The sequence below is a fragment of the Canis lupus genome, chromosome 14 (genome assembly GCF_003254725.2).
Source record: "Canis lupus dingo isolate Sandy chromosome 14, ASM325472v2, whole genome shotgun sequence".
In the NCBI taxonomy this organism is placed as follows: Eukaryota; Metazoa; Chordata; class Mammalia; order Carnivora; family Canidae; genus Canis; species Canis lupus.
This window is the reverse complement of record NC_064256.1, coordinates 11578033-11866390: the sequence shown is the minus strand read 5'-3', so window position 1 is coordinate 11866390 and position 288358 is coordinate 11578033. Positions and strand designations below refer to the sequence as shown.

At 37.9% G+C, this 288358-nt stretch overlaps 4 protein-coding genes and 2 long non-coding RNA genes across 31 annotated transcripts; 4 read left to right on the top strand and 2 right to left on the bottom strand.

The window, feature by feature from the left end:
• The first annotated feature begins 48095 nt into the window (after positions 1-48095).
• LOC112675013 (uncharacterized) lies at positions 48096-94471 on the top strand. The gene is made up of 4 exons (XR_003145716.3): positions 48096-48177; positions 90584-90667; positions 92240-92330; positions 94304-94471. It is a non-coding gene; the product is annotated as an uncharacterized LOC112675013 (long non-coding RNA).
• A 146-nt stretch (positions 94472-94617) lies between these two features.
• NDUFA5 (NADH:ubiquinone oxidoreductase subunit A5) lies at positions 94618-106931 on the bottom strand. 2 transcript variants are annotated; one of them, XM_025471519.3, is made up of 5 exons: positions 106769-106910; positions 106404-106448; positions 103673-103789; positions 98090-98155; positions 94618-94800 (listed from the first exon to the last, which is right to left on the bottom strand). In XM_025471519.3, the coding sequence occupies exons 1-5, from the start codon at positions 106787-106789 to the stop codon at positions 94699-94701; spliced, it is 351 nt and encodes a 116-aa protein (XP_025327304.1). In that variant the 5' UTR covers positions 106790-106910; the 3' UTR covers positions 94618-94698. The 2 variants fall into 2 exon arrangements, 1 of the variants encoding a protein (XP_025327304.1); XR_007401978.1 differs by lacking the exon at positions 94618-94800 and adding an exon at positions 102028-102247 and having other exon boundaries at positions 98089-98155; positions 106769-106931.
• Positions 106932-107387: 456 nt separating this feature from the next.
• On the top strand, positions 107388-170997 carry ASB15 (ankyrin repeat and SOCS box containing 15). 23 transcript variants are annotated; one of them, XM_049093487.1, is made up of 16 exons: positions 107470-107528; positions 112848-112940; positions 132995-133086; positions 138093-138160; positions 143323-143443; positions 144140-144248; positions 145869-145921; positions 146007-146138; positions 146878-147048; positions 147587-147745; positions 152305-152550; positions 154449-154620; positions 156199-156769; positions 157288-157441; positions 162554-162722; positions 170801-170992. In XM_049093487.1, the coding sequence occupies exons 5-16, from the start codon at positions 143380-143382 to the stop codon at positions 170940-170942; spliced, it is 2142 nt and encodes a 713-aa protein (XP_048949444.1). In that variant the 5' UTR covers positions 107470-107528; positions 112848-112940; positions 132995-133086; positions 138093-138160; positions 143323-143379; the 3' UTR covers positions 170943-170992. The 23 variants fall into 23 exon arrangements, with proteins under 23 accessions (XP_048949455.1, XP_048949443.1, XP_048949438.1 ...); XM_049093482.1 differs by having other exon boundaries at positions 138088-138160; XM_049093489.1 differs by having other exon boundaries at positions 138088-138160; positions 144112-144248.
• Positions 170998-177921: 6924 nt separating this feature from the next.
• Positions 177922-186013, top strand: LMOD2 (leiomodin 2). The gene is made up of 3 exons (XM_025471518.3): positions 177922-178367; positions 183502-184935; positions 185644-186013. Exons 1-3 carry the CDS (start codon positions 178095-178097, stop codon positions 185668-185670), a joined length of 1734 nt encoding a protein of 577 aa, XP_025327303.1. The 5' UTR covers positions 177922-178094; the 3' UTR covers positions 185671-186013.
• Positions 186014-201669: 15656 nt separating this feature from the next.
• Positions 201670-274598, bottom strand: WASL (WASP like actin nucleation promoting factor). 3 transcript variants are annotated; one of them, XM_025471520.3, is made up of 11 exons: positions 274052-274598; positions 232532-232666; positions 230426-230512; positions 229065-229161; positions 225692-225715; positions 218976-219144; positions 217881-217923; positions 216307-216460; positions 210582-211102; positions 206795-206903; positions 201670-204286 (listed from the first exon to the last, which is right to left on the bottom strand). In XM_025471520.3, exons 1-11 carry the CDS (start codon positions 274166-274168, stop codon positions 204225-204227), a joined length of 1518 nt encoding a protein of 505 aa, XP_025327305.1. In that variant the 5' UTR covers positions 274169-274598; the 3' UTR covers positions 201670-204224. The 3 variants fall into 3 exon arrangements, with proteins under 3 accessions (XP_025327305.1, XP_035554225.1, XP_048949434.1); XM_035698332.2 differs by lacking the exon at positions 274052-274598 and adding an exon at positions 233624-233726; XM_049093477.1 differs by lacking the exon at positions 225692-225715 and having other exon boundaries at positions 274052-274594.
• LOC118350552 (uncharacterized) lies at positions 210122-216313 on the top strand. Its single transcript, XR_004804519.2, has 3 exons — positions 210122-210192; positions 215292-215429; positions 215979-216313. It is a non-coding gene; the product is annotated as an uncharacterized LOC118350552 (long non-coding RNA).
• Positions 274599-288358: the final 13760 nt, after the last annotated feature.

Genomic DNA, 288358 nt, shown 5'->3' with positions numbered 1-288358 from the left:
GATATGTCATTTGCAAATATCTTCTTCCATTCCATAGGCTGCCTTTTAGTTTTGTTAATTCTTTTTGCTGTGCAAAAGCTTTTTATCTTGATGAAGTCCTGATACTTCATTTTTTTGCCTTTGCTTCCCTTGTCTTTGGAGACGTGTCTAGCACAAAGTGCTGTGACTGAGGTCGGAGAGGTTACTGCCTGTGTTCTTCTCTAAGATTGTGATGGATTCCAGTTTTACATTTAGGTCTTTCATCCATTTTTAATTTATCTTTGTATATGGCATAAGAGAATGGTTCAGTTTCATTCTTCATATGGATGTCTGATTATCCCAGTATAATTTATTGAAGAGCCTATCCTTTTTCCAGTGGATATTCTTTCTTGCTTTGTCAAAGATTATTTGATCATAGAACTGAGGGTCCATTTCTGGGTTCCCTATTCTGTTCCATTGATCTGTCTGTTTTTGTAATAGTACCATACTGTCTTGATGATTACAGCTTTGTAATACAACTTGAAGTCCAGCATTGTGATGTCACCAGACACATGAAAAAAAAATTCTCCACATCACTCATATCAGGGAAATACAAATCAGAACCACAATGAGATACTGCCTCACAGCAGTCAGAATGGCTAAAATTAATACAACAGGAAACAACAAATGTTGGTGTGGATGAGAAGAAAAATGAATCCTCTTACACTGGTAGTGGGAATGCAAGCTGGTACAGTCACTCTGGAAAACAGTATGGGGTTTACTCAAAAAATTAAAGTAGGGCTACCCTACAACCCAGTAATTGCAGTACCAGGTTTTTACCCTACAGATACAAATGTAATGATCCAAAGAGGCACACATACCCCAATGTTTATAGCAGTAATGTCTACAATAGCCAAACTTGGAAAGAGCCTTGATGTCTATTGACTGATAAATAGATAAAGAAGTTGTGAGATATATATATATATATATATATATATATATATATATAAATGGAATGTTACTTAACCATCAGAAAGGATGATATTTTATCATTTACATCAACATGGATGGAATTGGAGGGTATTATGCTGGGTGAAATAATCTAATCAGTGAAAGACAATTATCATATGGTTTCACTCATATGAGGAATATATAAAAAAAAACAGTGCAGAAGATCATAAGGGAAGGGAAGGAAAACAAAATGGAAAGAAATAAGACAGGGAGAAAAACCATGATACACCCTTAACTATGGGAAACAAAGTGCTGGAGGGGAGGATGGGTGGATCCAGATGGAGTAATTGGGTGATGGTCATTAAGGAGGGCACATGATGTGATGAGCATTGGATTTTATATGCAACTGATGAATTATTGAACTCTACATCTGAAACTAATGATGTACTACATGTTGGCTAATTGAATTTAAATTTTTAAAAAAAGGCAAAACCTCAGAAAAATATATTAATGAAATGGATATAAGCAGTGTATTTGAATAAGAGTTCAAATAAGAGCATCCTTATAATGCTCACTGAACTTATGAGAATGGGTGAACACAGTGAAATCTTCAATAAAGAGATAGAAAATTTCATAAAGTACCAAACAGAACTTACATAGCTGAAGAATACAATAACCAAACTGGAAAAAAAAAAAAAAAAAAAAACACTGCAGAGTTTCAACCGACAAGTGGATGAAGCTGAAAAATAGATTTGCAAGCTGGAAGACAGAGCAATAGAAATCACCCAGACAGAGAAGAATAGAAAATAATTTAAAAAGTGAAGATTCCCTAAGGGAACATCAATCATCAATCATCAATCAGAATAACATTCACATTATGGGGGTTTCAGGAGGAAAAAAGAGAGAAAGGGCTAGAAAAACTCATTTGAAGCAATAATGGATGAAAATTTCCTTAATTTGGGAAAGGAAACAGACATCCGGGTCCAGGAAGCCCAGAGTCCAAATAAAATGAACCTAAAGAGGCCCCACCAAGAAACATTTTAATTAATGGGATGAAAGTTAAAGATAAAGAAGAATCTTAAAACCAGTAAGAAAAAAATAAGTTCTTATATACAAAGGAAATCCTAGAAGTCTATCAGCAAATTTCTCAGCAGAAACTACAGGCCAGGAGCACTTGGGTGGCTCAGTCAGTTGAGGATCTGCCTTTAGCTTAGGTCATGATTCCAGGGTCTGGGGATTGAGTATCTCATCTGGCACCTTGTTCAGTGGGGATTCTGCTCCTCCCTCTCACTTTGTTTCTTCCCCTGCTCATGCTCTCTCTTGCTCTCCTAAATAGATAAATGAATGAATGAATGAATGAATGAATGAATGAATAAATAAATAAATAAATAAATAAATTCTTTAAAAAAAAACAGCAAATAACTACAGGCCAATGAGAGTGGCATAACATATTTGAAAATCTGAAAGGAAAATACTTCTAACCAAGAATTCTCTATCTTACATGTGACAGAGAGATAGAAGCTTTCTAGATAAGCAAAAGCTTAATGAGTTCATCACCACTAAAGTGGTCTTATGGAAAATGTTAAAGGGACTTCTTAAAGCTGAAAAGAATGGCAGTAATTAATAACCAAAAAAAGAAAAAAGAAAAAAGAAAAATATCACTGGAAAAGGTAACTATAGAGTAAAGGTAGCATACCAAGTCATCTAAAATCAGATATAGGGACGCCTGGGTGGCTCAGTGGTTTAGTGCCTGCCTTTGGCCCAGGGCATGATCCTGGGGTCCCAGGATCAAGTCCCACATCAGGCTCCCTGCGTGAAGCCTGCTCCTCCCTCTGCCTATGTCTCTGCCTCTCTCTCTCTCTGTGTGTCTCTCATGAATAAATAAAATCTTTAAAAAAAAAATCAGATATAAAAAGGCAGAATTAGTAAAGTTAATTAAAACTATAGTAATTAGTTAAGGGATATATAAAATAAAAAATGTAAAAATATGACATCAAAAATATAAAACATAAGGAGGAGGAGTAAGAAAGTAAAATTTTGGTATGTATTTAAGTTGTCATTAGCTTCAAACAGATTGCTATATATACATAGGATACTATATATGAATCTCATGGTAACTACAGAACAAAAACTCAGTAAATACACAAAAGAAAACAAGAAAGAAATCTAAACACAACTCTAAAGAAAGTCATCAAACCACAAGAGAAAAATAATGAGAAGAAAGGAACAGAAAGAAACCACAAAAGAACCAGAAAACAATTAACAAAATGCCAATAAGTACATACTTATCAATACTTACTTTAAATGTAAACTTTCCAATCAAAAGACAGAATGGCTGAGTAGATAAAAATAAGACTGGTCTATATGCTGCCTATAAGAGACACTTCTGAAGTAAGGATGCACATAGACTGCAAATAAAGAGATGAAGAAAGATATTACAAACAAATGGAAATAAAAATATAATTTGTGTAGCTATACTCATATCAGACAAAACAGACTTCATTTTTTAAATATTTTATTTATTTATTTTAATAAATAAAGTGTGTGAGCAGGGAGAGGGGCAGATGCAGAGGGAAAGGGAGGACTCCATACTCAGTATAGAGCCCAACAGAGGGCTTGATCTCACAATGCCAAGATCATGACCTGAGCAGAAACAAGAGTTGGACACTTAACGGACTGCACCAAAAAAAAAAAAATAGACTTTAAAATAAATATGGTAATAAAAGGCAAAGGAGGATATTAGATAATGATAAAGGGCTTAATTCAGCAAGAAGATAGAACATTTAGAAATATATATACACATGAGAGACTCCTAACTCTGGGAAATGAACAAGGGGTAGTGGAAGGGGAGGTGGGCGAGCAGCTGGGGTGACTGGGTGACAGGCACTGAGTGGGGCACTTGACAGGATGAGCACTGTTATACTATATGTTGGCAAATCTAACTCCAATAAAAAAATACCAAAAAAAGAGAAATATATATACAAACTACATAGGAGTGCCAAAATATATAAAGCAAACATAACAGATTTAAAGGGGGAAATTGACAACAATGCAATAATAGTAGAGAATTAAAACAGCCCTCTTATGGGGCACCTGGGTGGCTCAGTTAGTTAAGCATCTGCCTTTGGCTCAGGTCATGATCCCAGAGTTCTGGGATTATATTAGACCAGATGGAATTAACCTATGTATTTAGAGCTTTCCATCCCAAAGCAGCAGAATACACATTCTTATCAAGGAAATATGGAGTGTTCTTCAGGAAAAAAAAATCATATGTTAGGCTACAAAACAACTCTCAATTAATTCAAGAATACTGAAGTCATATTAAACATCTTCTCTGATAACTATTATGAAACTAAGAATCAATTATAAAAAGAAAACTAGAAAAAACACCAAAAATGTGGAGATTAAACAACATACTCCTGAATAACCAATGGATCATTGAAGAAATTGAAGGAATAAAAAAACAGAGAGACAAATGGAAACAGAAATACAACATACTAAAATCTATGGGATAAACAAAAACAGTTCTAAGAGGGAAGTTCATAGCAATACAGGCCTACCCCAGGAAATAAAAAATATCTCAAATAAACAATCTAAGTTTACACTTAAGTGAACTAGAAAAAGGAAAACAAACAAAGCTCAAAGATAGTATAGAAATGAAATAATAAAAGTCAGAGTAGAATAAATAAAATAGAAATGGACAATACAAAATATCAATGAAACTAAGAGCTGTTTCTTTGAAAAAATAAATAAACTTGACAAATCTTTAGCTAGGTTCCTGAAGGAAAAGAGTATGCTCAAATAAACAAAATCAGAAAGACATTACAACTGATACCACAGAAATACAAAGGATCATATAAGACTACTACCTCCCAACAAACAAAAGAACCAGATGGCTTCACTAGTGACTTCTATCAAGCATTCAAAGAAGAATTAATATATATCCTTCACAAACTGTTCCAAAAAACTGAAGAGGGGAAAATGCTTCTAAATTCATTTTATGAGGCTAGCACTACCCCAATACCTAAACCAGACAAGAATGACACAAGAAAATAAAATTGTAGGCTAATAATCTGATGAACATAATCCTCAACAAAATATTAGCAAGTAAAATCCAACAATACATTAAAAGGATCATACACTATAATCAAATGATACTTATTTCAGGGATGCAAGGATGGCTCAATATCTACAAGTCAATGTGATGCACCACTTTAAAAATGAATAATAAAAATCATATGATCATCTTAATAGATGCAGGAAAAGCTTCTGAAAAAAATCAACATCCATTTATGATAAAAAAAAACTCTCAAGAAAGTGGGTATAAAGTTAATATAATATAATAAAAGTTATATATGACAGACCCACAGCTAGCATTATAATGGTGAAAAGTTAAAATATTTTCCTTTAAAATAGATAACAAGACAAGGATGGTCAGTATTACCACTTTTATTCAATATAATATTGGAAACTGGGGATCCCTGGGTGGCTCAGCAGTTTAGCACCTGCCTTCCACTCAGGGAGTGATCCTGGAGACCTGGGATCGAGTCCCATATCAGGGTCCCTGCAGGGAGCCTGCTTCTCCCTCTGCCTGTGTCTCTGCCTCTCTCTCTCTCTCTCTCTCTCTCTCTGTCTCTCATGAATAAATAAATAAAATCTTTTTTAAAAAAAGGAAATTGTAGTCATAGCAATTAGTCAAAAAAAAAAATGAATAAAAGACACCCAAATCAGAAAGGAAGAAGTAAAGCAGTCATTATTTGCAGATGACATAATATTATAAAAAACCCTAAAGACCACCAAAAAACAGTCATAACTAATACATAAATTCAGTAAAGTTTCAGGATACAAAATCAATCTATAGAAATGAGTGGCATTTCTATATACTGATAAACTATCAAAAAGAGAAATTGGGAAAGCAATACCATTTACAATAGAATCAAAACAGTAAAATATCTAGGAATTAATTTAGCAAGATAGTGAATGACCTATACACTGAAAACTATAAGATCTATACACTGATGAAGGAAATTGAAAATACCAATAAATGGAAAGTTATTTAGTGCTCATGGATTGGAAGAATCAATTTTATTAGAATGTCCATGCTAGCCAAAGCAATATACAGATTCAATTCAATCCCTATCAAATATCAATTACATTTTTCCAATTCAAACAAATAATTCTACAATTGATATGGAACCTGTAAAGACCCCAAATAGCCAAAGCAATCTTAGAAAGGAGAGAGCTTCAGATAACATGCTCTCTAACTTCAAACTATATTACAAGGTTATATTAATCAAAACAGTATGGTACTGGCATAAAAAGAGACATACAGACTGATGGAGTAGAATTGAAATACCAGAAATAAACCCACACATATATGGTTAATTAATTTGTGACAAAGGAGGCAAGAACATCCAATGGAGAAAGGATAATCTCTTCAATGATTATCCAATGGTTAATCCAATGATTAACCATCTTCCCAATGGTGGTGGGAAGACTGGACAGTCACATGTAGAATGAACCTAGACTATTAATTACACCATGCACAAACATAAACTCAAAATAGATAGAAGCCTTGAATATAATGCCTGAAAGCATAAAATTCCTAGAAGAAAACATAAGTACTAAAGTGCTAACCTCCTTAACATTGTTCTTGGTGATCTTTTTGTGAATTTTATTCTAAATCAAAGGAAATAAAAATAAATGGTACTACATCAGACTAAAAGCTTTTGCTCAGTGAATAAACCATCACCAAACTGAAAAGTCAATCTACTGAAAGGGAGAAGATATTTGCAAATCACATATCCAACAAGGGATTAATTTCCAAAATATACAAAGAATTCATACAATTTAGGAACAATAAGCAAGCAACTCAACTGAAAGATGAGCAGAGGACCTGCCTAGTCATTTTCCAAAGAAGACACACAGACAGTTTACGGGCACATGTAAAGGTATTAAGCATCATTAATTATTAGGGAAATGCAAATCTAAACCATGAGATATGACCTCACTCCACTTAGACTGGCTGCCATAAAAAATACAAGAAATAAAAGTGTTGTGCCATCAGGGAAATACAAATCAAAACCACAATGAGACACCACCTCACACCAGTGAGAATGGGGAAAATTAACAAGGCAGGAAACAACAAATGTTGGAGAGGATGTGGAGAAAGGGGAACCCTCCTACACTGTTGGTGGGAATGTGAACTGGTGCAGCCACTCTGGAAAACTGTGTGGACTTCCTCAAAGAGTTAAAAATAGATCTGCCCTAGGACCCAGCAATTGCACTGCTGGGGATTTACCCCAAAGATACAGATGCAATGAAACACCGGGACACCTGCACCCCGCTGTTTCTAGCAGCAATGTCCACAATAGCCAAACTGTGGAAGGAGCCTCGGTGTCCATCGAAAGATGAATGGATAAAGAAGATGTGGTTTATGTATACAATGGAATATTATTCAGCCATTAGAAATGACAAATACCCATCATTTGCTTCAACGTGGATGGAACTGGAGGGTATTATGCTGAGTGAAATAAGTCAATCGGAGAAAGACAAACATTATATGGTCTCATTCATTTGGGGAATATAAAAAATAGTGAAAGGGAATAAAGGGGAAAGGAGAAAAAATGAGTGGGAAATATCAGAAAGGGAGACAGAACATGAAGACTCCTAACTCTGGGAAACGAACTAGGGGTGGTGGAAGGGGAGGTGGGCGGGGGGTGGGGGTGAATGGGTGATGGGCACTGAGGAGGGCACTTGACGGGATGAGCACTGGGTGTTATTCTATATGTTGGCTAATTGAACACCAATACAAAATAAATTTATAAAAAAAGAAAAGAAATAAAAGTGTTGGAGAAAATGTAAAGAAAAGGGAATCCTTTGCATACTGTTGGTGGGAGTGCAGTAAATTGGTGCAGTCATTATGGAAGACAGTATGGAGACTCCTCAAAAAGTTAAGAATAGAACTACCATTAAATTCAGCTATTCCACTTCTGGGTATTTATCTAAAGAATATGAGAACACTATTTGAAAAGATATATGTGCCTTGATGTTCATTGCAGCATTATTTACAATAGCCAGTATATGAAAACAATATAAATATCCTTTGTTGGATATATAGATAGAGAAGATGTGGTACATATATACAGTGGAATACTATTCAGACATAAAAAAGAGTGAAATCTTGCCATTTGTGACAACATAGATGGACCACGACAGTAAAATTTTAGTGAAATTAAATAGGAGAAAGGTAAGGTATGATTTTTCTCATACATGGTATCTGAAAAACAAAACTAACTAAACTAAACTAAACACATAAAAACGAATTGGTGGTTGCCAGAAGGGAAGGAGATTGGGGGTTGGGTAAAAAAGGCAAAGGAGGTCAAATGTGTGGTGATGGATGGTAACTCAACTTTCAGAGGTGATCACTTTGTAAAGAATTTTGTATAGGCATCACTTTGTATAGGCATATATCAAATTATAATGTTGTACATTTGAAACTTATATGTTGTATATCAATTCTACCTCAATAAAAAAAAAGTTCAATTATGCAATTATGATGCAGCTGTGCATTGATTTCTTTGAGTTTTCACTGTTTGGGGCTCTCTAAGTTTCCTGAATCTGTAGATTTATGTGCTTTTCTTTCTTTCTTTCTTTCTTTCTTTCTTTCTTTCTTTCTTTCTTTCTTTCTTTCACTTGGGAAGTTTCTATCCATCATTTCTTTAAATATTTTTTCTGCAATGCACACTATAACTTCTCTTAGGATTTAGTTAACAAAACTGCTAGACCTTTTATTTTTGTCCCATAGGTTTCTTGACTCCATGAATTTTTAAAATCAGCAAATTTTTTCTGTTGTTCAAATTGGATTGTGTTGATTTACCTTGAAGTTCACATATTCTTTCCTGTCACCTCCATTATGCTTTTGAACATATCTAATGAATTTTAAAATTTCACTCACTGTGTATCTTAATTCCAAAATTCCTACTTTGGAGATCTTATATAGAGTATTTTATACGTATATATTTATATATAATTTATATATATATATATATGTATATATATAATTTTTGGCTGAGGCTTTATATCTGTTGATTCATTTTAAGAGTCTTTGGCTTTACTGGTGGGATCATTATCAAAGTCTTTGTCAAATAAATCCAATGTTTATGTTGGAACATTTTTGTATTTTGTGAGTTCCAACATCTCACTGTAGGCACCTGTTTGTTGTCTTTTCCCATGTGATTTGAGATTGTTCTGGTTCTTCATATGCAATGCAATTTTGGATTATGTTTGGACATTTTGAATGTTGTGTTATACCATATTAGGTCTTGCCTATAACTATGGAGAATATTGATGTTTTTGTTTTAGCAGACAATCAACCTGATTTGGCTTAGGCTGTGTATTCTGAGTTGTCTTCTATGGCATGTGGTCTTAATATTAGTTCCATTTTGTTTGTTTGTTTGTTTGTTTGTTTATAGATTTTATTTATTTATTCATGAGACACACAGAGAGTGGCAGAGACATAGGCAGAAGGAGAAGCAGGTTCCATGCAGGAAGCCTGATGTGGGACTCAATCCCAGGACTCCAGGATCATGCCCTGAGTCAAAAGCAGATGCTCAAACACTGAACCACCCATGTGTCCCTGTATTAGTTCCATTTAAAAAGATTTCACAGTCCTATTTGGATTTGTCCCACATGTGCATCACCCAGTGGCAATCTGGGATATAGGCAATGGTATCTCTGTTAGTTCATTGTTAATATCTTTGGTAGGCTGTGTAAAATCAGAGCATGTAAAGCTTGGGAGTGAGTTTAAACTTAATAATGTTGTTTTCCAAGCTCCTCCCACTGAAATCTTCCTGGTACTTTCTTGTTTCCCCTGCTCTACTTCTCAAGCTAGAAATCTGGAATTCTATTTACCTAGTTTTCACACTCACTTTCTGAAACTACTCCATGAGCAGGGCCAACCAGTAGGGGAGAGGGAAAGAAATAAAGGGAAGAGGACTTTGCCCTACCTTCTTGGAACTATACCTCTTCTGAGTGGATAGGAAGGCTCTTCTTTCAGAGTTTCAATTATATGTGAATCATGGCTGCCACCGCTTTAATTGCTAGGAGATTCCTTTCCTTTTCTTTGATCCTGAACTGGAGGGCTTCTCTTGGTGCTCTTTATGACCATGAAAATTTCCATCTCCAGATTTAGGGTTGCCTTGAGATCAGAACAGGAGATACAAGTGAATAAAATGTTGAATGAAAGCAGGAATGGTTGACATTGTTGTGTTCAATGTGATTTTAGCAAGAATGCCTTAAGAGTGTTACCATTAAGCATAATATTTGTGGTAGCTTTTAAAGTAAATACCTTTAATCAAGCTTTTTATTCCTAGTTTGCTCATTGTTAAGGGATGTGTTGTCATGTATATAAGATGAATTGTACTGAATGCTTTTTCTTCACCTATTGAGATAACCGTATAATTTTCTGATTTGTTAATGTAGTAAGTTATTGTTAATGGATTTTCTGATTTAAAGCCCCTTGTATTCCTAAAATAAATATTCTCTTGAATTTGACATAAATGAGATGATAAACTTTGTTCAAGATTTTATTTTATTTTTTTAAAGATTTTATTTATTTATTTATTCATAGAGACACACACACAGAGAGAGGCAGAGACACAGGCAGAGGGAGAAGCAGGCTCCACACAGGGAGCCCGACATGGGACTCGATCCCGGGTCTGCAGGATCACACCGTGGGCTGCAGGCTGCGCCAAACCGCTGTGCCACCGGGGCTGCCCTGTTCAAGATTTTAAATAAAAAAGAATTAATCAAATGTGATGGATAATTTTACATGTCAACTTGACTGGCTCATGAAATTCCTGGATATTTGGCTGAATATTATCTCTGAGTGTGCATGTTTGTATCCAGATGAAATTAACATTTGAATTGAACTCAGTAAAGCAGTTTATACTTCCCAATGTAGGTGAGCATCATCTAACTTATTGAGGGCGTAAATAGAAAAAAAAGGTGGAGAAAGGATGAATTTAGGCCTTCCTGCCTGATGGTTTGAGCTGAAACATTGATCTTTCTCCACCTCTCAGCACTCCTGGTTCTCAGACATTTGTTTGTTTTTGTTTGTTTGTTTTTAAATTCAATTAGCCAACATATAGTACCTCATTAGTTTCAGATGTAAAGTTCAATAATTGATCAGTTGTGTATAACACCCAGTGCTCACCATATTACATGCCCTCCTCAATGCCTGTCACCCAATTACCCATTCCCCCATTCACCATCCCTCTATCTTATCAGACCTTTAGACCTAAACTGGAATCTACATCATTGGTTCCCCTGTTTCTTGGGGCTTTGAACTCAGATTGAATTATACCATCAGCTTTCTGGGGTCTCTAGGAAATATAATGGGACTTTTCAGCCTCTATAATTGTGTGAGCCACTTTCTTACAATAAACCATAATATATGTAATATATTAACATAATATATAGTATAATTAATAGAAATTTTTAAAAATCTCTTTTTGGTTCTATTTCTCTAGAGGATATTGACTAATAAGCTCAGTATCACATTCATGGTAATAAATATTTTAGTTCAGAAGGTTTTACTATTTTTTTAAGTTTTTATTAATTGTATTTTTATTGGAGCTTTGAATAGTCAAAATGTTGCTTTTAACATGAAATTCAAATCAAACTTTATCCTTTCCCTAAGGTTGGTTGGAGGTTATAAAGCTGGGCTCCGCTTCATGTTGCTGGATGTCTAATTAGCATAGCCAGCTGCCAATAAATGTCAAGACTTAAGGCACACAAAGGACCTCCATTTCTGACCATGACAGAATAACTGGTACTAGTCTTGCTCTCCTGTTAAAATTATTATAAAACTGGACAAAATATAAGGAGCAACTGTTTTAAGACTCTGAACAATATACAGAACTGTGGTAGTTGAAAGGGAAACTCACAAGATGAGTCCAAAGAGTACCCCAGCATTCTATCTAAAGGCCCTTTTCTACTGCAATACAGCTAGGTAGGACTCAAATAAAAGCAGTGATCTCACTCAGCTGAGGATGCAGAAATTGGAGTTATGGACTGTTAGAGTGGCTAGAATTTGTGAGGGAGGGAATCAACCCAAAGAAAGGAGAACAAAATAATAAAGAGCAGAAACTAAAGGAATCAAAAACAGATAAACAATAGAGAAAATCAATGAAACTGATTCTTTAAAAAAAAAATCAATAAAATTGACCAATCTTTACCAAGAATGATAAAGATAAAAAGAGAAAAGGCACAAATCACCAATATCAGAAATGAAATAGGAATTATCTTTACAGATCCTTTAGTCATTAAAGGGGATAATGAATTATACTAATATCTTAACTTCACAAAGTTACACTCAATTTCAACTAACGTTAACTTCAACTTCGGAGAAACAGACCAATTCCTTGAAAACCACAGGCTACAAAAACTCATCTTTTTCTAATTGGTTATTATACTGAAATATATATATATATAAAGTATATATGTTATATAAATATAAATTTTTTCATTTTCTTGTGTTTTTCAGAATAATGTTAGATGGTCAAGACAGTAGTCCTCTTGTGTCCAGCTTAATAGGGATATTTCTATTCTTGCTTTGACTGACTTCCACTTGAAGGATGATATTTAATGTGGGCTTTGGAAGCTACCTTTTATCAAGTTAAGGAAATTTATCTTTTTAATATTTTATTTATTTATTCATGAGACACAGAGAGAAAGAGAAAGAAAGAGAGAGAGAGAGAGAGGCAGAGGGAGAAGCAGGCTCCATGCAGGGAGCCCGACGCAGGACTGGATCCTGGGTCTCCAGGATCAGGCCCTGGGCTGAAGGCGATGCTAAACTGCTGAGCGACCTGGGCTACCCAAATTAAGGAAATTTAAATATTTTCCTAGATAATAAAATATTTAACATAAGAAATTAGAATGCTTTTCTTGAGGTATCATGTCTTCATCTTTTTAATGTAGTATATTACATCAGTAAGTTTCCTAATGTTGCCATATCCTTGCATTCCTACTATAAAACATACTTTGTTATGAATTATTACTCTTTAAAATAATTTTATGATTTCTGCTGCATTAATTTATGCTTTATTTTTATTAATTTACTAGTTTGTCTTTCTTTATATATACTTACCCCTTGAGTTGAATCCTTACTCTATTTTTTGTTTTTCTTGTATTTTAATAAGTGCAATTACAATTAATGCTGTCATTGAATATGGCTTTGGCCATATCTTAAGATTTGTATCTTCTGCACTCTCACTTTCATTTATTTATAATTAGTTTGTGACATCAACTTTTGACCAAGATTCATTTAGAAAGGTTTTAGTTTCCAAATGAGGTATGATATCTAGTTTTACTGAATCATTTCAGGGAATGTGACCAGTATGATCCTTGCTCTTTGAAAATTGACATTTTATTTCCTTTGGCCTAATATAAAGTCAGTTAAAATAAATATTCCACAGGTATGTGAAAACAATGTGCAATCTCTTTACTGGGGGCAATTCAATTAGCAATACAGCTATATAGTTAATTGAATTAGTCACAGATAATTAATATCAAAAGTATAAGATAGGTATTTAAGTAATTGTCTTATTTAAATACTGCATGATTTAATCTTATCTTTTTGTCTGTTTAGTATCTTAATTTCTTAAAGAGTTTTTTAAAATCTCTCATGAGGATTGTGGTGGTGATGTAATGAGCACTGAATGTTATATATAACATGAATAACTGAACTCTACATTTGAAACTAAAGATAAACTATATGTTAACTAATTGAATTTAAATAAGTTAAAAAAAGATTGTGGTTTGTCAATTTCTCTCATATTTCCAAGAGTTTTAGCTTTATAAATATCATTGTTTATGCTGGTCTGGTCATAAAGGTTTGCAACTATTATATTTTCTTTGGGAATTGTAATTTTTTACTATAAAATATCTGTCTCACCTATGTGATGCTTTTCACCTTAAAATGTCTTTTGACTGTTATTACCATTGACATGCCTACTCTCTTTTTGTAAGATTTCACTTAACAAAATATAACACATATTCCTTTAATTTTCAACTTCTCTCCATTTCTTTCTCTTTCTCCCTTTAAAATATAAGCATACTAAATTAATCAACGGGATACCTAACATCAGTAAGAGAAAGAATAAAGCCCTATGATCATGTCAATAGATGAAGAAAAAGAGCACTTGAGAGAGATACAAGAGAGAGTATGACAAGTTCATGATAAAAACCCTCAACAAAATAGGTTTAGGGGGAACAAAACTCAACATAATAAAGGCCTTCTATGAAAAACCCATAGCCAACATCGTACTCAATGGTGAAAAACAAAGCTTTTCTCCTAAAGTCAGGAATAAGACAAGGATGTCCACTATCCACACTTTTATTCAATGTAGTACTGGCTACAGAAATAAGTCCTAGCCACAGCAATCAGGAAGAAAAGGAATTCAAGTTGGTAAGGAAGAAGTAAAACTTCCACTATTTACAAATGACACGATATTATATATAGTAAGTCCCAAAGATTCCACCAAAAGACTACTAGAACTGATAAATGAATTCTGTGAAATTGCAGGATACAAAAAATCAATGTACAGAAGTCCACTGCATTTATATATACTAATAATGAAGCAGTAGAAAGAAAAATTAAGAAAAACAATTCCATTTACAATTGCATCAAAAATAATAAAATATCTAGGAATAAACTTAACCTAAAAGGTGAAAGACCTATACTCTGAAAACTATAAAACACTAATAAAAAAAACTTGAAGGTGATGCAAGCAAATGGAAAAATATTCTATGCTCATGGACTGAAAAAATAAATACTCATAATTTCCATACTACCCAAAGCCATCTACAGATTTCATGCACTCCTTATCAAAATACCAATTCTTGCTCACACACTAGAATAAACAACCCTAAAATTTGTATGGAACCACAAAAGACTCCAAATAGCTAAAACAATCTGGAAAAAGAAAACAAAAGTGGAATTTATCACAATTCCAGATTTCAAGCTATATTACAAAGCTATAATAATCAAAACAGTATGGTAGTGTCACAACAGCAGATACATAGATCAATGGAACAAAATAGAAAGCCCAGAAATAAAACCATGATTATATGATCAACCTACTGAATGAGAAAAGATATTTGCAAATGACATATCCAATTAAAGATTAGTATCCAAAATAAATAAATAACACCAAAACCACAAATAATCTAATTAAGAAATGGGCACAAACAGACATTTCTCCAAATTAGACATATGGATGACCAACAGACACATGAAAAGATGCTCAGCATCACCAATCATCAGGCAAATGCAAATCAGAACCACAATGAGATATCACTTCACACTTGTCAGAACGGCTAACATAAAAAACCCAAGAAACAACAAGCATTAGTGAGGATGTGGAGAAAAATGAACACTTGTGCATTGTTGGTGGTAATGCTGGCAGTTACTTAGACTTGACTATGATGTTATTAATTTCCTTGTTCACTGCTGTGACAGATTTTATTTTCCAAAGTTGGCCACAACAGAACCTCCTATCTGCCAAGCTCTTCTTACAATGACACCCCATCTCCCTGAATCTGGGCGTGCCTTTGTGAATGTCTTGGTCAGTAGAGTACAGTGGAAGTGATGCTATGTGACTTTTGAGCCCAGAGCATCAAAAGGCCATTCCTTTCTGCAATACCTTCTTGGTGGGTTCATTCTTGGAACTACAGTAGCTCATGTGGAGAGACGACATAGGGAGTCCATAAGTAGATGTCTTGGCTGACCACCTTACTGAGGTCCCAGTCTACCAGTATCAATTACGTCTGTCCCCCGATGATTCCAGCTTTCACCTGTTGAGTCCAGCCTTTGAGTCTTTTGCTGAGACTGCAGATATTGAATATCAGAGACAAGCAATCTTTGCTGTGTCCTATCCAAATTTCTGACCCACAAAATCCTTGAACACAATAAAATTGTTCCTTTACTCCTCTAAATTGGGGTGCTTTGTTTTGAAGCGATAGTAATTAGCCATAATACCACTGCTTATCATATACCAAGTGTTCACATTTCTTGATTAATTTTATTATAGCTCATCCTCAAATTATGTATTTTTTCAGAGATGATGCATTGGTGATGAATTTTATGACCTTTAATATTTTACTTTTAACATTATACTTGAGGGATTCCTGGGTGGCACAGCGGTTTGGCACCTGCCTTTGGCCCAGGGCGCGATCCTGGAGACCGGGGATCTAATCCCACGTCGGGCTCCCGGTGCATGGAGCCTGCTTCTCCCTCTGCCTGTGTCTCTGCCTCTCTCTCTCTCTGTGGCTATCATAAATAAATAAAAATTAGAAAAAAGAAAATATTAACATTATACTTGATATTGGATATAGAATTCTAGGCTTAGGGATCCCTGGGTGGCTCAGCGGTTTAGCGCCTGCCTTTCGCCCAGGGCCTGATCCTGGAGACCCGGGATCGAATCCCACGTCGGGTTCCCGGTGCATGGAGCCTGCTTCTCCCTCTGCCTGTGTCTCTGCCTCTCTCCCTCTCTCTGTGTGACTATCATAAATAAAAAAAAAAAATCTAGGCTTAGAATAATTTCCCTTAAAAACTTTGAGGCATAGTATTTTAATTTCCAGCACCTCATGTTGCTAATGAGAAGTCTACTGGTGGTCAGATTTTTATTCCTTTTAAGGTTACCTGTATTTTTACTTTTATAAATGTTTGAGGATTTTTTATCTTAATCTTTGGAGATGAGAATCACCAGAATATGTACTTTTTTAAAGTTTCTCCCTTGGGTCACAGCTTCTCTAGAATTCGGGTTGGTTATCATTTCTGAGGATACTCACAAAAGGAGTCAGACCAACTATAGTCCCCTTTGGGTTTGCTGAGGCCATGACTGGTACTCATAATCTACCTTTTCCACCATGTTTTCAAAATTCTCCTGTCTCTAGGCTTGGCCGGCATTTCTGATGGCTTCAGTGGCTTACCTGGCAGTGTTTTTTTGTTTTGTTTTTGTTTTTGTTTTTCCTGGGCAAGAAGATGCCTCTTTATTGGTGCTGGAGCGTTCCTGAGGAGGTTCGGCCTTGAGACACTCATGAGGATCCTTGCCCCCCACCCCCCGACTACTTCCTCCTGCGAGGGATACTCTGTCCCAAGGGCACCTCTTCCATCAGCTTCTGTAACAAGCGGGCATGGTAGGCAGGGGCATCCTCCCCTGCCACTGGCTGAGGGCGCACGTGCAGGTAGCGCTCAGCAGCCGTCTCCAGCTCTTCCACCTCATATAGGGTGGCTGGGTCCAGTGAGTGCGCGTTGATGAGGCTCACAAGAGCCAGAATCTCGTTTCTTAAGGGTCTGAGATGTAGTTTCTGTGCCTTTAGCAGACTATAGGTGCTATATTTTCACACTTACAGTTAAAACTGGGTATGAGAGTTACAAGAGATGCCCCAGTATATTATCTAGATGCCAATCATATTCTTCTCTGCCAGAATTATGTAGCAGGAGTCCTTCTGCTTCACAATGAGCCAGGTCAAACACCCTTATCACCATAGTAACTACTGTGATAGATGGTTTTCTGGCAATAGGATACAAAACTAATCAAGTGGTAGCAATAGATTTAAGTTTAGTGGGACTCCAATTACAGGCCCTCAATGAAAGCATTTTCTAAGAAACAGAACCTCTAAACCCACAGAGCCTAAAGTTGCATAGACAAAGACACAAACAACCAAGTGATATTAAATAGTACCACTCTTAATTCCATTTTCCTGACCCATGTATCCCACCTCTTGAGGACATAGCAGCATGAAATGCCCATTGATTTAAAGTGTATACCACATTTTAAAGGATGATGCTCTCTTTGAGATTGTCACCTATAGGCTGCTTCTTTAGCTATGTTTTCAAGAAACCATTCCATTGCTCTATCACCCAGCAGCTTTTAGGTGGTGTGGAAAGTGACAGAATCATGGATGCCATGGTCATGTGCCCACCACTGTACTGTCTTTGCTATACAGTGTATCCTTTGGTCTGAGGTAATGTTATGTGTAATCATGTCATTAGTCAGTTGCTCTAGGAGCCCTTGGATTGCTGTACCAGCTGAGGCCCTCTGGACAGGAAAGGCAAACCAACATCCATGATATATGTCATTTCTAGTCAGAATGAATTGTTGTTCTTTTCCAGTAGAACAGTTCCAGTTAATCAACTTCCCTCTAAAGTGACTGGTTAGTGTTAATTTCCATAGCTGGCAGGGAGACATTCATCAGTGGTTATAGCTAGATCAGCCTTGGAAAGACGGATTCCATGCTGGTGGGTCAGGCGTAGCCTCCATTTGCCAAACAATGGCTACATTTCATATATTATGCAACATGTAATGCTACTACAGGTTACTACATCCAGCATAGCATAACTAGGGCTATTATTTGGTTAATTTGAGGTAGTTTGCGGTCATTTGCTATGACCCATCTTGTTTTCACAGGAACCAGACTTGTGAATTAAATGGAGAACACTACCCTTACATCCTTTAAGTCTATGAATGACACTAATGATCCTCATCTTCAGGGTGTGATGTGTTGTTTTTTATTTATTCTGTTGGTTAGGAGTTGAGGTGGATTATGGGCAATTTAGGGGTATTCTACTGGGTCTTTCCTGTTAGGATAGCTTTTATTCCATAAGTCAAGGAACTTGAGGATTTCAAAGCCACTGGTCTTGCTGTCATTCCAATAATAAATTCAGGAACAGGGGTAATGACCATCATGTAGACTCAGTGTGAAACAGACTTGGTCTAGGACTCCATTTAATAGCTCACTCCATATATTTCTGGTTTGTATCTCATGGAGGTCATGATGGCATATTGGGTCCTCAAATTCTGTACAGTTTGATGCCTACTTAGATGCTGCCTAACCTGTGCAAGCAAGGCTAAGAAGATCACCAGGAAGTCATTCTGGGATTGCTCCTATACATGATTTAGGCTGTTGAGTTTCTACACCATTAAGCATAGCTAAGACGATATCCTGGAAAAATTCCAGAACAGCCATTATTATTCCCTTACCATAGCCATAATCTTTTAATTAATGCATAGTTTAGTACTCATTCTTTCTATATATCTACCTTTGGCTTTCCTTCTCTAATTATCTTTTTGTGATATTATTGTAGGGAAGCAAAGTTTGCCACTCCAAAATGTGTTGTTTTGGTATGTAGATTATTTTAGGCTGATTATTTTGAAGAAACAGAAGGCTGAAGAAGACCTTTGGCCTTCTCCCAACTACCTAAAAGGATTTAGATAGAGGACCTGCCAGAAGGTCCTCTATCTAAATAGAGGGAGCTGTCACCATAGATAGCTATAGTACAATATGAACTAGGTGTGGTAGACAGAATGGAACTTAGCAAAGTTTATTAAAATTCCACTCTATGTCCCACAATTTCTGAGTGGCTTAGCAAACATTTATTTAGCAAACATTTACTCCTTTCGTCTTTCAGTGAATTGTCTTCCTTACCTTTGAAGTTCCAGACACCTCCACTCTTCTCCTTAGCTCTAGCTGGCATAGAAGCCTCAATTGTCTGACTACCGGTGCCTTATGTTTTTATAGAACCCCTTGATATATGTAAATAAATTTTCTTTTCTCCTGTTAATCTGTCTCATATCAATTTAAATCTTAGACTATCAAAAAGAACCTTGAAAGGTTTTTTCTCCCCAACAATGTTAACCATAACAATCTTTTGAAGAACTCTCAGGGTATAATTCTTCCCTTTATCTCTGTCTCTTGCTCTTGCATTTGCTTTCTTTCTGTTCATTTGATAACTATAATGTATCTTTTTGGTTGAAATATAATTAACATACAGTGTTTTATTAGTTTCAGGTGTACAACATGTTTATTCAACAATTCTATACATTAATTAATCATCATCATATTAAGTGTAGCCACCATCTGTCACCATACAATGTTACTACAATTTTATTGACTATATTCTCTATGCTTTACTTTTCATCTCCATGACTTATTTATTTTATAACTAGAGTTTATACCTCTTAATCTCCTTTTATCTATTTTGTTCACCCCCTACCCACCTACCCTTTGGCAACTACCAGTTTGTACTCTATATTTAGAGTCTGTTTTTTGTTTGTTCTTTTTTGTTCATTTGTTTTGTTTTTTAGATTACACATTATAAATAAACTTATATGGTATTCGTCTTTGTCAGTCTGACTTATTTCACTTTTTTTTAGAATGATAAAACGGAATGTGTACATATTTATTATTCAATTTAATATAAAGTATTCAGTCCAACAAAAGATACTCAGATTTCAAATATCTAGACAGATATATTCAGAAAAAATTTCAGATAATTTTGCTACACAACAAAATACAAAGCTTAAAGAAATATTGATCATAAATGTGATCTTTTCACTAAGGTGGTTTTGAATAAAATCAAAATATTTAAGCACTGTTTCACTATACATTTTCATGTGCCATTTACTAATATGAATCAGATTATTCAATGCAAACATTCTTTTTTTAAAATTTATTTTTATTGGTGTTCAATTTACCAACATACAGAATAACCCCCAAGGCCGTCAACCATTCACTCCCACCCCCCGCCCTCCTACCCTTCTACCACCCCTAGTTCGTTTCCCAGAGTTAGCAGTCTTTACGTTCTGTCTCCCTTTCTGATATTTCCCACACATTACTTCTCCCTTCCCTTCTATTCCCTTTCACTATTATTTATATTCCCCAAATGAATGAGAACATATATGTTTGTCCTACTCCGACTGACTTACTTCACTCAGCATAATACCCTCCAGTTCCATCCATGTCGAAGCAAATGGTGGGTATTTGTCATTTCTAATAGCTGAGTAATATTCCATTGTATACATAAACCACATCTTCTTTATCCACTCATCTTTCGATGGACAGCGGGGCTCCTTCCACAGTTTGGCTATTGTGGACATTGCTGCTATACACATCGGGGTGCAGGTGTCCCGGCGTTTCATTGCATCTGTATCTTTGGGGTAAATCCCCAACAGTGCAATTGCTGGGTCCTAGGGCAGGTCTATTTTTAACTCTTTGAGGAACGTCCACACAGTTTTCCTGAGTGGCTGCACCAGTTCACATTCCCACCAACAGTGTAAGAGGGTTCCCTTTTCTCCACATCCTCTCCAACATTTGTTGTTTCCTCCCTTGCTAATTTTCCCCATTCTCACTGGTGTGAGGTGGTATCTCATTGTGGTATTGAATTGTATTTCCCTGATGGCAAGTGATGCGGAGCATTTTCTCATGTGCATGTTGGCCATGTCTATGTCTTCCTCTGTGAGATTTCTGTTCATGTCTTTTGCCCATTTCATGACTGGATTGTTTGTTTCTTTGCTGTTGAGTTTAATAAGTTCTTTATAGATTTTGGAAACTAGCCCTTTATCTGATACATCATTTGCAAATATCTTCTCCCATTCTGTAGGTTGTCTTTTAGTTTTGTTGACTGGGTCCTTTGCTGTGCAAAAGCTTCTTATCTTGATGAAGTCCCAATAGTTCATTTTTGTTTTTGTTTCTTTTGCCTTCGTGGATGTATCTTGCAAAAAGTTACTGTGGCCAAGTTCAAAAAGGGTGTTGCCTGTGTTCTCCTCTAGGATTTTGATGGAATTTTGTCTCACATTTAGATCTTTCATCCAGTTTGAGTTGATCTTTGTGTATGGTGAAAGAGAGTGGTCTAGTTTCATTCTTCTGCAAATGGATGTCCAATTTTCCAGCACCATTTATTGAAGAAATTGTCTTTCTTCCAGTGGATAGTCTTTCCTCCTTTATCGAATATTAGTTGACCATAAAGTTCAGGGTCCACTTCTGGGTTCTCTATTCTGTTCCATTGATCTATGTGTCTGTTTTTGTGCCAGTACCACACTGTCTTGATGACCACAGCTTTGTAGTACAACCTGAAATCTGGCATTGTGATGCCCCCAGATATAGTTTTCTTTTTTAAAATTCCCCTGGCTATTTGGGTTCTTTTCTGATTCCACACAAATCTTAAAATAATTTGTTCTAACTCTCTGAAGAAAGTCCATGGTATTTTGATAGGGATTGCATTAAACATGTAAATTGCCCTGAGTAACACTGACATTTTCACAATATTAATTCTGCCAATCCATGAGCATGGAATATTTTTCCATCTCTTTGTGTCTTCCTCAATTTCTTTCAGAAGTGTTCAACAGCTTTTAGGGTATAGAAGCTTTACCTCTTTGGATAGGTTTATTCCTAGGTATCTTATGCTTTTGGGTGCAATTGTAAATGGGATTGACTCCTTAATTTCTCTTTCTTCAGTCTCATTGTTAGTGTATAGAAATGCCACTGATTTCTGGGCTTTGATTTTGTATCCTGCCACGCTACCAAATTGCTGTATGAGTTCTAGCAATCTTGGGGTGGAGACTTTGGGGTTTTCTATCTAGAGTATCATGTCAACTGCAAAGAGTGAGAGTTTGACTTCTTCTTTGCCAATTTGAATGCCTTTAATGTCGTTTTGTTGTCTGATTGCTGAGGCTAGGACTTCCAGTACTATGTTGAATAACAGTGGTGAGAGTGGACATCCTTGTCTTGTTCCTGATCTTAGGGGAAAGGCTCCCAGTGCTTCCCCATTGAGAATGATATTTGCTGTGGGCTTTTCATAGATGGCTTTTAAGATGGTGAGGAATGTTCCCTCTATCCCTACACTCTGAAGAGTTTTGATCGGGAATGGATGCTGTATTTTGTCAAATGCTTTCTCTGCATCTAATGAGAGGATCAAATGGTTCTTGGTTTTTCTCTGGCTGATATGATGAATCACATTGATTGTTTTAAGAGTGTTGAACCAGCCTTGTGTCCCGGGGATAAATCCTACTTGGTCATGGTGAATAATTTTCTTAATGTGCTGTTGGATCCTATTGGCTAGTATCTTGTTGAGAATTTTTGCATCCATGTTCATCAGAGATATTGGTCTGTAATTCTCCTTTTTGGTGGGGTCTTTGTCTGGATTTGGAATTAAGGTGATGCTGGCCTCATAGAACGAATTTGGAAGTACTCCATCTCTTTCTGTATTTCCAAACAGCTTTAGGAGAATAGGTATGGTTTCTTCTTTAAACGTTTGATAGAATTCCCCTGGGAAGCCATCTGGCCCTGGACTCTTGTGTCTTGGGAGGTTTTTGATGACTGCTTCAATTTCCTCCCTGGTTATTGGCCTGTTCAGGTTTTCTATTTCTTCCTGTTCCAGTTTTGGTAGTTTGTGGCTTTCCAGGAATGCGTCCATTTCTTCTAGATTGCCTAATTTATTGGCGTATAGCTGTTCATAATATGTTTTTAAAATAGTTTGTATTTCCTTGGTGTCGGTAGTGATCTCTCCTTTCTCATTCATGATTTTATTAATTTGAGTCTTCTCTCTCTTCTTTTTAATAAGGCTGGCTAATGGTTTATCTATCTTATTAATTCTTTCAAAGAACTAACTCCCGGTTCTGTTGATCTTTTCCACAGTTCTTCTGGTCTCGATTTTGTTGAGTTCTGCTCAAATCTTTATTAACTCTCTTCTTCTGCTGGGTGTAGGATATATTTGCTGTTTTTTCTCTAACTCCTTTATGTGTAAGTTTAGCTTTCATATTTGAGTTCTTTCCACTTTTGAATTGCGATGTATTTTCCCCTTAGGACTGCTTTTGCTGCATCCCAAATATTTTGAACGGTTGTATCTTCATTCTCATTAGTTTCCATGAATCTTTTTAATTCTTCCTTAATTTCCTGGTTGACCCTTTCATCTTTTAGCAGGATGGTCCTTAACCTCCACGTGTTTGAGGTCCTCCCAAACTTCTTGTTGTGATTTAGTTCTAATTTCAAGGCATTATGGTCTGAGAATATGCAGGGGATGATCCCAATCTTTTGGTATCGGTTCAGACCTGATTTGTGACCCAGTATGTGGTCTATTCTGGAGAAAGTTCCATGTGCACTTGAGAAGAATGTGTATTCAGTTGAGTTTGGATGTAAAGTTCTGTAGATATCTGTGAAATCCATCTGGTCCAGTGTATCATTTAAAGCTCCGTTTCTTTGGAGATGTTGTGCTCAGAAGACCTATCGAGTATAGAAAGAGCTAGATTGAAGTCACCAAGTAGAAGTGTATTATTATCTAAGTATTTCTTCACTTTCGTTATTAATTGGTTTATATATTTGGCAGCTCCCACATTCGGGGCATATATATTGAGGATTGTTAAGTCCTCTTGTTGGATAGATCCTTTAAGTATGATATAGTGTCCCTCTTCATCTCTCACTACAGTCTTCGGGGTAAATTTTATTTTATCTGATATAAGGATGGCTACCCCTGCTTTCTTTTGAGGACCTTTGAATGGTAAATGGTTCTCCAACCTTTTATTTTCAGGCTGTAGGTGTCCTTCTGTCTAAAATGAGTCTCTTGTAGACAGCAAATAGATGGGTCCTGCTTTTTTATCCAGTCTGAAACCCTGCGCCTTTTGATGGGGTCATTAAGCCCGTTCACGTTCAGAGTTACTATTGAGAGATATGAGTTTAGTGTCATCATGATATCTATTCAGTCCTTGTTTTTGTGGATTGTTGCACTGAACTTTTTCTTAAAGGGGAATTTTAAGATTCCCCCTTAAAATTTCTTGTAGAGCTGGTTTGGAGGTCACATATTCTTTTAGTTGCTGCCTGTCTTGGAAGCTCTTTATCTCTCCTTCCATTTTGAATGAGAGCCTTGCTGGATAAAGTATTCTTGGTTGCATGTTCTTCTCATTTAGGACCCTGAATATATCCTGCCTGCCCTTTCTGGCCTGGCAGGTCTCTGTGGAGAGGTCTGCTGTTACCCTAATACTCTTCCCCATAAAAGTCAGGGATTTATTGTCTCTTGCTGCTTTAAGGATCTTCTCTTTATCTTTCGAATTTGCAAGCTTAACTATTCAATGTCGAGGTGTTGAACGGTTTTTATTGATTTGGGGGGGGGGGTCTCTCTATTTCCTGGATCTGAATGCCTGTTTCCCTTCCCAGATTAGGAAAGTTTTCAGCTATGATTTGTTCAAATACATATTCTGGCCCTCTGACCCTTTCGGCGCCCTCAGGAACCCCAATTAAACATAGGTTTTTCTTCCTCAGGCTGTTGTTTATTTCCCTTAATCTATCTTCACGGTCTTTTAATTGTTTGTCTCTTTTTTCCTCAGTTTCCCTCTTTGCCATCAACTTGTCTTCTATGTCACTCACCAGTTCTTCCACCTCGTTAACCCTCGTCGTTAGGACTTCTAGTTTGGATTGCATCTCATTCAAGTGATTTTTAATTTCTGCCTGATTGGATCTAAATTCTGCAGTCATGAAGTCTCTTGAGTCCTTTATGCTTTTTTCTAGAGCCACCAGTAGCTTTATAATTGTGCTTCTGAATTGACTTTCTGACATTGAATTGTAATCCAGATTTTGTAACTCTGTGGGAGAGAGGACTGTTTCTGATTCTTTCTTTTGAGGTGAGGTTTTCCTTCTAGTCATTTTGCTCAGTGCAGAGTGGCTAAAAGCGAGTTGTATTGGGAAAAGGAGAAAAAGAGAGGAGAGAAAGAAGGAAAGAAAAGAGAAAGAGAAAAAAGAAAAAAGGAAGAAAAAAGAAAAAAGAAGAAAAGGAGAAAGGAAAAGAAATAGTGGGGGAAGGAAACAAATCAAAAAGCAAAACAAAACAAAACAAAACAAAACAACAACAACAACAACAACAAAGAACCACAGGGGAGTATCTTCTGATTCTGTGTACTTTAAGTCCCTTGGCTTCCCCTGGAAGTTGTCCGTCTCGCTGGTGTTCTGGGGGAGGGGCCTGTTGTGCTGATTTTCAGGTGTTAGCAGTTGGGGGAGCTGCTGTGCCCCTGCCTGGTGCAGGGCTCAGTGGGGGTTGTTTACCCCGTGAGGCCGCAGGAGGAACAGCCCCAGTGGCGGGGCAGCTCTGGAAACCTGGATTCAGCTCCGGCAGGAACTCCGTCTGCAGGGCCTGGAGGCTCCGGGGCGGGGCCGCTGATGTGCTCAGCTGGGGCAGGAGCGTCCTTGCTGTCCTGGGCCCTCCCGGCCTCTGCCTGTCCCGGGGGAGGCCGGATCCTGGGCTGTGTCCCGGCGCCCTGTGCTCCGGAGCCTGCGCTATTGGATTCGCGCTCCCGCCCCGCAGCCCCCTCCGCGGAGCCGCCGCCCGAGCCCCTCCGAGCTGCTCCTGGAACCGCGCAGCCCCCTCCGCATGGAGCCTCTTCCTCTGCCCGAGCCCCTCCGAGCTGCTCCCGCCCCGCAGCCCCCTCCGCAGAGCCGCCCCCGAGACCCCCCGAGCTGCTCCGGGTCCCGCCGCCCACGCTGCAGCCCTTAGGGAGCTCGGCGCACTCTCCCGGGGCGCAGGTGTCTGTCAGTGTCCCCGGGAGCCCGAGGGCATCCCCGCCCTCCTGGGTCCTGCTCCACCTCCCCGCGAGCCCCTTTCCGCCCGGGAAGGTCGGTGCAGCTCCTGCTCCTCCGGGACGGGGCTCTCCTGTCCTGGGGACACTCGCCCCGGCCTCAGCCCGGCTCCTCGCGGGGCCCCTCCCCCTTGGAGGCCTTTTGTGTCTTTGTTTCTTTTCCCCCGTCTTCCTACCTGATAGAAGCGTGAAGTCTTCTCACTGTAGCATTCCAGGTGTTCTCTCTTTAATTCTCAGGCCGAATTCGTAGATTTTCAGGATGATTTGAAGGTTTTCTAGGTAATTTGGTGGGGACAGGTGATTTGGGGACCCTACTCTCCCGGCATCTTGCCCCTCCCCCCTGAGTTATTTCACTTAACACAATACCCTCTAGGTCCACCCATGCTGTCACAAATGCAAGATCTTATTTTTTTTATGGCTGAGTAATATTCGGTGTGTGTGTGTGTTTATATATGTGTGTGTATCACATCTTTACTCATTCATCTATCAGTGGACACTTGGGTTCCTTCCATATCATGGCTATTGTAAATAATGCTGCGATAAACAAGGGGTGCGTATATCTTTTCAAATTAGTGTTTCCTTTGGTAAATCATAGTAGAGTTGTTGGATTTTATAGTGTTTCTATTTTTAATTTTTTGAAGAACCTCCATATTGGTTTCACCATATGAAACCATAGTGGTTTCACCAATTTACTCTCCCATTAACCGTGTACTAGAGTTCAAAGGTGTTCTATTTTGTTCATCTTCAAGTTCCTGGCAATTAGTCAAGTGAAGAGCACACAAAGACCATCTAGTAAAATTTGCTTGCTAGTGAATGGGTATTTATTGAACATCTATTATTTACCAGACACACATAATCCAGGAAAGGAAGTTCAAGATAGCCTGGAAAAGGGAATTTTCTATGGCTGCAGCTGTAGATTCTAATTTAGAATGAAACTCAAGGGAGATACGGTTGCTTCTAGCCCCACCATCACTACCGCCCAGTCTCTGAGCCAGTACCCACCAGATCAGTGAGATGAACCACTGAGGCAATTGGACTTCCTTTCAGCTTTTACAATAGGTCTCCGTTTCTCACTATAAGCCACTGTGGAGTGCCTATAAGCTAAATCACCTTCTCTGGCAGCAGGTCAACTAGCACACAATGGCAGCTCTCTTTCTCTTCCAGAAGCTCCAATGACAAAGCAGCCAACCAGCTCAACTGTTGCTCACAGCAATGCTCCTTAAAAGGCATTAAACTACTTCTGTGACTGTTTTTAACAGTTTGAAACAGTGCACCACATTTTTAAACAATTTACTTAACAGTTCCTTTTCTGCATGGTCTTGAAAGAATGAATTTACTAACCTTCTTTCCAAAAAAAATTTGAGTGCTTGGCTTGCTACTGAGATTATACAGCATGGTATTTGCTGATAAGCCTTATAAAGTAGGAGGTGAGACACTAGGGCATATTCATTGTTAATGCACAAAGCTGGGAGAGGAATATGTTCCTTCTTATTCTCTTCCCTCTTCCTTTAAAGGCAAATATCAAGAAGACAGAAAGGAAGGTGGACTCTTGCTTCTGTGTTAAAAAAAAAAAAATTCCTCAAATGGATTCCCATTATAACTGGAATGAAATCTAAATTCCTTCCAAGATCTCCTTCCAAGTTTTGCCTCCTGCCTACCTTTATCTCCTGAAATTCTCTTTTTCATCTCCTCTACTTTTCTGGCTTTACTTCTTTTTCTAGAATAGCCTAATGATATGCTGGAGCCAGTCTAGATGGCTCATTGCATGTATTGTTTTTCAATTCTGTGTTCAATGACCTTGTGTCAAAATGATGGGAATTGGCAAACACTACAAATCAGGAGTTCCTCCCTTTCCCTCCTCCCCAACTTCCCTGACTATATCCAGCCAACTGTGCACATTTACCAGTACACCATCCAATAGTCAACTCTTATCCTTCTTTAGGTTCTTGGCTCAACTGTTTCCTCCATCTGGAATCACACTCCCTTTTCTTTTTAGCATACCAAACTCCTTCCTGATTTTTAAGTCACGTACCTACCTCCTCTGAGAGGATTTCCTTGACCATCCATTCACACATGATCATATCTACCATTTTAATTTTTCTGAACATGATTGTCAAAGTGTAATTCTAAAAAGGTTAAAAATATAATTCTCGTGTAGTTAGATATTATGCATATGGCATCATTTTATTTAACTCGTTAATGACAAGGCTAGTTAAAAAGAGGAATATGAGGAAGTGGGATTTTATAGTCAGTTCTACAATGAAAAAAGAAATGCTAAGATAAGATTGCTGAATTACATCAGAATTGGTTAATGTCCTGCAGGGCACTAAAATACTAACCTTCAGTGTTATTGTCTTTATTAGACAGGAAGTGATTTATTGTATTTAACAGTTTTATGAAATTGTGAAATGTCTGAGCCCAGTCAATTGCAGAAATAGTCAATGGCTCTTATAAAGTTCTGAATAATTTTTCTTAAGCAAAGAAAATATGTTAGTCATAATTCCCTATGTACTTTTATACCTATCTACCATGCCTGCCTCTCAATAGAACATAAGCTTCTGGGCATCTGAAATAGTGCCTGGCATGTGGTGGGCCCTCAATATGTGTATGTTGAATGAAGGTTGAGGTTCAGTGTCATGGAAGGAAGATCCAGGAGGGAAAGTCTGCTGTGTTAAGTGGCTAGGGAGAAGCTGTGGATAACAGGGCTGATCTGAAAGTTAATAGGGCCTCAGCACCCCTGGCCAGTGGCTTTGGCCCTTAAGTCATTTTGGAAACCCCCTTTTACAGCCTGGAATTGAGGAGGGGGTGAAAAAATAGCCCTATTATATTTAGCCTCTCTGTACTTTGTTTTCTTCAGCTATGAAATAGGGGCAATCATAGTAAGTTGAAATAGAACTGATATACAGGTAATTTACATTAAAAGCTTAGTGAAAGTCCTGGTGCATAGTAAGTGCTAATTAAAAGTTTGATATATATTTTTTTCCTAGTATATATAGAAAGTAATTGTGAAAATTCAGTGAATAGAGCAATGCTATTCAGTGTGTTACATAGGGTAAGGGAATTCCTGGTTCAGGGAAGGATCTGAGCAATGACACAGGTTGAAAGTGCAGTAAGGATAGTGGAAGTATGATATTTGCTTCACTAGACAGGTATAGGTGTATTGCTTTGGAGCTGGATTGCCTGGGTTTGAACATCAGCTTTACAAATTGCTGATTGTGTGATGTTGGCTGAATGAACTAATCTTTCTGAGTCTTAATTTATCCAACCATAAAATGGGGTGACAAAAACAAAAGTAAGCCATGGGCTGTTCTAAGGAATTAAATAAGATGATATATGTAAGGTGCTACAGAAATGATAACCATTGATAACTGAGAAATACTATTACCTTGTTTTCTTGCCCAGCCATAAGAAAAACTTGACTTGATTCAGAAAATGTGTAAAAGTTTAGTGAGTTTCTCTCACTTTTTTATTGATAATATTTTTCCCCTATTTTTATGTTTTTTATTGTTGTTGTTGTTGAGAAATACAAGTCAGGTTATTCTCAGTTCCTGCACCTTTATCTGCTTGAAATTCATTTGCTGAAAATTGAATTAGGATGGGAGAAACACTGTCAGGAAATGAAATGCTTGCTATGCCTCCACAGGAGGTGTTTTGATTTGATTTTGATCAGAGACAAGATCCCCTGTGTAGTTCTCAGATGTAGCCCTCAAATCCCATATTTTGAGGAAATGAACCAACAACTGCACCAGTGAATTGCTCCAGTTACCTGGCTGGGTTAGAGTGCAAAATAATACTAAGAAGCTGTAGAGAAATCACGAATATTTTAGTAGTCTTTACCCTAGTAGAATGCTATTTGGGCCTGTGAATCAGAAGTTCAGTATCTAAAGAGGACAAACCTGTGACATTTTCATTAACCAAAATTCTCAAGTACCTGCCTGGATGCAGGGCCCCCTTCCACAGCAGAAGCTAAAATGAAGGCTTTTGTGTGTAAGTTGTTTATTGTGTGAAGTGACCCCAAGAAACAGGAGTGTGGGGATTAAGAAGAGCAAGACAGGGAAGAAGGAAAGCCTTCTTAAATTGAGAGATTCTCAAATTGATCACTACTACGGGAAATTGGGGCTTAATTCTTGAAGGACCCTCTGAGAAACTGTGCATGTGGAATGCACCCCCTGAAAGTCTGTCCAGGCCATAAGAAAGGAGTGGCAACCATCAGCTCCTAGAGTCCCCCATTGTTGAGAGTTGCCCTTGGCCATTAAGGCTCTCCTGTGTTCAGGCTAAGGTGATCAACTTGTCCCATGTTGCCTGGGGCTATCCCAATTTTCAAACTGAAAATCCTGCATCCTAGGAACCTCTTAAATCCTAGAAAAAATAGAATCATTAGTCACCCTGGTTCAGAATGGCCTGCATGGGTTTCCCCAGGACACAAAATGGGGTATCAGAAAGAGAATTACTTCTAGCAAAAAGTGGGAAGGACACATATGGCTAAGATAAGGAGCTGTCAGGCTATAACTTCCCAAAGCCAGTTACCAGAGCAATAGTTGGAGTAAAAGGTGGGCCGCAAGGTTTTGAGGTGAGTACAAGAGGAACCCAGGACAGACCCCCACAGAGAATGGGGGGAATCTAGCTGGAGGAGAAAGTGAAGTTGTCTACTCTCTGGCATGAGGATGAAGGCGTAACTCCAGAGGGCAGAATTTGGACCCAGGGGTAGAAACTCTAGAGAAAAAGATTTTTAGCTCAACATAAGGAAGAATATTTTAAGAGGTCCTAAATTATCAAAATGTCTGGATTAGGAAGATTATTTCCAATTCCCTCATGTGAAACATGGAGAGGAACTGATGTGACCAAGATCACCCAAGGAGTAAGAGCAGAGCCTGCACTAGAATGCTAGATACCTGACTAGCTTGAAGTCAGGAAGTATGAGAAAAAAAAAACCGACTACTTCAGGAGGGAGTCAATTTCCTGCTCCTGAAGATATCAAGAGAGTCAAGAGAGTCTGGGATTTTTGATATATAAAAGACCCACAGCCAATATCATCTTCCATGGGAGAAAAAACTGAGACTTTTCCTTTATGGTCAGGAACAAGATAGGAATGTCCACTCTGATCACTACTATTTAGCATAGTACTGAAAGTCTTAGCCCAGGAACAAGACAACAAAAAGAAATAAAAGGCATCCAAATCAGCAAGGAAGAAGTCAAACTTGCACTATTTGCAGACATGATAATTTGTAGAAAACCAAAAAGACTACACCAAAAAATTACTAGAACTGATACACGAATTCAACAAAGTTGAAGGATATAAAATCAATGTACAGAAATCTGTTGCATTTCTATACACCAATAATGAAGCATCAGATAGGGAAATTAAGGAATCAATCCCATTTACAATTACACCAAAAAAACATAAGATACCTAGGAATAAGCCTAGCCAAAGAGGTAAAATATCTGTACTCTGAGAATTATAGAACACTTATGAAAGAATATAAAGAAATGCAAAAACATTCCATATTCATAGATTGGAAGAACAAACTTTGTTAAAATGTGTATACTACCCGAGGCAATTTACACATTTATTGTAGTCTCCTATCAAAATACTACCAGTGTTTTTCACAGAGCTAGAACAAACAATCCTAAAATTTGTATGGAACAACAAAAGACCCTGAATAATCAAAGCAATCTTGAAAGAGCAAAGTCAAGCTGGAGACACCATGATTCCAGACTTCTAGCTATATTACAAAGCTGTAGTCAACAACCATCTGGTCAACTAATCTTTGACAAATCAGGAAAGAATATCCAATGGAAAAAAGATAGTTTCTTCAACAAATGGTATTGGGAAAACTGGGCAGCCACATGCAGATGAATGAAACTGAACCACTTTCTTACATCATACACAAAAATAACTTCAAAATGGATGGAAGACCTAAATGTGAGACAGGAATCCATTAAAATCCTAGAGGAGAACACAGGTAGCAACCCCTTTGACCTCAGCCACAGCAGTTTCTTACTGTACACATATTGGAGGCAAGGGAAATAAAAGCAAAAATGAACTATTCAGGCTTTATCAAGAAAAAAAGCTTTAACACAGCAAAGGAAAGAATCAACAAAACTAAAAGGCAGCCTGCAGAATGGATAAGATATTTGCAAATGACATATCTGATAAAGGGTTAGTATCCAAAGTATATAAGGAATTTATCAAACTCAACACTCCCAAAACCAAATAATCCAGTTAAGAGATGGGCAAAAATATATGAATGGACATTTTTTTCCAAAGAAGACACCCAGATTTAAAAAAAAAGAAGACATCCAGATGGCTGAAAGACACATGAAAAGATGCTCAACAGCACTTATGATCAGGGAAATACAAATCAAAACCACTATGAGTACCATCCCATGTCTGCCAGGATGGCTAAAATTAACAATGAGGAGGTGAGGATATGGAGAAAGGGGAACCCTCTTGCACTCTTAGTGAAATGCAAACTAGTGTATCCACTCTGAAAAACATACAGAGGTTCCTCAAAAAGTTAAAAATAGAACTACCCTATGATGCAACAATTGTATTTATATACTAGGTATTTACCCAAATGATACAAAAAAAAAAAAAACAGATTGAATACACATGAACTTTGATGTTTATAGCAGCATTATCAACAATAGCCAAATTATGGAAATGCCCCAAATGTCCATTGACTGATTAATGGATAAAGAACAAATGTGTACACACACACACACACACAGTGGAATATTACTCAGGCATCAAAAAGAATGAAATCTTGCCATTTGCAATGATATGGAGGGAGCTAGAGCATATTATGCTAAGTGAAATAAGTCAGGCAGAGAAAGACAAATATCATATGATTTCACTCATGTGGAATTTAAGAAACAAAACAGATGAGCATATGGGAAGGGAGAAAAGAGAGAAACAAGTCATAACAGACTCAATGATAGAGAAAAACTTAGGGTTGATGGAGGGATATGGGTGGGGGAGGGGCTAAATGGTGATGAGTATTAAGGAGGATATGTGTTATGATGAGCACTGAGTGTTGTATGTAAATGATGAAACACTGAATTCTACTCCTGAAACCAATATTGCATTGTATGTTAACTAACTAGAATTTAAATAAAAATTTTAAAAAAGAGAGAGTCTAGGCTTTTCAGCCTGGCTACTATGGGACACAATTCATGCTTCGGGTGACTTTAACTGCCCCCTATCTCAGAATTTTGTAATAGAATGATGTACTAGAGTAGAGTCTCTAAAAGTACAACATCAGGTGAATAATAATGGGAAGGTAGATGAGAGTTAGAATTAAATAGTGAAGATTTGACCCCAGTAGGGGGCACAGACTAATGCTCATTCTTTCCACTCTGTTTGCATTGACCAGATCAGTCTATGCATGAAAAGTCTGAAGTGTGAGTGCATGTGTTTGTATTTGTGTGCATGTATGTATGTGTACATGTGCAGATATGTGAATGCATATGAATAAACTTTGTGTGTATATTTTACATGCACGTGCACACATAAGCACTTGTGTGTGCATGTTTGCATGTGCATGCATGTGTGTGTTTGAGTGTAGAATAAAGAATGGAAGAGCTGAACTGGGTTCAGATAGCTGAAATGATTCAAGTGCCATCAAAGAAAAGTTGAATCATTTTACTTTGTAAACCTTAAACTCTAAAAGAATTTTCCATATAAATGTAGGCCAAATGTGTGTTCATTGGCTTTTTCAAAGATGCAAATGAAACAAGCATTTCAATCCTGAATTTTCACAAAGTGGATTTCAGACTCAGGCCCTCAAAGACTTTATTCCTGTTGGGAAACAAGGATTTTCTCAGCAGTGCTCAGCAGTTCACAGAGAAGGTTGCTCTGTCATCTGGGTCATTGTACAGTGAGAAACTGGAGTTGTAGGATGAGGGAAAGGCAGAGGGAAGAGATCCAGAGAGACCAGGTATATAGAGCCAGTGCAGGGAGGATTCACTTTCGCTTTATACTTGTTTCTCCTTTCTTGTAGTGTCAAGTTCAGAATTATTACTTATGCTGACCAGCCTTCACCCTCTCTGAGCTTGTGTTCTATTTGTAATTCAGGAATGAGAACAGCAGACTCCTTTCTTGCTTCTTGTGGGGGGTTAAATGTGATCCTGGAAAATGGAAGTCATTTATAGACTGTAAAGTGCTCTAGTCATAAATGCCAAGCTCATCCCAGGGGATATGCCAGACATCAGCATTATTCTCCACCCACTCCCCCACTTCTTGCCTGGACTTCACACCACACAACACAATGTAATGTGAGATTTTGTGTTGTTCCTTGTGGTAGTCTATCTCCACAAATATGGAAGAGTTTTGAGGCTGAGTACAGCCTCCTTTACTTAAAAAAAAAATCTCTCTCTTCACTACTCAACTTGTTGGTTAACTCTCCATATCTAAATATTGACATTTATGGTTTCAGCACTTACATCATCCATTCATCTGCATTGTTTGCTAAGGGACATTCTGTAAAACCAGCCATGGAAAGCAAATAGTTGTTTTCCAGAACCATCTAAATGCTTCGGACCTACAGGGAAATCACACACCTTGCAGAGATTCCAGATGCTGGATCTCTCCAAAATGACAACAAGCCTTACCACCTTGGGAAAAGCTTTCTTGAGGTGATCTGAAGCTTTTAGTGAGAAGGAGAGGGTCAAGCATTTCTGGAGAAGGCACTCACAACTGTTTAATGCGAGAAGTCTTAGTGATTACTTTCTTTAGCAAGCCTTCTTATTTATTATACTGATTTTGAGCTAACTTTTTTCAGCTCTCACTTTCACAGCCCTGCTTTGCCTAATTCACCATTATCACTAAATCACCATTACCATGTTAAGATCCAAGAAAAGCAGGTTAGAGAGGTTCCCTTAATGGTTTAGAATTCTCAGATAACTTAGAGGTAGTGTAAAAAAATAATAACAAGCCCTAGAGAGTCCACTTTGTTGCACATCCAGGGAAAACAATACTTCATGTGATAAATGTCAGACTATCTTTGTGCTACATGAAGTGAGGGGCAGTAAAGAGAGAGAAAGAACCCAAACTTCACAGAATAGATCATTGAGAATGCTGGGCAATCTGACAAGTTTTTTCAGCAGGGTTCTTATGACTCAGAATTATCTAGTGATGGTTCCCAAGCCAAAGCATTTTTTAAGATATTTATTTATATATTTTGGGGGGGCAGAATGAGAGAACCCGACATGGGGCTCCATGTCATCACCCATGAGAGCATCACCTGAGCCCAACCAAAGAATTGGAAGCTTAACTGACTGAGCCACTCCGGTGCCCCAACCAAAGCATTTTATTAAGAAATAGTGAATAACATGTGCTGTGGCCACCTTCTCCTTCCTTCTCCCCTCCTCAAATCCCTCATCTCTTCCCACTCTTGCCTCATCCTGTCTTTCATTTTATCCCATCCCCTATCTCTTCTATTCTCACCTCATCTGTTTTATCCCTTACTTCCCCACACTGCATCTCTCAGCCCTGGGGGAGGCTCACCTGAGGCTCAAGGATAGAGCTTCAAGGTTGTCTATGATGATTCTGTATCTACTTGTTAATTTAAAAAGATCAGGGTTGTTAAATTTTAATATACTTATATTAAAATAGACCATCATTTACACTTGTATTAAAGCAATAACATTTATTTTATTATTTGGTATTAGTTGATATTCTTTAAACCTGTACTTCTATCCCTTTTTCATGTTGTTTCTTCTGCCAGGAATGCTCTCTTGTCATCTCACTCGCGTGCTAATTCTGTCCACACTCAAGACTCAGTTTTACAGTCATTTCTGGATGCTTTCCCTGATTTCACTGTCTGAATCAGTACCCTCATAGTTCCTGGGTACATTTTTTTTATTGAAGTGTAGTTGACATACGATATTATATTAGTTTCAGGTCTACAACATAGGGATTCAACATTTATGCATATTACAAAGTGATCTCCACTAAATCTAGCTACCAACTGTCACAATACCAAGTTGTGACAATATTAACTATATCCCCCATGCCATAATTATATCCTTGTGTATTATTTATTTTATAACTGAAGATTGTATCTTTTGATTCACTTCCTCTATTTTGCCCATCCCCCATTTCCCTTCCCCTGGCAACCACCAGATTGTTCTCTATGTCTATGAGTCCATTTCTGTTTTGTGTGTTTTGTTTTTTAGATTCCACGCATACATGAAATCATGCAGTATTTGTCTTTCCCTATCTGCATCCCTAATGCAGATATCTCTAGGTCCATCCATGTTGTTGTGAATGGCAAGATTTTTTCCTCTTTGGGTGCATTATTTTATCACCCTAGTGCACTTCATTCCCTGCTATATTATCTATTTCTGTGTCTGTCTTCCACAGGCTACTTACTACAAGGTCAGAGACTATGTCCTATTTATCCTTGCATCTCCAGTCTCATCACAGGGCTTGCCATATAATGGAAAGTCAATGAATGTTCATTAGGTTGATACTGATATAGGAATCTCAAGTACAAAATGAATAAGCAAGGAAATAAGAATGCTATTTATCTTCTCACAATAAGAAAATTATGAATACTGAGTTTATTAAGGTGGCCTCTGCTAAAGACATGGGTGTTCCTGTCACCATCAAAAGTACAAGTTTCCTTTATTCTCACACATGGGGTTCATGGGAGCTCTATGATTCCATTACAGCTCATGGCTCTGTGATTGCGAGATCCTCTCTTGAGTCCTGATTTTCTCTCTAAGCCTACAGAGGATGACAAGAGAAACAACAGCCAGAGGGAAGCTGCTTCTAGAAAGAGATAGACAGCTGGAAAAATACTGCCCTTTCTCCTCCCACTCAAAGCACCCCATGCAGCACACATGTGGAAGCTGGATGGGGTGACTGCCACTGTGTGGTGTGAAGGCATCATCTAACCTTTGATTTTATGTCTAAGATCAGATTACACACATCCATAATGACAACAGCTGGAGCAGAGCCTCTGGAAAAGCAGATAGCATTGGGGTGACCCCCCCTCCAGCCTGGGGGATGTATACTACATCTATAATCTTGATAAGGGTGGAAGTGTCTTACTTTGAGTTCTCCCAGAAGTAGGCCCCAAGGCATGGATTTGATTGCGAGCAGTTTATTTGTAAGGTGAACTCAGGACATACTGATAGGGGAGTGTAGAAGTGAGTCAGGGAAGGGAAGACAGTCAACAAGGATGAGTAATTGAGTTTCCCCTGTGGACAACTGTCGTTTAACTTGTTGGGAACTCTGGGAGACGGAATGGAACTCTCACCCTCAGGGTTATCCTGCTGAATGGATGGAGCTGGAGAATGTATTTCATCAGCTACACCAGTCAGTTGTTGGTTGCATGTTGTTCCTGCGATACTTAATTTCCCACCATTTCTGGCCTGTCACATCATACGGCCAGAATGGGTTCCAGTGGCAGGAGAAAACCCTCAGGCAAAGGGAGGCAGTCCTGCCCTCAGAAGTTGGGCTGGTCAGTATGGAAATGCTAGATGCCATTGTGCCATGGGTGGGGCCCCCCACAGATGTCTGCTGCAGGCAGGGTACAATGGTGAGCTCCTGTAGTTCACTGGCACAAGTCCTGTGCCAGCCTTGACTTCCAGCTGGAGGGTTGGCAGGGTGGCTCGCTGGAAGTGTCAATTCACTGCCCTTCTGTACTTTTTACAAACAAATGGCTCTTCTTAGTCTTAATAGTCACACTGTCAGAGTTTATGAGAGCAAGGCATTAACGTGTTCTTGAAAAGTATGTGATAATCTAGCTTGGATTTGGGCACTACTGACATTGGGGCTTAAAAATGTCAAGGAGATCACTGGGACTTCACAAGATGAGAAGCTGCCGCACAGCAAAAGAAACACTCAACAAAACTAAAAGACAACCCACAGAATGGGAGAAGATATTTGTAAATGACCCGTCAGATAAAGGGCCAGTGTCCAAGATCTCTAAAGAACTTATTCAACTCTACAGCAAAGAAACCAAGAATCCAATCATGAAATGGGCAAAAGACATGAACAGAAATGTCACAGAGGAAGACATAGACATGGCCAACAAGCACATGAGACAATGCTCCGCATCACTGGCCATCAGGGAAACACAACTCAAAAGCACAATGAGATACCACCTCACACCAGTGAGAATGGTGAACATTAATAAGACAGGAAACCACAAATGTTGGAGACGATGCGGAGAAAGGGGAACCCTCCTGCACTGTTGGTGGGAATGTGAACTGGTGCAGCCACTCTGGAAAACTGTGTGGAGGTTCCTCAAAGAGTTAAAAATAGAGCTGCCGTGCGACCCAGCAATTCCACTGCTGGGGATTTACCCCAAAGATACAGCTGCAGTGAAACGCCGGGACACCTGCACCCCGATGATTATAGCGGCAATGTCCACAATAGCCAAACTGTGGAAGGAGCCTCGGTGCCCATCGACAGATGAATGGATAAAGAAGATGTGGTCTACCTATGTAATGGAGTGTTACTCAGCCAATAGAAATGACAAATATCCACTATTTGCTTCGACATGGAGGGACCTAGAGGGTATTATGTTGAGTGAAATAAGTCAATGCGAGAAGGACAAACATTATATGGTCTCATTCATTTGGGGAATATAAAAATTAGTGAAAGGGAATAAAGGGAAAGGAGAGAAAATGAGTGAAAATATCGGTGAGGGTGACAAAACATGAGAGACACCTAACTCTGGGAAATGAACAAGGAGTAGTAGAAGGGGAAGTGGGTGGGGGGTTGGGGTGACTGGGTGATTGGATCCGAGGGGGGCACTTGGTGGGATGAGTACTGGGTGTTATGCTACATGACAGCAAACAGAACTCCAATAAAAAAAATCTTTTTGACAAAAAAAAAATGTCAAGGAGTTCCTAGGCTGATCTACACCACTCCAATTTCATAAGGAATAATTTGATAGGGGGGCTATTATGAGAGCTCTACCATGCAATGCAACTGGATTGTGCAGAACCAAAATGTGCATCTCAGTTATAGTCATGAAACTTCAAAGTGAAGGCATTGGAAAAGCTTGTAGGAACCAGAAGTTTCAGAAGGCTGACTAGTCTGCTTTCAGTTTCTAAAACATTTGCCCTACACATTGACATTTATTTCCCAACATTTATCAGGAAGAGTTTTTGTGCTGTGCTTTTTCTTGTATATTACCCTTCCTTAATGATGAGTTCTTTGGGGAATATAATACATATATTCAGTTGTAAACGCTACTCTGGTATAATGTTATACTGTGATTTAATATTTAAGCATTTGCTAATCTTTGGGGATCAGAATGAACACTCAATGCTAATTTAAAAAAACATGCTTCACATTTGTATTGCACTTTATCAATCAAGTGAGACGATATCTGTCAAAGACACTTTGTACACTGTGAAGTGCTTATTCTCATTCCTCAGGATTTAAATCGTAGCTCACAGTGGAGGTGGGAGATCTGTCTGTGAAAGCTCTAGGTGAAGAAATACAAACCTGGAAGGAGGATACCAAGTTGGGGGCTAGGAAGCAACCTCGATTCTGGCAGGGGATCCAGAGGAGAAATGGTCCATACTTTGGGTTTCATCAGTCCTTCAAGGGTTGCTAAGCACAGAGCCAAGGGAGCCAGCTATATTTTAGAGGAAGTCACATGTAATTATGCCACTGCTTTTATGCTGTTTTATGACAACCAAGAATACTATATTGTATTTTTAATCATGAACACATGCTCACTGTCTTCTGGAGAGTGGCTGATTTTGAAATTAAAAACAAAAACCCAATAAATAGATCTAACCAGTTAAAAAAAAAAACATTGTTGTGTTGGAGTGCTAGACAAATTGTTTCATTTATTCTCTTTGCAAACTTGCTTATCAAGTTTCCTTTACTTTCATTATCTTTCACTTTGTCAATAATCACCTTCTTTCTAGCTCTCCCTGACATCCTTTCAAAGCCCACCACACAATTATTTTTTGCCTTTGTATTTAAAGATGACTGAAACCATGCACCATTCAATGCAGTTCAGATAATGCTTGCTTTCAAACTTAGTCTTCCAATAAGACCAACTACATGCCTAAACCTGGGCTTGGCAAGTTGGGGTCTCATGGGATGGGAAGATGTAGTCTCTGCCCTCAGGGTATTCCCTTTTATAGAGACCAAATCTGTACCTTCCCTTTATCAGGAAGGCAACAGCTTTCCCATAGACCCACAGCCAACTACCCCCCAGGTCACACCTGGCTTCTAAAGGGCAAAGAGGCTAGCAAATGGAATATTGAGCTTTCTACTCTTTAAAGCTGAGAAGACAAAGGAGAAGGGGTTTAGGAATGGATCTTGAGTGAACTAACAGTATGTTCCAAAGTAAGAATAATGCCTGTATTTTTAAAAAGGACAATGAGAGAGCAGCCCGGTGGCTCAGCGCTTTAGCGCCACCTTCAGCCCAGGGCGTGATCCTGGAGTCCCAGGATGGAGTCCCCCATGGACCCCCTGCAAGGAGCCTGCTTCTCCCTCTGCCTATGTCTGTGCCTCTCTCTCTCTCTGTGTCTTTCTAATAAATAAAATCTTTAAAAAAAAAAAAAAAAGGACAACGAGGCTCAGAGAAATGAAGTATCTTGCCTATTGTCACACAATTGGTAAGAAAAGGAGCAAGATTCTGTGTGACTGTCTGATTCAAGAGTCTGCCCTCTGAATCACTTCTCATTCTAGACATCTACTACTCGTGTCTCTCTCCTACAGATTATTGCCTTTGCACCAGTGCATCATGAGGAAATTTCAACTTAAATATCATGCGATGTTAGTTGTGTTGGTGTTTGGAAAAGACAGCCTTAAAAGTCTTGGAACCTCTGCCATAGAGTCTTTGCCTATTTAGTCTTCCCTCCCCCCACTTCCTTCCTTCACAGATTAATTGAACAGCTGCTACGTGCCAGACATTTAGGTCTGCCACTCTGCCTAAACAGTCAGTGCTTGCTGAATAAATAAACATTTGTTGTCTAGCATAATTCTTCTGCCTCTATGTAGAGAACAATGGATTTTTTTTTTTTTTGTCTGAAGTACAGGACATTATTCCCATTTCTAAGCCTCTGTTCTGAAAGAATCAATATGGCAGTTTTCAGAATGAAAAGAAGAAGGAGGAGGAGGAGGAACCAGACCTTTCAGTGATATTAAACCTCTTAAATGACAAACCTGTAATTTGTAGAAGGAAAATGATTCTCTGAATGCATCTTATATCCTTGAGTTCCAAATTATAAAGTTCTCACTGAAGTTGGTCTCTGCCCAGGAGGAGATAGCGTCAGTCAAGACCTTGCTTTCTAATCAGCACTGCACTTCCACCGGCAGCCCTGCCCACACTGAACAAGACAGACTGAGGGGCGAGTCCCATTTCTTGTTGGGGCCTTCAGTGAACATACCAAATAGAGGAGACAGCAGTGGGCTATGGAGATTATTAAAATACTATTTTCTTTTCTTTTTCTTTATTGCTGATAATTTTTTGTTTTTATTGAAGTTTGATTTGCCAACTTCTAGTATAACACCCGGTGCTCATCCCAACACATGCCCTCCTCAGTGCCCGTCACCCCCCTTCCACCCCTACCCCCCACCCACCTCCCCTTCCACAGCTGTTTGTTTGTTTCCCAGAGTTTTTTTCAGCAGAAGTTACAGTCAGCTTTTGAGGAAACTTGGGGTGTTAATGACCATGGGTCCAGTTCATTTTGCTAAGACATTTAGTGAGACCCAGGCATACCAGTCACCAGGACAAAAGTATTATCTTATAAATGAGATGATGGCTGTTGACCTAAGTTAAAAAATTGAAACTGCTGACAAGCTTTGACTCATATTGAGATTCTTTGTAATCTTCCTCATTATTACTCACAGAAATCATCTCATTGATTTTGGAGGGTTTTCACAAGGGAGATGAGTGGACGGAGACCATTGCTAAGTCTCTTGTTAGCATATGGAGAAAATCATTCTCTCTGAGGAAAGTTTCCTCTTCTTTCCAGCTCCTCTGCCCTATTCTACACATAGCTCATCCCACCAGTGCTGATCCCCACATGTCTCAATGCCCTTCCAAGCCATACAAGCCTTTGTGTCCCTGGGAGGGACCAAGGACACCTTCACCTCAGCTCTTCAGACAAGGAAACCAATTTCAGAGAGATTCAATGCTCAGATGAGACTCCATTCTCATGGGGAATACGTGGGGGATATGTATTCCCTGGGGATAGAGAGGGCCCAGGAGTCCTGACTTGTTCTGCAGTTATTGCCCTTCTGGCTCAAGCACTTTAGGGACTATCAGGGAGCACCTCTCCACCTTTTATTCTAGAGTGGAGTATGTACATGCAACCTCCTCAAAGATGCAAGAGCCTGTAACCTGCTCAATAATCTGGCCTCTTTGCTGCTTATTTAATAAAGTCTGCCCCCTGAAAAACCAAAGCCAAAAGTTAAGACAAGAGGCAGTTGGTGTTAAGCTTTCCTTTGAGGCTCCTCCCTCACTTTAAAGCTATGAAATATTCAAGGTTATCTTGAGAAATGACCTTTAATTTTTTTAAAAGGCCATATTTTCTCTTTTCTTCATACTTTTTAGATGGAGGGAAAACACTTAGGAATCCAGGCATGAGTTTTAAGTTTACAGCTTATGAACATTCTCAGAGAATGAAGACTCAATGTTCTTTATGGCCTACGAGAATTCTGAATTCTTTACCATCTTCGGTTTAGCAAAATCACCAACTCTTTCTTTATACATACAACCCATCAAAACATGTACACATATGTGCATGCACACATATACCCTTCTAACTGCCTGCCCTTTATTTAAAAATCAGAGCATCATACCACTAAGGTCAAATGGTAACATGACTGGGAAGCTGCTTTTAATGATCAAGATATTGTTTTTTCTTCTAATGGGATCATTTGCATTCCAGTGTAAGGATTACTCTCTGGACATTTCTTGCTTTCTTTTCTGCCAAGCAGAGTGCTCTACAATGATGTTGGTTATCTCACTTGAGCTACCTTTATACTTTTCAATGTGTCAAATACATCCCTGCTTAGAATCACCTTCTATTATTTGATGGACCAGCTCTTGGTGGAATTGCTCACTCTGGCTATTGTTCCCTGTTCTTTGAACACATCAAGCCTATTCTTGTTTCAGGGCATTTATACATGCTGTTCCCTGTGCTCAAATCCCTTCTATCAGATTTTTACAGGCTGAATCCTTTGTATCCTTTGGTATCTTTGCATCAATTAGCTCTAATATTTTACTCTCTTAGAGGTACCATCTCTGACTGCCTGTGTTAGTTTAACTCAAACTGGCTTAAATAAGATGGAAATCTACTGGCTGACGTACTAGGAAGCCCAGAGGCAGTGACGGTTTCAGGGATGGTTGGCCCAGCAGTTTAATCATGGCATCAAGAACCCAGGGCTTCTCCAACTCTCTGCACCCACACCCACAGTGTTGGCTTCATCCCAAGTTTGATTTCTCTCCCATCAGCGTCAACTGTGCTACATGCTCTCCTAGTTTCACTTAATAGGGGAGAAAATTGGCTTCTCATTCCCTCTTAAGAACAATATTCTTCTAATATATCACATATTCACACTTGAGCCAGTTACTATTCAGGGAATATGATGACCTTTAAAACAATCAGGCCTTCCTTGGGCTGAATTTAGTTCCCCACACTGAACTGACAGAGTAGAATGAATGTGGCTTCTCTTCACCAGTGGCTGTCAGGCACTGTCCTCCAGAATTGCTTGGGAACCTTAAAATGACCAATTCCAATTTCCAAGCTGCTCTCTAACCAGTTAGGCTTCATGGGTGCAGGCCCAGGCCAATGGTTCCCAAATTTTGCTGCACACTAGAAGTACCTGGGGACTCCCACTCTGACAGACATTCTGACTTAGTCAATATGGGATGTGACATGGGCATTCCCAGGTGATTCTAATGTGTAGCCAAGTTTGGGAATTATTATTGTCCTAGGCATCAATACATATATGCATACATATTTCAAATTATACATATTTCATTTTAAATTAATACTTTTAATGAGATAAAATTTACATACCATGAAATTTACTCATTAATTATTGTACTAGTCAGTGATTTTCCATGTTTGCGAAGTTCATCATCTTAAAAATAAATCTCTTAACTACTTAGTCTCCCATCCCCTAGGCAAATATTGATCTACTTTCTGTCTTTATAGCTTTGCTTACTCTTGAGATTTCATACAAATATAATTATACAATATTCAGTCCTTTGTGACTGACTTCTTTCACTTCTTTCACTGTGTGTTATTGTGCTTTCTAGGTTCATAAATGTCATAGCAAATATCAGTACCTCACTCCTTTATATAACTGAATAATATTCTAACATATGAATATACCACATTTTGTTTATCTGTTCATTAGTTGATGGGCATTTGGTTTGTTTCCTCTTTGTGGCTCTTATGAATAATGTTGCTATGAACATTCATATATAAGTCTTTGTGTGGACATATGATCTCATTTCTCTTGAGTAGATATCTAGGAATGAAATTTCTGGGTCATTTGATGATTGTGTTTAATTTAATTCCTCAGTTATTGAGGAACTGCCAAACTGTGTCCCAAAGCAAATGCGCCATTTTGCATTCCTATCAGCAATAAAGGAGGATTCCAATTCCTGCACATCATTGTCAACACTTATTATTGTCTATCTTTTTGATTATATGATTCTAGTGCCTATGAAGTGATATTTTATCGTGGTATATATTTCTGTAGTGACTAATGAATTGAGCATCTTTTCATGTGCTTATTGGCCATTTGTATATCTTCTTTGTAGAGATGTCTATTCAGATACTTTTAAAAAGTTGTCTTCTCACTGAGTTTTAAGAGTTCTTTACATATTATGGACAAGTCCATAAATGAGGGATAAGTCCCTTACTAGATATATGATTTGCAAATATTTTCTCCCATTCTGAGTTGTCTTTTCATTTTCTTAATGGAATCTTTTGTCCAGTTTATCAAGTTTTTCTTTTATCACTTGTATTTTTGGTGTTGTATCTAAGAAATCATCGGATATTAACATAGTTTTAAAAACCCTCCCAGATGATTCTAAGCCAGGTTTGAGAACTCTTTCCATACACCACTGTATCTATAACTTACTCTTATTACTTTCTCTCTCACATTGCCATAAAGACAACCAAACCAAGGTACTTAATAGTCTATAAAAACAACCCACTTCAGGATCCCTGGGTGGCACAGCGGTTTGGCGCCTGCCTTTGGCCCAGGGCACGATCCTGGAGACCCGGGATTGAATCCCACGTTGGGCTCCCGGTGCATGGAGCCTGCTTCTCCCTCTGTCTGTGTCTCTGCCTTTCTCTCTCTCTCTGTGTATCATAAATAAATAAAAAACTAAAAAAAAAAAAAAACAGCCCACTTATTTATTAGTTTTCTTGTTTATTTTCTCTTTTCCTAACAGAATGTCAGCTCCATAAAGACAAATACCTTGCATGGTTTCCTGTTGTATTCCCAACATGGGGTCTAGCACCTAGAGGGCATCAGTTGAATGAAAAAAAATGAACAGGCCTATTGATCTTCCCACTACCATCCCACTCAACAGGCTCCTTGCCCTTTATTTCCAATTTCTATTGTTCTGCCACCATCTTCATCCAAGCCAGAGGTGGGAGTCTTCCTCATCATCCACATCTAATTGGTAACCAAATCCTATACTTCGTCCTGGAGAGAGTTGCTATACACACACCCACCTACACACACACACACACACACACACAAACACACACGCCACTGCATTGGCATCATTCTTTTACTTTCCCATCTTTTTCACCTTTTTGTGAGTTTATTGTAGGCAGAGATAGAGCTCTCTTGGTTTTCTATCCTTAGCACTTCACCCAACATTGGGCATAAGCAGGAATTTACCAGGGCTGCTGGATTAAGTCAAATGCTAAGGATTTGACATCTGGATCTGTGAGTTAGAACCAAGAACTGAGAGCCCCTTCCCTTTTTCTTTTGCTCTGTTGGGAGTTTGAACTGTTCTTTTGCTCTGATGAGAGTTGAGTGACAGACTCTCGGATGAGATGTTTGTGGCTGTGAAGAGGTGGAAGACTGTGTTAGGGCTGGAATTTTGTTTTGTGTGTGTGTGTGTTTTTTTAAGACTTTATTTATTTATCCGAGAGAGAAGGAGAGAGAGAGAGAGGGAGGGAGGGAGGGAGGGAGGGAGGGAGAGAGGCAGAGACACAGGCAGAGGGAGAAGCAGGCTCCATGCAGGGAGCCTGACATGGGACTCAATCCCGGGCCTCCAGGATCAGGCCCTGGGCCAAAGACAGCGCTAAACTGCTGAGCTACCTGGGCTGGAATTTTAATGTAGAGTGAGACCCTCTAGCAACCGGGAACTTAGTATCTCTATAAAGAAAATATCAAATACTCATCCAGAACATCTGGTGAACTTTCCTGAAGTGACAGTGAGATGTAAAAATTAGCACATGAATGAAGCTGTGTTCCCATAATAAATGATCAAAATTAACCTCAGCATAAGGCGTGGCCTTTCTACCACAAAGGAAGAATGGCATGAACGGGCAGGTGGAAAAGGACTTCAAGGGGAAAAGGTGTTTGCCTTGGAAACCACAGGATTTCAGCATATCAAGTCCCAGTGGACTCTGGCAAAGGTGGTAACAACGGGCTCAGAATAAAAAATCTAATGATTTTACCAGGCAAACAAACTATTCTGCATATGCTTAATTTCCACGATATGATACATAATTGTTATATTTGTCTCCCTGCATCTACCTCCCTGACTAGGTGATTGCTTTGTTAAGCTGAGGTAGATGTTGCTCAGGCTCTGGTAAGCCTGTGTTTCTGCAAGTACCTGCAGCTTTGCACCTGTAAGGTTCCATTATTGGGACAAGCCAGAGGTGCTGGGAGTGAATGGCCCTGAGAACAGTCCTCAGCTTATAGTGGATGGGATTTGGGGGATAAATACCTCAGCTTTCCCACCTCTGGGGACTGAAGACAATGACTCAGAGGCATGCTCCACACAGTCTCCCAGAATTTTCCAGTGGATTGAATTGCAATGGCCCACAGTGGTGATCAGTTTGATAACATGCTCTCTGTCACCTGCCTTCTCTCCCTCTCACTCCTGGGATCACATTCCAGGCAATCCTTGCCCTCAATTTCCTGTCCCAGAGTTTGCTTCCAACTTAACAGAACATTGTCTCCCCTTATCCACACCGGCTATGTTCCACAACCTGATGTGGATGCCCAAAATCATGGATACTACTGAACCCTATATATACTATGTTTTTATTCTAAACATAGATACCTATGATAAGGTTTAATTTATAAATTAGGCACAGTAAGAGATTAACAAAGATAACACAAGCACAAATTTATTTTTCCTTCACAATTTCCTCGATAGAAGATTCATTCTATTTTTAATTTTTTTAAAGATTCTATTTATTTATTCTTGAGAGACTCAGAGAGAGAGAGGCAGAGACATAGGCAGAGGGAGAAGCAGGCCCCATGCAGGGAGCCCGATGTGGGACTTGATCCCAGCACTCCAGGATCATGCCCTGAGCTGAAGGCAAACACTCAACCACTGAGCCACCCAGGCGTCCCAGAAGATTCATTCTTACCATAGATCTTAGCAACCTCAGCATACAATTTTTTTTCTTTTCTTATTAAGTGAGAACTTTCACTTAAAGGAAGTGTTTTATGGCTCCTCTTTGGCAGCTGAATTGTCAGCATCGCTACTCCTGTGATTTGGGACCATTATTAAGTCAAATAAGGGTTCCTTGAAAACAAACACTGTGACACCATGACAGTTGATCTGATAACGAGCCAGCTGCTAAGTGACTGCCAGGTGGTAGCATATACAGCAAGAACATGCTTAGGACATGAATCATGTCCCCAAGAGACCTGGTAGGTTTTGTGATATTTCATCATGCATTCAGAATGGCATACAATTTAAAACTTATGAATTGTTTATTTCTAGAATTTTCCATGTAATGTTTTCAAGCTGCAGTTGACCGTAGGTAACTGAAACCATGGATAGTGAAATGCATTTTGGTGATGGGTGGATGTTGTTCTTGGTAACCCTTCACCCTTTCCTGTATGTCTGATGGGATTGTCTGCTGTCCCTGGGGTGTGTGGACAGAGCCTTTCAGGCAGAAACCATGTCTGAGAGGTAAGAGTGCCTGAGGAACTGTGGGTAGTACAGTAAAGCAGTGTAAAAATTTAATGAGCTTGCTTTTGACACCATCTTTTGTCTTAGCAGATTTCGTAAGCAAGCAAATCCAAAAGCCTTAGGCAGATTAGCTTCAAGGTTGCTCCAGGTAGCACAAGCTGTGGCTGGGACTGTCCAAACTCAGAGATATTTCTTGGAGAGATGCTGCCAGAGTTTTTGGCTGAGCCTCTGTTTTAGAATCCTATGGCAGGGATCCCCAGGTGGCTCAGCGGTTTGGTGCCTGCCTTTGGCCCAGGGCATGATCCTGGAGTCCCGGGATCGAGTCCCGTGTTGGGCTCCCTTCATGGAGCCCATTTCTCCCTCTGCCTGTGTCTCTGCCTCTCTCTCTCTCTCTCTCTCTCTCTGTCTATCATGAATAAATAAATAAAATCTTAAAAAAAAAAAAGAATCCTATAGTAGCTATCTCTGGGACAGAGCAGATTTTTCATGTTGAGAGACAAATGATGAAAGAGAAAGAGAAAAAAGGTTTTCTGATCTTACTCATTTCCCTTTGGATCTTGGATTTTGTTGCCTCCCTCAAATGAGAGAACAGATTGCTTCTTCCTGTACCATCAGAAAGAAGATGTAGAAAGTTTGGCTTTTAGAATTTAATGCTATCAAATATTCTGATTTTTAAAGGGAAGCTGGAATTTTGGATTTTTATGTGAAAATAAAATGATTAAATGTTAGCTCCTTTCCCCTCCCTCCTTCATTCCTGCCCTCTCTACCTACTTTCCAAAACTGTACAAGCCAAACCAGAATTAAAACAGAACAAAACAAAGTAAGTCTGTGGGTTGCTTTAACACTTGAGTAACCAGTTTGTGACTCTGACCTCTACAGTTAAGCAGGAACATTTATAGAACAGTATAGATAGAAAATGAGAACTGACTTTTGTAATGAAGGGATGAGCTCTATTCATTCACAGATATTTGCTCCATGTTTGGAGCTCACTAGGGCAGGCCCTGGGATCCAGAAAGGAATGAGAAACAGTCCTTGCCTTCAGAGGCCCCTCATCTAGTGGAAAGCAAATCTCAGTCTAGGTACATGTGGTTAAAGTGACAGTAGTCTATTTTAATTTTGTTAAAGCATAAAGGCGAATTTATTGGAAGGAAACCATGCACCTGTGGCTCTCATAGAACCCATGGGCTGCTGGGCCTCATGAGAACCTGGAGTTAGCTCTGGAAAATCAGGACACTCTCTCTCTTGAACTCTCTAGGAACATAGTTTCTTAGTTTCTCTCTCTCTTTCCTGGACAGACTGGCTTTTTCTCTTAGGCAGGCACATGGACAAACACGGTCTCTCGTAACTCCCGATATACTCTTTTTCAGTGCAAGCCACAGGTCAGGTTGACTGGAGCTCAGCCTGCTCTAAATTCCCAAGAGAGAGCATTGGGTGGTGCTGCCTCTTGGTCCAGCACATTCACTCACACATGGCTTTTAGGGACCCATCCTGAGGGTGGATGGGGGAAGCTGTGTTCTGAAAGAGGCCTCCTATGGGAGAAAGGATACTTCGTTCACTCACCACCTGACATCCATCTAGCCCTTGCTGAGAGAGCAGTCAATAACACAAACACATCCTTACCCCCTCGGGGAGCTTACATTCTCTGGAGACTAGAGAGACAAAGAAAAGAGACAATAAAGCAATTTGACAAACTGTTTAGAGGGACATTGAAAAGGGGCTCTGGAGCCCAGATCTGCAGCTGCCAAGGGAGACAGGGCAAGACAGGGCTCTCTGAGAAGCTGACATTTAATCTGAGATCTGACAGTTAAGTAAAAGCTGAAGTAACATGGTCAGATTTATGTTTTAGACAGATGACTCTGGCAGAAGGAAAAAAAAGGATCTCTCTCTCCATGGTCTCAGGAAACAAAGCTCATTAAATCAACTTGCTGACAAGGAAAGGAATTATACAGGTTGCATACCAAGGTGACCTTGTCATCTTCAATCAGCCTTGACTTATTTGCATCTTAGAGCAATAAAAATCAGCCTTTACCTATATAGCATTTTAGAGTTTATAAGGCATTCTCAACTACAGTAACATATTTACCCTCTAAGCACTACTTTGAGAGGGTCAAAGCAGGAACTCTGTCACCATTTCACAAGATACTGGGACTTACAGAGACTGTGTCATTTACCCCAATACGTAGATGTAAGACTTTCTCCCCACTAGGCAACTCTATTATCAAGTGCATATTACTAAGTAGGAAACTGCCACATTTGTCCAAAATCATGGTTTTCCCCTGTGACTCTTGTTCCATGGAATCAGTAGGAATGTGAAGTGGGCTACTTTTCTTTCAGTATGTCTCAGCTTATCAATGGGACTCCAAAACCTTAATAATCTCTTCCCCCGAAAACCCATATGTCTGTCCAAATATTTTTTTGAATCTGTTAAGAAAAAAAAAAAAAAAAAAAGACTTTTTTCTCCAGGGCAACAGATTCTGGAAGCTCATTCTATTTCAGGCATGTGTCTGAATGCATAAGAATGGCCTCCACACCCTCTCATTTCCTGCACATCTTTGATTTGTGTACCAAATGTTACCTCAGAATCATTCAGGGAGTTTCTTGAAATTTCAGCTCCCTGGACCTCTCCCCAGACCCAGGATTTGTGGATTTTGTGGTCTTTTGTGGGAAGATTGATATATTTATTTGAGCAATTCTCCACTAGATGACAGTAAAGTTCCATTTAACTTCTGAAAGGAGCCTCGTTCTTTTTTTTTTTTTTTTTTTTTTTTTAGGAGCCTCGTTCTTATAAAACCTGCATTATTACCAAAGTTTTACAACAGGTAAAGGCAAAATGTGTCTGAGGAAGTGGCAACTTTTTTTTTCTAATTTGCACTGTTATCTTATGGGCCAGTGGTTACCTCAGGCTTATGTCTTAAGACAAAGTGTTGGTGAAAAACTCCCACGCCTACATTTCTAAGAATATGTTTGTTTTGAAGAACACAAGTTCCATAGGATGCTAATACGTTTATGAACAAAGTTTGTATCATCAAATGTATTAACTCTGAAGAGTCTTGAAGCAAATATGACAAATTGTGAAACTCAATTTGGCCAACGTGCTTCGTGCAGCAATCAGCATTTCCAGCTACCAGACTGCTGCCCAGAATTCTCTTTGGGAAGCACTGTAAGAGTGTGATTCTATTGAACTGCTGGGAGGAAGTCGCTGTGGAACTATGTTGACTGCAGGGGGACTAATTTAAGACAGTGTCCTTTGCACTTCAAATCTCTTTAGTTCCCAAGTTCCAAGAGTGAGAATTTGGATAGCAAGTTCAGGTAGGAAAGCCTAGCACCTGACTGATCTGAGTCTGTTTGGTTCCTGAGTTTTCAGAGAGTGAGCTCATCTAGGGAGGAATATACCTGGTATGTTTGGCTCCTGAGTTATGATGGTCAGAGGTGGCAGAGTGAGGGGAACCTGCATTCTGAAGGGAAAGGGAGCTGTGCTCCTCTAAGAACCTCATTTTGTGGATGTTCAAAACAGTCTGGGAAGATGGAGAAAGCTGCTAATAAGAGGGCTTCCTTCCATCCTTCCCAAGGTCACCAAGCTTCCTTAGAAACAGAGGGGAAGGAGAATGAACTATGTAGAAAGAATGAACTATGTAGAAAGCCCTGAGAGGAATGACCTAACATATTAGCAACCACCTTGCAGATGCCTCATCTGGGAAGAGGTCTGAGACACACAGGAGAGAGAGGCAGAGAGGGAGAGGGGAAGAAGGACAGAAGAAGAGGGAGGGACAGAGAAGGGGAGAGAGAGAGACTTCACAGCCAGAAGTATAAGCAGAAACAAAGCAGCAAGGGCTGAGGTCTTTAGTTCAGGCTTGGAAGACAAGGTGCTAGAGGAGAGTCATGATAAACAAGTTGGCCCCACGAAGGGGAGATCAGAGGCCCTGGTCTAAAGACAGCATCTAACAAGGAGGCCTGTGAGCACCCCTGCCCCATCTGTCTGTCTGGGCGGAGGGGTATTACCCCACAAGGAGCATCCATTAGTAAGCCCTCTTCCTTCTGAAGCTGACTATGAGTAGCTTGTCTGGCTCTCACTCTGATTTCTTATGAATGACAAGCATACACAACATATTCGAACACATAACAGTGCAATTTTATTCACAGGACTGAATATAGAGGGTCCCGAGCCTACCACGCGTGTTGCAAATGACCGCTTGTCATTTGTGAGGCGATTTTTAGGACAGGCAATTGTACAAAATTTAATAGTTGCAATATATTTTAATGTGAATTAAAAAGATCTGAGAACTTTGACTTTTTCCTTTTTCTTTTTTATCATAAAGCCTGTCACTTTTTGAATTGAGTCAAATATTGAAGAAGTGGTTTGATTTAAAGTCAGTTAAAAAATTTTTCTAGGTAAGTGAGAGTAGAGAATATACATAGACATGGACAAAATTGTGAAGGTGGTTTGCAAGTGGATGTAGTTTGGGAAAAACCAGAGTGGGGGAAAAGTCCTGGTCTCTGAAGCCTGACGAGTCTGACTTGCGTTACTTGTCAGCTATGTGACCTTGCGCAAATTATTTAACTTCTCTGTCTCTGTTGCCATGTCTGGAAACACTAAAGGCTATTTGGTATTGACTTCCTGCCAAGTAACAGGCCCTGTTATGTTTGGGGGTCCCCAGGGAATGCTTCAGATGTGCTTACAACTTGTCCTGTCTGGGGATTGCCCTTTAGGTTTTGATGGGGGAACAGGAGCAGAAGGCAGTGACCTGGCCATGCCCTTGGCTACAGAGCTGCACTGCTGTTGTGCCATGCAGATCCCAGCCCCTTCAGACACAGCTTCTGAGGCACAGGTAGGAGTTAGCTCTATGGCTGCTACACATCCAGGTTCTACCTCTTGGAGGCTATCCCAGGGATGTGACTTCCCTACCTGGTGGTCTACCTTGGTGCATGACTGTGCTTGCTGTTCTTGTCTGTGAGAATGACTCTTGTCACCTCCATGAAGAACATGGTTATATTGAGTGAGGCAGATTAGACTGGCATTAGGAGATATTGGTTTTATCATGTTTTAGTGTAGTTTTGGGTATGAAATATAGCCAGTTAGTCAACAGCACTTAGTAGCTATATCACTTGAATAAGAGACCTACTTAAGGTTCTTCTTTATATATATATATATATATATATATATATATATATATTTTGTATTGGTGTTCAATTTGCCAACATATAGAATAACACCCAGTGCTCATCCCATCAAGTGCCCCCCTCAGTGCCCATCACCCAGTCACCCCACCCCCCACCCACCTCCCTTTCTACCACCTCTAGTTCGTTTCCCAGAGTTAGGAGTCTCTCATGTTCTGTCTCCCTTTCTGATATTTCCCACTTATTTTTCCTTCTTTCCCCTTTATTCCCGTCCACTATTTTTTATATTCCCCAAATGGATGAGACCATATAATGTTTGTCCTTCTCTGATTGACTTATTTCACTCAGCATAATACCCTCCAGTTCCATCCACGTCGAAGCAAATGGTGGGTATTTGTCGTTTCTAATGGCAGAATTAATATTGTGAAAATGTCAATGTTACCCAGGGCAATTTACACGTTTAATGCAATCCTTATAAAATACCATGGACTTTCTTCAGAGAGTTGGAACAAATTATTTTAAGATTTGTGTGGAATCAGAAAAGACCCCGAATAGCCAGGGGAATATTAAAAAAGAAAACCATATCTGGGGGCATCACAATGCCAGATTTCAGGTTGGACTACAAAGCTGTGGTCATCAAGACAGTGTGGTACTGGCACAAAAACAGACAAATCAGATCAATGGAACAGAATAGAGAATCCAGAAGTGGACCCTCAACTTTATGGTCAACTAATATTCGACAAAGAAGGAAAGACTATCCACTGGAAAAAAAGACAGTCTAAGGTTCTTCTTAATGCCCATCACCCACTTACCTTATCCCCCACCCACTGCCCCTCCAGCAACCCTCAATTTGTTCCCTGTAGTTAAGAGTCTCTTAGCAGAGCCCCTCTCTCTGTTTTTATCTTACTTTATTTTTCCTTCCTTTTCCCCATGTTCATCTGTTTAGTTTCTTAAATTCCACATATGAGTGAAATCATATGGTATTTGTCTTTCTCTGACTGACTTATATCACTTAGCTCTAGTTCCATCCACGTCATTGCAAATGGCAAAATTTCATTCTTTTTTTTAAAAAAAAAAGATTGTATATGTTTATTTGTAAAAGACAAAGGGGCGGAGACATAGGCAGAGGGTGAAGCAGACTCCCCATGGGGAGCCTGATGTGGGACTCGATCCCAGGAGCCCAGGATCATGCCCTGAGCCAAAGGCAGACACTCAGTCACTGAGCTACCCAGGTATGTGCAAGATTTAATTCTTTTTGGTGGCTAAGTAGTATTTTACTATCTATCTATATCTATATCTATATCTAGATCTATATACCTCTATATATATCACAATATCACATCATATATATTTATATATATAAATATATATCACATCTCCTTTAGCCATCTATCCATTGATGGACATCTCAGCTCTTTCCATAGTTGGCTATTGTGGACACTGCTGTTATCAACATTAGGGTGCATTGTGCCCCCTTTGAATCACTGTTTGTAGGCTTTGGATAAAGACATAGTAGTGCAATTTCTGGGTTGTAGGGTAGCTCTATATTTAACTTTTTGAGGAAACTCCATCCTGTTTTCCAGAGTAGTCTACCAGCTTGCATTCTCTTCAACAGTGTAAGAGGATTCCCCTTTTTCCTCATCTTCACCAACATCTGTAGTTCCTGACTTGTTCATTTTAGCCATTTTGATAAGTGTGGGGTAGTATCTCATTGTGGTTTTAATTTGTATTTCTCTGATGCCACGTGATGTGGAGCGTTTTTTTCATGTGCCTGTTAGCCATTTGCATGTCTTCTTTGGAGAAATATCTCTTCATGTTTCCTGCCCATTTCTTGACTACATTTTTTTTTGTTTTTTTGGGTGTTGAATTTGATAAGTTCTTTATAGATTTTGATACTAACCCTTTATCTGATATGTCATTTGCAAATATCTTCTACCATTTTGTAGGTTGTCTTTTGGTTTTGTTGATTCTTTTTGCTGTGAAAAAGCTTTTTATCTTTAGCTAAAGTCCCAATAGTTCATTTTCGGCTTTGCTTCCTTTGCCTTTGGAGACACATCTTGCAAAATATTGTTGCAACTGGGGTCAAAGAGGTTGCTACCTGTGTTCTCCTCTAGGATCTTGATGGATTCCTGTCTCACATTTAGGTCTTTCATCCATTTTGAGTTTATTTTTGTGTATGGTTTAATAAAGTGGTCCAGTTTCATTCTTCTGCATGTGGCTGCCCTGTTTTCCCATCACCATTTGTTGAAGAGACTGTCCTTCTTCCATTGGATATCCTTTCCTGTTTAGTCGAAGATTAGTTGATCATAGAGTTGAGGGTTCATTTGGGGTTCTTTATTCTGTTCCATTGATCTATGAATCTGTTTTTGAGCTAGTACCATGCTGTCTTGATGATTACAACTTTGAAATATAGCTTTAAATCCAGCTTTATGATGCCTCCAGTTTTGGTTTTCTTTTTCAATATTACTTTGGTTATTTGGGGTCTTTGTGGTTCCACACAAATCTTAGGATTATTTGTTCCAGCTCTGTGAAAAATGCTAGTGTTATTTTGGTAGGGATGCATTGAATGTGTAGATTGCTTGGGTAGTATAGACATCTTAACAAGGTTTGTTCTTCCAGTCCATGAGCATGAAATGTTTTTTGAATTCTTTGCATCATCTTCAATTTCTTTCATAAGTGTTCTATAGCTTCAGAGTACAGATCTTTTACCTCTTTAGTTAGGTTTATTCCTAGGTATCTTATGGTTTTTGGTACAGTTGTAAATGGGGAAATCGATTCCTTAATGTTTCTGTCTGCTGCTTCATTACTAGCACTATAGAAATGAAACAGACTTCTCTGTGTTGAGTTTATATCCTACGGCTTAGCTGAATTTATGTATCAGTTCTAGCAATTTATGGCAGATTTTGGGTTTTCTATGTAGGCATCATGTCTGGGAAAAGTGAAAATTTGACTTTTTCTTTGCTGATTTGGATGCCTTTTATTTCTCTTCATTGTCTGCTGAGGCTAAGACTTCCAGTACTCTGTTGTACAAGAGTGGTGAGGGTGGACAATCCTGATCTTAGGGGAAAACTGCCAGTTTTTCCCCATTGATGATGATATTAGGTGTTCTGAGTTTTGTTTGGTTGTTTGTTTTGGTTTGGTGTTGTTGTTGTTGTTGTTTTGTATATGACCTTTATGATGTTGAGGTATGTTCCCTCTTTCCGTACACTGCAGAGTTTTTATCAAGAAAGGATGCTGCATTTTGTCAAATTCTTTTTCTGTATCTATTGAGAGGATCATATGGTTCTTATTCTTTCTTTTATTCATGTGATGTATGACACTGATTTGCAGATGTTGAACCAACCTTGCAGCCCAGGAATAAATCTCACTTGGTTGTGTGGAATGATCTTTTTGAAATGCTAATGGATCCAATAGCAAGTATGTTGGTGAGAATTTTTGCATCCATGTTCATTAGGGTTAACTGGTATGTTATTGTCCTTTCGAGTGGGGTATTTGGTTTTGCGATCAAGGTAATACTGGCCTTATAGAATGAATCTGGAAGTTTTCCTTCCATTTCTATTTTTTTGGAACAGTTTCGGAAGAATAGATATGACTTCTTCTTAATTTTATTTTCTATTTTTTAAAAGATTTTATTTATTTATTCATGAGAGACATACAGAGAGAAGCAGAGACATAGGCAGAGGGAAAGGCAGGCTCCTCGGAGGAAGCTTGATGCAGGACTTGTTCCCTGGAACCGGGATCATGCCCTGAGCTAAATGCAGATACTCAACCAATGAGCCACCCAGATGTCCCTGAATTCTTCTTTAAATGTTTGGTAGAATTCCTCTGGGAAGCCATCTGGCCCAGAACTTTTGTTTGTTAGGAGATTTTTGATTACTGATTCTATTTCTTTGCTGCTTATGAGTCTATACAGGTTTTATATTTCTTCCCACTTCAGTTTTGATAGTTTTTATGTTTCTAGGAATGTATCTATTTCTTCTAGATTGTCTAATATGTTGGCATGTAATTGCTCATAATATTCTCTTATAATTATTTGTATTTCTTGGGTATTAGTTGTGATCTCTCCTCCTCCATTCACAGTTATTTATTTGGGTCCCTTTTCTTTTCTTTTTGATAAGTCTTTCTAGGGGTTTGTCAATCTTGTTAATTCTTTCAAAGAACCAGCTCTTAGTTTTGTTGATCTGTTCTTTTTTTTAAATTTCTGTATTATTTATTTCTGCTCTAATATTTATCATTTCTCTTCTTCTGCTGTAGTTTTATTTGCTGTTCTTTTTCCAGCTCCTTTAGGTGTAAGATTAGGTTGTGTATTTGAGACTTCTCGTGGAAGGCCTGTATTGCTATGTACTTCCCTCTTAGGACTGCCTTTGCTGCATCCCAAAGGTTTTGATTTTTTTTTCACTTTCATTTGCTTCCATGTATTTTTAAAATTCTTTAATTTCCTGGTTGACCATTGATTCTTCAGTAGGATGTTCCTTAACCTCTATGTAATTGTGGTTCTTCCAAATTTTTTATTCTGATTGTCTTGAAGGTTCATATCATTGTGATCTGAAAATATACATGGTATGATCACAATCTTTTTGTACTGATTGAGTTCTGGAGAATGTTCCATGTACACTCGAGAAGAATGTGTATTCTGTTGCTTTAGGATGAGATGCTCTGAATATATCCGTGAAGTCCGTCTGGTCCAGTGTGTCATTCAAAGCCTTTGTTTCCTTGTTGATCTTTTGCTAACATGATCTGTACATTGCTGTAAGTGGTGTGTTAGAGTACCCTGCTATTATTTTATTATTGTCAATGAGTTTCTTTAAGTTTGCTAAAAATTGATTTATATATTTGGCTGCTCCCACATTAGGGGCATAAATATTTACAATTGTTAGATCTTCTTGTTGGATGGACAACAAGTCGATTATGATATAGTGTCCTTCTTTATCTCTTATTACAGTCTTTAGCTCAAAATCTAGCTTATCTGATATAGGGATGGCTACTTCACCTTTCTTTTTTTTTTTTTTCACCTTTCTTTTGATGTCCATCAGCATGATAAATTGTTCTCCACCCCCTCGCTTTCAATCTGGACATTTCTTTGCATCTGAAGTGAGTCTCTTATAAGAAGCATATTGATGGGTTTTGTTTTTTATTTTTAATCCATTTTGGTACCCTTATGTCTTTGGATTGGAGCATGTATTCGATTTACATTCAGAGCAATTATTGAACAATATGAGTTTAGTGGCATTGTAACACATTGTAAAGTTACTGTTCCTATATGGTGTCTTTGTTCCTTTCTAGTCATTGTTACATTTGGTCTCCCTTTCCACTCAAAAGGTCCCTTTAATATATATATTGCAGGGCTGATTTAGTGTTCATGAATGCTTTTAGTTTAGTTTAGTTTTGTTTTTTTTTGTCTTGGAGACTCTTTATCTCCTATTCTGAATGACAGCCTTGTTGAGTAAATTATTCTTGGCTGCGTATTATTCCCATTTAGTACATTCATATTGTACAATATTCATATATTATTCCAGCCTTTTCTGGCCCCCTGGTCTCTTTGGATAAGTCTGCTGCCAGCCTTATGTGTCTACTCTTATAGATTAAGGACCTACAAGGACCTTTCAGAATTTTCTCTTTATCTTTGTATTTTGTAAGTTTCATTATAATATGTCATGGTGCTGACCTGTTTTTGTTGATTTTGAGAGTTCTCTGTGCCTCTTGGACTTGGATGCCTGTTTCCTTCCCCAGATTAGAGAAGTTCTCAGCTATAATTTGTTCAAATAAATCTTCTTCCCCCTTTCCCCACTTTTCTTCTTCTGGGACTCCTATGATACAGATATTAGTTTGCTTTGTGGAATTGCTGAGTTCCCTAAATATGCCTTCATGATATAATAGTTTTCTTTCTCTCTTCTTTTCAGCTTCATTATTTTCCATAATTTTGTTTTATGTCACCTGTCCTGTCCTCTTCCCTTTCAGCCCTCATAGTGAGTATATCCAGTCTGTTTTGCATCTCAGTTATAGCATTTTTTATTTCAGCCTGACTAGTTTGTAGGTATTTTATCTCTGTAGCAGGATTTCTCTGGTATCTTCTATACTTCTTTCAAGTCTAGCTAGTATTCTTATAACTGTTGTTATAAATTCTTGTTCAGAAATATTGCTTATATCTGCTTTGAGCAAGTACCTGTGATATCTTCCTGACCTTTCTTTTGGGGAGAATTTCTCTATCTTGTCATTTTTGCTAAGTTTTTATCTTTTGTCTATTATAAAAGCTTATTATGTTTCCTGCACCTCATAATAATGCTATATTAAACAGAGGTCATATACTGTCCAGGGCCTGGCACTTCAGGAAGTGTTTTTGGTATATGCTGTGTACTGTTCTACTGTGTTTTGGCTGCTCTTTCCCACAGGTCAGTCTTCTGCAGAGTTCCTCCTCACTTGCAGTGGGAAATGTTTGGTCCTTTCAATAGGTATGCTTTGATTCTTTGTTGGAAAAAAAAGCCAGTAGAAATAAAGAAAGAAAGAAAAGAGAGAGAAAAAGAAAAGGAAAACCCCCCACATCTGATCCAAAAATAAGGGAAGAGGGAAAAGAATTTTTAAAAACCCAGACAATTGAAAAAAAAAAAAACTATAAGCTTGATTCCAAAGAAAAAGTGAAGAAAATAATAAAGGAAGAGAAAAAGGAAAAGAAGACTGGGGTGCCTGGATGTCTCACTTGGTTAAGTGTCAAACTCTTGGTTTTGGCTGAGGTCATGAGCTCATTCTTTGTGGGATTGAGCCCTGCATAGGGTTCTGTGCTCAGTGGGGAGTCTGCTTGAAGATTCTCTCCCTCTACATACCACCCCACTCAAAATAAATAAATAAATCTTTATTACAAAAAGAAGTCTGATCCAAAAAGAGAGAGTGAGAGACAGATAAAAGAAGTGAAAAAGAAAACCCCTAACAAACAACTATAATTCTGATCCTAAAGAAAAAGAAAAAAAAAAAAGAGAAAAAATACAGTCTGGTCCTATTTCCACCAGAATTGAAGGGGCCATGGAACACTGTATGATCAGTTGACTCGGTGCATGAGGTGTGCTGCTGGTGTTGCTCTTCTAGGAAATAAGCCTGCTGCACTGGCTCAGAGTCAGTCCTGCTCCAGTAGAAAAAGCATTTGCTAAGCAGAGGAGGATGTGATTTGAACTAAGCGGATTCCACCTCCGCTGGAGACCACTGTGTTGCTCTATGATGTCGACAACTGTATTGGTAGTGAGGGTAAAATGGTGACAGCTCACTCTCTCATCCCTAGGCAGGGGATCTCATGCCCACGCTGTTCAGGAAGCCCTCACAGATAGCGAGAGTCATCATTATTTCTGTTCCCACAACTCTCCTGCATTTATCTCTGGCATGGCTGGGATTCAAAACTCCAAATCTTAACGTAGCTAGCACCACTCAGATCCACTCCTTCCTTGGGTTAGAGGCCCCCTGAAATCTGACTAGTTCTCTTTCTCCCAGAAAAAAACAGTTCTCTGCTTGCATAATTCACAGATTCTACGGTTTGGTAACACGAAAAGCAGTGATCAGATTATCCAGCCTGTGCACACAACTTTGTTCACTGCTAATGAAAGGCTGTTTGCTGGTGCCTGCAGGATCTTTTGTCCTTGAAAAGGATATTTACCCTCTTCCAAATGTACTCAGAGGAGGAGAATTATTTCTCCCTGTGCAACCCCTGAGATCCCTATACCACTTGTGTGTACTCCTTGGCCAGAGCTGCCTTTCTTTCCAGGAGTACATGGTATAGCAACTCTCCTGGGAAAGTCACACACTTCCAAAAGCTGAGTTTGAAGGACACCTGGGTGTCTTGGGGGTTGAAGATCTGCCTTTGGTTCAGGTTGTGATCCCTGGGTCAGGAGAACAAGTTCCACATTGGGCTCTCTGCAGAGAACCTGCTTCTCCCTCTGCCTGTGTCTCTGACTCTTAGTGTCTCTCATGAATAAACAAAATCATTTTTAAAAAGCTCAGAGCTTGAACCACTCTTACTATTTGCAGAAATCCTGCTCCACTCAATTGCGCAGCTCCCCAGTCTATGGTCCAAGAGGTTTCTTCTTGTGTGAACTGGATTTTTATTGGAGTTCGATTTGCCAACATATAGTATAACACCGAGTGCTCATCCCGTCAAGGGCCCTCCTCAGTGCCCGTCACCCAGTCACCCCAACCCTTTGCTCAACTCCCCTTCCACTACCCCTTTTTCATTTCCCAGTGTTAGGAGTCTCTTATGTTTTGTCACTCTCTCTAATTTGTTTTTAAGTTTGATTTGCAAACATATAGTATAACACCTAGTGCTCATCCCATTAGGTGCCCTCCTCAGTGCCTGTCACCAGTTATCACAAACCCCTGACCAACTCCCCTTCGGCAATATTTTGTTTGTTTCCCAGAGTTAGGATTCCCCCTAATTTTTTCCCACTCAGTTCCTGTTCTTTTCCTTATAATCCCTCTCACTATGTCTTATATTCCCCATATGAGTGAAACCATATAATGATTGTCCTTCTCAGATTGACTTACTTCACTCAGCATAATACCCTCCTGTTCCATTCATGTCAAAGCAAATGGTGGGTATTCATCTTTTCTAATGGCTGAGTAATATTCCATTGTATATATAGACCACATCTTCTTTACCCATTCATCTTTCAAAGGATACCGAGGCTCCCTCCACAGTTTGGCTATTGTGGACATTGCTGATGTGAACATTGAGGGGCAGGTGTACTGGTGTTTCACTACATCTGCATCTTTAGGGTAAATACCCAGTAGTGCAATTGCTGGGTTGTAGCGTAGCTCTATTTTTAACTCTTTGAGGAACCTCCACACTATTTTCCAGAATGGTTGTACCAGTCTGCATTCCCACCAACAGTGCAAGAGTGTTCTCTTTTCTCCACAACATCTTCAGCATTTGTTGTTTCCGGTCTTGTAAATTTTCATCATTCTCACTGGTGTGAGGTGGTATCTCATTGTGGTCTTGATTTGTATTCCCCTGATGGCCAGTGATGCGGAGCATTTTCTCATGTGCTTGTTAGCCATGTGTATGTCTTCTTTGGTGAAGTTATTGTTCATGTCTTCTGCCCATTTCATGATTGAATTTTTTGTTTCTTGGGTGTTGAGTTTAATAAGTTCTTTATAGATCTTGGATACTAGCCCTTTATCTGATAGGTCATTTGCAAATATTTTCTCCCATTCTATAGGTTGTCTTTTAGTTTTGTTGACTGTTTCTTTTGTTGTACAGAAGCTTTTTATCTTGATTAAGTCCCAATAATTCATTTTTGCTTTTGTTTCCCTTGCCTTCATAGATGTATCTTGCAAGAAGTTGCTGTGGCCATGTTCAAAAAGGGTGTTGCCTGTGCTCTTCTCTAGGATTTTGATGGAATCTTGTCTCACATTTAGATCTTTCATCCATTTTGAGTTTATCTTTGTGTATGGTATAAGAGAATGATCTAGTTTCATTCTTCTGCACATGGCTGTCCAATTTTCCCAGCACCATTTTTTGAAGACACTGTCCTTTTACCAGTGGATAATCTTTCCTGCTTTGTTGAATATTAGTTGACCATAAAGTTGAGTGTCCTTTTCTGTGTTCTCTATCCTGTTCCACTGATCTGTGTGTCTGTTTTTGTGCCAGTATCATACTGTCTTGATGATCACAGTTTTGTAATACAGCTTGAAATCCAGCATTGTGATGCCACCGGCATTGGTTTTCTTTTTCTATATTGCCTTGGCTATTCAGGGTCTTTTCTGATTCCATACAAATCTTAAGATTATTTATTCCAACTCTGTGAAGAAAGTCCATGGTATTTTATAGGGATTGCGTTGAATGTGTAAATTGCCCTGGGTAGCATAGACATTTTCAAATATTTACTTTTCCAATCCATGAGCATGGCCATCCATGAGATACTTTTCCATCTCTTTGTGTCTTTCTCAATTTCTTTCAGAAGTGTTCTGTAATTTTTAGGGTATAGATCTTTGACCTCTTTCATTAGGTTTATTCCTAAGTATCTTAGTCTTTTGGGTGCAGCTGTAAATGAAATTGATTCCTTAATTTCTCTTTCTTCTGTCTCATTGTTAGTGTATAGAAATGCCACTCAATTCTGTGCATTGATTTTGTATCCTGCCACATGGCTGAATTGCTGTGTGAGTTCTAGCAATCTTGGGGTGGAGTCTTTTGGGTTTTCTATGTACAGTATCATGTCAACTGCGAAGAGGGAGAGTTTGACTTCTTCTTTCCAAATTCAACTGCCATTTATTTCTTTATGTTGTCTGATTGCTGGGGCTAGGACTTCTAGTAATATGCTGAATAAGAGTGGAGTTAGTGAACATCCTTATTGTGTTCCTGATCTTAGGGGAAAGGGTCTCAGTGTTTCCCAATTGAGAATGATATTCGCTGTGGGCTTTTCATAAACGGCTTTTAAGATATTGAGAAATGTTCTCTCTATCCCTACACTTTGGATCAGGAATAGATGCTGTATTTTGTCAAATACTTTCACTGTATTTATTGACAGGGTCATATTGTCATTTTTTCTCTTATTGGTGTGACCTATCATGTTGATTGTTTTACAAATGTTGAACCACCCTTGCATCCTGGGGATAAATCCCACTTGGTCGTGGTGAATAATCCTCCTAATGTACTGTTGGATCCTATTGGCTAGGATCTTGTTGAGAATTTTTGCATCATCTTCATCAAGGATATTGGTCTATAATTCTCCGTTTTGGTGGGATCTTTGCCTGGTTTTGGAATCAAGTTAATTCTGGCCTCATAAAAAAAAGAGTGTGGATGTATTCCCTCCCTTTATATCCTTTGGAACAGCTTTAGTAGAATAGGTATTATTTCTTCTTTAAACGTTCAATAGAATTCCCCCTGGGAAGCCACCTGGCCCTGGACTTTTGTGTCTTGGGAAGTTTTTGATGACTGCTTCAATTTCCTTACTAGTTATTGGCCTGTTCAGGTTTTCTATTTCTTCCTGTTCCAGTTTTGGTAATTTGTGGGTTTCCAGAAATGCATCCATTTCTTCTAGATTGCCTACTTTGTTGGCATATAGCTGCTCATTATATGTTTTTAAAATCGTTTGTATTTCCTTCGTATTGGTTATGATCTCTCCTCTTTCATTCATTAATTTATTAATTTGAGTCTTTTCTCTTTTCTTTTTAATGAGGTTGGCTAGGGAGTTATTAATTATTAATTATTTCAAAGAACCAGTTCCTGGTTTTGCTGATCTTTTCTACAGTTCTTCTGGTCTCTATTTCATTGAGTTCTGCTCTAATCTTTATTGTCTCTCTTCTTCCATTTGGTGTAGGCTTTATTTGCTGTTCTTTCTCCATTTCCTTTAGGTGCAAGGTTAGCTTGTATATTTGAGTTTTTTTCCAATTTTTTGAGGGATGCTTGTATTGCGATGTATTTCCCTCTTAGGACTGCTTTTGCTGTATCCCAAAGATTTTGAATGGTTGTATCTTCATTTTCATTAGTTTCCATGAATCTTTTTAATTCTTTTCTGATTTCCTGGTTCATCTTTTAGTAGGATGCTCTTTAATCTTTATGTGTTTGAGTTTCTTTCAAATTTCATCTTGTGATTGAATTCTAGTTTCAAAACACTGCCTGAAAATATACAGGGGATAATCTCAATCTTTTCGTATCGATTGAGACCTGATTTGTGAGCCAATATATGGTCTTTTCTGGAGAAAATCTCATGTGCACTTGAGAAGAATGTGTATTCAGTTGCATTACCCCTTCATTTTCAGTCTGGAGGTGTCCTTAGGTCTAAAATTAGTCTCTTGTAGACAGCAAATATATGGGTCTTACTGTTTTATCCAGTCTGAAACCCTGCATCTTTTGATGGGATCATTTAGCCCATTCACGTTCAGAGTAACTATTGAAAGATATGAATGTAGTATCATCATATTATTCAGTTCCTATTTTTGTGAATTGTTTCCTTGGGCCTCCTCTTTCTTTTACAGGGTCCCCCTTAATATTTCTTGCAGAGCTGGTTTGGTGGTCACATATTCTTTCAGTTTCTGCCTATCTTGGAAGCTCTTTATCTCTCCTTCTATTCTGAATGACAGCTTTGCTGGAAAAAGTATTCTTGACTGCATGTTCTTCTCATTTAGGACCCTGAATATATCCTGCCATCCCTTTCTGGCCTGCCAGGTCTGTGGAGAGGTCTGCTGTTAACCTGATATTTCTCCCCATGTAAGTTAGGGATCTCTTGTCTCACACTGCTTTTAAATTTTTTTCTTTATCTTTGAAATTTGCAAGTTTCACTATTGAATGACAAGTTGTTGAACCTTTTTTTATTGATTTTTTGGTGTGTGGGGGTCCTTTCTATCTCTTGAGTCTGAATGCCTATTTCCTTCTGCAGATTTGGGAAGTTCTCAGCTATGATTTGTTCAAATATACTTTGTGGTCCTCTCTCTCAGCCTCTTCTGGAATCCCAATTAGATGTATATTCTTCCTTCTCAAGCTATCATCTATTTCCCTAAGCCTTTCCTCATGGGCTCATAATTGTTTTTATCTTGTTTTGTGCCATCCACTTGTCTTCTATGTCACTCACTCTTTCTTCCACCTCATTAACCCTAGCAGTTAGAACATCCAGTTTGAATAGCATCTCATTTAATCTATTTTTAATTTCGGCCTGATTAGATCTCAATTATGGGTAACAAAATCTCTAGAGTCCTTTATACTTTTTTCCAGAGCCAACAGTAACTTTATAATTGTACTTCTGAATTGAACTTCTGACATTATATTTAAATCCATATTCTGTAACTCTGTGACAGAGAGTATTATTTCTGGTTCTTTCTTTTGTGGTGAATACTTCCTTCTAGTCATTTTTTCCAGTGCAGAGTGGTTTTATGGCAGGCTGAGTCAAAAATATTAACCACAACTTAAGTAAAATACAATGATTCTGAAGAGTTTGGAGACAGGAAAATAAAAGAAAAAGAAGAACAGAATGAAAGAAAACAAAAGGACCACTAAAGTGAAAAAAAAAATTTTTAAACAAAGTAGTAAAGGAAAACGTCAAAAACCAAAAACAAAGAATAAAAAAATGAAAAAAAAAAAAGGTTAAAAAAGAGAGAGAGAGAGAAAACGGGTGGGGGGATGGTGGTGTTGAGGAAGTGGTAGTGGAGAGAGAATGTAGTATACATGAGGGGGCCTAGAGCATGATCCTCTGGGTTCTGAGTGTATTTTGTTCTGTATGTTAGAAGATGCTCAATCCCAAATTTATATAAACCAGCAATACTTATATAAAGCCCCAACATTGACCACAAAAAAACATAAACAAGATAAAAGAGAGAGGGGCAGAAAGGGAATGAAGAGAGAATATAATCTCACAGAATGTATCAACATGGTGTTCTACTTGGTTGTGGGTGTATTTTGTGTTTTAGAGGGTACTAACTTCCACCAATATAAAACAAAACAAGGCATAAAAAAACAAACAAAAAATACCCATATCTAGTCTATCTATCAAAATTAAATTGAATATGTTGAAGGGAATCCGGAAGTGAAAAATATATCTAGGACATGCAATTGTCGAAATATGAAAGTCAAAAAGAAAAAAAAAACTTATAAATGAAGAGTTGGTAAAATATTGTATTTAAGGTGAGAAAAGAGAAAAAATATTGGAAATTTTTAGTCTATTATAAAAATAAGTTGGAATGGAAAAAGAAAAAAAAAAGGAGGGCCCTCTAGTTCTATAGACTATTTTCCCTCAGTCCTAGAGCTTTCCAGTGCTGCTTCTTCAGTAAACTTGTTTTTCCCTTGTTCTTCTAGCAGTTCTTCTGTGGGGAGGGTCTGCTGTGGCGATTCTCAGGTGTCTGTACCTGGGCAGAGATGCCCCACCCCCTGCCAGGAGCTGGGCTTTGTTTGTTTATCCTGTGAGGCCTTTGTTCCCTAGAGGCCCTGCCCCTCCTGGGTACAAGGTGAAACAAAGAGGGAAAAAAATGGCAGTGGCCAGATTTCCAGCTCTGGAGTCGAGCTGCCTAAGAGTAACTAACCACAGTCTCCCGGTCTTCACTGGCCTAGATGCTCCTGGGGCCAGGCATGGGTGCACTGATCTGCACAGCTTGTGGGGCACCCAGCGGCAGGAGAGTTTTCGCTTTCATGTGCCCTCCCCACTTCCGCCTGTCCCAGGGGGAACAGAAGATTGCAGGCTTGGTCTATTTGGGCGCCCTGGGATCCGAGGCCCTGTGCTGCTTGACTGCTCCTGGGAACTGCCTCTTCCAAAGGGAACAGGGCACAGCCATCTCCATCTGTTGCCGGCCTTAGGGTAAAGGCAACTCCAGAGCCAGCCCGCCTAACCAACTAGCTTCTCCCAAATGCCCCAGAGGGCTGCGGTGCTCCAACCCTTTACCGATCAGCCTATGGTTTACAGTGAGCTTTCCTCCAGGCGCCCTTCCTCCTTTAGTGACTCCGGGAATCTTGAGGCTTCACTGCCCCTCCTGCAGGTCTGCCCAATTTCCCTGCTAAGCACTTTCCTGTCAGGTAAAACTCAGGTTCAGATGTTTAAAGTTCTCGCTTCTCCAGGGCTGGGCTTTCCCGCCCCAGAGTCTTTCTGCTCCAGTTTAGCCCTGCTAGTCATGGTTCCCCTCCCCCATTTTATTCTTTTTTTTTTTTTCCCACCTTCCTACCTTGTTAGAAGCAAAAACTTTTCTCTCTGTAGCATTCCAGCTGCTCTCTCTTTAAATCTCAGGCCAAATTCATAGGTGTTCAGGATTTTTTGAAAGTTATCTAGGTAAGTTGGTGGGGCCAGATGAGGGGAGGACCTCTACTCTTCCACCTTCTTTTCCCTCCCTCTTGTTTATCTCTTCTTTCTTCTGAACATCTTCCTTAGATGCCCATTCTTTGTTACTTTCTGGTTGTCTGTGATCAGTTCTCCCTTTATTTAGATCAGGGCTTGACAAACTTTTTCTGTAAATGGTGAGAGAGTACATAATTAGGGCTTTGTGGGCCATACAGTCTTTGTTGAAACTATTCAACTCTGACCTGTAGCACAAAAGCAGCCATAGTCAATACCTGAACGAATGAGTGTGGCTGTGTTCTAGCTAAATTCATTTGCAAAAACATGGTGATATTTGGCTTGTGGGCTGGTAGTTTGTCAACCCCCAATACAGATGTCAACTAGTAGAAGCTTAGTTGCTATTTTTTCAGGTTATCCTTTGTCTCCCTCTGAGGTATTGGATAGATGAAGACTTGATCCAACAAACAGAAACTTTTCTAATGCTTGTGTTATCATGAATCAATAATGTATCTATTAACTATAAATGTCTCATTTCTGTTATGGTGTTGCATTTTTTTTCTTTCTAAGCGGGAAAGTGCTTACCTTCTGGTTTACATGAAGATTGAGTCCTAGTGGATGTAAACCTTTAGAGACTTACAAAGTTTCATTTTCCTTTGTATCCCTGGATTTGCTGACTCTTTCAAGAGATTTTGCAGTGAGAATAAATCTCATTGTCAAATTGTGTAAACTTTATAATCAGGGGTGATTATCAAAATATTTAACAGTAACTTTGCATGGGTCTTGATCAACCAGAGTAGAGACTTCCACTTGTGGACCCTGGCCATATGGCTGGAGCAGGGACCTGAATGCTACCTGCTGTGGAAGACATTAATTCCTTAGTTAGGGAAGTGCAGGAGGCCACATGCTCCCAGAGGAAGAGGAACCAGGCCAACAATGGTACTGGCAGGCCTTAAGGTGACAAGGGGAAGTGGTAGGGAAGTATTTCAGTATTTTACAGCTAGTGTGACTCTACTGGTATGTACTAGAAGAATATTTCATTTGTTTATAATTTAACACAATTTTAGAACCCATATCAGCTCTGTGAAAGTCAAGTGTTTTGTAATTGTTATTCATTTATTTGACAAATATGCATTGATCACCTACTCTCCATAAGATGGTGTGCTAGGCACCATAGTGAATAAAGTTCTTTTTCTCATAAGGAGTTTGCAATTTAATGGGGGGGGGGTGATTACAATACATAAAATACTGAGGGTCTGTGCTACAGGAATTCAAAGCACAGTGAAATACTCCTATTGTGGGTGGAAAGAGAGACAGGATGGAAGATAATCCATTTACAATGGGTAAGCATACACAATGGCATAGCTGAAAAAGGCAAGGATCAAGATTCAAAGATTATCCACAAACCTGGCTTCCCTCTACCAAGGAAGCAGTGGAGATTGCTAAGGCTGGTTAGTAGGTGGCACCCAAAATGGAGAAGGTTTTGTCCTAGTAAGAAGTTTGGATCTAACGTAATGGGTAATGAGGAAATATTGAAGAGGTTCAAAAAGGAAAACATTTAGTGGTGTTCTGGTAAAATAAATCTGCTGGGGGCTGGTGACATGAATTAGAGACAGAGATGATAGTGTGAATGGAAAGGTGATAATAGTCACTAGAACTTTAGAGGAAAGATGGATGTGGACAGTGAGAGAAAAAGGGTCCGGGGGGGGGGCGGACTCCAGTACCAACCAGGAATGTGAGGAGGGTAGATGTTACTATCCCTATTTTACAAAAGAAGGAACATTCAAATGTTTAATGACTTGCTCAAGACTTCATACTTGATAAAACTTCCAGAGTCAAAACTTCCAACATAAAATGTGGATAATTTATTTTTATTGGCAAAAAGTTAGCCATGCAATAATAAACTTTCACTGTAAGATGTTCAAGAATATAGAAATATGTAGAATCTCTTCCTTAGAGACAACCATTGTTAAACAGCTGTATAATTGGCTTCCTAGAACTACCATAACAAATTATGACAAAATGAGTGGCTTAAAACAATAGGATTTTTTTCTTTCACACAGTTCAGGAGGCCAGAAGTTCAAAGTGAGGTATTGGCAAAGTTGGTTCCTTGCAGTGCCTCTGAGGAAGAATCTGTTCCATGCTTCTCTCCTAGTTTCTGGTGGTTGCCAGCAGGCCTTGCCTTTCATTGACTGGAAGCTAATGTCACACTCTGTCTCCATATTCACATGGCCATTTCCCTGTATGTCTTCATATGACCTTTGTATACCAGGCATTGAATTGAGGGCCCACCCTAATTCACTGTGACCTCATTTTTACTTGTCTAACTATATCTGTGAAGACTATATTTCCATATAAGTTCACATTTTAGAGTTCTAAAAAGACATAATTTTTCTGGGAAACTATTCAATGCAGTACAAGATATGTATGTCACCAGGCTGTTTTCTATACATTAGCATACATATATCACTTATGATTTTTACATAATAAATTATTCACTAAACAGTGTCTTAGAAAATCCTCTTAGAAAATTTGTGTTTCATTCCATGGATAGATATATTTTTAGATTCCCATCCTTTGAGGAATGTTAAGGGCATTTCCATTTTTCCAGTATTTAAAATATTGCAGAGTGAATGACCACTTTTAGACATTAATTGTACATGTAAAAATATTTCTGTAGGTACCAAGAAGTGAAATTATTTAGGTCAGGGACATAAATATCTAAAAATAGTAGACACCTCCAAATTGACTGCAATTAACATCAATTATGTTTTTAGACTTCTTTTTTATAAAGTAGGCTCCAGCCCAGCAATGGAGCCCATTATGGGGTTTGAACTCATAACACTGAGATCAAGAGCTGGGCTTAGAAAAGAGTCAGATGCTTAACCAACTGAGCCAAGCAGACGATGGTGAACATCTTTTTTTCAAAGCTTTTATTTAAAATGCAGTTAACATGAGAAGCCCAATTGGTGAAAGAGGAGGGGGGTCCTCATTTCACCTACTCCCCTTATTTTAGCTAGATAATTATCAAACCATCCTGAACACATATGAATTCAACCTGAGATGTAAGGAAAGAAAGGATGGAACTTTAAAAATAGAAAAGTGACCACTTTTTGCAATATAGGAGGGAAGAGTAGATAAATGGGAGATGTATCAGAAAACATATAGTAAGGGGAAAGAGCCTTTGTATGCTGGTTACAAATTTATATAGCCCTGGAAAAAAATGAGACCTGAAGATTCTGCTCCTGTAACAGATACCTAGAAAAATAAAGGAATTACTAGAATGCAGCTTTTCACTAGCATATACAATAAGGGGGCTATAGCCTATCTCAAAATGACACTTGAAGACACAAGGGAAATGACAGCTACTTCAATCTGAGAAACAAGTGCGGCAAGAATGCAGACTTCATATAGCAGCAAACATAAGGGAGTTAGACCCTTTCACAAAAGGTTGAGGGAGGGCACCAGGGCAATGAGGGCTACTAAAATCTGTGAAATAAGCATTGCTCGAATGTAGCTCTCAACTAGACTCTAACATAAGGAAGTTAGCACCTATCTCCAAAGTATGTGTCATGGCACAATTGTTCTCTCTGAACGTAACTCTTAGAAGCTAGCCTTACTAGAACAAAGCTTACAACTGGCATCTTCTTTGTGCAAGTTAGAAGCTATTTCAAATGTTATGTGTGAAAGCATGTGGCACATGCCATTTACTTAACTCTGAGCAAAGAGCATTTCTGGAATGCAGCATTCAAATAGCAGCTACAGTAAGGCAAGTATAACCCATCTCAAAAGTGTGTGTGAAGGCCAAATGGTAAGGCTAAATGGGTAACAATTAGAAACAAACATTCACTAGAATGCAGCTTACCCCCAGGATCTTCCTTGTTGATATTAAAACCTATTTGAAAAGTAGGCATGAGGGCATATGGCAAATGCCATTTACTTTCCTCTGAGAGACAGCATTGGTACACAAATTCAGCTTTCAAGTAGCATCTACTATTATATGGGTGTAACAACCTAGCTCCAAACTAGGTGTGAGGGACTAAGCCAAAGGAACTACACTTCACTCTGAAAAACAAGTATTAGGCAAAAGCAGCTCCCAGTTGACATCTTCTTTGGGGAAGTTAGATGCTATGACATGTGGATGCATGTGGACAGATGGCAAATGCCAACTACCCTGAAAAAAGCTTCAGTAGAATGTAGCATCTAGCAATTAGCATCTAGTAGTAGCGATTTATCGCTTCGCTCAACAGGATGTGTGGAGACACAAGGGCAATGAGGTAGACTTCACTCTGAGAAACACGCATTGGTCCAATGCAGCCTTCAAGTCGCAACCAACGTAAGGCAATTAGAACCTACCACGAAAGGTTGTGTGAAGGCATCAGGGAAATGAGGTGTACCTACCTGGGAGAAAACAAGAATGACTAGGATGCAGTTTGCAAATAGCATGTGCTCTAGGGAAGTTAGAAGTTTTCTCAAAATTATGTGTGAAGGCCCAATTGAAATGCTACTTAATTATCTCTGAGACACAAGCATTACTTGAATGCAGCTCTCAACTACTGTCTACTATAAGGAATAAGGAGCTTCATCAACAGTAGGTGTGCAAAAAAAAAAGGCGAAAAAAAAAACAGGTGTGCGGAACTAAACAAAATGACAACTACTTAATGCTGAGAATCAAGTGTTCCTCGGAGGCAGCTTTCAGCCTGCATCTACTCTAATGAAGTTACAGGCTGGACCAAGAGTACGTGTGACAGCATAAGGGAAATGCTACATACCTCACTCGGATTTACAAGTGTTCCAGGAATGTGGCCTACGACTAGCATGTTCATTGCAGAAGACAGACGCTATTACAAATGGATGTGTGAATGCATTTGGGAACTGTCATTTACTCTTCTCTGAGAAGACAGCATTTCTAGAATGCAGCTTTCTACTAGCATCTCCTATAAGGGAGCTCTAGCCTATCTCAGAAGGATGCATGAAGACACAAGAGAAACATGACAGGTACTTCACTCTGAGAAACAAGTGTGGTGAGATTGCAGACTTCATGTAGCAGCCAACAGAAGGGAGTCAAACCCCATCACACAAGGCTGTGGGAGGGCACCAGGGAAATGAGGGCTACTGAACTTTGCAGAACAAGCATTGCTCCAACGTAGCTTTCAGCTAGCATCTAACATAAGGAAGCTAGCACCTATCTCCAAAGTATGTGTGACGGCCCAGTGGCTCTCTCTGCACATAACTCTCAGAAGCTAGCCTTACTAGAACAAAGCTTACAACTGACATCTTCTTTGTGCAAGTTAGAAGCTATTTCAAATGTTATGTGTGAAAGCATGTGGCGCATGCCATTTACTTAACTCTGAGCAAAGAGCATTTCTGGAATGCAGCTTTCAAATAGCACCTCCAGTAAGGCTTGTATAACCCATCTCTAAAGTACGTGTGAAGGCCCAATGGTAATGCTGTGCACTTCAATCTGAGAAACAAGCATCACTAGAAAGCAGCTTACAAAGCACACATTCTTTGAAGAAGTTAGAAGCTCTTTCAAGGGTATGTGTGAAGGCATATGGCAATGGAATGTCAGTGCTGATCTCTGAGTCAAAGAGTTACTCAAATGCAGCTTCCAACCATCATTTTATATAATGAGCTTATAAGCTCGACCAAGATGATGTGTGACAGCATAAGTAAAATGCTATATACTTAACTATGATTAACATGTGTTACAAGAATTTGGCTTACTAGTAGCATGTTTATTGGGGGAAGATAGAAGCTATTCTAAATGGATGTGTGAATGCTTTTGTGACATGTCATTTACTTAACTCTGAGAAGAAAGCATCACTATAACGTAGCTTTCCACTAGCATCTACTATACGGCAGTTGCAGCCTACCTCAAAAGTAGTGTGAAGCCACAAGGGAAATCACATGTACTTCACCCTGATAAACAAGTGTCACATGACTGCAGACTTCAAGTAGCATCAAACATAAGTGAGTTAGAACCCATCACAAAAGGTTGTGGGAAGACACCAGAAAATGAGGGATACTGAACTTTGCGAAACAAGCATTACCTGAACGTAGCTTTCAACTAGCATCTATCATAAGGAATTTAGCACCTATCTCAAAAGTATGTGTGAAGGCTAAAAGGTTCTGAATACACATAACTCTTAGAAACTAGCCTTACTGGAACACAGCTTACTACTAGCACTTTTTTTGTGCAACTTAGAAGCTATTTCAAATGTATGTGAAAGCACATGGTACATGCCATTTACTTAAGTCTGAGCAAAGAGCATTACCAGAATGCAGCTTTCAAACAGCATCTACAGTAAGGACATTATAACTGATCTCAAAAGTATATGTGAAGGCACAATGGTAATGCTGTACACTTCAATCTGAGAAACAAGCATTTCTAGAGAGCAGCTTACAAATCGCACGTTCTTTGCGGAAGTTAGAATGTATTTCAAGTGTATGTGTGAAAGCATATGGCAAAGGAATCCCATTACTTATCTCTGAGATAGAGTTTCTCAAATGTACCTTTCAACCAGCATCTGATAAAATGATGTTATAAGCCTGACCAAGAGTATGTGCGACAGCATAAGGGAAATGCTACATACTTAACTATGATTTACAAGTGTTAGAAGAATGTAAAAAAAAAAAAACAAACAAAAACAAACAAACAAAAGTCTTGAAGGAGGCAGTTAGCCTCGTAGATATTACGAGGAAGAGGATTTTAGGTGGACGCTGCACTAATATAGGAGCGTACCTGTGTTCAAACAACAAGAAAGAGGGTGCCGTGGGGTGAGCAAGGATTTTGAGATGTGGAAACCATTAGAGGGTTATGTCTTCAAAGGTTCACTCTGGCTACAGTGGAGTGAATAGACTGATGGGAGGCAAGTCTGGAAGCAGGAAGACCACTTAGGAGGCTGGATTTTCAAAGGGGTAAAGTGGAGAGGAGCACCAGGGCCTCGTGTTGGGGCACTTCCTTGTTTACTTGAGAGAGGAAGAGTGGGCATGGAGACTAAGGATTTAGTGGCTAGAGGCAGGAAGAAAACAGAATGTCTCAGAAGCCACAGAAAGAACTAATGTAAAAGAATAGAGAGGAATCCAATGTATCAAATAAAATGAGGACTAGGAAGTGACCATCAGAATTAGCATAGGTTACGTCTTGTTGGTAACCCTGACAAGTGGTTTTGGTGGAAGTAGGAGGAGGCACAGTAGTGTAGGAGAGTGAGCTTAGGAGCGAATGGGGAGTGAGTGTTGGAGTTGGTGAGTTTGCTGCCAAATGCAGTGGGTCTTTGGTGGTGGGAGAAGTTACTGCCTGTTTACATGGCCATAGGAATCATCTGGAAAAGGAAAATCTGATTATGTAAAAGAAGGGAATTGGCAGAGCAATGCCTTTACAAAAATAGGCGAAGCCAGGATCCAATGTACTGTGGAAGGAAATGATTCGAGAGGCAGAACCATGGATAATTCCTCTGTATTAGCAGGTGGGAAGGCAGAATGTGTGGGTACATGTAGTGGTAAGAAGCTGGGGAAGTTGTCTTTTCAGTGCTCAGGGTCTCTCAGTGCAGTAGGAGCCATGACATCCACTCAGGGTAGAGGAGGAGTAAGGAGGTATAAACGTCATGGGAGTGTGGGAGAATGAGAATGAGGGAAATAGTGGTCTGTCAGACAGCATCAGGAGTCCCACTTGAGGGATCATGGACTAAAGCCATGATCAGGATCATGGATTTAGTGTGATTGTGATGTTTCTCCAACCCCATTCAGCTACAGGGGTGCTGGCAAGGTACAAGGGGAGAGTTGGCTTTAACTAGGCTTGTGGTTTGATGAAAGCAGTGAGGGATGAGGCAGTTGAGGGTGTGTGATGATCGGCTACGGGATTTAAGTTAAGGAAGAGGCGAGGATAGCAGAGGGCAAGGGAGTGTGAGATGTGGTGGTATGAGTGGATTAGGGGCTTGGGTTGTGTCAAAGGATTACAGAGTTCACGTATTAAGGCAGATGACATGAGGGGTCATAGGTGATTCCAGGCTAGCAGGCTTTAGTAAGGATGATCTGAGATAAGATTATAGAATTATAATCCCATTAATAAGAATACTTTATTAGTGATACCGTCCTTTTTTTATCCTGTTCAGTGGCTTCTTACCTTAAATTCTGCTTTATAGGTTAGTATTGGTACCCTTGCTTTTTTGTATTTTGTATATGCTTGTTATCTTCTTTTCCATCTCATTTACATTTTTCTTTATCATTTGTTTAGAGGATTGCTAATAACTAGTATGTAGGTAGGTTTTACTTTTTTTTTTTTAAAGATTTTATCTATTTGAAAGAGAGTGTGCCAGCCCACACAAGTGGTGGGGGGGGGGGGTGGGGAGGCAGTTGGGGGAAAAGCAAAAGAGGAGGGAGAGGGACAAGTTGATTCCATGCGGAGCATGGAACCTGATGTGGGGCTTGATCTCATGACTGATATCATGACCTGAACCAAAATCAAAAGTTGGACACTCAACGGACTTAGCCACCCAAGAGTCCATACGTTTTTACTTTTTAATGTAATCTGGTAGTCTGTTTTTTGGATGAACTAGTTAATCACTTAACACTGAATGTAATGGTTAATAGTCTTGATTTTTAAAATATTTACTTCATTTAATATTTACATTATTTTATCATTTTCAAAAAATGTTTTAAAGATTTTATTTATTGAGAGAGACAGTGCCAAAGAGAGTGCATGAGTGGAGAGGAGGGGTAGAGGCTGAAGCAGGCTCCCAACTAAGCAAGGAGCCTGATGCTGGCCTCTATCCCAGCACCCTGGGATCATGGCCTGAGCGGAAAGAAGACCCTTAACCGACTAGGCCACCCAGGCGCCCCTTCAAAAAAAATTTTTTTAAGATTTTACTTATTTATTCATGATAGAGAGAGAGAGAGAGGCAGAGACACAGACAGAGGGAGAAGCAGGCTCCATACAGGGAGCCCGATGTGGGACTCAATCCTGGGTCTCTAGGATCACACTCTGGGTTGAAGGCAGGCACTAAACCGCTGAGCCACCCAGGCACCCCAAAGTTTTTATTGTACTTATTTATCCCTGCTCTCCCCCTCTCCCTTCCATCTTCCCTTCTTAAGCATTTGGAATTTCTTTGATTTTTTAAAATTTATTATAAGATGAACATTTTTCATATTTTAACACTTCTGAAATCAATATGTATCATATAGTTACTATATGTCATAGTTTAATGTTCTCTTTCTTAGTGGCACATAAAATAATGGTGTCTTAAAAATCAATGTTTAGATCCTATGAGGGATGCTGTTTTTCCATTATTTGGAGGGCATTTTTTCTCTTCCTTAATTCATTTTAAGACATGTTCTTCAGCCATTATTTGAGATGACATCAGCATGTTCCCACCAGGGTACTTTGTTGTCTTTTTGTTTCTCTTAGATGCCAATAAGATGGGACTTTTAAATAATTTTTTAAATTTTTTAAAATATTTACTTGAGAGAGAGAGAGAGAGAGAGAGAGAGAGAGAAAGAAGCATGAGGAGTTGCAGAGGGAGAAGGAGAAGCAGACTTTCTACTGACCAGGGAGCCCAAGGTGGGGCTTGATCCCAGGACCCTGGGATCATGACCTGTGATGAAGGCAGATGGCTGAACCAACTGAGGCACCCAGTCGCTCTCAAATAATTTCATTATCTCCTTTTGAAACCCCATCTCCTAAGAGAACTTTGGGTTGCTTTTCCTTTTTCCTTTCTCCTCCCATTTCCTAACTCAAGTGTTGCTGGGAGAGTTACACTGTCAGAATTTAACAAAAACCTATTTTGTGTTTAGATTTAAAAACTATCAAAGCAGTTGCATTTGTCTTCATATTATTTATTATTATTTATTAGATCACAGCAAGGAAGCTCCTCTGCTATGGAGGGAACCCCAGCTCAGAAGCAGGTCATCTATGAAATGGTCAGTACCCAGTTTCCCAGGGACAGCGCATATGTGTGGGATTGACAGGATGGCCTTTGAGGCTGAATGACAATGCGGGGACATGAGACCTCATGTCTCATGAAACCTCATGAGACCTCATGTCCCCGCATTGTCATTCAGCCTGGATGGGATTCTGACATAGAGGTTTGCAGTCATAATCCCACAGATGCTAACTTGGCCCCATTGGCTCCTTAGCCAAGCACATAAAGGGTTCACTTGCATTCCATCAGTAAGCAAGGTGACTCTGGAGACTATCACCTGGCTGCATCCTTTATTCCATACTGTTTTAAGTAGCTTTACTGAGGACATAGCTAGTTGGCAGCATTCTGACATTTCTTTTTTATTTTTAAATTGAAGTATAGCAGATACACAAGATTATATTGATTTCAGGTGTACAACATAGTGATTCGATAATTATATATGTCATGATATGTTCACCTTGATACGTGTAGTTACCCTCTGTCACCATACAAAGTTAGTACAATATTACTGTATCCTTTGTGCAGTACTTTTTACCCCTGTGACTTGCTTATTTTATAGCTGGAAGTCTGTACTTCTTGAACCCCTTCACCTGTTTTACCCAACATCCCTTTACCCTCTTCCCATCTGGCAATTACCAGTTTGTTCTCTGTACTTATGAGTCTGTTTCTATTTTATTCATTGGTTTTGTTTTTTAGATTCCATGAAGAAGTGAAATTATATGGTATTCATCTTTTTTCTGCGTGACTTATTTTACTTAGCACAATGCCCCCTGGGTCCAACCATATTGTCACAAATGGCAAAATCCTTCTTCTCTACGGCTGAGTAACAATCCTGTGTGTGTAAGTGTGTATGCCAAATCTTCATTATCCATTCATCTATTGATGGACACTTGAGTTGCTCCCATATCTTGGTTATTTTAAAAAATGCTACAGTAAACATGGAGGGTGTATGTATCTTTTTGAATTAATATTTTCATTTTCTTTGAATAAATGCTCAGCATTGGGATGGCTGAATTGTATGGTATTTCTATTTTTAGTTTTTTTAGGAACTTTCATACTATTTTCCATAGGGCCTGCACCAATTTACATTCCCACCCAACAGTACACATGCATTCCCTTTTCTCCATATCCTCACCAACACTTGTTTCTTGTGGTTTTTATTTTAGCCATTCTGACGGGTATGAGGTGATGTCTCATTGTGGTTTTGATGTGCATTTCCCTAATGATGAATGATGTTGAGCACCTTTTCATGTGTCTGTTGGCCATCTGGATGTTGTCTTTGGAGAAATGTCTGTTCATGTCTTCTTCCCATTTTTTACTGTTTGAGTTTTTTTACTGTTGAGTTTTATGAATTCTTTATATATTTTGGATATTAACACCTTTTGGATATATGACTTATTTATACCTTCACTTATTTAGTAGATTCCTTTTGCATTTTGTTTATGTTTTCCTTCACAGTGCAAAAACCATTTAGTTTCATGTACTCCCAATTGTTTATTTTTGCTTTGATTTCCTTTGCCTAAGGAGATAGATCCAGAATAATACTGATAAGGCTAAAGTCTAAGAGATTATTGCTGATTTTTTCTTCTAGGAGTTTTATGCTTTCAGGACTTATATTTAGGTCTTTAATTTGTTTCAAGTTGATTTTTGTATATGGTGAAAGCAAGTGGTCCAATTTCATTCTTCTGTATGCAGCCATCCAGTTTTTTCTAACACAGTTTACTGAATAAATTGTTTTTCCCCATTGTATAGTCTTGCCTCTGTTGTCATTGATTAATTAACCATATAAGCGTGGGTTTATTTCTGGACTTTCTATTCTGTTCCATTGATCTCTGTGTCTATTTTTGTGCCAGTACCATAACTGTTCTTTAAAAAAAAAATTTAAGATTTCATTTTTAAGTATTCTTGACACTTAATGTAGGGCTTGAACTCACAACCCAGAGATCCAGGGTCTCATGCTCTACTTGAGCTAGCTGGGTGCCCTGTAACTGTTTTGATTACTATGCTTTGTAGCATACTTTGAAATCTGGTATGATGATACCTCCAGCATTGTTCTTTTTATTTATTGTTTTAATTTAATTAAATTCAGTTAGTTAATATATAATGCATTATTAGTTTCAGAGATAGAGTTCAGTGACTTACCAGTTTTATACCCAGTGCTCATTACATCACTTGCCCTCCTTAATGTCCATCACCCAGTTATCACATCCTGCCATGCCCTTCCCCTCAGTTTGTTTCCTATGATTCAGTCTCTTATGATTTGTCTCCATCTCTGATTTTGTCTTGTTTTATTTTTTTCCTCTCTTCCCCTATGATCCTTTGTTTTGTTTCTTAAATTCCACATATGAGTGAGATCATATAATTATCTTTCTCTGATTGACTTATTTCACTCAGCATAATACCCTCTAGCTCCACACATGTCTTTGCAAATGGCAAGGTTTCTTTTCTTTCTTTCTTTCTTTCTTTCTTTCTTTCTTTCTTTCTTTCTTTCTTTCTTTCTTTCATGACTGAGTAGGAGTTCATTGTTTATATATACACAACTTGTTTATCCATTCATCTGTCAATGGACATCTGGGCTCTTTGCACGTTTTGGCTATCGTGGACATTGCTGCCATAAACACTGGGATGCAGGTGTCCCTTCAGATCACTACATTTTTATCTTTGGTGTAAATACCTAGTAGTGCAATGGCTGTGTTATAGGATAACTCTTTTCAACTTTTTGAGGAACTTCCATCCTGTTTTCCAGAGTGGCTGCATCAGACCGCATTCCCATCAACAGTGCAAGAGGGTTCCCTTTCTCCACATCTTCACCAACCTCTGTCGTTTCCTGACTTGTTAATATTAGCCATTCTCACTGGTGTGAGGTGGTATATCATTGTGGTTTTGATTTATATTTCCCTGATATTGAGTGATGTTGAGCATTCTTTCATGTGTTGGCCATTTGTCTGTCTGCTTTGGAGAAATGTCTGTTCATGCCTTTTGTCCATTTCTCAATTGGATTATTTGTTCTTTGGGTGTTGAGTTTGATAAGTTCTTTATAGGTTTTGGACACTTGCCATTTATCTGATGTGTCATTTGCAAATATCTTCTCCCATTCTGTTGATTGTCTTTTGTTTTTTGTCGATGTTTCCTTTGCTTTGCAGAAGCTTTTTATCTTAATGAAGTTCCAAAGGTTCATTTTTGCCTTTGTTTCCCTTGCCTTTGGAGACACGTGTCTAGCAAGAAGTTGCTGTGGCTGAGGTCACAAAAGTTGCTGCCGGTGTTCTCCTCTGGGATTTTGATGGATTCCTGTCTCACATTTAGATCTTTCATCCATTTCCAGTATTGTTCTTTCTCATGATTGCTTTGGCTATTTGGAGTCTTTTGTGGTTCCATACAAATTTTAGGATTGCTTGTTCTAGTTCTGGGAAAAATATTATTGGCATTTTGATAGATCTTATATTAAATCTGTGGATTGCTTTGGGTAGTATGGAAATTTTAACAATATTATTCCAGTTCATGATTTATCTTTCCATTTTTCTAGGTTGTCTTCAGTTTCTTTCATCAGTTTTCAAAATATAGATCTTTTACTTCCTTGGTTAAATTTGTTCCTCTGTATTTTATTCCTTTCTTTAAAAAAAGTATTTGTGCCAAATAAGTAAAGAAATAAAATATGTAAGAATCAAAATACCTCTTGACATAGGAAGTTTATAAAAAACAACAATTAAAGTATGAATATTCAAAAAAAAAGACAAGGAAACAAATGCCATTTAAAAACAGATATCTAAAAAAATAAATAAATAAAATAAAAACAGATATCTATTTTTGACACATAATGCCAGCAAAATTAAAAAAAAAAAACAGTGAAATAGAGATTAAACAAACAATAGATAAGATAAATGAAACTACGATTTGGTTCTCTGAAAAGATAAACAAAACTGGCAAATCTTTAGAGAAGCTTATCAAGATAAAGAGAGAATCAAATAAATAAAATCGGAAATGAAAGTAGTTACAACCCACACCACAGAAATACAATGGATTATAAGAGAATATTATGAAAAATTATAAACCAACAAGTTGGACAACGTGGAAGAAATGAATTCATTTCTAGAAACATACAATCTTCTAAGACTAAATCAGTAAGAAATAGAAAATCAAAGTAGACTGATCAAGACTAACAAATTAATCATTAATCAAATAACTCCCAACAAACAAAAATACAGACTAGTTGACTTCATTGGTGAATTCTACCAAACACTTAAAGAAGAGTTAACAATTAACAATTATTTTTCCTAAACTACTTCAAAAAACTAGATGAAGTAATGCTTCCAAATTCATTCCACAAGATCAACATTAACCTGACACCAAAGTTATAGACCCATATCCCTGATAAAAAAAAGGGTAGAAAAATCTCTAACAAAACATTAGCAAACAATATTCAACAACACATTAAAATGATCATCTACCATGATCAGGTGGGATTTATTCCAGGTATGGAAGGATATTTCAATATTCATAAATATTTAATAATTAAATATTCACTTGAATATTTGCCTCCATCTTCACATGGCCTTTTTCTCAGTGTCCCTGTGTCCTGCTGAATCTTTTTTCTCTTATAAGGACATTGCTTATTAGCTTAAAGGCCCATTCTAAATCCAGGATGATTTTATTTCAGATCCTTAACTTAGGTTTGCAAAGATACTTTTCCAAATAATTATGTCACAATTTACAGGACCTGTAAATTTAAAACCAAGAAAATTTTAACCCACAGGAGTGTTATACATAGATGTTATTTATTAACATACTAAAACTATTCAACTGTATTTTCTCCCAGCACTTTTGCATCTAAATCTGTAAGCCATCTGGAATTGATTTTGATTTAAGATAGGATATAAGTTTGGTTTTTTTGTTTTGTTTTGTTTTTGTATAACATTATTGGAATACAAAATAAGTGCTGGCACTAGGATTTAAACCTGATTTTTTTTTTCAAAGTAAGCATCTTTTCTTTTATGTAGAACTACCTGATTTTAGTATTTCAACTTTAAAAAACTTTGTCTGTAAGTTTGTCATCATACATCTCACAACAGAAAAGACTACTCTTACAGAATTTATTGGCGCTTGAAATTATGATGGTACCTGAACGTTCAAAAAGAGTTTTGTAGGCACTTGGGCCCTTTTTCAGCAGTTGTTATTCTAGGAAAGAAGAAATGTCAATTGGGAAAGTATGTTGGAGACTATGGTTTGAGATGCTGGCTTAATTTGCTGTGTCTGCTGTAGTTGTTATTGGACACCTCATGGGCATCTGTGGTATATGCTGTTTTACTCCCATTAAAAGGTATTTTGGAGTCTTTTTTAAAATTTTTATTTAAATTCTAGTTAGCTAACATAGAGTATAATTTGGTTTCAAGAGTAGAATGCAGTGATTCATCACTTACATATAACACCCGGTGCTCATCAGAACAAGTGCCCTTCTTAATACCCATCACCCATTTAGTCCATCTGCCACCCACTTCCCTCCATCAACTCTGTTTTTTCATTAAGAGGCTTTTATGGTTTGCTTCCCTTTCTCTCTTTCCCCCCTTCTCATCTGTTTGTCTGTTTTGTTTCCTAAATTCCACATATGACTGAAGTTGTGTGGTATTTTTCTTTCTCTGACTTATTTCACTTAGCGTAATACATTCTGGCTCCATCCACATCAGTGCAAATGGCAAGATTTCATTCTTTTTGATAGCTTATTAATATTCTATTATGCATATATGCACATCTTCTTTATCCATTCATCAGCTGATGGACACTTGAGCTCTTTCCATAGTCTGGCTACTGTTAATAGTGCTGCTGTAAACATACAGTTGCTTGCAGATTCCTTTGGTAAACACCTAGTAGTGCAATTGCTGGGTTGTAGGGTAGTTCCACTCTTAACACTTTTTCTCAAAGATCATATTTATATTGAGTGGGGGAGGGGCAAGCAGGGTGGGAGGATGGAGGCAGAGGGTAATAGAGAAGCCAGGCTAAGTTTGGGGGCGGGGGAGCTTCGGGGTCGGAAGGCCCCGCCCGGGAGCAGCGGGAACTTTAAATATCCGCACCGGATCCTTCACAGACCGAAAGGCGCTCAGCAGGGAACCGGGCGGGATCCCGGGAGGGGCGGTGGGGCTCCAGGTTCCCGGGGGCACTGACGGGGAGGTGCGCCCGGGGGAGAGCGCCCCACACCGCGGGCCGAGCTCGGTCAAGGGCTGGAGCGCGAGGCCGGCGGGGCCCCGGGAGCAGCTCAGGCGGCGGCTCCGCGCGGAGGGGGCTGCGGGGCTCTGGGAGGAGCTCGGGAGGCGCAGGCCGGGAGCCCAGGGCGCGGGGGACACAGCCCGGCTCCTGCGCTCCCCCCGGGACAGGCGGGGGCGGGGAGGGCCCAGGACAGCGAGGACGCTCCTGCCCCGGGCGCCCCCAGTTGTGCAGGTCACCTCACCACCACCCCCCCAGCATCCAGCATCCAGGCCAGTACGGACTGGGAGATGCGGCGGTTACTGCGGGAGCTGACGCCAGGGCTGGGGACCTGGCCGCTGTCAGTGTTGTCGTTCCTCCTGGTGTCACCGTGTGCCTGGGAGGGAGGAGCCACCAGGGAACAGGGGCCTCACGGGGTCAAGCACCCGGCGGGGGGGTGGGGCAGCTCCCCCAGGTGCACACACCTAAGAGTCGGCACAGCAGGCCCCTCCCCCCTCCCCAGAAGACGAGCTGGAAGGACCGGGGAAGAGCAAGTTCTTGGCTGAGCAGCGCTGGAAAGCTCCAGGGGAAGTCGAGGGACTTACGGTACCTAGAACCAGAGGGTACCCCTATTTTAATTTTTTTTTCTTTTTTCCATTACAATTCGTTTTTATATATCAGGCTAAAAAATTCCAATATTTTTTCTCTTTTCCCACCTTAACTCCAATATTTTACCGGCTGTTCATTTTTAAGTTTCTTCCTTTTTGATTTTCATATTTCTACAATTACATGTCTTGGATATATTTTTTGCTTCTGGATTTCCTTCAGCATACTCAATTTACTTTTGGGAGATATATGAGATAGGGTTTTTGTTTTATGTTTTTTGTTTTCCCTGCTTCATTTTGTTCTACAATGGCAGAGTTAATACCTTCTTTTTATTGGAGTTCAATTTGCCAACATATAGTATAACACCCAGTGCTCGTCCCGTCAAGTGCCCCCCTCAGTGCCCATCACCCAGTCACCCCAACCCCTGCCCACCTCCCCTTCCACCACCCCTTGTTCCTTTCCCAGAGTTAGGAGTCTCTCATGTTCTGTCTCCCTCACTGATATTTTCACTCCTTTCCCCTTTATTCCCTTTCACTAATTTTTATGTTCCCCAAATGAATGACCATATAATGTTTGTCCTTCTCCGATGTCCTTCGACAGATGAATGGATTAAGAAGATGTGGTCTATACATACAATGGAATATTACTCAGCCATCAGAAGAGATGATACCCACCATTTGCTTCGACGTGGATGGAGGGTATTATGCTGAGTGAAGTAAGTCAATCGGAGGACAATCATCATATGGTTTCAGTCATATGGGGAATATAAGACATAATGAAAGAGATTATAACAGAAAGGGGGGAAAGTGAGGTGGCAAAACAAGGGGGAGTGAAAGGGGAGGCAGGTGCAGGGAGGAGTGACTGGATGACAGGCAGAGTGGGCACTTGACGGATGAGCACTGGGTGTTATACTATATGTTGGCAAATCGAGCATCAATAAATAAATAAATATATATATATATTTAAAAAAGAAATGTATAAAATGTGTATACATTTTGAATAGAATGTATTTTGAAATGGAACTTTCCTAATCTTTTGTATTAAGATATTAAATGTTTTATGGATTAGAAATTGTATCTTTATTCACAGATCTAGTGGAAATGTACTACTCTAAATCTTAGTTTTATTTTCCTTTTTCCCCTGGTTCTCTATTATGGATTTTTACTGGGTTAAGGCTGGCTTCCCCACCAGGGGAGAACTTCTCTTTTGTGAGAATGCATTTTCTTTTTTCTAATTAGTTTTGGGCAGATTTTAGTACTGTTGATATCTAAGATAAGTCAACTAAGTAAAATTATTGAAGATTATATCATTTTGTTTCATGTGTCATTGGATATTTTTGGAATTTTTTAAAAACAGATCTATCACCGAGTGTGGTCTATCAAAATGAAGAGGGCAGATAGGTCACTGACTTGCCGTATTATACATCTTTTAATACAGAGCAAGTTTTACATATATCGGTAGCTCTCAAGATGAACGAAGACTTCATATCTGGTTGGAAGTGTATTGATAACCACTCTATTGTACCATTTTCATTGTTTTTGATGGTGTTGTGAGATTACTCTGTATATATTGGCTACGAACACCAAATTACTTTTGGAGTATATATTTGAACTTGAACAGCGTGGGGAGTTAAGGGACACCAACTCCTTGAGTATTTCAAAATCTGCACGTAACTTTTGACTCCCCAAAATCTTAACTACTGACCACCTACTGTTTATGTTATTGCTGAAGGCTTCTGGTAACGGTCAATTAACACCTATTTTGTATGTTACATATATTATAAACTGATTTCTTCCAGTAGGGTAAGCTAGAGAGATCATAGAGAGAGCATAAGGGAGAGAAAATATATTTAGAGCACTATACTATATTTATTTTAAAAAATGTGTGTAAGTGGACCTATGTAGTTCAAACCTCTGTTGTTCAAAGGTAAGCTCTAATACTGAGCTTATCAGTAGTCTTTATTAATTTCTTGCATTTTTATTACATTTTTTAATTTAAATTCAATTTGCCAACATATAGTATAACACCAAGGGCTCATCCCATCAAGTGCCCTCTTTAGTGCCTGTCACCCAGTTTGCCCATGCCCCCACCCAACTCGCCTTCCAAACCCTTTGTTTGGTTTCCAGAGTTAGGACTCTCTTACGGTTTGTTTCCTTTCTAATTTTTCCCACTCAGTTCCCCTCCTTTCCCTTATAATCCCTTTTACTATTTCTTATATTCCACATATGAGTGAAACCATATGATGTTTGTCCTTCTCCGATTGACTTACTTGACTCAGCCTAATACCCTCCATCCATGTCAAAGCAAATGGTGGGTATTCGTCTCTTCTGATGGTTGAGTAATATTACATTCCCCTGATGGCCAGTGATGCAGAGCATTTTCTCATGTGCTTGTTAGCCATGTGTACGTCTTCTTTGGTGAAATTATTGTTCATGTCTTCTGACCATTTCATGATTGGATGGTTTGTTTCTTTGCCATTGAGTTTAATAAGTTCTTTATAGATCTAGGATACTAGCCCTTTATCTGAAATGTCATTTGCAAATATCTTCTCCCATTCTGTAGGTTGTCTTTTAGTTTTGTTGACTCTTTTGCTGTGCAGAAGCTTTTTATCTTGATTAAGTCCCAATAGTTCATTTTTGCTTTTGTTTCCCTTGCCTTCATAGATGTATCTTGCAAGAAGTTGCTGTGGCCAAGTTCAAAAAGGGTGTTGCCTGTGTTCTCCTCTAGGATTTTGATGGATTCTTGTCTCACATTTAGATCTTTCAACCATTTTGAGTTTATCTTTGTGTATGGTGTAAGAGAATGGTACAGTTTCATTCTTCTGCATGTGGATGTCCAATTTTCCCAACTCCACTCATTGAAGAGACTATACCTTTTTAGTCTATACCTTTTTAGTGGATATTCTTTCTTTGCTTTGTCAAATATTGGCTTTCTTTTTCAACATTCTCCTGGCTATTCGGGGTCTTTTCCAATTCCATACAAATCTTAAGATTATTTCTTCCAACTCTGTGAAGAAAGTCCATGGTATTTTGATAGGGATTGCATTAAATGTGTAAATTTCCCTGGGTAACATTGACATTTTCACAATATTAATTCTGCCAATCCATGAGCATGGAATGTTTTTCCATTTCATTACATCTTCCACAATTTCTTTCAGAAGTGTTCTGTAGTTTTCAGGGTATAGATCCTTTACCTCTTTGGTTAGGTTTATTCCTAGGTATCTTATGCTTTTGGGTGCAATTATAAATGGGATTGACTCCTTCATTTCTCTTTCTTCAGTCTCATTGTTAGTATATAGAAATGCCACTCAATTCTGTGCATTAATTTTGTATCCTGCCACATTGCTGAATTGCTGTGTGAGTTCTAGCAATCTTGGGGTAGAGTCTTTTGGGTTTTCTATACACAATATCATGTCATCTGCAGAGAGAGAGTTTGACTGCTTCTTTGCCAATTTGAATGCCTTTTATTTCTTTTTGTTGTCTGATTGCTGAGGCTAGGACTGCTAGTACTATGTTGAATAGTAGTGGTGAGAGTGGACATCCCTGTTGTGTTCCTGATCCTAGGGGAAAGGCTCTCAGTGTTTCCCCACTGAGAATGAAATTTGCTGTGGGCTTTTCATAGATGGCTTTTAAGATGCTGAGGAATGTTCCCTCTCTTCCTACACTCTGAGTTTGGGTCAGGAATGGATGCCATATTTTGTCAAATGCTTTCTCTATTGAGAGGATTATATGGTTGTTTTTTCTCTTGTTGATGTGATCTATCACATTGATTGTTTTACGAGTGTTGAACCACCCTTGCATCCCGGGGATAAATCCCACTTGGTCATGGTGAATAATCTTCTAAAGTACTGTTGGATCTTATTGACTAATATGACACCCTTTGATATTTAAAAAGCATGTAAGATTAAGTGATTAAAGATTTTGTTGTATATAATTACAAGTCTATTCTTCATAATACTCAATATCTTCATTCATTTATACTATTCTGCTGAAATTGCATTCTCATCTCCCCAATAACTTCCTAATATCCAGTGTCATTTTTTCAGTGTTAATTCCATTTTATAGCAGATGTCTTACCAGAACAATATAAAATATGCATTATATTTTCAAATATAACTGGCTTTAATAATGGTTTTTAATAAAAACAGATGTGTTTAAATCACTTCATGACTTCACACATTCATAAAGAGCAGAGAAAGAAGGGTGAAGCATTCATATAACTGCTAGTGTTAGTCCTTTACGGGTAAACCAAGTAAATCTTAAATTTTACTAGTAATGAGAATTTCATTGGTTTTAAACACCTTTCTGGGTCTCCTCTGTAAAATATATTCATATTTTAGTTTATAGTTGGCTGTGGAGATGATCTTACACAACTCAATCTTACAATAGATGTGCCTAACTTAATTGGTAGGCTTCTGAGGTAGTGTCTGCAGGTGGGAATGGTTATTACATATCAAAATCTCTCATTCTCTCTCTCACACACACACTCATATATAAACATACAAATATATAGTTGTTTGGTTATACAAAATAAACGTGAATGCAAACTGAAAATAACCAATAGGAAAAAGATTCAATTCTGAAAGTGGAAAATTAATTTTTAAATTTCATTTTATATTTTACCTTTCACAATATACTTTTGCACTTTCTTAGGATTTATTGCCCAAAATGATTTATCTTTATTTCTCATGAAACATCTACCTTTATCTCAGTATTGATTTACACAATAAACACTTTTTTTAATGTGCTTTTATTTTTACAAAGATGCCACCTAGTGGCATTATGAAATCAAGCATCTCAAAGTATTCCCCATTGTTACTCTAAGCTAAAATGTATTTTGATATAAATGAATTAGAAAAATATTAGATTTTGGAAAACCTAAAAATGATGCTACTGGATTAAATTTGTATCATACCTCTGTGAGGTATGATATAGTCTCTTGTTTAGAGACTATATAAATACAGATCCATAGTCCCTTTGCTGAAACCGGGACGGATGTGTCTGAATTCAGATTTTTCAGATTTTTGAAAGGTAAATACTAACCTATACTGTATATTCTACTGTCAGTAGGTCTGGGGCAGTAGTCCAGAATCAAATACATTAAGAATTCTGTACAAAAATATACTCATATCATGTATTAAGTAAGATAAAGACCACAAATAACTTTATGTAAATTCAGGTCAGATTTTGCTTCCAAATGAGTTATGAAAAAAGTTTGGTTTTACTCTGAGAAAAGGAATCAACATTCCAGTTATAGAAAAAGAGAGTAAAATGAAATATTCTGTCATAAAATAGTAATGTTTATCTTTAGAAATGCCTAAAATGTTCACCTGAAAAAAAACATATTTGAAGATCATGAGAAGTCCGAAAAAAGAATCTCTATAATGCTTTTCATTTACAGAATCATATAAAGAAGCTAATCCATCATAAATTACATTTCAGCACACTACAAAAAATTAGCTACTAATATAAACCTAAAGATTACTTTGAAAACTCATTAGCAATGCATGGCAAGCTAATTTAGGAGTTCATGTCAAATTCAAAAAAATTTTTTTCCTTTTTGTTTCTATGTGTGATTGGTATGTTCCCTTCTCGCTGCCCTAGGTTATGGAAGCATGTGTTGAAGTGGTATCATCCTCAGCCCAGATCCCTGTGTGACTCATTCGAGAACTGTCCCTAATTAGACATGTAAGTCCCTCATTAGACATGTAATAAGAAACAAACTTAGGAGGTCCCTGGGTGGGGCAGCGGTTTAGCGCCGGCCTTTGGCCCAGGGCGTGATCCTGGAGACCCAGGATCGAATCCCACATCGGGCTCCCTGCAGGAGCCTGCTTCTCCCTCTGCCTGTGTCTCTGCCTCTCTCTCTCTCTGTCTCTCTGTCTCTCTCTCGTGACTATCACAAAAAAAAAAAAACAAAAAAACAAAAACTTTTGTCATGTGAAGACTAGGACTTAGGGACAGCCTATTCTAATTCACTATTTTTCTCACTACTTTCCTTCACTAACTAGAGTTTTGGCTTATTCTCTCTAAATAAAAATTTTTAAATAAATTTCTCCAGTTCCCATCAATAATTCAAAGCACATATCACATCCCCACTTTGATTTCTTTTGAATTCTATTAAAAATAAACCTCTTCATCCTCCTGCAAGCCAAACTGCTATCTTATTTACCTTTTTCTCAAAACATTACTATTATGGTAGCATAGGCCGAAATAACATTAAGTATGGAGTTTTAAAGGAAACTCTACCCTCAGATGGAAAATGCTTATTATGTTTCATGATTTGCTACTTCATCCTAGATCCCAGAACACATGTGCATAGGTTTCTTTAACTTCTATTTGCTTATGTAACCATGCAACCGGGGAGGTAAATGGCTGACATTAGCCAAGACATGGGCATTTTCTTACACAGAACATTGTTGACTTCCTCCGTTTGACAGAGAAAACATGAGGGTAGCCATTTGTCTTCCAGTGATTGAGAGGCCTGATGTAGCTAATTGAGGAAGTGACATACAGACTCTATGTCTGCTCTGTAGTTGGAGCACATGTGAAGCAAGGTTCTCCAAGACCTGAAGATCTAGGCTTCTGAGAACAGTGAAACTGATCACTTTGACTTCATGGGAGAGTTCCTGGATAACAGAACATAGACTATTTGGAATACCATCTTGGTGGTTAAAAGGAATTATAAGAGCTGGCCCAAAGGGAATATTTGAAAAGCCTGCCAAAGCATCAGGTGAAGACTTAACTTCTGATTGCAACAAAGTAAGCCTTCCCATTATAGTAGGTCCCAAAGTTAGCTAAGAAAGAATCTTGAATTCCATTTGACAGAAGACTGCTCTCACTTTTTTCTAGTATCTTAATTCTCATTATAATAGCAGCAAAAAACCTCAATTAGCTTCACTTCTCTAACTGCATTTTAGGATTAGAAAAGATGACAAAGATAAACTCCTTTTCTTCCATTCCCCAATTTTGAGAACCTGGGGGTTGGAGGAGGGGATCAGAGTAGAATAAGAGAGAATAGAAAATGAAGGAACACAATGAAACCTGAGGCCTAGTGGCTCACAATAGCTGCCACTGCTGACATCACATCCTTTCTATTCAGATAGGACTACTTCCCCAACTTCTGGTGTAGAATGGATGGCAGGCCTCAACACTGAGCATTACTCCAGTGGATGTCACATACTCTGCTTGTCCATGGTACTCATAGTTTATACCTGTTACCTTTATGAAATTATTAATACTTCATTTTTCTCTCAAAACCAGGTTGAATGATAAATTGTACCATCATCTTAGATATAAATCATTCCCACTCCAAAGAAAAGAATGGGAGAAATTTGAATATTCTGCACTCAGAGTATGTATCAACTTTGCTGCCATTTTCTTGTCTGCAAAGCTCAAATTGATTGCTTCTTTTTCTTTTGAAGTGTCTGATGTATTTTGCTGATTGGTGGGTGAATCTGAATGAAACGTGAGAAACCTAGGAGGAACTGAAATGGGCCATTTTGAAAGTTACTTAAATTAGTCTAGAAGCCTCTCAGCAACCCTGAAGATCTTTAAATGGGAATCATTTGTAAAGCAATCAGGAAAGCTTACTCTGGAAGTTAGAGGAAGCAACCAGAAAACATTTGAAAGAGTAAAAACTATCAGGTGTAAGTTTGTATGGGCAGTTGGGAATAGCAGTTAGTAAATGTAAAAACATGGACCACAGGGCAATGCCTTTTAAACGCCTATCCCGTTAACATTATCTACCTATAATCCATATGAAGATTTTTGCACAAAATGAAATCCAGTTTACTACCGCTGTTCATATTTTTTATACTTATTTGGACAAAACAAATCAAGAAAGCAGGAAATAGGCTCTTTTGGTACAGCCCAGATGGTACAGGCAGGAGTGACAGCAACCCAAGAATATTCATAAAAAAATAATAGTTAGGAACGGGAGTTCTGGAGCAAGACTGTCCAGGTTCAAAATTTAGCTCCACATCTTACTAGCTATGAGACTTTGGTGATTATTATACCATTTCTTTGCCTATTTTTCCAAGGTGTTCACATTGCCTACAGGTGCCTACAGTTGTAGGAGAGCACTACTCACACTGAATTCTGGTTTCCTTATCTGGAGAAATACAGATCATTTGCAGGATCACACTTTTATGAGTAGTGCATATTTAAGAGTGAAATTAGTCAAGTAATTAGAAGAGTGCCTGGCAAACATGAACAAATATTAGCTACTATTATTATATTGTTATTATTCTACCACTAGCATTTCTAATGCAAACATCAATATGGTCCCTTTTTATTAACAGCTATGGGAGCTCTGGTGGTAAAATATATGACACCCAAGAATCGTGGAATAAGTGGAGCTAAAAAGTCTGATAAAGCCACATCAAGCTATCTTCCTGTTTTTATGTGCTCAAAGGACTAAAAAAAAGGATTGGTTAGGAAATTTGCTTGCAAGTATTTATGTTGATATGCTTTAGATTCATGTATTTTTTACATTTATACTGTATTATATTTAAAGCAAATGTCAGAACTGAAAAGGAAGTTATAAATCACAAGTTCTACTTCTTTTTCAAAGAAGGAAATAGGTCAATCTGAGAAGTTGACAATGTGCCTCCACTTAGTCATAGAGTTCACGATGGCACTAAAAAACCATGGGTGGGGCAGCCCTGGTGGCACAGCGGTTTAGCGCTGCCTGCAGCCTAGGGCATGATCATGGAGACCAGGGATTGAGTCCCACGTCGGGCTTCCTGCATGGAGCCTGCTTCTGCCGCTGCCTGTGTCTCTGCCCCACTCTTGCTCTCTCTCTGAATAATTAAATAAATCTTTAAAAAAAAAAAAAGAGGAAAAGAAGAAAAGAAAAGAAAAGAAAAGAAAAGAAAAGAAAAGAAAAGAAAAGAAAAGAAAAGAAAAGAAAGAAAAGAAAAAAAGTTTGATAGCCAACTGCATTCATATTGGAACTTAGTGAAAACTTAATGATTCCACTTTGAAGTTATAACCCATGTATGACTGAATGCTCTGGATATAAACTTATCCATAGGTCAGATAAAGAAACTCTTGGTGTCTCTCCTTTTACATAAATTCTATCTCTATCCTGAAGTACTTTGGTTGATCAAGAAAACTAAAGGCTAAATAACAAAAAGTTAACTTCTTTAAATGAGACAGAAGGAAAAGTTTTTCCAATTCCCACTATAAATAAATCTTTCAAATACCAAATAAATTTCCTCAACTGTACAACTATAATTTGACGGCTTTTACTCTTACTACTTCTCTTTAGTGACGTATAAATTTGTCTAAACAATAATTAAGTATCTCATCTGTTTTTTTCAGGACAAAAACCACTAAATGATGTGCTGAAGATACTACTACTAATATTTCACATTATGATTATGGTCTCTGCATTGAAAATCTATGGGGATTTTTCCAATTAATTTTCAAATATTTACACAGCCTCTCTGAAATACATAATAAAACACAAAACCAAAAAAAAAAAAAAAAGAGAGAGAGAGAACATCTTTGAAATAATTTGAATGAATGTTTTACATGTCAAAACTGAATTCATAAGACCCTACTACCATAGTCATTAATTTTAACAAGTCTCCTAAATATATTCTGTATTAGTTTTCTTGATTGTAAGATGTCAATAATATGGAAATATTTTTTTAATATAACAGAACATTTAATTACATCCATTTCCCATCAACACACTAGTCATTTAATGATGATTATATTGGCCATTTCCATTGGTTGGCAGGAGGCTCTTCCACTAAAGGCTCCCATGGTTTCCACTGTATCATTTTTCTTGCCAGACTTAATTCATTTTCAGCCTGTTAATAAAAATTTTTAAAAGATCAGTTGATTACACTGATTAACAGATATTTATCATAGCTAATGACTGAAATATAATTAGAACTATTTTCATATTAATATCTAATAAGCTGTTCTACCATCAAATGTTGAACATTATTAATAAAATTACCTTAATTCTCATAGCTAGACAACCATGAGTTAGAAAGGATAGCTTTTGATCTTTTTCTTTTTTTAAATTTTTTTTTCTTTAATTTTTTTATTTATTTATGATAGGCACACAGTGAGAGAGAGAGAGGCAGAGACACAGGCAGAGGGAGAAGCAGGCTCCATGCACCGGGAGCCCGACGTGGGATTCGATCCCAGGTCTCCAGGGTCGCGCCCTGGGCCAAACGGAGGCGCCAAACCGCTGCGCCACCCAGGGATCCCCTGATCTTTTTCTATTTGATTAAAATTTGCTATTAGAATGTTCAAACGTTTACCTGGTGAATTTTCAATCTTAATTGTCTGTTTTGCCATTAGACTATAAATTCTTTGGGAATAAGAAGTATCTATGTCAATGGCTTTCAAACTATTTTATCATGGCCCACAGTAAAATACAACAAACAAATTCTAAGGGATCTAAAATACACACGTATGAATGAAACAAAACTAAAAATATCATTACCTTTACTAGCTATGACACATTATTTTCTATTATATTTTTTAAATGCTAGGCACAACCCATCTAACTGATTTCTTGACCCATAACCACTTGAGACCCACAGTTTGTAAAACAGTGATCTATGGAATGCAGAATATCATAGGCGCACAAAAATTACTGACTGAATTAACTTCCTTACATTAAGTTACATTTACCTTTTTTCTTCAAACAAATTTATAAATATTTGACATTTTTATCTTTTTATTTCACATTTTTTTATACAACAAAAAGACCTAAGACAACTCTGGCCAATTTAGAAGAACACTTGTCAGGATGTCAGAGAAGGAATTCAAATACAGAGTAAGTGCCAGAGTCTGTCACAGGCTGGAATTCTTTTTTTTTTTTTTTTAAGATTTTTATTTATTTATTTATTCACGAGAGACAGAGAGGCAGAGACACAGGCAGAGGGAGCAGCAGGCTCCATGCAGGAAGCCTGATGTGGGACTCAATCGCAGGACTCCAGGATCATGCCCTGGGCTGAAGGTGGTGTTAAACTGCTGAGCCACTCAGGGATCCCACAAGCTGTAATTCTATAGAAAAGGCAATGCTTCATCTAATGCCAGTGGTGCCAAATAGCGCATCTATGTTTCCAGTAACAGTCTAAAATAAACAGTGAGTTAAAAAGTACATTAACAGAAATCTGAGGGTAGAGGGATTTACTGATGCTGAAATGAGAAAACAGCATAAATATTGATTAAAAATATCCCTAAAGATGGCTGTTTCCCTGACTGCTCTTTGGCTTGGGTCTCTTGACCATTCATGCTTTCTTTAAGCCTCCAAGGCATTGTGTAGTGTAGGGAGGGTACCTGACCCTGAATATCACTAAGGTCAATCCATTTCAGGTAGCTGGACCCAGGTACACGTGACCCCTGTTACCTACTCCTTCCTTCTTCCTGGGCTTCTAACACAGTACCTTTACCTTATTTACTATCCCTCTAGAAATGGGCTGTCCAAAATGGTAGCTACTACCTACATGTGACTATTCAGTAAGCACTTGAGATGCAGCTAGTTCAAATTCAGATCTGCTGGGCAGCCAGCAGATCTGGAGACCCTGGATCGAGTCCCACGTCAAGCTCTCTGCACGGAGCCTGCTTCTCCCTCTGCCTGTGTCTCTGCCTCTCATTCTCTCTCTGTGTCTCTATGAATAAATAAATAAAATCTTTAAAAAAAAAAAAACAAATTCAGATCTGCAAGTATAAAACATACAGAAGATTTTAAAGACTTAGAATAAAAAGAGAATGTGAGATATATCAATATTTTTATATGTTTCAAAATATTTTAAATATATTAGGTTAAGTAAAACATTATTAAAATTTAACCTTAATACTGTCTGTGAAAATGTGGAGAACTGCACAGCTGATTTAAAAATACCTAACTGTACCCTGAGTCTATAACTGCATGATAAATTAGTTTATCAGTTAAACTAAAGTCATGATCAAAGTAAAATCTGACAGAAAAGAAAGAGGAACAGAAAAAGGACAATAATAAGTTAGCAGCAAGTTCCCACATGGTACAACAGCTGGCAAATGAATAGAAGGCCTTTGAATGATTGAGTCTACATTCAAAAAACTGTGTAAATGCCCTATTCCTCTTTTTAACAGAGCCATCTAACAATTCTTCTGAATTTATATATCATGTCTATTGGTGATATACCTCCCTAATCACCTTTCATTTGTCTTTTAATAAAACTCAAAAAATAACTGTTTTTAAAACATACAAAATGTACAAATTAAATGAAACAATTGAATATCAGGTGGCTTATAAGGGTAGACATCTAAACCTATAATATGGGAGGGGGAGCTGAAGTGGTGAGGCAAAGGGGGAGAGTGATTTGACCAAGTAAAAATTTTAAAAAATATATGAAAGAAATATATATAAGAAAATATATTTCTTTCTCTATATATGAAAGAAAATATTCAGTTGAAGTCAAAAGGCAAAGAAAAGACTAAAAAAGTTCAAATAATATTGCAAGAGTTTAAAGTTAATCTCTCTTATTTTAAAAAACACGCAAAAGAAATATAGAAGAAAAACATTAAAAACAAATGATAGAATTAAAAGATTAATTATAGAATTTATAAAACACAAAATACAGGAACATATTTTAAGTTTAACCTTACTTATAATTGGGGGGAAAAATGCACGACTTAAAAAAAAAGGCATAGATATTTTAATCTAAAAGTCAAAAATACATTTTAATTTTATGATTTTATGGTTCAAAATATCTGTATTTCTCCATATTAAAAATATGCTAAGCCCTTAATATATAAAAGTATTTCTATCTAAAAAGATAAAATTATTCAAATAACAGTATTATTGTGTTACTCCTTTGAACTAAAGGCTAACAAAAACACGCTGATGAAATTCAAGGTGTATTAAACTCCAAATTTCCAACAGAAGCCTCATAAATTCAAGTTAAAATTACTGATATTTAATTGACATGTACATAATTGAAGTATTTCCTATATGTAATTATTCTTGTATTGAGAGCTGACATAAAGAAAGAAACTTAGTTTTCCTTTTTTTCTGAGATGTCAATTTTGTGTCTCTTAAGCACAGTGCCTCTGACCATTTAAAGCCAAACATCTAAACAGTCAACTTTTTCTTACCTGAAGAATCACCTCTTCTAGTTGGCCACCCTGAAGTTGGTCTTCTAGTTTCTTAACATCTGGTTCCTATAGTTTAAGGGAAAAAAAAAGATTTAAAAAAAGGAACACAATATCTGAATGTTTCAACATCCTAATTAAAAAGACACGAATATAAAATAGCACTTATTATAGCAAACATAGTTTTTCTTTCATTATACCCTTACTAATGTTTGCCAACTATCTGGTGGAAAGTCTAATCTCTCTATTTTTATTGCTTTTCTGTCTTAATATTAACTGCTGATCAAGATTAAGAAATATGATATCCATTTAGTCTTTCTAAAATACAGATTTTAAAATACTACTTTATTTTCTTAGTATTTCCTCTATTTCCTCTGAGAGCATTAGTATGTGAGGTAAATGCTACCCTGTGACACAGAATTCCATTCCTAGGTATATACCAAACAGAAATTTATAATACATTAACCAAATGGCATGTTTAAGAATATTCACAGCAGGGGATGCCTGGATGGCTCAGCAGTTGAGCGCCTGCCTTCTGGCCCAGAGCGTAATCCTGCGGTCCCAGGATGGAGTCCCACATGGGGCTCCCTGCATGGAGCCTGCTTCTCTCTCTGCCTATGTCTCTGCCTCTCTCTGTGTGTCTCTCATGAATAAATTAATAAAATCTTAAAGAAAAAAATTCACAACAGCACAAATTATAACCTCAAATTAGAATCCAAATGATATATAGAGAATTAATAAATAAATCATAGTATTTGGATATAACAGAATACTATAAAGCAGTCAGAATATATAAATTACAACTATATGCAAGAACATAGATGATTCTTTCAAACATAATATTAAGTGAAAGAAACCACACACAAAAGAACACGGACTGATAATTCCATTTATAAAAAGCTAAAAAAAAAAAAGTTACAAAACCAGGCAAAATGAATCTGTGGTGTTAGAGGTCAGAAGAGTAGTTATCTTTAAGAGGGGAAAAAGCAGGTTTGGACATTCTAGAAATGTCCTCTTTTTTGATTTGGTGTTAATATGGGTGTGACTTGTGGAAATTTATCAAGCTCTACATTTATGATTTCTGCTCCTTTCCTTATGTACATTGTTCTTCAATACAAGGTATTTTTTTTTTTAAAGTAATGCTAAAAAGGTACTAGAAAAATACAATGACATGTATTTATTGCTAGTAAACTGAGCTTTGTGAGAGCCAGAAACCATGTTCTATATTCTATACATACTTATAAATATGTAAGTAAAGTATAAAGAGGATGATTTTTTTGGCTCACAGAATGAAAAGAAGGGGAAAAAAAAAAAAAAAAGATATTTTCTACAGGAATTGGCATGTTCCTGCTTCAGGGCATCTGCTGGCTGACCAGGGATAACTGCATGGCTTGTTCCTTCATTTCCATCCAAGTCTTTGTTCATATATCACCTTCTTAGAACAACTTTGATAATAATTTATACTGTGGTAGGCTAAATAATGTCCCACAAAAGTACAGGAGCTAATCCCTAAAACCTATGAATGTTAGCGTGTGTGGCAAATACTTTGTGATTAAGAATCTTGAAACAGAGAGATTATCCTACATCAGCCAAGTGGGCCCTAAATACAACTTCAGGTGTCCTTTTAAACAGAGGCAGAGAGAAATTATGCATAGATGAGAAAGGAATGTGACTACAGAGACAGAGATTAGAGTGATGTGGCCATAAGCCAAGAAATACTGAAAGCCACCAGAGCTGGAAGAGTCAAGAAACAGATTCTACCCTAGAATCTCTAAAGGGAATGCAGCCTTGTCAACACCTTGATTTGGGCTTTTGATACTAATTTTAGAATCCTGGCTTCCAGAAATGTAAAAGAATAAATTCCTATTGTTTTAAGCCACCAAGTTTATTAGAACAGGCACAGGAAACAAATATATACTGTAATATCCCTCACCACTTGATACATACCCACTCTCTTTTCATTTTCCTTCACTGTTTTTAACTATCTTCTATACGCTATGTAATGTACTTCTTTATTTACTTACTTCTTTGCCTCCCACCATGAATGTGTAATCTCCAAGAAGGCAGGGATTTTAATGTTTTGTTCATTGTCATAGAGGCACTAGCTTCCATGCCTACAGGCATACATGGCATAGAACGGCATTCAGTGTTCCTTGAATAAGTAAAAATAGTTGGAAAAGAAGGAAGGGGAAGCAGATGAACATGTCTGAGAAAGACTGTTTACCTCAGAATTAACGGAGTCTTAAAGCCAAAATTTGAAAACAAAACAGGGAAGCTGGTCATTGTTAAGAGATCTAGGAGACTGAAGAAAAGAAGGCAAGGAATGTTCAACAGTAATTTCAACTCAAGAGAATCCTGTGGTAGGAAGACAATTCAAAATTTGTCTTATTGAAGCTAAGTCAATACGATGACTTCTATTTACCAATGGCAGAATGTCATTAAGCTTAATAAGCTTAATAAGCTACCATCACATACGTTAAGCGTGATCAGTATATGGTTTACATATATTTTACATATATTATCTCATTCAGTCCTAACAAGTGTTCAGGCAGGTATTATTATACCCAAGTTTTAGATGAGGAAACTAAGAGAAATGGACAATATGCCAACAGTCACTCAGCAAATAAGTATTAGAGCTGAGAAGAAAATTTTGGACAGGCCACAAACCAATACTTTTCACCAATATTCTATCTCCCTAGTGTAATCTGAAAAAATATTTACTTTTATTTCCATTTTAGGCTTAGTAAGTAGATGTTTTATAATCATAACAAGATTTACTAAAGACTTTGTGTGGGACTCTATTGAGGGTTAAAAATCTGTAATCATTCTACCAAAAACAGGAATTGGTGATAAACTATCATGCAGTACCTGAGGTTGTTAAAAACTATTTGTATTTAGCCTTTTGGATAAACAAACATTTCTATGGGACCTTATATAAGCACCAGGTACTATGCTAGATTCTTGGGATACAAAGATGAATGCAATCATCAATCAAAAGTAATTTATAGACCAGAATATAAAACATAAGTAAAATACAGTGTGACAGGTACAATGGAAGAGAATCAAGGAAGTTCTCAATCTCTATTTAGGAGAGTAAGAAAAGGCTTCAGAGAGAAGTAACACATCTTGAGAACTGAGTAAGAAGTGCCAGAAAGATAAGCTAAGGGGATTCCAGTTAGAGGGAAGAGAAAATACAACAAAGAAACACAAAATTAAATCGCATGTAATTCACATAACTATCAGCAGTTTGGTTGCTGAAATACAGGGTATAAAACAGGAAATGACAAGGTAAGACTGAGAAGATAACCCAGAGTCAGATCTTGGGACACCTTCCATACATGCTAAGGACTTTATCCTGTAAGCCAGTGTTTCCCAAACCTGGCTGTACATCAGAGCCATGCAGATGGAAGTAGTGAGGTGAGTTTCATACAACTAACTCAGCAAACATTCTTAAATTCAGCCTCTGAGAAACACTAACCAGGAAACTATAAGAATGTTTTTAAGCAGGAAGAATCTGGATCAGATTTATATATTGGGGGAAAAAAATCACTCTATTCACAGTGTGGGGCACGTAATGAAGTATAATGGAACTATATACAGACCACTAAGTTACAAGGCAACTGAAAAAGCCCAGTCAGAGAAAACTATTTTAGAACTAGTAAGTGAAAGTAATGACAGTAAGCTATTCTTTGGTTGACAATGGTTAAGAGAGAAAAGAAAAATAGGGCAGAAGTAAAAGAAGATATAAATATAACAGTTCTATTTTTAAGATAGGAATAAGCTAAATACATTTTGAGGCTATCTGGAAGATAACAAAATGAAAGGCTAAAACAAGAAAAAAAGTGATAAAGCAGAATAAGGTTATAGAGAAGGAAAGCAGGGAAAGATTCAAAATGTTGAAAGAGCTTTACTTCATGAAAAGAAAAAAGGAAATTTCTTACTCAGTGATGGGAAAATATGCACCAGTTCGTTTTCCTTAAGGAAAACATGAAATCAGGCAGCCCTGATGGCCCAGTGGTTTGGCGCCGCCTTCAGCCCAGGGTACCATCCTGGAGACCCGGGATCGAGTCCCATGTCCAGCTCCCTGCGTGGAGCCTGCTTCTCCCTCTGCCTGTGTCTCTGCCTCTCTCTCTCTGTGTGTCTGTCATGAATAAATAAAATCTTTAAAAAAAAGAAAAGACAGAAAGAAAACATGAAATCAAAATAAATGCTGAACCTTCCCCTAGAGACTTTGTAAGTTACTTTCAGAACTGCCAAGCTAAGAATAAAAGTTTCAAATCAAATTTCATTGTTTTGCCATATCCCTAAGGAAAAATAATTATTCACTTTGGTAACCTAATAATAAGAAAAATATAATAGGGTCACTTATTACATATATGTAAATTACTTTTAGAGTTTATAAACACTTTTGGATAATTACAGAAGTCCGTGAATAATTGCTAGTGTGAAAATGTAATACTTTAAAATTTTAATTGCACAAAAGTGCAATATAGTTTGGCATAAAAGAACTAGCAGCAGTCTATGGTATGTCTAGCTAAGGACTTTGATTTAGACCTGTAAAATGCTTGTATTAGTCTGCTAGGGCTGCCAATAAAATACCAAAGACTGTGCGGCTTCAACAACAAAAAATTATTTTCTCACAGCTCTGGAGACTGCTAGTCCAAAATTAAGGTCCAAAAGGGTCAGTTTCTGATGAGAGCTCTCTTTCTGGCTTGCAGACAGCTACCTTTTTTCTTGTGTTCTCATATGGCAGAGAGAGCTGTCTCTTATAAGGACACTAATCCTATTGAATCAGGGCCAATCTTATGACCTCATCAACCTTAATTACCTCTATAGATGTTCCAGCCACCCTGGGGGGTTAGGGCTTCAACATATAATTTGGCAGGGAACACAGTCAGTTCATAACAATGATAATTTTTTTAATAAAGTAATTATGTTTTCTTTTTTTTAAATATTTTATTTATTTATTCATGAGAGATACACAGAGAGAGAGAGAGAGAGAGGCAGAGACACAGGCAGAGGGAGAAGCAAGCTCCATGCAGGGAGCCTGATGTGGGACTGGATCCCGGGTCTCCAGGATCACACCCTGGGCGGAAGGCGGCACTAAAACACTGAGCCACCAGGGCTGTCCAACAAAGATATAATTTTTGGTAATTAAGAGACTAACTTGACCCTCTCTGTAATAAGCATTTTTCAAGTTTTTTCTAACCGTTTTGTTTAAACACAACATACATTTTTTGTGTTCTACTTTCATTTTTCTCTACTCTGAAACTACAAAAAGAGGTAAAGACTGATATATCTATAGATAAGTCAACAATCAACAAAGGACTTGATAAAGAAGAGATGTACTACAATGTTAACTTAGAGAAGGGACATGATGTTATTCTTTCACTCCAGTATTTAATAGTGGCTTACATATGGAAAACATTAGTAAACAGGAATTTGCTGAATGAAAGGGAAAAAGGATGGAAGAAAAGCACAGAAGAATAGAAGAGCGGGGGGGTGGGGGGGGGAGCAATTTAACTTTTTTTAATGGTGCATTGGAAACCATAAATCCAAGAAAACAAAATCAAGTCAGCTACTTACCGCTTTAACCATACTCAGCTTCTCATTTGTAATCTGTTCTGTATACTTTCTATATGCTGCGTTTTTAGGAATTTGCTCAAGAACATCAAGAATCTTTGTGTACAATATTCTTAACCTCTGAAAAGACAAATCATATACATTTCCAGTTTAAAGTATCATCAAAGATTCAACAGAACATTTTAAAAAGTCTCACAAATTACAAAAAGATTCACATCTGTTTTTTAAAAAGCATTTAAGTCTTCCTTGTTATAATTTCTTCATGTCTTTGCCTTATTACCTTTATAATTGAAGGAAACTGTGAGTACAGTTGACCCTTGAACAACGCTGAGGTTAGAGAGCCTATCACTGGCATGGCTGAAAATCCACATATAACTTATGACTCCCCCAAAACCTGACCAATAACGAATATGCCTGACCAATAACATAAACAGTTAACACATACTTTATATGTTGTATGTTATCACATATTATATTCTTACAATAAAGTAAGCTAGGGAAAAGATGTTATTATGAAAATCATGAGGGACACCTAGGTGGCTCAGTGGTTGAGCACCTGCCTTAAGCTCAGGGTGTGATCCTGGGGTCCTGGGATGTAGTCCTGCATCAGGCTCCCTGCGGGGAGCCTCCTTTTCCCTCTGCCTCTGCCTCTGTCTCTGCCTCTCTAAGTCTCTAATGAATAAATAAATAAAATCTTAAAAAAAAAAAAAAGCAGATCATTTAAGGAAAATACATTTACAATACTATACTGTATTTACTGAAAAATATATGTACATAAGTGGACCCAAGCAGTTCAAACCTGTTATTCAAGGGTCAAGTGTATAAAATGGATACTTTTTATGTTGCATTAACAACATAGGTTGTATATAAGCCAAAGGTATGGTAACAAGTAAAAATAAAACTGCATTCTAACTTATTGCTAATGATCTATTTGAAAATAAACTCATTTACTAAATCATTACTTCTCAAATTGCAATCCTAAGCACTACAAATTGATTTTTTTCCATTTTTCTCATTTGAATTTCTGAAGAAGTAAAAAAATATATAAAAGCAATGATTATCGGAATGATCAAATTTAACTAAATGTAGTCATAATACTTCAGCTTATGGTGACTGAGTTGGTCATGAAAATGAAGGTTTCACACAGGCTTAAAAGAAAAGGAACAAGAGAACTGAACTTAAAGCACAATGAACTTCAAGTTCACATACAGCAGTTAGTAGTAAAGCTACATGGTAAGAAACTGTTACACCAGATCATAATTCACAAGAGTTCATAAATAGTAAATATAATCACAAATATACATACATTATATAAAGAATTCTTTGTATTTCATTGTACAAAATCCATAGGTACTAACACCTAGTTTCATTCATATATATTCACAATATACATATGAATAAATAAATAAGAAATTAGACGTGATTTCAAGGTTTTTGAACTCAGTCAACACAAGAATGAAACTGCCATTCATTGAGGTGAGCAAGCCTGAGAGAAAAGCATTTTTTAGGGAGAAGAATAGGAACACAATTTTGGGTGTTTAGTTTGGGTTGCTGGTCTGACATTCAAGTGAAGATATCCACTCAGCAATTAAATATACAAGACTCTCAGAGGTCAGTGCCCAATACAGATATTTAACAGTTATCAGTGTATAGGTAGTATTTAAAACCACTAAATTGAGTCCAGACAAGGAGACAAACATAAATAGAGAAAAGTTCCAAAAACTAAGTCTAAGAACTCCAAAATTCCTAAGTGGGGATATGAGAAATAACCAGAAAGGGAAAAGTCAATGAGAGTAAGGGGGCGGGGGGGGGGGGGGGGGGGGGGGGACGGACAAAAAACAGAAGACTAGGTGAATTCCCAAGCACAGAAGCGCTTGATGGAGACGGTGCCAAAAGTCGCCGGTGCGGCTACTGAGTCAATTAAGATGAGAAACGTGAGCTGACCATTCGATTCAGCAGCACAGAAATCATGGTGACCTTGAAAAGAGCGGTTCTAGCCAAGTCTGGGTGGAGTGAATTCAAAAGGGAGTAAGAGAAACTGGAGACAGTTAAGTCCAGATAACTCTTTGGAGTTATCTATAAAAGGAAGGAGAGAGATGCTGTGATTACTGAAAGGAGCGAGGGAGGTCTTTAGTCTTTTCAGATGGAAGCATTCTGAAGACCGATGGGAAAGACCCACTGATGACGCAAGGGGTTAACTGCTAGAGCGATAGACGCGGTAAGGCAAGGCGGGCGTGGGGGGCGGTGGAACATGGAGACACAGGTATGGGAGGGTACTCATAACGGGACAGGTGAAGGCACGAGAAGCCTACGGAAAAACTCAGCAAGAAAAGGGACTTAAGAACGAGGTCATGGGGCGGTCCCGGTGGCACAGCGGCTTAGCGCCGCCTGCAGCCTGAGGTGTGATCCTGGAGTCCCAGGTCGAGCTCCCCGCATGGAGCCTGCTTCTCCCTCTGCCTGTATCTCTGCCTCTCTCTCTCTCCCATGAATAAATAAATAAAATCTTAAAAAAAAAAAAAAAAAAAGAACGAGGTCATGGAACGCGCAGGCGCAGACGCACGCGCACGGGACCCATCGACAAAGGAGAGAGAGACCCTGTTCTGGTCTCAAGGCGGCTCTCAGGCCGGCCTGTGATTTGGGGCTTGAAATATCCGCACCCCGCTGCCCTTTCTACCAGGGTCACAGGGTTCTGGTCGTCCTGGGGAATCCGGGAATGGAGCAGCACGGAACGTACCTCGTGTGGGCTCTCACATACAGCCAATCCCACAAGGCCGGTGGTCTGTTCAAAAACAAAACACGATTCAAGCTGTTTACAATTCCGCGCGCCCGCCACGCTAAGGAAGGAGAGACCTACCACCCCCCACCCCCCACCCCCGCCCCGGCTACTACCGACCTAAAAACAGCTGTCGGTCTCTCGGAGCCACTAGGCTGGAGAACGGGGCTACGGAGTGCGTCCTCCCTGAGGCCACAGCAGAACGAGTCCGCCCAACAGCCTCGGCCATCCCGCGCCAGTTCCCGCCACCACCGCGGGGTGAGGGGCTTTCGGGCTGACTCTACCCCCACGGTCTAAAACCCAGCAGTGACCTCCATTCGCCTCACCTTCTTCAGCACACCCGCCATGACAGCGCCGACGGGCCGGGGACGCGCAGCCCTCTGGGAACCCGGCTCAGACCCGCTCAATCCAGCGCCGAGGCCGCCACACTATCACCTTGGAAGCAGCTCCCGCCCCCCTCGCGATCTCCACCCGGCGGAGGCTGTGCCCCGCCCATTCCGGGGGGGGGGGGGGGGATCGACGCCTGCGCAGTGAGTACACCGGAGTCCGGAGCAGGCGCTGCAGGAAGGAGCTGTTGGGCGGCTTCCGTCTTGCGAATGGGTTCCTGCCTTGACGACCGCCGACGGCTTGCGCGGAGGCGGAGGGAAACGCTCCAAATTTCCAGAAACCTACCACAGAATGTGCACCTGGCTTATCCTTTGGCGAATCCCTCAACCTCCCTTGCACGGTGCAGCGTGTAGTAACAGGAGCGTGGTCCCCTGGAGCTGTCCTCTCCGTGATCTCGTCGCAGCCAAGGTTGATCCGTAGCACCAGGATATCGGTATTTTCAGTCTACTGTGCCAGTGCAGTTCACGGTGTGAAGCCATTCCCTGGCTCAGCCCTTTTCCATTTCACTTCCGGAAGTGTGTCATCCACCTTCGCGTTTCCCCAGGGAAGTGATAACAGATCACAGCACTTCTCCCCACGTATCTCTGCAAACATTTATCGAGTACGCGTTAGGTGTTAGTTACCGGGACGTGATTTTTCAGGCAGGATCCCACATCCTGGAATTTACTGAACGGTGATGAAAACACGCATTAACAGTTGGTAAGTGTTCTTCTAAAAAAGGTTTGCACCTCTTTTAGAGTGCAGTGGTAGCAGGGAAGAGGAAGTAAATAACCAAAAATGGTTAGTTACAAAAAAGTGACATGTATTTATACATATGTATATGTGTCACTCTTTCTAGAATATAAACCATATATGGATGGAAAATTTTTCCTACCATATCTGAAAGGGCTAAAATAGTACCTGGTACATAAGAAGCACCCAATAACTATATTTTTTTAATGAATACAATAGAAAAATAAGCAAAAGGAATAAAATAGACAATTGACAAAAATGGAAACAGGAAAAGTCAATAAACATCAAAAGGACTCAACCTCCCTAATAATCAAGAAAATGCAAATTAACTATAATTTTACTGCCATCTTACAAAAGTAAAGAATGACAATACCAAGTGTTAGCAAGGATGGAGAGCACCAGGAGGACTCATATACTGCTGGTGGGAGTGAATTCATATAATCACTTTAGGGAATAATTTCACAAGAGTTACTTGAAGACATGCAAAACCTATAGCTGAGTTGTATGGGATGAAATATGTCCCCCAAATTCATATACTGAAGTCATAAACCCCACTATCTCAAAATTGACCTTATATAAAAATAGGACCATTAAAAATGTAATTAGTTAAAATGGGCTCATTAAAGTAAGCCCTTCTCTAATACTACTGATATCCTAATTAAAAGGAAATATTTGGACACAGAGAAATGTACACAGGGAGAATATAAAATGTAATGCAAAGATGAGGGCAGAGGTAGGGATGACGCTTCTACAAGACAAGGACCAACAAAGATTTCTAGAAAATCACTAGAAGTTAGGGGAGAGCCATGGAACAAATTCTCTGAGCCCTTAGAAGAAACCAAACACTGACTTGATCTCTGACTTCCAGCCTCCAGACAGAGGAGCTAATACTTTTAATGATGTTTAAATCACTGAGTGTGTGGTATTTTGTTACAGCAACCCTATAAACTAACACTGAGTAACATATCTTCCTCTCTTACATTTGGATAGCTGTCCCTAGAAAGATGAGCCATAGGGGTATAATTTTCCCAGCTCAGATTACTCAAGAATTAGGCTTCCCCATAACTTCCATCATAATTTCTAACTTCTAGTATTTCAATCATTCGCAGTTACAATTCAGGACAGAGGAAATATATATTAACATGTGTGCATATATGCATTTTAAAGATACAAGCAGGCATGTGTATGGTTGTATACACATAAAAAAATACAAACAACTGAACTGGAACAAACTGTCTGATGCATCAATTTGCTCCTGCCATGGTGACATTTATATCTGGACACACTAGATTAGATTCAGGAAACCATAGTGGGATTGAGAGAAAATGTCCTTATTTTTCAAACCAGATAGTGCTGAAATAATCACCAGAACTTGGATGAATGGAAGTTTATGAGGTCACAAACTTTATCCCCTGTACCTCCAGATTCTAAGAATTTTTGTCATTGTGGATGTGTTCTAGAATGTAGAATCATGTGATTATAAAAGATACATGTGTTTTCATTTGTTGTAACTTTAGGAGTTCAGGCTTCTGACGTACCATATTTTTAAAAGACACCACGGCTAGACAGATCTAGCTGATCCGGGCTAAGGTATACTGCATAGCTAACCATTTCTATGTAGTGGGGAAATGTGTAGGTTTTCTGAACCAGTCCATTTGCAGAAGTGTGAGGCTATGTATGGAGAGGGCTTAATAGCTTGATAGTCACCACCACCTATGGCTGGTGACAGTAGAATTGGCTATAAAGAGAAATCAACTTTGGCATCTGTGATATCGAAAAGGGATTTGGGAATATCTTAATGTAAATAGCAAGGACATCAAATGCATTATATTCTCTCAGCTGGGAGAGAGTTCCCAGAGGGTAAGTGTTAGAACTCTGCTAAGGAAGCAGACAGATGTTAGGAAGTTCTTCTGTAAACAAAATTAGCAAGGCCAGGTGACTTAGAGCTAAAATCTGGATCTCATGTTTTATACAATTTTCTGTGGAGGACCCCTAGCCTACCCAATAAGGGAGGTCTTGTTTCTCCAAAATTAAGTAACTGGAAGAATTAGGACCTCCTACACTGCTTCTTAATGATAGATACTCTTCTGCAAAGGGCTGAATCTTACCAAAGTCAGGAAGTTAGAGTGTTTCTCTAGAATCTAAGGCTCTGGAGCTATGTTTCCCAGCCAATTACTTGAGGGAGACATGAAACCAAAAGGCTGAAAAGGAAGAAAGCATCTCAATTTTCAGGGCATGAGAGGCTCGTTCCTAATAATCTAAAGGGGACAAGTACTATGTTGGCTGGTTTACTCTTAGTTTTCCTGGTCAGGGAACAAGGGTGAAAATAATGTCCCCTCAGGGAGTATTTTTCCCTCTCCCGAACTTGACAAGAAAGAAAATCATATTTTTTCAAATTAGTTCTTAGACCAAAATGTTAAAATTCAAATTGTTTAGACATTACCCATCTTTTTTGCCTCCATTCATATCAGGCATATTCAAAATATCTTAGTTCTTTACAGTCTTTTCTATCTGTGCTATGAATATTTCTAAAAAGGGACTACAACCAGATAATTTTTGGTATGTTTTCTATATGGTGGTTTTTAGAACCTCACTCTAAATTGGGCTATAACTTAGATAAAAGCCATTACCAACTTTTATCTTAGTGGTTATCAGTTTCCACTTATTTGAGTTATCTGGTGTGTGAAAATGGGGATATCCAACACTGTCACCCAGATGTGGAATAAGTTTAACATTGAGGTTAAACACAGGTATCTCTATTGAAAAATAGAACCTATAGAAGAATGGAGTAATAAAGATTTCTAGCCACTTCACCCTTGCCAATAGGGGGCATGTCTAGCACCACTTCTGTGTACCAAAAGCTACTGCTCTCCACTTAAAAGCAGAGAAGAAAAAAAAAGTGCTGAAAGTCAGGAATGTTTTTTAAGCAGTTGGAAACCATCTTATGAGATTAAAATAAATAAGCATTTATTAACATAAATGGTAATAATAATATACTAATAAAATAGTAATACAACAATAATTATTTTTTTAAAAATACCATAACAGAATTTAGAAATAAGATCTGTCATTTTATGTCAATGAGAGTAGTTAAAAATAGTTACTACACTTATATCTTTTCACCAGTTTCAACTTTTTATTACACTTCATTTTATCTTATTTGAAAAGCTGAGTAAATATTTTAATTGTGGAAACTTTTTAAAAATACTTGATTTATTCATGAGAGACACAGAGAGAAAGGCAGAGGGAGAAGCTGGCTCCCTGCGGGGACCCAGATGCGGGACTCGATCCCAGGACCCTACGATCATGACCGGAACCAAAGGTAGACGCTCTACCACTGAGCCACCCAGATGCCCTAATTGTGGAAACTTTTAATCCAAATTTCATGGTCCATCTAGATTTAATTCCCAAGAGCTCCATTATTTGCAATATATATAATATTATGCAGTTTATAATATATAACATAAAATGTAGTAAAAAATAGTCTCAGGGGTCTTCTTATACATTCAGGCAACTTGCCTCTCTCCATTACAAAGTAATCCTGTAATGTTAGAGGTATTATAAAATATCCCAAACTGCCTTTTTTTTTCAGTAGAAAGCCAGTTAAGATGACTTCATAAGTCATGCAGTCAGTTCTCCAGGAGGTGGTGATAAAGAGACCGATTTTGTAAATGGCAGTCTTGGCGATCTTCTATACCATTGAGGGGATGAAGAATCTGTTTTTTTTGTTTTTTGTTTTTTTTTTAAGATTTTTCTGGCAATTTCACTTGGTAAAAAAACATAATAAGCAGTCCAACATAAAGGAATTTGGTCTAAAATATCTCAGATCCCTGAGTGGCTCGGCGGTTTGGTGCCTGCCTTCGGCTCAGAGCGTGATCCAGGATTGAATCTCATGTCAGGCTCCCTGCATGGAGCCTGCTTTTCTCTCTCTGCCTGTGTCTCTGCCTCTCTCTCTCTCTCTCTCTGTATCTCTCATGAATAAATAAAATATTTTAAAAAATATATCTCAGATATATATCAACATTAAGAAAAAGAAAATCTGGTCTAGGAGTGGCTAGGACCCAAAAAGAGCCAATATGCCACTTACAAAGTCACGGCTAAGAACAGTGACTAGCGGATAAGCAGAACTTGATTATATGCCCTCATATGACATTAGAACACTATTGCATGCATTTTTAATAGTTGGAGAATGAATGAGGCTGACAAGGGGCAGTAAAAGAAAAGAAGGAGGGGGATAGCCAAAATGTTGCTATCAGTGCCTGGAGGAGGGAGGGGTAGCAGGGTAAAGAAGCAGGCTTTCCCTGCTACCTGCTAAGAAGAATGGTAGATACTGGTCCTAGAAATCCAGCTGACCAAGACGGAGAACAGCACACCCACAGTAACTCAGGGCCAGTAAACAAGGTGTAAAAGGGAAGCTAAACAGAATTAACGTAATAATCCTAAAAGCACAGCTGTAGCTCCTTTGCAGCGTGTCCCTTGCAGAACCAGTATCTGCTCAGACCATAATCTGTCAAGGTGGATGGGAGCAAGCCTCGGACTAGATGTAAGCAGGTATATGTGCTGGAGTGAAGACATAGGGAGTCAATTTCTTACTGTATTCAGCTTTCCTTGCTCATGTTAGAATATCCCAGAAATAAAGGCCAATCAAGGGATCCCTGGGTGGCGCAGCGGTTTGGCGCCTGCCTTTGGCCCAGGGCGCGATCCTGGAGACCCGGGATCGAATCCCACATCAGGCTCCCAGTGCATGGAGCCTGTTTCTCCCTCTGCCTGTGTCTCTGCCTCTCTCTCTCTCTGTGACTATCATAAATAAATAAATTAAAAATAAAAATCTTTTAAAATATATAAAATAAAATAAACCTATTTTTTAAAGTTTACTTTCCCCTTTAATCCTAAATGGCCTGAGGCTGTACTATTTAATGTCTATTATTTTAGTAATCTGTATTTACTCTAGCAGTTCATTCTTACAGCAAAGCAGTTAATTTCTTAACCCACTCTACTTTGTTCAAAAGAATTTGTATCTAGGGACGCCTGGGTGGCTCAGTGGGTTCCAGTCCCACATCGGGCTCCCTGAAGGGAGCCTGCTTCTCCCTCTGCCTATGTCTCTGCTTCTCTCTGTGTCTCTCATAAATAAATAATAAATAAAATCTTGAAAAAAAAAGAATTTGTATCTAATATCTTCTCTTGAAGAATGGAGTCATGTTTATCCAGTAATAGGCAGTTCATATCAGTTTAAGTACTTCCGGTCTCATTTTCCTTCACACCATTCTTTATTTTTTTCTATTTCAGTCTTGTATACTTTACTGGATTCACATCCTACTCCATTAACCTCTAACTCCCTTGGCTCTACAACACAAATGGGAGAAAGACATAGAGAGAAAGGTAAAAATCACCATGAATGTGTGAAATTGATCCTTTTCCTTAATCAAGTTAGGCTCATTTACATATAATGGTATAACAGATGTATTTGCTCTGATTTTTGTAGTTTTTAAAAATACTTTTTCCTACACATCTTTTATCTTTTATGTAATTCTTCACAGGTTTGAAAAACATATATTTTTTATTCATTAGTTAACTTTATATTTATAATATTGCATAATTCTCTTGGTTTCCATTTTTTTTTAAACAGTTGCTGTTAGTTCCCTACTAGGAAAAAAATTAATGAAGTAGTCATGCTCCTCCTTCGACCCCACCCATCCCCCTGCCTCTCTGCATTTTTTCTATCCCTCAATCTTAGTAAAAAATATTGCTTTTCTCAGTGTTCACCTTGATAGTTTAAATATTTTTATACTTCCATGATTTGGTAGGTCAGATTTACTTTTTATCATTTTTTTCCTAGCCACACCAACTGAGGCAATCAATACTGCACTTACCTTCCTATCCCAAATTTATGTTAGCTGTATCATTTCCATGTTGTGAGGCTAGGTAATGTCAACATTCTGTTCTGTAACTCTTATTCCTACATTGCTTTTGTTACTAGTTCTATAGTAAATTTTTTTTCAATATTCTCTGCTAATCCATATGTCTTAGCTACCCCAGTCATTTATTGTTTGGCTGAATTAATCCTCTACCAGTTTCTTTAAGAAGGTCTCATGCAAACAATATACAGTATTTTTTAGTCTTACAAGTGGATCCTTGAATGACAGCATGACCGGATATAAAATTATTGGCTCATGGTTTCTTCCCTTGAGGATCTTTAGGTGCTGCTCTGGAGAAATATTATGTCAGATTGCTGTTCCCTTTATAAATGATTTTATCTTTTTTTTTTTAACCCTGGCAAAATAAGTTTTCTTTATCTTTAAAATCCAATGGCATTAGTAGATTACATCTCTGTATTAAATTTTTAGGTCATTTTCCCCCAGACGCACAGTGCATCCTGTACCTACTTAGACTTAAATCTTTTATTTCAGGAAGTTCTTATTATTTATGTCTTTCAATTCTTGTTTGCTTCTCTCTTTTTTTTTTAAACTTCCTTCCTTAGGGTCTCCAACTATGCATTTGTTGAACCTTGACTGTCTTAAACATAAAAATATATAGATATGTACTCTACTATCCTTTCTAATGCTTTTAAATTTGTCATTCTATTTTGTTTTCTCTTCTCACTTTTTTCCCCTATATTTCATACTGTGTTGTCTTCGGGGTCTATACCCCTAGAGAAGTCTTCCAAATTTGATTTTAAAAAGCTTGTGGTTTTTTTTTTTCTTTCTGAATTTGGCCAGATTTTTGTTCACTTTCTGCTTTTCTATTTCCACCTGTTCACTTAGTTCTCACATTTCTACTTTGTAGTCTTTTCATTGATGAAATTGTGTCATTGTTATTCCACTTAATGATAAAAGAGATGACCATAATTTTCATCTACTCAATGGCAACACTTTCCATATGAGTGTAATTTATCTGTTGCAAAGTTCTGCTACTCTCCTCCTTATCTTTCTTTGTATTTACATCTGTCCTATAAGACATCCATATTTATTAATCATTTTAAAATAAGTTGGATTTTCCTGGGCCAAGTATGTTCAGAAAAGAACAGGGACTTCTTCCTGCAGCTATCACTCATCCATGTGTTTCTTGGTGTAGCTGCCTCTTTCTGGTTCTCTGAACCAAACCAGATACAAGAGGGTTGGTGTCACTACCTTCCTCTCTTTAGTTGCTGCTGTAACTTTTACTGCAGAACTCACTCTGAACATAAGTGCTTCACCTTTAGGAAGTGTATATGTGCTGGTGTTTTTAAGATCTGCTGTCACCTGCCTTCTCACTGTTCTTTACTTCTTTTTACATCCTCCTGCAAAGATTTCTTTCTAATCTTTATGCTTGTAGCAGCCCTTACTTTTTGTGAAGTCTACTGATTATTTTAGTCTGATTTTGCTGAGAATGACATTTACATTTGTTTTGTTGTCATTCTCCGTGTTGCTTTTGTATCAATTTCCAGAAAAAAAAAAATAGAAAAATACAAACTTATTATCTGTGTTCAAACCAGAAAACTTATTATGATCTATTTTGATTGGAAAACTGTTCCTCTATTAATATCAGGTAAGATTATGATTGTAGTTGTAAAAATAGCTATGCATAACTCACTCATACTTAATTTAATTAAGACCTTAATTTAACAATTAAGGTATCTGGGGTTTTTTTTTAATATTATTGGCTTTTAAACCAGGTTTTTACCTCACAAACCTATGTGACTAATATTTTGAACTTCAATGTATGGCTTTAATATGTCCTTGATAAATTCCATTGTTGGATTTTCCCCATTTTTCTAGCATGGTAAGATAATTTTGTATTTTGACAAAAACATGAGCACTTGTGTTCTATTATTTCCAGGGATGTGTTTCACTATTACTTTGATACTAATACTGCCACCCTGCTAGTACCAAGCACTATGTTTTACATTAAATAGTTCTATAAATGATCTGGTTTCCTTTAACAGCTTTTAGAAAGATTAAGGCCAATTTTTGGTTCATTTAAGACAGGTGAACCCATCATAATGATATGCACTTTTATTTTAGCTCCAGTTTTTTACTCAGATCCATTTTAATTCATGAAATTTTGTCATACTTTATTTATTGTGATAAGTCAACTCAAATTCTTTCTGCAATAATTCTTTCCTTCCCAGGTTTTGCAAACCCCCAAATTTGGTGGGTTTTAGTTATAGTTATATAACTTAAAGGGCTAATCAATTTACAATTGCACCCAAAAGCATAAGATACCTAGGAATAAACCTAACCAAAGAAGTAAAGGATCTATACCCTAAAAACTACAGAACACTTCTGAAAGAAATTGAGGAAGACACAAAGAGATGGAAAAATATTTCATGCTCATGGACTGGAAGAATTAATATTTTGAAAATGTCAATGGTACCCAGGGCAATTTACACATTTAATGCAATCCCTATCAAAATACCATGGACTTTCTTCAGAGAGTTGGAACAAATCATCTTAAGATTTGTGTAGAATCAGGGATCCCTGGGTGGCGCAGCGGTTTAGCGCCTGCCTTTGGCCCAGGGCACAATCCTGGAGACCCGGGATCAAATCCCACGTCAGGCTCCTGGTGCATGGAGCCTGCTTCTCCCTCTGCCTGTGTCTCTGCCTCTCTCTCTCTCTCTCTCTCTCTCTCTCTCTCTGTGACTATCATAAATAAATAAAAAAAAATTTACAAAAAGATTTATGTGGAATCAGAAAAGACCCCGAATAGCCGGAGGAATATTAAAAAAGAAAACCATAGCTGGGGGCATCACAATGCCAGATTTCAGGTTGTACTACAAAGCTGTGGTCATCAAGACAGTGTGGTACTGGCACAAAAACAGACACATAGATCAATGGAACAGAATAGAGAATCCAGAAATGACCCCTCAACTCTATGGTCAACTAATATTCGACAAAGCAGGAAAGACTATCCACTGGAAAAAAGACACTCTCTTCAAGAAATGGTGCTGGGAAAATTGGACAGCCACATGCAGAAGAATGAAACTAGACCATTCTCTTACACCATACACAAAGATAAACTCAAAATGGATGAAAGATCTAAATGTGAGACAAGATTCCATCAAAATCCTAGAGAAGAACACAGGCAACACCCTTTCTGAACTGGGCCACAGCAACTTGTTGCAAGATACATCCATGAAGGCAAGAGAAACAAAAGCAAAAATGAATATTTGGGACTTCATCGAGATAAGAAGCTTCTGCACAGCAAAAGCAACAGTCAACAAAACTAAAAGACAACCTACAGAATGGGAGAAGATATTTGCAAATGACATATCAGATAACGGGCTAGTATCCACGATCTATAAAGAACTTATCTAACTCAACACCCAAGAAACAAAAAATTCAATCATGAAATAGGCAAAAGACATGAACAGAAATTTCACAGAGGAAGACATAGACATGGCCAACATGCACATGAGTAAATGCTACACATCACTTGCCATCAGGGAAATACAAATCAAAACCACAATGAGATACCACCTCACACAAGGGAGAATGGTGAAAATTAACAGGACAGGAAACAACAAATGTTGTTTGTGGAGAGGATGTGGAGAAAGGGGAACCCTCTTGCACTGTTGGTGGAATGTGAACTGGTGCAGCCACTCTGGAAAACTGTGTGGAGGTTCCTCAAAGAGTTAAAAATAGACCTGCCCTATGACCCAGCAATTGCACTGCTGGGGATTTATCCCAAAGATACTGATGCAGTGAAACGCCAGGATACCTGCACCCCGCTGTTTCTAGCAGCAATGTCCACAATAGCCAAACTGTGGAAGGAGCCTCGGTGTCCATCGAAAGATGAATGGATAAAGAAGATGTGGTCTATGTATACAATGGAATATTATTCAGCCATTAGAGATGACAAATACCCACCATTTGCTTCAACGTGGATGGAACTGGAAGGTATTATGCTGAGTGAAATAAGTCAATCGAAGAAGGACAAACATTATATGGTGTCATTCATTTGGGGAATATTAAAAATAGTGAAAGGGAATAAAGGGGAAAGGAGAGAAAATGAGTGAAAATAGCAGTGGGGATGGCTGAATATGAGAGATTCCTAACTCTGAGAAATGAACAAGGGGTAGTGGAAAGGGAGGTGGGTGGGGGGTTGGGGTGACTGGGTTACAGGCACTGAGGCGGGCACTTGACATATGCTGGGTGATATGCTATATGGGTGATATGCTATATGTTGGCAAATGGAACTCCAATAAAAAAAATAGACCAGGAATAAAACAGAATTTGATGGATTTAAAGTGGGGGAAAAAAAGGCTAATAAAGACATGGAACTTCTTGAACACAGTCAAATCATTTCAGCATTTTATTAAGATTTTCCTTGGGTATGGTTATTTAGTCTTGACCCACTTAACCTTTTCTTCATGCATGTTTCTTTATTTTATCCCTGGGGTTCCTAAGTGAGTTTCTGTCAAAGGCCTTGTAGAAATTTTATGACCTTTACCAACTAGTGTTCCTTGTGGAAAAAAATGCCAAGCATAGTACCTTACACATAGAAATTACTTTTACAATGTTGAATAAATGAAAGGGTACATGAATGGTAAAATAAAGTTCCAATGATAGAAGTTATTCACAATCCATACTGGATTATCTATCTCTGTCCTAACTGCTCATAAATTACCTGCTTATATTTTACATCAGTTAAAAAAAAATCACAACATTTAGCCATTCAAAGCCTCCTGATACCTTTTTCATTCTGTCTTGCTCCAATTTTTTTGATAATCTTTAAAAAGATTTTATTTATTTATTTATTTATTTATTTATTTATTTATTTATTTATTTATGAGAGAGAGAGAGAGAGAGAGAGCAGGGGGAGCAGCAGAGAGAGAGGGAGAAGCAAATTCCCCACTGAGCAGGGAACCTGATATGGGCTCAATCCCAGGACCCTGAGATCATGATCTGAGCCAAAGACAGATCTTAACTACATGTGCCACCCAGGCACCCCTGTCTTGCTCCAACTTTATCAGCAATATTTCTGTAATCAGAACTGGATGTTTTTCAGTGTCCAGCAAATAACCTGCCTTGACCTAGATACATGTTATTTTAATAGTCTGAGGCTTTAATTTTCCTAACATTGTTATACTAATCTTTATATTTATCTGCCTTATAGGGACCTTGACCATCTGTTGTATATGCCCTTTTATTTATTTTTTTAATAATAAATTTATTTTTATTGGTGTTCAATGTGCCAACATACAGAACAACACCCAGTGCTCATCCCATCAAGTGCCCACCTCAGTGCCCGCCACCCAGTCATCCCCACCCCCCGACCTCCTCCCCTTCCACCACCCCTAATTCGTTTCCCAGAGTTAGGAGTCTTGCATGTTCTGTCTCCCTTTCTGATATTTCCTACCCATTTCTTCTCCCTTCCCCTCTATTCCCTTTCACTATTATTTATATTCCCCAAATGAACGAGACCGTATAATGTTTGTCCTTCTCCAATTGACTTATTTCACTCAGCATAATACCCTCCAGTTCCATCCATGTCGAAGCAAATGGTGGGTATTTGTCATTTCTAATGGCTGAGGAATATTCCATTGTATACATAGACCACATCTTCTTTATCCATTCATCTTTCGATGGACACCGAGGCTCCTTCCACAGTGTGGCTATTGTGGACATTGCTGCTATAAACATCGGGGTGCAGGGTTTCATTGCATCTGTATCTTTGGGGTAAATCCCCAGCAGTGCAATTGCTGGGTCATAGGGCAGATCTATTTTCAACTCTTTGAGGAACCTCCACACAGTTTTCCAGAGTGGCTGCACCAGTTCACATTCCCACCAACAGTAAGAGGGTGTATATGCCCTTTTAATATTAGAGCTTATGAGAGAGATTGCTATGAAGTACAGAAATTTCATTCAATGCCTCACCCTTTCCTTTATCAATGATACTCATGTGTGCTTGGTTAGAATTTTCCATCCTATAGTCCACCCTCCCTCTTGTAGATCTTCAGGCAACTGAACCATTGCCATCAGTAAACTTTGTGAAGTCTTATTTCTCCTATTTCCTATCTGACATATCCCGTTTTGTCTTTCTTAATACAAATCTATGATAACACAGTTTAAATACAAGATACTTTATATGCAAAGGTAAGAAAAAAGAAACCGTATTAATAGCGTTATCCAATATATAAAAATGCGGGTCATGTTCACACACACACACATACACTCACACTGCTGGGAGGTATCTTAGCATATAGTCATATAATTTACCAATTATATTTGAATACATTGATTCCATTGTAATATGTTTTCCTTAATAATTGCAAACCTTAATTGGGAAAAAAATCTTAGATAAAAATATCTTGTTAGAATTATAGAAGAAGAATCCTAAATTTATTTTTCAAATGACTATTGTTAAATTTCTACATTGCTATAGACTCACTGCAGAGGTTATAATAGTTCTGTTTGTTTCCCAAAGTCTTTTTTTTAATTCCCAATTCACTTCTATGCAAAATACATTCTCTAGAAATACTCTCAGAAATATTCTGAATGACTTTTCTGTTTCTTTCTTTGACTTAATTTTTGCTTATCTTTAGCCTGAGGTTCTAATAGACAATCATAGCCAAAGTGAAAGTTAAAAATTAACTCTGAACTAGTTTGCAATCTGCCTGTTACCAAGAGATTTGCAAAGTTATAACTTGCTCAGCTCCTGGGAGCGGAGTTAATTATGGCAAATCACACTAATTAAATTATTCACTAGGTCTTTATTAAAATCAAATCTATTATGTTATGCAATACATTGTGGATTTGCCTTCAGACTCCCAGCTTGTTATTCCCTGTGTTATGAAATGCCTATTTAGACATTTAGTTTAAGTAAGAACATGAAACCTATGGTGAAGCTGCAGGTTTCTCTTGCTCTTGTTTAGGTCCCCAGGCCTTTCATTCAATTCCCATTTACTGCACTCCTGCTTTGTGCAAATCCCATGCATTACATCCTGTGTCCTCAGATTAACCTGTTTACAGATTAAAACCCAATGTAAGAAATGCACATATAGTACAAGGCAAACAAATATATAATCGGAAAGTAAAGAAGAAAAGGAGATGAATTATGATTGGGAAAATTTCGTAGAGGTGGAGAAGGAAGAGTGAATCTGAGTCTTTTTTTTTAAGATTTTATTTATTAAAAAAAATATTTTATTTATTTATTCATGGAAGACACACAGAGAGAGACAGAGACATAGGCAGAGGGAGAAGAAGCAGGCTTCCTGCAAGGAACCTGATGCGGGACTTGACCCTAGGACCCCAAGATGATGACCTGAGCTAAAGGCAGATGCTCAACCACTGAGCCACCCAGGTGCTGGGTCTTAAAGGAGCAAGACTTCTGTACGCAGAGATGGGGAGTGGCAACAAAAGGCATTTGAAATGGGTTACAGGGTGAATAAGATACAGGAAAGAATGTGCAAAGTCTGTTCAGAGAGCATACAAGTTAAGCAAAGGTAGCAGGTGAAGGCTTGAGGTATATGGTAACCCTAGGTTCTCTAATGCAATGCTTGATGTCGTTTTGGTTTAGCTACTTGTTGAGTTGCTTGAATCATTGAGCAGAGCAGACATTCAATCACACTTGCCAGACACTGGAGCAGCTCTGAGCTTGCCTCTGCTCTGGGCCACTTGAGTGGAGCTCCTCTGTAGTGAGAAGACACTACACTACCTCTCTCATTCCAGCATGGGGATGGAGACGGTAATTGACACAGAAGCACCTGTGTGTGCATGTGCACACACACACTCACGCTGCTGGGAGGTATCTTAGCATATGATCAAGTCTGTCAGCTGTGCCCCCTCACTGGTTCTGGGAACTTGGGCAATTTACTTAACCTTTCCTAAGGCTTACTTCCTCCTTGAGAAAGGACCATGATAATGTAACACTTACTTTGCAGGAGTGTTGTGAGGATTAAATGTGAGTTAATGCACAGATGACAGGATTGCATTAGACATCACCTTTGTGCAATTTAGAAAATCTCAACTCTCTCTCCAGGCAGGCACAGCCCTTCGCCAGGCCACTCATATCAATGACTGGAGATGAAGATGATTTCATTCCCTTGGTGCCTTCACCCAAGGCATCCCTATGCAGGGCACAACCTATACAACTGTACACAGAAACCCTGGGGAAAGGACTTAGCCTAATACTTTGTTATAACAAGACCTCAAAAAAACATTGGCCATCATTATAATTACTAGGCAGCAAACCACTGCAAAACACAGTGTTGAGGCTCAGTCGGAGGCTATCTGGTTAAGCCGGTTATGAAAAGACTGCTGTATCCACAATGCATCCCTAAGTCTTAGAATAAGTGTTCAAAATGCAGAATGGAAAAGCATACCAATGGGCATCCATTCCTGTGTGTCTCCTACCATTAGGTGGTGCTGTCCCTCAACGCAGCCACAGCTTCAGAGTGTTTTGGTTCAACTGATCTCTGTTTAGAAATGGCCTTTATTTACCAATAACACAGTCGATAGCCAGGTGGTAATTGTCTCCCACAGGCTTCCTTCAGCTCTTTGTGGAGGAGGAGATGTTATTTCTCTCTCAGCGCATCCGTGTTCCACAATATACTTAAACACTGCTCTAAGAAAAGGACTCTCCCTAGATGGTAGAAAGCTGCAGTAGGGCTGTGGGCCACTATGAAGAAAGCCCATGAACTTCCTGACTCTTTGAATTCAAAACCAGAATATCATCAATAATTAAGTGACCATGTAACCGCCTCACTTTACTGTTTGACCACCCTTTGCATTGTTATAATAAGAGTGGAGGCAGGACAAGATCGTTCAACCACATGGTTATAGAAAGCTCTTCTCCAGACACCTAGGCTCCAAACTGAGGGAGGAGGATCCTGCCCCACTTAAGTCCTAAGGATGTATTTTCATTATTTCTAGCTTCCTCTTTTTTAATTTATCTCATTCAGAGGAATCTGTGAGCTTCACTATCCAAAAGATAGGTTTCAGAGAAGACCTGTAGTTGAACTCATGTACATCACGTTACGAGGATAACTTGCTACTTAAAAAATAATTTAATAAATTATTTTGTAAAATGAAATTTTTCTTTTATTATTGTTTAAGTGCCCTTGGGAACCACATGTTTGCATATTTTCCCCCTTTTTTTGTCACTCTTAAGTCTGACAGATTTTGAGGAAAAAATGTGAGATTTTGAGGATATTTTCAAAAGATTCTATACTATTTAAAGACAATCTAAATTAGCTTTGTAGGTAAAGCAAGCAGATTCATTAACAACCTGAAAAGAGCCTTCTGACTGCTCCAGTCACGCATTCTGGGCAACGCTGGGTGCAGACGTTGTGCTGTTCTTTTCCACATACATCTGTGGAATATAATCTACATCTCAATTTTAATGGTAAGATATCTGCAAAAAAAGATGAGGGAATAGAAATTATCAAATCAAATCAAGACATTTTCCTGTGGAAAACACTCCTACTGGTGCTTCTCACCTTCTGCAGTTGTTCTCAAACTCAGAACACTTGGACAAACTCATTCCACAGCATTTGAGGGTTATGGCTTTTTGGAAGGGAGGATGTGTGAGGGGGGGGAGGGGGGTTATATTGGAACACCCAAAGGGAGTGCATGTTGAATGTTCACCCTATGCGTATACCTTGGAGATTCTGGTGAATAATATCATATGCCCCAGTGAATGCCAGGGAGTAAGTCCTTTGTCAATTCCGCTGCCCCAGAAGAAAAAAATAAAATAAAGCCATAACTTGCCTAGTTCAGTATATAATGTTCCCCATATTCCACCTCCTGCTAAAAACTCAGGCTCATTAACTGCAGGCTCCTCAGTGCATTCTGTGACCTTCCTCCCACATATGCCATTTTCCCTCAGAGTTATGTGCATTTTCTCTGCCTGGGATGCCTGTCTGTTTTTAGATTACATATATAAAGTCTTTCTCATCCTTCTCACCTGAAGCCCTTATCTTCTCTGTGATACATTCTTTGTCCTCTCCTGGAAACCAAATATCACCTTCTTTTGGCCATCTCTTTATCTCCTCCAACTGAGAGTAAGAACTGCCTTGCTAGAGATTACTGTTGTACCTGACACATAGCTACTAAATCCTACCTACAGAATAAATGAATGTGGTACTATTCAAGGGGAAACACATCACATTTAGGTTACTCAGAAATTGGAATGTAGGATGATGAAATAAACCAGTGTAAATCTCATTTAAGGGTTAACCTATTGGCCTTTTTAAAAAAGATTTATTCATTTATTTACTTAATTTGAAAAAGAAGAGGGGAGGGACAGAGGGAGAAGGAGAATCTTAAGTAGATTCAGTGCTGAGCACGGAGCTGGACTCACAACCCTGAGATCATGATCTGATCTGAAACCAGGAGTCAGACACTTCACTCACTGAGCCACCCAAGCACCCTGCCCCCCATTAGCCTGTTTCAAAATCTAAGTCAGATAGAAGGCAAAGGAATGGCCAGCACTGCACACAGAAGTATTTTAGCCCAATCAGAAACTTTAAAAGTAAGGACTGTTCAAGCTATAGAACATGAAATGGTTATTTCATATTTAAGAATTATAAATCCTTAAAATTGAAAGAGAAATAGCTCATCTAATTCGAGGTCTCATTTTATTATTCTAGCTGGGAAAGGGAAGATCCAGAAAGGTGAAAGATGGGCCCATTTCCAAGTGTCCTGACCAGTTCAGATCTCAGGAGCTATCATGGAAAGAGCTCTGAGAAGAAGCTGGAAGTGAGGGCCATGAAGTGTAGCAAAACTCCAAACAGTTCCAAAAGTCCTCACCAGCAGTGCTTATCACACCCAGTCCTGCCTTCTACCTCACCCACTTGCTCATTCTGTGTTGGGTGATTTTCTAAGGGATTAGTAGAATTGTAAATTCTACTTACATGTCTGTGATATGACATGGTTTCATGATAAAGCAATTGCTAGTATAAACTTTAAATGAACTGCTTTTTACAAATCTATGTGCCTTATTCATCAGAGGCTAACAAAATGAGCTGAGAGAGATTTTTCAGAGAGAAAAAGTATAAGAAAAGGAAGCAATATTTCCAGATCTAGGGGGCTACCCCTGAGCCCTACAATCTCCCAAACATAAGAACACTATCTCTCTCTTCCCCATACCAAGAAGCAGGGCAGAGGGGGAGAGAGATGGTAAATCACAAAAGGAAGCCTGGATGGTTACTGAGATGATTTTGGAATAGAAAACAAACCTAAAGGTTGCTGAATCCAATGGTCAGTTCCTAGTCCTCATCTTATTTGACTTAGCAGCAGAATTTGATACAGTCGGTCACTCCCTCATGCTGCAAATATTTTTCTTCTCTTGGCTTGCATTCTATCTTGAAGCTTCAGTTAACCTCAGGCCTCATCCCTTGAATGTATTTATTTTTATATCTATGGGTATTCATTTGGTGAGCTCATCTAGCCTCATGGCTTTAAATATCACTAATTTATTTCTGCAGCTCAGCCTTTCCCTGCCCCCAAGCATGGATGCACATCCACCTGCCTATTTAACTCCTTTTGGACTTTAATAGTTATTTCAAACAGGTATTACATGATCCAAACTTAACTCCTATTCCTCCTCTTTAAACCTGTTCCTTCTGGAACATTTTCCATCATGGTCAATGGTAATTCTATCCTTCCGGCTGCTTAGGCTCTATCCTGGTCTCTTACAAATCCAAAATCCAACTCAAGCCAGTACTCAAACAGATAAAAATCCCTGCATGTCAGAGGGTAATGTGTTTTATTCATTCCTATACCCTGAACAGTATGTCTGGAATGTAACACTGCTCCAAAAAAGACTTGGTGAATAAGGGAAGATATGATTTTGAGACTGAGTATATGTTTAAAAAATATTTTTTTTTCTTTAAAATCAAGAGTTAGATATGTCAAAACACAAAGTTAATAATCAGGAAGGAAAGAGAGATTTTTGTATGACAATGAAATTGTTATTTTAAGTCACCTATAAATATGTGTTAGAATCACCTGCAGAGTTTTTCTATCCCGATGCTTAGGAATTACAGCAGAGTATCTGGGGGAGGCACCCAGCCATCAGGGTTTTCTAAAGCTCTTCAGGTAATTCCAATGGGAGCCAAGCCTGAGAACCACTGCTCTATGGGAATCATACTAATTTAGTGTTAAAGTTAGTGTTTACATACTAATTACTTCTAAATGTTTCATAGTGAATCTCTTTTTCTTCCCCTTCAAGCTAGTGCCTTATTTTTTTCATAAGGTTTCCAATACCTCAGCATGTTGGCACTGTGTACAAAAAATAGAGAATGCAGGAAAAAACCTAAAATTATAGAACAAATAAGAGGTCTGAAAGGCAGCTAAATCAAAATAAAAATACAAAGAGGGCTAGCTTTCTATGTGCCAGAAATAACCAATTCAAATATACTGAGGAAAAACAATTCTATTCACAAAGAAATAAAAATTGCAAAATACTAAGGAATACTTAAGAAACAAGACTTAAGAAAAAAATCGCACTTTCTGTATGTTTAAAAGAAAAGTTTTCAGGCACCTGGGTGGCTCAGTATTTGAGCATCTGTCTTTGGCTCAGGTCATGATCCTGGGATCCTGGGATGGAGTCCCACATCGGGGTCCCCAAAGGGAGCCTGCTTCTCCCTCTGCCTATGTCTCTGCCTCTCTCTGTGGGTCTCTCATGAATAAAAAAAATACAATCTTTAGAAACGTTTTGAATAAATTGAAACATACTGTATTCCTGCATGGAGATATCAAATATTTTAGACATGTCAACTTTTCCCAAAGGAGTTTAATCTTAGTGTATTCCCAGTCACAATTCCATCTTGATTAGATGACTTAAAAAGTGACCTAACAGATACTAATATCTGAAATAACAAAAATATTTTTAAAAGAAAAATGATGAGGGATGACTTGCCCTCCCAAATATCACTCCATTCTATATAGCCGTAATAATCTAGTGTGGTCCCAGTGAAGGAATAGTTGGATATAGGAATGTGGTAGCATTTCCTTGTGTTTTTCAGTTGTAGGATATAATTATCTCAGTGAAGGGCTCAAATAATCTTGCACTTGACTTAGGGTACCAATTCCCCCTCTTAGAGATTCATTTTTTCTGATTAAATTTTCTGAAAAATAAACTGTTTAACCTTGTTAACCTTGTTAACCTTGTTAACAATTGTTAAGTGACAATTTTTTTTGAAACAAGAAACTCCTGATTCCCCATTTTGGAAGCACTAGAATTAAGTCCCCAAACTGATCCATTACTTGTGGACATATTCATACATATTCATATATGACATATTTGTTACCAAGTATTGTCATGCTTATTTTCTTCATAAAGTTTACTACAATTTACTTTCTTGTTTAATATTTACTAATGTAAAAGTAAATTCTTCAAGAATAGAGACCTGGCAGGTCATTGGTGGCCTAGGGCAGAACCTGGCATAGTATGCTCAACAAATATTTGCCAAATACAGCACAGGTGAGAATCCTGCATTCATCTACATCTATGGGTCCTACCATTCATGACATTGTAAGATGCTCCATAGCCCTTGAATTGGTTCACTGTTATATCCCACCCAAAGTCCCCTTGAAAGTATTTGCTTACACTGAGACTGAATGGTTCAGATCTTCAGGATTGGGAGGTTACCCAAAGCATTCCAAGCTGCATAAAAATACCTTAACAAACCTCAAAACTCAACTTGATATTTTTGATGTTATAGGACTCATGAATAAAATGAAAAATGCCTTATTTGTATGGTAATTGCATATTAGATCTTCAAATCAAGTCACAACTAAACCAAATATTTAGTAGAAATACCATTTTGGGAAATCCAGAGTTATCTGCTGTTTTACCAAATCTGCATGGAGATATCAAAGATATTTATTTCTATTTTTATCTTTATTTATTAAAGATAAATCTAAGCCTAGCAGAAATAATCACATTTTTCTAGTTTCCTCAAAGAATCACTAAGCTTACCTTTCATATTGAAATCATTTGAACATACCACAAAACAGCGGGTCAAAGTTGAAATATAAAAAATAAAGATCTGGGGATGCCTGGGTAACTCAGTAGTTTAGTGCCTGCCTTTGGCCCTGGGCATGATCCTGGAGTCCCGGGATCGAGTCCCACATCGGGTTCCCTGCATGGAGTTTGCTTCTCCCTCTGCCCCTCTGTCTCTGTCTCTGTCTCTCCCTGTCTCTCATGAATAAATAAATAAAATCTTTAAAAAAAATAAAGATCTGAATGCAAGAGCTGCAAGAGGAAGGTCTTTTAATAGTAGAAAGGATGGATTTACATTGAGATTGTGGAGTTTTAACATGGTGAGTTTTCTTTACCAACTTCATATAAATTTTATATGACAATTAATATCAAAATGTTCCTTTCATAACCAAGTATTAGTTGGTAGAATTTCATGCATTAGTAGCTTCAAAAACATTTAAACATAATAGGCACACATGAAAAACATCAACCTTTTCATAAAGAAGAGTATAAAATACTGAATTTTCAGTAACTCAAATTTTACTTAGGTTGCCAATATAAAGTTCTATTATATAGCCTTGCTTATGATTATGTTTAGTTTATATTAAATAAGATACTAAGAATAGTGAAAGTCTCTTTGCCTTAGTACTATCAATTTGGGGTATGTAAGAAATCAATATTACAAAAGACAAGAAGAAAAAGAAGATCTCAAAGTACTTTGATGATCTATTAATGTAAAACCATTTTCCCTTTTTATTTTATTTTTTTAAGATTTTATTTATTTATTCATGAGAGACACACACAGAGAGGCAGAGACACAGGCAGAGGGAAAAGCAAGCTCCACACAGGGAGCCCGACGTGGGACTCCATCCCGGGACTCCAGGATCACGCCCTAGGCCAAAGGCAGGTGCTAAACCGCTCAGCCACCCAGTGATCCCCCATTTTCCTTTTTTAAAACTCAAATGTGTATATGTCTTTGTTCTCTGACCTTCCCCTCCAGGGCTACTTATGCCTTAGCTCTCACCAAATTCTGGCTTCTTTTCTACTTATTTGTTCTCTACCCAATGGTAAACTTCTTTTTCAATTTTTTTTTTTTTTTTGAGAGAGAGAGCATGTGTGAGAACATGTGGGGGAGGGCTGAGAGAGGGGGAGAGAGAAAATCCCAAGCAGACTCCATGCTCAGTGTAGAGCCTGACATGGGGTTTGATCTGATGACCCTGAGATCATGACCTGAGTTGAAATCAAGAGTCGGATGCTTAACTGACAGAGCCACTCCCACAACTGGTAAACTTCTTAAGGACTGGAACTGTGTCTCCCACCTGTCTTAGCATATATGTTCTGAAGTGATCTAGCACCCCTGCACCATTCTGCATATACTAAAATATGTGTGTGCAAGTATAGAATAGGCAGCCAAATGGGATATTTCTTTAATGTCCATTTTAGGTCCCAGAGATATAATACAGCTGACCCTTGAACAACACAGAGATTGGGGATGCCAGCACCCAGGCAGTCAAAAATCTGTGTATGATTTTTTACTTCCTCAAAATTTAACTACTAATAGCCTACTGTTGACCAGAGGCCTGACCAATAACATAAGCAGTTAACACACATTTTGTATGTTACATGTATTTTCTATTGTATCCTTAAAGTGAGCTAGAAAAAAGAAAGTATTAAGAAAATCATAAGAGAAAATACATTTACAGAACCATATCAAAAAAGAAATCCACATATAAGTCATTCATACAGTTCAAACATTCAAGGATCAACTGAACTAGAATAGTAACTATCTATAGAGTGATTACTATTTTTTCAAAGAACTTCCATAATTATGCTCTTGTTTTAATCTCATATCAATAATGTGAAATAACAAAAACAGAATTACTAGATAGGTGGAAACCAGGACATAGACATTCAAATTATTTACCTTAATTCACAAAAACATGGACATATCTGAAACTAAAATCCAAATTCCCTGCCTTCTTTTAATCCAGGTTTCTTTCTCTTTGATACTCCTGAAATGTCTTTCATGGTAGTGAAAATTAATTACATCATCCTGCTTTCTTGAAATTTACTATGACTCAGTTTTCAGTGAATTAACGTTTAGTCAAAATAAATAAGGAATAACTGCTGGGGTACCTGCGTGACACAGCTGGTTGAGCTTCTGACTCCTAGTTTTGGCTCAGGTCATGGTCTCAGGATTGTGGGATCAGGCCCTGCCTTGGGCTCACGCTTTGCACAGAGTCTGCTTGAGATTCTCCCTCTGCCCCTTCCACTGCTCTCTCACTCTCTCTCTCTCTTAAATATATAAATCTTAAATAAAAAAGAAAGGCAATAACTGCTAACCCATATGAACAAGTTACAGTGTTTAGAAAACAATTAGCTTATACTTCATGTGTGCTTTCTACATGGCAAGCACTTTACCAGACACTGGTTGATAAAGTGGTACATGTAACTAAGTGCCAAAACAGAATTCTTCATACTTTTTTTGCTCACCATTGCTTTAGCGTGCTATCTACGGTGGTACCTTACTAAAAATGACTTTCTTGTCGCTTGCCTTTGTGCTGCTGTATGGAAACAAGGTGTCAGGAGTGATGTAGAGAAGGAAGGTTCCCCAGAGGCCTGTGACATCAGCACCCTGATGGAGTGTGGTGCTGATACATTTTATTCACAGTTTCAGTTTGATTTTAAGTCAGAAACAAAACAAAACAGCAGAGAGCACAGCAAAAGCAAACAACCAATTATCAAAATCCTCGGAAGAACACCAGAAATAATGGATTTCTTCTCTTTCTCACATTTCCCTTCTGTTTTATATACAATTGAAATAAAATATGCATTTTTAAATCACAACCCCCCACGACGAAAATAATGAACAAGCACATGAAAGGGAGGAAGGTGGAGGGGATAACTGGAAATACTGTATTTCAAAGTAAAAATGAAACCAAGAGACATGTACATAGAAATTGCTCCCTAAACTACAAAATCATAGGACAAAACAAAGCAGGATTCTCCAAGGAGTCTGGACCATAGCATTTTTTTTTTTTTTTGCAATTTTTTTTATTGGAGTTCCAAGGACCATAGCATTTTGCCCAGAAGGCAAAGATAAAGCTGCAGTGTGATAAGGCTTTTATAAAGAACGGGCTGGATCAGAAAGGAATCTGAAAAACGGCTTTGTCAGGGGTGGATGTCATTGTTTGGCTAATCTTAGCAAGATCTGTATTTTTAACTCATGGTCAAAGCCCTACAAACCCCACATTTTCAGGAACACAGAGTACCTGTGAGCAAGTAAGGAATGTGTTAGCAGCAGGTGCCTTAAACAGGAAGGCCAGGGTGCCATGTGCTTTCTGGAAGTTAACGTACCCAAATCCTTTGTTCCCTAATAAGAATGGTGCTTCCAGGGACAGTCCTTCTAACACTGTGCTTCAACCATTTCAACCTAAGACTCCTCATTGCTGTAATTACCATTGTGAAACAGGACATGGATTTCTTGCCATATATCGATACAAGGACATGTATTTGGCTGTCAGTATCATTATATGTGCCTGCCTCAGAACAAAAAGTTGCATTCAAAAGTTCACTGCTTGATCACCCCCCTTTCTTGTAAAACCCTTTCCAGGCAAACCTGAAGTCCACTGTTCAAAAATCTGATTCACTTTGTTTCCATTTTGAGAAGATCAACAGGAAAAGCCAACTTCCAAAACGGGCAACTATGGAAATGATTATGAGCATATGAACAGATCATTCTTTTAAATATTTGAATTACTCAAAACATGCTTTATTGTGTGTGTAGAGATGACTAACTTTGAGGAATAGACCTCTATAGGTTGGTGTCATGGTCTTTGTATTATTATTTTCATTATTATGGTTATTATTATTCCTCATTACAGATGAATAAATTGAGTCTTAGATAATTTAAATAGCAAATCTAAGGTGACAGAGACAATAAGTGGTAAGGCAAGACTTGTTCATAGGCCTATATCATCAGCAACATATTTTCATTTATTTGCCACATGGTCTCTCTTGTTTGTCCTTTCTGTTATTTTAAGCACTGTTTTAAATATTGTGTGATCTAAGGAGATCTATAGTAACTATTATATAAATGGATAAAACAGGCATAAATTGATGGACATAAGAGCAGAAATGTCCCTGAAATGTGCCAAACCACATTTTTAAATGTTGGGTATAGATTTTATCCATAAATTGCATTATACCCTAAGCCTTCATATGAATTTTTAATATTGTTAGTTTGAAAAAGTATCACATAAAAACTAAAGAGTTTCACAATGCTGTTTGTTTTTTGGAAGAATTTTTATTGAAAAATTCCACATTAAAGTAACAATTATAAAACATGCACAATGTTCTAACCCTCAACCTTGACTATTTCAAGACACAGCAGTGGCATAAATATATAATATTTCTCAGGGTTTGCTCTGAGAATGACTCAAGTACAGCCTCTTTTATCACCAAGAGGAGCTAGGACCTCTAATTTCATATTTATGGTAGTCCAAGTTTTGAAATAAAACTGGTAAATTTACTATAATCAATGTGTTTATTCATTGACACCAAGTCCAAAAAATAGGTCCAAGAGATAGAATAAAAACAAAAGCATATTGTGCTCCCAGAAGCCTAGGAGTAGATAGTTCAGGAAAAAGGGAGGGACTAACAGCAGAAATCTAACAGAGGGTCTGAACAGTAATAAATGCAAAGTCTTTAGACACTAGGAGGTCATTGAAGCCCTTAAGAAGAGTTGTTTTAGTGGAGTGGTGGGGACAGAAGCCAGATGGCTTTGTGAATGCTGACAGTGGCCTGAGTTAATCCAAGGATAGCCATGTCAAAACAAACTTAAGGCAGATAGTTTTCATTAGAAAATCAGTAAGACACTCAACTATATTGTTGTTGTTTTTTTTTTAATAGAAAATGAACGTTCCTCCCCAATCAAAATCCTGATTTTTCTGCTTGCTTTATATCTGGGGCTCACTTATTTTAGACTATGTATGTTTTATAACTTGACCTAAAAATTCTTCATTAGATTAGATGTCACTGAATGTCTTATCCTCATCAGTGTATCAGACTGGCAGGTACTAAACAAATCAAATAAAAGTAAATTTCTATACCAAGAAGATGGTATTTAATGAGATTTGACATGAGTCTAAAAGATGAAGAATGAGAAATAATGTGTGTTAAAATTGATTACAATTGGATTTGGATCTGCAGATACACAGACTTACAGTTTTGTCTCTTGAACAACTAATTTTAAAATACATAAAAACTCTATTGAAGTGGTTTTGCTTGGTTCCCTCATCAGGAACCCTCACTGCAGCTGGGTTGGCAGATCGTTTGTTTTCATGAGTCTCTTTGAACCAATCAGGACACAGATAATCTTGTTATACCTCTGTGGGCTTATGTTTCTTTTGATGAGAGTCTAGAGAAGTCATGGGTAATACTTTATTGTGTGCCAGGAACTGCTTATGTTTCAGTTGTACAAGGTCAGATCTTAATTTAACCACCAACTGGTTACTTAATTTTAGATACACAGAGGAACACATTGGCTCCAAAGCACTTCCTCTGGTTTAGGAAGGCAAGGCCCTGGATAAGAATGACAAGACGATCATTCCAAAAGGTGAGATTATGAAATATTTGATCTGTACCTCACCAACTAGCTTATTAAGTAGCTTAGTATTGGGAATATTTTAAACAGATGGAAATACGTATTGTGGTAGATTCTCATTACTTTCTTTTCCATTGATCATCCATGGGTTTGCCTTTCTAAGGCCTTTTAAATCACAGAATAAAGGCAGAGTTGTTTTTGTTTGTTTATAGAATATTAACTCCATAGCAGGGTTATGAAGCATAGTAGTGCCATGAGAAAAACAGATCAAGAATGCATAGGCTTTTAGGAAGTGTCAATATACACACCAAAGAATTCCAGAAGGGTCTTAGCTTGCCCTCGTTTCTGAGGATAAAAATTAAATGATTTTTGTGATTAAAATAAATTTCTATTGCTGCTTTTTCATCATTTACAGCAAAAGATGGATGCTTTATGTTCAGATCAAAAAATTCCTTTCAGTTTTTTTAAATCAGATGAAAAAAAGGAACTCAGTAGGATTGGAAATTTGTTTCTGCAAAATAAATCATGGAATCTTGAGGTTAGAAAGCCCTTAGAATTTACCTGAGCCAATCACCCATCTGGTTCATAAGTGAACACATAACATCTAAATAACCTTCTACATCTAAAATGAAATTATTTCTTTGAAATATCAGTGATGTGGACAAGGAAGTTCTAACTCTGTATTGTGCTGAGAACATATTATTGTTGTGAAATACCATAATTTTACACTTCTGTTGTTTCTGTGGAAATAGTTTGTTTTCAAATGGAAATTAGTGGAAATATAAGCATTTTAGGTGAGAGTTGTTTGATAGGTTTGCTGATTGTTTGCTTAAACTCTTTTAGAAAACTTGTGAATATTTGGATTACGAAATGAGACCATCTTTTCATTAATTTCATTACAGTAGATGGGTCATCAGTTATAGTGTAGTGGGTAAGCCTGTGTGGCCTCTAATGCCAAACAACTGGGTTTATAACCACATCTCCACCACTTACTAGATGTGTAAGCTTGGGCAAATTACCTACCAACTCTGTGCCTCAGTTTCCTTGTCTGTAAAAGGGGGGAAAGTGTGTTATAGAAATTGTCATTATCGACTAAGGTACTTAACATGTCACAGGAAAGTGCTCAGTAGATGCTACTTATAATACCTATTAAATTCAATGAACATATATTTGTTGAGGACATGCTGTGTGCTTAACTCTTTGCCAAACCTTGGACAGGAGGGGAGTGACTATGGTGTTTCTGGGGAAAAGTCTAGAATGCATTACTTAAGGCAGCAAACTCCCCAAGGGAGGGATCCTATTGTCTTGTGTCTAGCACTATGCCTGGAACATAGCAGACACTGAACACATATTTTTGAATGAATGAATAGAATGGTCTGAAAATCCTTAGGAGAAAAATAATAATCCTGAGAACTGCTGAGTCAATATTCCTCCTTTATCTTTTTGATTTAGTAGAGAAAGGAAATTTACACCATGCATCTGTATTTCAACAAAGTATTTGACAGTATTTCTTGATGATGTTCTTGTTATCAAAAAGAAGACATTAATACTGGATGGTGGTGTGTTTGGGAGGATTTGTAACTGGATAAACAGCTTTTCTTGAAGGGTGCTAAATAATAGATCAATGTCAACCTGAAGACCTTTCCGTCCCATGCCAATTTCTGTTCAACATCTATCATTATTAACAGAGCAGATGGACATATAGAGGACATGCAAATAGATCTGCAAATAGAACAATACTTGGAGGATAGAAAATGAATTAGATCTTAGCAGACTGGAATAAAGGTCAAATCTTTTAAAAAAAAAATGAAAAGAAATGTAATAGGTTTACATAAAGAGTCCTGCGCAGAAATGCATAGTGATAATGTAAGAAAAAACAAGGGATGTAGAGTTTAGGCCAGGAGGGGTCCAAATCAAGTGTGTGACATGGTAGCCCCCAAATTCATCTGAGCTTAAGCTAAATTAACAGATCGATAGTGTCTAGGAAAAGGGAGGCAGTCATGCTTGCTTAGTGTTGTGTTGATCTGACTATAGCTGTTGTGCTGCCATCAGAGCCTATGGTCCAGAGCCACTTTTAGAAAGAAATGGATAAACAAGTATGTTTAGGGATCCCTGGGTGGCGCAGCGGTTTGGCGCCTGCCTTTGGCCCAGGGCGCAATCCTGGAGACCCGGGATCGAATCCCACATCAGGCTCCCGGTGCACGGAGCCTGCTTCTCCCTCTGCCTGTGTCTCTGCCTCTCTCTCTCTCTCTCTGTATGACTATCATAAAAAAAAAAATAAAAAAAACAAGTATGTTTATAGGAAAGCAGTCAAGATGGTGGATGGAGGTGAACCTATGGCACAGGAAGAAAAGTTGTCCAACCTCTGGAGGAGAAGCCTCACTAGAGATTTAACAGCTTTCCTGGGGAATGATTAAAGGGCTGTCATGTAGCAGAGGAACAACATTTTATCTGTGTGACTCAGAGGAATAGAACTGGGATCACAGAATAATGATTTGAGGAGATGGATTCAACTTCACTTTTTTCCTAATTGTTAAAGCTGACCAAAGATGAAAGGCTCTGTGGGGATATAGTGAACTTCCTGTCACTTTGCTGGTAAGGGCTGAGGGGAGATAATTATTTGTTGGACATGTTGTAAATGGAATTTACAGGTGGAGTAACCTAATGGTCAACTCCGAAGTCTGGTGCTTCTAGAGAAAAGGAAGAAGGAAATAATGAGTATGTCAGAGTGCCTAGTCAAGGGTAAGGGATAGAGCTAAAACTGCCAAACAACCCCTAGAATTCTAGTTCCTCGTTCCAAAGGAGTTCAACTACAGAAAAATTACAGGTAATGTTTGCTGAGTACTCACATCAAACAGAGTTAATGAGGCAGCTAATCCAGAGGGCAGGATTTGAACAAAATTTCAACTGTAACACCCAACTGTCTCCCCCAGAAAGAAATCAATAGCCTGTGTGTGATTTCAAAAGAAAATATGAAGAAATGCAGTGGCTCATTTTTGCTTGAGTTTTGAATGGGAAAAGATTTGACTTGAGCCTCAGACAGAAACTTCTGTCGTGTCAAATAAACACGTACATATAGTAGTATATACATATGCCATATAAATAGTATAGACATACTACAGTGGTGTGTTCATATACATACATAGTACATAACGCTTTTATTAGTGTCTAGAGACATCATTTCATTTTTAGAGTTATTGTAGCGAATTAATGTAGTCGAAACATTTTTTACTTACCCTATAACTCAGTTATGTAAATAAATGTGGCTTTTTTTTTTTTTTTTTTTTTTTGGTCTATAACTGGCCTCACCTTCCTCAGAAGCTGCCATTCACTAATTAGTGGGAAATGAACTTTTGGTCTCATGCAGACTGACAGAATAACTTAGGTAACAAAGCTTTTACTTTTGGGTGATTCAAGTAGATGGATCAGTCTTCCAGATTTCTGTTTTTCCGCAAGCCAAGAAACTCTCTCCATCAGTTTTCACCTGCTTACCTATAAATTTGTGCAAATTTCTCTCTTCTCAAAGTCACCAAGGTCCCTGTCAAGAAGTGGCCTATTTCACCACCTGTAAGGTTCAGCCTGTGAGCCAGCTGCCAGGCCAGTTTTCTGAAAGGCTTTGTAAGCTTTGGCTTCATAAAGTCAATTTTAGTTCCTTCCAAGTGGCTGATCATATCTGATTAAATGAACATCATTCTCATAGATGACACTTTATCCATGGCAATAAATATTCTTCAAGGATATGAATTTTAGTTGATGCATAGTTTTCCATTACTTAGGTATACAATAATGTCTCACACAAATTTCCTCTTGTTGGATATTTTATTATTTCTAATGTCTTGGGAGTTAAATATGACTGAGAGGAACCTTTTCACATGCAATTTTTTGTCCACATCTCTGATAATTTCTGCAAGATAGATCCCCAGATTTAGAATGATAAAGGGTAGGGCTTTTAAAAAATCATATTATCACTCAAGCTTGTTATAAGGGCACATCCATTAATAAGTTACCTTTTCATGGGCCATGCTTGCTCTGTTCTTTTCTATTCTATGTTTATATTCCTCTAGAGAGCCACCTATTTGTGAATCTAGAGTTCCTTCCTGTTCTGTGCATCATTTGCACAAACTAGTACACATCTTCCCATATCTCTGTTGTAATTGAATTTGACATAGAAACCAATAGTAGAGAGTAAAAATATCTAATTTTGTAATATGAAACTAGAGATAAGCAAAACTAATATGACAGGTCTTATCAGCAGTATATTTACCTAGAAACTAAGCCTCAGTTAATGCAGCTCCAAAGCCGGAAATGAACTTGTAAAAACATATGACACAAAAAACGCAGGGTGAGTATATTAATTTGCTAATTTTATGAGTAGTATATATTTGATTATTCAATCACTCATTTATTCAGGCAATAGTATATTTTGCCTCTCTGTATGTTTTCTAAAATGTCGAGTTGTATCTCTTTGAGGCAACATAAAAGTAACATTCATTTTTTGAACTAAGTGTGTGTGTGTGTGTGTGTGTCTGTGTGTGTCTGTGCTCAATTTATCAGCAGAGTGAGTTGTGCTACTGAGGAAGGAGAAATGGTCTAGGTCTCCCTGTCATGTATAAAATTACACCATGAGGAGGGAGTTGCTGTAACATTACTCATAAATAAAAGTTACCTGTGTCTATGGACTGGACCCCAATTCTGACAGAATTTTAGGTCTCTCTGAAATCTCTTAGTTGACTGGTTGATTTTGCTAAAATCAGTCCAATGAAGCCACTGATCTGATTAGACACTTTGTTTCACAGGATTCTGAAAGAGCAAAAGTGCATAGCCACCAAGTAAATACCAAAGTTATAACGAAGTTTTATTTATATTGATTTTAATATATAATTAAGATTACAAATATAAGTGGTCAAAATGCAGGAAAGTGAAAATGAATGCTGTTTTGGATATAATAACTGTATTTTCTTAGCAAAACCAACACATGAAACTCTTGTTTCACTATTGCTATTCCTCTGATAGGACAGATGCTGATGATTTTCTCTGGGACCTCCAGTAGATGAACACATCACTCAAAAACTGTAGCAGTTTGAGGGTAAGAAAAAACCACCTCAGGGTATGAGGGTCCCCCATTCCACACAGCAGAACCTCTGGGTTTGGATTTGAGTTGTGTGTAAAACTGTGAAGAAATTTCAATTTTACTGTATGTTCCTTTACTTATTCCCCCTTATTACCTCCCACTAGACTCTGTCTTAGACACGCTGACATCTTCTCCACCCCATGCCATCTTCAGTAACTATTTCAAAAGATCCTAGTCCTACACTGGGAACCAGTATAGTGCTGCTGGTATTTTAAAAGGGACACTGGAAGATGGAACAATAAACACTAAAGAACAGAATCTTTCACTGATGCAACTGAATGACACTCGGGTGACAGGTGCCGGGGGCAATGTGATATTTGTGGACACAAAGGCCTTCCTTGCATGGAAGTGATTGTACACTCTGGAAACTGCTACAGCCAGCCCTGCTTAGGACCCACAAACTTATTAACAGTACAGTGTTAACATGGAGCATGGACTAGAGGTAGTTTAGAGAATCTGATGCTGCAGAGAGGCGTCATGGACTTGTGTTCACTCCTGCATCATCCCTTGCAACATCATCCCAACCTCCTGACCACTTCAGTCAGGCACCAACTGGTATACAGATCCTTTTTTTAAAGACAGTAATGTTTAGATTCCAAGACAAAAAGTACAGAATGAAGACAAGCCTAGGACACCGCAGACCACCCCCAGCAACAAAAACCTTATTGCAGGGAGCCAAATATAAAGATTTATGTGTCCCTGTAAGCTATTTTTTATTTTTGGAAGTTATTGTCATTTAGAGCTGGCTGTTAAGAGCGAGATCAAAGTGTTTTCTTTAAAGGGCAACAGACTGTGGGTTGTTTTCCTGCTGCTTCAGAAAGACCTTAAAAATGAAGTTACCTGTGCTCTCTCCAGACTCAATAGCTCTGAGACATTGAGTGGGTCAGTTTCCACTTACACACAGTGAATCTGTAATACTGACAAAGTAGAATTGGGTAGTTTAAAGCAAGGCAATGTACACAAAGTGGGTTTATAATCACTGAGGGTTTTTTAGTACTGAAGATATTCTAAAGCTTACATGACCACCACTTACCCTTTTCCCACTATCTAAATTTAGGATTTTACTCAGCCTGCCTATGAAGTAAACTAATAATTACTGAAACATGAATAATACATTTAGCACTTGGAAATCATTAATTTGGTGGGTTTTTACTGGGATATATGACAGGGCTTCCAAGGACCCATGAATTCTCCAAAATTTTATGCAGAATTTCGAGTAGGTATGCATCTCTCTGGAGAGAGAATCCAGTGCTTTCATCCAATGTGTTCTTGACCTTAAGGAAGGTTAACCAGCATTTTATTTTTATTTTACGTTTAAATATTTTTTATTTGAGTATAGTTGGCACACAGTGTTACATCAGTTTCAGGGGTACAGCACAGTGTTTCAGCAACTCCCTATGTTATGCTATGCTCCCTGTGAGTGTAGCTACCATTGCCACCACACAGCACTATTACAATATCACTGACTATCTTCCTTATGCTGTGCCTTTACTCCAATGACTTATTCATCCCTTACCAGAAGCCTGTATCTCCTTCTCCACTTCACCCATTTTTATCATCCCCCTCTGGTGACCATCAGTTTGTTCTCTATATTTATAGGCCTGATCCTGCTTTTTGTTTATTCATTTGTTTTTCTCAACTCCACATATGAATGAAATCATGGTGGTTATTGTTCTCAGTCTGACAGATTTCCTTCAGCATAAACTCTCTAGGTCCATCTGTGTTGTGGCAAATGACAAGATCTCATCCTCTTGTGGCTATATAATATTCCATTATACGTATCCATTCATCTCTCCATTCTTTATCCATTCATCTCTTAATGATTAACCCATGCTTTAAATGAAAATGTTAATTGTCCAATATAATTGTTCTAGGTATTTGGCAAGCAGCTACTTATCAGTAATAAATAAATCTCACTAGTGGGCATCTCCAGAATAAGACTGGCAAACCATTAGTTAGAAGGGGTCAGGTACTTTCTCTAGACTGAGAAGTGGAGTCCCTGTGAAGAGGTCTTAAAGGAGGTCAAAATATTATTTGGCCTTTCCTCAAATTCCTGGTTGGTGCTTTATCTAAACAATTTTACATAAAGGTGGCCAATAGATTACTGCCAGCCTTCAGTGGGGATCGAGTCCTGGTCATTTTAAATTTGAGATACAGATAAATAACTCTCCTCTTGCTCTTCTTGCATCTCAACATCTCTGGGTTCATTCCAGTGATGTTCTCTGACTATCTGCCTGACACTTCAGTGCACCTGCACACAGATCTTCATTTCGTCCCAAGCTTTCAGTAAAAGGTTGGAGACAGCTTGTGTTAGGTAGGGGTTGTACCATGTGCTAAGAGTTTCCTAACTATTTCTACCCAGCAGTTGTTAGGGATACAAAACAGTTAAAAGCCTTAGATAATTTTGTTCTGGATGGAAGTTAAAATGACATTTTAAAACCAACAACAACAAAACTTTCCACAGATCAACTCAGTTCTCTAAGGAGTCTATGGTACTGGAAGTCCAAATTTCAAGCAGGGTTAGAACTGGGCTGATGATTTAAATAGGTAAAAGGCTCTGGATTCCATTACTAATCCCAGAGCCATGCAATCCCCCTATCACCACAGTGATACCAGTGAGAAAGGCGGCAGGCAATACCACAGGTTGAACTTCATGATCTAATTGTGCTGTCTGAAGGACCCAGTGCTCACCTGCTAGTAATGAGTCAACAACTTTTTTGCACTGAGAACACCCATTTGCTCCTAGTTGACTAGAAGTAGAGAGAAAAGATAGAAAAGAAAAAGAAAGTAAGGTACTTCCTTCCCCCAGAAAACTAATAATCCAAGTACAAACACAAAACACAAATATGTGAAGAACTTGCCAGGCAAATACAAAAGGAGTATAAATCCAGATATTAGAAAAATATCATGTGGGAGGAGATGCTTACAGATAAGGAAGGCCAAAGGGGAACTGGAACATTTCAGCAAGGCTTCCACAGGAGGAACATTGTGAACCAGGCCTGAGGTAGTATGGGCCATGAGTGTGGAACTGCTGGAGGGACTTGTGCATGAGGAAGAATAAAATGTGAAAGCACAGAAGTGAGAAAAATGAAGCCAAGCACAGAGTGGGCCATCAGATTTGTTTTGTTGGAAGAAATACTCCATACCTGAGTACCATGGTCAGTTGTATGAATAAAGCAGGGCCTAGCTTATATTAGTGGGTTCTTAACTAACTCATTCATTCATTCACTCATTAATTCAATACACATTTAGAGACTACGGGCCTTAAGATGGTACTTCTCTAGATACAGACTAATTTTCTGGTCTTACTGGGTTACGTCCTAGGGAGAGGAGATAGACAATGAACCAATGAATAATTAATAAAAAATAAAATACTACTTGAATCTATTTTGTGAATAAGACCCTGAGGGTACATGTTGGCTTCTTGAGTAGACTGAGATATCATGGTATGAGGCAATGTGCTTAGGGGATGCTGCTACTCTCATGGGCATTACTACTATTACTACTATTACTACTATTCTCTCTTTTATGTTCCACGATAATAGTAGGCCCTGGTGCAGAGCAATGAAAATACAATCAAAATGATGCCATCGAGTTCCCAGGTCAGGTACGCTAGCTAGCAGCATGTGTAGAACTGTCCTTAAAGTTTGAGCTTAGCTAAATTTGAACAATGAAAGTTGGTAAAGCATATATCAGCTGTGTTTTGAAAATTGCCCATGGAAAACTGCTTTTGTTTTTTCTCCTTGGAAAGACACACTACCATGTAAAATTTCAAATAGATCATACATTTTGGCTCATAAAGTACCACCAATCAAAAATAATTTCATACTGATCATTAAACCTAGTCATAGAATTTATTTTGACTTCTACACTTACTAAATTTCCTTCCTAAGTAAGAGAGAGTAGTTGATCCAATAGTAATGACAGACACTCCTTTAATTTGATATTTGGAATACATAAGCCAATGAGAAATATTTTACATTTTTGTGTTTATCTTCAGGGAAGTGGCTTATAATGGACAGAGCTATGCAGGGAGAGGTATGGAGACTCTCTTGGAGGGTTGGTCTCTGGTCTGAGGATGGAGTTAGGATGGTTCTTATTTCAGTTGTTCAAATGATGCTCTGAGACTGCTAGACCAGCCAGAAAACAAAACATGGGGACCAAACAATAGCCATATGAAGGTTCAAGCATCATGAACATCACTACCACGATATTTTTATCTTTTCTGAAGGAGGGTAACCAAATCCTAAGACCCTTCCACTTTGGAAAAAGCCTGGAAAACTAGCTGCTAAAAGATAGCTCTCCTCATTTATTATCCAAAACACTAAATAATTAGCCTTTGTTGTTGTTGTTGTTGTTTAACTTCCTTTTGTTGAAAAATGCTCGACTCAATTCAGGAATTTCATGTGCCATAGTACTTTGGTGCAAATGAGAAGATACTGCTTCCTTGGAGGCATGCATAGCACTCTGCCAGATTGTACAATGTGACCGGGTAGATTTGGCTGAATTTCCTTGGCCAGGAACACTTGTATAGTACACATCCTGTATAACCTCTTGTGGTGGCTCTTAGTTGAAACAAGTGAGTGCATTAGAAAGAGCCACTAGTATTATGTAAATCAGCCCACAAGACTCTGTTTTTTTGCGCTTCTTCAAAAGCACAAATTCATTTTTATTCTGCTTATTGTTTGCCAGGTTTATTTACCTGCTGGCAGTTCCCACAACTAAGCCTCTCTTAATAAAGCCAGTCTTTACCACATCTACCCCTGTAGTAGTAGTTCCAGCATCCCTAACTGCAATAAGGATGCACTTTTGCCAAGGTGTCAAAAAGGATCTTTCCATGGCCAGGAATGCAGGTAGCACAAGTCCAAAGAAGTGGATTTCCTGGAGTACCCAGAGAATCATGTGGTCTATCACACTGAACAGAGCCAGTCAATAAGAAAGTTCTCTAAGAATTTATAGCTGGTTTTATCAGATTAACCCTTTCCTGTTTATTTTAAAGTTCTGGAATTTTGAAACTTGTTCACTCCATATGTGAGACTAGACAGTAGTTAGGAAGAATAACTTGAAAGTGCTTGAAAGATCAGTTCCTTTTTTTTTTTTTTTTTTTCCCTAAATAGGCTCCACTTTGAGCATGGAGCCCAATGTGGGGCCTGAACTCATGATCCCAAGAACTCATGACCCTGAGATTAAGAACTGAGCTGAGATTGAATTGGATCCTTAACCAACTGAGCTACCCAGGTGCCCCAGTTCTCATTTCCTTCTACTCAAAGTTTCCTTCATGTCTTCTCTGTTTTGTTTAATTCATTAAGAAGCTTCTCTGGGCCAAGCTCCTTCTAGAGTCCTAAGAGGCACAGAGATAGTAATGTAAAGCCCTTACCTCAAAGAGCATAGAGTCTGTTAGAGGAAGCTGGACACAAAGACAGAATAACTGCAGTTCAAGGCAGCCAGTTAAAACCATTACTGATGTGAGGAAAGGAATAAATTAGTAAATAAGCAGACACAGCATTAAAAGTTAAGAATGTGAAAGGCTCACTGTTCTCTATTCCTGTCTCTGTCTTACTTCTTCTTGGTTTGAGTTTTAAACTTCTAATGTGCTATGTAGAGCAGTATCTTCAGACAACTGGTAGGCTGAGATTAGTGTAAGTCAGAAGCATGGGAAAATGAGTTCTTACAAGCCTAACTATAGTTATTAATGAAAAAAAGTCCCAAATTAGAAAATGCAGACGTGCAAAGGTCAAGTAATTAAAGGTTTCAAAAGTTAGGTTGGGCTTCATATATAATACTGATGAATATGTTAACTGCATTTATGTTTGTTCAATGGGGAAAGATGAATGCATTTTAGTCCTTCATTTGGCATCTTTCACATTAACTGTATGTACTGTTCTATGTCGTTTGCTGATAATAAGAAACTGCCTCTTTCAAAATTATACCCAGTCATGGATACTAATGATGACCCCGATGACGACCATCTTACAAGTTATGATATTCAGCTCAGTATTCAAGAATCCATTGAAGCCAGCAAGTCTGTATTTTATTCTGAAAGGTAACATTCAAATTGTCCTCAACAAAATTTCTTTATGGCATTCATTTTGTTGTCAGATCAAATGAAAGACACTTCCTGACTCTTCCTCTAGGAAAATGATTATTCTTCTTTTCTGGCAGAGAATCAATAGCTTTACAAGGGCCACTGTGTATAGGTTTTGGCAATATGACCTTCCACAAATCCCCACCTTCTGTGGAAGATGTGAATAACCTAAATAGGAAATTCTAAATAGGAAATTCAACCTAAATGGTTGAATTTGGTTGCATAGGATTGCCTATTTTTAAAAATTAATATAAAATTAATATAAATTAATATAGAATAAAATGACAAGAAGTCATTTGAACAAATTTGCAAGTACAATTTATACAACTAAAATATAGATAGGTCTGTTCTGAACATTTTAGAGCCCATTCTGCTACTGACTCAGACAACCGTTATAAGTAATGTACTTCATTTTTAGATCATCAAACTGTGAAAAATAATATGGGGTAGCCCCTAAGTTTAGCCCCAAAGAATGAGAAAGAGTTGAGGGCTTTTATTGAAAACCAGCATTATGTAAACCACAGTCTCTTCAATTACCTACTATCCAAATGACAGATGTTAGTAAATTAAACACAAAATTAATGCTTTATGTTAGCAGGAGTTACAGAGTATGAAACTGAAAAGGTAGATTTCTACCTTGAACAACATACATCTGACAAAGATAAACCTTAGTTTGCATTCTGTTATAGTATTGAGGATCTTGTATTCTGAAATTTCGTAGTGCTTTTGAATAGGGCTATAAAATTATTGCTTTTAATAAATAAAAAATAAATAATAAATGTTTATTTATTCTTAAAAATGGACATAGTACCTTTACATTGGGTCTCTTTAATTTTTCCCTTATCTCCAACAGAGCTCCCAAGAAGGCTTTCACAACCCTATAATGCCAACAGATGTTTCTACTTAATAGAGTTTAATTGATTTGTTAAGAAATACCTTGTTTCTTTTGAATAAACACACACACCAGAGAATTGCCATGAGGGTTGAAATCACAGCCTGTTGGGTCGATGACTAGAAGTTTGTTTAGTAAATGCTCAGGCTATTCTCTTGTAAATCAGTTGATTAAAGACTCTAACAGGCAGTGTGGATCAGAAGCTCCCAATTAAAAAACTATGAATTAGCAGTTATTAACTTCAAGGCAACAAACCTTACTGAGCATAGTTTTTAAAATTGAAGAATCCTTAGAGATCTATTTAATCTCATCATTTTAGAGATGAAAAAACCACTACCCGGAGAGGCTAACTGGCCTCCCCAGGATCACAAAATCATGAAATCTGAGCCCAGCTCTTCTGACTCTGATTACAAGTGTTTACTCTGCTTCATTGCTTAGAACTAATTTCAGAGATAGCATGATAATCTTGTATTCTGTCATCCGTACTAACGTGCCTAGGTCTACTGTATCATAAATATACTCTGTATCTGATTCTTAAACATTTGCATTTTTAAAGTAGATAGAATCAGTTATGTGCACTTCTTGTAGATCTTAATTATTAAAATCATGTACAAAAAGTCAGTATAAGTTAAGTGTTTAAAGTACACCACTGGGATAAATATGGCTTATTTTTCTTTCTCTGGTAGATTTGCACCACTAAGTGATCAAAACAGAAAACTTGTGGAAGCCATAAAACAAGGTAAATGGGTGTATTTCCTATAATAGGGCAGGTTGGAGAGTTCACTTTGCTGAGACAGACATATGTTACCGTGCATTTAATTTAGGTCACATTCTTGAGCTCCAGGAATATGTGAAATATAAATATGCATTGGATGAAGCTGATGAAAAAGGATGGTTTCCACTGCACGAAGCTGTTGTTCAACCCATTCAACAAATACTTGAAATTGTTCTGGATGGTAAGAGAACATAAAATCCCTTTGACCAAACCAAAGCAAAAATGTAGAAGTTATGAGTGTTCCCAACAAACACAAGGGAAAAGAAAAAGAGTAAAAGATTATTTGAAATATGGGAAAGAGAATATCCATGTTTTATACTCAGAGTATAAAAATCAGCACATTTTATGGGGTGCCTTGATCAGTTAAGTGTCCGACTCTTGATTTTAGCTCAGGTCATGATCTCATTGTGAGATTGAGCCCCACGTGGGGCCCCACACTGGGCATGAGGCCTGCTTAAGATTCTGCCTCTTCCTCACCCCCACACCCATACTCTCCCTCTAAAAAAAAATAGCACATTTTGTGGGGTTCAGAGTTCACCATTTGCATCCTTCTAAGAATGTGGTTGAAGATGGCTCAAAGAGGTGGTTACAACCTAAAAATAATAAAAGTTTATACATATCATGAATTGATTGATTTGAATACAAAGCTGTTTTGCTTTTGGGAGTCAGCTTTTAATTTTTCATCTTGAATTATCTCTTAACAATTTCCAGCAGATTGTTATCATGTAATAAGTACATTTGCAATATTTTGTGCTTGTGTTACATTAATTTTTTCATAATGCAAACATTAGTAAATATCGTAGTAAATTGACCCAGGGTTAAGTATTACTAATAATGTTTATAATCCTGATGTTCTAGCACAATATTTGTCATATCTTGGCAACTTTTTTAAAAAATATTTTCATTTATTTATTCATGAGATTCCCAGAGAGAGAGGCAGAGACAGAGGCAGAGGGAGAAGCAGGCTCCATGCAGGGAGCCCGATGTGGGACTCGATTCTGGGACACCAGGATCACACCCTGAGCTGAAGGTAGATGCTCAACCACTGAGTCACCCAGGTGTCCCAATCTTGGCAACTTTTAAAACATCTTGTGAGTGCGCTATCTTTCAATAAACTTCAATGTTACTCCATCATTCTTCACTCCAGGAGACAATCATAGCTACTTGATAATTTACTATCCAGCCAGCCAGCAAAAAATAGATAACTAAATAATCAGACAAACAGATACAGAAGATGATGTTAAGTATGGTATTTTCTAACATATTCTGACAGTATTCAAATATGTTCCTATTCCCACACTCACAGATTTCATTTGACACAAACCAATTTCAGGTGCAATTTAAATAACGCTACAAAGGATTGAGGAGTTGCTACAATTTATCAAAAAATAAGAGCTTATAATCCATTTAAAAAAATCACCTTGAAACATAGAGTTTAGTTTTCTGTCAAGTTTATGCCTATCTTTTTATACTCACCATCATTTGATAAACTTGAATCATGTCTTTTAATCTTTCCTTTTCATCAATTGACTTTGTTCAATCTAGAATACATAACATTGGATTATTCTGATCTCTGTGATATCCTTTAAGTAAAGATTTTTAACTTTATACAATATTTTTACATTTCAGCATCCTACCAGACACTCTGGGAGTTCAAGACCTCTGATGGAGAAACACCCTTGACTTTGGCAGTCAAAGCTGGTCTGGTGGAAAATGTAAGAACTTTACTAGAAAAGGGAGTGTGGCCAAACACCAAAAATGACAAAGGAGAGACGCCCCTTCTGATTGGTAAATGCCCTTTTTTTTCTAGAAATTTTATAGTTTGAGACAAAGAAATATTTAATAAGTATTTATTGGAAACCACTATGCATAAAGTTATGTGACCTCATCTCCTTCTATTCCCTGAGCTCCTCCCCTAACACCTAGCTCATCTGCCTTATAATTTTGGGTTTTTAATCCTACAAAGAGGGCAAATGTGAAAGATCCTTCAACACCAGCTAACTAGGAGAGATCCAACCTTGGAGCTTTGTGAGGCCAGAAGTACCTGTACTGAAGGAATATTCTCTAGGTAGGTTCTGATTGAAGGTAGAGTCGCATGTGCAGTATGTAGCCAGAAGAAAGAGAGAGAAAGGAAGTTCAAAACAGGGATACCAGGTTCACATCAGAACAATGAGGTGCCAGGAAATTCCGACCACATAGATTCAGCACTGGGCACCTACAATGGGGTTTACAACTATGATACAAGGAATGATGGTACACCTAAGGGTAACGTTTATCAGTTCCTTCTCAGTCTGTGTATCCTACTATTTTTGTTGACCAATAAAAATTGGCAAGTCTGCTTGTAAGAGTAAGGTGATATTAACTACAAAGGACTAGAGATGACATTTCCTGTCATTTATGGATGTAGAGTAGTGAAATTTGTCACAATAACATTGTGCTTATTATAAGTAAACCAGAACTCTTATCCTGAGCAGGTTCTATACATACAAAATGGAATATTCATCTATGGTTGCATCACCACTATTAATGTGATCTGTATTATTTTTAAAGGCAAATACCATGGGGTATTTGCAATGACATCCAGGTATGTGTAGTTGTTTCTATAGATAATTCTGTAGATATTTATAAATGTTTGATTTCTGCAAAAAACAAACACATAGACACTTTTCCAGAGTTTGTATACCGTCTCATTTTGCAAATGTAGAATTATTCTCTACTTGCTATTCTCAATTCACTAAGTTAGGGACAACTAAGTCATGATTTATCACTCATTTGATTTATTTTTGCTTTATTTGCATCTGTTTTTCTTTAATGCCTAATGCTTACAACAAAGCATTAGGCATTTATGTGCATTTCTTTTTTTGTATATTTTTTATTGGAGTTCGATTTGCCAACATATAGTATAACACCTATGTGCATTTTGGAGTTGCATATGTTGGTTTCTCTACTCTAGCAATATCTGAAGTGTGGGAAAGGAAGTTGGTCACTGAGTTATCAGAGTCAAAACAGAATTAATATCTGGAAATAATATTTTTTAAAAGCTACACAGTAATATCAGGAAAAGAAAAAAGTCTCATGAAGGAAATTTTCTGAAGGGGTTTGTTATGTTTCCATCATCCACATAACTGGAGAATTGGGATTTTCTTGGATTATCTTCTCTTTGTGGAGCCCAGGTCAAGTATTTTTAGGTTCTGTAGGAAAATGGATCATCCATGGCACTTTCCTAATTTTCTTCTTGGTTCTATAGGCTACTCTGAAATTTGCTATCCATTAACTTATAAAAGGAGAGATAAAAATATGCCATTCTTCTGATTTTTCTGTGTGATGTCATTTTAATTTTTTAGCCCAATGCCATCATCTTTGTCTTTATTATAGAAAACCCTTAGAGGACCAAACAAATATCACTTTGGGTCCCTCCAGGGCTTTTCTTCCCCATCAGCCATCTGGTCCTTATTTGTAGTCCTTTGATGTATTACAGTTATCAAACAGTTACTTGCTGAGTGCTAAATATCTAATTTGTGATCATCTGACACTTATTAAGGGTGTCTTGCACTCAGACTCCCCTCTGTTCACCCTCTAAAGGTGGTGTCACCTTTCTCCAGTTGGTTAGTCACAGGATTATCCTGGCCACTGAGGCCAGGGTATAGAGCAAGCCCAGGGAATTGGGGAACACATCTCAGTTTCACTCCTCTCCATTGTCCCACAACCTCATGCCATTTACAGATGGGTTAATTTTACTTCATTTTCTTTCTCACAAATCAATATACCCCCTCTTCACTCATTCTGCTCTTTCAATCTGCCAATCTTTGTCAAGAGACCTCAGAAAAATCGCTCTTCTCTATTTGTACATCTTAGGAGTCACAAGGTAAATCAGTGCTGACAATAAGAAAATGAGCAAAACACATTTATTCATAAAAAAGAAAGAAAATGACAGAGATTGAAAATAAAAAGTTACAGCAAACTATAAAGTGTGCTGAGCAAAACACATGAGCAAAACACATCTATCCAGAAAAAGAAAGAAAATGACAGGGATTGAAAATAAAAAGTTACAGCAAACTATAAAGTGTTCAAAAGTGCCTATAATCTATGAAAAAGTCTCTAGTTCCCTAACTCATCAACTGAAGTTAGGTTTTCTTTAAGCATTATTGTTGAAGATCTATATCTATCTATCTATCTATCTATCTATCTATCTATTCAGAGAAACAGAAGCAAATATATATATGTATTTTACTATATAAGTCATTTAAGTTTTATTTTACTTACTTATGTTACACAAATACTGGGCCTGTGCCTTATTAGTTTTCATTATTTTAGTGATTTATTAAGAATATCTTCATGGGTTAGCTAGGGAGAGGTCCCCCAGGATTTGCATTATTATTTTTATGAGAAATAAATATATTCTTAGCTCTAAAACAATTAAATTGCAAGTAAGGCTTTATTTTTAAAATGATTTCAAGTTGTGGCCTATACATGATATTTTCATGAGGAAAGACTAATATCTCTAATCAACATATTTTCTGAGTCAGACAAAAGGAAAATAGATCACAATAGAAGAGATTCATTAGTTTAATACTTTTTAAAAATGCAACAGGAACAAGAAGATAAACGAGGACACATACCTTTTAGTTCATTTCACTTATTGATGTTTTTCTCTGCAATGACACCAGCTAGGATGAGGCAATTCACTATAATTAGAGCTGCCAGTGGCAGGTGGGCAATCCAGGGAAAGGCATTTGTCAACAGACTCCTACTTAGTGAGCAGGAGAAAAAGTGAAATCTCACCATAGTAATGGTTTCCCTGCTCCAAATGAATTAGGCAGAGTTTGTCTTCATCTTCCGGTGGGAGCTCTTTCTCTTACCTTGGCCTTCAAAGCTTTTTTTTTGTATTCTGCCCCCAGAATGCTCTGTGTGGTTCCTCATCTCCTCCTGCCTTTCCCAGTGAAGACCTTAACTCTGAGTCTCTCTTCAAATAGAAGACACTATAGGCTTCTTCTCTAGACTATAAATTGCATAAGTGAGAACCAGTCCATCTTTTTCCTGTTGTCCATAGTGTCTGACACTGTGCCTTTCATATAGCCTGAGTGCCTGAACTGAATGAGTGAGTGAATGAATTAATAAAACTCTATTTACTTCCATTAGCAAGGAGTATCACTCATCCTTCTCTGTTTCTTATTAAGATCTTACTTCCTGGGGCACCTTACTTACTGGGTGGCTCAGTCAGTTGAATGTCTGACTCTTGGTTTCAGCTCAGGTCATTCGTTATCTCGTTGTGACATGGAGCCCTGCATCAGGAGTGAATCTGCTTGAAGATTCTCTCCCTCTACCTCTCCCTTCACTTGTGCGCACACATGTTTTCACTCACTCTCTCTCAAATAAGTAAATTAAAAAAAGAAAAAAGATTTTACTTACTGATAAGAGAAACATCATATATTCCAGAGTTATTTATCTCTAAACTAAGACAATCTCTTAACTCAAATGGGGGGGGGGGGTTGCTTTTAACTGTAATTCAATCTATTAGAAATAGCAGAGGGGGAGAGAGACCACTGATCCAGTGAGTCTCTTGCACTGTAGTACATTAGCTGTCATATGCTTCACCTGTTTACAACAGATTCTAAACTACCTAGATTCTAAACATTATCATTGCTGGGTTGCCTGGGTAACTCAGTTAAGCCACCAATTCTTGATTTCAGCTCAGGTCATGACGATGAGCCCCACATGGGGCTCCATGCTGGGCATGGGGTCCACTTAGGAGTCTCCCTTTGCTCACGTGCTCTCTCCAAAAAAACTAAAAACATTCTCATTTCTAACCTCCCATTAAGATCACGGGGAAAGGGAAGTTCATTTAATACTCAATGCTATGTTTGGTGGAGGAAAACAAAAAAAAATATTTCTGGGGGGTGGGGAGGGGGCTTGATAGGCATTATTTACACATGTGGCCCCAGGATCCTAGAAATATTATATTAATAATAACAGCTATAATTTATTGAGCTCCTAGTATATACTAAGCATTTCCATACATTAAGTTCTACAACCCAATAGTGGATGTTTTTTTTTTTTCATTTATTTTAATTTCCTAAAGTTTAGAAAGAGTATATACAACATCCTATTTTAGGGAAGTATATTCCATGAGCCTCTCACCCCACCTCAGGCCAGGATCTTAAAAAAAGGCAACATCATCTTGGGTATGAGAAATAGAAGGAAACAAAAACTACAATATCCTCTTGTAGAAGAGAAGGGAATAGTGACTAACAATTTTCATATTAAATTTCGTAATTAAGTTCATACCATCTAAAGGATCCGTGTTATATACCTACTATTGATATTCTTTTTAAAAAATCACCCTCTAGCTGTAAAAAATGGCTCCTATGACATGGTGTTCACACTGCTTAAACACAACACCAGCCTTGACCAGCCCTGCATGAAGCGATGGTCAGCAATGCATGAAGCAGCCAAACTAGGCCGCAAAGATATCATAGCTCTGCTACTAAATCACGGAGGCAATGTCCACCTGAGAGATGGATTTGGGGTTACACCATTAGGCGTTGCTGCTGAGCATGGTCACTGTGATGTGTTGGAACACCTGATCCACAGAGGTACGTGAAAAGGAATTGCACATTCTTGATGATTCTTCTGTCTCTTGATTTCCCTTTCTCCAATCCCTCGTTGGCTGCCTGTCCTCTCCTGAGTGTAACTGGGCATTAGGCTTTTATATCCAGCCTCCACAGAGCCCCCTTGAAAGCCCTCTCTTCCATAAATCGGTTACACCCAAATGTCATGACCCACAAATTTGTGCAGTCAGCCCTGCCTGTTCTCACTAGAGGTGGCCCAGTCTCACTGAGATGGCTCACTGGGGCCTCACATTTGGCTTCTCCAAAACTGAATTCCTCTTCTTTCACACTTTTGACATAATAATTGCTCTCAACCAAGACAGAATGCTTAGATTTGCTTCTACGTCCATCACCTTCCTTTCTAAATCCAGTCAATTATCAAGTCCCATAGTGTCTCTCTCACCTGTTCTCACCGTGACATCCCGGGCAGGCTCTTCACATGGACCAGAGCAGCTGTTGCCTAACCATTCTGCTGGTTTCCAGGCTCCCTGTCAGAGAATCCATACAACATGCTGCCATTCAGCTGTTCTCCCTGAAGGTGGATTCAGAAAACTCTCAGCAGCTCCCCACTGCCTCTGAGTCACGCAGAGGTCCCCACTGTGTCATCCCAAATTGTTTTTCCACGTCTATCCCTCACTGCTCTCAACATGGATCCTGTACTCCAGCTCAATGAGACTAGCAACCTTCCAGAATATACCCTGCATTCCCTCTTTCTGGGCTTACTCCAGGCCATGGCCCTCATCTGGAATACATTCCAGCATAACTCACTCTCTTGAGACACACCCCCCTACTAAAGACTTTTTTGATTCTCCCAACAGGTTGTGATGTTGCCCTCCTTTGAGCCCTCCAAGTGCAGAACCAAGAATTAAGAGACCAAATTCTTAAGCTGGCTTCTATCACCATCTCTTTGCTGTCCGACCCTAGCCTTGCTAAAACTCCCAGTCCTCAGCTTCTCCATCTATAAATAAAGCCTGGGACCACATGCTCCCTCGAGGATCCTCTCTGGAGAGAAGACTAACATTTTTTAAGCCCCCCCCCCCGCCCGCTGCAACATCATTTAATTATCATGAGCTCTATGAAATAAGCAGCATTACTCTAGTTTACAGATGAGGAGATTGATATTCATAGACGTAGCTTGCCCAGACTCTTGCTGTCTGCGGCAGAGCCAGACCACCTTCTATATCACCACTCCTGATCCTGATGTCACTTGAATGTTACACAGCTTGCGTTCTTTGATGAGGTTTTGTTTCATTTCCCCTCTGAGCTGCTTCCAGTAGTCATATTTATTCATTTTAGGATCTTCTGCTGGCTCACACACAGCACCTAGAGGGCAGTTGTTGAAATAGAGTGTTAACACTGTCTTTCAATTTGAAAAGCTAACTATCCCTTTCCTGAGAGCACTTGTCTACAATGTAAAAGTAAACTTTGTTTACTTTTGTAAACAAAGCACTTGTGTAAACTGACCTGTTGATTTCTCAGACACTGTTGTGAGGCAAATATTTTATAATAAAACAAAACATGCACATGTAATTGTTTATTGAAAATACTGGGGGCGGGGGCACCTAGGTGGCCCAATGGTTGAGCATCTGCCTTTGGCTCAGGTCGTGGTCCCAGGGTCCTGGGATCAAGTCCTGCATCGGGCTCCCCTGCAGGGAGCCTGCTTCTCCCTCTGCCTATGTCTCTGCCTCTTTCTGTGTGTCTCTCATGAATAAATAAATAAAATCTTAAAAAAAAAAATACTGGTAACACAGATGTTCTATACAGATTCCTATACTCCTAAGTCCTAGCTGGAAGGGAAAACAATAGGTTATTTTTAAGGGGACTATCTTGACAATTTCAAGATAAGCCCAGTTATCACTATGCCATATGTTTTTTATTGCCAGGTGGTGATGTGTTTGCTTTGGCGGATGATGGGGCATCAGTGTTGTTTGAGGCAGCAGGAGGGGGCAATCCTGACTGCATTTCCCTCCTGCTGGAATACGGAGGAAGTGGAAATGTACCCAACAGAGCAGGGCATCTTCCAATACACCGAGCTGCCTATGAGGGACATTATCTGTGAGTAATAAATCATAAGATGATCATTTTAAATTGAAAAATACAAAATTGAATATACAGTAGAATCTCAAGTTTACCTATATAATACTGAAAAGAAATCTGAAAAGAAAAAGACAAATATAAATATTTGATTTTTCCCCTTTCTTTTTATATACCTTGTGAAATTTCCACATTGAACTTACACTACTTTTATAATAAAATTTTTTTTCTTTTAGAAGGAAAGAAGTTATAACAGCATTCTGCACAAGCCTCCCAAACTTGCCTTTCTCTTTTGTTTTGGGTTTTTTTCAATGTGCTTAACAAAAGGCTATAGGTTTCTAAAACTTTTGCCTTTGGCAAAGGATTTTATGACAATATTACCAGTATTATTCCAATTTTTAGTAATACCTACAGATATTATGATACAATGTCAAATTTTTTCTTCAATAGAAAAGTTTCATTATAAGCTCAGATTTCTTTATTCAAAAAAAAATGGTAGGATAGATTTTTAAATCACGAGATGTGCTATAATCACATCAATAGAAGTCCATAATCACTATATTAAATACCCACCATAAGAGGATTGTTTTAGGCAATTAAATATATTTTATAAGTTCAAAAACTTTTAAATCATTAGGCTTTATCACTTTCAGTAGCCACATTAGCTAAGTTAAGTGGCCAATGACACGTAATTGATGCTAAGTGACATGTTGTTAAAGTTTACCTGGATTTACTCCCAGCGTTCATAAATTCACACATGGTAGCTCTGAATTAGGCACAAGAGATCAAGTTCTCCTTGCGTGTGGCTCTCATGTGTGTCTAGTTGTTTTGTCAAGTGTGAAATTCACAACTGTTTATCACAGGTTCTTAGAAACATAAGCTTGTGGTTAATTATACCCATTGGACTAATATAGGTTGATAGAATAATAAAGACTCTTTTGGTGGCTGATAATTCAATTGCAAGTTATATGGAATCAGGCCACTACTGAAGCATAGACTACTCAAGAAGCAGTGAAAAAGAAGGAATGGGATTTCAAAAGGCCTAAACTTTAGTCCTTGCTCCACATCCAACTGTGTGACCTTGGACAAGTCATTTCACCTCTGCAGACATCCTGTTGCTCTTCTGTTAAATGAGGAGTTGGATTGAGCACTGTCCAAGGTCACTTTCTGTGACTCCATAATTCTCATGGTCAAGGCTATGAAGTGTTCTTCTATGTGCCTATCTTCCTTTTATATTTTTTCCATTAAACAACTTTGTTTGCTTATAAGTATTATATTGTCCCAAAAAGAATTGGAAGATGGGAAGATTCCTGAGGACCTACAATTCTAGGACCAAACATAGGACCTCCAGCATGTTGCCTGGGAATATTTAGAATGGGAAACTAAAAACAAAACTAAACTATACTAAACTAAGTAGTCAGCCAATGGACAAAGGTTAGTATGAAATGTTTTTGTAGGAGGTTATCTAGAGAAAATAAAGAAAGTTAACAAACTGTATTCACTTGTCTGGTAAGGAAGCTGATCTATTTAAATTCTTCATTGTCTTCATGCCATGTGTATAAATATATATTTATATTTATTTTTATTTTTATTTTTTAGTGCTCTGAAGTATCTTATCCCAGTAACATCCAAAAATGCAATCCAGAAAAGTGGCCTAACACCAATTCACTCTGCAGCAGATGGACAAAATGTGCAATGCCTAGAACTGCTTATTGAAAATGGCTTTGATGTCAATACCCTGCTTGCTGACCACATTTCCGAGAGCTATGATGACGAGCGGAAGACGGCGCTGTATTTTGCCGTTTCTAACAATGACATCCAGTGCACAGAAGTCCTTCTGGCTGCAGGTGCAGACCCAAACCTAGATCCTCTCAACTGTCTACTTGTGGCAGTGAGGGCCAATAACCATGAAATTGTCCGGCTGCTTCTCTCCCATGGAGCTAACGTCAATTGTTATTTTATGCATGTGAATGACACGCGTTTCCCCAGTGCCATTCAGTATGCCCTCAATGACGAGGTAATGCTGAGGCTGTTGCTGAATAATGGCTATCGAGTGGAGATGTGCTTTGACTGCATGCATGGGAACATCTTTGGAAATTCATTTGTGTGGTCAGAGATAGAAGAAGAGGTACTACCAGGGTGGACATCTTGTGTAATAAAAGATAACCCGGTGAGTTTCAGACTTTTCTTCTTCCTGGTGGGTCATCATCCTAACTTTTGCCCATTTAGGGATGCTATAAGAAAAGAAAAATCAACTCTTATATTTTTCTTATTCTTGAATTTTTCTTTGCAATAATATGGGGGTATAAGCATAAAAATAGGCAAACAAGATTATTTCTTTTTCTTGAATTGGAAACTGAATGTAGAGGCATATGAAAATGTATGCAATTAATAATTTATGCCTATTTTGTGGAATATTGGGGATGGAAACATGGAAAAAAGAATCATGGAAAGAAACCTGATTCTTCCATGTTATGTTGACTGCAATCACATCAGAGTCAGGCATAAAGCTTCAGAGCTCGTGGTTTCGCAGATACAACAATTTATTTTTCTTTTTTGTTCATTACAAGAGCATACTTTTATTTCCTGTAAAATAAGAAAGACAGTAATTTTTCATAACAAAATTGAGTGCTTATGCATATAGCATATTAAATGTATTACTAAATTAAATTTTATGAATTCTCTCAGTTTTGTGAGTTTATTACAGTTCCTTGGATGAAACACTTGGTAGGCAGCGTTATTCGTGTATTAATTGATTACATGGATTATATTCCTCTGTGTGCTAAGCTGAAGTCTGCACTAGAAGTACAGAGAGAATGGCCAGAAATCCGTCAAATACTAGGTAAAAAAAAAAAAAAAAGTTTTGTCTATGAATTATTTTTATGAAGACTGTATATAGGGGAACTTTCTTAATGGTCATCATTGATACTTTTTCAGTGCTACTTCATTCTTAGAATTATCTGGATTTTTAAAATCATCCTTAACACTCTCTCTGATATAAGATGCTAATTTTTTGCTTTTCTTGATACTTTCCAACTCTTTAATTGTATAATGAATTATACTATAACAATATTAATATTTTCACTAGAAATCATTTTTTAAAAGGTAACTTCTATAATACCATAAGATACTTAGGCTGTAATCTCCATGTGAACATCCATCTATTTTGTTTATTTTTGTATTTTCAGGGCTTTGCATGATACCTAGTGAGTAGTGAATAATAAATACAGAGTAAATGAGTGAATGGAACGAATTAATTATCCTTTTTGATATGTTCTCTCTCAGGTCTTGGCAAATTGTCAAAAATCTGTCTTATAGGTAGGCCATTTTGTATTCTTTAGTTTAAAATGTAGTTATCATAAAAGTGAATCATATGATAAATACAAAGGCTAGGGGCAATAACAAAACAAACTGAAGCCTATAAATCCTTTTTCTTTTTAAGACTGTAAGTGGTTCTGAAGCTCACTGATGTTTCAGAACCAATCTTTTATTTTTTAAGTAAACTCTGTGCCCAAAGTGGTGCTTGAATTTACAATCCCAAAATCAAAAGTCACGTGCTCTACTAACTGAGCCAGCCAGGTGCCCTTGGACTCTACGAATTCTTGAAATTGACTTGTCAAGACTCCCTTTCTGGACTCTCATTGGGAATAAAATCAAAATCACAGGATAGAGTCATAAGAAAGTCCACACAAGAAGACCAGCAGCAAACAGAACAAGAAAACCTCAAGGAACAAGCCACTATTTTTGGTCATTTCAAGAAGACAACAGAATAGGGAGTTCTCTAAAGTCAGAAGAGCTGTATTGGACCAAGCATTCTTCTAAAGCTTCAGGAAAACTAATGTCACATCAAAATGAGCAACAGAAAATTAGTCAATTCTCATGTAAATTTCTTATAAGAAAATATAAAAAGAGGAACAGAATAATATCCCCACAGACAAGAAAGCACACAGAAAAGCACAGCCTTAGAATAGATGAAAACTAAAAACTTCACTTCAAAACTAGATAAGCAGCATAAGGAAGATGATCTCAGACATGAAAAAAACATTCAAATTCAGAATTACAAAAATTCAGAAAGGAGTTAACAGAATTGAGGGAAGAATTAGACATAAAAAGAAAAATTAATTTCAAATATAAAGACTGAACTAGGATGAAAGCAAGAACTAATAATGCAACAGATGGGGGATCCCTGGGTGGCTGAGCGGTTTAGCACCTGCCTTTGACCCAGCGCATGATTCTGGAGTCCTGGGATCAAGTCCCACATCGGGCTCCCTGCATGGAGCCTGCTTCTCCCTCTGCCTGTGTCTCTGCCTCTCTCTCTCTGTGTGTCACTCATGAATAAATAAATAAATCTTTAAAAAAAGTAATGCAACAGATAATACCTTCAGAAGCTAAAATGGAAGGAAAATGTTTAAATAAAATAGAAATGAAAGAATAGATCAAAAGATTTGAAAGACAGTGACATCTATTGAAGATAGGCAATAAAGAATGAACAAATGAACAATAGGATTCCTTGAAAGGGAAAACCAAATAGAGGAAACCAAAAGATACAAAAACCTATATATAAAAAAAAAACTATAATAAAAAAAGACAAAATTGCAAATTACAAATTACTATATCCTCTGGTCATGTAAGCAAAAAGAACAAATGACTTAGAGGGAAAAAATCAAATTTTCTCAAGAAATATTAGTCCTCAGTCTTCTGAAGAATCCACAAAGAAATGAGCTTCAGACAAACCAAAATAACTGGAGAAGTAATGACATACGGACTAGTACTGGGCAGGAGACAGAATATCAAGACCAAGTGTGAGCTAAAAGGGAGAAGATATAATATGTAGGGTTGTATGGTCAGAGATGACACAACTATTTTAAAATGGAGACCCGGGATCGAGTCCCGCATCAGGCTCCCTGTATGGAGCCTGCTTCTCCCTCTGCCTGTGTCTCTGCCTCTCTCTCTCTCTCTCATGAATAAATAAATAAAATCTGAAAAAATAAAAATAAAAAAATAAAATGGAGAGAGCACACATGAAAACATTTTTTTAAATACCAAATTATATGGTGATGGCTTAATATTAATATTGTTATCTGAGAATGAGAGATGCATTCAGTAAGTGAGTGATTGTGGGATATTCTAACTCTATTATTCTTTGTATCCTTGAGGAGACAAAGGATTGTCAGTGTGGAAGAAAGGAAATACAGATGTAACAGCTTAAGAAAAAGCTTAGAGTCCTGAACTGGAAGTAGCAATATGAACTCGAGCTATTTTACCTGGAGTCTGTCTGTCTACAGTAAAAGCTTAGAAATAATGGCAAACCGAGTAGCGATGAATATCCCTAGACTGTGGTCTTGAATTACCATTTCCTAGGGGGGAAAAAAAAAGGATGATTTCAGGTCTCAGGAAGGAATGTGCAAGATGAGCCTGGAATATCTGTCATTCTACATTGAGAAGAAACTCTCAAAGACTACCAGAGCATGCCAAAAGAATTCAGGAGCCAACCTGAAGAGGCTCCTAGTGGCCAAAGATGGGATAATTAAGCCACCAAAGGGTAATTATTTCAGTGAATTGAAACCAATTAAATATGCTTAAATACGGTATTTTAAAAATCATTCAGCTCTAGAGAATAAGAAAATCAATTTGTTATCTTGAAATTAATAAAGGAGGAGATTTAAGCATTTATTCTACTTTACCTATATGATTTGTGCCACTTATAACCAAAGAGTAGATGAGCAAAAGCATCCCTTTATAAAAGTATTCCAAATAATAAATGAAAAAAATGATATCATTATATGTCATCATTTTGCAGCTACCAGTCAGATAATGATGTAGTCATTGAGCATCAGATGCTCCTAATATCTCATTATGTGGTCCTTGATGAAAGAACACGGCACTAGCTATAGTTTTGCAAAAGAGATCAAACTTGAGTCTGCAAGTCTTTGGATCTAGCTATCAATTTGCAAGAAATAGAAATGGCAGTGAAACGTGGAACTACACCATGAAAAGGCAATCAGTAAAATTTAGGCTATGGAAAACTGCAGGGCTTTTTGGTTATTTAAAGATTAACTGAAAGAAAGAGAAGGGGATGAAGAGATGAACCAAAAGAAAGAGAAGAGGATGAAGAGATGAACCTGTGGATCAGGAGACTTAAAGAGCCTATCAAATTTTTTAGAAATATTGTCAGCACAATAGTGGAGGGATAGCACACTTAGATGTTGAAGCTCTAAAGGAAGTGATTACTTGGGGCACTGGCCTAGTTCAGTCAGTAGAGCCTGCAACTCTTGATCTAGGGTTGTAAGTTCGAGCCCGGTGCTGGGTGTAGAGATTACTTAAAAAAAAAAAAAAAAATCTTAAAAAATTAATAAAAAATAAAGGAAGTGATTATCATAAAAGTCAGAATAGTGGTAACTTATAGGGGAGGAAGGAAGGAAGATTGCAATAGATTGTGGAGGGAATTCTGGGACGGCTGGGAAAATTCATCTATTTACAGCCTGGGAGGTGATTACAGATGTTCATCTCATAATCACTAATATGAGATTCACTCATGAAGCCATAGGTGTGTGTAGCTGTGTTACAGTAAAAATGTTAAAACATTTTGGAGATTGTAAGAGGAAAAACTAACCCCAAGATCTTTAAGATGTGAATTGCCCAAAGTTCTGTAACTAGAAAACAACAAGGCACATTTGAAACCCCTGTCTTACTTCAAACCACTCTCTCCAATACCACTATGATTCCTGTCCATAGGCAGAACAGAGGTTGCTTCTAACTGGTGATTAATCATCCATATGTTTTTATCACAAAAGAATCACCAATTGTGATGACTGTAGCAAGGCAAATCTAAGGAAGAAGACCAGGAAGGTGTTTTGTTGTTTGAATCATCCATTCATGCATCTGGAATGGAAGTCAGTTGAATGCTGTGAGCATGGTTAACCACTGGATGTCAGGATTCCTCCAGACATATGTAAGACGATATAGTTTTAAAGAAGAAAATAAATGTAATTTTTTAAAGATGGTCTTATTTGACTATTTCAACAACAATAATTTTGCCTCCATAGTTTTTAAAAAACGTTGCTTTACTTTTTTAAGAAGATAATTTGTTTATAATCACAAAGGCACTGGAAATATGATGTTTTTTATTACTGAGTTGAGTGATAGTTCACGATTGAGGGGTTACAAAGTGCCAACCAGGTTTCTAATACTTCACATAAGTTAATTTATTTTATCTTCAAACAACTCTACAAGGTAGGTCCCATTGTTATCCACATTTCACAGGTGAGAACACTGAGATCCAGAGGTTAAGTTCAAGATCACACAGATACTAAGTGGAGCCAGGATTTAAATCCATGCCAACAGTCCAAAGCCCACAACTAAAACCATGTCCTCTGCTGCCTTTTCACTAGCTCATACTACGAGATAATATATCAGTGTTGAAATATAGATAAAAAGTTGTGAATAAATCCAATATCAGATATTTAAGTAATGTTAGATTTTTTTTTGAAAATATAAAATGTTTAGGTGTCAGGTGCTGAAATAAACCTAAGATTGAATAATTTCCATCACATTTCCTAGATAATTATGCATCAGAAAGATTGGTAGACGAGAGGGGAAGTAAATAAATAAAACTCCATAGTACTCAATTCTAAAAAATAAATAGAAGTGAGCAGTTGCTTTCTTAAGTCAAATTCCATTCATTCATTTAACATATCCGGGCTGAACACCAGGATGAGCCAGGCTCTTCCTGACACTGGGAAAAGCAAAATGTTTGTCTTCATGGAGACTGCATTTTGGAGGAGAGGTCTGGGATGCTTAATTTGCACCTTGAATTTCTTTTAAAATTGCCAGTTGCTAATACTTGTTTTTTTCAGAATGACATTTTTAATACTATTCTAAAACAGTCTGTATCTTACAAGTCAATCTACTAATATTGTCTTTATTTTTTGCTTATTTTTTCCCAACATTTTAGAGAATCCTTGCTCATTGAAGCATTTGTGCCGGTTAAAAATTCGAAGGCTTATGGGACTCCAGCGACTCTGCCAGCCAGCCTCAATGGAGAAGCTCCATCTACCACCAACCATCCAAAGATACATATTATTTAAAGAGTATGATCTCTATGGACAAGAGCTAAATTTGCCGTGAGTTTAAAAATAATATTTTTAATGTGATTTAAAAGATATTTTAAAATGGGATTCATTCAGAATTTCGTGGAATCGTTTTACATTCTTAAGGGTGTTTAAATCCATTAACAATTTTATAACAATACATCTTTAAAGACCTAATTCACATAGCGATTTTTTAAGCTGGTCAATATTTGGTATCTGAATTTCTATTAATTATCTTCACTTCCAGCAAGTCTTCAAATTCTTCCTATCAGGTGTCTCCTACAATATCCATCTCTCCTGTGTTTATAAAACAAAGAACCACTTTCTCAAAACCACATCTCCAAGCAGTTGCGGGTTCTTTCCCTTCTTTTCCACCCACACTGCATGAAAGCGCTCCTTCCTGCCTACAGATGCACACACTATCCTCTGGCTTCAGCTCCCTCCACAGCCTCTCAAGGTCTTTGACAACTGGCTCGTTGCTAATTTCAATGAGCTTTCCTCTGTCCTTTCAGCTGATTTCTGCAGCATCTGGCACTGCTGTCTGCTCCCTCCTTGAAATGGTTTTGCCTTTGTTTTCAGGACACCTTGCTCTCTTGGCTCTCTTCCCACCTCCCGGACCGACTGCGTGTCTCTGGCTTCTTTCTGTGTTGCTTATCTCCTGCCAACCCGTCAGTATATGTCTTAAGTCCTGTTTTCTTCTTATGCTATGTTATCTGAGAGAAATGTAATCCATGTCTATGGTTTCAAAATTTATTGCCTAGAAAATTTATATCTGAAGTTCAACTCTTTCTCTCATCCTATGTAAACAAGTATTGTAATGGACTTTTAAACACAAAGGCACCTCAAACTCAACATGTCCTCAAATGAACTCACTACCTTCCTCCACAATAAGGCTCCTTTCTAGCTTAGCTCACTAGTTAAGCCCAAGTATCGTCAGTTTCCTAAGGAAAAACCTGGACGTCAGCCCTGATCATCCTATTTTTCTTATCCAATGTAACAAATCACCACATCCTGGTTAAGTTTGTCCCTTGAAGACATTTTCTACTCAATCTTACTGATTTCGCCCTAATTCTAGCTATTATCTTCTTTTTTCCTGGGGTACTATAACTCTGCGTAACTGGCCTGCCTTCTTGCTCTCTTGTTCCATTTAACACACATTCTACACACAACATCCCAGAGTGATCTTTTAGAAATCTAAGTAGGGATTCACTCCCCTGCTTAAAATCATTCCCATTGCTCTTAGGATAAAGTCCAAAGTTCTTCCTGGCCTTTCCAGATCTAAATCCCTGCCTTCCTCCTTAGCTCTATCTCTTGACCTCTCCCTCACCCCGCTCCTTTAACCATATAAAACACCTGCTAGAAGTTCTATTCTTCAAAGAGTGATTCCTAGGTTTACAGATTTTATACACCTATAGTTGTAGTTTTTGTTTTTCTAATTTAAAAATAGGTTCATCTATTTTTTTTAAATCTATCACCTACTGTCACTGTCATTTCATAAAAGAGGGGCCATCTTAATACCAGAAAACCAGTTGGTCCTGAACCCAATTATTAAAATTGAATGACTTTAGCTTTGAAAAGATCTACCACACTGTCTTCATTTCCCCATTAATGGATGAAAATTTCACTCTGGCCCAACAAATATCTGAGGTCCTTTGTTTGGGAGCTACTGTTGTAGAAATAGACCATATTCTCTTATACCTTAGGATCTTTGCTTTTTTTTTCTCTCTCTCTCTGCCTGGAATCCTCTTTCCATCTCCTTCTTCCCCTCCCACCTCTTCTCCATGTCTCAGCTTAGATGATCCTTCCCATAGAATGGGAGGCCCCACCACAGACTTCTCAGGCTGTATTACAGGTGCCCATGTTCTCATCTGCCTGCCCCAGTAGACTATTAGCTCTACGAGGTCAGGGGCTAGGTCTGTTTTCCAATGTTTTCTTGGAGCTAAACACATTCCCTAGAGCACAGAGAAAGTTCAGTAATTATTTGTTGAATATACTGAATGAGAAATTTTGTGTAAGACCCAGACAAAAATAATCAGTAACCTCATCACTATCATGGTAAACTGATAGTTCTGAATCTGTGAATTGGTTACGTAACCTTAATCATGTAATTATTTAGATTTGCTTTTCTTCAATTTTAGTAATGTGTTTTCCTTACATTTATTTTTATCATTAGAGTTACTTTATTTTTCCAATGGTGATACCTGATTGGTTTGTGAATGTTTCAAATTGTATTATTTAGCTTTAGTTATCTTTAAAAGATAAATAAACATGAAAAAAAAAAAACCTGTACAACTAGAGCTATAGTGTCAACTTCCTGAATTCCCTAGAGGATAATATTTTTATATAAATTGAACTGTAAGTATTTAATTCAAACTATAATGTTTTGTGTATGGCATTGCACGATTCCTCTATTGTTCTCCTAATTGTGGCTAAAAAGCATTATTATCTGTAAGTGTTGCTCTAAGTAAATAGAAACCTCAATACTGGGGATGTAAGTCTGCTATGTGATATTTCAGATATTAAATAAACTAAGGCATTGGCATTTTATTTAATGGATTTTTGTGTAAGTACATTCAAAGATATTGCTTCGGATATTAAATAAAATCTAGTACACTGAAGCTGTGACATTTTTAATGTATTTTATGTAAATATATTCATGAAATATTTGTATGTAAAGGTACAAGTTCATAGTGTATGTTATCAGTTTTATAAGTCGTTCTTCTGATACTTGTGAAGCAGGAGATACACAATCACTATATCTGAAATGGATTTAATCTTTTTTCTTATATTTTGAAGTTTCCAAATAGTGCTTTTGCTTTTGAGTGGGCTGAGTGGTAAGGGGAACTAATTTCTATGTAATCAGGACTTTTTCTCCTAGAATATGTCATTTTATCAAGGAAAGGGCAACAGATGCTTCTCCCCACTGAGGCTTAGGAAAAGCCAGCCATTGTACAGTGGTACGCGTTGAGCCACTGTGGTGGAATCACCATGATAGAGTTTTGATGACGTTGCCCCATGCTGCCAATATGTGCATGAGGTCACTGTGGATTTTTTTTTTTTTTTTTTTTGTATCCTACGGAGAGCCTGAATGGAAAGAAGTAGCTCTGTCCTCTCATCTGAGTGTGATTTGTTTAGTTTTTCCGTAGGCAATCTTTAAAGAGTATTTCTGTTTCTGACTTAAAATAATTTTATGAACACATGAAAACCAAGTGCCGCCTGAAGAACGTGATTCAGTCATTTCAGTCGGTCACAGGACATGTTTCTAGGCAATAGGATGACAGTGCAAAAGATGTGAGGAGTGTGCTAAGCAAACATTCATGGTTAACACTGCCTTTGATACAGGCTTTTGAAAAATCAGTACGTGTGTGTCAGACAGCATGGAAACTACAAAAAAAGATGGAGTCTTTTATGACACAGTGAGCACACGCAAGCCTTGTCATTGACCTTTTGCCACACATTACTACCCAAATTTTGGTTTCAAGTCACATTATTCTCATGTATATAGTCACCTTCCAAGTCAGAAATTATTTAGAACATATAAAAACTCTAAGCTGCTTCATGTTTTTTATGAGCCAAAAATGAAACACTATATGCATATCAGTACTTCCATACACACAGAGAGCATAGACATGACATATATACATATATTACACATACATTGGTGAACTGTAGTATAGCATTTTAGCAGTGCCATATAGTGCAGGAGGTGAAAATACATACTTTATAGCCAAGTAGACCTGAGTTTGAACCAATTATTAGCTGCCTGATCTTGAATTGGACATGAGATAATTATATAAACACTGTATCTAATATCGAGCGAGTGCATGTGAAACCAGTGTTCTCACCATTATCACGACATAGCGGTGGTGCCCCTGCCAGAATTGCAAAAGCAAAGAAACTTGGTTTTATGATGTCTGCAGATTGTCATGCTTATGTGTGAAAATATGAAAAATAATGTTAGAATGTATACGGCATCTCATTATCATTTATAAATACTTTGAGAAAATTGACGGAATGAAAAGAGCAGAGGATTGTCCCAAGCATATAAAACCCCACCTCTGCTTTTGCTAGTAAATCCCTCATCACCAATTGTTGAAAAAGGAAGGCTTCTCAGGGGAGAAGATGTGTAGAAGGAATACTTATTTGACCTCAGTGGCCTGTGTTTTGCAACCTCAGGGAGTGCTAGAGATGTCTGGGGATTTGCTGTTTTTGGAAGGGGACAGTCTAGTAATTTGAATCTGGGCACTGGGAGCGCCTGAGTTCTAATATCAGATTGGCTAGTGATTCTACCAGAGGCACTTGACGGGTACTCACATTCTGTGCTTGAGATTCCAGTAAACTGGGAACAGCCATTTCTCTGGCCTTGGATGTCTTCCATCCCAGATCTCGCAATGAGATTTAAGATAAAACTTCTTGGAAGCAGCCCACAGTGTTGAATAAGGTAGAAGGTGTGGAGGGCGCTAAATGTGGTACTTACCTTGGGATGGAGTGGGTGTGAGATACCAGTATCCGGTTCTTTCTGTTTGAAGTAAAGTCGGCACTGGCTTCTCAAGGAAAGTATTTTCTTCATGTTTTGTAGAAGTCAAATAACTAGACATGACATTCAGTGGTCAACAATCTATGTTCCTGAATGTCTGAATGCCTGTAAAGATACAGTTACCCCAATTGGTTTAATATTGTTTCAATGAAGTGACAATTCTAATCCCCTTTGACTGGAGGATGGTAACATTTGCTTAGGTTTGACTCCTGGCAAGGCCCTCAGCCCAGCTCAGCTCTGCCCCCAGACCCTTCATCAGGGTTCTGCTCTGCACAGTTACCTGAAGTACCCAAGAAGCTATATTGAATTATGGATTGGAGGCTTCCCTGATTAAACCTGAACTTCTGTTTTACTGAGTCCAACTTCTACAGTGATTCTAGCATAGCTGCAGATTTTCTCTTCAACAAGAAACAAAACCTTTTGTTTGACAATCAAAAGTAAGGTTTAGAATGCAAGTAAATTTAAGAGAAGTGGAATGATATTTAAAACCTTTCTCAACAACAGGCTTTAGTAAGGAAAAGATGGTGAGAATCCCAAGTCTATAGAAGGAAACACTAAATATTTCCTGTAGCTCAAAAGTTTAATCATTCATTCTATGAATGTGGAAAGACTCTTGAGAAACAGCTCATTTATTTTAATACATTCTAGAAAGACGACTTTAATAACAACGGCTTTCACTTGTTCTGTGTTTTACAGCTCACAAAGCATTCCACATACAGCATCTTGCTTGATTCTTACAATGATTTCAGGAGCAGGAAAGGGATGGTATTAACCATTTGCACAAAGGAAAACAATCTTACAGTTAACTAAGGTAGTAAACACCAGAGCTGAGACACCTGAAACTCCTGTCCAAATCCCAAGCTCTTACCACCCCATCATTTTTAGTTCAGATTAGGAGAGCATTGTCCAAAACAGCCAAAAAGTGCAATCTAAATGTCCATAAACTGATGAATGAATAAATACAATATGGTATATGGTATACCTATACAATGGGATACTATTTAGCAACACACTACAACATGGATGAATCTGAAAAACAGTAGGTTAGGTTAAAGAAGTCAGACACAAAAGAACACTATTGTATGATTCCAAGTGTATACAATGCCCCGACAAAACAATATATTGAGACAGAAAACAGATCAGTGGTTGCCTGGGTTGGAGGTGGGAACAAAAATTGACTGCACATGGGATCTTTGTGGGATACTGGAAATGTTCTAACTGTACAACTTGATAAATTTACTGAAAACCATCATTGAACTTTATGCTTACAGTGAGTGAATTTTATGGCATATAAAAGAAACTGAATAAATTGCTTTTTAAAAACAGGAGGCGCACATCTCTCCCTGACAGGCGATGCCGTGTTTACAATCTCACTGAGGTAGCTCAGCTAAACAATGGAATCATCTGGCTCAGAGGGAAGCACTTGGTTCTTGTGCTAGCAGCACATGATTTATTAGTTTTGTTCTGCTGATAAGACCATTAAAAGCAGATGACACAGCATTCAAGGGCAGTGCTATGCTTGCTACCTTCCTTCACCAGTCTGACTGGCCCTCAACCCAGGCAAATGTAGCCTTTCTGCCAACCTCTGACATTGCATGCTGATCGTAATACGACTTTCCCATCTCTTATTATTGTTGTTGTTGTAGTTGTTGTTGTTGCTACTTATAAAACATATAGAAACATACAGATTGGAGAACTAAAGATGAAGGTTTCCTATTCTGCTGGGGGCATGAATTGGCCAGGAATCATGTTGCCATTGGGCTGGGTCTTTTGTAACACCCTTGAAAACTAGCTCTGATTCTCTGGGGAGCCACAGCGGAAAGGGGAACAGGGTAAAGGGGCTGTGGCATTTGGCAATGAGAGAAGACAAATTTTCAAAAGGTGGTGAATCTCAAGAACACAGGGCCATCTCTGGAGGTAAAAGTCACTGAGGAACTGTGAGTCTGTGAAAGGACAGTGCCTTTGGGTTTCATGATAAAATTGCAAATGCAACAGCTCAGTAGCCAGATAGCAGCTCTCCAGCATTAAGTGTCCTGTTACAGGGTATACCGAGTCCCCATATTCCTGGACTTTCACTCTGAATTTATTCTTTAGCCCCTCTTCATAGCAGGATGTCAGCTTTTCTACCCTTTAAGACACCACTACCCTGCAGGACTCAGAGTCCAGGATCAGGACAGTGGGCTTGAACCTGAGCCGGGAGCCATCCCAAGGGAAAGATCCATGTCTTGGGAGCAGGCCCTCCATGCACATCCTTCTTCCTGATATCACAGTGAACAAATCTGTCCAAAACAGTAATGTAAACACTCGAGGTAACAAATAACTAATTGCTGGAATGAATGGGAGCTTCAGACCTTCCAGGACACCCCAGGTTCAAATTCCTTTATCAGAACTTTATATAATATATAGCCAATCTGCTCTTGTTTCACAAGTGGAATTCCACACTCACGATCTGCAGCTTAAAATGAAAGACCTGACAAAGTTCAGCTCCTCATTCCTCACTTTGGAATTTTTTTCTGGAAATCAGTTTTTATCTTCACGGTTTTCACATTATCCATGCATCTGTCCATCTGCTTGCATGGGACACATTTTTACATGTCTGAATTAGTTCAACAAACGAAAACTGAACCTCCTCTACATAAGGCAAAGCATCAGATGCTCTATCAAAAATTTCTGTCTTTCATCCCATCTGTCTTTCATTTGGGTACATTTTAAAATGACAAATGAGTAAATCTCAAAATGAGAAGCAGCTTGGACTTCTGGTACATAACCACAATTACCACTCTCTGGCTGGGTATGCCTCAAGATCAAGAGATTTTTGGAACCTCTCAGGGCCTCAGAACCCACTTCCACCCTTTGTAAAGTGGTAGTGATAGTATCTATTTCACCAAGCGCTGCATTACACACAGTAAGTGGTAGCTACACACAATGATGACATGGAGATCATAGTAGTACATAAGACTGCCTGGCACATTGTATGTGAAAGCATTCTGCGAACAACAAACGTTATACAGTTGCAAGACAACATTTTTATAAATAGCACTAATAATTTTCAATTTGATTCATGGTTACTACCATAGGCAGGCACAGCTTGGAGATCTGCTTAGCTGCCAGGCCTCAGAGCGAAGACTTGATAAGGGTAGCGCCAGTTCTCATCTGAACCCTGTGGCCTGTTTGGTTGTTGTGTGTCCAGAGCCTGACCTTTGCCTGACATTCCCCCAGGAGCTATGTGAGACGCTTCTAACAGACAGGCGGTAAAGTCAGATGCTCCACTTTCTTAGGGTTCATTACATTAGTTCAGCAGCTTTGTGACAAACTGTCTGCAGGAAATGTTGAAAACCACAATCCTTCTGTGTAAGTGGGAAATATGTTAGATCTCATTCAGAAACGAATTTTGCACCTGTACATTGAAAGGAATTAGATAAGCCTTTAGAAAGGTAGGGGGGAGGCAGGGGTAGAGGAAGGGTAAAAGTGAGGAAACATTTGTTAGCAGTAGATAGATCCTTGACATTTGCAAGAATAAGAGAATTTCCAGTTTCCCAATTTTGCAAATGACACTAACACATAGGATTTCCAGGTTTCCTCATCGGCAAATTGAAGACAATTTAAACAAGAAAGGTACTCATGAAATGAGCAAGAATGCCATCATGAAATACAAACACTTCTGTGTCCAGCTGGGCTTGTTCATTGGTTGGAGACCAAACTCAGGAGATGACTGACCATAAAGCAGGAGCTTCTGGGCCCATGTGAGTATTGGGGTTTACAGGAGTAGCAGGGTGCTGTGGGGGCGGGGCAGGGGAGCTGAGAAGCTGGGTTACAATTAGGCCACCCTTCTCTATAAGCATTTTTGGTAAACTGCTTAAGGGACCTCAGAAGAAAGAAACTTAAATCACCTAAGACCTAGTAGCTTGTCATGATTCTATTATTGTTTTAAATATAGCTTCACTTTGATAACTAATTCTGTAGTTACAGTTTTAAAATATCATTCTTAAAGAGGCTCTTAAAGAGTCTTAACACTGTATAATCTTCAAGCTCTGTAAGACTCAAATCTGCTCCTGCTTATACAGTAATTCATCTGGCTTGGTTTTTATACATACTTCTCGAACACCTTATAACTATACTAAGCCTTGGTGACAGTGAATGGGGTAGGCACCGCCTTCAGAATATGCCTTCAGGGCAAAGACCAATTTGAAAGGAGCCATCCCAAGTGGGATGCCGCATGGAATGCAGTTTGTGGGAGCTGGGAAAACTAACTGGCCTCCAGCATCATCAGAAGCCTCTCCTTGGGAGTGTTAGGTAAGACCAGAGCCTGGTAGAAGAAGTAAAGGCATTCCAGGCACAGCAGGCAGCATGGACAATGCTTGGGGACAATGGAGCAAGTGTGGGTGGGCTCAGAAGCACAATGTGAGTGTTGTAGGAAGTGACCCCAATGGCAAGTTGTGATGTAACCAGGGCCTGGTCCTGGAGGAGACACAGAGCACATTAAAGATCTCAAGGACAGTGGGAGCCAGTCAAGGATTTTAAGCAGAGAATGACCCAAGGAGATTTGTGTTTTTAAAAAGTTACTCTGGGGATTCCTGGGTGGCTCAGTGGTCGAGCATCTGCCTTTGGCTCAGGTCATGATCCCAGGGTCCTAGGATCGAATCCCACATTGGGCACACCACAGGAAGCCTGCTTCTCCCTCTGACGGTCTCTGTCTGTCTGTGTGTGTGTGTGTCTCTCTTGAATAAAGAAATAAAATCTAAAAATAAATAAATAAAAAAGTTACTCTGTTAAAAGTAGACTTCTCTTGATGAGCACAACGAGTAATGTTCAGTTACTGAATCACTATATTGTACACCTGAAACTAATATAACACTATAAGTGAACTAAACTGGAATTTTTTTAAAAAATTACTCTATATTGTGAAAAAGGGGAAAATGTCAGTCTTCCAAGAAAATGAGGACAGCAAGACTCAAGTTCAGACAGAGGAGAATAGTCAGAAATGAAGCAGGGGATTCAAGGGTTGTTTAACGTCCAAGAGTCCAGGCTTGTGATTGAACATACCCATGGTGGCAAGAGAGGGAGCCAAAAGGTAACACACAGGCTCCAGCAATTGAGGGGGTAGGGATGCCACTCGCAGAAATGTGGAAGTCTGCATGTGGGGTAGGGGAAGCCGAAAGAGGGAAATCAAAGTATTAATTTGGGGCAGGTTGAGTGTTAGGTGCAGGCAAGGCATCTAAATGCAGATCGGTTTTAGCTCAATAGAATAACACGTCATTGTAAAGCTGGACCTTTCATATCACTGAAACTACTCCTATTAAATCTGAGACTGAACAGGGCCTCTTGCAGAATAAAACAAAGGACCTGGAGATATGAGATTTTTCTTAAAAAGGAGATTCATATAATACATTCATTTAACTCTGTTGTGTGGTTATAAATAGAAATACCTATATATTTTGAAATACAAACAATTCCTGAAATTACCAAATTCTTCCTGAAGTTTGGAAGGTTTTTTTTTTTTAAGATTTTATTTATTTGAGAAAGAGAGAGTGTGGGAGCACCAGCAGGAGGAGGGGCAGAGGGAGAAGTAGAAGCAGACTCCCCTCTGAGCAGGGAGCCCAATGCGGGGCTCAATCCCAGGACCCTGAGATCATGACCCGAGCTGCAGGCAGACGCTTAACCAACTGAGCCACCCAGGCACCCCTGAAACTTGGAGGTTAAAACAGAAATAATTGGTAGAGCCTCACAACACTTCCAAACATTGAGAGCCAAAAGCACATAAACCACAGGCAAAGTAATTAATTCCAGCCACGCAGAGTGTTAGGCTGACGTAGTTATTACTCACGAGAGGAGGTAGGAGGTCTCCGATGACTGCCTATAAACACTATTTACTCAAATACCAGGTCTGCCGGCAGGGCGGGTATTACAGAGTTTTGAAGGTGCTGATGAGTTTTACTTCTGTTGAGTTTCCATTAATATTAAGATACTTGCTGGGATTAACTGTTGCCTGTGTTGAAGAGGTCCAACTATAGCTAGGGAAACACTGAAGTTTTCCATTTAACAGTAGATGATAACAAAGTCCAAAACTCCTTGACATGGCCTTTGAAGTAAAAAGTGTTCAACATCTATATGCATCTACCATGATGCTAGTGGCTGTTAAAAACAAGAAGAAGAGGAGGAGGAGGAGGAGGAGGAGGAGGAAGAGGAGGAGGAGGAGGAGATTGAGGGGCAAGATACCAAGGCATTCTATTGGAAATAGTACATGAGCCAGAGTCCGTTTCTGCCCATCCCTACCTCCTCCCCACCCCTATGTGGAACACCGCCCCAGGTTTTATTTTTCTGTTTGCTTTCCTACCCCTTTGCGTTTGCTTAGAGGCTATCTCTGCCTGGAAAGCTCTTTATCAGCTTCTGTGCCTTCTCCAACTCCACCCACGTGGCTGCGTTGCTTCTTCATCTGTACTCCATGTCTCTCCTTTTACTGGCACGGTGACTGAGCTGTCACTGCACTGTGTTACTGTCAGCTGTGTGCCTCTCCCCCAGGAGTGTGAACTCCTGAGGGTAGGGACCAGATCAATTTCTATTTTTCTGTGTGTATTCCTAGCTTCCAGCACAGTACCTATCTACACAGCAGACACTTGGTAATGTGTATGGAATAAACAAACAAACAAACAAACAAACAAACAAATGATAGCATTTTGAAGAGGAAACCAAAAGAGAAAAGATTGAAAGAGGAAACTCTGTTTTCACTAAAAGGAAATTGCCAATATAATGTGAAATCGTGTATATCTAATTGTGAATCGAAAACCATAAAAATAATACTCCCCAAAATAGGTATTTTTTTTTAACAAAAGATGCTAATTGTCAAAGGGCTTGGATATTATTGACTCTAAAAGCAATTCTACCCCAAAACACAATGTAATCAAGCGGGGAAAAAATCCTGAAATAGAAAATGCTGACGCCTAGAACACATTTGATTGGATTTTTTTTTCCTCAAGGGAAAAGGTCTTTTTTCCTCAAAGTGGATAAAGTTGCAAAGAAATTTAAATTTCTCATACTTAAGTCTGGCCAGGCCCAGTGGCTATGTTTAATTGCTCAGCAGAGTTTCATCCAATGGATTTCAAGTTTGTGGAGAATACTTAGAGAGGGGTCCAGTGAACTAAGATTACCCATGAGTTGTAATTATGATGGCAATCAGAGTGATTTGTAACATATGTACTAGGATATCTAAGGACCATTGTTCTGAAGGTACTGTCCTTGAGAAGCCATAATTTTTTTCCAGTGATGCTGTTACAGGGCAAAACTCTTCCAGATTCATTTCCAAAGTCATGTGTCAGCCATCCAAGATTTGAGAGAAGAAACTCACATAAGACTAAATGTATTCTGGGTTGTTCCAATGAGAACACTAAACTATCTGGGGTGATTTTTCAAGAGATCAGTTTCAACGCAATAGAAAAAAAATTTTTTTTAAAGATTTGACCAATCCAACAATGAACTGGATATTTCCTAATGTATAATTTTCACTGCAAGTGTTCAAGTAAACCCTCGATAACCACTTAAAGAAGTGATGAAGAGAGGATTAATGTATTTCAAAGCCCCTTTGAAAGCTGAGAACCTGTGATTCCAAGAATATCTGGGTAATTATTTTATAGTCACACTAAATGTATATTACAGTCTGCATGCATCAAGCCAGGTGTGTGCTCAAACATCACCTTGTTACAGAGATCTTTATCTATATGAAATATTACACACACACCCCGTCTCCTTTCTTCTCTCTTTCTTTCTCACCTTCTCTCTTTCTTTCTCTCTTTCTCCTTCTATTTCTCTCCATAGAGCTTTGGTCTGATATGTTTTGTATTTATTTATTTATTTGTATATTGTTTCCCCTGACTAAAGAATGTAAGCTCCACGAAGGAAGGGATTTGGTTTGTTTTCTTTACTGCTCTAACCCCAGCACCTAAACTGGAATCTGTCATAAAGTGTGTGTTTAATATATTATCAAATTAAAATACTACTAAAATGTTACAGAAAAATTACACACGTGAGAGAGACAGTGAGAGGAAGGAATGAAGAGAGCAAAAGCCATAATTCCACTATTTTGGGGTACATAATTATAGACTCTTTGTAGTTTCTTCTCATCTCTTTGCTTTCAAAGAAGTTTTTATATAGTTGTAATCATCATTCATCGTTTTACCTAAAACATTTTATACAGCTGAAAAATTCTCATCTCATTCACCAAATGTGACTTATAGTGATTTGATGTCATTTCCAAAAACCAAACCCATTTTCACATTAAAAACAGATATGTAGGGATCCCTGGGTGGCCCAGCGGTTTAGCGCCTGCCTTTGGCCCAGGGCGCGATCCTGGAAACCCGGGATCGAATCCCACGTCGGGCTCCCGGTGCATGGAGCCTGCTTCTCCCTCTGCCTATGCCTCTGCCTCTCTCTCTGTGTGTGACTATCATGAATAAATAAATAAATAAAATCTTAAAAAAAAAGATATGTGACCAGTAAGGCTACACAAAAGACATATGCCACAGCCCAAAGAAAACCAACAAACTCACTATTTCTAATTTCATAATCATCTCATCAGTATCATTGAAAAGAGTCATAGTTATTTTTGGAGGCAGAATAGCATCATGAGCTAAGATCATCATAGCCAAAACACTCTTGAAAAAAAAAAAAAAGAAGTTGGAGGACTTATACCTCCTGATTTCAACATGGACTACAAAGCTATAGCAATTAAGACAATGTGGTATCAGCATAAAAAATAAACACATAGATCCACAGAACAGAAGTGACTCTCCTGAAACAAGCCCTTATATTATGGCCAATTAATTTTCCACAAAGGCAGCCACGCACTTCAGTAGGGGAAAGTATAGCCTTTTTCCCAAAGAGATGCTAAGCCAATTGGATGTCTGTATGCAAAAAGATGAATTTAGGCCCCTACGTTACACACATGCAAATATAAGGTGATATGGGTAACAGACTTAATTATGAACACCTAAAACTGTAGAACTCTCAGAAGGAAAACTAGGAATGACTTGGATTAGGAAAATATGTCTTAGCTGTAACACCAAGAATTCAAGTGGTAAATGAAGAAAATTGATAAATTGGACTTCATCAAAATTAAAAACATTCACTCTTCAAAAGACACCAGTAGACAACTCAAAATTGCAGAATGGAAGAAAATACCTACAAAGCATATACTTGCTACAGTCCAGAATATATTCTAGAACTCTTACAGGCCAATAAGAAGAAGATGATTGAATTTAAAATGAGTGTAAGATTTGTTCCAAAAAAATTTTATCAAAGGAGATACGGACACATGAAATGATGCCCAACATCACTAGTTATGGGAGGAATGAAAATTAAAACTGCAGTGAGATATATTTCACACCCACTAAAATTAGGCTATAATCAGAAAGATGGGCAGGAACAAATTAGGATGTGGACAGTCCGGAACTGATGTCATTGCTGATAGGAACGTAAATGGGACAGCCATTTTGGAAAACAGTTTGGCAACTTCTTGAAGAGTTAGATTTAAATGTGCCCTTTAACGAAGCAGTTCCTCCATTATGTAGCTACCCAGGAGAAATGAAAACATACGGCTACACAAAGACTTTCATGTAAATGTTCACAGCATTATCTGTAACAACCCAAACCTGGAAACAACCCCAATATTCACCAACTCCTGAATGTAATAAACAAAATATGGTATATTGCACGTGTTAATAAGTGTATACTTTTATGCACACACATCTGAACAGCTCTTTATCTATCTGTATGCTAAGATGATACATGGATGAAAACCTGTAAATCATTTATATATTTTTCACACTCAAAAGAATACAGACGTATATATAATCGCATGTTAGAATCTCTTCAGTTTTCAGCCCAGATACAAATCTGGGTTCAAATTCTAGTTCCACCACTTTTTTAGCTCTGTGGCCGTGGGCTAGTTACTTAAGCTCTCTGTTTCTGTACTAATAAAATAAGGATGATGATATACACCTCACAGGACTGTGGCATTAAATGCAATAAAATATATAAAATGCTTAGCACTAATAAGCCATACCCAGTATTATTATTTGTCTTTTTGGAGTTTTATCTTCAAATCTAATTGTTTACTAATACTCTCAGCTGAGGAGAAGGAAGCCATTTCATGAGTGGAGAAAGCCACTTCTGTACGTCTAGCTGTCTGACTTCAAAGTTTTCACTTAAACTCTCAGAGCTTCAGTTTCCAAAATCTGTAAAGGAGGACAATCACCTCGCAGGACTTGTTATGATTGGTGCCTTGTAAACTGCAAAATACAATATAAGTTTAAAGGTGCTGTATTATTACAGCCTTCTGCTACCATCACTGCCACCCACAGTATGTTTCTGGAAGAACCCGAATAACCACTCATAACAGAGTGATGTATAGTCATTTCTCAACCTCTGAGACTATATATAATCAAAGGATCTTTTCATGGCCGTGGTGGTGGTAGCGAGTCCTTTTCAAAATAAGTCTTATGCCCCTGTTGTTTGAATACAAAGTGAGGACTGTGTTACTCCCTATCTGAAGCACTCTCTGCCTGTCCTCATGAGCTATCGGGCTCAGCTAAATATGTCCCTGGCCAGTATGTTAATAATCCCCACTGGTTCTGAGACCTCCATCCACCGCCGATGTGACATTCTTTGTGTTCAAATGTCTAGCTGACGTCTGCTGCTTAAAACAGCCCATGCTTTCACCCCCTCTCTGCATTGTCACGGCCCTGTCTCACCGCTCTTAAAAGGCCACTCCTGGCTCCAGTTGCCGACCAGCCTGCCCACTTGCCTCCCGGCCTGCCTGCCGGCTGCCTCGGATGCCTGCCTCTTCCAGTTCCGTGGGGGTCTAACAAGGCAGGACCATGTCTACCTTTGGCTACAGGAGAGGACTTAGCAAATATGAATCCATCGACGAGGATGAACTTCTGGCTTCCCTGTCAGCTGAGGAGCTGAAGGAGCTAGAGAGGGAGCTGGAAGACATTGAACCCGATCACAGCCTGCCCGTGGGGCTAAGGCAAAAGAGTCTGACCGAGAAAACCCCCACGGGGACGTTCAGCAGAGAGGCACTGATGGCCTATTGGGAAAAGGAGTCCCAAAAACTCCTGGAGAAGGAGAGGCTGGGGGAGTGTGGAAAGGTAGGCTCTCGGGTTTTTCCTTAGCGGCTCCCACCCTCGGTCCCCCCACCCCCAACCCAGGAACCTGTTTTCCGTAACTTTACATCCTGCTTCACTTGCCTTTTCTCATAACCCATTTGCACCTGCTACTGAAAGATTCCTCAGGAGCACCCCCCACCCCCACCCCGGTGGATCAAAGTATGTAAAACTCTTAGCTGGGATCCTCTGAGTGACTTTAATCAATAAGGATGGAAAATAATCCACAAGCAAGACATGGGTTTAGATATATTGCCAAACATAAGTCTAATTTAGGCTGTAAGTTGCTAATGCGGCATAGTATCTGTGACTGTATATATATAGAGAGAGAGAAAGAAAGAGGGAGAGAGAAAGACATATGTATACATATATGTGTGTAAAGACAGAAGTGATTATACTCTGGTTGCTTTTTCTGTGAGGGTGGCCACAGTAAAAATAATTCTTTGACTTCCAACACCAAGAAGTGAGCGGAGGTGGAAAGGACATGGCAATGAGAGCCGGTTGTTAGGCCTTGAACAGGGAGTCATCTCTGCAGAGTTCTCTTTTCTATCCATCCATCGAGGGAGTTGAATCCAGGGTTTCTTTTGTAAATCAAGAACCCCTTTGAGATTTTGATAAGTTAGGGGCCTTCTCCTTAAGAAAGGTGTGCTTGTGCATACATACACAAACTTTTACATGGAATTTCAAAATGGCAACACACATCCTGACGCCCACCTGAGGAACCCATGTTAGGCACACCTGGTAGGTGACCGCTAAGATTCGTTTCTACTTTATAATGGTGACTCTGAGACCAGGAAATGTTCTTCTACTAAAGCTCAGGTCTGTTAAGTTTTGTTTTCTGCCCAGGAAACAGTTCCTTTGAATTTTAGGTTACTTAAAGTTACTTTGAATTTGCCTAATAAGTCATTATCAGAAGAAAGTTCAAAAGACTATGTTCTGGGAAAATAGTAATGGCAATAACAATGTTAATACTGTATAATAAAGTCCTGAATTTGTGTGAGAACACAGGTCAGGAGCAACGGTTTAAAACCTCCACTAGAATCATCTAAAATCAAAATGGCCCGAAGCCAATGGCAAGACTTCCACAGTACTAATCTAGGCACTGTTAGATGATCTTGATGATAGGGTGTGTGGGCCACATTTGTAGCAAGATATGTGTGAGCCTTGTTCATGTCAATCATCACGGGAAGGGCCACTGGGATCAGGCCAGGGTCTGCCAAGGCCACGGTGGCTGTCTGCACTGGGGGCAGAAGGGCTGGGGGGAGGCTGGAATTGGGCTGGTCAGTTCCTCCACAACCATGATTCTTAGAGGTCTCTTTTTTTTTTTTTTTCCTGATGTGAGAATATGTGTCAAAAGTCTGACAAAATATGTAAAACATAACATTTTTGTTATGGTCCTTAAAGAATTTCCTTGATAAAAAGATGAAAATTGCCACAGAATATTCAGGAGAGACTGCCATCGTAGCAGTAACCCAGCAAAGGCATTTTCACGTCTTAGTGTCTTGAGATCAGTGGGAGATCAAGGGCAAAGCTTGTTGTCAGTCATGACGGGATGCATCCTGATACTGCCAAAGGTTTTGCTGATCCCTGCCAATGTCTTATCAGCTCAATTAGAGAGGCTGTGTGTTGATGAACTTTGATTCCTTTCTCCGGAGTTAACTTTTCTCCCACTGCACTCTCCCAGCTGGCCAGCTGTCTCTGTAGTCACAAGGAGTGCTGAGCAGAAGCCTGGGGATAGAGGGTGTAAACTCATCCCCACCACAGGACAAAGCTCAAGGCAGCTGGCGGGTGGGTGGGGGCTGGAGTGGCCATATAAGGGAAGAGCAGTGCAGAACGGACCAGGAGAAGGAAATGAGGGTCTTTGTTATAAGGCTATTGGCTCTGTAAAGACTTACAAAAATCATGTTCAGTGCCTATTGAATGATGGACTGTGCCCCTGTGGGTCCACACAAATTATGCTCCCTTAAGCTCCAAGGGGCCTTGGAGACCAGAGGGTCTGGCTCCCCTAACTTGAGTATCTGCTGGGTGACAGGCAGAGGGGCCAGTGAGTTCACTCCAAGATTACAGGGAATTGTCACCTTCTGCACATGAGAACTGAGATGAGGGGAGGTTAAGAAATTGAGTTGAAGTGAACAGTTTATAAGGAGAGCAGACATTCAAACGAAGGTCTGCTGGTGCCGAGATTGCCATTCTCAAAATGTCGGTGCCCAACCCTTCAGCATCACCTGGGAATTTCTCAGAAGTACTCATTCTCGGGCTCCCCCAGGCCTCCGGGGAGTGGGGCCCAGCATTCTGTGGTCTCACGAGCCCCCAGGGGTGATTATGACACACACTACAGTTAAGGACCACGCAACTGTACCATGGCTTCTCTGAGACTTCTCAGAGCTTTACCAACTTGACTACACAGTCAACCAGCTCTTCCGGGGTAGACTCAGAACCCAAAATCAAGCACTCTCCCCTCCTTGTTTATATGATGATGCCAGGGAGGTGATCAGGAGACACGGTTGGCCACCCATTCTTGTTGCCTTATATATTCCCTAAGAGGGTCAACATTTGCTTTCTCTGTACTCACCCCTCAGGCCGCACCCCATCCCCGCCCTCCCACCCCCATTCTCACAAGGATCAAGGTTAACTCCAGAGCAGTGGCAGATAGCAGACCTGAAACAGTACAGTCAGTCCAAATGCCAGATAATACAGGAAGTAGGCAAAGCCTGCTTTTTCACATCCTCTTATTTCCCTCTCTAGATATTCTGGTATCCTCCTAGATGTCCCCCACCTGGGGCAGCTAGCCATCCCAGATTGTCTGGGACTATTCAGGCTTAAGAACTACAAATCCTGCACCCTGGGAAACCCCACAGTCCCAGGCAAGCCAGCACAGTCACCCACCTAGCCCTGGCCTTGTCCTGACTCTCAGTGGCTGGTAGCCAATGTCCATTTAGATCCGTTCAGTCAACAAATATTTATAGAACCCCTACTACATGTTCAACACTGTGCTAGGTGAACCAACCAGACACGATCCTTGTCCTCACCCAAATAACAATCTTTTGGGAAAATGACAAACAAGTAATTAAAATAGGTACCTATTTAGTGGGGGAAGTAGAATGCCACATATGATGAAGAATATGAGGAGATAATGTGAGGAGGCGTCAAAGAAGGCTTTCTGGAAAAAAGTGTCATTTGGATGTTACATGACAACTCATCGCTGGATAACAGTTGCAGATATTGTCTCTTCAGACACGTTTTGAGGGAAAAACATCTCTTGAAACCGGAGCCCAAAGGTCTTTTAAAAAGCAAAGGGGATAAAATTTAATAGTGGCATGAAAGGCAATATATCTTAGATTTTGAGACAGGTAAGTCTCTTTTCTCCAAATATTGAAACAGCTAGAACTTCACACAAACACACGGCATGCACGCACTATCCCCCTTCCTCCTGCTCCTGAAGAAGTGAGTAAACAGAGACCAACCAACCATCCCAGGAGCGGCTGACCCCTGCCCCAGGCCATCACTTGGTGCCTGCCACTCCAAACAAGTGGATAACTGGAGGCTGTTTTGTGGTAGCAACTGGGCAAACAAACCTGGAGACACGGTACAGTGTTTTCCAAAGCTCATTCCACATGTCTCAGGCAGCAGAAGCCCTGGGTGTTAAAAAAAAAAAAAAAGTTGCCAATGTAGAGGGAATGACCTAGGCTTTGGGGAAAAGGGAAGGATTGAGGCTTTAGAGGAGATAAAAGAAAGGACTAAACAGATGGCATTAGGGGAAATTCGACTCTATCAGCAATTTCCAGAATTCTTTTTTTTATCAGAAAAGATGAAAGAAAGAAAGAAAGAAAGAAAGAAAGAAAGAAAGAAAGAAAGAAAGAAAGAAAGAAGAAAGAAAGAAAGAAAAAGGAAGGAAGGAAGGAAGGAAGGAAGGAAGGAAGGAAGGAAGGAAGGAAGGAAGGGTGGGTGGGTGGGTCACTCGGCATTTTAGTACAAAGTCTCTTAAGCAGGAAAAAAGACAGAATTAAGGCTGTGTATGCCTGAAAGTCTTTCATAATTGATACATGGTAAATAATTGAAGACCATCAGGCCGGGGCAATGGCTTGCCTCAAGATTTCCTACTGGTCTCTGCTGTTTCATGCTATGGTTAGAATCTGGCTAGTGCCAGGGGCGATTATCTTTCCCACCCCGTGTCTCCCGCAGTCCGTCTCATTTAACCCTGCGCTAGCTAGCGTGAGATCTCGAGTCAATGTGCAGCAAAGGGTGACCTGAATGTTTTCCTGCGGAGCTAGGTTGTGACCTGCTGCTGCCATGAGCAAATGGCCCCCCTGCCCCCTGGGCTTCCCTTGCCACAGCAGCAACAGAGACAGCCGCAGCTCTCAGCTGGTTGGGGGGGGGGGGGTGTCTCTGAGACCCCGAGCCAGGCTCTACCCCAGAGGCACATTAATGTTGGAGAAACGAAGGACGCCCACACAAGCCATCGACCAAGGGCACAGAGCACTCGGCGACTGTCCCAGCTGCTACGGGAGGCAAATTTGAGGCAGAATTTCCGAACTTTAAAAAAGGGAGTCCATTTACATGTTGTGTATTTTTGTTGCCATTTGTTCATTAGAGATGGAGAAATAAGGAAGGACCGAGGAGGGATTCCAGAAGGGAGGGCTGGATTTGCTCAATTCTAAGCAGACAGGGAGTCAGGGAGTTCTGACCAAGTGGTTAAGAGAATGGAAAATGGACCAAGGGTTTTCCAAAGCTGAAGTTCCCACTCGTTTGTTCAAACCGGCAAAAACGATTGCAAATGTCAACATAATACGCAGAATTCTGGATATTTATTCCTCAGGAAAGAAAAATGTTTGCCTGCAAACGACTGTTGAAAGTTCTGCAGCGAAGGGCTTACCCTGCTGGCCCCAACCAGGGAGCTCGGAGGCCAGAGACCAACCTTTGCCTTACCTGCTTCTGTGTTCTTTGCCACGCGTCATTTCCCTTTTTTATTTCCCAGGGATACAGTCGGCGTAGAAACACCGTTTGGGTTGTAGATGTGAAAAGTAGTGATTTCACAGGTCGCAAAAATCATGCGTTACTTTTGTGAGTCTAAAAACCCGGTGCTTAGAAATGACCGAGTTGACGCTGTCGTGCTCTCCAGGTGGCCGAGGAAGAGGACAAAGATGAGAGCGAGGAGGAGCTGGTGTTCACGGAGACTAACAGCGAGGTTTCCGAGGAGGTGTACACCGAGGAGGAGGACGAGGAGGACGAGGAGGACGAGGAGCACGAGGAGCACGAGGAGCGCGAGGGCCGCGAGGGGCACGAGGGGCGGCAGGGGGGCGGGGAGCAGGGAACAGCGGAAAAGGAGAAAAGCATCAACGGAACGGCCAGTCCCGGAAGCGGAAGCGGCAGCGGCAGCGGAAGCGGAAGCGGCGGCGGCGGTTCTGACAACGCCAGGCCACAGACGTTCCGAAGCCAAATAGAGAACGTCCATCTGACCAACGGCCACGGTGGGGGGAACGCGGAGCCCCCGGCGGCCGCTCACCCCTGCGGGAACCCCACGGCGATCGAGGAGACCCTGGAGAAGATCCGGAACAACGACCCCGACACCACGGAGGTCAACCTGAACAACATCGAGAACATCGCGCCGCAGACCCTCGCCCGCTTCGCCGCCGCGCTCGCGGCCAACACGGCGGTGAGGACCTTCAGCCTCGCCAACACGCGCGCCGACGACAGCGCCGCCGCCGCCATCGCCGAGATGCTGCGGGTCAACCGGCACATCACCAGCGTCAACGTGGAGTCCAACTTCCTCACGGGCAAGGGCGTCCTGGCCCTCATGAGGGCCCTGCAGCACAACACGGTGCTCACCGAGCTGCGCTTCCACAACCAGCGCCACATCCTGGGCAGCCAGGTGGAGATGGAGATCGTCAAGCTGCTCAGGGACAACACGACGCTGCTGAGGCTGGGCTACCACTTCGAGCTCCCGGGACCAAGAATGAGCATGACGAGCCTCCTCACGAGAAATATGGATAAACAGAGGCAGAAACGGAGGCAGGAGCAAAAACAGCAAGAGGGCTGCGACGGGGGAGCCAACCTGAGGACCAAAGTCTGGCAAAGGGGAACCCCTGGCTCTTCACCCTATGCGTCTCCCAGGGGCTCTCCCTGGTCATCCCCCAAACTCCCCGCGAAAGGCCACTCGGCGGCGGCGGCGAGGCGGCCTGCGTCCCCCGCGGCGCCCCCCGCGCCCCCGCCGCCCCCGCCCCCGCCGCCCCCGCAGAAGCTGCCGCCGCCCCCGCCGCCGCCCCCGCCGCCGCCCCCGCCGCCCCCGGAGAAGAAACTGATCACGCGAAACATCGCAGAAGTCATCCGACAACAGGAGAGCGCCCAGCGGGCGTTACAGAATGGACAGAAAAAGAAAAAAGGGAAGAAGGTTAAGAAGCAACCAAACAATATCCTAAAGGAGATCAAAAATTCCCTGAGGTCAGTGCAAGAAAAGAAAGCGGAAGAGAGTTCCCGCCCTTCTACGCCCCTGAGGTCAGCTCACGAGAACCTCATGGAAGCTATTCGGGGAAGCAGCATCAAGCAGCTGAGGCGGGTAAGTCAGCCCCGGGGCGGCTTGGGGGCGCACGTGCAGTAAGTGACTGAGCCTCGGTGGCTCGAGGTCACGGGGATGGGGGGGGGGGGCTCTAGAAATGTTGAGCGATGAATGTTTAAGATATTTTGGTGTGCAGGAGCAAGCCTCCAGGCCTGGAGCGCGAGGAGCAGGTCATCAGGGAGCACGTTTCCAACGTCTGAGAAGGGCGCCTGGGCCACCTTCTCAGCACCTCGGTTCTGGAAGGGCCAGGCCGATTTTAAGACACTCCGGCATGTGAACATCCTGATTTCCTTAATAAGAAAATTGGGGAATAGGATTTACATTCCGAAACAGAGTCATCACTTGGCAAAAATTTTACCGCAGAAGTTGCAAGTGATTTACAACCTCATTTATTTTTTTTAAAGATTTTATTTATTTATTCATGATAGACATAGAGAGAGGCAGAGACAGGGAGCCCGATGCGGGACTCAATCCCGGGACTCCAGGATCGCGCCCTGGGCCAAAGGCAGGCGCCATACCGCTGCGCCACCCAGGGGTCCCTACAACCTCGTTATGTTACACGGTCTGAGTATCGAGTATCACACGGCAGTGATCGGTCTGTCCGATCCGAGTTTGTCTCAGAGGATCCTGCTAGAGACACGCCCTACAGATATTTTTCACTTTCTCATTTGTGTTGTTTTACTGAAAGAAAATCCCCTATTTTTATAGGTGGAAGTTCCAGAAGCTCTGCGATAAAAACATGATCTTTAGAAGAGGATGAAGAATCATTCGATGGTATTAAATAAGATGCATTGTGAGATGTTTCTATGATCCCTTCTTCAATTTGAAATGTTTCCTGACTTTAATAATAGCCTTACCCGTTAATCCCAGAAAAGAATTTTAAGAAACAATCGGCATGTTTCTTCTGTAAATATGAAAATAAACTACTTTTTTTTTATGTTATGAGATTTGTGTTGGCAAAAAGCGGTTTATTTAAAGATGCGCTTATATCTCTGGATATGCTGATAACTCCGAGCTGTAATGAGTTAATGAAATGTGCTGTTATTTTTGTAATCCCAATAAATTTGGATTGAAGTTTTTTGGTTTTTTTTTTTTTTTTTTAAGAACAAACCAGTTTTTGTGTGTGTGAGTTGATACATCTGTCAGGTATGTATGTAACATTGCCAAATATTACAACTATTACATTCTCACCCTAAAAGGGTTTGGGTCCTTAGCATTTTCCTTTCTTTGTTGTTTTCATGTCTAAGAAAATTCAATCAGAGCTCTTTCTAAAAAGTCTGAAATAAAAATTTTCCTAAAAGTCTTCTTGGCAGTGAGGTAAAAGCTCTAGAAGACCCCAAAGTGGCTGCTATCATCGTGGATGCATTGATACTAGACCCAGGGTGTCAGCTGACACCCCCACATTCCCCGAAAGGCTGATTTGTACCCAGGAGTCAACTGAATATTTACAACTATTTCGGGAAGAAAAAAAAAAAAATAAAGGAAAGCTTCTTGGTAGAAGAAATAGTGTTCGGGGAATTCCTAGAACATAAGCCCTGAATTCAGAGCTATCTTGTGGCTGATACTAAAGGCTCCCTGCTCAAGTCTCCCTTTGAACTCTCCTTAGTCCGGTGGGCCTCCGCCGTCTTCTGCCCTACACAGGTGGTGATGCGGACATCCTTGACACACATCCCAGGACAAAGGCACATGCGTTTCTAATCCCCAAATATCATTGGATTCCCACCACCTCTCTCTCACTCAAGGAAGGTCTGAGTTCAAATAATACCCGAGATTACCCTCATCCCACCCCCGTGCTCCACTCCAGTTTATGAAAGCTATAAATCTCTTCCAAAGTCCTTTGTATTAACTAAGATTAGCAATGTTTCCCCTGTGTCCTGCAGAGTCTAACAGTGCTCCTGGCAAAGCTCTCTGGGCCACCCATTCAATAATTGTTTGTTCTACTTACAAAGCTTTGGATTATCTCCAATCAAGAGGATTGTATGTCACTAGGAAATTTGTCCAAAAGTTCTTGGCTTTGTTTCTTTTAGTCTGTTTCTATCATTCTGCCATTCTCTTACTCTGTGAGCACCACCTATGTAATGTCTTACGGAGGGTGCCAGAGGCCTGTGAGCTGAGTCAGGACTCTGGCTCCATGTGAAGAGTGATTGACACTTTCTGAGCTATCTGAATTTTCTCATGTATACTTTTCCCCAAAACGTGAAAAGGTGAAAAACCAAACATAATATTATAAATAGTCCGTGATAAGACAGGTAAGAGGTGATCAGATACTAAGTGGGTACATTAATCATTCAGGAAAGACTTTGCTAGAATGTTATTTCAGAATACAACACTGTAAACATTTGAGGTGCTATGACTCTATTCAGCACAGGACAGGGATTCTTAGTTCATCCTTCCTGCAAACTCAGAGATTAGTTCATTCTCTATAAAGAGCTTTCAGCTCACTGGGAGAAGAGTGTAAGGGCAGATGAAGTGTTTAGGCTGTGATTTATATTTGCACATTAATCTCTTGAAGTACACATCATCCTGATTTGAAACGGGGCCAGGATGCTAAGTCTCACTCTGCGTCGGGAGCCCAGCCGCCCTAGGCATTTATAAGTCAGTGTCAGCACGACGTTGATTTAATACCTGCCCTGACGTAGTTGTTCCGAACCAGAGAAGGGAAGGGGGTAATAACAGGCTACTAGGCCTACCCTGAGATGCACCTACTGAGTAGGGCAAATCCATAGGTTCTGGAAAAGACCTCCTACCCACTGCCTTTCATGACAGAGTTAACACTATCTTTTCTTTAGTCCTCTGAGGCTTGGAACGTGGAGTTTTATTTTCATTAATCATCAAAGAGCTTGATCTAAGAGACCAAGAATTGAGCTAAGGATTACAGAATCAGAAATATGGTACCAACGTGAATGCACCTGACAATTCCCACAAAGATTTTCTAAATGCCTACTGTGTTCCAGGAGCTTTTCTGGGTGCTGAGGATACACAGGGAACGAAGGAGATAAAAATCTCTCCTCATGTAACTGACATTCTCATCGAGGAAGCTTCCACCATTCCTGCCAGGATCATGCCCTTACTTATCAAGTTCCTGTGTATGAGATACTCTGCTTGGTGCTGGGGGAGACCAAGTCACATTAGAAAGTGTCCCCTACCTCAAAGCAGTGGGAATCCCGAGAGAACCATCCCTTCCCGAATACGTGATAAGAACTGACTTAGAGACAGGTTTAGGGTCCTCTGTGGACACGGAGGAAGCCTAATCACGTAAAGTTAGTGTGAGCAAACTTTTTCTGTAAAGAACTAAAGAGTAAATATTTTAGAGTTTGTGGGCTGTTTGGTTTCTGCCAGAACTAGTTAACTTTGCGACTGCAGGGCAAAAACAGCCGTTGGCAATCTGTAAATGAGAAAGCATGTGTGTGTCCTAATATACTTTATTTATAGACATTCAAATTTATGTAACATTCCAGAGTTAACGTTCCTCTTTTGATTTTTTCTGACCATTTAAAAATGTAAATGCTTTTCTTAGTTCACAGGCTCTACAAAAAATAGGTGTTGGATGGATTTGATTTGTTAGCCACAGTTTTCCCTGTAGACCCTTGACCAAAAGCAAATAAGGACTCAAGAAAAGTTTCTCAGGGGAGGTGCCTGGGTAGTTCAGTGGGTGAAGTGTCTGACTCATGATTTTGGCTCAGGTCATGATCTCAGGGTTGTGAGCCCCAAGTTGGGCTCCATGCTGGTTGTAGAGCCTGCTTGGGATTCTCTCTCTGCTCCTTCCCCACCTCTCTCTCTCTCTAAAAAAGAAAAGAAAAACAAAACGAGAAAAGAAAAGCTTCTCTGAGACAGCGACACATGATTTTTTTATCCAGGCTAAAAAAAAGAGTCAATTGATGGGGTTAGGGAATAAGGAAGGATATATATATTTTTAATTGTATTTATTTATTCATGAGAGACACACAGAGAGAGGCAGAGACATAGGCAGAGGGAGAAGCAGGTTTCCTGTGGGGAACTCAATGCAGAACTCGATCCCAGAACACCGGGATCATGCCATGAGCTGAAGACAGACGCTCAACCACTGAACCACCCAGGTGTCCCAGTACAGAAGGGTATTTAAGTTTGAGGAAACAAGGCAATATATAAAATAATTGAAAATCATAGGGCTTAATGTAATTCTGTAAGAACAAGGATTTGGTAAAGAGTTAATATTTCAGTCTTTTTTTCTAGTATTGATAATTTTGGTGAATTAAAAATAGAACTATATTTTCTGTATGGTCTTTTTTTTTTTTACAAAAATAGTATGTGATCATTAAGAAAAATCAGAATATACAGATAAGCAAAAGGACATAATGAATCCTCATATTCCCACCCACACAGAACAACCACTGATGATCCTTTAGTGTATATCCTTTTAGGTTCTCCTTAAGGCATATCTATATATACAAATTACTATGTTTTCTACAAAAAGGAGAAGACAGCATATATACCATAATATAACCCACTATATTTTATGTAAGAAAGTTCAATGATTGTTGGATATTTAGGTTATTTTGATTAGTCCTCTGATGTTGGATATATAGTTGTGTCAGCCTATCCCTTTTAGTTATTCTGACTTGTGACTCTTCCAGAAGGCCCTTAGAAGAACAGATGAATGATTGACAGCTATAAAGCCATCTGCCAGATGGACAAGAGTGGTGAGCCATCATTGTGGTACACCAAAACTGGAAATTAGGTTTCAACCAAATTGTCATTTTTACCAACTTTCTCTCAGCCAAATTTGATATGCCTATCTGAACTGCAGATGCATGCATTAGTTAAGATGCTTTCAAAAAAGTTTGTACAATTTTCTACTTCTGAATACAAAAGCCTGGGATGAATTAAGAGTTACACAAGCCCAACCTGAACAACTTGCTGCAAGTTAAGGAATGTGGACTTAATTATGAAAGTCCTGGGAGCATCAAAGAATTTCAAGAGGAGGAGAGACATGATGTTTATATAGGTTTTCAAAATATGACCTGTGTAACCAAGAGAAGGATGGACTCCATGAAGTCCAAGCTGGTGACAGGAAGACCAGGCAGGAGACCATTGTAATCACTTAAGAGTGAAGTGATACAAATTTGAACTGTGGACACTGCGTAAGTGTAAAGGGGTCCAAACAGATAGAGCAGAGACCAAGAAAGCACCTACTCCACCGAACTTAGTAACTGAGCAGGTGTAGGGCAGGAGGCAATGAAAGGAGCCTATGCTGACACTTGTGTTTGAAAGTTTGCATTATGCCACTTCGCTTTTATGGAACACATATATTGGTACCCGTTTTCACTGACCAAAGGGACTCCAAAGAGAATTTTTACCTTTACAGAAGTGAGGAGGATAACATGCAGTGTTTGTTTTACAGCGAGCTGTTACAGAGGCAGCGTGCACCTCAACCACCAAGTCCTCTCCCCAGGACCTGCACTTGGCATCTCAACATCAAGCCTTCTTGGCTTTGAACCATGTCTGTGAGCATCTGTGCTTTATCTCAACTTATTTTGTGCATCTCTTAGGAAGATGTGTCACAGAAGAGCCTCAGAGAGGTTATTTTGTGGGTCTGGGAGTACTCATAAGCTGTTGCATATAAATTAAGTCATTGCTGCTTTGCTTTGGGCCCATTCTGCTTACGGAGGCTTTTATAGGAATGCTCTGCTTTAGGATAGTGAGGGAAAATTGTGTGTATATTCTGGAAAAGTCAGCTGGAAATCTCATTCCATCTCTGTGACAGGCCATGGTCTTCTGCAAGATTGCTGAGAATTCCTGGGATGGAAGAGTATTCCTGCTCATAGTCCCTGCACCTTGCAAACCCATGGACTTAATGGCCTTGCTCCAAAGTATATTCACCTAATGTGGCAATTGACCTGTGGCAGTCAGCCCTCTCTCCCCTTTTTCACAGACTCAACTTTGTATGAACATTTAAGGAGACAAAGAAAGGGTTGACATGGCAGCAACACAAACGACTTCAAATCAAACATGAGACATTACTGCTGTGAAAAGTTCTCGACGGTCAGAGATTCCCCCACCCCACCCCCACCCCCCACCCCCGCCTCCCCTGCCACTGGCTATTTCATCCCACTTAGTTGTCTCCGTTTTCTTGCTAGTGTATCACTTCGTCTCCCCTCAGGCTTCTGCAGCACTACTGTCCTCCTATATTACCCTGAGGAATTCCAGATCCCTTTTGCTCTGCTATGCACAGCAAATTCAGCTGTCTCTGGTCCTCTCCCAAGGTGCAGATCCTGTCTACCTTTGCACCTCCAAACTCACGAGTGTGGTACAGATGCCACAAGTCTTTTATTTACCAGGAGCCACCCCTAGACTTATGGCTGTGAAAAGAATCCCACCCCTCACCCCCGCCTGCCCCAGAAGATGGCATATGTTCTCCCCAAACAATACAAAAACGCTCAGAGTTGCTCACGACCTGTTATCAGGACCGCTGCTCCTGAGCTGGTTTCTTCCAAACTGGCTTCTCTGCATCTGTGCTCACTCTTCCCAACTTGTCTTTAACAGGCTAGAGAGATATTCTTTCCAAACTGCAAGTCCAATCAAGCAGTCACCTGCTTGAAATTCTTCAGGGGTGGCCCATCTTCTCCAGAATAAAGTTCACATCCCTTAGCATGGCAAACATGGCCCTGATGACCTGTCTGCCTCAGCTTCCATCAAGTGTCCTCATGTACCTTGTGCTCAAGCCACACTGAGCGACCCGCAGCCCACGGAGCAAGTGGTGCCCCCTGACAAACACTCTTTCAGGAAGACCTCTCCCACTCCTTAAGTCTGGTGAGTGCCTCATCCCTCCCCTAAAAGGGGCCTTCCTTGAAACACAAGTAGCATATTGACCCAAGTTGAGAAGGAAAAAAGCATTCTTCAAAAGAGCCTCTGTTCATCTCCCTGTTCTCCTGGATGATCTCATTCAAAGTAAAATACTATTCATACCACATGACCCCCAAATCCAGCACAAATAAAGGCCCCCATGATTCTGAACGCACACATCCACATTGAGACATGATGTTTTTAAAACTGAACCCATCTCCCTCGTTCAACACCTGCTCCTGTTGTAATCTATTTTCCACAGTCTCACAGTACATTTTGCCTTGCATTATATACTACTTGTGTACCTGTCCTGATCTCCCCACTATCTTTACTGGACTGTATATCTGGAGATCGGGGACTGTATCTTATCTTTCTGACTAATAAACACCGAGTACTCAATATATGTATTGGGGTAGACGGAGATAGTAGCTGCTCAACAACAATGAAGAGACATGACCATATCTTCTCATCATTCTTCCTACAGTGGCCAACAGTGGTCTGGGATCAAAAAGGAACATGGCTGAGAAATGAAGTTCTAGAGGCAAGATTGGTCCTAGGTTCTAGGACAGGTCAGGACCTACACATGGGAGGCTAAGGGGCTCCAATGAGCACCCAGGGACACCATTTCCTCTGTGCACATTGTAGGGCCACAATTCTAAGAATATTAGCCTCCACTTTCCCTGCGCCTCCTCCCTCAAAGCCTCTGCCCCTTTCCTACATGTCATCTGGGAGCAGTGGTCAGGCTATCGTCACGAGTGGCTCTGCAAGCTACCGTTAGGAGTGCATTTGGGCTAGCCAGGGGCGGATAACTGGAAAACGAAAGTCCTGTTCTCTAAATGAATGATCCTGAGGTAAAATTAGCCTGATCTTCAAAACCCTGAAGACAAATTTGCACTCTAAACCAGAAGTTTTTTACTTTAATACATCACCTATTTGCATATTAGCTATGCTGCACTAATTTTCAGATGACAAATCACTTGTCCCAGATTGAAACATTATCTAATGGACGCCTGGGTGGCTCAGTGATTGGGCGTCAGCCTTCGGCTCAGGTTGTGATCCCGGAGTCTGGGGATTGAGTCCCACATGGGATTCCCCACAGGGAGCCTGCTTCTCCCTCTGCCTGTGTCTCTGCCTCTGTGTCTCTCATGAATAAATAAATAAAATATTAAAAAAAAGAAACATTGTCTAATTAGCTATATAATTTTTATTATAAACTGAAGTTTTTTGGCAACACTACTTTTGTGGGGTTATATATTTTGAATTTAAAAAAATTAGACATGTAATTGGAAAGCATACTAATCTGTGGTCAAAATAGTGTTGACACTAGCACAAACTGTTAAATTTTCTCTCTTCCTAAATGAAATCTCAGATGATCCATCTGAGTGATCACTGTTACATAAACACAGAAACAGATGATCAAAAAAGTCAGTCTCAGATTACAATCTGCAAGTTGCCCTCCCTGAATGTATCCTGTATTAATTCCTTTGCAAGCCAGAGGCTGAGTGGTGGCAGCATTAAAAACCAGGTTAAAACCCCAGATTAAAAACCAGGACATCCCAGTGAACATAATCCAACACATGGTTGCTCAGAGGAACTTTTTGCAAACTGCTCGGCAAAAGTGGGAAAAGTAAAGGACATTTTTTTTAACATTGTTTTTTGGACATTGGAAGGAAGAGACAGAGGGGAAAAAAGACATGTATTTTTTCATATTTATGATTGCTGTTTTAGAAGTTATCCTTTAGTCTTCTGCAGCTTCATTCTATCCACATGGTACCAGTTGGGAGTTGTGGGGCCTACCCAGGAGACCGGCAGAAAGCTGTAAATAGCACATTCAGGAGGAACAAGGTAATATTAACACCTTCAATTATTTTTCTCTAAATGCTGCCAAGAATTTTTTTGTGACTCTTTTTGGAGATACTGACAGGAAGTGGAACAGGAATCTTGATTTGTTGGGATGGGTAACCATGCTTTTACCTCAGAAGCTATTAGTGGTGAACCTTGTTTTTAAAGAAATGCACATTTTTTTAACATAAGTCAAAAAAAAAAAAAAACCCTACAAACCAAATCCCATTCTGTCTCCACATGTGATATTCATAAATTAAAAATCACCATTGGGATGATAAAAATATGAAGTAAGTGAAAAATGCTTAAGGAAAGGAGACACTCAATATACGTATTTGAATAGACGGATTACTTCGGGTTCAAAGTGAGGACTCTGAGGTAATTCCAAATAAATTCTGGTGTCATCATTTATTAAGCATTTGGGATTACTCAAACATGTTAGTTACCTAATCTAATATTTCAAATGGGAAAAAATATTTTAGCACTGATGGAAAGCGGAAGAGGGAGTTGGGGATGAGCAAACCAAAGATAAATTATAAAAGTACTATATTTTATTTACTGAATACTCCCAGAATATGAGCCTGTACAAATCTCACAACTTGCTTTGGCTTGCTTCAGTGGCTGCTGTTTTAGCTGCGTGATCATATTTTCCTTTCTGTTGAATTTTGCTGTTTTTTTGTTTGTTTTCTTCTGGAAAACGGAGAATGACAGCATTTCCCTTTGGACCTTTGCACGTGCATAAGCAGAACAATCCCAAGCCTACATTTGAAGTCAAGCTGTTGGAGTACTCTTTTTATTTTTTACCCAAACTATCACCAATGATTTAATGCACCTGGGAGGCAAGGAACTGCACTGGTTCAAGGCACATCCTCTGTATTAAGACAGATCTAAGTTTGAGGCTCAGCTCTGCCAGGTACCAGCTATTTAACTTTGTGCAAATTGTTTAACCTATTTTATTTGCATTGGCTGAAAAATTGCGACAACTTCCTCATGTAAACTATTTCATGCCATGTCCAACTGCCTGTTTTAAGTGTTCTAATAAATACTGGTTTGTATGAAAATGGGTAATTTATTTTATTCTTTAAAAAAAGGGAGGGGGAATCCCTGGGTGGCTCAGCGGTTTAGCGCCTGCCTTTGGCTCAGGATGTGATCCTGGAGTCCCGGGATCGAGTCCCACGTTGGGCTTCCTGCATGGAGCCTGCTTCTCCTTCTGCCTGTATCTCTGCTTCTCTGTGTGTGTGTCTCTCATGAATACATAAATAAAATCCTAAGATGAAGATAAAATCTTAAGATTTTATTTATGTATTCATGAGAGACACACAGAGAGGGAGAGAGAGGCAGAGACACAGGTAGTGGGAGAAGTAGGCTCATGCAGAGAACCTGATGTGGGACTTGATCCTGGGACTCCAGGGTCACGCCCTGAGCTGAAGGCAGGCACTGCTGAGCCACCCAGGCATCCCTAAAATGGATACTTTTAAAATATGACTTTCCTCAAAGGAAAAATAAATGGGCATGGAGTAAGCACTGCCATGGGGCTTTTGGAAGACCCCTTAAGTGGCTTCATCATTATTATCAAAGAGTAGCCCAGTCTGAAATTCGATGAGTCCCCACATTATAGTTCCCCTTGCAGAAAGGAGACAGGGTTGGGGGTGTCTGAGGAAGTCAGAGCAGGAGACACTGGGATTTGCAAACTAAGTGGGCAGGTGTTGACTGTGCTGTCTGGGAAAAGTGTTTATTAGAAAAACACTTGTAGCTATACTGGAATTAAAATTAAAACTTAATTTTAAAAAGTGGAAAGAATAAAAAAACCAAAAATATTTGCACGGGCTGGTAAACGTATTGCCAATATCTGAATATTTGAATATGGGCAGTATTTCCTATTACACAAAGTCCATGGGATCTTCACTATGCTATTTCCCAGTATCAACTCCCAAGTTTCAAAAACACACACGTGAACTCAATTCTCTTCTGTGCATTTTATACTCTCAGCCTCTTTTTTTTTTTTTTCTCAGCCTCTTTAATTATCTGACAATTACTGTTCATTTCTGTGACAAGGGAGGGAAGTAGAAGGGAATGACATGAAACAACAACAAAAAAATTGTATTGGATAATTTCTAGGAGGGCTAAGCACAAGGGAGGTTATCACTACCATACTAAGAGAAAGAGTAATGCTGGAGGGTGAGTTAAGAGGATAAATGCTTTCAAGAGAAACAGTAACTCAGATGGGGAAAGCAGCCTTCGTAATTTTCTGAAACCTGTTGTTTCAGCATGGTGCAGTAGTTTCTATCTTTGGGGTAGATGCTGTGAAAAATTGTCAATGGGAATTTAAGGCTGGAAACCAAACCAACTTAGGAAAAAATGTTCTGTATTTTGAACTTTACACAGCATCATTTTTGTTTCTCCAAAAGACTTATCAGAACTGCTCTGGTGAGTCAATTAATATCATTGTCAAGGTCATGTTAATTCAGGTCAGTTATTTTGGAAGAAATAGATTATTGTCTACATGTTACCAGCACAAACATTTCACTGAATAGTAAATTGGATACTGAGAATCTGCACGCCCAAAATGCCATGCCTAACGGTTGGTCCTGTTCCCCAAGTATAAGAGAAAAACCAGCCGTGGAGAAATTCTGACTTAGCATTGACGACTCTTGAAGGATATCCGTATATTTCCTATGTTACATCAGTGACCTACTTAAATTCTTGCTGCATTTATAAATTATACAGCAGTCTATATTAATCGATCCTTTCAGGAGCCTGTAGTCAGCAAATCTTGAAACTAGCCTAAGTTTTCACCATTCGACCCATTGTCAGTCTTGTGAGTAATGATTACAAATATAAATCTTTTCCTTATCTTTTTGTAATTCCTCCCAAATTTTCTCATTAGATGTTGAGTGCATAAATGTAAACCTTCTAAGATTCAGGACCTATGGCTAAAATGCTAGTTCTCAAACTAAATGGAGCCAGTCAAGTACTTGTGCACTACTCCCTCCTCCTTGTATCTGGGCAAGTTGTTCTAATTTCCACAGATCAGGGTGGTTCCATGAATACATTTTGTATACATCAATAGACATAAATGTTCTTGCTCATGCACACTAAGACAATTTCGTAAATAAAATTAAGTGGCTGCAAGGCTACATCTCCAGTGACCTGCTAGAGCAGACCTTGTATTTTGAAACAGGTTTGGAAGTGGCTCACATGCACTGGTAGACACACAAGTGTATCTCCAGCATTCAGCGTCAAGGTTTTTCCAGCCTCCTTTCCGGTTTCACTGATGCTTGCCTTTTGGCCATTCGTTCATAATCACACCTTCTTTCTATTCCTAAACAATGTCAAGATAATTTAATAAACTACAAAAAAAAAAAAATCTGTTACAAAGCTGGCAGGGGAGGTGGGAAGCCTAATTTCTCTGTAGGTCTTAGCGCTACGTGGCCACGTGACTTTCTGTAATCCTGATCTAGAGATATATTAGTACAGAACAACAGATTTGTTTTATTCTGGGGCCTACTTCCCACCTACAGTAACATTAATTCATTTTAAGGAGTTTGGCTAAATATAGGACATTAGGATAATAACACTTGCATTTAAGTGCACTCCTCTAGCAGCTCCGAAAATAGATGTCTGGGAATTTTTGAAGACTCGGGAAACATTCCTTGTTCCTGTTCCTTCTTGCTTTACTCGCCAGTTCCTATTAACATTTTTAAAACTTGTGTATTTGAAAGCTTTTTGAGAAAAACTCAAAAAATTCCTTCAGTTTTTACACTGCCCATCCCTATCCTCAATTTTGAAGCTTTATAACAAAACGTGTCTACATAAATCAGCTGTAGCTTCATGAAGATACAGCAATAGTTTCCAAATGTTGAAAGATACTTGCTTTATTATGTCAAGCCATTTGCGTGTGGAGTCATTATTGCAATTCTAACTTACCATGCATCACAAACTAAGACCAAGATACAAAGACAAGGCTACAATTAAGTGTTAACCAGCCACGTGGTGGGAAGAACACATTTGCCCCCTACAAGTTAGCCTATCTTTTCCAATGACCAAGTCCTGTTGGGAGTTCAACTGTCTAAATAGAAGTAAGCTTTACAGAGTCAAAACTGAACTCAAATGCAGAATCTACTTGTCTCTCCCTACTTTTCTTCTCAGTGGCATGATTCTTGGCTTAATATTTAGATAGTTGGGAAATAAAGAAATATCTATGAAAAAATACAGTGATTTCCCATCAAGCCAGTGATTTCTGTTGTTCTGGAAAGCCAAGTATTGCAAGTGGAAAGAGGAGGATGTTGAGAAGGCTCAGGAGCACATGGAGCCAGGCTCTGCACAGTTTCATGGCATAAACCACATCAGACTGACCCAGACACGGTGGTTGTAAACTCTTGGGCTCTGGTGCAGACCTAACACAATCATCTGGCTCAGAATCAACTCAAATTTCCTAAATATTTTTAAGCAGCAGGTCCTTACAAACATATTCTATAGCTTCCAAGCATTCAACCAGGGACAAAGCAAGACCACTGAAATAGAACCATAACGTGCATGCTCTACTTACCAGTGGCTTAGAAAGAAAATGGTTGCGATTCTAGGATTATGCTTATTAAATCAGACTCTTTCATAATTCCATAATTGTTCATGTTAACTACATCACAGCCTTTGGCAAATATCCACGGCAAAGTTCAGAGAAATCTTTTAAAAAAGGAAAAACAGTTGAATTCTCCATTTGAAGACTGATGTAGATGGAGTTTTAGCTGAATATACAATTAAGAAAAAGCTGGCCCCTCTGCATTTATAGCCTTTTTTTTAAATAAAAAAAATTTTTTGAAGATGTCATTTTAGAAAGAGAGAGAGAGAGGACACAGGAGTGGGAGGGCCAGAGCGAGAAGGAGAGAGAATCTCAAGCAGACTCTGAGATGAGAGTGCCTGAAATCATGACCTGAGCCAAAATCAAGAGTCAGACACTTAAACAACTGGGCCACCTCGGTACGCCTGTTTCCTTGCTTAATAAATAAACAAAAGCCAAACATCCGATTTCATCAGCTTCTTAACTAGTTATCACTTTCCAAAATGAAGATTTTGACACACTCCATTTTACTTGCTGAATGTTTTCCCAACTCCAAAGACAAAAAGTCTGCTTGCAAAAACGAATTCTCCTTTCTATTCTCTGCCTCCTTAGACTTCCACCCTAACAAAAAAGTAAATAAATAAAATAAAGGTTGTTTCTTCTTAGAGACAGAAGCTGATTTAAGGAGCTAGATCCTTAACAGATCACTATAGAATTGAGACATGAACAAAGGCTTTGCTTAGGTCTCCCTATAGTTAACTGGGGATGATGATGCCTTTTCCTTTCAATTTGTTTCTTTCAACACCACAAGCACTGGAATATAAGCTTTATTTTCCTGGGGTTTTTTTTTTTTTTTTTTTTCCAGTAAGGGTGAAATACACGCCACTAAATTAGAATCTCCCCTCTCTCACTAATAAGAAAACCAGGAAGTTGGATTGAAAGTGTTCAGTTTGTCCTTGATCTCTTGGAAGAACTCCCAGTCTTTAAATTCACACTGCAGCTGTTGACTGAAAATTATACAGAAAGATTAATACGTTCTCAAACTAATTTTCTGTCAGGCAAGTTGAGTGCTAAAGGCTTACAAAATACTTATGTCTAAATAAAGGCAATACCCTGTTACATCCATAGGAAACTAACACAAATAATTTGAGTGTAGAAAATAAAGCTCAATTTTATTTTAACCCAGTACTAAATGACAAGAGTGTCCTGTGATGACCGAATGCTTGGACAATGTAGGGTGTCCACCATCACTGAGCCAAAATACAATCACATGCTTCAGAGTCAGAGGCCGACTCCTCAAAGCAAGCCAGCTTTCCCAGCAGAGAGGGGAACAGGATGCTGGTGGCTTCTATCAACACCCAGATGGCAAATGAGAAAGAGTGAAATTTATAGCCATAAATCTTTCAGGAACAAAGTAAATCTGTAATTTATTCATAATTTAAGAATAAATACAGAGGGACCCCTGGGTGGCTCTGTGGTTGAGCGTCTGCCTTCAACTCAGGGCCTGATCCCGGGATCTAGGATCGAGTCCCACATTGGGCTCCTTGCAAGAAGCCTGCTTCTTCCTCTGCCTGGGTCTCTCTCTCTCTGCCTCTCATGAATAAATAAAATCTTAAAAAAAAAAAAAAAAAAAACCTTTTTAAATCTTAAAAAAAAAAAATCTTAAAAACGAGGATAATACAGTATTGTGGTGCATGAAAAAAAACAACCGAACTAGTAGTCAGATCTGAATTCTAGTATAGCTCCTTCTAACATCAGGCTTGCCCCTCTACTATTGAAGAGAGTTGCTTTGATGAAACTCAGCTGTCTTTCAGCTGTGAAATGAGTATTTTAGATTTGAGGAAGGGAAATCTACTTTATTACAATTATATTTTAATGTCCATTATCTATTTAGTCTTAATACACAATTGTTTAAATATGATGATATTGATGCTTAAAACTTCTTAGAATCGGGTTTGGATGAAAATCCCCACACATCTAGCCATAATCGAGATAAAAGTGAATTTAGGTCAAGACATGCCAACCAGTCCAAGACAGAAAGCAATGTCAGTATGATACCTGGAACTTCCAGTTCCATAATGTAATTTGATACTGCTAAAATGCAACTTCCTCTTGAAAATTTTAAAAAATTTCTTACTAAAATGTAAGAAATTTTTGTGGTTGTTAAAAAATTAAAGGACTTCAAAATACTAGAAATTCCCCAATACGCAAATATTTGACTAACCTGAAACCACATATAAGCTACTGTTACATTTTACTCAAAATGATTGTGTGCAATTCAGATCTTGATATGTCAATCCTGATGGTGGTACATACGACCAATTTAGATTTACACTGGGCTTGTGTGAAATTAAATATGGCAGCAATAGTTAGGATGACCACTGATATATATTAAAAAAAAAAAAAAGCTACAGCTGATTTATGTAGACATGTTTTGTTATAAAGCCAAAATTTTCAATGGACTCCTTCATGCAAGGATACCACATAGCACATGTAGAAGTAAATGCAGTCGTAGCATTAACTGCAAAGTATGTTCCTTGTCATATTCATAACAGCCAATTTATTATACCTTTTCCCAGTGGGTTCACTAAAAAGCAAAGGTTAAAAAAATCCGTCAATAAAAGACTTAAGAAATTATAGGAGAATGCTGTATTTTGTAGGCAAGACATAACGTCAATAAAAGTGTGCAATGTAAAATTTTTTTTTCATCGAGAATTTTCTATTATACTATAAATAAACTTTATCACTATACTTGTCCTTTAAGAACGCCATTTCTAAAGGAGAGTAAGTTATTTCAGGAATTTCTCCTTTGATTAGATAAATACAATGCGACAAGGGCAATTCTGAGGCATTTGTCTCTCAAAAAAATTTTTTTTAAGTTTGATTAATACATTCTTTAGTGTTCACATTTGCACAGTAGAAACAAATTTTTAATAGAACATATTACTGAAATGTTTAAATTCGGCTAAAGCTCTTAGGAGGCGTTTTGTAGCATCCTACACACTAGATTCCATAACTCAGTTTAATCTTCAGACACCCACTTGTCCCAAAGTCAGTGGCACAAAAAATTCTATTTATCAAAACTGAAGTTCCTGTTTAAAGCTCCATCTTGGATACCATTTATTTAAGTCCCACATGAACTGCTATATTTGGCTTTTACTGAAATGACCAGTAAACTTCAGTTTCACTCGGATTTTAGGGAACTTCAACATTTTTGGTATGCCAAAGAGCTTCAGTTTGACCTTGCAATGTGAATGCTCTGTATACCACAGCAGTGGCTTCCAGGGAGCTGCTGAGCAGCTGTCACGTTTCCCAGCAGAACAGGGTGTAGCATTCTTTTTGCTCACCGTGTTTATTTAATGGCACACTCTCTTGGGGCACGCAGTTTGCTGAAGACTTCGACCATCATCATTCACTGCTGTGTGCCCTTTACTGTAGTCTACAGTAAATAAATGATTTTTTACCCACTTTAGTCTCTTAACAATAAAGAAAAACACAGCTACTTTAATCTATTTGGGTCAAATTAATTTTATTATGCTCCATGATGAATTGCCACCAGTGCAACATCCTACCACTATACATTTCAAAAAAAAATTCACATACTAAACAAAATTTCAGTTGATAAATGGAAATGAATGATTGAAAAGTCTTTATGAATCTCACGCATACAATATGTGGCTAGCTGAAATTGTCTATCACGTAGCATTTAGATATAAAAAGCCTCATGCTAGTTTGTTAAATGCGAAGGCTACCGGACAATCATTTAGCTGCAGTATACACAGGAGGCTTTCAGACAATGCGCAGATACAGTGCTGCCCACAGTGCAAGGTGGTGGAAGGCTGAAACATGCAACCGTTACATCTACAGTGGATTTAATCTTCATGCCTGGACTCAACTCCACTGCTGCTGTGTTTCAACCAATAGTAATTTAGACTTTGTGCAACAATAACAGAAAGCCTTTTTTTTTCTTGAAGAATAAATTCAATTACCTTTAGCAAATTTTATACCCATCTTACATGTTGAAAATTGTGTTTCCAACTCAAAGAATTGATATCCTTTCCTTGGAGCAGCTCCTGATAAATATTTATCACACCGAAGTTAGCTGGAAAACCTTGAATTCCTTGGCCAAAAGTTAAGAGAGATCTTAAATTGGCATACCTTAAGGACCTTTCTAGAATATTTAAAATGTTTTTCATAATGTCAAAAAAAGGGAGGATGTTTAATATTTACTTAAAATAATTATAATGTTCTATTTACCATTTGCACAAATTCCTAACTCTATTGGTTAGTAGTTGTCCAGCCTCATCCACACCAGACTCAGCGTCACTGAGTTCAAGCCACAATAAAAATGAGAGTAAGCAGAAAAAGGTTTCTAGCAGCAGAGGGCACTGTTTTTGCAAGAAACAAAAAGTCTAGAATCTTTCCCATGTGTTTAAATTACTCTTGCAAGAAAGGTAACATTCTTTGAATAACTTAACTATCTTACTGTACCACTTACTGCTTTCAGGCAACAAAACCTTTTAAATTATTTCTTATGATAACTAGATGCATGATCACTAGAGATTATGTGATAACTGGTTAAAATTCAAGCCATATCTTGCAGGTCCAGCCTGTCAAGATCATGCCAATACTAGATTTTGGTCGGTACAATTCTAGAGAGCTTAATTTTTAGTTGGATATTGTGATTATAGTATTGAAATACATTTGGAACTACATTCTGTGTATGACTCAATGTGAGAAAAATACGTGTCTGTATTTAAATCAGATCATTTCTCTACCTAAAATTTAAAGTAGGTAGGTCTGGTAATTAGCACTATAAATATGAAAACAACCATCTTTAGGCAGATTAGTGTATTGTAGAGAGGCAAGGAAACCCTAACTTTAACACATCATTTAGTATACATAACAAATGTGCAGGTTGTAAAGTTTTATTAAAAAAAAAAGAATCTATCATTCAGTTATGTATTTCAAGAAATATGACACTGGGACCACCAATCTTTTAAGAAAAATGTAACCCTTCACCTGACATTTGACAAAAACCTTGAGAAATTATTTTTAAAAAATTAAATAGGTTCAGCATTACAGTGTTTACCTTTGCCAGCTAGATTCTATTTGTATGGCTGGTATTTCTGAATACCTCAATCCATACACATTACACAATAAAAATAATTCCACATCATTTTTATAATGTTCTGATTTTTATAGTATATTTAACTAGATACTGAAGTAACCATAATGTATAGCCTCCTTCAGTTCATGTAGAATATTACCCCAAAAGTCCCCCAAACTGCAAAAACTTAATTGTTTAAGAGTAATACCAAAAATATCTTTAAATTTTTGCTAAAAAGAGCCTGCCACATTTGCTATAGCATAAAAATAATCTCAGTCAAGTAAAGGTATGCAAGGTCTCCTTATGATTCCAGCCTCCAAATACCACTTCTGTACAAGAACAGGCAATATTGTTGTAAGAGGTGTGTCACTAATTTTCCCGACTAGTGTCTCTGTAGTGACATAATGTAGAGCATACTGCTACAACTTAAAAAACTCCATCAGTGTAGTGATGTCTAGAGAACTGTGCAATGTGTCAGCTTCAACATTCATGTAGCATGGTGTTCAAAATGAAGGGGCTAAATAAACTAAGGTCTGTATCACTTAAAAAAGAATGTAGTGCTATACTAGATTTTAATAAGAAAATTTAGGTACAGAAAAAGTAGGGTATGAAAATAGTGTTTTCCTTCTGGCATTATAACTAAATTACATTAAGGTTTTTGTCAGTCTCACGTATAATATTTAAACTCCCCTGCTGATGGAATGAAAAATATTCACAAATTAAGTGAGCATCCTGGTGTAAACTTGCACACAATAACAGGGAGTAGCTTTGTAGAGGATTTTGACAAACCTTTACAGATTAAATGAGGTATTGCACAGATTAATAAAAAAAAGCAAAAAAGGCAACAAAAATATACAGCAAATTGGTAGAACATTTACATGATAATTTTACAGAACCCATAGACAGAAAGTAGTGTTTAGTATTTCACCTTAAAAATATATATATATAATATATAGATCAGTCTTCCCATTCATCATCATCCTCAAAATCTTCTTCATCATCTTCATCCTCATCTTCATCTAGAAGAAAATCATCAAGATAAATAATCTAAACATATATATATATAAATAAAATAACATTACATGATTCTTGGATGATTTCTCCAATTATTTAATTTCTGAAATAAAGCCATTCGATTTCTGGAGGAATCTGGTTACTAGGACAACTTAAGATGAAACAAATAAAATACACCTAAACAGTATTATGGTCAGTTGAAGATTACAATAGGAGTTAGAAGACTTGGATTCTAATTCCTTAGTAAATATGTAACAAATTTCAACCAGTGCTTCTTATGTGTAAACCCACATTTAGGTTGGCCTCTGAATTTTCACATATCTCAAATAAGAAATGCCCCTTTAATAACTACCTTTAAAGAAAATTTGTAAAAAATAAACCTGACAAGATTGTTCAGCTACCAGTTCCTGCTATAATTCCAGGAATAGGCAGGAAACTCACTGACACTAAGCCACTAAGGAAACACAGCAGGCAGTTCAAAAGCCAGCCTCTCTTCCTACCCTCCCTCCTATTCTCTCCTGAACCCAACGACATTGGTCTTTCCAGGTCACCAATGACCTACTGTTGCTAAAGCTAAAGCTCAATTTTCTGTTCTCATTATCTTGACCGATCACACACATTTGACTCAGATCGTCACTCCATCCTCGTTCCAACACTTCATGTATCTTCTAAGACAATACACTCTCCAGCCTTCAGACCTTATTACACCTTCTTTCCCCTTTTACATCCACTTCTTTAATGATCCCAGCCAGTTCTGTAACTTTAAATACCTCACCTATTTTAACAGCAGGTAAATTTATATTAACAGTCCAGACCTTGCCCTTCGATTCCAGGCTCATAACCAAATGCCTGTACAACATCTACATTTGAATTTTTAGTAAGTATCTCAAATTCAATATTAAAAAAAAAAAAAAAAAACCTCCTGATATTTCCTCTCAAACCTTCACTCCTTTCATGCTCATGTCAAAAATCTTGGGGAGTTATCCTTCACTCCTTTTTTCCAAACCTCACTTCCAATCCATCAGCAAACCCAAAGATCTCCAGATTCAAAATATTTCAAGCATCCAACCCCTGCTCACTGGTGCTACCAATCTGATTCAAACCTCTACTGTCTCTTTCCTGGCTCGTTGCCATTCTTCTGCTAAGGACCTTTCAGTGGCCTCCCATGACACTCATGGCCTCCAAAGCCTCACTACTGGCTTCCTACTACCTCTCACACTTCATTACTTTACTGTTCTTTCCCTCCCTTCCTTACTCAGCCATACTGACCTTACTAATGTTCCTAAACCTTAGGGACTTTGCACTTGCTGTTCTTTCCACCTGAATGAACATGTTTTCTACATGGTTTACTCCCTGAACTCCTTCTGGTCTTCTTGCAAATGTCCCATCAGTTATTAGGCCTCATCCTATTTCAAAATGAACTTCCCTCACACATCTTAGAAGTCCCTATATCTCCCTTTTCTGCTTAATTTTTGTCCTCAGTACATAATCATCACTTACCATGTATTTTTCTAACTTAATTTTACTGTTTGTCTCTCACTGGAATGCATGCTCTATGAAGGCCAGGATTTTTGTTTTTTGTTTTTTTAATTCCACGATAAATATTTGTGGAATGAACTAGCCTATTCTATCTTTATTACATAGTATGAGAAGAAAGAGGTCTATTTAAGGAAAACAAATATTGGTAACAGATCCTAGATATCCACATCCTTACAGAGAAACAAAGAGAAGAAAAATGACATTTACTGAGCACCTACTATGTGCTATGTAATCTGCTGGTTACTTACATATTATTTTATTCTTCATATCAATCATGATTCATGAATTCTCTCCATACAACATGTAAGAAAACTGAGGTCCACAGAAAGTAAATAATAGATTAATATGAATAAAGAACTAATTCTGGTCCATCATGCTGGGTAAGCTCTTTAGTAAACCTCAAGTATTACATCAGCAAGACCCACTGCTTTCTCTTTTGAAAGGAATATTCACTTATATGGTGGTGCACATATGCTTAATACTGGCCTCAGAATAGGGACTAGTTTATTCAAATAAACTTTTTAAGAAATCCCAAAAAAGAAGACACAAAAAACTTTTAAGATTCGTTAGCAAATCCCAGAAAACCAGTTTCTCAGCCCTGACTCTCACAAATTATGGGAACTTGAATTTCTCATGTCACAAGAATGTCACAGGAATGAAATCCAGAATCTCAAGCCTCGTTTAGAAGTTTGCCAGGCATTTTATTAGTATTTCTGATATAGGAGATGAAATTGCCATTTTTCTTAAGTCGTTCTTCCAATTTATGGTTATGGCTATGGTGTCCTGGAACTCATTAGGCTTCAGATAGATTAGTCACAGTGGCAACAACTTTTAAAAATTTGCCCTAAAATCCACATCAGTGTTACTCAAAAGCAGGGAAAAAGCTAACAGACTATAACAACAACAACAACAATAAATAGAAAATAGAACTTCAAATATTAAAATTAAATATACATATACACATGAAAATATACCTGAAGAATGAATGGCTTTGCTCCTTTTCTGCATTACTTCCATTAATGCACCCACAATTCCTGAAGTGGGTGCAGGTGTTGGTGGTGTAGATTCTTGGCCATCAGATACCTTGGGGAAAAAAAGTTAGCAAAATTTAAAAATAAATTCTTAGCAAAAAATTTTTGTCTCCAAAGTCTTACTTTTTTAGAATCACTTCCTATTAAAAAAAAAAAAAAGAGCAAATAAGCAAATGACAGGATTAACTAAGTTAAGAAGAAATAAATTGCTGTCTTAAAATAATTATTCAAGGTATATTTCATTCTCCTTAATGTATAAAGCCACCAACATATTTTATAATTTAGAATAACAAACCTTTCCCTAAATAATACTTGCCCTTACAGCTGGATTATTTCTGTTCATTTTCATTTTAGTACACAAAGCCTTAGCTGATGAAACTTTAAAACTATTATCAAGGAATATCATTTTATAAAACTATGATACCCAGATTCCTGGAGTTGTTAGGTGAGAAGGACACTTAAGATGTCTAAGAGCAACTGAAGAGACTTCTGCTCTCCTAGGAAAACTCAGCTTTACTCACAAGCTTTATAACTTTATATACTTACATTCATACCTCATATGATATTAATATGTAACATTACACACACATATGTGTGTGTGTGTCTGTGTATGTGTATATATAAGCTTTAACTCAAAATAAACTTTCCTTCTCATAGCACAGAACTTCTCTTCAAAGAGGTCAGTTAGGTTAGGTAGCTTTCAAAATGTACCTACCTCACAAGGCTTGAACCAACTATCCCTAACTAAAGTACTTCTATCTAGTATAAACTACATTCAAGGGGGAAAAAAATATCAACCTCAAGGGGTCTCATTAAAATCTAATTTCTGTAAATAATATTCTCTGATCTTAACTCTCATTTAAAAAGAGAGAATACAGGACTCTGTAGAGATTCAGGAAAAAAAAATTTCAGAAGTACTGCTCTAAGTGTACTTTAACTAAACTGAGCAATAATTTATACAAAATACTTATTTTGTTTATTTTGTCTCTGGAATTATATTACTTATATAAAGGTAGAATACTGGTATAATTAAAAATGAATAATAAATATAAATAATAAATATAAATATAAATAATAGTGAAAGGGAATATAAGGGAAGGGAGAAGAAATGTGTGGGAAATATCAGAAAGGGAGACAGAACATAAAGACTCCTAACTCTGGGAAACGAACTAGGGGTGGTGGAAGGGGAGGAGGGCGGGGGATGGGGGTGAGTGGGTGACAGGCACTGAGGGGGACACTTGACGGGATAAGCACTGGGTGTTATTCTGTATGTTGGTAAATTGAACACCAATAAAAATTATTTTATTAAAAAAATGAAATCATACAGTTGTTTCAATTCTAAATCATTTTCAAAAGAAAAAGAATTTTCTTAGGGCAAACTTTTTATTTTGGTCTTTACAACTTTTCTAATACTACTACTTGTCTTTCTGGACTTACAGATCTTTTTCTTTTAAAAATATTCAAAGTAATTCTCCATAAGATACTGACTCATTCATTAGTATTTAGGTGTTGGCCTCATGTCAGCAGAAGGCCATCAAAGGAGTGCGGCAGCCATAGGCAGAAAGACGCCCTTGAAGAAGCTGGCAATACCAAGCATGGCATGGGTAGCACGGTAGGAGCACAACACTACCATAAATACGTCTTCTAAAGCACTGACTTGGACACAGTGCTGTTTAGGTACTGTGAACATGGAATTCAAAATATATGTAAGTGAATACCTATACACTTTCTGTCAGCTCTTTAAGTAAATCTGATCTTATGCTAGTCATTTTCATCACTGAATAAATGATTTATATAGACAGTTTAAAGAAACACAGAGAAATTTCAACCACAGAATGGTTTCTTAAAAAATGAAATAAAATTATGGTCTCAGATCACATATATAATATGCTAATAATTTACTGACTTATGCCCTTTAGGATATTACTCTGCAGCTAATTTTTTTAAAAAGTGATTATTTAGGGTAAGGATGGCCTATGCTTAGAATGGAACACATTTTTCTCTCTAAAAAATGTAGAGATCTACTTACAAGGTGTTTTGGGCAGGGAGAGAGTGGGATGGGATGGGATGGGATGGGAAGAAGTAATGACAGGGAAAATTAATAGGGAATTTAATTCAGCAACTTTTTAAATTAGGAAAAGATGACATGGGATGTGATTTTAAAAAGAGAACACAACTTCATTAAAAATAACAACTTATTAGTCTCAGTAAATGAGAAAAAGAAATAAAAGGTGATTGTGGAAGAGAGAGAAAATAGTAAAGAAAAACAAAAAGGGAAGTTAAGAGTGGCAGATATGGGAATGAGTGACACGGCGGGAGGGGGCACAGATTCTAAGCTACACACTGAAAATGACTCCATTAAAACCTGTTACTCACCTTGGCTGTGGTCATTTTGACACTAATTCTTCCCACTAACAACTATTCAAAATTCTTCAACTGTTCCTGAGAAACCTTTAGTCTAAACTAAAGGGGGAGAGGGAACAGAGACGGCTGCTCACAGGTGGATCACCTGGCAGAAAAAGCTCTAGATACACTCTAAAGAGAGTTTTTAAAATCTGTGCTATGTCAATGTTTAGATGTTTTCATTCAATTAGCTGTGTTCCGTATCCATCATTCTCTTCCTAGCCAAAGCTCTGGAGATTTAGAAAGTTACCATAATTCTCTACGTCACAAAATAATTTTCTATTAAAATCTCCTTCTTTCATCTTCATTTACTCCATAGAAGAACTACCGTCCATACTCATCTGAAGCCCCACAGAGCAAATGTTCCTGTTGGAACTAACAGACTACATGTACCCTGAAGGAAGTATGTAAATATAGGCAGTTTAGGTTCTAGAAAAGGGGTCAGCAAACTGCCATGGGCCACATCTAGTCTGTCCTATTTCTGTGGAACTTTTTCAAGTAAACAATTAGTTCTACATTTTTAAATGGCTAGAAGAAGATCAAAAGAAGAATATTTGTGACATGTGAGAATTACATGTAATTCAAATTTCAGTGTCCCTAAATAAGCTTTATAGAACACAATCATGCCCATTTGATTAGGCACTGTCTATGCTGTTGCTTTTATGGCTCAACAGTAGAAATGAGTAGTTGTGACAGAGACCCACATAGCCTGCAAGCCTAAAATATTTATATGTGGTCCTTAAAAAAAACAAACAAACAAACAAACAAAAAAACCCATTTTGCCAACTTCTGCCTCACCCAGTACAGAGATTCCAAAATTATCTACTACCACGATCGAAAATTCTATTAGAACTCTTTCAATTCTCTGCAGAACCGGATTCCCTACTAATCTAAATTTCAGAACACAGGAACTTTAGAATACATTAGTTTCCATAAAGGTAATTAATGGTTTGAACTTACCAAGGTATTTGTAATTCGTTAAAGGCAGGGCTTACTTCACGGTTTAAAGATTTTTCTTTAAATTTAGAGTAAATTTTATTCAGAAGTGAAGCAAACACGTTGTAATATTCCCCTTACATGAAGTTCTAAAACAGGCATGAGGGAACTTTTTCTGGGGTGATATTTTGATTACAAAAGTATGGGTTACACAAGAGTAGGTATCAATGTGTGTGTTTGATGGTATGTAAAACTATCAGAAATTCAAAGGGTTACATGAATACCAAGAGAAAGAGCAGAAAGTGAATTAAAGACTTTCCAAGTTGTCTTATAAATTACTTTAAAATTCCATAAGACAGATAGTCTAAACTGAAAGGTACAGTTTACTTACAGATTTCAGCTGAATACCCTGTCGTATCTGGTCTAAAAGTGCATCCCTTCCAGAGCAGGATACCGGTCGACTGTTTTGTTCCACTTTTTTTAGCTGAGCACCCTCTCTAATTTGATCTAAGAGAGCTGCTTTGCTTCCTGCAGGAGTTGGAACTTGATGGTCACCATCAGAAGGGAGGCCAGGGGGAGGTGGTGGCCCCGGGGGAGGTGGAGGTGGTGGTGGAGGGGGTGGTGCCGCTGACCCCGCCAATGACAGGGGTGGAGGCGGTGGTGGAGGCCCTGATGGTGCTGAGGAGGGAAGGGCTGGAGGCGGAGGAGGGTACATCCTATTTGGTGGCGGCGGAGGGACTCCTACACCTGGCCTGGACGGAGGCGGTGGTGGTGGTGCAGCTGTGGGAGCTCTAGAAGGTGGTGGTGGAGGAGCGCCTCTCCCCCGGGCAGGAGGGGGAGGAGGGCCGGAACTATGTGGAGGCGGGGGCGGAGGTGGCGGCCCTCCCCTAGAGGGTGGTGGAGGAGGTGGTGCTGAAATAGAAACAGAAAAAAGAAAGCATGCTTTTTCCCTCCACAAACATCATACTGAAAAAAAAAAAAACAAACTTACTTCAATGTGTATAAAAAAATGATACAAGAAAAAGAAAGGACTCATCTTTGCATTTTATTTGACAAAGTTGGTGAGCACAGATGATACAATTCTATTTAGAAATACTCAACTAAAGATCATCTTTTTGTTTCTTAGCTAAGACTGTAGAATTCGGATTTTAGGAATCAGCACCACTTCTGACAGTAAAGGAATAAACACTTTCTTATATAATAACAAAAATATCACAACAAAATTAAACAGTTTGGTCAATTAGTCTTATTTAACATTTTAATAAAAATGGGTACCTTCCCTCTTTAAAGAATCGAGTTCTTTTCGTTATTTTATAAAATTAATTTACACTCAGAATTAAATAGCTGATGTAGCATAACCTATTAGAATTTATTCAAGTTAATCTGAGCTAAACCCAAATTGAATATTTTTCTTTTAAAAGTTAAACCTTTGCCACCTTGTTTATATTTTGTCTTATATTTTCTAAAAAAATAAAATATATATACTATAATATATAATAATATATATAATATTCTGTATTTCTATACAATGGTAATTCTAGTGATGGCAGTAAGGGAGTTTGGTTGCTCTGGTAAAATATTCAACTATTTATTCAGGAGACACAATTAACTATTAATACATTAACTGAGAACTTCTACACACTGAAAAGCTGAATTAAAGTTATTAATAAAAATTAACATTCTAGAATTAATGATATTCATGTTCTTTTTCTACTTACGTAAAAATGTAAGATACACTAAGGAAACAAATTCAAAGTACATTTATTACATTTCTGGAGGCATGATTTTACCAACAGTATACACAAATTTAGATAATAATGAACTTCATTATTTTTCCATTCATTTAAAGACTGGATAGAAAAATTAACTATTTTAGAAAAAATAACTATTTTAGGAGTAGAGAAATCCTAGAATTCATAAAAACTATGTATATTTACTGATATAAACTATATTAGTGATGGGTAGTTCTACAATCTTACAAAATACAAATACCAACCTTAATTACAAATAATAACAACTACCTTTAGATGTTCAATAATACAGTGATATCAGAGAGGAGGGATAAAACCCTCATTTCAAAGGAAATAAAATGGTATCTTCCAATTTAATTTGGGACAGTCATGGGAAACATGCTATAAAAACATGCTATCAAAAATAATCATAAAAATTAGATAATATAGGCAGAAAGACCAATACTCACAGGGTATTGTCTCCTTGCATATAAACTTTTTTTTTTTAAGATTTTTAATTTATTTATTCATGAGAGACACAGAGAGAGAGAGGCAGAGACATAGGCAGAGGGAGAAGCAGGCTCCATGCAGGGAGCCGGATATGGGACTTGATCCTGGGACACCGGGACCCCACCCTGAGCTGAAGGCAGATGCTCAACCACTGAGCCACCCAGGCGTCCCACCTTGCATATAAAATTTTAAAAGTGGAAATAATATCTATCTGCAAACAGGAGGGTTCCCCTACTTAAATGTCCCCCATCACAGGGTAAAGGTCCTATGATTTACAATTCAAGGCACACTGGAGGTCTCAGTGTTGCAGCTAAGATTTGCTCGATTTTCTCACTGGATCCAAAGTGAGGAGACTTACTAAACTTGTTACAAGCAAAAGTCCTTTTCTAACATATTTTGTAATATAAGAGCAAAACCAGGAGGATACGACATAAATATATTATGTATACTCTGAATAGGACAGTACATTAAAGCTTTCAAGCAATTTTAATCAGTCTAAGGTTTATATTTCAAATATGATTTACTTGTTTGTTAATCAAGAGGAAAACACCTACCCTATCCTTCTATAAAAAGCATTACTAAATCATTTCTCATGGGCTCACTGAGAACTCTGGATCTACAATCTTTTATATGTAAAATGATATATTTCTTCAATAGAGAGAATAAAGATTCTTTCAAACTTCCAGTAAATACATTTATTGGAATAATCTGGGCTCTAGCTATTACTCATTTAAATAGACATTAAACCATTGCCTAGGGAAAAGGGAAGACTTAATTGATTGTGAGTAAATTATTAACTGCATCCAGTTTGGGTAGAGCACAAGTTCAGCATTTCTATTATCTTGAAAAATGACTGGAAATGGTCTCTATATTTTTATGACAAAAAGCTGTATTACCAACTTTCTATTTTTATATAATATGTATTATTTCTACATAAAAAGTATGTGAAAAACATGCCATATCCCAACATAAAAATGTGAAAGAATTAAAAAGGATAGGACAGAACAGATGGCACAAATGTGAGTTAGACATTTACAAGCACAAAAATGCTTGCTAAGCAGACACCACACACACCAAGAGAAAATCTGATGGCCTATAGACTTGCAAAACTTTTAAGTCACCACAAACACCAGAATCAGATGACAATAGTTCTTAGATTTCTCAAAAGGAAATAAAGTGAAAAGCATGAAACAAAGGTTACAACAAATAAAACTTACTATCAAAATTTAGTTAAAAAGGAAGAAAAACTGATGATTATTGTCTTGATGTTATACTACAAAAAAAGCTCACATACTTAAAAATATTATTGCAAATCAACATTAAGAATATAGAGCTCTCTAGATATTTGATATTTACAGGAATTCTAAGCAGAAACTATAAAGCAATATAACTAACATTTAAAAGAAATATAGTATTACAGAAATCGGGAAACTAAAAGAACTGCTCTCATGCACTCTCATCAAAGTAAAGCAAACAGAAAAATGCTATTCAACATAAATTTAAATTTATGAGAATACCAACAACTCCCTGAGTAGACATTTATAGAACTGTGTATTTATATCTAATACCCCCTCCCTGACCCAAATTCATGTAAAAATCTAAGTATATATTTATTTAGGTTACTCAAATAATGCCAAATGTGAAAAACAATCCCTAGGAATAAGTATAATAAGCAAAAATAAAACCAGTGGTGCTATGGGTAAGAGGGGTTTTTTAAAAATCCAGATGAAATAGGAGTTCTGACTCATACAGAAATAAATTTTCTCTTTACTTTAGCCTCTATATGGCAAAAACATTCATTTGAGTAGAGGGCAAATAATCTCACTGGATATTAGCTTTGGAAGCAGGATAAATGAACTCTTAACTTCTTTGAAAATAAACATATCAAAGCATGCATAATTTAGAGTACTGGGCCAAATAACATTCCACATACAACCACTCCATTGTGATTGACCTATATAGCATATTATTACGAATTAATGGTCTTCAAACAATTGCAAAGACACACAAAAAACATGTTGGAAATCACAAGTCTACTACTTTTAAAAATCTGATTACATAATTTTACAAAACAAATTTCAAGAGATTTGATTCAGTAGATTTTACAAAGTATATATAATTTTTTTAATAGAATGTATTAAGACAACTTCATAAATTTCTTTTTATGCTTCTAAACACATTATATGTTCTGCCTAGAAAACAGTTCCTTAATAAATCATTAGTCTTTTTATTCTTCCTTTTAAAAAACCTTCTATAATGTCATTCTTCGGTATCCAAAAGATTCCACATTGAGAGAGAAGTTCCTGAGTATGAAAAGAATTTAACTTTGTTCCCAAAGCATGTTTTTTTAATGCCTGTATTATTTTTTTGTTTTAGGTAACTGAATTAAGGGAAGACCTTGCTTAAAGCAGCTAGAATAAAAAGCAATCATGATAAAATTTTAAAAACAAATCCAATCACATTAATATAGTCAACTCTTAGTACAGGAATTCAGGTATGACAGCAGGTGTATGCATGACCTACTATATGTCAGGAATGATTTATAAATTTATAGATTCAGAGAGCTCAGAGAGACGCCAGGTGACATTTGATAGAGTAATGTCAAGGTGCGTGGTAACAGTGCACAAAGAGAGAGGCAAGAAACACACTAATAGTAAATGTGACTTACTCTGGGAGCATTTAAAAACAATGGTGCTATGCCCAAGACGTTTTTATTAAAAATCCATAGAATCTGGAAATGTAATTTTTTCAAAAAATAAGATAAATTAGGATCATACTAGTTTCATTAAAACTAACATTGTGTTTCTACAATAGCAATTTTTGACTGTATGCTTGTTTACATATCTGTTTCCACACTACAGTATAAGATTTTTGAGGACAGAAACCTTTTATTTACATCTAAATATCCTGAATGAAAACCAGTGCTGGCATAAAAATGTTTACAGAATATCTGAATTAATGAAAAGACTGAATGAACATCATTAGTGAAAAAGATATAGGTAAGTCAAATACCTAATTTAAAATGACCATTAAATTCTTCAGAAAAATGCTTTAACTAAAGTTTTTGCTCCAGTACATAAAAACTAGGAAGAACAAAAGCAATCTCAAATGAATAAGGTGGCAAAAAGATGATGCTCATACTGAAAAATTTAGTTATTGAGTTTGTATTTTATTGTGGTAATTATTAAGACACAACTAAAATACAAGGTGCTTTAAATAAAATATCAGATCTTAAAAGGATGCAAATTGTATTCTCAAGGTATTAAATGACAAAGTTTATACTTCATCAAGAAAAAAATGTATTTCAAATTAAACAGGTTTTCATTATTTATTTCTGAAAATACTTATACATCACTGACTAGACAATGATTATTTTTAAATTACTACTTCTGAGCTGTAATAAAAACAACTTTAATGGTGGTTTCTAAGGTTCATTAAGTAAAATACTAGGCAGCTATAATTTTTTATTCTAAAATAGAATAGTCAAAAGATTTTGTATGGATATTCATGAATTTAATATAAGACTTCTTAAAATTTTTTTTACGTAGGCTATATACCCAGCATGGGGCTTGAACTCAACCTAGAAATCAAGATCTGAGCTGGTATCAGAGTCCGATGCTTAACTGACTGAGCCACACAGTTGCCACCAGGTACCCAATGTAAGACTTTTTAATATTTAAGAAGAAAAATCTTATCAAATTTTTTGGTTACAGCAAAATAATGCAAAGCAGCCAGACCAAACTACTTATCTAAAATTTTAGTATTTTGCTTAAGGAAAGTTCACATGAGTATGTGTAGCTGTCTTCCATGAAACTGACTTCAAAAGATTCACAAGAAAAAAAAGATTAGAATGCCTCAATAGAAAAAAAATATTACCTTGCCTTCGTAGTTCATTCTTAACAGCTTCTACACCTCCTGTTTTTTCAATGAAGTCATATATAACTTTTGATGTTTCTCGGTCTTTAAGTTGTGCCTCTGAGATTCCACACAAATCAAAAAGATTCTTCAATTCTGGATCCAAATTATTCAGCTACAACAGATAAAATAACTATTAACTATAAAATGTATCCCAATTTTTAAAAAATTAGCACATGATCACATTCAAATTTAGTTCTCACCTGTGCCCTCTATAAAATTATTTTAAATTTATATATTTTTAACATGGATTATTTATAAGCCAACTAAACTCCCTTATTTAAAAAAAAATAAAAAAGATAAGAACAAAGAATAATTTTTTCCCTTTTTGTTCCCTATCTTCAAAAAGAAGGAATCTATCTCACTCATTCATGATTAAGATATCTCTCCTATTTCTAAATAAGACTTAAATATAAACACAAATTTAAAAAATAAATCAACTTGAAAATTTGAGGAAAGGGCCTCCTTACAACCTCAGCATCCTGTACAGAGCCCAACACAAAGAAGCATTCAATAAATGTGGAGTTAACATTGCAGTTATAACAAAAATAACCAGAAGGATTTCTGCCCCCAATCACAAATCATATTTCTCTTCAAAATAATTTTCCCAAACCTAGATTATCAGTCAAATGGGAAAAACATATTACTTAAGCAACCAAAATAGATAAAAATGTTAAAAACACTTATTTTTGCCAGCAGTTTTGCCTACTTTGCTCATGGTACTATAAATTAAATAATGGCAAAAACTGCCATAAAGAATGAAAAGATCTAGATAATTTAATAACTGGATATTCAAAATTTGATTATAGTACTTTCCAGTAATTTGGCATACATTCCCCTAAAATGATCAGTTAGCAGAAATGATTTTCTTCTCTTGGCTTTTAACACCCAAGAATTTTATATCACAGTATATAAGATTATTTATTTATTTGAGAGAGAGAAAGAGAGAACGTCCATGTGCAAGCAGGGAGAGGAGGCAGGGGGAGAGGGAGAGAGAGAACCTTGAGCGGACTCCATGCTGAGCACAGAGCCAACGTGGGATTCAATCTCATGACCCTAAGATCATGACTGGAGTTGAAACCAGGAGTTGGACGTTTAAGCAACTGAGTCACTCAGGTGTCCCTATGTTATAGTATATAAACCAAAGGAGTATAAAACCTTTGTCTAGGGACACCTGGGTGGCTCAGCAGTTAAGTGTCTGCCTTCAGCTCAGGGTGTGATCCTGGTCCCAGGATCAAGTCCCACATCGGGCTCCCTCCATGAAGCCTCTTTCTACCTCTGCCTCTATGTGTCTCTCGTGAATAAATAAAATCTTTAAAAAAATAAATTAAAAAATAAAATCTTTGTCTTTAGAGACATAGCCATAAATGACAGAACAACACTAAGACTTCCAACCTCAGTGGAATATATACATAAACACATTCAAATAAATGCTAGAACTCACAAAAAAAGAATAATAATAAAAACCTACACAAAGGCCATAGTATTCCCACATATTTAGAGCAATAACATTTATGGCTTGCAAAGACACTTACATCAAAGCCAGTATTCGGATCCCAACCAACATGTCCAATATGCCTAAAGAAGTAGACAAAAAAAATACATATAAATACATAAAGAAAATACATAAAGAACATTTAAAGCATAAAATATATGAAATCCAATCCAACCAATAAATTTTGAGCCTGAACTAATAATTCTCACAGACATACTCATATTCAGGGAAAAACTGTGTGAGGAGTCAGGAGGCCAGGATTCTAGCAGTGGTTCTGCTAAATGAATTTTAACATTTTTGCACAATCTTTCTGAGCATCCATTTCCTCAACTGTCAAACTAACAGAAGAATACAAGCATTATATGAGAGGATGAGAGGATAGTTTTGTAATGAGCTAATGAAATGATGTATTGAAAATGCTTAAAATAGGTCAGATAAATACCAAAGGTTTGATGCCTACTATAAACTAAATGTTTGTGTCCCCTAACAATTCCTATGTTTACCTAATCCCCAATGTGATAGTATTTGGAGGCAAGGATTTAGGGAGGTGATTAGGTTTTGAGAATGGATTTCAGAATGGGATTAGTGCCCTTAAAAAAAAAAAGGGCCCAGGGAGCTCTCCTGCCCTCTTCCAACGTAAGAGGGAGACAGCCAAAAAAACAGCTGTCTATTAACCAAGCAGTGGGGACCTCACCAGACACTAAATTTTGCCTGTCTCTTCTATAGTCTCCAGAACTGTAGAAATAAATTTCTGCTACTTCTAAGCTACTCTGTCTATGGTATTCTGTTATAGCAGCTCAAATGAATTAAGGCAGTGCTTCTAAAAAATTTCCAAATAACATTTATAGGAAAAAAGTAAGAAATCATTATGTCCAACAATTATTTAAAGAAACGACTTCCATCTTTCTTTCCTGACGGGTAGAAAAGTAAATAACTGTAAGATTCATAGAAACTCTAGTGAGCTATAATAGCCTTAAGGGGCGGGGGGGGACTTCCACCAAAATCTATAGTGAAAAAGGTATGCAAATAATACATGTAAGGGTTCTCCCAGAGAGAAAACAAAATTTTCTAATAAGGTAAAACTCAAAAGCAGCAATGAGTATATCAAGATAAGAAAAACAAAAAGAACTCTCACTGGAAATTGCTTGGTGTTCCAATATCTGCCTTGGTTAATCTCTTCTTTTTAGCTTTTCCTTTTTTCTTTTCTTTGGTATGGGAGATGTTATTGACTTGTGGACCATAAAATCTATTGGTTGTGATTTCTGGATTTTTGATGTCAACTGTTGCCATGGGTAGATTAGGACCTGCAAAACAATATGAAAGGGATATAATTTAAGATAACAATTATTATATTAATAATTTATAACAAAAAAAATAATTTATAACAAATATCTTTCTCTGAAGTAGGACCACTTCACATATATATTTAAATTTTGAACTTGCAGGTGAATTTTTTATAAATAAGGATAAAGTACTGCCTAAATTTCAAAAGCCTATCATAAATTCTTAAACACATTAGCATAGATGTTATTTCAAAGCGAACTTATAACACTAAATTTCATTGAAAATATAAATTTTCAGTAAAAATTGAAATTTAATTGGTCTAATGCATTAAATTTTGACTATGATAGCCTCACATGCATCATATTACTTGTTGGTAAAGTGGTATCATATAACAAGAATAATAAAAATTAAAAAGAGCATATACTTTTTAAAAAAATCTGACAAATCTAATCTTATTTCAACTTTATTAGTCCATGAGGGGAAAAATTACTTATACAATTATTACTACTATATTTTCCAAAACTACCACATGTAAGTCCAATAATATTTTCCCTATCAACATATATGCACATTGACCATTATAAGTACAGGGCTTAACAAGATTGAAAAATTCTCAAAACACTAATCTTCCACAAAAATCAACAGTGAAAATATCTCAGCATTTTCATATATTATTTAATAGAACCCTTAGGAGTGACACTAAACATAATATACAAAATCTGTTCTAAATTCACAAAAATATTCTTGGTCTTAAAAGCATGAGAGTCTAAATTAAATGTATTCAATTTAAAAATTCCTTACAAATTTAACTAAATGGTATCACATATTCTGTAGAGTCCACTTTAATATAGGATTCTCTGATAAAACCTCTTAGACTAAATTTCTGAGATGAGTACATTAATGACAACTTTTAAAATGTTGAATAAAATGCAACCAAAATTGCACAGAGAAACAGTTAACACAGCAGGTTTGAGACTGCCATCCTTAGGCTTAAAGGTTTGCTTTGAGCTGGCATCCGGAAAATAGAATTCCAAGAAGGTTTTTATCATTCTCTAAGAAGATGGGCTAGTTGTGCCTCAACTATTTGTGCTAACAATGTACTTAAGGCTAAATGCCTACTTTTTTCTGGGAAACTAGAACCTTGGTATGTGCTAGACAAAGGAGGACTATGTGAAAGTAGCACCCAATAAGCTCGGCACTGAATCCCTACTGAGTTTCTCTTTGGGACATTTCACATGTGTTTTAACAATTTATTAGTGGAAGAATTATGTGCATCCTTTCTGACTCCAATGGAAGAAGATCATGGCAAAGTTGTGTACGGTTTCCCTCAGACCTAACCCTAGGTGTCTTTCCCTTTGTTGATTTTGTTTTATATCCTTTCACTGTTGTGAATCTTTGCCATGAGCACCTCACTTTATGGTTCTATTAAGTTCTTCCAGCAAATCAACCATGGGGTGGTCTTGAGGACTCCTGACACAATCAAAGAATGGCAAACAAAAATCCCAAGAAATTACAGGCTACCCGTACATTAGGTGATAACTAAATGCCAATTTGACTTTAATTCAATTTCACTGAAAACCTCGAATGTAGCTTATTCATTAAATTTACCTGAAAGAACAATGTTTAAATGGGTAAATTATATATAACCCATGTTCTTTCAACTCTATTAAAGATGAAATAGAACTAAAATAAATTTACAAAAGGCATCTTCCACCTTATCGGACAAGTAAACATTTTGGAAAGATTTGTATTTTTAATATCACCAAAATTCAGCTATCTTCCCTTCATATTCGAAGTCTACTTATATGTACGTGTCTAAAAGTTCTATTTGTATTTTCATGTAAAATTCCATGGGAAGTTGCTCATATTGGCAAGAGATAAGGAAACTGTTATTTGAGAAGAATGGATGCTAGTGAATAATATGGACAAGATCATTAAAATGAGCTGATTCAGTCAAGGAATAATAAAAATAACTGGATCAATAATTAAGGATTAGTTGTGCAATACAGAAGGCTAACTGAATAGTTGATATGCTTAGATTTTTCACATTCGTTCAGGTATCAGATTTCAGTGTTTACCGTAGTTTCACAAAGTAAGGGACTTACTGAGAATTCCCAGAATTCAAGTGTTAGAGGATTAAACTGGTGTCATACTCAAAGGCTTATCTACTGATCTGTTTTTACTTCTCATCTTTCCCTTTTTGCCTTCCCTCTAATAATTTAGCTTTACAAATTAGTATCAGCAACACCACCCACAGTAAGATGCTTGCGAATCACTGTTTACTCTTTTATGTTTATACTTAATAGAATTTAAGAAGTAACTTAAGACTTAGAGGAGTATCAGTGAGGCACTCTCCTTATACATTACCAACCCTCCTGAAATAGGTGGTATAAACTATAAAGCAGCAACCAGAATCATCATCCAAAAAAAAAAAAAAAAAACTATTAGTTTTTAGAAAAAAAAATAAAAACATTTTTTATGCCGTTTTAGGTTACATAAAAATTATTATACCATGGATGTTTTAAATGGTAATAGATTTGGGCAAAGTTAAGTTTAGTAGTTGAAATTTCTCGGAAATTTGATAAAGATTCTTGTAAGCCTGATTCACAACTCACTACAGAAAATAATTCAGCTATGTCTAAAGAAAGTTCAAGGCTAAAGAAGACAGGAACCAAACAGAAGTGGTATGCGGAATGAATAATAAAGTTTAACTCACACTGTAGTCAGATTGTTTTTCCCCTCCTCCCCCTACCCCAAAAGGAGATGTGGATATACTGTTACAAGGCTGTCAAGTAGTTTATAAAGTCTTTGAGTTAGCTATTTAGTGTCATTACACATGAATTTCATTAGTATTGGTTAAAACCTTATTTAAGTCTATATAGGAAAATCCAAATTATAGAGATGTACAGAAAATTAACATTATCTGGGAAATTAGAGTGTTTTTCTAAACTTTTCATCTTATAGATGACAACTAAGGATGAGAAGAGTTCAGGTGACACACAATTAGTGACACAAGCAAAGGTGAATTCTGCTACCGTGGTTCCTAGTCCACTACCCTTTCTTTAACTACTACTGTGCTATTTTACACTAAAGTCAAACTATAAGATGATTGATAATGCTAACTTTACCAATGTTATCATATATCACTTCCTTACCAATTAGTTCTCTCAGTTTATATATTTCAACAGTTCATCATTCAATAAATATTTACTAGTAACTTTCAAAATTTAGGAAAAAAGTTTCCTACATAATCAAGAGATTAGGTACTTGGTTATTTCTGTTGATAACAGTCATTTGCTTTAGAATTTGAAGGTGTTCGGAAATACGTTTAAAATGGTGTTCTAGAGCTCAATTAAATATTTGTTTCAAAAGTGACAAACTAAAAGGATTGACAACCTGTGGAGGCCCAGATGTTTTTTTACTAAAGCTTATGGAAGATTTGGTAATGGAGATACTCTTAAATCACTTCTCGTAGAGATTAATTTATTTCATTTATGAAATTATACTTATCCTAAGAACATATACTAAATACATATATAATGGAGGGGGCCTTTTCTTTTCTTCTTTCTTTCTTTCTTTCTTTCTTTCTTTCTTTCTTTCTTTCTTTCTTTCTTTCTCTCTCTCTCTCTCTCTCTCTCTCTCTCTCTCCCCCCTTCTTTCTTTTTTCCAAAAAAAAAAAAACAAAAAAAAAACCCCAAATGAAAAATTACCATCTTCTGGTTAAAGACAACTGTCACAGAAAAGGCTTTTTAATATTTTCACTGAACAGCATTTCTAGTTAATTTTAAAACTAAAAGAACAAACTAAAGTCTTCCCCTTAATTACATAAAAAGCAGAGAACTCTCACCAAGGTAAAATAGTTGAGAAACAGGTGGCCCAGAGGCCTCTGATGTCAAGCAGTCATGAAGCTGAGAACAAATCATTGGAAAGCGTCTAAGCTAAAAGGTGAGACTGACCGATAAAGAAAAAAGAAAGATGTATGAATTAGGAGTTAGTGAGGAAGACACTGAATTGCATTTCAGGAATATATGTTACTTCTACATAAAGTGTCTTTTTAATAGTTACAATTTGAAAAAATCTGCTAAACTGATCATCCAAATGAAGATTTAAGACAAAGCACCTGCATGGACATCGCAAGGTGGTTAAGGTGTCCACTGCACCTCCTAGTTGTGTATCAAATGCAGAAAAGTAATATGCTGTCCTTAAAACAGAGGTCTTCACATAGTGAAGAGAGCAAGACAAATGACTGCACAGCAGGAAAAAATATTAAAATTTCTATTAATAATTATTTCATCCTTTATTGTGTATGTAATATATTAATACCATATTATATGTATATTTTATAAAGAAATATACAAATGCTGGCAACACATGCCATATAATTTTGCCTTTTAATAATACTATTTTTTTAAAATCTCACTTAATGAAAAGAAGTTTGGAATCATTGTGCCAAAAAGTTAAAACTACAAATCTAAAGATTTAAAATCAAGAGTGATCACACAAAAGTAACTCTCTTTGAGTACCTCTCCTACCAGGAGTAATAAAATTGTGAGACTCCACTGACACATAAAGAATATCCAAACTCATGGTGGGGCCTGGGTGGCTCAGTCAGTTAAGTGTCAGACTCTTGGTTTGGGCTCAGGTCATGATCTATCTTATATCTTAGCACAGTCTGCTTGTCCCTCTCTTTCCCTCCCTTCCCCCTCTGCTCCTCCCACTCAGAGCTCCCTCTCCCTCTCAAATAAAATCTTAAAATATATATATATATATACACACACAAACAAATTCTGTGTATTCATGGATTAGGTGCCTCTTCAGAAGTACATTTTATATGTATTGAAAAGATTAAAATTTTGAGAACTCCATAAAGTATTTATATCGTTAACTTTAATTATATTATTTATACAACATCTGCACTTTAAAATCTCAGATTACTTTCTCATACCACTGCTAGGAAGCCTTCCCCATTGGTACTCAATACCACTTGCAGACTGCAGAATAATAAATTCAAAAGGATTAAAATATTGAGCACACAACAAGGGAAAAAATTCTAACACATCGTAAAAGTTCACAGATCAAGGACTTCTGACTCAGCAGCTCCTGTATCCTTTGTCTCTGACATGTATTAGTTGCGTAACTTAAGGCATGTTATTTACCCTTTCCAGGTCTCAGCTCCTCCTTCAAAACCTTATGGATGTAGCATAGTGATTAAGGGGCCAGGCTGTGAAGTTAAGACTTCTTGAGACTGCATCCTGCTCTACCACTTACTAGTTTTGTGATCCTGAACAAGTACCTACCTGTGCCCATTTGCTCTTCTATAAAATGGGGATAATAGCAGCCACTTCATTAGACTGCTGGGCAGTGCCTGGCTGGTAGTAAATAATCATTAAATAGTAGCTGCTATAATTATTGTTGTCATTGTCGTCTTCATGATAACAAGTATTTAGTAAGTACTATGCTAAGTACTTTGATTACTTCTTTTAATCCCCACAGCAGTCCTATTAAGTATTAAAATTTCCATTTAAAGACAAAGTATATAATACCTAGCACAAAGTAAGCCCTACTGGAGGTAGTCATTTTTTTGAAAAATTATAAGGTAAATAATCCAAAACTTAATACAGCAATATTTAGTTCATGTTTTTATAACAGGAAAACAAATTTAAGGACAAAATCAGAAAGCAATATATCTTTTTAAAAGAAACAAACCCTAACAATCACCAATAGTTGTCATAGATTATATGTTTCCCTGAATAATTCATCTAAATTCTGATGAGAGGATGCAAGATGTTTAAAAAAATAATAAAAATAAAAAAGCCTTATTCTCCATTATAATGAAGATTCCTGAAGCAATGATTCCTTACATCCAGAGTCAGGGACCTCATTTAAATGTGATGAAAGCTCCGCATCCTCTACCTTCAGAGAAAATATATACACTTAAAAATTTAGCACACTATTTCAGGGAGGATTTATGAAGTCCAGGATGAGAATCTCTGCCCTAAAGATCTGGGACTTTTCCTTTTCATTTTGGAATTCTGCTTTTACTTTCCAGTATACATGTTTGGCTTTTTTAAAATGAATTCTCAATACCTCAAGTGCTTGCTCATCATCAAATTAAGGAAGGCTATATACAGCTATTATTAGTTTAAAACACACTATTAAAGTCAGTGCTCATTCTTATAGGGGCCAGTTTCATATTACCAGTGTGAAATAATATTTTGAAATAAGAAAAAAACATAAATCTTAACATAGGAAATGAACAAGTTGCTACACAAAATTTACCACCTTTAAGGAAGACATTAAGTCAGGATTATACAGATTCTGAACTTAATCAATCAATACAAAATGAAGATATAATAGTGATCATTACCCTCTCTAGTCCTCCTTCATCCTACAAAAAAGCCAAAGTATAGTATATTTCTAAGAGTCATCTTTGTTATTTCAAAATGACATAATAGTATTTGATGACAGATATTAAACATTAAGTATTAATGTATGATACATGTTTCTAAAGGGATTAAACTACAATCTAAAATCTTCTTGATCAATAATTTGTATCAAAGAGCTTACCATTTGGGGGGTCTCGCCTCTTCTCTGTTTGAAAATAAATTAAAATAGTATTATTAGACATATGTAATACAAACATCAACATAAAAATCAATTAATTCACCTAAATTTGGTCTTATTCCTAAGTCAATGTACAAGTAGTTAAGAAAGGTTTCTCTGAGGAACTGACATCTGAATAAAATGAGAGTGAACATTTTTAAAGGCCCTAAGGAGGAACAGCACGAAGGAACATCATAAAGCCTGGACTGGAGTGAGCCAACAGAAGAGCAAAAGGAGATAAATCAGAAGGAGAGCCAGGGACTTGGATCACCACGTAGGGTCTCACAGGCCATGGTAAGGAATACAGACTGTATTCCATATATGATAGGAAGATCCTATAGGGTTTTCAGTAGGGCAAGTGACATAATCTATGTTTTTAAAAGTTAACTTTGGCTACAATGTGGAAAAGAGGTTGTAGGAGGCACTGAGTGACAGCAGGGAGACTAGTGAGGGAGTTACAGTAGTCCAGTTGACCAATGACGGTGGCTTAGATTAGGGGAGCAGCAGAGGCAATGAGAAATAGATTCACATTATGTTTTTGAAAACAAAGACAACAGATTCACTGGATTTATAAGAGACCATGGTGAACCAGAATGGAGCCCTTTACCAGGTTGGGGAAGATGAGGGGAGGAGTAGGAATGGGTCTAACTGGGGTTAGGGAACATGGATCAAATGTTCTGCTCAGACATGTTACGTTTGAAGGCTATTCTTATGTCCAAATGAAGTAAACAAGCCTGAAGCTTGGGGGAGAGGTCAGCAATGTAGATAAAATTTGGGGAGGCATCAGCATATGGACAGTTTTCAAAGCCACAGGACTGAATGAAAGCACAAGGGTAATGAGAATACTGAGGAAGATCTGATCACTGAGGCAGATCAAATAATAATAAAAAGCTATAGCAGATCAGGAAGGAGTAAAACCAGGAGAACTATCAATCTTTTGCACTCTTACATACCAGGTTTGATATCATTTTGGCTTTAAGAAACTCAAAAGTCGTTGAAGAATTTTTTTAAAAATGTAATTTCCACAGATTTTCAAATATGAAACTGTCTAAAATTATAAGAGAAATACCCATAAATAATGATATAATAAAGTAATTAGTTTATAAATAGATATAAACTAAAATCAATAGGATTTAACTGAGGGACAAGTTAAAAAATCTTGGCAATGGGAAACATAAATTTATTACTCCATCTGGTGGTCTGATGAAGTAACTTTCTAAAATATTTGACATAAGCAAGTCCTATCTATGTCAATGAATGTCAATCTCCCATTTCCCAGGTGATATGATCTCTGCAACCAGAGAGGAAAAACTTCTTAAACTGATGATAATACAGATACGGAAATATACTGAGATTAATATAAAGTTCAGAGGTTAAGTTCTAAAAAGTAATTTACAAATAAGTCACTATTCTGGCTTGAGAGCCATTCATATGAAAAAAGGGGAAGATCTGGTGAACAAAGAAGAATGGGAGTTACTGGTGTGAGGGTACTGGCTAGAAACATTAGCAGAACAGTGTTTAATCAAATCAAGAGGTGTTTTAACATCAAAGAATAAGTAAGACTAGTTTGTGGAGTACTGTGTTCAAATTTGACTACAGACTTCTCCAAATCTGGACCACATGAAGAAGACATAAAAATCTCTATAGTGGATTTGGACCACAGTATTCAGGATGATGCATCTATAAACTACACCGTGTGAGGAGTAAGAAACTGAAACTGGTTAAACTAAGAAGTGAAGGCATAACACAATAGAAGGCTTCCAATATTAAACGACTCCTGAGAGGAAAAGAAAATAATCTAATTCTTCGTTGCTCCAAAAGTCAGACTCTATACATCTAAGTTAGAGAGAAGCAAGGCTGGAGTTTGACTTAGCACGAAGTGCTACCCAGTGATGAATCAGCTGTCTCCCTAATGTGATCTTTCTGTTTTGGAAACACCATGCTTTTAAAAGTTTAGGATCTACATAAAACAAAATTCCTGTACCAGCTGAAAGACACCTTTAAGTGACCTTCCTATTTCAAAGTCAATTATTATGTATTTTAAGAAATATTTTTACTTGTTTTGATTTGGAAATGTCATATATTCTAACTAAAAGGTACCCCAGAGAGCACCATGGCTTAGCACCACATGTCACTGAAATAGGGCACTGAACCATAAATGATTCTGTACATTTAAACCCCTTCCTAGCATGGAATCAAGTAGTAAATATCCTTGGTCCCAAATAGAAGTAACAAAAAATAGGTCCCTAATAATTCTATGTACTCATCAATTGAGATATAATAAGAAGGCAATTGTGAGGCAACAACTTAGTTCATTTTATTTTCATTTCTACCTCACCACCCTCTTGGAAACTCATTAAAATAACAATAAAGATGTACAAAATGGAATACATGATTTTACATTCCTGTTTTCTGGATCCAATGTCTTATTTTTTCATGGCTTACTCCCTCTTGGTGGTAAAGCACATCCTGAAATATACTGATCTTCAGAACTATGGTAACACACACCGCCAGATATACAGAAAAACTTTTTAAGGAGTAAACAGCTTGGCTAGTTTTAAGGGGATCTATTTGCTGATCACATCTCCCATATGTTCTTTCTTCTCCTAAAACTGATCTGCTTAGGATGATGATTTTAGAGAGGTTCACCTTTCCTAATCATCCATCTTCCACTTCACAACAGAAAGGCCTAGTACACTGTTGTCAAATATTTCTATATCAATAAATTTAAAATTTTATACTCTCCTGCATCATTCTCTAATTATTTCATATGTATTACAGTCTCATGTGCTAAACTAAGTTCCTTACGGTTTTATAATAGACAACAGTAGAGACAAAATAAAGACAAAACAATGTTCATAGATTGTGTTTGCAACTTTGCTTATTTGCTTCTATGCTTGCCTAAAAGTCTTTGTTCACAAAGTATTTAATATTCTAAGAATGTAAGAACAATGCCATAAAAATGCAAGTGTTAGAGGCAGTATTTATGGAATGTTACAACAAAAAAAAGATTATTAGAATGAGTTCTTAAGTAAACCTGAAAAAAATTAGTTCTTAATAAAAATATTTCTCTTAAGTAAGGATTAGCACATTTTGGGGGGGGGGGGACAGAGAATAAATATTTTAGGATTTGCATGCTATATGGTCTTTGTTGTAACTATCCAACTATTGTTGTGACAAAAAAAGCAGCCATTAGATGTATTACACAGACAAAATGTAAGTCAATGAGCACAACTGTGTCTCACTAAAACTTTATTTATAAAAATAAGTGGTGGGCCAGATCTGTCCCATGAGCCATACTTTGCCATCTCATGTTTAAAAAAAAAAAAAAGTTTACCAGATTTCCTTTGTCGCCGGCCCAACAAGTCTGTAACTGCTTTTCGGAATTTTTTTGCTTCTTCTTCATTGGCAAAATTAAGAGCAACTTGACAAGTCTGAAACATTTTTATTAAAAAAGGCACACAACAAAAAAACATGAATTTAGCTTATTTAATGAAAAGGTTGATAAACAATAAAGTACATTTCTGAAGAAGGAAAGTTGAGTTTACTAAGCAGATAAGCACTTATTTAGCTTAGTTTTAATTCTATCGAATTACTTAAGAATGGTAACGGCATGGAAAAGGCAAAGTAAAAGACTACTATTAGAAAGGCTGGCTCTCATAGTGGACATTCAAATATTAAATGGAATACTCCATCTTCAACAAAAAAAAACACAATAGCATATTGAATTTATCATTCAACAGAGCTCTGTAAAATAATTTAGATTTTAGAAAAGGCAAACACTGGAAAAGTTGGTCAAATGCAGGTCAGGTCTACCTTTACTAGGTTATATTTTTATTTTACAGCTTAATTGTAGATATTATTTAAATTATTATCTTAATTCAGATAAATTAAAATGTGGAAACACACTGCCATTAACAACAATGGCATTTAATGCACACACACACACACACATATATACACACACACATATTTATATTTTATTAAGGGAAATGTGAAAAAAAACAGCTAGAGAAAAAAATACTTTTTGAAAAGATGTATCATCTAATCCAACCTTGTTTCTCATTATAGAAAATTTAGGAAATACAAATATGAAAATAAAGAAAATTAAAATCACCTATAACCTTGTCACTCGAACAATCCTTGTGAGCATATGGTACGAAAATCTTTCTAACATCTTCCTCAAGTATAAGCAATATATTTTTAAAAATCTGTTCTCCTTTTACACACATTTATTGTATTTTAGCACTTTTCTAGGCCATGAACTATTCTTTCTCTCTCACACACATACACACACACACACACACACACATTTTGAATTGCAATTTAATATTTAATGTTTAAATGATACTATAGTTTAGTGGGCAATGAAGATTTCATTTTTATAAATAAGAAAACTAAATCCCAAAAAGGTTAAGCTATTTGCCCAAAGACAGAAAGATGATGAAAAAACAAATTTCTTTTCTACACAGCAAATTATATTTACAGTACTCTTTGAAATCTTTTTTTTTTTTTTTTTGGCCCTTTAAAATCTTAGCCATTTCTTCCAATTTAGCTATACTATCTATGAAGAAGCTTTGAAAGTAAAATAATTCTTTTTACTTTATACAGTGTTTGCATAAAAAGCTTATAAATGCTTTCCACAGACAAATGTAAAAACAATAACATTACACAGGGCTATAAAAATATATGACTTACATCTCCAGCAAAGGTATGAAAATATCCTCTAGGACTATTATATACAAAGTTATTGTATAACTCTTGTTCCCACAATAGTTTCCCATCCTAGAAAAAAGTTCAAATAAGAGTTACCAAGAAGAATCTCCAGGAATAAAACAAATAGTTACCAAGAAGAATCTCCAGGAATAAAACAAAATAGATGACTCATATTCAGGGAATTGCTTATATTAACATTAGCTTTTAAATGTACAGAAAACACGTGTATAACATAAATAACATAATTTAATCAGTAATTTCTTAATAAAACAGTAAATTCTGAAGTTTCTTTCATAAAAACTACCTATCAAGTTGAGTTTAATTCAGTATGCTAAGATATAATTTCATTAGATTTATATTCCCAAATATAGTTACTCAGTCAAATATAAAACTAAAACAATTACTAGATCATCAATGTTAGACAAGAGTAGAATACTGTTGCACATGCACTGATTATCAATGCATAGTTCCATCAGCAATAGACTGTGTGCTATCAAGTATTACAGGAACATTTCATGCTCTTTTCCTCACCCCTGCAGGTGATGGGAAGGTCAAATATACCTTCTGTACTGTTCATTAATAATCTTTGAATTCCTAACTTTTACACACTGGCCCTCTAGTTAAATACTGGTAAAAGTAGTTAGTATCAATCATGTGCAGAAAGAGACTGATGATTGAAGTGCACGAAGGTTAAAGTATGATTAAGAGACCCATTGATGACTGGACTGTCATATCTACGGCCACAGTAGAAGAAATATAATTAAACTTAATACCAAAGGTGGCTAACTGCAAGTATTCAGCAATGGTTACCTACAATTAGAAATAAGTGGTTAGAGAAATATAAGTATTACCCTATTTTGAAAGCAAAGTTCTACCTAGATCATGATTTAAAAATATCCAGAATATGCTATACACACATATAATGCAATTCCTTTCTTCTCAGTGGAGTTATATGTGCACTTGATTTCTAAAGAGTGTTTCTCACTAACAAGGAGAAATATGTCAAAAAAAACTAAGCAGTTTCTCGCAAACTATGCATATGTTCCCTATTTCCTAGAATCACTGCCGGCAGTAAGCCACTGATAACAGCAATATGCCACATTTCTCAGCTGTCTTGTAGAATGGAAAAGTGGATGTTAAGAAGCGCTAAGTTACAAAGCACAGTAACTTAACTCTTATTGAATCTCAGGAAAACACTTTGCAATAGACCCAGATGGTTTTCCATTTTATAAATTAATAAGCCAAGGCCCAGAGAAGTAAACAGTTTGGCTACAATCTATCTGCCCTTAAGCATCCCCCAGAAGAGTTCAATTTTTTGGGAGGTAATTATTCCACATATACATATTATAAAAGTCTACCTACAGAAAAGGTTTTAAAAGATAAATGGAAAAAAAAAAGATAAATGGAGACGTCATCTCTGCAAAAAGGTAATCAACATCAACTATAAGATGATCAACATCAACTATAAGATGAATACCTGAGAATGGGCATCCAATCTAGGACAATGTGGATATGTGTTTAAATGTGAGAGATACAAAGCTGTGAAAATCTGAACATACCTATGTTAAGAAACAACATAAGGAAAAATTGGTAGCAAATACATTATTATAGGTATTGTATAAGGCTTTAAACCTAGGCTGAAGTAACTAACAGTACATACTAAACTAAAATATACTTTTATAATTCCCTGAAAGAACTATATATGCTACTCTGTAATGGACAAAATGGAATAAAAGAATATCATTAGAAAAAGAGAACATAGGGAAAGCCCAAGATGTAAAGGTATTTAAAAAACAAACAAATCCTTTAATGTGTGGTGGCAGTTGAAAGATAAAATAGGAAGCTATTAATTCTGGCTTACAACCTATTCCTGTTTGTTTGCAATGCCCAAGTTTCATTACCTAAAACCAAGTTTCATTCTTCTAATATGCAGGATGAATCAAAATTATATATATAACTACATATATAAATTATAACAGGTTAAAAAACCTATTCACCCACCATTTAAATTGGAAACAAAAAAAATAAAATAAAATAAAAAATAAAAAAAATAAAAAAATAAATAAATAAATTGGAAACAAAACTCACCTTAATATCAAATATTCTTAAAAAATAAGATCTCTGTGGATTGTCCTTAACAAGACAAGCAACACCGCTACACTTCTTTGACCACATACAGTTACGATCTGCTGCATATAACTGTACCACTGCTGAAGACATAGTCTGAAAAATATAAAATTTATAGCCATTAGGTTCAAAATAACATTCAGATGACCACAGCCCCTGCTGACATCTTCACTGTAACCTCATGAGAGACATTCAACCTGAACCACCCAGCTACGCTGCTCTTAATTTCCTGACCCATAGAAACAAGGAGATAATAAAACATTTATTGTTATTTTAAGCCATTCCTTTTTGGAAGTAATTTCTTATGCAGTAACAAATAACACAATAACTACACTAAAAATAACTAAGGAGAACAAACATTTACTGATGCTTAGAATGTGTCAGAAATTGTGTTAAGATTTAGAAATAAAGTTGTTTTGGGCTACTTAACTATGGCTGGGGAAGCCCTCCTCTGATAAGATTCCAAAGAACTGCATGTATATACATGTCTTTTATAATAATAAAGTCAAAAATGTAAGATCAGTGTATTTTGGGGGACCAAAATTGTATAAAGACCCCTAAGAAATACTGTTCCATGTTTTTAACTTGTGTATACCAAACTCATCTTTGAATTTCAGAGTCATGAATAGGACACAAAGCAGCAGGAAAATATCCACAAGAGCCATTAAAAAATTATGAAGATAGCTTAGAAATTTTAAAAATGTATATTCTAGGATACTAAGAATGCGGAGTATGACTTTGGCCTGCTCAAAACATACTTTGTTCTTCTGAAAATATAATACATATCATCATTTGCTTGGGTTCTCTGACCCCAAATTCCTAATATTAAAAACTTAAAAAAAAAAAAAAAAGGATTTTACATTTATTATCCAAAGGTATTAAAGACCAAGCCAAAGGATTAAAAAATCAGATGAGTAAATTTGTTTTCTAAGGCAAATTCATATAAATTACAGCTCTTTTAGTATGATGCTATCAAAATGCATTCATTTCTACAAAAAAAACATAATTAGGATATCAAGAAAAAAAAACATCAAAAAATCCTTTTAGGGGTACCTGGGTGGCCTAGTAGGTTGGGCATCCAACTGCTGATTTCAGTTCATGTCATGATCTCAGGGATCTATGGGACAGAGACACAAAGCTCCCGGCTCTGCTGGTCTCCCTTTTCCTCTGCCCCTCCCCCATCTCACACATGAGAGTGGGCATGCGCCTCTCTCTCTCAAATACATAAATCTTAAAAAAAAAAACCCTTTTTTTAAACCAAAAAACAATAAGTAACAGATTGCAAAAGAAATAGCATATTATCAAATACAGTCTGAAATTCCATTATGGGAATTCCCTTACCAAATGTCCAAATGTTAACACATAAAACACTGAATGTATATGTGAACTCAAAAAAAAGTAACAAAAAGCTAAAAATCCACATTTAAGCATTTATATAAATTTACAACAGATTCTTAAAACATCTGCTTAAGAAATAAAGACCAGTGAAACAGTTCAGTTACATTCCCTATAAAAGTGGTTGGCACTATAGACCTTATTCTAAAACAATTTATAAAATTTTCATACTGAAGAAACCACCTTATCACAAGCTATTTTCAGTAACTAGATTTTCAAAATTTTGCTACAGTTATATTATCAGTCTAACTATGCCTCTTTCACTCCTTTTTATCTTAAACTAGCAGTCTAAAAATTATATAAGGCTATTTCTAACTCAGGAAAATTATAGTGAATGTGAGAATAGCTTACATGTATAAAATTTAGTATATAAATGATAGAAATATAAAAACAGTGACTATTCCTTATGCTTTAGATTGACAGTGGCTTCATTAAGTTTTTAAAAACATTCCTTCCATTCCTTTAAGGTAATTACAGCTCACCAACGCCATTACTTCTTGTCTTTAATAACTGAGAAGATATTATTAAAAAACAACACAGGGACAAGTGCTTAGGAAAGGAAATCTATTTCTTATTAGCCCAATAAAGTTAGGTTAAAATTTATTAATTAAAAGGAAAAAAGCACTACATCAAGTTTCATGGAAATAGAAACTGTCCTATCTTAACATATTGCTGATATTTCAGTATGAAGTTATTGCAGTAACATATTCATCCTCAGAACTTTGTCAAGGGCAGAAATAAGATAAAGGATGAATTCTGGGATGTGAATCCCTCCCACTGTCCTTCAACAGGGCATTTTTATCTCTTGGGCTTACTCAGCACCATCAGGAACTATTTCACTGATTCCCTATGTTAAGTGACTGCTTTTTTCATATTTCTAGAGTACCTTTTTAAATACCTTGTGTAAATCTCATTACATCACAGATCTTATTTTAAAATAGAGTAATTAAAAAAAAGAAAAAAATAAAAAATAAAATAAAATAGAGTAATTTTCTGTAATTGATTTATTACTCATTAAGCAGACTGTAATTTCCTTAAGCAACTACTTTCTATATTGTAGAAAGTATAGTTTCTAGATTATACTTTCACTTTACCTACACTTTGCTCCAACTAAGCAAACATTTGCTAAATTAAAAATTACATATTCTGATTTTGATAATAATACTATGATAAATGCCCTTTATTTAAGGATATACATCTTGGGGATGAATGGGTGGCAGAGTTGGTTGATCTGACTCTTGGTTTTGGCTCAGGTCCTGAAGTTTTTTTCTCTCTCTCCCTCTGCCCCTTCCCTCCATTCGCTCTTCCCCCCCCCTATAAATAAATCAACAATTTTTTAAGAGGATACACATCTTAAAGTATTATAAAGGGGCATCATATTGGCCATTACTCTCAAGTGATTCTGAAAATAATAATATGCATATGTATACATAGAAGAAACCCTGGTAAAATATTATAAATGGTTGACAAATCTGGATGAAAATATGCAGGAATTCTTTGTTACTGCATCTGTAACTTTTCTGTATGAAATTATTTTGAAATTAAAAATATTAAAGCCCATATGATTCACAAAAGCCTAAGACTCTCCACCTACTTGCACAGTCACGACAGCCTTGGGAAGTTGTTTCTCTTCTCAGAGCCACTGCTACACGTACATATATAAACCACCACCCACACTGATCCAAAACTACGAAAACTACCACTTCTTCAAATTCCTTCTATACTGATACAAACTTTGTTAGAAGCTTCATCCTGAGTAAGACTTAAATCATAAATATCCACTACTTTTATAGTTCAAATTCTTTACACATTATCACAACAACCACATTATGTAACAGGTCAGAGTAAGAATTTTAAACCAGGAAAATAGATGCTTCTTTAATAAAAGAGATAGAATCAGCTAATGACAGGAAAAAGACTGGAAAATACTAGGTCTTACAGATCCTTGTTTGACAAACAACTGCCTACAAGTACTAAGGGGACTTAATAGTGAATATTAACTATTATTATTTTAATATTCCAATAAATACACAATATTGTTAAAGGAAATAATTTTTAAAGATATATTTTTAATTAATATCCAAAATACACTGAGTGTGGGAAAAGAAACCACAGGATTGAATAAAGAAATCTTTTTTATGGTCACAATGGCCTAGATTAATAGCCAAAACACTCCAGCTTCTGTGTATGTGTATGTACCCAAATTCCTAAAAATCAAACCAGGAAAATCCATCCTAAGTTTTCTCATTATATAAAGATATTTTAAGTATGTTCCTAAATACTCTGATGATATATTCATGTGAAATGTCCCCTTAGTATCATGAACGTGAAATTTAATTATGAAACATAAAAGGAATTACAAAAGTAAAGAAAAAAATTTGGTTATACTTCAATTAAAAATTGAAAGTTATTTAAACAAGGAATTTGGCGGAATTCTTAATTATGCAGTGATCTCAAGGAGCCATTTTCTACATAATAGAAGTTTAAAAAACACCTCAATTACATGACCTCCTAAAAAACCCAATACAGGCGGGGCAAGATGGCTGAGGAGTAGGGTCCCCAAGTCACCTGTCCCCACCAACTTACCTAGATAACTTTCAAATCATCCTGAAAACCTACAAATTCGGCCAGAGATTTAAAGAGAGAACAGCTGGAATGCTACAGAGAGACGAGTTCTCGCTTCTATCAAGGTAGGAAGACGAAAAAAAAAAAATAAAGAAATAAAAAAGCATCCAAGGGGGGAGGGGCCCTGCGAAGAGCCGGGCTAAGGCCAAGCGGTGAGTGCCCCCAGGACAGGAAAGCCCCGACCCGGAGAGGCAGGAGCTTTACCAATCTTCCTGAAGGGAAAGGTGCTCCCAGGGAGTTGGAGCAGGATCCCAGGAAGGGCGTGGATGCCCTCAGGCTCCCAGGGGCACTAACTGAGGACCTGCGCCCCGGGGGAGAGCTCGCCACACCACCAGCACCAGAAAGGGCTGGAGCGCATCCCGGCAGGGTCCTGGGAGGAGCCCAAGCGTCAGCTCCAGCAGCGGCTCTGCACAGAGGGGGCTGCGCAGCTCGGTAACACCTTGAGCAGCGGCTCCGCTCAGGTGGCAAATCCGCACAGAGGGGGCTGCGCAGTACCAGAAGCACGATTCCAGAGGTGCAGGCCCTGGAGCTCAGGGCTCCACGGGGACACAGCCCAGGATCCAGCGCTACCCCCAGGACAGGCGGACGCCGGGAGGACACAGGGCAGTGAAGACGCTCCTGCCACTGGGCGGCCCTGAGCTGTGCACATCAGTGCCACCCTTCCCTGGCCCATCCAGACCCCTGCGGACTGGGAGCTGCAGTAGTTACTGCGGGAGCGGACTCCAGAGCTGGAGAGCTGGCCACCACCAGTGGTGGTATTCCTCTTGGTGTCACCCTGTGCCTGGGGCTGAGCAGGGCTGCCAGGGAGCAGGAGCCTCACAGGATAAACAGCTCCCACTGAGCTGTACACCTGGCAGGGGACTGACTGGGCAGCTCCCCCAGGTGCACACACCTGAGAATCAGCAAAGCGGGCCCCTCCCCCAGAAGACCAGCAGGAAGGACAGGAGAAGAGCAAGTTCTTAGCCAAGCAGCGCTGGAAAGTTCCAGGGGAAGTCGAGGGATTTACAGTATATAGAATCAGAGGATACCCCCCTTTGTTGTTTGTTTTGTTTGTCCCCCCCTTTTCCTTTTTTCTCTCTTTTCTCCTTTTTCCAGTACAACTTAATGTTAGCCACTCTGCACTGAGCAAAATGACTAGAAGGAAAAACTCACCACAAAAGAATCAGAAACAGTCCTCTCTCCCACAGAGTTACAAAATTTGGATTACAATTCAATGTCAGAAAGCCATTTCAGAAGCACAATTATAAAGCTACTGGTGGCTCTAGAAAAAAGCATAAAGGACTCAAGAGACTTCATGACTGTAGAATTTAGATCTAACTGGGCTGAAATTAAAAATCAATTAAATGAGATGCAATCCAAAGTGGAGGTCCTAATGACAAGGGTTAACGAGATAGAAGAAAGAGTGAGTGACACAGAAGACGAGTTGATGGTAAGGAAGGAAACTGAGGAAAAAAGAGAAAAACAATTAAAACATCATGAGGATAGGATAAGGGAAATAAATGACAGCCTCAGAAGGAAAAATCTACATTTAATTGGAGTTCCTGAGGGCGCCGAAAGGGACAGAGGACCAGAAAGTATATTTGAACAAATCATAGCTGAACTTCACTAACTTGGGAAGGGAAACAGGCATTCAGATCCAGGAGGTAGAGAGATCCCCCCCACCCCCCAAAATCAATAAAAATCGTTCAACACCTTGACATTTAATAGTGAAACTTGGAAATTCCAAAGATAAAAGAAGATCCTTTAAGCAGCAAGAGACAAGAAATCCATAACCTTTATGAGAAGAAGTATTAGGTTAACAGCAGATCTCTCCACAGAGACCTGGCAGGCCAGAAAGGGCTGGCAGGATATATTCAGAGTCCTAACAGAGAAGAACCTGCAGCCAAGAATACTTTATCCAGCAAGGCTCTCATTCAGAATAGGAGACATAAAGAGCTTCCAAGATAGGCAGAAACAGAAAAAATATGTGACCACCAAACCAGCTCTACAAGAAATATTAAGGGGGACTCTGTAAAAGAAAGAGGAAGTCCAAGGAAACAATCCACAAAAACAGGGACTGAATAGGTATCATGATGACACTAAATTCATATCTTTCAATAGTAACTCTGAACGTGAATGGGCTTAATGACCCCATCAAAAGGCGCAGGGTTACAGACTGGATAAAAAAGCAAGACCTATCTATTTGTTGTCTACAAGAGACTCATTTCAGACGTAAGGATACCTACAGCCTAATAATAAAAGGTTGGAGAACCATTTACCATTCAAATGGTCCTCAAAAGAAAACAGGGGTAGCAATTCTTGTATCAGATAAATTAAAGTTTATCCCAAAGACTGTAGTAAGAGATGAAGAGGGACACTCTATCATACTTAAAGCATCTATCCAACAAGAGGACCTAACAATCATGAATATTTATGCCCCGAATGTGGGAGCCACCAAGTATATCAATTAATAACCAGTTAAGACATACTTAGATAATAATACACTTATACTTGGTGACTTGAACACAGTGCTTTCTACAATCGATGGATTTTCTAAGCACAACATCTCCAAAGAAACAAGAGCTTTTTACTTTTTTTTTTTTTTTTTTTTTATGATAGTCACACAGAGAGAGAGAGAGAGAGAGGCAGAGACACAGGCAGAGGGAGAAGCAGGCTCCATGACCCGGAGCCTGATGTGGGATTCGATCCCGGGTCTGCAGGATCGTGCCCTGGGCCAAAGGCAGGCGCCAAACTGCTACACCACCCAGGGATCCCCAAGAGCTTTAAATGATACACTGGTCCAGATGGATTTCACAGATATTTACAGAACTTTACATCCAAACGCAACTGAATACACATTCTTCTCAAGTGCACATGAAACTTTCTCTAGAATAGACCACATACTGGGTCACAAATCAGGTCTTAAACGCTACCAAAAGATTGGGATCGTCCCCTGCATATTTGCAGACCATAATGCTTTGAAACTAGAACTAAATCACAAGAAGAAGTTTGGAAGGACTTGAAATACGTGGAGGTTAAGGACCATCCTGCTAAAAGATGAAAGGGTCAACCAGGAAATTAGAGAAGAATTAAAAAGATCCATGGAAACTAATGAGAATGAAGACACAACCCGTTCAAAATCTTTGGGATGCAGCAAAAGCAGTCCCGAGGGGGACATACATCGCAATACAAGCACCCATCTAAAAACTGGAAAGAGGGATCCCTGGGTGGCGCAGCGGTTTGGCACCTGCCTTTGGCCCAGGACGCGATCCTGAAGACCCGGGATCGAATCCCACTTCGGGCTCCAGGTGCATGGAGCCTGCGTCTCCCTCTGCCTGTGTCTCTGCTTGCCTCTCTCTGTGTGACTATCATAAATAAATAAAAATTTATTAAAAAAATTTAAAAAAATAAAATAAAAACTGGAAAGAACTCAAATACAAAAGCTAACCTTCCACCTAAAGGAGCTGGAGAAAAAACAGCAAATAGATCCTACACCCAGCAGAAGAAGAGAGTTAATAAAGATTCGAACAGAACTCAATGAAATAGAGCAGAAGAACTGTGGAACAGATCAACAAAACCAAGAGTTGGTTCTTTGAAAAAATTAATAAGATAGATAAACCATTAGCCAGCCTTATTAAAAAGAAGAGAGAAAAGACTCAAATTAAAAATCATGAATAAGAAAGAAGGGATCACCACCAACACCAAGGAAATAAAACGATTTTAAAAACTTATTATGAGCAGCTATACACCAATAAATTAGGCAATCTAGAAGAAATGGATGCATTTCTCAAAAACCACAAACTACCAAATCTGGAACAGGAAGAATTAGAAAACCTGAACAGGCTGATAACCAGGGAGGAAATTGAAGCAGTCATCAAAAACCTCCCAAGACACCAAAATCCCAGGCCAGATGGCTTCCCAGGGGAATTCTATTAAACGTTTAAAGAAGAAACCATACCTATTCTACTAAAGCTGTTCGGAAAGACAGAAAGAGATGGAGTACTTCCAAATTCATTCTATGAGGCCAGCATCACCTTAATTCCAAAACCAGACAAAGACCCAACCAAAAAGGAGAATTACAGACCAATATCCCTGATGAACACAGATGCAAAAATTCTCAACAAGATACTAGCCAATAGGATCCAACAATACATTAAGAAGATTATTCACCATGACCACATGGGATTTATCCCGGGGATGCAAGGCTGGTTCAACATTTGCAGAACAATCAATGTGATTCCTCATATCAGCAAGAGAAAAAACAAGAACCATATGATCCTCTCAATAGATGCAGAGAAAGCATTTGACAAAGTACACCATCCATTCCTGATCAAAACTCTTCAGAGTATAGGGATAAAGGGAACATTCCTCAGCATCTTGAAAGCCATCTACGAAAAGCCCACAGCAAATATCATTCTCAATGAGGAAACACTGGGAGCCTTTCCCCTAAGATCAGGAACGAGACAGGGACTGTCCACTCTCACCACTGCTATTCAACATAGTACTAGAAGTCCTAGCCTCAGCAATCAGACAACAAAAAGACATTAAAAGGCATTCAAATTGGCAAAGAAGTCGTCAAACTCTCCCTCTTGGCAGATGACATTATACTGTACATAGAAAACCCAAAAGACTCCACCCCAAGATTGCTAGAACTCATACAGCAATTCGGTAGCGTGGCAGGATACAAAATCGATGCCCATAAATCAGTGGCATCTCTATACACTAACAATGAGTCTGAAGAAAGAGAAATTAAGGAGTCAATCCCATTTACAATTGCACCCAAAAGCATAAGATACCTAGGAATAAACCTAACCAAAGAGGTAAAGGTTCTATACCCTAAAAACTACAGAACACTTCTGAAAGAAATTGAGGCAGACACAAAGAGATGGAAAAATATTCCATGCTCATGGATTGGAAGAATTAATATTGTGAAAATGTCAATGTTCCCCAGGGCAATATACACATTTAATGCAATCCCTATCAAAATACCATGGACTTTCTTCAGAGAGTTGGAACAAATCATCTTAAGATTTGTGTGGAATCAGAAAAGACCCCGAATAGCCGGGGGAAATATTAAAAAAGAAAACCATAGTTTGGGGCATCACAATGCCAGATTTCAGGTTGGACTACAAAGCTGTGGTCATCAAGACAGTGTGGTACTGGCACAAAAACAGACACATAGATCAATGGAACAGAATAGAGAACCCAGAAGTGGACCTTGAACTTTATGGTCAACTAATATTTGATAAAGGAGGAAAGACTATCCATTGGAAGAAAGACAGTCTCTTCAATAAATGGTGCTGGGAAAATTGGACATCCACATGCAGAAGAATGAAACTAGACCATTCTCTTACACCATACACAAAGATAAACTCAAAATGGATGAAAGATCTAAATGTGAGACAAGATTCCATCAAAATCCTAGAGAAGAACACAGGCAACACCCTTTTTGAACTTGGCCACAGCAACTTCTTGCAAGATACATCCATGAAGGCAAGAGAAACAAAAGCAAAAATGAATTACTGGGACTTAAGATAAAAAGCTTCTGCACAGCAAAATAACAGTCAACAAAACTAAAAGACAACCTACAGAATGGGAGAAGATATTTGCAAATGACCTATCAGATAAAGAGCTAGTATCCAAGATCTAGAAAAAACTTATCTAACTCAACAGCAAAGAAACTAACAATCCAATCATGAAATGGGCAAAAGACATGAATGGAAATTTCACAGAGGAAGACATAGACATGCCCAACAAGCACATTAGAAAATGTTCTGCATCACTTTCCATCAGGGAAATGCAAATCAAAACCACAATGAGATACCACCTCACACCAGTGAGAATGGGGAAAATTAACAAGACAGGAAACAACAAATGTTGGAGAGGATGTGGAGAAAGGGGAACCCTCTTGCACTGTTAGTGGGAATGTGAACTGGTACAGCCACTCCGGAAAACTGTGTGGAGGTTCCTCAAAGAGTTAAAAATAGAACTGCCCTACCACCCAGCAATTGCATTGCTGGGGATTTACCTCAAAGATACTGATGTAGTGAAACGCCGGGACACCTGCACCCCAATGTTTATAGCAGCAATGTCCACAATAGCCAAACAGTGGAAGGAACCTCGGTGTCCATGGAAAGATGAATGGATAAAGAAGATGTGGTATATGTATACAATGGAATATTACTCAGCCATTAGAAACGACAACTGCCCCCCTTTGGCTTTGACGTAGATGGATATGGAGGGTATTATGCTGAGTGAAATAAGTCAATCGGAAAAGGCCAAACATTATATGGTCTCATTCATTTGGGGAATATAAAAATTAGTGAAAGGGAATAAAGGGGAAAGGAGAGAAAATGAGTGAAAATATCAGTGAGGGTGACAAAACATGAGAGACACCTAATTCTGGGAAATGAACAAGGGTTTGTGGTAGGGGAGGTGGGCTGGGGGTTGGGGTGACTGGGTGATGGGCACTGAGGGGGGCACTTGGCGGGATGAGCACTGGGTGTTATGGTATAGGTTGGCAAATTGAACTCCAATAAAAAAATTAAAAAAATTAGAAATTAAAAACACCCAATACAGAAACCAGCAATTCAAAAAAGAAAAACAAGAGTCCTGATTGGTGACTACCAGTGAAAATTATCCAGGAGAAAAAAACACAAATAATTTACTATAGAAAGGAGAGATTTTTTTTTTTAATCTCTTGGTAACTTTCACAATGAGAACCAGAAAAAGAAAGAAAAACAATACAAAAAGATAGAGATTTAAAAATACATCAAAGACAGAAGACTCCACAAGAAACAGTAATTTTTTAAAAAGCAAAGTTGGAGGATTAGAAGAGGAAGAAGACAAAAGCAGTAACAGAATCTCAACAGTGAATAAAAGTGGTCACGTGGTAACAGTTGCTGTTTTTCAGATCAAGTAGAAATGGTCTTTTAGGCCTAGTAGCTGTTTAAGAAAACGACTGTTAAGGGACATGTTAGGTATATTCATTTACCAAATGTTTACTGAGTACCTACTGCATACATGGAACTGTGATGGGGCGGGGGGTACAAACGAAAGTGAGGTTGAGTAAAAAGATTTATTACACAGACATGATCCTCATGATATGGGGCGTGCAGACATTAATAACTATTACAAATGCTAAAGGAAAAATTCAATATGCAGGAAAAATATAAAACTTACCCAGCCTGGGAAGGCTTCCCCAAAGTGACAATTTATCTGGAGGATGAAACTGAATGAGTCAGGTGAGCAAAGGAATGAAGAGAAGAGGAGAGGAAACAGCATTCTTTGCAGACATATCAACAAAACCCTACCCATGGGAAAGTGCTAAAGGAGTTTGGGGAGCTGAGAAAGAGAAGAGTGGCATGGAATGAAGTTAAAGATTTCATACTAAAGTAACATCAAACTCAGCTCAATTACGTGGTTTAGAGATAAACAGCTACGTGTAGTTTGGAAACCCTGTCCAGAGATGTGGTATAGTGGTTTATCATTCCTCTAATGTCTTTTGATTCCTCTTAGTATCCCAGTTCTGGTATACTCTTCTCCCCCAGTGACCCTGGGTTTGTCCATATGACTTGCTTTGACTAACAGGACCTCTGCAAATCTTGAAAGAAGGTTGAAAACTACCTGTATCATGTGGCTTGCCCTCTGGGAACTGCTGAACTAAAATCTTGAAGTGCAAGACCATATGAAGAGCAAGGCCCCTTGCCTTTGCTGAGGCCAGTTCCTATTAGATCTGTCAGCTGAATGCCACTGCATGAGTGAGCACAGGTGACAAACTAACCATCCTGCCAATCCACAGAATCATAAAACATAAATCAATACTGCTTTAAGTCACAGTCTTTAGACGGTTTCTTCGCAGCTATATGTAGGAGATTATTTTTAATATAATAACCTAGAATAAATGGTGCTAGCTCCTTCCTCCCATTCATTTATACTGGACATGTGTTTACAAATACCAGTAAAGTCACCAAAATTTTTTTATCTAAAAATCACAAAAGTTTTAGAGCTATCAACGTACTTTCTTTTTTAGAATCATTTTTAAAATGCATTTTATATCCAAAAGCCTTACTAAAAACTAGGTACTGTACAAGAGACTAGGCTCACTCACTAAACCACTCATAGCCACACATCAATCTCATATGGTGCCTGTGATTTAAAATCATGTATCAGAAAATTGTAAATTATGTGGCAAAGACCTTTAGCATTACCTATCATCAAAATTATAGATGCTAAAACCACAAATTGCAAGGTTTACCATACTCTTAATTTTCTCCTTGAAGGATAACCATATATAGATAAAGGTGAGAGTGATACTGATCTCATTACAGACTGATTTATGTTTGCAAACAGGTGAGAACATTGTGCTAAAAGGCAGCAAATAGGTATTGGCTTGCTCTCTCTGCCTCTCCCTCCATGCAGGATAAGCAGACCTGCTTTCAAAAGTTTTTCTTCCTTCCTCTTGTCTCCTCTTCCCTTTGTATGCCTCTTACAGTCAGCAAAACCTATGGTGAAATCTGAAGTGTTCAATTTTCAGGGAATGAAGATGGAGGTGGGAAGGAGGATCCCTAGGATTATGACCTCAGCTGACTGAAGTTTAACATTTACCAGCCAAGACCCATGCCCTGATAACAATATGTTTGAGTGTATAAATTATAAATTATAAACTATATAAAGTATATTATACGTAAAATGTTTCAGAAAATATATATTTATAAAATAGTATATATTTTATGTATACAAAACATAAGTATATTTATTATATATTATAAAATATACAAAATTTATATATTTTATATATATATATATACACACACACACAACACCATTTCTCCATAACTTTTTCTTTTTTATTTTTATTTATTTATGATAGTCACACAGAGAGAGAGAGAGAGGCAGAGACACAGGCAGAGGGAGAAGCAGGCTCCATGCACCGGGAGCCCGACGTGGGATTCAATCCCGGGTCTCCAGGATCACGCCGTGGGCCAAAGGCAGGCGCTAAACCACTGCGCCACCCAGGGATCCCCATTTCTCCATAACTTTATCCAGAATATAATCCAATCCCCTCATTTTATAGAAGAGGTTAATTTATTTGCCAAAGGTCATCTTAGCTCTGGATGAATTTCACAATCAGATGCTCATTTTATATTCCCTATACACGACTCACTGGTTCATCCCAGGTCCTAATTTGTTATACTTTTGCCCTATCCTATTTAAAGGATTCTCAAAAAACTATGTATTCTTATTATAATTTTATTCCTCTACTGATCCCATTTGGCTTACTTTATTTGGGAGAAGCATAAGGGAAGGTTAGTGGTGGTGGAAAACAGAGGTTTGCTAGTATATGAGAAGAAAGGATCTTTATGAAAAGAAAAACTTCAAACAGATGTAAGTTATATGTCCTGGGACAAAGGTAGATTTACCATGAAGTCAATTAGTTTAAGTTTCAGGGTCGTTTACTTGGAAGAGCCCCTTACAAGGTTTGGCTCATTCTCCTTTAGGGAGCACATGAGGTAGCAGTAACCCCAACCTCACACTTAGGGGCTTCTCTCTAGCTATCCTTGAAGGTGATCCTGGTAATTCCATCAAAGATGCATTACTTCAACATCTGTCCCTCTTGGACCACAAAATGCATCCAGACCCAAACTTTAACCCCAAGGAAAGGGTCTGAATGAGTACTGTCTGGCTCCCTGCTGGAGGTGGCATACTAAGACCAAACTTCAGGAACACTTCTGGGGATTGGGGAGTAGTCCAGCCAATTGAGATTAAAAAAAAAAAAAAAAAAAAAAACTGGAGTTTTCCCCAGGCAAGAAGCACCCTCTCAATAAAGTGAAGGAAATTAAAGATGTACCACCACCAGTAACTGCTTTCAGGAGATTTCCTTCAGCTTCGCAACTACCAACATTTTCATCAAACACACTACAGCAGGAGTCTTTTTCTGTAAAGTGCCACATAGTTAATATTTTAGGCATCATGGGCTATTTGATCTCTTCTACCTCTGCCCTATGCTGTGTGCAAAAGCAGCCATAGATAATTTGGAGATGCATATGTTCTAATAAAACTTCATTTTCAAACACAAGCAGGATGGATTTAGTTAACAGGCTATACTTTACCAATCCCTGTTTAAGAGGAAAGGTTGTCTCTTAGAAAACATAAAATTGTTGTCATGTAAAGAGGTGTTCAATGAATATGTAGCCAAAATAGGAAAAAATATCAAGAAGGTGTATCAGGGTGGATGGGTGGCTCAGTCAACTGTCTGCCTTCAGCTCAGGTCCTGATCCCAGGGTCCTGAGATTAAGACCCACATTGGGGTCCCTGCCACTCAGGGAGTTTGCTTCTCTTCTGTCTCTCCCCCCACTCATTCTCTCACTCACTCTCTCAAATAAATAAAATAAAATCTTCAAAAAAAGGGAAGGCGTATCAGTCAATTAATAATAACAGAAATAAGTTATAATAATAATATACTATTTTTTTGGATTTTGTGATGTTTATGGTATTTTTTTGTTGTGATCTTTTCTCATAGTAAGTAAGCCTTCATTTTTATATTTAATTTTGGATTCTCTTTTTTTAAAGAGAACCTCTCCAAATTGTCTAAGGTTCAGGCCACAAAAACTGGATCAGCCTTACTTGGCGTAAGAAAAATCACGCATCAATTGCAGCAACAGGATTCTATATCTTGAAAAAAACAAATTATCTAAGTTAGTATATTCCTTTTGCCTAACCAAACCTAATGTAGTAACCTTTTAACATATAATGACCTTATCCATATAAGAAAACTGTGGCCAAGCAACTTTAAAAAACCCACTCAATAAAAAACATGTGAAAGGTCAATGGGTGTGTGTGTGTGTGTGTGTGTGTGTGGATGGGTTGCAAGTCTTTTACAGTCAACCTTCTATCCAAAGTAGAAATCCTTCATCTAATATTCTTAATAGATGATGAAATAGCATTTGCTTGAAAGCTTGCTGTAATGGAGAGCTCACAACTCAAGGGGAAAAACTCTTATTGTTGAGCAACTCAGAGAAAATTAATACTGAACCTAAACCTGTTTTCCTGGCAATTTCTACTCATAGGTATTCAATTTTTCATCATTCATTTAAATATCTGTTGAACAGTTGCTAGGCACAGGGCTAGTTACTTTGGCTACAATGCTGCAAAACTGGAGATGTAAACTGTTCGCCACTAATTAAAGCATACTTATATCTGTGTAGTGGTAGTAACAAGTTCACTTCCATAAAGATCCCCAGTAACCCAACTTCTCAGGTCATCTCTTTTTCAGTAAGAATTTATTTCGATCATTCCTCATTTGACCTGATTTATGGATTCTTTATCAGTCTGGTAAAATAAAATAGATACTTACATGTGGCCTCAACAATGCAGAATATTCACAAAATGATGTAGGAAATAACTTGTTCCAGTAACAAAAAGAAATGCATGTGCAACCTCATTCTCCTATGTTACACTGTATACTGAAAACAGATGGGACCTTCTTCTACCTCTAAATCACTCTCTCTCTCACCTCCTGATCTTCATTTCAATTGTGTTCACAAAAACAAAACTCTCTCTCATTTTACCTAATTCTGCCCACTTTTCAAACCTCAGTTCAGATGTCACCTATATCCCTTCCCTGACTCTCTCAAAAAAGTGTTACAACTTAACCAACTGTTAATATCATATTATTTATGAGAATAAGCAACATAAGCTTGCCTCACAAGACACTTTAGTTAGTTTCGGTCATCAAAAATCAGAAGGAGGAAGCACTTTTTCTTTCACTGGGCCTTACCAAGAAGATTCTTTTCAAAAGTCAGTGGACTGGTTAGGTAATTAGGGCCTCTCAAACTACACCAATGGTCAGGCTGAACATTTTTTAATGGACAGGAAATGCTAAAGAATAAAATGAAATACAGAATTAAAAAGTCTATAAGAAGTAAACATGCTGAAAAACTTAGAGTTCATTTAAAAAACTACAGGGAACATAGTCAATATTGTATAACATTGTATAGTATCTACACTTTTGGTGGTGAGCATATGTTGTACACACCTGAAACTAACAATGTTGTATGTCAACTATACATCAACATACATACATACATACTTGGAATAGGAAAATTATGATCTCTGATGTAGCTGGTACAAGAGTTTTCCTACTAGTATGCACAAGTACTAATAACAATTCTCTGAAAGGAAGTCCATTTGAATGCTTCCTGGACCATCTGCCATACATCCTCTGCAATAAAGCCTACATACTCAGAAAATAAAGGCAAGCATTACTCAAACAATCTTGCTTATGCGAAACAGTAACAAATCTACAAAATACTGAGATAGAAGTACCTAATCATTAGCAGGGATGAGAAATATTACATAATCAAAGATAATATAACATACAGAGTGAAAGAAGAGCTACAACTGACCAGCAATAACCCTAAAAAACTTAAGTCTTAACCACAGTCAAAATGAATAAATTCATAAGATGCAGCATGATATGACAATTTGCATCCTACAATAATGATATATTTCCTTTGGAGCAAGGAAACATAGCATGGTAAAATATATGGTACCCAAAACATTCACAGAGATAACCTAGTTTATCATACAGAAGTTAAACTAAGTTCAGAAATGTGCTTGGTCTATTTAACTAAACTATGGCAAAGGTACATACTTTAGAAAGTCTTCCATCAAAATCACTGGAATACTTCAAATCTTACATTTATTAATTAAGATCTTCAGAACCTAAATATTATCCAAAATCATTCAGGCAACTAGAATTTCTAAGTCATCAAGAAAAAGAACCACTCAACTCATTAAATTCAGCTATACACTGAGATACAATACAGCAGCTAAAAAAAGAAAAAAGAAAGAAAAAAAGAATGAAGAGGGTCTAAGTAATGATAAAGAAAGATCCTCATGTTACACTGCTGTGAGAAGAAGGTAAGCTATAAAATGAAAGGTATAGTATGTTAACATTTCTGGATGACAACGGGAGCAAAAATCAATAATTGCCTCAGTATGCATAAAACTGGAAAGGGACACAGCTGCTAGATGTTTTGTGTATGCATAGGTGTTCTGTCAGGGAAGCTTCCTAGGCAAATGCAAGATAGGTTGGAAAAAAAAACTTTGCTTTCATACATTTTGATTTTAAAGCATGTGACTCTTTTAGCTTTTCAAAAAACTAAATATTCATTTGAAAATACACAAAAGAAAGAAAAAGACCTACTTAAGTCATATCATGGCATAAATGTGGAGGGAAAAAGGATCCTTGAATTTCTAGTAGCTTTAAAAAGCCTTCCCCTTAAAAATGAAAAATGAACATTGCTGAAAATAACACACTGCATTAACATAACCTACTATCATATCTGAATGCATAAAGTAATAAAAAAGCAAACTTTGGCTACTATAAAGAGATAGCCTATGTCTGTAATGAAGGCCAAAGTCTATGATTTCTTTCAAAAACTTTCCCTTAGAGTTTTCTGAACTCTTAAACATGATTAATCAAGACAAGCAAGTTTAAATAAAATTCAATTGGCTTTGTCTTCCCTACTTGTTCCTCTATAGGTAGTAACTCATAATTATCCAAGTTTTTAAAGTCAAAAGATGTGTGTACATATTACATATTATATATATATATATATATTTTGTATACATTATATATTATATACATACACACATTTAATTTGCTTGACTTTTGTTAAGTACAATCAAGGTGGGGGAAGGACATACAAAGAGAAGGTTTATCGGAGAGTAAAGTGATATCTTAAATTCAACATACAACCTAACCTAACCTAAGGACTTTAAATTCAATACTTGAGGCTCTCTCATACATTATGTGTGAGAATTAGAAGAGAAAAAAAGGAAAGGCAAGAACCTTTCTAAAGTTGTTTTTAAGATTTACATGTTATGGTAACCAGGGAAGGGGATATAGGTGATATGGTTCAATATAAATATTGAATCACTATGTTGTACCCTGAAACTAACAGGATATTGTATTTCAATTATTCTTCAGTTTAAAAATTTACACTTTACTAGCAATTTCAGACTTATAGTGTAAAATATTAGTAACAATCTAATCAATAATTTGAAAAACCATTTATTTAGTAAACTAGGTTTTAAATAGTTCCTCAGAAAGCTCAATGTTGCTAGTTTCAAAAGGCATTTTTTTTTTAAATCTTGAGGTTTTTTTTTTTTTTTTAATATTTTTTTTTATTTATTCATGAGAGAGACAGAGAGAGGCAGAAACATAGCCAGAGGAAGAGGCAGGCTCCCTGCAAGGAGCCCAATGTGAGACTTGATCCTGGTTCCCAGGATCACGCCCTGAGCCAAAGTCAGATGCTCAACCACTGAGCCACTCAGGCGTCCCGCAAAAGGCATTTTTTACTCAAAATGCATGAACCAATATTTCTAACTCTAGTTATTACTGAAACTGAATGAACACGCCTAACTAGATGTTTGATTGCAACTACCACAAAGGAGAAGGAAGCAGACTATATTTTTTAAAAAAGGTTGATCATGCTATTTTTTCTTTCAAAAGATCTCTACCATTAGTAAACCATAAACTTGGGGGGCAGGGGAAAATGTCAGGATTTTATATAATTCTACTAATATTACACTAAGTGCTACAAAAGCAAAAACTAATGATTTTCTCTCTAAATGGAATGGGTGGCTTGGATCCCATGTAAATATAATAAATATATTTAGTGCTTAAATTATTTGGGAATTAATTAACTTTGAACCAAATAGATTTTACAATGTTACTATCCTCTCCAGGTGAGTGCCTTTTCTAGGTGACTAGGCAGGAGATAGAAGGGTGCTATTTAGGTTCTAGACTCCTTTCTGCTTACTGGAGCTACACTGATAAGGAGGTCAATAGCCACATATAGCTATTTAAAGTTGAAGATTCAGTTCCTTGGTCATACTAGCCACATTTCAAATGCTCAATAGCCATGGGTGGCTACTTATTAAATGGCATAGAATATGTCCACTATCATAAAAAGCTTCATTGGACAGTACTACTCTGGAAAATCCTAGGGAAGAGATTTTATATAAATACTTTCTTAGAATAAGACATGGAATTTATAAAGTCAAGGGTAGAACAGAGTTGGGATCATCAGACAAGGAATATTCATATTAAAAAGAATAAAATCCTATTTAGTCACAAAATGTCTAGCTAATTTAGAGACTAAGTTTAAATAGGGCATTAAATTCAATTTAACAGATATTATATCTGAAAATAGAAAAACAATTAAAGGTTGGTCTCTGTCTTTGATAAATTAATAACCTAGTTAGGGAGATATGTTTAAAAAAATAACAAAGTATGCTATCAAATAAAAATGTACCAAATGAGGCAGGAAACAACAAATGTTGGAGAGGATGCGGTGAAAAGGGAACCCTCTTACACTGTTGGTGGGAATGTGAACTGGTGCAGCCACTCTGGAAAACTGTGTGGACGTTCCTCAAAGAGTTAAAAATAGACCTGCCCTACAACCCAGGAATTGCACTGTTGGGGATTTACCCCAAAGATACAAATGCAATGAAACACCGGGACACCTGCACCCCGATGTTTATAGCAGCAATGGCCACGATAGCCAAACTGTGGAAGGAGCCTCGGTGTCCAACGAAAGATGAATGGATAAAGAAGATGTGGTCTATGTATACAATGGAATATTACTCAGCTATTAGAAATGACAAATGCCCACCATTTGCTTCAACATGGATGGAACTGGAGGATATTATGCTGAGTGAAGTAAGTCAGTCGGAGAAGGACAAACATTATATGTTCTCATTCATTTGGGGAATATAAATAATAGTGAAAGGGAATATAAGGGAAGGGAGAAGAAATGGGTGGGAAATATCAGAAAGGGAGACAGAACGTAAAGACTGCTAACTCTGGGAAACGAACTAGGGGTGGTAGAAGGGGAGGAGGGCGGGGGGTGGGAGTGAATGGGTGACGGGCACTGGGGGTTATTCTGTATGTTAGTAAATTGAACACCAATAAAAAATAAATTAAAAATAAAAAATAAAAAATAAAAAAAAATGTACCAAATGAAAATATACCCAAATGAAAGCAGAAACAAAGTGCTCTGGGAAGGCTGAGAAGCAAACCCTGAGTTCTCACTGGGGACAAGGTGAAGTAGAAAATCAGAGATGTCCCAGGGAATAATATGAAGACTAAAGAGAGCACAGACTCTGGGATAGATCCCATCACTTACTTGCTAACTGTTTTAAGGTTATTATGTACTTCTCCCTATCCATTTCCTGATCAGCAAAATGAGGATAATATTACTATCATTTTGTGTTATAAATTAGTTGATACATGTAAAGTGCTCTGAACAATTTCTTCATCATAGGGCGATTAAAATTGAATAAAATACTACACAGAAAGTGTATTGTAAAATTGCTTGTCATTGTATACACTTATCGAATGTTAATTATTATGACACTGGTATTATCATAGTATTAGCTGCTCTACTTCCAATCAGATCATTTTAAAGCTCTACTACTAGCTTACAGAAACTAATTAGAGGATTAATATGTCCTGTTTTCAGCAAATTGGTCAATTAAAAGGAGAACCAGAAAAAACCCTAAGCTTGCAAAAACATGAAAGACACCCTTACACCTTTATGGTCTGCAGATCTAGGATCAGAATTATAACTAAAAAAGCACTTCAGTATAGTAAATATTTTTTAAAAGATTTATTTTAGAGACAGCATGCTTGTGCGCACAAGCCAGGGGAGGAGCAGAGGGAGAAGAACAAGCCGACTCCACAGCGAGTGCAGCACTGACTCAGGGCTTGATTACAGGACACTGAGATCATGACCTGAGCCAAAATCAAGAGCTGGACAACTAACTGATTGAGCCACCCAGGCAACCCTAGTAGAGGAAATATTTTTAATGATGGCACCTAAAGCAGGTTTAGGTCAGTGACACACCAAATAAATAATCATGTACTATATCTTAATAGAAATTTCACTAATTTTTATATACATAGTTAACCTATCTTAAGCAGGCACTGCCTGTCCCCGGTTCCTAATACTTCTGATGTTAGAGACCCACAGTCTCTCTCCCAGGACAAGCTCCTGTGCTGAAGCTCAACAGAGATTCTGTCTTAAAAATTCAGAATTCCAAACTGAGTCATAGGACTGAAGGTTGAAGGAGGAGATGACTGGAATTGAGAGAAGTTCCACCAACTCCTGCTATTGTTCTCACAACTTCCCAGCCTCTTGCTGTTCCCTAGGTTTTATTCAATTCTGTTCCAGGTTTTGAGGGATCTCTGATAGCAAATAAACTCCTTTTTGCTTAAGTCAGCCAGAATTAGTTTCTGTTATTTGTACCAAAGAACCTTAACAATAAACTTGTTAAATTTTTATTTATTTATTTATTTATTTATTTATTTAGATTTTATTTATTTATTCATGAGAGACGGGGGGGAGAGAGAGAGAGACAGAGAGAGAGAGAGAAGCAGAAACACAGGCAGAGGGAGAAGCAGGCTTCATGCAGGGAGCCTGACGTGGGACTCGATCCCGGGTCTCCAGGATCAGGCCCTGGGCTGAAGGCGGCGCTAAACCACTGAGCCACCTGGGCTGCCCAAACTTGTTAAATTTTTATAATAAATACATTCTCATACCTCTGAGTTTTAATGGAAATCAATGAGAAAGGACACTTTTTCCACTGTATGTATATGCACAATTGTATAAACAGGGACCTGAAATTTATACCTTCCTTTGGCCTCAAGTATTTGAAAAGCCTAAGAGGACGTCTGCCTTTATTTTATTCTCCATATATTTTTGTCAATTATCTTTTAATGTATAGATTCATGCTCAAAAAACAGTAGATTCCTATTTGATAAGAATAAGGTCCAATTGTTTGGCAAGGATTCAAGCTCTTTCTTAACCTGAGGCAATTAACAACTTTACCTTCATCTCCTGCTATTAACCCAATATTTATCAGACAGCAACCAAATAATGTGCAGATGCCCATATTACCATATTTCTCATCTTAACATCTTAATGATGTTTGTTTACTCTGCTGTATTATCTAAAACTTTTCAAATTCCATATACCTAGTTCAAATATCCAAGTTTTTCCCCTACTTCCTCAAATACTTCTCCCTCTGCATATCCCAGTGTTTCATTTACACATCCAATGAAGCACATTTCATTGAATGACTTGTGATAGGTCGCTACATAGGATCTGCTTCACCAATACACCATACATCCTCTGAAACCAAAGGCCACATGTACATAATCTCCAATTATGTACACTTAGCCCCAGCACAGTATATTAAGTGCATTTTGCACTCATTCATTAGCTCAATTAAATTGTTTTTAGAATATTACTAATTATAAAAATTATTTTAAATACTTTATCAGAAGCCACATGCAGAAGAATGAAACTAGACCATTCTCTTACACCATACACCAAGATAAACTCAAAATGGATGAAAGATCTAAATGTGAGACAAGAATCCATCAAAATCCTAGAGAAGAACACAGGCAACACCCTTTTTGAACTTGGCCACAGCAACTTCTTGTAAGATACATCATCTATGAAGGCAAGGGAAACAAAGCAAAAAAGAAACTATTGGGACTTAAGATAAAAAGCTTCTGCACAGCAAAAGAAACAGTCAACAAAACTAAAAGACAACCTATAGAATGGGAGAAGATATTTGCAAATGACCTATCAGATAAAGGGCTAGTATTCAAGATCTATAAAGAACTTATCTGGGATCCCTGGGTGGCGCAGCGGTTAGGCGCCTGCCTTTGGCCCAGGGCGCGATCCTGGAGACCCGGGATCGAATCCCACATCGGGCTTCCGGTGCATGGAGCCTGCTTCTCCCTCTGCCTATGTCTCTGCCTCTCTCTCTTTCTCTATGACTATCATAAATAAATAAAAATTAAAAAAAATAAATAAATAAAGAACTTATCTAACTTAGCACCCAAGAAACAAACAATCCAATCATGAAATGGGCAAAAGATAAGAACAGAAATTCCAAAGGAAGACATAGACATGGCTAACAAGCACATGAGAAAATGCTCTGCATCACTTGCTGTCAGGGGAATACAAATCAAAACCACAATGAGATACCACCTCACACCAGTGAGAATGGGGAAAATTAACAAGGCAGGAAACAACAAATGTTGGAGAGGATGTGGAGAAAGGGGAACCCTCTTGCACTATTGGTGGGAATGTGAACTGGTACAGCCACTCTGGAAAACTGTGGGGAGGTTCCCCAAAGAGTTAAAAATAGAACTGCCCTACGACCCAGCAGTTGCACTGCTGGGGATTTACCCCAAAAATATAGATGCAGTAAAACGCCGGGACACCTGCACCCCAATGTTTATAACATCAATGTCCATAATAGCCAAACTGTGGAAAGAGCCCCGATGTCCTTCAACAGATGAATGGATCAAGATGTGGTCTATATATACAATGGAACATTCGCCATTAGAAACGGCGAATAGCCACTATTTGCTTCAACGTGGATAGAACCGGAGGGTATTATGCTGAGTGAAGCCAATCAGAGAAGGACAAACATTATACGGTTCTCATTTATTTGGGGAATATAAAAATTAGTGAAAGGGAATAAAGGGGAAAGGAGAGAAAATGAGTGAAAATATCAGTGAGGGGGACAGAACAAGAGAGACTCCTAACTCTGGGAAATGAACAAGGGGTCGTGGAAAAGGAGGTGGGTGGGGGGTTTTTGGGTGACAGGCACTGAGGGGGGCACTTGACGAGATGAGCACGTGGGTGTTATGCTGTATGTTGGCAAATTGAACTCCAATAAAAAATATACAAAAAAAACTGTCAGAAAGGTAGAAATTGCTAATCTGTAGTATTTACATTATTTTTAGAACAAGTTCTCTTCTTGGCATTTCAATTAGTCATAAATATGAAATGGTGAAAACTCTAAGTTAATGCATCCCCATTCCTAGTATTTTAAAGCCACAAACCACAGGAATTTGCTTCCATCTCAAACTCCATTCATAGAGAGAGGCAAGTCTCATTCTTCATCACTGACTTGACTTAGAACCTTTTTCATAATGCCAATATAACAATGATTTGATTATTATAGCTTTATCAAAGTCTTAAAATCAGGTATGGTGCACCTGGTTTTGAGATTCTTTTTTCAAGATTGTTTTGGCTATTCTAGGTCCTTCGAATGTCTATCTAAACTTTAAAAAAGTGTTTTAACTTTTCCTTCTGGGATTTTGATTGGGATTGTGTTAGATCTATTGACCAATTTGGTGAGAGTGGGTATTGTAACAATATTGAATTTTCCAACCCATGAACATATCTCAATATTCACGTATTTCTAGGTATTTTCTTCATATGCTATCGTAAATGGTATTATTTAAAATTTTTATTTTCTAATTGCTAACATATACAAGCATGTAGTACATTGACCCTGTATCCTGAAACCTTGCTAAGTTCCAGTAGCTTTTTTTTAAAGATTCTGTAATATTTTTTAGATTCTATAATATTTTTGCATACAACTATGTCTTCTGTGAATAATGGAAGTTTTATTTTTTTTCCTCCCCATCTTTATGCCTTTTATTATTCCTGCCTTATTTACCTAGCTTAGATCTCTAATACAACCTGGAATAGAAGTGGTAAGAATAGACATTCTATCTTTGTTTCTGATACTGGTGGGGAACAGTAGGCTTTTTTCACAGATGTCCCTTTTCAAATTGAGGAAGCTGCTGTTTATGCTTAGTTTGCCGGCAACTTTTATTATGAAGAAGTGTTCGCTTTTGCCAACTCTTTTTTTTTTTTTTTGGCACCTAGTAAGATGATATGATTTTTTTTTTCTATTTTGTTAATGAGGCAAAGTACATTGATGACCCTACTTGGTCATGATGATTCTTTAAAAAAAAAAAAAAAAAAAAAAAAAAGATTTTACTTATTTGACAGAGAGAGCACAAGCAGGGTAGTGGCAGAGGGGAAAAGAAAAAGCAGGTTCCCTGCTGAGCAAGGACCCTGACATAGAGCTTAATCCCAGGACCCCAGGATCATGACCTGAGCTGAAGGCAGACACAAGTGACTGAGCCACCCAGGTGCCCCATGATGATTCTTTTTTATGAATTACAATTATCAAATGGGTAAGGAACTATATGGGAAAAAATGGACCTTTAAAAAAAAAAAAAAGATTTATTTATTCACAAGAGACACAGAGAGAGGCAGAGACATAGGCAGAGGGAGGAGAAGCAGACTCCATGCAGGGAGCCTGACGTGGGACTCAATCTCGGGACTCTGGTATCATGCCCTGAGCTGAAGGTAGACGCTCAACCATTGAGCCACACCCAGGCGTCCCAAAAATGGACCTCTAAAGAGAAAAAAAAAAATCAAATGATCATCTCATCTCTTTCTGCACTCCATATAAAACAATTAGAGATTAAAAAATTAGAAATGAAACTAAATATAAAAAAATTAGAACTAGAAGAAGCATTTAACTATCATTGCAACCTTGGCATAGGCAAAGACTTCTTAGAATACAAAAAAACATTTTCTGGAAAAGAAAAACAAATTATAAATTAGACCTTATCAAAACAAAAAAATTCAACCCATCAATAGACATCACTTAGGAAATAATTAGGCAAGCCACAGACTGGGAAAAAATATTTGAAGTAGATAAACGACCTTGTGTCCAAAATATATGAAGTCATTAATAACAGATAACTCACTAAATATATGAATAAGGTTTGAAAGCTACACAAAAAACAAAGATACTTAATTGATAATAAACACATGAAAGGTTGTTCAACATCATTACCTGTCAGGAAAATGCAAATAAAAGCCACTCTGAGACACTAATTCACACTAGAATGGCAAAAATCAAAAAGACTGACCATACCAAATGTTGGAGAAGACATGGAACTAGAAGTCCCATATGTTGTTGGTCGACGTGCAAAACAGCATTAGCCACTTAGAGAACTATCTGAAAGTTTGTTATAAAATATGTCTTCCTACAATAATGTAATTCTTCTCCTAGGTATTTACCCCAAAGAAATAAAAAAAAACTTGTGAGACATAAAAAAACTTGTGCCAGAACATTCACAGAAGCTTTATTTTTAATTGTGCCAAACTGGAAACAACTTAAATATCCATAAATAAGAGAATGCATAAACTGTAATACATTCTTCAATGGAACACTACTGAGCAATAAAAACAAATACCTATGCAATAACACAGAGAAATCTCAAAAACATGCTGAGTGAAAAAAGTCAAAACAGGCAAAAACTAAGCCATAGTGATAGTTAGGGATTGCTAAGCACTGGGGTGGGGGAAGGTAGGGGGATGGGTAAAGGAGAGGTTAAGAATTAGAAAGTAATTGGCTGGATAGAGACATAGGGAACTTTATAAGGTGTCAGAGATATTCTTAATCTTGGTTTTTCTGGGTGTTCATTACACAAGTGTATCACATGTCAAAATTCATCAATCTTTGTATTTAGGTATATAAAAATTAAGTATACAAAGATTTGTAACTTTGTATTTTATTGTATGTAAATCATACTTCATTTTAAAAGTGAAAAAAATTACCCGTGATGAGTTTATTTTTTTAAGATTTTATTTATTTATTCATAAGAGACACAGAGAGAGAAAGGCAGAGATACAGGCAGAGGGAAAAGCAGGCTCCCTGCAAGGAGCCAGATGTGGGACTCAATTCCAGATCCTGGGATCACACCCTGAGCCGAAGGCAGAAGCTCAACCACTGAGCAACCCAGGTGTCCCCTGTGATGAGTTTTTAAAACAAACTATACAACTAATTACTTTTATGTTTGACACAATCTTGTTTGTAAGGTGGCTAGGTAAAGTAAGGGGGAAGTTATTGGTGACAATAAATATTAATGCAACCTTCTTACTTGCTTTTTTTGAAAAACCCATAATATCCTACTCTTACAAGGAGATACATAAAACTTTGATTGTAAAGCACTTGGGCAGCCTGGGTAGCTCAGCGGTTTAGCACTGCCTTCAGCCCAGGGCATGATCCTGGAGACCCAGGATTGAGTCCCATGTCTGGCTCCTTGCATGGAGCCTGCTTCTCCCTCTGCCTGTGTCTCTACCTCTCTGTTTCTCATGAATAAATAAATAAATAAAATCTGTAAAGCACCTTGTTATATTTATCTTCTCGTTCATTCACTTTCATCCTATTTTTATTTTTCCCCAAGATTTTATTTAATTTCAAATTAGTTAATATATAGTGCAACATTAGTTTAAGGAGTAGAATCTGTTGATTCATCACTTTACCCAGTGCTCATCACCAGCACCCTCCTTAATGCCCAGCACCCATTTACCCAATCCTCCTTCCCTCCACCTTCGGTTTGTTCTCTATAGTTAAGAGTCTCTTATGGTTTGCCTCCCTCTCTGTTTTCACCTTATTTTATTTTCCTTCCCTTCCCCTATGTTCATCTGTTTTGTTTCTTAAATTCCACATGAGTGAAATCATATGGTATTTGTCTTTCTCTTACTGACTTACTTAGCATAATACACTCTAGCTCCATCCACATCATTGCAAAGAGCAAGGATGCCATTCATTTTTGATGGCTGTGGAATATTCCATTGTTTATGTATACCATATCTTCTTTATCTATTCATCAGCCAATGGACATTTGGACTCTTTCCATACTTTACTGTCAATTCATTCATTTTCACTTTAAAATTGAAAAATCTCAGGCAGCCCGGGTGGCTCAGCAGTTTAGTGCCACCTTCAGCCCGGGGAGTGATCCTGGAGACCGGGGATCCAGTCCCACGTCGAGCTCCCTGCATGGAGCCTGCTTCTCCCTCTGCCTGTGTCTCTGCCTCTCTCTCTCTCTCTCTCTCTCTCTCTCTCTGTGTGTCTCTCATGAATAAATAAGTAAAATTTAAAAAAATAAAATAAAATAAATAAAATAAAATAAAATAATAAAATAAAATAAAATAAAATAAAATAAAATTTGAAAAATCTCTAATTCTTAGAAAAATCATATCCAGGACTCAGGAAAACCATATTTAAGAAATCAGAATATTTTTGTGGACTCAAATTTTAAAAATTATGCTAATACTTGTTTAATATTATTTAGCATTAATAGTTCCATAGGTACAGTAACATAGGAATTGGGCACTTTCAAGAACTATAAAGAATACAGTAGATTATCATAATAAAAGGCACAAATTATTGGACAGCACAATTTGGACATATAAAATCAAATTTTAAATGTGCTTATATCCCTTTAAGCAATTCTAGTTCTTCAAAATTACCATAGTAAAATAACAGAACAAGTCTGTGAAGATAGATGGAATATATGTATACACACACAAACGATAGGGAGAATGTTAGAAGAAGTAAGAAGAAAAAAGAAAATTCACTATCTCTAGGAAACTGGTCAATCTTCCATAATGTGTCCGTCCACTGAAAACAGTATACTCACTGACATGGAAGACAATGTCAATAAAAAATTAGTATCTATGTTTGTCTGGGGGTGTTTGCCGAGAGTAAGTACGCCTGTTCATTTATCATTCAGTAATTCAAGAAAAATAAAACCCAGAAAGATATACACAAAAACATTCATGAGTTATTCCTGGGTGATGGGGTTCATAGATGATTTCCATTTTTATCATTATTACCTTGTAAATTGCCTAAGTCTGCGCTGTCCAGTAGAAATATAATGTGACATAAGCAATTTCAAATTTTCTAGCCAGTATGTAAGTAAAAAGTAGATGAAATTAATTTTAATAAATTTTATTTGACTGGATAGGTTTCTTAATCATTTCAGCTTATAACCAATATTACAATCTTTTTAAAAATTTATTTAAGTAATCTCTTCACCCAACATGGGGCTCAAACTCACAACCCAAAGATCAAGAATCACATGCTCAAAAAAAAAAAAGAATCACATGCTCTTCTGAAGATCAAGAATCACATGCTCCCTGAGCCAGCCACGCACCCCAATATTAAAATCCCAGTGAAATATTTTGCATTTTTGCACTAAGTCTTAGAAATCCAGTGTGTATCTCACACTTATTGCATATCTCAATTTGAACTAATAATACTTCAAGTGCTCAACATATGTAGCTAATAGCTACCAGTTACATTATCAGGCAGTTAAGGTCTTAATCTTCATAATAAACACTGTATTTTTAACGAAAAGGAAAAATCATCTTTTAAGCAGTCACTTGACTGCTCTCAGAAACCTTTTTCCAAAGTCTCTCACCTGAATATTACATAATCTTTTGAGTTACTCAAACTGTTTCCAGCATTCTCTGGGAAAATTCTGTTTTTAAAATTGAACAGGTTGGTCTGAGCTTGTGGAAGAAAGAACTACAATACAAAAATTAAATAAAAATGTATATAGGAAAAAAAAAATGTATATAGGTGGGTGTATGCATAAAGCCAATTCCCTGATTTCCACATGTTCTAATAGTGAATTCCTGGTGGTCAAATTTAATAAATAGTAACTGATTAGCTATATACTATGAACATTATTTTGAGGTCTTTTAATGTGAGATTTAGATCATTCAGAGTATGTTTAATCAAATAAAGAATTAAAATAACTTCTGCTTCGCAAACCTCTGAGTTCTCAAAACAAGAAAAAGATCATAATCATTAGATGCATCAAACATAGGCTGGAAAAATTAAGGATTCATTCAGTATATCTTTAAATAAACCTGAGAATTTCTATTGGAGCAATTTTCTCCTCCTATTAAAAGAACTGTATCAAATATCTCCTCAGAAGCCATACAAACAAGAGAGTGGTTTAAATTCTCTAAAATGCTTAAAGAAAAACCCATCAATCTACAATTCCATATCCAGCAAAACTGTTCTCAAAAGTGGATTAGGTACTTTTTAAGATAAACAGAAATTGAGAGACTTTATTCCCACTAGACAAGAAGCCTACTTGGAAGAAATGTTAAAAAATCCTTTAGAGTGAAGCAAGTGGTATGTCAGAAACTTGAATATACTTGAAAGAAAAAAGTGTTAGAGAAGAAATAAATAAAGGTTAAATAAAATCTTTTATTTTTTTCTTATTTTTAATTGCTCTAACGGGTAACAGCAACAATGTATTCAGTGATTATGGCTTATAGATCAGTGAAATGAATGACAGCAATGTTATAAGGGATGACATGGAGAACTGGGAGTACTCTGTTATAAGGTACCTTTACTACTCATGAGGCATTATAGTGTTATTTGATAATGGGCTTTGACTGACTGTAAATGTATATTATACAATACAGGAAAACCACTAAAAATGTTTTTTAGGAAATGCAATTGGTATGTTGAGAGGAAAGAAAATGGAATCATATACTCAATTAAAACCAAACAAAGCATGGGGCACCTGGGTGGCTCAGTTGGTTAAGCCTCTGACCCTTGGTTTCAGATCGGGTCATGATCAGGCATTGTAAGATTGAGCTTCACGTTGGGGTTGAGCTGAGCCCAGAGTCTGCTTCAGATTCCCTCTCCCTCTCTCTGCTCACACGTGCACATTCTCCCTCTCTTGCTAAAATAAATACGTAAATAAAATCTTTAAAAAAGGGGGGGGGGAGAGAAAAAAGAAACAAAGAACAGGGCAACAAATAGAAAACAATATAGTAGATATTAATCCAATTATATCAATAATCACTTTAAATGTAAGTGGTCTAAATATACCAATAAAAAGATAGTGACTGTCAGAGTGGATTAAAAAATACAGCCAAGTATATGTTGTTTACAAAAAACCCCCACACATTTTAATTATAAAGACACGGATAATTAAAAGAAAAGCAATAGAGAAAAATATACTCTGCTAACAGTAAATGGAAAAAAAAAAAGCTGGAGTAGCTATATTACTCTTGGACAAAGCATGCTTCAGAGCAAGAAAAATTATCAGGAAAAAGAGGGACATTATGATAAGGAGACCATTTCTCCAGGAATATATAGCAATACTTAATATGTTTGCATTTAACAACAATGCATCAAAATACATGAGGCGAAAGCTGATAGAACTGCAACAAGAAATAGATGAATCCACTATTTAAGCTGGAGAGTACAAAACTCTTCAACCAATAATTGACAGATTTAGCAGGCAGAAAATCAGTGAGGACTCCACACTATTCATCAATCAGCTGGATCTAGTTCACATTTATAGAATACTCCATTTAACAACAGCAGAATTCACATTCTTTTCACATTTACATGGAATAATCACCAACGGAGGCCCCATTCTGGGCCATAAAGCACAACTTAAATTTAATAGAAGAGGGGGCACCTGCACAGCTCAGTCAGTTAAGCATCTGCCTTTGGCTCAGGTTGTGATTTCCCAGGTCCTGGGACGGAGCCTAGCATTGCTTTTCACTCTCCCTCTGCTCTCTTTCTCCCCCCGCCTTCCCCCCAACCCCCTGCCACTCAATGCTGTTTCTCAAATAAGTAAATAAAATCTTAAAAAAATTTTTTTTAAATAAAAGAACAGAAAACATGCAAAGTATGCTTTCAGACAACAATGTAGAAATCAAAAGAAATTTTGAAAGTATTTGAGGTCTTGAAAAATATTTTAAACATCTGGAACTAAATGAAAATATAACATCAAAATTTGTGAAATGCAGCAAAAGCAGTGCTTAGAGGCAAATTTATAGCATTGAATGAACATAGAAGAAAAAAAAGGGAAAGTCAAATCAAACCATTAAGATGAACTTTATATAGAGCCCAATTGTATTGGAAAATTAGAGGGGTAAAGGGTCATTTTAACTTTCGACACTGTATAGTGCAATTGTGTGTGTGTGTTTCAAACAATGAATATAAGTGGGTATTACTTTTGCACTCTAAAACATCTTTAAATGGCTCATAAATATGATAAAATATTATAAAACTAAAGAATGAGATAACACCTAAAAGTAAATAAAAGAGATCTGCTTTTCAATGGGAAGCCACAATATGTCAAATTCTTCCTAAATTAATCTAAAAAACTCAATGCTATTCCAAATCAAAGCAAATATTTTTTGGTGAGGGACAGAGGTAGGAGGTAAGCTCTTGAAAAAATACAAAGCATAGTCATATATATATATACATATATATATATATATATATATAGAAAAGGAGAGTAATGAGGGACTTAATGGTAATCAAACAGTACCATCATTATAAAGCTACATTCATTAAAAATTCTGAATATAAGCAAAGAAATAAATGAAATAAATTTAAGAGACTGCAGAAATACATGTAAGTACGTACGTCCAGAAATTTAGTAAATAATAAAGGCTGCATTTCAAATAGATCAGAGAAAAAAATTATTCAACAAATGGTATTGGGACACCTAGCCATTTGTAAAAATATAAAGCTAGAATTCTACTATACTTATTTTCCAAAGTCATTTCCAGAAAGATCAAAGAAAAGATGTTCAAAATATAACCAAAAAGCACTAAGAAAATTGAGAAAATATTTTTGCAACTCTAAGCTAGTACAGTATTAAATAAAAACTTGATATAATAAAAAGATTATTGTATCTAACTATACAAAACATCAAAACCCATGCAATGACCAGAAACACCAAATATACTTCTGTCAAAAGATAAATGACTAACTGCCAAAAAACCCTGTAATATACAGTAACTATCCCTAAAAAGTTCTTCAAATCACTAAGAAAAAAACCAACCCAATAGAAAAAAATGGTCTAAAGACAAGAACAATTCACAGAAGAAATAATCATAAACAGACATAAAAGGATATTTAACTTCACTAAAAACTATAAATCAAATAAGATTTTTTTGACCAGTAAAACTGTCAAAATGGAAATGATTTTTAAATCCTAGTGTTGATGAGAATATATGGAGTTTAAAAACAAATGCTTTGGAAGACAATCCAGCAGTACATGTTAATATTTTTAATGTTCACACCCTCTGACTTCACTTCTAAGAATTCACTCTATAGAATTACTTAGAAAGAATACCTAAAAATATATACTTGAATGTTCATTACAGCACTGTTTCTAACAGGCAAAAACTTGGGAGAGTAAAAAATACCTATTGTTCAGGACTGAATTATGTCTCTTTAAAAGATATACTGAAGTTCTAACACCTGTATCTATGAATGGACCTTACTTTGAAAGAGTGTCTTTGTAAACAGAAGGCAAGGTGAAAGGTTAAGGCGAGGTCATTAGGGTTGACATTAATCCAATGACTAGTTTCCTTGTAAGAGAAGACACAGACAAGTAGAGAACACCATGTGATTACATAGGTAGAGCTTAGAGTCATGAATCTATAAATCAAAGAACATCAAGGATTACCAGCAATGCCAGAAACTCGGAGAGAGGCATGGCACAAATTCTCTCAGTGCCTCTAGAAAGAATCAACCCTGCTGACATCTTGATTTCACGGACTGCTAGCTCTCCAAAGAGAGCAAGAATAAATCTGCCTTTCAATAGTTAAAATAAGTTACAAGAAACTAACAAAATAGAGGATGTAGTAATAAAAAGTATGCAACACATATAAATGGAAATATAAGATACATTAATACAAGAGAAAAAATTAAGTTTCTGAATAGCATGTATTAATACCATTTTTCAGGTAAATTAAAAAGAACATCTTTCTCCTTCTCCAACTACTCACCGAAATCCACCCTTCTCAAGTGCTGGCCAAGTCAAATATGGGTTAGACTACTCCCCTCTATAATCCTGACCTGTACTGATACCTTCATAGATCAAATTCACATCCAAGGCCTCAATAATCAACATTCTGCAAAGGATTCCAAAAGCTCTACTCCTACAATTCCCACTATCTAGCCATTACTACCAGGAGTTTCTGCTGCAATCTGGAATTCACACAGCTAACTAAATATTGCCAATTTTTTCTTCACAACATTTCTATAGCCTTGGCATGGCAACTAGATTTCATCCATGTGAACTTGGACTGACTGGCAGTGCCTGCCTGTAGGGATATGCTGAGTACTCGAGACCAGATCTGGACATAGTAGGAAAAAATGCCATGAGCAATAGTTAGTATCTGCCATGTGCACAAAGACCAAGGATTTACTATACCTCATAACCCTTTTTTTGTTTCAGATGCTGCTATAATTCAGGTTCCTTAGCCAGGCCAGGTCAGCTGAGATAAGGAATATGAAAATGTTTACTAAATTTTAAGCCATTACTGAATTATTTCCATTATGGTTACAATTTCCAGTTTTCCCCATCTCTAGGTCCTTCCTATCTTTATACTTTTTTAATCAAAAATCTTTTTTTAAAAAAAAGAGAGAGAAGGGGAGGGACAGAGAGTGAGAGAATTTTTAAGATTTTATTTATTTATTCATAAGAGAGACAGAAAGGCAGAAACACAGAGGGAGAAGCAGGCTCCTCACAGGGATCCAATGGATCATGCCCTGAGCCAAAGGCAGACACTGAACCACTGAGCCACCCAGGCGTCCCAAATCAAAAATCTTTTTGACTCCTTACTACTTAAGGACTGAAACTCAACGTCCTCTAAAATCTGGCCTCAATTTACCCTTCAAACTTATCATTCATTATAGTCTTAAGCAAATACCATTCTCATTTCTAGCCAAGCCAGTCTATTTAATATTTCCTACCAGTCTATTTAATATTTCCTAATGCTTCATGCAAATGTTCTCTCCCTAAACTGACTTACACCTTTCCCTCTATTTGAACTGAGCTGCTTCCTTGTTCCTGACTAAATAAGGGCATGTAAGTCCTCATGTTCAAGTCCCACAATGATGTATCAAATCCCACTGTGATCTATCTTTCTTCTTTATTATTTAAATCTTTAGTATATATTAGTTTATGAAACATATGTTTTTTTTGCATGATTTTTGTCTTCCCCAGCTACTTGGTAAGTAACTAAGGTATAAAGACTAAATAAATCTTCCTTACTATTTTCACATAATCCAAGGTACTGAGATGGTGTTATTCTCAGTAAATCCTTAATACTTGATCATGATGACATTGCATTAATAAAAACAGAGAAAATCATCTGGGTTTCTAACTAGCTCTGTGCATTACATACAAATCAATCAGCCCCTTTACTACAATGAAAATTTCTTAGGCATTTAAGTATCCCCTAATATTTTATGGCAACAAAAGTATTTGCCATAGTGGAGGGAGAATTTCACTTAAAATTTTTTATCTTGGAACCAAAGACATGATAAACAACTTCACCTCTATTTTAATAATTAAAAATACTAGATAGTTTTTGCTTCTCAACTTGAAAAACATTTCATTGTCCAAAGGTTATGTATGTTTGGCTTATAATTTTGGTCTCATCATTATTAACAGCATTTTATATTCCTAGATATCTTTCGTATTTCCCTTTTCTTTGTAGTTGTCTGGTGCTTAATGAGTACTCTTTTTACACACATTTCTACAGTAATCTTTAGGTCGAGTTAAAAATAAAAATAAGTTTAAGAAATCACTATGGCAGAGAAACCAAGTGGCCAAGGAAACTGAGAAAACAAGTAAAATAACAGAAAGCCATAGTAATTGAACTATGAAGTTACTACAAATCTTTCATTTGATTCTATTTTCTAAAAGGGACTTTTCTAGATTTGCCTCTTCAATATTACTCTAAAGCTAATTATTTCGTCTCTTTAAAAAAGGGTCACAATTCCTCTACACATTAACTCCAAAATGAAACTAATATCTAATTAATTTCACTCTCCTATATTGACATTATAGTCAATAATCCTCCATAACCTCTAAGAAGATATGATAAATAAAAACAATATATTTCTGTTATGCTATATTTGCAGATAGAGTTAAATACACCAAGCATCTTCTAATTACTAAATAAAACATAATCACTTAAAAATATTAGATTGTTCAGTCATAAACCAATAAGAGTTACCTTTACAGTTAACCATATGTGTTACTGTGGACAGACAAGAACGTATGAATTTGTTTTGCTTCCAAAATATTTACAGTGAAAAGTGACTTCTATACTAATATACTGTACTAATGCTGGTTCTATAAACTTCTAGACAGATTAATTTACAATTAATTATCTCTATCTGCTCTATTATACCTCAACTTTGAATCAGTCTTTAAAATGACCAAGTCAGTTTACTATAACTGTTCAATCTAAGACAAAAACTTCTAAAAAATCTTTTTTTACCTTCTTTCACATGTTTCTCCAAAAACAGCCAGAACACTTTAGAAGTGGCAGGTACTCCAAGTGCTGTACATACATTATAGCATTATTCGCTGAAATCCTTGAGTAAGCCCATTTTATAAATCTAGATAGTAAGGCTCAAAGTGGTTAAGAAATTTCCTTATAAACTAGGAATAATGAGAAATAGGATTTAAAACCCAAATCTAAAAAAAAATAAAAAACCCAAATCTGCTAGATTCTTCTCAATCTCCTCCTGTATTTATAATTTACCCCTTATGACCCACACTTTTATATTCACCTTTTTCCTCTGTAGTAGACAAGGTTGCCTTCCCAGCTTTGTATATTCCAAATCTCACAAATATTAATCTTCTCTTTCCATACTCATATCTCAATTCCCTACTCAAATACATTCTCAGCCCTAACTTGCCACCAGTGCTGCTTTAATTCAGGCCTTTATCAAAACAATGATCCATCTAGGCATCTCTCCCTGTAAACCAACTTAAGATTTTAAAACAGAAACAAAGTACCTATTGGACAACTACTGTTACAACCTATATTAGTTCAGCATCTGACTTAAATCATTTTGTTCTAATAAAGGAAGACTTAAGCCCAGATACAACCTGCGTCAGAAACTGAAGATTTGGGGATCCCTGGGTGGCTCAGCCGTTTAGTGCCTGCCTTCCGCCCAGGGCGTGATCCTGGAGTCCCACATCGGGCTGGCTCCCTGCATGGAGCCTGCTTCTCTCTCTGTCTGTGTATCTGCCTCTCTCTCTCTCTCTCATGAATAAATAAATATTAAAAAAAAATTTTTTTGAAGATTTTAATAACCTGACCAAGCAATGAGAAATGCTAAATGAGCTCCTAAGAAATAAAACAGTTAACAATTAATAAGTATTCAGTGATCTGTATGCTAGATATTATAAAAAAATATAGAAAACTACACAGGCATAAGGTCTAATCTCCCAGAATTATATATACGGTGAGAAAACAAAAAAAAAAATAATATAAGCAAGTTAAAACAAGTGCTGAGCAATCAAAAGAAATGAAGATTAAAGGTGGTTAATAAAAATGACTTCTTAAGCACCACTAAATCTTGAAACAAAACAGGTGAGCATGGCAAAAAAAAAAAAAAGTAGCAGTCAAGGATACTAACCTCAACCATTTGGACCAAAGATGGATGTAGAGAGCTAGTATGAGATTTTTTTTTTTTTCTCAAGCCTTAATTTCTTTTTCAGGACTATATATATTTAACTCCACTTGACAAGTTGGCCTATACTCTATAGAAAATTAAGTTAAATCACAGTACATGAAAAAACAACAGAACTACAAAATAAGACCTGATAAATCTTGTTTTTAACTCTTCTTTATTGTCCTAAGAAAATACTACCAGCTAATGAATTACATCAGAACTATTTAAGTACAAAATACATATTTATTACATACAACTTTAATTGAAACCTCAACTTTCACTAAATCTATTTTTTTAAAGATTTATTTATTTACTTATTTATGATAGACATAGAAAAAGAAAGAGAGAGAGAGAGAGAGAGAGAGAGAGAGAGGCAGGGATCCCCAATAAATATATTTTTTATAACTGTGGCAAAATAGATTTAAGATTCATCTCTTGGGAACCCTGGGTGGCGCAGCGGTTTAGCGCCTGCCTTTGGCCCAGGGCATAATCCTGGAGACCCGGGATCGAATCCCACGTCGGGCTCCCGGTGCATGGAGCCTGCTTCTCCCTCTGCCTGTGTCTCTGCCTCTCTCTCTCTCTCTCTCTGTGTGACTATCATAAAAAAATAAAAATTTTAAAAAATTTTTTAAAAAAATAAAAAAAAAAGATTCATCTCTTCCATGAAACCAATCACCAACCTAGAGTAATATACAAGCATATTTCCATCTAGTAAAGTATGTATGCTTCTGCCTACTTTTTCTGCTGGTGGTTTTACCTTTCTTTGACCTAATTCTCTTCCCTCACCCACTCACTAAACCTAAGGGGAATGAAATCCTGCTAAAGGCTAATTGTCCTGGAATTCCTATCAACAGTGCCTTAATTTAGGCCTTCATATCTTATGTGCACTGTTGTGAAATTACTTGATCTCCTTTGTCTCCACTCTTACAACCCTCAATCCACCTTCTATAGTGCCTTCATCTTTCTCCAAAACTTTCTAAAAGTTGTATCTGATCTTGAGCACTAACTAGTGCAATACTTCCTCAACTGTATCTCTTATACCTATGAAATATACACTGATATCTTAATGGGTTAGAGAAAGTCTGTACTAAAAAAACAAAACAAACAAACAAAAAAAACCTTTGTTTTAGTTTAACCTTAACTCACAAAATATACACCTAAGATTGAAGGGAAACATATAAACATTTCAAATGTGTTTCAAGACTACCCTATCAGAAAACAGTAAACTTCAGTTACCTTCATATATGCTAAAGTCTCCTGTTAATAAGCTTGCTAAAAATAGAAATGCCCAAGTTCCAACTCAAACCCACTGAATATTATCTAGGAATTCGGGCTAGCAATATTTGTAATCTCCACAATGTTTCTAATGCATATCTAAGTTTGAGAACCCAAGCAGATACCTTCGTTGCTCCATAACTACTTGTAGGCCCCCGACTTTCCAAGCTATTTCATTCCTCTCATCATAATCTTAAATATTCAGGTATCACCCATCCTAAAACACTTCTCATCCTCTCTCAATCTCCTAAACTTTTGTGAAAAATAGCAACATCCATATATTTAACATAAAGTCCTTCTAATCCACAAAATTAGCCCATAATATCCCTATTTTAGAAATACGAAAACCAATTCTACTACAGGAAGTAAAACAAAAAGAAAAACAAAAGAAAAACTTGTCCTAAGTGACCAAATGAGTTGGAACTCTGGCAGGCTGACTACAAAGCCAAGATGTTTTACATTGTGACGTGCAGCCTCTTACACATTACTCTGAAGCACTTACTCATCAGTTTACATATTTGTTTCCCTTTTTAGACCTAGTAAGTTCCTTGAGGGTAGGCATCAACCCTGATTTTGACCTCAACATTTAGTTACTCAATATTGTTGAGTCAAAGAAGGAATGCAGCTCCTCCAGAACTGGGACTGTAACTATTTGTTTCATTTCTTGAACTCTTAGGGCTCTGAATATACTTCTGTCCTAACAAATTCCGGTCGACTTGTAAATGTTATTGCTGATGTTTTTAATGAGATAATGTATTTCACTATAATTTTAAACTACAAAAAGCGGCATAGTCAGCAAAGAAAAAAAGGATTTTTCAAAACAAAATAGTCTTTACTCTCAAGTAACTGGAGACTTCAAATATTAATCTTCACAACAATTTCATACCACAAGAGTGTATGAAATGCCAAATTCAAAAGGTAAAGGTGATTAATAATAGATGACATAAAGATACTGAGCACTGAATACTGATGGCTTATTCAGCAATCCACTTATGCTAACCAGAAAGCAAGGCTATCTTTCTCAATCACAGTATTCTCTCACATCTTTCATTTTTCTGAAACCAGTAAACATTACAGGTAAGCATAGAGCAATTAGTCAGTGTACTAGTGTTTGAATATAATGTCCTTCCTGCCTAAGCTTAATGTGTCTGGTATGTAAAACGTAAAACAACTATTTCCTTTCTGATACAGATCATATAGCAAATGAAACTAAAACAAAAAAATTTTAATTTTTTTTTCATTTGCAGATATTGTAACAGTTTAAAGAGCTGGAGATTTTCCTAAATCGAAAATATACAAAAATTAGTGCTGCTTTAAGAATCTCACACACTAATTATACCAAGTTTTGGTGGGGAAAAAAAAAAAAAAAAAAAGAACTGATTATTCCTTTTGCACCATTTTTTGAAATAAATCAATAACAAGTAAGAAAAAAACCCTTCTAAAACAACATGATGTAGTGGAAACTACAGCAGACTAGGCATCCAAAGTCCTGGCTTTCTAGTTCTGGTTACCTACTAAACTGCTGTGTGACTTGGGGTTCACTGGCTCAGTTTTCTCATTTGTTCAAAAGCGAGGGAGGGAGGGGACACGGACACACACGACAGTTGATTGTCTTTAAAACTGTTGCCCAAAATTTTGATTTTAAGCCAGTCCTCTTATTTCATTCTTCTAATCAGTAAAATACCAGGCCCGTCTGAATTGAAGGTAATGATTCAATCTCCAAGAGGATACAAAAAGGCTGACTCCTATAAAGTTAACAATTAACCCATAGAGTAACTTTCCAGAAATTGTCTATCCTAACTTCTTAAACAGATAGATGTAGCCTCGTTTGACATATTTAACACTACTAACAGAAGCTGTAAAATGGTACTGCTCTGTTGACATTTCAGTAGGGGTTTCCTGGTTTCCAGTGGCACATACTATGCAGGTGCTAAGACGCAAAGAGGGGAGACAGGGACCCAAACAGCATTTCAGCAAACTCGACTACAGTTCAACGGAGCCACAGCAGTAAGATGCAGCCAGACGAGGCCTACACCACAGAGCAGAACCTCCCCACCCCCAGAAGTGCCAGCAGCCAATGTAATGAATGCTTCCGTCAACAACACACATTCCCCTTCCCACAGCAGAACTGCTTGCTCCCAACCGGCCATCTGGGGTTGGAACAGGCCGCACAGCACCAACCTAAGAATCACTCTCAGGCCCCAAAAGGCCACGAACTACTAGAGACTGTGGTTCTCCTGCGCATGGTCGTGGGGAGAGCAGCACCTCCTCCCACCAATGAAGGGTTAAAAAAAAAAAAAAAAAAAAAAATCAGTGGAGAGGAGAGCAGAAACCAGGCCTGGTGAGGCTGCTGGAGGAAAAAAAAAAAAAAAAAAACGCTGTTTCTCTGCAATGGGGGGCAGCAACATTCCCTGCCCTCATTCTGAACCGATGCAATCGACTTCATTTTCTCCTGGGAGCCTAAACGGGGATCAAAAACCCCCATTCTGGCCCGCTTCATTCATATCCGGGCTTCATTCCCCGATCTACCCACTTCTGAAACCTCTGCCATTGTGAAAGAAGGTAGCCTCCTCCCCACCCCCAGATCAAGCGGCAGGAGGTGAAACAAGGGCCAGTACGGACGCCCGGTTTTTAAGATCCAGCAGCTCGTGCAGGAATAAAATCTCCTCTTGGCCTGAGAGCAAAGTTTGAGCCAGCAGCAAGGGCGCAGACCTGGGCCCGGCCAGGAGGGGTTCCAGGGCGGGCCTGCGGAGGTGACACTTCCCTGCTCACGGTCAGCTTCGGGAGGCGGGGGGCGGCGGCGGCGGCGGCCCGCACCGCCCGCACCCGCCGCGCCGGGCTGGCTGGAGGCCTGGCGGCGGCCGGACCCTCCCCGCGCCGCTCCCGCCTTCGTCCCCGCTCCCGCTTCCCGGCCCTCGTGCCCGGGCCCGTGAGGTATCGTCGGGGATGGCGACGCGGGTCTCGGCCACTGACCACACATTTCTTGCCGAGGAAGGTGAAGAGGGACTCATTCTCCTGCGGGGTGAGCAGCAAGGACCCCACGTTGGTGACCCTCCGCGGCGGCGGCGGCTGCTGCTGGCCCGAGCTCATGGTTTCGCCGGCGGGGCTGAGCGTCCGGGGCCGTCTCCGGCGAGCAGGCGAGCGCTCTCTCCCCTCTCGGTGACAGGGGTGGGAGGAGGGGAATCAGAGGCGCAGCATCTCGCAGCTCCTCGGGCGCGGGGAGGAGGAGGAGGAGGAGGCCGCGGGAAGGAGGAGCCAACGACGGGCCGCGCAAAGAAAGGGAAGCTCCCGGCTCCCGCCCGGCGAGTCCCAGGCCGGATGGTCGTTGACCTCGTACTCCAGCGACTGCGCTAAACTCCCAACTCCTCCTCCAACCCTCCTGCGGCGGCGGCGGCGGCGGCAGCGGCGGTGGTGGCGGCCGCACAATCCAACATGGCTGCGGGGGCGGACGAGACCACAGGACGCAGGACGCGGGGGAGCGCGCCGGAAACGCGCGGCTGCGGGCCGGGCCCGGGAGAAGCGCCCCCCCCGCCCCACGCCGCGGCCGGCCCACCGCGCCGGCCCAGGCCCCGCCCACTTCCGGCCGGGGCGCGGGCTGCGAGGCGCGGGCGCGGGCGCGTGGGCGGGGCGGGGATCGCGCGTGCGGGCCCCTGCTCCCGTGCTGGTTTCTGCGGGGCTTGGGCCGGGCGGCCGCCGTCTGCCAAAAACAGAAGTGGCCCGCGCGAGTTCTGCGGACGCACACCTTGGCGAAGCGTTTGTGCGGCCCCAGGTCCCCCTTCCCCGGAATGGCTCTTATTTGGGGGGCGCAGAAGCCGGACGTTCTTACTGCAGGTCAAAAGGATCTGGAGACGAAGACGGGAAAGTGACGCGCTCCCCTGTGCTCCTGGGTCGGAGCTGCAGGTGCCGGGGGTTTCTCAAACTTTGTGCAAACTTCAGCAGTGGGTGTAGAGGAACACACAGGCCTCTCTCCCGGAGTTGTGAAAGAGCTTGCTGATGGATGTTAACAAAAACCAAACGCACTTAGAATTTTCTACCGCTCGCCTGGAGTGTTGCGTGGGATGAGTGTATTGAGAACATTTAAATTCAGGCTCTTTTCTCTGAAGTGCCCTGAACACGTTTTTCCCCATCTTGAAAATTGGAAAATATTCTCCCCCCCCCCACCTTCTCATCTTTCTATTCCTATTTAATAAAGGTGTAGTATAGAGATAACTAAACCTACTTCTAAGTAGTAAAATTTACCCGGAAAGCATACGTGAAATACCTGATGGACGGTGGTTACTCAAACATTACTTGCTCTATAGTCCTTATCTTCCCTTTGCCTATGGTTTGCTTCCCTTCCCTTAGCTGAGGATCAAAAGTGGAGTTGAAATGTGTATTTTTTATCTTTGTGCTATCTAAGCATGAAATTTCAAAAAACTGTAGCATTTAGAACTCTGTATTTCTTCAAATGTATAGTGGTAAATTGGCATAATTTCTTAGCAGAATTTCTACTTAGGCTATATAGGATGCCGCATGGACGATATATGTACTATTATGTCAAAATTACAAAACTTAAAAACTATAAATCTAGAGACAATCATTTGTTCCTAATACTATCTTTATAATATTAAATACTATTTTATCATACTATGTTTTTTCTTTCTTTCTTTCTTTCTTTCTTTCTTTCTTTCTTTCTTTCTTTCTTTCTTTCTTTTCTTATGATTTTATTTATTTGTTCATAACAGACACAGAGAGAGAGAGGCAGAGACACAGGCAGAGGGAGAAGCAGGCTCCATGCAGGGAGCCCGACGTGGGACTCGATCCCGGGTCTCCAGGATCACACCCCCGGCTGAAGGCCGCGCTAAAGCACTGAGCCACCGGGGCTGCACCATATTATATTTTCTAAGTTTTTTTTTTTTTTTTTTTTTTTTTTATGATAGTCACAGAGAGAGAAAGAGAGGCAGAGGCACAGGCAGAGGGAGAAGCAGGCTCCATGCACCGGGAGCCCGACGTGGGATTCGATCCCGGGTCTCCAGGATCGCGCCCTGGGCCAAAGGTAGGCGCTAAACCGCTGCGCCACCCAGGGATCCCCCTATTTTCTAATACTAATTTTGTTCGTTAGTAAAAACTGAAAGGCAGCGATTTTTATGCTAGTATGCTAGCTTTTGAAAGCTTATAAACAACCCAACTATTTTGAAGATGGGAGACACATGGAAGAGGGCTACAGGAAAAAGCAGGCAGCATGGGAGGCTAGTTGAAGGGACAGCAGCTGTGAGCTAACTATTGGGTTCCAATCATTCACAACCTCTTGTTAGCTTAGACTATGTATTGTTTCAATTGCTTTTTTTTTTTTCTTTCAGGAGATATTAAATGGCTTATCTATTTCTAGGTGCAGTTTTCTATTTGCCCCTGTCTTTTTTGTTTAAAAATTATAACCACCATAGACTTTTTTCTCAAGCCCAAATCATTTCTTTAACTTGGACTCAAAATTTGAAATATATTTTGTGCACAAAATTGCAACCTAAGTTCTTATTTTCTACCCCTTTGTTGTTATTTTTGCTTTTCTTTGGCCTTTTTCCAACACCCTGTTCTTAAATGTGGAAAATGTTACCGTGAACATTACGTTGGAAATATGACTTCCTTATTCTTAGGAGCATGTGAGCAAGCAACATTTGGGGTTTTCCCTTCTTACCGTGCATACAAGGATTTTATTTTCCCATGTTCATCCCCATACCAAGCAGTAGCAGTTTGATTTGTTTCAAAGTTTTAGCAAGTCTCTTGTTTCATTCTTGATAGCATATCCTCTATTTGGCAGAACGCAAGACATCTTTCTCTCTGTTTTCTTTGGCAAGTTATTTTCTTATCTCAAATTCTTTTTATCCAGTTTGAGAGATTGGATTTGGTCCAGGAAATAAGAAGGATTCTATTTCCCTTCCATTAAGTATCTTGAAATTTATAAGCTAGGTTAAGAAGACTGTAAGGATTTTATCTTCTTATATGTATAAAATGCATATGCTATATTAAAATGTCTATGAAGATAAGTAAGAATAAGGCAGTTCTTAAATTTAATTTCTTCCATTTGACTTTCCGGCCGAAAATCTATTCTACTTTTATTTTCTTCTTTTTTGCTATGACCCTTTAAGGAAAAGTCCTCATTTTAACAGAAAACATTAGGGTAGCTTATTTATGGAAATGAGGGCATAATTTCAGAAGTATTCCCTGCCATTATCATTATACTTTGCAAATTTCTCTTTTGTTAATCCACTTTTCTTCACAAATATCACTGTTTACATACTGTTACAAGTCCTTTGAAACACTCTGTTCTCCTTACTAATGTTAATAATTTAAAATGTAGTGACACCCATCATTGCAGAGGAATGTGGAGGTAGCCACACACAGGAATCAATTGCATTGAGCAGCCATTGTAGCTATAATTACCAGTACTGACTAGCTGCTTTACTTGGCAGAATGGAGTTTAGAGACAGAACCCCAGCCAACCTGGATACTGCAGGGGTGATGAATGTGATTTCTACCATGCAACCTCCAAGTTCCTTGGGTTTAAAATGCTCACGTTGTCTATGTTTAAGTAAATGTTGTTTATAACAATGTTTAAGAGAATTTGTCCTAGTACTTTCTCTCATTAAATGTTGCATGTTTTGTTTTTCACCAACTAAAATCTTAAAAAGCAAGCTAGCAAACTATTTTCCCTTCCCTCTTCCTTTTATTTTTATTTTTAGAGAGGGAGCAGGTAGGAGGGACACAGGGAGATGGAGAGAGAATCTTAAGCAGGTTCCATACCCAGCACACAGCCCCACACATGGCTCAAATGTCAACCCTGAGATCATGACTCCAGGCAAAATCAAGAGGCAGACACTAACTGAGCCACCCAGGCATCCTCCCCTCTTTCTCTTAAATTCATTTTGTGTCTAAGCCTCTCTGGAGCTTACCTTTTTAAGAAATAAATTTTATTTATAATTCTGATTTCTTACTGATGTTAGTAGAAAATATTCATGTTAGCAAACTACAGTGATAGTCACTACCACTATATGGCATAATCTCCAGATACCTTTATTGAAGAAATTATTTAAACATCCAAGTATGTTATAGTTCCCAGCGTGCTGCTTACTGGCTTTTTTCACCACTGCTCTTTAAAGTTAATGAATATTCAGTGGTTCTCAGTTTAATTATTTCAGACAAGAAGGGGAAAACATTGGTTCCTTTATTTAAATGTACTCGATATCGATCTACCTTGATTGAATTAGTAGACACATTGGATACTTGTGATGCCGTGTATCCCCATTACCTCATTAAAATTATCCAGGTAAAGGATACAGTCTTCTCTATCATGTAATGTGTTGTTGTTGTTATACTGATTTTCTATTTCAATAATTTTTGTGTTTTTATCACTCTTCTACTTCAGGCTTCATAATTACTAGTTCTCTTCCCATTTCAGAGTGGAAGTCTAGGCTTGTATATTTTTTTAATGAGATAATTGTTTCATGTCTTCCAGATTCTTTAACGACTCTAAAATCCCTCTCTGTACTATTTTCTAGGTAACCAAATGTATCAGGAATCGATTAGATGTATTTCTGTTGTTTTTATTAATCAGAGACCTCTCTCCCGGAGGCTTCCCCCATCCTATGGGAATCTAGACTGTTGCGCTCTCTCTCTCTCTCTCTCTCTTTTTTAAAGATTTTATTTATTTATTAGAGCACGAACAAGGAGAGGAGGGGCAGAGGGGCAGAGAGAGGCAGACTCCCGCTGAGCAGGGAGCCCAGTGTGGGGCTGGATTCCAGGACCCTGAGATCATGACCCCAGCCAAAGGCAGACGCTCACCTGACTGAGCCACCCGGGTGCCCTGTTACTCTCTTGACTGCATACATGGTTGTTATCTGAGATTTCCCGTCAACCCTTTTATGTGTTGGGCCCTCTGTTTCTGGATCCTACATCATCTACATTGGTTTAATTCCCTTATTTTGGTAGTGTACATCCATTAGTGGTTTCCCTAGGAAAAAAAGTAGTAGAAAGTAAAATTTTGGACACCTTGCATGTCAGATAATGTCTTATTCTAATCTCACCCTTGACTGACAGTTTAACAGGTTATAGGTTTCAGAATGAAAATCAGTTTTCTTCAAAATTTGAAGGTATTATTCCATTGGTTTCTTATGTTCAACATTGCCAGACATATGTGGTGTTATTCTGATTCTGATCCTTGGTGCGTGATTTTTTATTATCTCCAGAAGCTTTAGAATCTTCTCTTTGCTCATGGAATTTTGAAATTTGATGTTGTATATTCGTGGCTTTTTAAAATATATACATTCCTTGTACTAGGTATTCCAAAGGCTTTTTCTATCTAAAAACTCATGTTCTTTGGTACTAAAAATTTTTCTTATGTTACTTTCTCATCATTTTCTACACAGTTTTTCTCTTCTCTTTCGGAATACCTGTTGGTCAAACATTAAACTTCCTAGTGCATTCCTTACACAACTAGAAACTACACATAAATTTCACTCTAGAATTGAACTCCAGTGAACTCTCACCTGTCATCATCTCTGGACACAGACACCATAAATCCACTTTTAACATTGGGAACAAGAAACTAGAATCTCTTCTAAGTTTCTAAAAGCCATATATTTCTTTTCTTTCTTTTTTTAAAGCTCTATATTTCTGCTGCCACCTTTGCCAGAGTGGATTCCTTGTGCCACCCTTTCTTTGTGCTTTCAAATCACATGGATTTGTCTGTTTAGAGAAAAGTCTCATACCTGTGCCCTAGCTGCAAGAGAGACTGAGATGTCAGGTTGAACTTTAGGGATCTGCAGATTCATAAGGTCAAAAAGTCCCTAAATATAGGAAGAATATTTGTAGGCACTTATGAGCAAGTTGGTTCGGTTGGAGAGAAAGTGGCAATAGACAGAACTTTAGGATGCTGGATGACTAGAGAGAAGGTCTTTTTATTTTATTTATTTATTTATTTTTAAAGATTTTATTTATTCATGAGAGACACAGAGAGAGTCAGAGACACAGGCAGAGGGAGAAGCAGGCTCCATGCAGGGAGCCCGATATGGGACTCAATCCGGGGACTCTAGGAGAGAAGGTCTTTTTAAAGACAAAACAATAATATCAAATATAAGCTGTATTTGCTTTCTAATTTTATGAAGGTGATAGCATTTGTATACTACATTACTTGCATATCACATACATGAAGAATCATAAAATCGTCTCTAGGAAATAAGCAGTCCTCCTCATTCCTTTTTTTTCTTTAATAAGAATTAGCAATGCCCCTGGCCTCCCTCCCCCTGCCCATGCAAGTTAACTAGGTTTGTCCTTAGAAAGTTAGTCATGGCTAATTGGATTGGTACACTAAGATTATTCACTTTGATGTCATTTATCTATGAATAGATGCTTAGCCAGTCCATTAAAGAAAACTGTCGTGTGTCATCTTAATATATCATAATATGCTATCAAAGCCAGTGATATACAAATTTTCTATTTGGTAAATATAATTACTTTGTAAATGTATGTCTCCTCCGTTATTAGCCTGAAGGCTCTCTGAAAGCTGGAATTGTGTCTTATTTATCTTGTTATTTTCTTATTCTTAATATTGAACCTATATAGTATTAAATGTGTATTCTTAGATCAAATGATCACCTCTGACTCAAAAAACAAGATATGAATATTTCTCATAAGGTACAAAGATATACATGCTCTGAAATCAAGACAAAAAAAACTTACTGACTTGTCCAAACTCTTCCAGACAGTACTAATCATATAGTATTCAAAGAGTATCTAGAAAGAAAATACAATACACAGAAATCTGCATACAACCTAGTGGGAGCAGGGAGAGGGATTGTAACTTGCAATAGACAGGGGTGGCCCTCACTGTAGGTGGCACAGCAAAGTAATTCAAGTCCAGAGCATGAAGTGTTTTTTTTTTTTTTTTTTTCCTGAGCAGTATCCAGGGGCCTAGTTTGGAGAAATGTGGGATCTGTTTTTAGGGATTTCTAGGAATAATAGATTTTAGCATGAATCAATTGCCAGAAATCAAGATCTGACTTGGTCTGGGAAAGCAACACTGAAAGCAAGTCTAGTACCCAGGTGTATTAAAAACTGAAGTAAGGGGACACCTCAGTGGTTCAGTGGTTGAGCGTCTGCCTTCAGCTCAGGGTGCGATCTTGGGGTTCCTGGGATCAAGTCCCATATCAGGCTCCCCACAGGGAGCCTGCTTCTCCCTCTGCCTATGTCTCTGCCTCTCTCTGTGTCTCTCATGAATAAATAAATAAAATCTTAAAAAAAAAAAAAAAAAAAAAGAAGTACAAGGACCAGGACAAAAAGTCAGACTGGCCATCCTTAGGAATTAGGAGAGATAGACTAGTAGTTCTCAAAATGTGGTTCCTCCAACCAGTGGCAAAAGAATCACCTGGGAACTTGTTGTAAATACAAATTCTCGGGCCCCATTCTTGAGTTAGAAATTGAATCAGAAACAATGGGGGCAGAACCCATGAGTCTATATTTTAAAAAGCCCTTCTGGAGATTATCAAGAGGACATCAAGGGAGTTAAATTTACTACCACCACCAACTACCTTCCTCCCCCTCCTCATCATATAAGGTATACAGAATTCTACACACTGTATCTGAATCCCATTCCTTTTTGGGGAGGGAACTATAAAAACCACTGGGGTTTATTCTTGTCAGTTTAAGGCCTAGATAATATAGTATCTGTAGGCACAATGTCTTCATTGTTCACATCTGGCAAAATAGCTGCTAGGGCAAATGGATTAGCTATTCCAATCTGAGTACTAATATTAACTGGCCAGGTAATCTTAGTAAAGTCACTTCTGTATGCTTCCATTTCTGATTTCTGAAATGAAAGGAATGAATTGATGGTTGCTAAGGTCCTTTGCAGCTTAAAATTATATAATCAGTCCCATATTTTTTGGAATGAAAAGATATCCAGTATTTTTTTTAAATGGGAAAAAAGGCAACGCATTAGAGAACATAAGCAATACTATTTTTTTCGTTACTGCAAATGCCCTTTGGTGGCATAAAAATGAATATATAAGTCTTACAATAAGCCCACCTCTATTGCAAGAGGGGCTGGTAAGAATTTCAATCCCCTAAGGATAACAATCCTATTTCTAATTATCACAGCAAAAAGGAATGGGTAATTGGTGACTATGGTTTCATGGAAATGTCACTCTAATATGTATCATTTATATTCAAAACTAGATTGTATAAAACTTGATAATTGCTAAATCAGTCATGCTTCTCAATTTCCCATGACTGGGAGTTAATAATAGTTTTTTGGTTTTTTTTTTTTTTTTTAGTAGATGAGAAAAACATTGAAGAGTCAAGAATTTAGCCAGAGTTAATGGTTATATTATAATAAATGCCTTATTCCATGTTTGGAAATCTTTCAGCTCAAATCATTGTGTTAGAGGACCTTAGCAATTATATAGTTCAAATTCCTCTTTGATCTATGCCTAAAAACGGAAAAAGCAAAAAAGTGTAAGAATATGTAGATATATTTGGTTTGCTACATAGCAATAGCTGTTGATTAAATTTATCTAAAAATTCCATTGAAATGCAGCATAATATAATGAAAATAACGTAGAAATTATAGTCTGACCTCTATTGATGACCAACTCTGCAATAGTCAAATTGATTTCACTGTACCTCATTTTTCTCATCTGTAAAATGGAAATAATACCTATCCATGGGATTGTGGTAGGGAGTAAAATTGAAATTATGAGTATAACAGCACCTGCTACCAACGTGGCCTTTAATTGTTGCTCAGAAAATGTAGCTATTACTACTAGACAGAACTAAAGTTCTATATAAAAAAATAAAAATAAAATAAAATTCTATATAAACATGCATAACCTGAAAACCCTATAGCATGTAGATCAAATTTTAAAACATTTCCCTGCTATTTTCTCAATTCTCAAATTTCTCATCTAAGAAAAATATTTTGCCAATCTCATCAAGAAGTACAAATTTGCCATTTGTTTTAAGATTGAATCCTTAAATCTTAATATTAGATTACTAATTATATCTTATTATTTAAATCATTACTATCTTCCTCCAGAATCTATTTGTCCTTCTGTAGAGGTTTAAAAATTCCTATAATTACTGCTTGTATTATACCGGGTTTCCTAGAAGCAGAGTCTGAGATAGGGATTCAGGCACGCATGATTTATGGAGGGACTGTTCTTTGGGAAGCACTCAGTAACAAAATGAAGGAAGCTTCAAGGGGAAAGAGAAATAAGTCTGGCCTTAGCCTCATCCGGAGGATGAGGCTCTGAAGTATAAATACTGCACAGAAATGTCACCTTGAGGCAAGAGGATCAGCCTTTTGTGGGTCACATATTTACACACCCAGCCATTGGCTTTGGGAGGAGGGAGCAGTTTAGGTGGTGATGTCCACTAGCCAAAAGCAATGTCACGTCTCTGGAGAAGAGAAGCAACTGTGAGTTGTTAGCACTTTCGACACTGGGAGCTGGATGCATGGATTGGTCAAGGGGATGGGGGAGGTAGGCCAACACTATCGTTCCTTCCTGGAAGGTTTCTAAATCCATGATTTGTCCTTTGCACTCACAGCATGCTGATTAATCATTTCTAGATTTTTATCAGCTGAAATCTAGTTCATGTTCTACAGCCAGGTCATGGGCCTTGGCACCCAGAGGGGGCACTTTTTGCTAATTCCTACAAAAGCACTGAATAGGCTAGTGACAGCGCTTGAAGCATAAGCTGCAAGTGAAGGGCCTCAGTATAGACTGCTCGGCAGGGCCAGAAAGGCAATACTAACAAATAAACGTTTAAGGAAAAAAAAATAATACCTAGATACAAATTTTCCTTTCATCAAAGCCCAATAACTGCTTTTCTCGTTTGAGAAAGCACTTAATCTTGATTTCATCACTTAATCTTGATTTCACGTGTTACCAGTGAAATGCAATCATTTCTTAGTCTCTAAAGCATCTGGAGGTTTATATTTTGTTTGGGTTAGACTCTTGCCTTTGGCTCTAACTCTGGAGTATTGTGAGACTTCAGAAAAACTTTGGCAATCAAAAACCCACAGAGGGGCACCTGGATGGCTCAGTTGGTTAAGCATCTACCTTAACCTCGGGTCACAATCTCGGGGTCCTGAAATTGAGCCCCATGGTCAGCTCCCTGCTCACTGGGGAGTCTGCTTCTCCTTCTTCTTCTCCTCCTCCCCACAATCCCCAACATGTGCTCTCTTTCTCAAATAAATAAAATGAAGAAAAAAGATAGCGATGCTCATATTAGTCGTGGTCTAACTAAGGAATCATAAATGAAGTATTTAAGACAGAATACATTTAACCAGGATATTGTTTCCACAGGTGCTAGGAATGCTGAGAAACCAAAGAGGGAAGAGTAGAAACAGAGATTAGCAGAAAGAGAAAGTCACTAGAATTTCCTCTCAGGGGGAACCAGAGATACCTGGCGTTAGCTGGATCCTCAGCTGGTCTACTCAGTGGAAGCTCTCTACTGTCAGAGACCATCTCCAGAAAAGAAGGGGAGAAATTTCTTGACTTCTCTCTTTCTCTAGTCCTCCAGTCCTGAAAGGGCCTGAACCTAGCTGGAAATCAGCTGATTTGGAATTGAACCTCTGTAGGAGTCACCTCATTACAATAAGAACAGAACAGAGGAAGGGTGATAAAATTGGTTTGATAGCAAATTCTTAAAGACAGGTATGATATTATTTGCTAAAATAACCTTAGAAAGTTGTATGTAGCCTCCTAAGTTCCCAGTCCCTATGTCTCTCTCAGAGATAGCAGGATATGTATATATTTCCAAATTCATTTTCTCTTGACTGGATTTTTCTCATTCAGAGTTTCTACTCATTACTAGCTTTTATTTATTTTTTTTAAGATTTTTATTTATTTACTCATGAGAGACACAGAGAAGAGAGAGGCAGAGACACTAGCAGAGAAGCAGGCTTTCCGCAGGGAGGCCAATGTGGGACTTGATCCCAGGACCCCAAGATCATGCCCTGAGCCAAAGGCAGACACTCAACCACTGAGCCACTCAGGCGTCTCTCATTACTAGCTTTTAAATAATTTACTGACAATCAGATTCCACATAATATCTTTACTCTTCCATTTTCCTATAGCACATACCTGTTCTACAAAAGCTAATGTCCATACTGTCAAGTAGTGGTAGCCATGTTTATATTTTGTGACCTTGCCCTTAGAGAGTCAAATATAAGGTCTAAGACCCTCCTGAACATAGAAAATTGGACCAGGGCTGAACACCTAATCTCAGCTGGGCCAATCGAATTTGTTTCCTGAGATCTGGGAATGATATGTTCTAGATGCTAGCGCATGGTAACTGCATCAACTGAAGAATGCAAGGAATGTGTGGTAGCCATTTTCTGCTGGAATTTTCAGAGAGAAATTAAAATGAAGCAGACTTACAGAAAGAAGCAAAGATGGGAGCTCATGTGACCCCCAGACAGGGAGATCCAAGAAGAGTAGCCTGTATCGCTGCTAGCAGTCTAGTTCCTAGCTGCGGCCCAGTAGGGCTTCTACTCTTGGATACTGAAGATACCCATTATCCTATATAAATGCCTCTTTTTTGCCTTATTCCAGGGAAGGGGGAGGTACTATTACCTGTGACTAAAAGATCCTTGCTAAAGCTAACATTTTAACTAATTTAAACAAGGTAGTTTAAAAATTAAGTTACATATTTTGTTTCTCATATTTCCTTTTCTTCTCCTTTAGGATAGTTAGGAAAATATACACAGTGGAATACTGTTGTTGTTTTTTTTTTAATACTATATTTATTTGAGAGAGAGAGAATGCACGTGGGGAGGGGCAGAGGGGGAGAGAGAGAAAGGAGAAGTAGACTCCCTGCTGAGCAGGTAGCCCGATGCAGATGCAGGGCTCCATCCCAGAACCAGGAGATCATGACCTGAACTGAAAGCAGATGCTTAACTAACTGAGCCACCCAGGCGCCCCACTGGTACTTTTTTTTTTTCATCTGGATGCTCTTCATACTAAAGCTATTGTATGTTTGTTTATGTTATATTCAGTTAGACTGGGACTTGGAACCAATGAAAGAGGAAAGCTCGAATAAGCATCAAAACTGACGTAGTATGTTGATTCGGTTCCTACATAATGATGGTATCTACATGCATGCACATTATAATGTTCTGATACTCATAAGGAAAAAAGAATGTGTCACCCTGTCACAATATCCTGTTTTAATGAAGGCTCACACAACATCCTAATCTTCCACAGACTCTCTAAGCACCATTGGATTTACTGAGTCATAAGAGACAAATTGGCAGACCACTTAACCTCAGGCTGAACTTACTGGAGAGCCTTCTTTTTACTTTTTACTTTTTACTTCTTTTTACTTTTTGGCTCCACTCTATAATAGCAGTTTGCAAACATTGGATTAATACATTGAAATAAGGCATTCAATTATATCTACTGACATAGCCATCCAAAGAAGTCCACCAAGCCTCATTTTTTTACTGGAAAGACATGTTAGGAATGGCAACATGTCCTTTATTTTGAAGATGTTTTTACATGTCCTCCTGAAACATCCCTATGGTATCAGACTTTTGTATTTGGTGATATTCACTTCCCCATCACATCTGACCAAGGCACCTAGAATACTTGCAACCTCCTGATCTACAGGTCAGTTTCAGTGTGATACTATGTTATCCAGTGAACTAACACAATATCAGGTGGAACGGGAACATGATCCCGGAGATCTAGCCTATGTTTGAGAAATAAACTGATCTGTGAGCCTCACAATATCCCTCCAATAAATTCCCTTTTGCTTTAGTTATTCAGGGTGAGTTTCTTCTTTGGACCTAGAAAGCCTAGATGGTTCTAAAATTTCTATCATAAATTTGGTTGCAGGTAACATATCATCAGGGAAGCTGGGTTACTTGGAATTGGTTTTCTGGCTATGATGGGGCAAGAGGCAGTGAACCTGTCATTCATATTTTAAGTTGGGAAATTAGTAGTGAAACAGCATAACATTACTGCCTATGGTTATTACAACCTAGAATCTATCAAGATTCTAGAAAGCTCTAGAGCAGAGGTCAGCAAACTATGGCCGGAGCTCCATCTGGCCTGCTGCCTGTTTTTATAAATAAAGCTTTATCAGAACATAGCCATGCTCATTCTTTTAAGTATTGCCTGTGACTGCTTTCATGCTACAATAGCAGAGCTGAGTAGTTGCAACAGAAACCTGTATAACCCACAAAGCCTCAAATATTTACTGTTTAGCCATGTATAGAAAAAGTTTGTTAACCCTGATCTAGGTAATTAAGTAATTTTTTGTCATCAAATAATAAAGGTATGAATAATTCAGTAACTGAGATAGCATTGAATAAATTAACCAGGGAGAATGACAAGCTTTAGTTTATAAATTTCTGCCTCAGAGCATAGCCTGATACTTGGGGACATTCAGTGATAATTCTGAAAAACATCTATCTTGGACTGATAGGACTATAAGACTGAGATAGCCACAAGTGAAGTTCATAATTTTATCCAGGGTTGCTGAACTAATGACTTACGGATTAGAGTATCTTAAATACTTTTTATTTTATTTTATTTTATTTTATTTTATTTTATTTTATTTATTTTATTTTATTTTATTTTTTTTTATTTTATTTATTCATGAGAGACAGAAAGAGAGGGAGAGAGAGGCAGAGACACAGGCAGAGGGAGAAGCGGGCTCCATGCAGGGAACCCAACGTGGGACTCGATCGTGGGTCTCCAGGTTCACGCCCTGGGCTGAAGGCGGCGCTAAACCGCTGAGCCACCAGGGCTGCCCCTTTGGAATTATATAGGGATGACCGTTAAAAATACAACAAAGAAACTCACTGCCTATTTTATTGTAAATTTATTATAAGAATCATTGAACTTAAGATGTTACACTTTTTTGTTTTTATAATAATAAAGACAGCTTGAATCTATCCTTCCAATGACAATAAAGGTAACACAATATGCATTATGTCTGGCATCTCTATGCTCAATGAAGCAACATTTTGCCCTTCCTAAAACCTTTTATTTGCTGTACTCTACACTGCTCTGTAAACTTGCTGCATCAATGATTCACCTTCTTTTCTATATTTTAAGTATTTTCTTCTTCATTGGCTTTCTCCAAACAACATACAAATATGCTCAAATATTTCTCAAATTAAAATTAAAACTACTCTGATTGCTACTATCCTCTATCTCTCCTTTTCTTTCTTTCTTTTTTTTTTTTTTTTAAGATTTTATTTCTTTATTCATGAGAGACACACAGAGAGAGGCAGAG

What these genes read in the sequence shown, in the direction of transcription:
- WASL (XM_025471520.3), bottom strand. Translation starts at nt 274,168, where the DNA reads ATGAGCTCGGGCCAGCAGCAGCCGCCGCCGCCGCGGAGGGTCACCAAC. An exon ending in CCGGCGACAAAGGAAATCTG is followed by an intron (nt 225,716 to 229,064) that starts GTAAACTTTTTT and finishes ATTTTCAAACAG; the next exon opens with AGAAGAGGCGAGACCCCCCA. An exon ending in GAATGAACTACGAAGGCAAG is followed by an intron (nt 211,103 to 216,306) that starts GTAATATTTTTT and finishes TTTCTATTTCAG; the next exon opens with CACCACCTCCTCCACCACCC.
- ASB15 (XM_049093486.1), top strand. Translation starts at nt 138,125, where the DNA reads ATGAACACATCACTCAAAAACTGTAGCAGTTTGAGG. An exon ending in TGTGGAAGCCATAAAACAAG is followed by an intron (nt 145,922 to 146,006) that starts GTAAATGGGTGT and finishes CATTTAATTTAG; the next exon opens with GTCACATTCTTGAGCTCCAG. An exon ending in GGAACACCTGATCCACAGAG is followed by an intron (nt 152,551 to 154,448) that starts GTACGTGAAAAG and finishes TTTTATTGCCAG; the next exon opens with GTGGTGATGTGTTTGCTTTG.
- NDUFA5 (XM_025471519.3), bottom strand. Translation starts at nt 106,789, where the DNA reads ATGGCGGGTGTGCTGAAGAAG. An exon ending in TGGCGGGTGTGCTGAAGAAG is followed by an intron (nt 106,449 to 106,768) that starts GTGAGGCGAATG and finishes GTTTTTGAACAG; the next exon opens with ACCACCGGCCTTGTGGGATT. An exon ending in TAGAAGAGGTGATTCTTCAG is followed by an intron (nt 94,801 to 98,089) that starts GTAAGAAAAAGT and finishes TTTTATTAACAG; the next exon opens with GCTGAAAATGAATTAAGTCT.
- LMOD2 (XM_025471518.3), top strand. Translation starts at nt 178,095, where the DNA reads ATGTCTACCTTTGGCTACAGGAGAGGACTTAGCAAATATGAATCCATC. An exon ending in GGCTGGGGGAGTGTGGAAAG is followed by an intron (nt 178,368 to 183,501) that starts GTAGGCTCTCGG and finishes CGTGCTCTCCAG; the next exon opens with GTGGCCGAGGAAGAGGACAA. An exon ending in GCATCAAGCAGCTGAGGCGG is followed by an intron (nt 184,936 to 185,643) that starts GTAAGTCAGCCC and finishes CTATTTTTATAG; the next exon opens with GTGGAAGTTCCAGAAGCTCT.